Raw genomic sequence first — 288,358 nt, forward strand, 5'->3', positions numbered from 1 at the left:
AAGTGTTTTGCTGTTTAAAAATAATTAGCCTTATTAGACTTTCTCCGAGTGCCAGACTGTAGAAGCAGACTCCAGTCCTTCCTGCCCAGAGCCTGCCCTTCCTCCTCGGTGAGACGACATCCTTAGGGAGCTGCGGCCAGCGGCGGCGGGGGCGGGGCGTTAACCTGCGGGTCAGACTCCACAGCCTGCAGTGAGACACTGTGACTTCCCACTCGTGTGTTCTTGCTTCATCTGATATCTTGATTCAGGAACTTGGGGCTGTTTCTGCTTTGCTCTGACAGGTCATCTGAGGACCTGGCCACTCTGCGGTACGAGAGTACCACTCAGAGGTACCAGCTGCAGTGGACCTCTGCAGGACTGGTGCCCAGGTGCCCACGCAGGCCTGCTTCATCCCTATTGCTTGAAATGTTCTGCAGTGCCCGACCCCTGCCTCCAGGAGAGACATCGGAACCTTAGGTTTTTGTTTTGTGCAGACTCCTCTCTGCACTTTGCCCTGAGTTTTCCTTGCTCTTCCATTAGAAGGAATATTAGTTTTTTGTTTTTAGGTTTTTTTTCGGCTGCACGACATTGCTTGTGGGATCTTAGGGGACTGAACCCAGGTCACAACAGTGAAAGCACAGAGTGCCAGGGAATGTTTTTGTTCTTGCATGACTTTCTTTCTCATTCACGTGAGCAATCTGCAAAGGATTGCAATGTCACATTCTTAGAATTGCTCGAAATGTGACATCCTGAAATAGAGACTCTGATACTGAGACTAAAACCATCTTAGGGACTTGCCTGGGGATCCAGTGGCTAAGACTCCAAAGCTTCTGCAGGGGAAGCTTGTTTGAATCCTGGTCAGGGAACTAGATTCCACACGCTGCCGCTAAAGAGCCCACATGTGGCAACAAAGATTGAAGACCCTGTGTGCCAGAACTGAGACCTGGTGCTGCCAGGTAAATAAATGATATATATATATTACATATATATTATTATATAGTATATATATATATATATATTACATATATTGTATATTTATTATTTGTAATTGTAACTATTAATATATAATTGTATATATTATATAATAAATGTATTGATGTTAATATTATATTACATTTATATATTATTGTTTATATTGTATTAATATTATTATATACTAATATTATATAATTATATATTATATATGTTATATATTTGGAGAAGGCAATGGCAACCCACTCCAGTACTCTTGTCTGGCAAATCCCATGGACAGAGGAACCTGGTAGGCTGCAGTCCATGGGGTTGCTAGGAGTTGGACACGACTGAGCGACTTCACTTTCACTTTTCACTTTCATGCATTGGAGAAGGAAATGGCAACCCACTCCAGTGTTCTTGCCTGGAGAATCCCGGGGATGGGGGAGCCTGGTGGGCTGTCTCTGGGGTCACACAGAGTCGGACATGACTGAAGCGACTTAGCAGCAGCATGTTAATATATTATCATATTATATTATATATTATATTATTATATTAACTATATAATTATATATTATATATAATATAATCATTATATACATTATATATTATACAATATATCATGACTTCATACATGACTGAAGCAACTTAGCAGCAGCATGTTATATATTATTACATTATTATATTAATTATATTATATATTATATTAATTATATGAATTATATTAACTATATAATTATATATTATATATTATATAATCATTATATACAATATCATACTATATTATATATAATTATATATTATATAATAATTATAATGTATGATGTATATTATATAATTATAGTATAATAATTATATATTGTATATAATATATTTATATAATATATATTATATATAATATTATATATTATACAGTTATGTATATATAACTGTCTAGGGATTGTGCCTTTTTTCCTAGTAAAAAGGACCTATTGGTCTGAGCCTCTGCTTGGTGACAGATCTCGACCTGCTGGAACCCCAGAGCTGGTTCTTACTACTTATAATCAGTTTAAGTGGCTGCTGCCCTTTCAAGACCACCAGAACTTCTATGGGTGAACACAGCCTTCTGGGATAGAACCCACAATGTAACCTAATACTCGGGACTGAACTTCATGGAAATTGAAGTTGATTCCATTAGCAATAGATAAATCGGTCTGTTTTATTTTTCTCTAGTTTCAATAACAGTAATTTTAACATGAGTTTTACGTTTGCTTTCTAGATAAATAGTTATCTTCTGTATTTTGGAACAGTTTTTATACTATAGAATTTGTGTGTATGAATTGGATAAAATTCACCAGTAGAAACAAAGAGCCTATTAAAAGAATTCTTTGATAAGCATCTTTACTTCTTTCTTGATATTTGGTCTATTCAGAATTCCATCAATTTGGTTAACTTTTTTTTTTTTTCAGAAATGTTTTCAGTCTCAAGGAGTTTGTTGACTCTGTGAACATGCAGTTATATGGAGGCTCCTCTTAAAATTTTAGTGAATTTTATGATTGTCTTTAGAACTCAAAAAAAATCAGGGAGATGGTTTTAAGATTGTGTTAATGTTTTATTTGGCTGGGAAACTCAGAAATCTCCAAATCACAGGAAACTGAAGAATTTCAGTCTCTAAAGTGGGAAATTTTAAGATCTGAAAGGCAATTGAGCTGTAATGAGCTGGAGCAGGTAACACTGTAGAAGTTTGGGTTGTGAGTTGGGCTCTTCAGCATATGAATCTGCTCCTCACACCATCCCCTAGTTTGCGAGTATGAATCTGCTCCTCACACCGTCCCTTGGTCTGAGCTTATGAATCTGTTCTCACACCGTCCCTTGGTCTGCGCGTATGAATCTGTTGCTCACACCGTCCCCTGGTTTGCTCGTATGAATCTGTTCTCACACCGTCCCCTGGTTTGCTGCTGTGCTGTGCTGCGGCGCTTCAGTCACTTCAGGCGTGTCTGACTCTGCGACCCCACAGACTGCAACCCAGCAGGCTGCTCTGTCCATGGAATTTTCCAGGCCAGGATACTGGAATGTGTTGCCATTTCCTTCTCCAGAGGGTCTTCCCAACCCAGAGATGGAACCCGCGTCTCCTGCATTGACAGGTGGATTCTCTACCACTGAGCCACCAGGGAAGCCCTGTCCCCTAATTTACTCTGTGCTAAGTTGTTCCCGCAGAGTAACCAAACCTGATGTGTTTAATACGAGGCTTTGCAACCTTTCCCTGCCAGTTTTCCGTGTAAGAACAGTTTTTCCTCTGATGGCATTCCTTGCAGAGATGGAATCTGTGACATTATTGAGTGTCCTTTCTCAGCGTCCTCGTGGTGAGCACACTGAGGTGTGGCCTGATGACTCGTCTCGTGTAACTGACTCCACTCGCTCCAGGAACCAAGCCGTAGTCATAAATGTATGAGCTCCAGCCCAGATGTCAAAAAGTCAGCGTGTATTTAGGAAAGCAACTATGTCATTGAGTGATTAACTCCTAGGAGCAATAGCTAAACTTTTGAATCATCTGAATTTAAAGTGCCACTTTTCGTCTTTACTTCGTAGCTGGAATTATTTACTAGACACTTGGGTTTTCAGTGAGAAAATAACATGGACACCTGTCAATATCAAGAGTTTTCTTTTTATGGTCAGTCTGTAAAATTAGCCTGGGAAATGCAGCAGTTAATAATTTCCTACTTTGAGAGGAGCTTTTGAACCTTACCAGGAATTTTCCATCAGAGAAGGCAGTGGCACCCCACTCCAGTACTCTTGCCTGGAAAATCCCATGGACGGAGGAGCCTGGTGGGCTGCAGTCCATGGGGTCGCTAAGAGTCGGATACGACTGAGCGACTTCACTTTCACTTTTCACTTTCATGCATCGGAGAAGGAAATGGCAACCCACTCCAGAATTCTTGCCTGGAGAATCCCAGGGACGGGGGAGCCTTCCGGGGTGCCATCTATGGGGTCGCACAGAGTCGGACACGACTGAAGCGACTTAGCAGCAGTAGCAGTAGCAGCAGGAATTTTCCACGGGTTGATTCCTCTAGGTGTATGTTCCTGGAGACAGGGAGCAAAACTGTACAGGCGGAAGGATGCTAGGAGCCAACCAATGTGGCATAGTGACGTGACCCTGTAGGCTGGCTATAACAAAAGTTTCACTCAAGGAACTTGTGGCCCCCCAAAAATCTTTCCCAGTTGAGCAGGAAAGCAAGGGAGTTCCCTGGTAATCCAGTGGTTAGGATTCGGAGCTTTCGCTGCCACGGCCCAGCGTCAGTCCCTGGTCCAGGAACTAAGATCTTGCATGCTGCATGGGGCAGCTAAAAAAAAAAAAAGATGGGCTCTTCAGAAAAGGAATTCACTGATAAATGACTGATATGAATAGTTCCTTTTTTTTTTATGGACTCAAACAGTAAAGAATAGTTAAACAGCCCTGCACATGGGTGGGTTATCAGTACTTTGAGGTAGTCAGTCTACCCCCATGTTAATTTAGCAGGTGGGGAGCAGTGACATGTTTACTTTAGTTGGCCGTGGGTGCTGGTTGAGAGTTCTGTTTTGTTCCAAATGATATTACTCATGAGTCATTTATAATAGGCTTCCTGAGTTCATACTCTACCTACACATTTCAAAGAAGCACTTAAGTCAGTCCAGAATTATTTCTTGGGTTACAGTATTTTTAAGGCTAAAAACACTTCTTATACCATCCATGGTACATTTAGTAAAATGTCCTTTGATAAGCTTGTGGTTTAAAATATGAATGTTTTGCCTTGAGAGAGAAATAAAATAATTAATTTAATGTAATTTAAAGTAGGCTACTTTTCCATCTCCTGTTAGATTTAGCTAAGCCCCAAATAATATAACTCCATTTTAAGTCTCCATTTTAATGTTAAGTATAACATTTAAGTCTCAGTATTATATATTAGGTTATAAGATGTTGCTTTCCAAACAGGTTTTCCATTGGAAGTGTTACTGTTTCCAAGTATTCTTTACTGTGATATTTATTGCATGTTGGAATATACCTTCAATTTTATAAGAAAAGTTAACGATGATAAAGTAATTTTATCATCAGCTAGACAAAATGCTTTATCATCAAATAAAATATTTTCTTACCAACTTTCAAAAAAGAACTCTACCCAATAAATGACATATGAGTTGGCTGGTGTGAAACCTATTAAAATGTACTATAGTTTACATGATTATATGTAGTATTTAACAGTATTTTTACTGTATTCAGTAAACTTAAAATTAGTACTGCTTATAGCATGTACATATGTATGTGTGTATACACACTTCTTAAAATTGGGCACAGTATTTAAAAAAGAAAATATGATTCTTTATATTCAAAAGGAACACGTATTAATCATGTATCAAACCCTGTTACATGCCAAGTCATTAACAGTAATTTTTGTGGCTCTTGTTAGAAGTGGTAGTAACTGTGGAAAAAGTCTCCAGTGTGCCCTCTTTCATGACATTTAAGCATTCGGCTTTTCGATGGCACTTAACGGCTACTTCAGTTACTTGCGGATGCTTCCATTTTTGAAGACAGGTTTGGTAGTGGTTTTCAAGGTATATAGTGTTGAAAACAACTGCAGAACATTAAATTGTGAGTTAAGTTTCATGTGGGGCAAAATGAGGACTGCAGCCCGGGACACAGTGTTTCTGAGAAACTTCTCCGAGGAGGCAACCGGGGAAGCTAAGATATATGTAAGTGTTGCAGCAAAGGGCAAGTGGTTGGGACATCAAAAGATTCCTGTTAATCAAAGACACCAGATACGTGCAGTTAAGGAATGAAGTGCTTCTCTGTGTGTGGGAAGCTGCAGGAGTCTGGGCCCACTGAAATCAGCCCTTTGGTGTGCCCCGCAGCTCTCTGGGAGCAGTTTCCCCGTGTTCACATCCTGCGTGTCCTCAGGGCTCACCGGCTCAAGTGGGAGGGCTATAATCACCAGTGACCATGACATCCTTTGTTTACTTGATAGAGCAGGAAATATTCCATTTCTCAATAGGAATGCTTTAATATAGCTTCCCCAAATTATTAGTGGTGCCCTCATCAGTATTTTGCCTGTGTATGTGTGTTTGCCTTTCCTTAAGCTCCTTCATGAAAGTGAAAGTGTCAGTCAGTTGCTCAGTCGTGTCCGACTCTTTTTGACCCCATGGACTGCAGCCCTCCAGGCGCCTCTGTCCATGGGCTTCTCCAGGCAAGAATACTGGAGTGGGTTGCCATGCCCTCCTCCAGGGGATCATCCTGACCCAGGGATTGAACCGGGGTCTGCTGCATCACAGGCGGATTCTTTGCCGTCTGAGCCCCCAGGGAAGCCTGAGCTCTTTCTCCTCCCTTCCCCCCTCCCCCCACTGGGGTTGCTGGACTGGGAGAAATTATATGCCTTTGAATACACCCCAAGTTATTGCTAAATCCCTCTTCATGACAGTTCTTCCTTCTCTAATGGATTTCCTTTAGCTTCTCTCCTTAAAAGCTGCCCATACCAGACTTTATTAAAATCAGGACTTCCAAGAAACTTTCGGGCAGTTGAAAAAGTGCAGAACTTTAAAATGGGGACAGAGGAGACCAGCCTCCGGGAACCCGGATCTCGTCTGAGTCCACCTCTGGCTTACAGCCCTTGTGCAGGAGCTGCTCCTTGTCCCACAGACGGTCCCTGGGGTTGATAGATGGGGCGGGTGTGCCCCTGCTCCTCACTGCGAGGAAAAGAAGCAGTAACCCAGCCGCAGCTTTTCTGCTCCTCAGGCAAAAGATGCTTTTTCCTTTGAAATGGAAGAGATGCCACCTTTGTCATTAATTCACAAATCTTTCTGGAGGGCCCAGAATGGTGTTCGGCCTTGGGAAAACAGAGATACAGAAAAGACCACTTTTGACATCTCTGAGCTTCTGGTATAGGGAGAAGGGAGACAGTCAACAAATAAAACGGAGGTGAGTCGCCTCAGAGAGAGTCGTTGACAACAGAGAAGTGTCTCCCTGACTGCCAGTGGCACAGTGTGAGGGTGTTTCCAGAAGAATTCAACGCCTGGGTCTCAAGGAAGGACCTGGCTAGTCATAGGCGTTGGTCTTTTATGAACGGATGCCATCGGATACCAAATCAGTCAAACAAACCCACGTCACTCCTGACACCTCTTCGTCCCTGAGAGTTTTCTGTACTACCCTCCAGAATGTTACGCGGGAAGGTTTCTAGACGATGTCTGGGAATGTTCTTCCTTGAATGGGAAAGGCTTTCTTGATTCCTGAAGAGATGTGTTTCTGGAATGGGGAGACACAGGCTGGAAACCCTAGAAGCCAACCGTAGAAGGAGGAGGAAAGGAGAAGAATGCCGAGTGCTGCTTCTTAGAATTCAGTTTCAAGACAGAAAATACGTGGGGTTATTTGCACTCTCTTTTGGGAGTCATGACACAAGTATGATCGTGGGATGATCGTATTGTGATTTTCGAGGGACAGATCACTATTGATAAATCACACACATTTGTAGGAACATGATGGTAAATTTAGAGCAAATGAAACGGCCACTTGACGAGCTGCTGGGGGATAGGATGGGACATTATCCAAATCTGGCAAAGTGCTCCCAAACTCCCAGGCTAAACCGGGACAGGAGCCAGGGGAGGGTAGGTTGGGCCCCACCAACCTGGGAGACCCGGTCTACCTTGGTTTGGGTGAACAATGTCTACCCACCAATGACCCCTGACCGTTGACAAGGTATTAAGAATAATCCCCATGACGGTGGAAACCGTTGTGTCGGCAGAAACCACACAGGCTGTTGAGATGCAGAGCGTGTGAGTGCTCATCCCGTCTCTGCCACTCGGCTGGCTACCACAGCTGGCAAAAATCTGGGTGTCCTTAACCCTGCTGTTCCTGTCTCTAACCATCAAGGTAAGGCTGGATCAGGGAGGAAGGGGGAGGTGAGGGACCTCACACGAGGACTTTGTGCAGACAAGGTGTTGCCCTGCCTGGAGCTGCATCTGTGGGGCTTCTAGAAGGGAAGTCATCTGGGAAGATTTTGCCTTAAGTCTACTGATGGAGTTTTTAACATTTTTCCAACAATAAGTATTAATAGGTTATTTATAAAATGTTAAAAACTGAAAGACTACAGAAATAGAACTGTGTCTTCTTAAAGGAATAGTTTGTCAGTTAAGGAAATTTAATGTAAAAGAAGTAACTTATTTGTTCCTCTCTTGGAGTATAGCTCCATAATCCTTCATTGTTCTGAAATCCAAAGAGCTTTCAAAACAATTTTTAGAATAAGTTTGATTAAAACCTAATTATAAGCAGCTTTCCCGGGAAATCCTAAATGTGCTAGACCAAGCCCTGAAAGTGAGTAAATGGAGATGTAGGAATTTTTCTTCCCCCAAAGCCTTGTGTCCAGGTGCCTCGTGGTTCTGGCGCTGTTTGTTCCTTCTGAACTGTACCTTTCTGATTTATTCCCACTTTGATGATTATAGCATATACAGTTCTGTCGACTACAAAAGTAGTCACAGCCTGAAAGTAGAGAGTTATTTTATTTGGTGGGAAGGTTAAGGACTCTAAGCCCAGGAGACAGCATCTCCATAGCCCTGCGAAGCGCAAGTGGGAGTCAGGTTTGCAGCAAAGAGGGAGGGCAGCCTAAACATCAAAGATTATTATTAAGTAAGGAAAACCAGGTATCCGGCTAAGGAATCTGGCGCTCTTCTCAAGCCTCAATGGCAACCCACTCCAGTGTTCTTGCCTGGAGAATCCCAGGGACGGGGGAGCCTGGTGGGCTGCCATCTATGGGGTCGCAAAGAGTCGGACACGACTAAAGCAACTTAGCAAGGAAAACCAGGTATCAGGCTAAGGAACCTGGCGCTCTTCTCAAGCTCACTGAATTCATTCCTTTTATAAGCACGCTGGCTGTCGGGCCAGATCCTGTTTCCCGAGCTGTCTGCATCCTTAATTCCTGTTCACTCAGGAGGAAGTGGCAAAGCGCTGCTGCTTACTTCCCCCGAGCTGCTCGCTCCCCTGGAGCAATCTCTGTGGGGTGTGTCTTCCTAAAAGAGTATTTTATCAGTTAAGGAAATTTAATGTAAAAGAAGTAACTTATTGTTGTTCTCTTTGGGTATAGCTCCATAATCCTTCGTTGTTCTGAAATCCAAAGAGCTTCCCAAACAATTTTTAGAATAACTTTGATTAAAACCTAATTATAAGCATCTGCTGAATAGCAGGCATTGTATTCCCTTTTGGGAGCCCTCGTCATGTTTTTGGAGGCCCGAAATCGCTGATGGCTGTGACATTTATTGCCCACCAATATGGCAGGAAATATTTCATCTCACAGTTCCCTGATATGGATACAGTAGAATTTCCAAAATCACATGTCAAGAAGTTGTGTGTCCTTTAATGGAAGAGAATTTGAACACATACACAAAAAATGTGTCCCGCATTCCGGCCAACACAGGGGAGCAGCTGCAGAGTCAGCAGGCAGGAAGCAGCCTCTTTGTGACCTTTGACAACTTGGGTCTGTACATGGCACGTAGGAACTCTGTGGTGAGAGCAGGAAAGGTAGCTTAAGGACTGACCACACAATTGCACCCGTTCGTGTTCAGACCCCAGCTTCCCAAGCCCCAGGCTGTGAAGGTGCTAATGGAAAGGGGCTCTGAAGCTCACAAAACGCCTCACAGAGGGCGCTTTGACGTGGCTCTGGGGGAAGCTAATGGCTTGTTGTCATGGTCCTGACTTCACGGTGCCCACAGGTGCCAAACGGAAAAAGAACACGGGGCAGAGAATTACTGTTGCGACAGTGTTTCCTCTCAAACCCACAGAACCTGTCAGCTCGGTTGGAGTTGTCTTCCTTTGCGCGTATGCCATCTTCTGGGCTGTCAAGCTCCTAAGATTTGTGGGTGGCGAGATGATGTCATGTGTATTCAGCAGCTTGCAGTAATTTCCCCTCCTAGCCTTGCTCAAAGGTTGAGATTATTGCAGTGAGTGGGATCTGAGCCCGCGGATGCAGACCTCACTTCTCTTTTCCATTGCGATCACAATGCTCTCCTCTTCAGCCCGATGACAATCGCGCGGTCACAGCATTACATCAGGCTATCTCTCTTGAAACGGCATCATCTCAGCGTGCAAGCACAGCTGTGAAAACAAAACAGATTTTACTGGCAGCTTGGTTAAATCCTCAAGGCACACATTAATTCATTTGCCTTTTTAAAGTCGTATCGAAAACGTAACGTGAGAGACGTGGCTGCGGCGGGTGAGTCAAGAGCAGGACTCGGGAGCACAGAACAGACCCGGGTGCTGTGGCTGGACCCAGCGGGTGGTGTTTCCATCGTGGGTCTGGTTCCTGCCTGGGAGTGAGGGTTCCTCTGTGAGTTAGGGGGAAGCAATCCTGAACAGCCCAGTAGGAACAAGTAAATAGGACGAGCGTGCAGTGGTTGGATATTGTCACCTAGCAATGCAAAAGCAAAAGCCTTCTGGTGTCGGAAATAAGCTTCGGCCGAAAAGATGTTATAGTGATGGAAGGGAGAGGATCGGAAATGGCCGAGAGTGAATTGACATGAGAAGCAAAGGAACGTTCACGTCTTTTATTCCATAAATGGCAAAAACTGTCTAACTCACCGACAATGCCTACTCCATGCTTACCAGCCAGGCTTCGCCCAGACTGTTAAAGGTCCAAACTGGTATTGCTCACTGCCTATGTTCAGTCGCTCAGTCGTGTCCGGCTCTTTGTGACCCCGTGGACTGCAGCAGACCAGGCCTCCCTGTCCATCACCATCTCCCTGAGTTTGCTCAAACTCACGTCCATTGAGTCGGTGATGCCATCCAGCCATCTCACCCTCTGTCACCCCCTTCTCCTCTTGCTCTCAATCTTTCCCAGCATCAGGGTCTTTTCCAGTGAGTCGGCTCTGCAAGTCAAGTGGCTTCATCATCAGCCCTTCCAGTGAATATTCAGGGTTGATTTCCTTTAGAATGGACTGGTTGAATCTCCTTCCTCGATGCATGACCGGGCAATAAATCGAGACAGCTGTTAAGGCAGGAAAAGCAACTTTATCTGGAAAGCCAGCAGACTGGCAGGACAGCAGACTGGTGTCCCAAAGAACCTTCTTGCCCAGGTTTGATGCTATTAATAGTTTCTTTTATAGAAGGAGTTGGGGGGGAGGACACTGTAAAGTAAAAAGGTGATAAGTTGTTGCAGTTATTTCCTGACTCTGGCCAGACTCCAGAGGGGAATGTATCAATGTCTTCCTTCCTGCAGCCACTCACAGGTGGGCCTGGTCAGACTGTTTCCTGTGAACTGAACAAAGGTATTCTAACCTAATGTTTAGGCTTGGGAGGCAGGGTTTCCGTAGATGGGCCTTTATGTATATTCTAAGTTATAGGCGACATCATTTTGGGCTTTCCAGGTGGCGGGTGCAGTGGCAAAGAACCCGCCTGCCAATGCAGGAGGCACAAGAGATGCCGGTTCGATCCCTGGGTGGGGAAGATCCCCTGGAGAAGGAAATGGCAACCCATTCCAGTGTTCTTGCCTGGAGAATTCCATGGACAGAGGAGCCTGGTGGGCTGTATAGTCCCTGGGGTCGTGAAGGAGTCGCACACAATATCATTTTAGTGATTAACTTGTAGCAGAAGCAATAGAATACAAAGGTCCAAGGAAAAGGAACAGATCCAACGTGGAGTCAGATTTGTTCTTCCCTGTCGATTCTTCGTGTGAAAAGGGCCCCTACTGAGAAGTCAGGGACCCGCCCGTACAGTCACAGATGGTGTGGACTGTGAGCTGCAGGGGACTGCAGGCTGTCCCCTTTCCTGGACAGCGGGGACCGTGGCTGGACCTTCCTTAGCAACTTGGCTTGGTTTGCCTCTCACTGGTCTTGTATTTTGTTGTGTTAAAAAGCACGGAGAGGAAAATGAGAAAAGGGAGTTCACTGTGATATCAGAGAAGAGGTGCCTCCTTCCCTGAGCTGAATTCCAGGGTAGAAGGCCCCTGGGTGGCTATTCCCGGGCACAGGTCCCCCTCCAAAACAGGACTTCCTGAGGCTCAGTCTCACCCAGCGAAGGGAAGACTTGGATGGGGTTTGACTTTGCCTGGGCCTCCACAACAGAGGACCACGGATGGGGGCGCTTAAACAACAGAAGTATTTTTTCTCATAGTTCCAGAGGCTAGGAGTCCAAGGTCACGGTGCCAGCAGGGCGGGTGTCTTCTGAGGCTTGCGGACGACTTTCTTCTCCCGTGTCCTCCTGTGGTCTTTCCATCTGTGTGCGTTCTAGTCTCTTCTTCTTCTAAGGACGCCAATTATATGAGATCACGACCCACCCATATGACTTCATTTAACTTAATTACCTCTTTAAAGTTCTTATTAACTTAAATACGGTCTCATTCCAAGGTTCTGAGGGTTCAGACTATAATATATGAAGTGGGGTGGGGAGCACCCTTCATCCCCCTAGATAACAAACAGCACCTGTCTCCAGCCAGGTGAACCCTAAAAGAGTTCACCCTAAAACCCTAAAAGAGTTTTAGTGAACCCTAAAAGACCAGGCAGTCTTACTGGTCAGACTGGACGGACTGGCAGTGGTATAAGTAGGAAGGACCCCTCAAGGACCTCAGAGTCCACCCCACTTGGCCTTGACTTGAGAGCTCTGGTGTTAAGTCCTGTCACTAGGCTTTTTTTTTTTTTTTTTGCACTGGGGTGGTTTAGTTGCTCAGTCGTGTCTGACTCTTTGCGACCCCAGGGGCTGTAACCCACCAGGCTCCTCTGTCCCTGGGATTCTCTAGGCAAGAATACTGGAGTGGGTTACCATTTCCTTGTCCAGGGGATCTTCGTGACTCGGATTGAACCTGGATCTCCTGCACCGCAGGCAGATTCCTTACCAACTGAGCCACCAGGGAAGCCCTTGTAGGGTGTAGGGCATGTCTTAAAGATCCATACGGAGGTCCTTGTTACTGTGTCTATTTTGCAGACACAACACTTTGCCAGGAAGTCTTGGCAGACACAGCCCCGTAACTCAGAAATTCCATGCTCCTGCATCCCCAGGACAGATGTGAGCAGCTGCCCTGGCAACCGGAGCTGCCCGCCTGCACGTGGTGAGACCACACCCCCAGGATGCCTGGGGTGTCTTCCCTGATAGCCAAGGGAGGAGGTCGCTGCGGGCTTTGGGATTTGGCTGGAAGAATGGGAATAACACTACCGTGTTGCTAAAAAATGCAAAGGGAGTTTTAATGGAGCAGGAAAGTTATAGTTACATCACTAGGGCTTGCCCATCATGAAATGCATTCGGTTTAGTTTATATAACGTCTCAGCTGCCTGTGTGGGACTGAAGATTCTTCACGTTTAGTGAAACATGGAGCAAGAAGGCACAAGTGACTAAATGCTAGATGTTCAAGACCTAGTTTTTGGTGCTGGTCAAAGGTTCATGGTCGTCCCATTATTTGTATGCATGTAGACTGAAGACCTGATTTTGTTGCCTTAATGGAATCAGTTATTAAAATGTCTTAAACTTTAGTTTTCTTTATACACATGGATTTTTTTTTTTAAGGAAGAATTAAAAAAAAAAGGTAATGATATATCCAGAAGATGTTAAATTTGGACTAAAATTCTTTAAAAGGAGACTTTTATTTCTATGGAGATACAATTTTACTCAATCTAAAAAGAAGTAGATGAAAATGTACTCATGTGTATATATGTGTACATATATATATATATATATATTAACATTTCTCAAAGTTTTCCATAGGGTCTCTGTTTATAAACTTTAAGTTCATTGTCTTAAGTGCCAGGAATTTTGAGTCAAACAAAGGAAAGTTGGACCTGCTTATTAAATGAAATAGAAATATTGAATGAGGCATCATTCTTTGAAGTAAAGAGGAATAAAATGATGTTAATTCTTTAGACACTTGAACGTATCAGCACTGAGAAGTTCTGTCATTTTTTTCGCAGATGAGTGCTAATTCACTCTGAATTGATACATATATGTATGTGTGTGTGTGTGTGTGTGTGTGTATGTATATAGTAAGTATTATAATATTTCTAAATCAGCAACTCAACAACAACAGATGGAACCAGGCATGGTTTGAAGCACTTTGTATGTAATAACTCATCATGTTGTAATAATTTCTTACAACAAATCTATAAAGTGGGTGTTATTAGAGTCCCCATTGAACAGATGAAGAAACGTAAGCACAGAACATTTAAATTATCCAAAACCACACAGCTGGGTAAGAGCTGGAATTCAAACTTCAGCAGTCTGATGCAGAGACTGCACCATTATTAACCACTAAAATGCACTGCTGTTCATATTGTAAATGGTCTGAATATACCATATATATTTTTAACTCAGTCCTCTCTTAAGGGATATTGGGTTGTTTCCAAAGGTTTGCTATTTTAAACAATGTTGCAGTGAACCTGTGAAGTTATCTCCGAAAGATAAGGTGCTTAACCTATTGCTGGGTCAAGGGTATGCATGTGCTTATTTAAATTTAAATAACCTGTATTGTCAAATTGCAACAATCATGTCCATTAAATTTAAATTTTTTTTCAATTACAGAATTACAAAAGTGATATGAAGACATGCTTATTGCAAAAATACTCAGATGAAAGATGCACACACACACGCACACACACACAGAGCTCACTCCAGTCCTACTCCAATCCCATTCCTCTCCTGTACCCAGTGCTATCACAGTGCAGTATGTACCCTACTACAGGCAGTAAGGAAACCAGCCTTCTGGAACAGTTACACAGTATAAGAGACAAGATTGCAGAAGTAGAGGGAGCCACGAAAGCCACGCAGAGGATTTGTGATGTGGTATAAGATGACATACAGCTCGCTTACTCAGCCGTGTCCAACTCTTTGTGACCCCTGGACTGTAGCCTGCCAGGCTCCTCTGTCCATGGGATTTCCCAGGTGAGAATACTGGAGTGGGTTACCATTTCCTCCTCCAGGGGATCTTCCCGACCTAGGAATTGAACCCAGGTCTCCTGCATCTCCTGCACTGCAGGCAGATTTTTTTTTTTTTTTTTTTAACTGCTGAGCTACCAGGGAAGCCCTGTAAGAAATATAGAGCTATTCTTTACTGGAGACTGAGCAGTGACACACTAGACCTGTTATCTCAAGATGATCTTGGTAAAAGCAGCTGCACATGGTTTGGACAAGAGTACACAGAACTCGTCCTAAGAGCCAGGAGACTAGAAAGACCACCCAGGCAGCAAGTGGTGCTGGGCTGAGCTGAACAGTGCAAGCAGAACCAGAGAAGGGAGCATACATATGACTTCCCAATAAACTAATTGCCAAGTGACCTGCTGGAACTTACTTAGCAAAGCTGTCATGAACTCATGCACTGTATGTAGACATGGCTAAGTATCACAACCGCTTCGGAGAATTGTTTGATTAATTGACCGGCTTCAGTTCAAGTACTCATTTCTTTCCTGCCTCTGCTCTCACTGTGTTCCCTGTCTCCTTCTTTGCTCCCTGCCTTGACTAAAACACAGAACTGGCTAAACCCAGCTCCTTGTCTGTTCTGCACAACAGAACGTACCTGGAGGAAGCCCAGGTGTGTCCCGTTGAATTCTGGTGGGTCCCCACAGCCACCAATCAGTCATGCCAGACCACCCTGGTCCATCACTCTCCCATGCTTTTCTGGACCTCAGACTTCCTCTTCCCTCTCCAGACTCCAGGACTGCTTTGGTCTCGGTTCATGATACTGGTTCCCATTTTAGGACAAAATGGAAGCAACCAGAAGAGGACAGCTAGACATCTGTGCTCAAAGGGCCCTGCAGCACCCCTCTCCTGGGCACTGAGGGCAGAGACCCTGACTGTGCCTCACTGGGGCCCAGTGCTTTTCCACGCTGGAGCGGGGCTGGGACGTCAGCCCTGTGCTCAGAACACAGCTGACTACAGCCATGAGACCCACTGGGTTGGGTCCACCATTCCCCTGGAGTCTGAGTTTGGAATAATGCTCTGGGATTCAGGCAGCTGTTAGGAGACGGCCTCTGAGCACCGTGAGAGAGATGTGTCCACGTGCTCACAGAGAACATTGCAGACCATGGCCAAGGCCATCTGCACAGCCAGCACGGCCAAGACGAGAAAGGAGCTGCTGAGGAAGTGGCCTTCTTCCTTGTTGGGAAGACTGTGCCCCAGCCCGAGTACTGATGGGCAAGCTTTGCATCAGCCTGTTGGCCTTGCACCCAAGGAATGTGTGGAAGACGAGCTGCCATGATAGCAGCCAGCAAAGGAGGAGCTGGGAAGACGGCAGGGTGGGAAAGCGCCAAAGGCTGCAGCCGGATGTCCCCAGACATGGAGAAATAGCACGGTTCTTTCAGCTTCATCATTCAACATGGGAACTCTTCCCCCCCAACCCCCCCCCCCGACCACCAGCGTGCATCCCACATGAATTTGGAAAGATTTATCTCCCAGACAACTAAATCTCTTATGTTAGAATGTCTCTTCCTGCACCTATTAATCATTTAAGAGGAGATGGGCAGTGTTAACCAAGGAGGTTATGTGGATGGTGAGTAAATACCAACTCTCCATTAACCATTTTATGTTATTAAAAAAAACAATTTATTGTAGTTTACTGCATTTACAATGTTGTGTTACTTGCAGGTGTATAGCAAAGTGAGTCAGTTAGTGTTGCTGTTCAGTCGCTGAGTCACGTCTGACTCTGCGACCCCGTGAACTGTAGCACGCCAGGCTTCTCTGTCCATCACTGTCTGCCTGAGCTTACTCAAACTCATGTTCACTGAGTCAGTGATGCCATCCAGCCATCTCATCCTCTGTCACCCCCTTCTCTTGCCATCAATTTTGCTCAGCAACAGGGTCTTTTTCAGTGAGCTCTTCGCATCAGGTAGCCAAATAATTGGAGTTTCAGCTTCAGCATCAGTCCTTCCGATGAATATTCGGCACTGATTTCCTTTAGGATTGACTGGTTTGATCTCCTTGCTTTCCAGGGGACTCTCGAGAGTCTTTTCCGGTACCATAGTTCAAAAGCGTCAATGCTTTGGTGCTCAGCCTTCCTTATAGTCCAACTCTCCTATCCATACATGACTACTGGAAAGACCATAGCTTTGACTAGACAGACCTTTGTTGGCAAAGTGATGTCTCTGCTTTTTAAAACACTGTCTAGGTTTGACATAGCTATTCTTCCAAGGAGCAAGCGTCTTTTAATTTCATGGGTGCAGTCATCGTCTGTATTGATTTTGGAGCCCAAGAAAATGAAATCTGATGCTTTTTCCACATTTTCCCCATCTATTTGCCATGAAGTGATGGGACCGGATGCCATGATCCTAGTTTTTTGAATGTTGAGTTTTAAACCAGTTATACATAGACACACATCCACTCTTTTTAAGATTATTTTCCCATATAGGTTATTACAGAGTATTGAGTAGACTTCTCTGTGCTATACAGTTGGTCCTTATTAGTTATCTAGTTTATATATAGTATGTGAATGTCAATCCTAATTTATCCTCACCCCTTACTACCTGGTAACCATAAATCTACACCTGTAACTCTTATTTCTGTTTTGTAGATGAGTTTCCATTAACCATTTTCGGGTTTTTTTTTTTTTTTTTTTTTTGCCTCATTCTGCAGCATGCAAAATCTTAGTTCCTCAACCAGGGATCAAACCCACGCCACCTGCATTGGGAGTGCGGTGTCTTAACCACAGGACTGCCAGCAAAGTCCCCCATTAACTATTGTAAAGCACTAAAAATAGCCCCATTTCTCTGATCATCACCAACTGGGAAATTGCTTTGGTCTTTTCTTTGGACTTGCTCTGTTGAGAGCAATCGTTCAGCTCTGCTGTCTTTTTCAGCAATCACATCTGAACCATCACAAAAGCTCCTTGAGGAAACTGGTTTCTCTTCTTCTTCAGATACACCTTCCAGAATGTTCTGACCTATAGAACAACAGGATGTCAGTGCTTTCAGTACCTGCCTAAAAGTAGCATTTGTAGCCCAATTATAACTCAGAACGCACCTGTTGAGTTCAAATGGCGGCGTTTCGGTTTCCACATTTAGAGAATGTTCTCTGCGGTCCTCTTCCCAAAGTGGCAACACACTGGGGGTTCATTTCACTCTCGGCAGGTGGGAAATAAACGCTGTAGATCCCCACCCCCCTCCACCAGCAGGGATTTCTCCCACTGGCGTTCTCCCCCCTAACCCCCGCGCAGGACAGCTTCTCCCGCACCTCCTGGCTGCAGTGGGGACCCGGGTACAGGGCTGGGAAGGAGCCACTGTAGCAGCTCTATTCATCAGTGGTGGTAACACCCCTGTGCCTGTTGTTTGTTTGGGAAGAGGCCTTGATGGTTTCTCAAGGAAGCCATCATCTGAGGGAAAACCAAATACGCTTTCGTTCATTCATTCAACAAATGTGTATTAAGTGCCTGTACCAGACGTCGTGTTCACGCCCATCAACCTACAGAGACTAGAGGGGAAAGCTGACGCTACATAAACCCACAGTCACTGTTCTGTTCGAGGGTCCAGAGAGAAAGGACAGATGTTAGGAGAGCACCATGGGGCTGGGGGCTAGCCCCTGCTGGGGGTCAGGAGAGTCTCCCTGGAGAGAATCGTGTTCACTTCATTGTTATAAATATGCAGTCTCCCCACTTTTAGACTTCGTTGAGCTGGAAGGCAGGCCGCCCAGAATTGGGAATCTAAGCAGGCCGCTCCTGGCTGCTTCCCACTGGGGCGACGTGTTCGTTCCAAGTGGGCCCTGGGAGCTGAGAGGAGGAACCTGGCAGAGCCGGCCAGGGAAGCCAAGAGCTCTGGGCCAGTGGTGACGGGGGCCATGCAGGGAAGGCAGGGCCATGACTGGCCCAGAGAAGGGGAGTGGCAGTGCAGGCACGGGGAGCAGCTTGACACCTCCCAGTATCTAGTCTTAGTGGAGCCTGGGAGAGAGACGGGGAGGACATGGGCTCTGGGTTCCAGGGAGAGAGTGGTGGGCTCACTGGAGAGAGCGTCCTTCCTGGGGCTGACAGGGAGGAGGGCCAGGGGTTCTGGCCCTGACGAGCGAGCAGGGTTTCTGGTTTGAGCCAACCACAAGGAAGGACCATTTTCCGAGGTGGAGAAACAGAAGGCCAAGCAAATTGCGGGGAATCCTGTGTGTGAGGCTGGGCTCTGCCTGCGAGACAGGCAGATGCGGAGATCAATAGGCAGTGAGCGCACGGAGAAAGGTCTCGGTTGGTTAACAGAAGGTCAGCATCATCAGCACACAGACAGTGTGTCCACTAGGGCCGTGCATGAGCTCAGAGAGAGGGCAAGAGGAGCCATTTGGAGGCCAAGAAGCTTCGATCTCAGGGCCGGGCAGAGGGCACCGAAGAGGATGTACGCGTGGGAGGCATCGCGGTGAATGACTGATCAAAACATGGCCAGTTTTGTTTGTCTCGAAGCTGCCAGGAAGCCCAGTGACATAGAGAGTGTAGTGTTCCTCCCATTTGCTGGTGTGATATCGTCGGTGACTTTGGTGTCCACTGGGTGCGGGAGCCAGAGAGGCACGAAGAATGAACGGACAGGGACTTGTGGATAGTGCTGGAAGGATTTTGCTATGAGGGAAAACTAAGGAATTGGGGTAGTAGCCGGGGGCTCCTGCGGTCAAGGGATGTTTTCTAAAGTTAGGAAATAGGAAGGTTTGTCCGTGGGTGGGAATGATCCAGCAGAGGGGAAGCGGTTGGGAATTCGTGCAGGAGAGAGAGCGGTTGCAGCAGGAGCCAGGCCGGGAGGAGGCCTGCGGTGGGGGCAGGGGCAGCCGGCTTACGGGTCTTCCTGGGCTGCTCGAACAAACTACCCCAAACCTGGTGTCATGAAAACAACACATGCTTCTCCTTTTACAGCCTGGAGGGCAGAAGTCTGGATCCGTGTCGCTGGACCAATAAAGTCAGATCGACAGTATGGCCAAAGGTCCCTCTGGAGGGGCCAGGGAACCATCTGTCTCTTGCCTTTTCCGGCTTCCAGAGCTGCTTCTAGAGCTGCTTTTTTGTTCTTTGTCGCTCCCTCCATCTTCAGAGATGGCCGGGGTGTTGAACATCTTCACATTTATCTCTGCTCTAGTCACACCATCTACCATGCCCACATTCCCCCCTGCTCCTCTCCTGTGAGGACATCTAGAGCCAACCGAGACAGTCCAGAATAACCCTCCTCCCCCCACCAAAGATCCTTAATGTATGAGAAACACTGGGCTGGAAGAAGCACAAGATGGAATCAAGATTGCCGGGAGAAATATCAATAACCTCAGATATGCAGATGACACCACCCTTATGGCAGAAAGTGAAGAGGAACTACAAAGCCTCTTGATGAAAGTGAAAGAGGAGAGTGAAAAAGTTGGCTTAAAGCTCAACGTTCAGAAAACTAAGATCATGGCATCTGGTCCCATCACGTCATGGGAAATAGATGGGGAAACAGTGGAAACAGTGTCAGACTTTATTTTTGGGGGCTCCAAAGTCACTGCAGATGGTGATTGCAGCCATGAAATTAAAAGACGCTTACTCCTTGGAAGGAAAGTTATGACCAACCTAGACAGCATATTAAAAATCAGAGACATTAGTTTGCCAACGAAGGTCCATCTAGTCAAGGCTATGGTTTTTCCAGTAGTGATATATGGATGTGAGAGTTGGACTGTGAAGAAAGCTGAGCGCCGAAGAATTGATGCTTTTGAACTGTGGTGTTGGAGAAGACCCTTGAGAGTCCCTTGGACTGCAAGGAGATCCAACCAGTCCAGTCCTGGGTGTTCATTGGAAGGACTGATGCTAAAGCTGAAACTCCAGTACTTTGGCCACCTCGTGCTAAGAGTTGACTCTTTGGAAAGGACTCTGATGCTGGGAGGGATTGGGGGCAGGAGGAGAAGGGGATGACAGAGGATGAGATGGCTGGATGGCATCACTGACTCAATGCACATAAGTTTGAGTGAACTCCGGGAGATGGTGATGGACAGGGAGGCCTGGCGTGCTGCAATTCATGGGGTTGCAAAGAGTCGGACACAACTGAGCAACTAAACTGACCTGCAAAGTCTCTTTTGTCCCATAAGGTAACCCTTAGCTGACATGGACGGGCTCTGGAGTGCTGTGGAGGACCCGCCTTGGCTTGGAGCAGGGAGACTTTCTTACTTTGTATAACTGGAGGGAAAGGGACTCGTGCGGGGCTTTGTAGATTTGGTGGCAGAAAGAAGGGAGTTTCTGCTTTTGGCTTCAACTTTCTGCAGGAAGTATTGACAGCCGAGAAGGATGGTAACTGCAGGAGGGCGGGGAGGGGAAGGGAGGGGTTGAGGTCTGGAAGCAGCGCACAGAGTGGGGAACTCAACAACGTCTCAGCCTGGCCAGGCGGTAAGTATAGGATGAGAATCCACGGGATTTAACCGGGAGGTGAGGGAAACATCGTAGCCGGGCGGCTTGCGAGGAGACTGTGAGCAGAATAGGGTGTTGAGGCTTCAGGGGTGAACCCTCAGGGGTGTTGAGGAGGAGACACTGAGCCAGCAAACTTTAAGTACCGGAAGGACGGGCAGAGTGGGGTGTCCTTAATGCAGATTTTGGAGACACTGTGATGTCCAGTTATGACAAGCTCTGGGGTTTCCCTTGGGGAGGGAGTCACTGGGGGACAGAGAGACAGGTCATCAACCTGGATGCTGAAGGTGCGGGAAATGAAAACAGGGAAGACGTGGCCCGAGCCACAATCTTCAGTGAACAGGGAAGGGGGAGCTACCCGGAAGAAGACTGGTACTAGAAGTACCGGGGTGACCGGAACCGGAAGAGCAGTGGGGGCCACGCTCAGCAGCTTCCACGGAAAGGGAGCTGGTGGTTTGCTGGAGGAAGGAGAAGTGCTATGAGCGGAATCATGCAAGCAAGGAGGCCTGGGTTTTCTTCCCGACTCGGAGGTAGGTAGCCAAGGTGTGAAAGACAAGTAGCTAACACTTGAGAGGGCTCCCATGTTTCCATGTTTGCATTCAGATAAGTCAAGTAGCGAGGCTCTAAGAATGTGTGCTGATGCTTTGGTGGAAAAGTTTGGGAGGCCTGAGGTTCAAGGCACAGGGAAGTGGGAGTCCAGCAAATACGGGACTTTTGGAGAGCATCCCTGTGCTTCTAGTGGTGAGTGAGTTTCACAGGACACAGAACTTTTGGAACCAAGGGCCTCGAGCAGTGGACTGAGGACTGCGTTTTACCCTGTGGGGGGGGCTGGCGGGGGGGGGGGGGTGTTCACAGCGAACTATCATGGGCAAAGGCAGGCTTAGGGAAAGTTAACTTTCCAGCCTGATGAGTGACAGAGGCCCTTAGAAAGCCACTGCATGGTCCAGGAGTAAGGGCTGATCAAGGTACGAACACTGCGAATGGTGGAAAGAAGGGATTTGTCAAGAAATGCGGTGCGCTTTAATTACAGGAGATAAGGGAGAGGAGGGAGTGATGGGGAGAAGGCTCCCATGTTGTTGAGTGTTAACTGGTTGGTTTGGAGGGGAAATTGATGGCTTGGTATTTGGCAAACCGCGGTCTTAGGTTGAGCAGTGGCCAGAGCAGTGTTGATGACAGGTGAGTCATGGGGCGCTCCCCTTGCCGTGCCCGCAGTCACTGCCTCGGGTTCCCCAGACTGCGGACCACAGGAGGCAACCTGAGTCTCCTGATTCAGCTTCAGATCCCCAGGGCGAGGCCTAACCCTCAATTATGGCGTGCCGTCGGGTATGTGCGCAGGTGTGAATTGAGGTGCCCGATTCACACGCGTCGCACCTGGGTTCGCCTCGCAGCCCACGGGGCCAGAGCAGGCGCGTCCAGATGCACCTGGGGGCGCGGGCGCCCTGGGACGCCAGGCGGGCGCCGGTGGAGGAGGACCCTAAGGGGTTTGTGTCCGGGAAGACGCTGTAGGCAGGCTTTCCTCTCAACCCGAGGTAGGGCGGGGCAGGGCGCGCCCCCAAGCTTTCGCTTGGAAAACGGGTTTTCATCACACCCCTGGGCTCGGACCCAGAATCACAGTTGAGGTCCGAGAATTTGATTCATTCAGGTGTAAACCTCGCCCACTTCTGCTCAGTTTCGTGAATTCTGCTGACGGCAGCTCGCTCTTTCTTTCGCCTTTGTGTAGTTGAGGTGAGCCGAGGCCGACACCGCCCTCGGTGGCCTCCGGGCCTGGCCTCTCTGACCCTCCAGTCCTGGGCGCAGCCCCACGCCAGAGCGGGCCCAGCGGGGCTTGTGGGGGGGGGGGCCCGCGGGATTGGCCCAAGCCGTCCCTCCAGCCCTCAGGTGCGGGAGGCCCGCGTGGGAGACTGTCGGGGGCCTGGCCCACCCCTCCCCCGGGCTCCCAGCGAGGATCCCTGGGCACGCGCGGGCCCGTCTGGGCCGGGGAGGCGGGCGCGCGCCGGAGGGCGGGGGCTCGGGGCGGGGCCTCGGGGGCGGGGCGGGCGGCGCGGAGGGGACCGGCGGCCGGGGCGAGAGCGCGCCCAGCCCGCCGAGATGCCCGCGCGCGCCGGACGCCTCCTCCCGCCGCGGCCTCGGGCCCTGGCCCCGGCCATGCTGCCGCCGCTGCTGTTGCTGCTGCTGCTGCTGCTGGACGCCGGCGGCGGGCGGGGGGGCGCCCGGGCCCAGGAGCCGGGGTCGGCGGCGGCGGACGGGCCCCCCGCGGCCGGCGGTGGGGGCGGACAGGACCCGCACGCCAAGCACCTGTACACGGCCGACATGTTCGCGCACGGCATCCAGAGCGCCGCGCACTTCGTCATGTTCTTCGCGCCCTGGTAACTGGCCGCGCCGGCCGCCTGGGGCTCTGCGGGCGCTGGTCGGGCCGGGGCTGGCGCGTGGGGCGCGGGCCCGCGTCCTGGGGCGCCCGGCGAGGGGCAGGGGCACTTTCGCGCCTGGGGGCGCGGGCCGGGCGCTCGCCGCTGACGTGGCGCAGGGGCCGGGACCAAGCGAGAGGGGGCGGTCCCCGAGGGCCGAACCGGAAAAGGCCGACGCTCCGGCTCCTTCGCCCGGCCCCCCGGTCCCGGTACCGGGGGGTCGGGGCAGGGGTCATTGTCCATCGGGGCCGCTGGGAGCCCGGAACCCGTCCGCCCCCAGTTCCCCAGCCCCAAACTAATGCGCTGGTCGGAGGCAGCGGCCTGCGGCTCGGCCGGTACCCGGAGGCCACGTGCGGCCGCGCGGACACCCGGGGTCCGGCGTGTACACGTGGACTTCCTGTCCCGTGCGCTCGCTGCAGGGCGGACCCCGGCCTGGGGGTTTAATTGAAACTCAGGGACTCCCAGGCTCTGCGTTCGCGAGGTGGGAGGGGGTGGTCCGGACATTAGAGGGTTCCCACTCTTCTCCCGGGAATCGGGGTGCCTTTTGGAGGCTGGGGGCCCCTCCGCAGCTCCGGGGGCGTGGCGAGCTGTGCTCCAGGTGACAGGAGCTGTTGACCCCCGACCCAAGGCTGTGCTCGGGCGCGTGCTCCCCTCCGCTTTCTTGGGGCCTGGCCATCTGGGAAGTGTGAGGTGGGAAAAGGCACAGCGTTGGACAGACTCCCCCGCCCCCGCCGTGGTTCCAGGATGGGGGGCTTTGCTGTGAGCCTTGGTGCCGACCCCAGAGACCCTTGCCCTGCGAGTCGTCCAAGAGACTTCTGGCCCTTGACACGAGCAGAGGGACCGAGTGCCTTCTCCCAGGGCCTAGATGCCCGCTGAGGGGGGTCCTCTGTGGGCGGCGCAGCCAGTCGGTCTAGGGCCCAGACCTTTGCAGGCTTCACTGCAGAATTTGGCATTCTTGCCCAGAGCCAAGAGACTCCTTGAGATGTGGGAAAGGGATGCAAAAAGGATTAGGAAGAAGATGCCCAAGAAAAGCCGCCTGTTGAGAAAATGTGCCGGCATAAGTTGGAGGAAAACTTTCCCCCCATATTCAGGTTATTACTACATTTCAGTTCCTTTGGAGTGACATCGACACTTTCAGTCGAGCTCAGACTTGTCATTTCCTAACTGTATTTATGGGATAGCTTGTGTTTCAAGAACCAAAGGAGCTGAATTTTTAGAACCCAGTGGTATAGAAATGTAATGGTTGTGGATAGTTTCTTTGTGGAGGGTGTTCTCAGAGTAGCTGTTGCAGTTAAATACACTACTGAACTGAAGTCTGCTTCTGTGGAATAAATCTGCCCCTGGGTTGGTTTATTTATTTTTTTAAAGACACCTGACATGTAGACATCGTAGGTCCCCGCAGTGCCAATGGAGTTTTGGATTTGGAGTCTCTGTGATGCTCACCATTTAGTCCTGGCCTGAGTGAGGGAGAGGACTAGTACATTCCTGTTTCATTGTGTGCGGCTTACAGAGTTTTAGGTGGATGCTCCCAGAAAAAGTAACTTTTAAAGTTTTTGTTTGCCTTCTCGTAGTCTACTAGGAAATATTTAAACAGATGTGTGGGTTTCTGTGACAGCATTTAACAGACTTTATGAGCAAATTGGAGTATCAGCTAGTATACACTGGGCTGCCCCTGGTCTCTTTGCAATTTCAGTCTCTGAAATGTTGCGCACCCATGCAGGATTCGGGGGCAGGAGCCAATGATAGCATTGATCCTGTGTGTTTGCTCTGAACCTAGCAGAGGCAGGGCTGTCCTACTGCGGTAAATGGTGTGCCAGCGTCAGATCATAGCTTCTGTATGGCCAGTTTTCAGGTCACATTGAATCTGGTGACAACGAGGTCAAGGTTGGGGCCGCCGCCTCGAAAGGACCAGGTGGCTTTGCTCTGTTACTGACCACAAACTGCCTCAGTGCAGCTGCAGTCTCAGTTTTTGTGCTGTAGCCCCAAGGGTCCAAAACCAGAGTGCTGAGTGTGAGGCACCCATGGAACCGTCACGAGGAAGTTGCTGAGCACTTCGTACACGTCTCGGGCATCCAGTTGTAGAAAGGAAGATGCTTGTCGTCTTGGCACTTGCACCACATCTACTTAAATCTGAAGGTGGTTTCCCCTCAAAGTTATCTTCCAGAAAAGAGAGTTCATATTATATTTGAGTCTCTTATAAAGCAGGATTCTCTCCTCTGGCCTAGAAGGTGTTGCTTAGGGAAAGTTTGCTTAAAGCAAGCTCTTCTAGTGCTGCCTCTAGATGCTTCCTGGTGAGGTCATCTGTCAGAAAAGAGGCAAGGGGACTTAACACTGATTTTGTGGAGAAACTGCTTTGAGGAGGAACTTAGAAGTGCTGGGTGTTCTGACAGCACTCTAAAAAGCACTACAGCGAGGAGTTCCATGGCAGAGATCAGGAATTCACACTCACCAGGAGAAGGGGGAGCAGACCATGTGCTCTAATGCTTTGAGAGCGTTCCTGGGGTCTGAGATTCAGTTTTCAGTATCAAAAGTATGGCCCTGTGAACAGCTGACAGTTAAAGACAATGATCAGCCATATGACTCAAAAAGATTTAGCGATGGGGAAGAGACTGATGCTGTCAAGAAATGGGACAAGTAGAAGCAATCATTTTAAGTCAGCATATTATTTTAAATGATAGATGATTTTAAAATACTTATGTCATTAAATTCTTACAGTGAATATTTTAAGTGTCCATTTGAGTGTGTCACATTTAGAAGTTTTGAGTGGCCACAAGCGTGTTGTTTTTTTTTAATCTTCTCACTGGTGAGAATGCAGAACGGATTTCATTCTGAGACTGACTTATATTTGGAGAGAGTGGGTTACATGGGGGAGGAGACCTGACCCTAAAGGGACCATGGCAGCGAGAAGGGCGGAGTTGCTGCCACCGAGAAGGAGCGAGGGGGCTCTCCCGACCAGAGAGAGAAGAGAGTGGATACCGGTGTGAACAAGGGTGGGATCTGAGCGCCCCGCTAGGCTAGGAGATGGCTGGCTGAGGAGCTGGGCTGGCCCCCTCCGCCCCCGCGCTGAGCACGCTTCTTACCGCCCCCTTGTTACAGGTGTGGACACTGCCAGCGGCTGCAGCCAACCTGGAACGACCTGGCAGACAAGTACAACAGCCTGGAGGACGCCAAGGTGTACGTGGCCAAGGTGGACTGCACGGCCGACTCGGAGGTGTGCTCCGCCCAGGGCGTGCGCGGGTACCCCACGTGAGTGACGGGCGCGCGCCCTGCGCCCTCCACGTCTTGGTGTTTCACCAACCGCCTCAGGCCAAACGAAGTGCAAGTTGCGTTTTTGGCAACTTTGTAGTTCTGAGAAGTGAGGCAATGCTAGCTTGGAGCCGGCAGTCCCTATTGTTAGGGAGGGTTATTTGCGCGCTGTGTGTTAGATGCTTTTTTGTACTTTGTTTGGAAAAAGGCTTCAATTAGCTGAGTTTTCCTTTTTATATAATTATGAACGTGTTTGCCAGACAAAAATGGTATTTTTCTCCATGAGGTCTTACCACATCTGATATTCCAATGAACACCGACTGTCAGGAATTTTTGTCTGAATTTTTGGTCACTCTGGTTTTTTTTTCTTTTTTGTAAGATTTGTGTGTTTTTGACTACTCTGGGTCTTTGTGGCCGTGCACAGGCTTTTCTCTAGTTGCGGCGAGCAGGGGCTACTCTCCGCTTGTGGGCCCAGGCCTCTCACTGAGGTGGCTTCTCTTTGCAGAGCACAGGCTCTCCACGTACGGGCTTCAGTGGTGCAGCTCTAGACTAGAGTCCAGGCTCAGTAGTTGTGGCACACCGGCTTACCCGCGCCAAGGCCTGTGGGATCCTCCTGGACCGGGGATCGAACTGGCGTCTTGCATTATTGCAAGGCAGAGTCTTTACCCCTAGACCATCAGGGAATCCCCGTCCCGCTGTTAATTCTTCAGTCTCTCTTCTGCAGTTATTCCCCACATGACCAGCACAAGGGCCGTTTTTGTTGGAAAGAAAGTGCAGTCATTCCAATAAGTGAGACTCTATTTCCTTGGCAGTTAAAATAGTTTTTAAGAACAGAAGTTGAAACTGGCTAATTGAACAAAAGAGGGGCTTGATGAAGCTGGCTTAGTCTGCAGGCTGTGGGAGCGCCGAGGTGCCGCTCCACGGGTCTGGAGGCCTGTTTCTCTGCGCCCCACTCAAGGTGACTCAACTTGCCAGCTCTGCATCGCTCTGTTGCCATGGTGGGCTTAGGCCCATCGCTGATTGGCCCACCTTGGATGGAGTATTCATTCCAGAAACAGACCTTGTGGCCAGAGAGGCAGGATCTTGTTGGAAGACAGACTCTGCATTCGATGTTGGGGTGAAGGTCACATCTTCAAAAAGGGGAAGATGCCATTTTCAAAAGGTTGGGGGGGAGGGGTCGGGCACTGCAGGTCCCAACGTTTGTTCAAACTGATGAATGAAGTCAATCCTGTATGAGACTGGAGCTGATCTTCAAACCCGAGGGGCCGCGTGGAAAGGGGGGTGGGGGGGGGTCCCACCCCACCCAGGCCTGCTCGTCTCAGCTCTCTGGGTGCACCATCAGTGACCCCACAGACGCTGTTCACAGATATCAAAAGATCCACGTTGGAGCAGGCATCCTGATTTGGTTTTTAGAAGATGTGATCTCTCCAAGAAACCAGACCCTGCTTTAGGGTCGTTAAAGAGAATTACCAGCTCCCACTGCATGGTTTGCAAAGGAGCCCTGTGACCATCACAACCAACACCAGATTCTTTTCACAGAATGCAGAAGGTGGGGCCGTGCTGTATAAAATGTAGGGGCCTAGGGCCTTCACACATTGACCTGTGCGGGCTTCTAGAGGCGTTTCGAGGCCTGGATCAGATGATGCTGTAAATGCTGGGCGTTGGGGGGATGGGGGGGTCAGCACATTAATGCTTGTGTCATCCCTTCCGGGCACCTTTAACGGGAGTAAAGGGTCGGAGAGGGGGGGAGCTTGGGTTCCTAGGTCCCTAGAGAAGGCTGCCTGTGCTCAGGAAGCTGTTTTGAGATCTTCCTGTTGAGCCATTAAAGCATCTTTATCATCTGGGAAAATGTTAGCAGGGGCAGAGCTGAAGGAAGTCTCCAGGGCTGCCATGCAGAGTGCCCCAAAAAGAACAGAGAGGCAAACTCTCATGGTCCCAGGGGCCAGAAGCCAGAAATCAAGGCTCTGAAAGCCCTCGGAGATCCTCCTCTGCCTCTTCCTGGCTCTGGCAATCTTTGATGTTCTTTGACTTGGAGAAGCACCACCCCAGTCCTCCTCCTCAACACAGCCTTCTCCTGTGTGCCGTCTCTCTGTCTAAATTTCCCTTTTTATACAGTCACCAGTCATATTGGCTTAGAAAGAAAGTGAAATTTGCTTAGTTGTGTTCAACTCTTGGCGACCTCATGGACTATACAGCCCATGGAATTCTCTAGGCCAGAATACTGGAGTGGGAAGCCTTTCCCTTCTCCAGGGGATCTTCCCAACCCAGGAATCAAACTCAGGTCTCCTGCATTGCAGTCAGATTCTTTATCAGCTGAGCCACAAGGGAAGCCCAGGAATACTGAGTGGGTAGCCTATCCCTTCTCCAAGGGATCTTCCTGACTCAGGAATCAAACCAGGGTCTCCTGCAATATAGGCAGATTCTTTACCAGCTGAGCCATCAGGGAAACACGGTATTGGCTTAGGGCCCACCCTACTGACCGCATTTTAACTTGATTGCTTCCATGCAAATCCTGTTTCTAATTCAGGTCACAGTCTGTGGTAGCATGGGTCAGGACTTCCGGCAGATCTGTTAGTCACCTCATAACACCATCCCATCTATGGTGGTAGGACTTCGTCTTGCTGTTTCCAGAGAGACCCGTCAGTGGGATTGTCTCCCCTGCAGTCTCCTTGAGAGAGAGACAGTTCACCAGGAAAACAGGTGCCCACGGCGGAGGTTCGGCAGCAGCAGAAAGGTTTGGGGCTGTCCTTGGCGCTTGAACCCGATGGCCTGCTCTCCACTACCGCCTGCCTCTCCATCCATGGTGAAAACGAAGTTAGATGCCCCGTCAGGGAAGCTTGTCTCTCCCCAGGGTCTGTGAATGTCTCCAGAATCTCAGACTTGTGCAGCTTAGAAAGGTTTTTAATCCAATAACAGAAGGAGATTTTTAAAAATCAGTTTCGTTTCAATCAGTGTATACCGAATGAGGAAAAATGAACAGATGAGGCTCTCCTGCTTTTAACCTTAGCAAAGAAACGAGAGGCGAGGTCAGCAATGCTTGGTTTCCTTCTAACACTCCGAGGAGCCACTTATTTCCATCCTGAAGCGCTCTGTCGGAGGGTGGCGCCTGGCCGAGAGGGAGGTGTGGAGGACGGGTCACCCCAGTCCTCAGTGGGCGCAGCGCACGTCTCCAGAGCATCTCAAGGGGGCGGGCACCGGTGGTCACAGGCGTGAGGTCAGGTTGAGTTGCTTGAAATGTTAAACTTCATGGTTTTTGTCATGGTTATAAAAGCATAAGCTGCCAGGGAAGGGGAGAGATACACTTCATTGGAGTCACATCGAGGTGTCCCCTAGCCTATCACAGAATCTGAGCTTCTGGGTGAGGTTGGTAAGCCCATTCTCACTTGAATGCCTTCTGCAGCCAATGTGTTGGTTTTCTTGTTTGGTGTGAAGCTTCATTTTAAGATCTTTGTGAGGTCAGCCATCCAAACGCACAGTTGTGATTTCTGCATATCTTAACTTCGTATATTCTGATGCTGCACGTTGGGCATCTCCAGCAAAATCCACATACACGCCAGGAAGCATTAGGGGGTGTTTAGATGGGTAGGCTTGCCCCAAAATGCTAGTCTGTGTTGCTCTGTTTTCAGTAGCCATATTTTAGTAGCCATGCTTCCCCTTCCATCCTTGACGCCTTCTATTCTGTCAATCAGAGAACTATTCCCTCCCCTCCCTGCGCCCCTTGACACCTCCTGTTATGTTCTGTCGGGAGCACGTTGTCTCGTCGCCCAGGCAGCGGCCCGGCTTTGGACCTGTTCGTCTCAGGCTCTGATGATGCCTTTTGTTGTTGTTTAGTCGCTTAGTCATGCCTTTTTGCGACCCCGTGGACCGTAGCCCACCAGGCTCCTCTGTCCACGAGATTTCCCAGGCAAGAATGCTGGAGGGGGTTGCCATTTCCTTCTCCAGGGGATCTTCCCCACCCAGGGATTGGACCTGCATCTCTTGAATTGGCACTCGATTTCTTTGCCACAGAGCCAGGTGATGTCCCCGCTCCCCTCCAAGGGCAGAACTCTTGTTCCATCTGCAGATACCTTCAGAGGCTCGTATGTGTGGAAAATAGAAAAGAGTCCTTCTCTGGGGACAAGTGAACAGGCTGTTATCAACCAAAGTCAGGGTTGTGCTTAAAGTTGGAAACTTGAGCTCTCGTTGTAGCTGGATAGTCACGCCTTGTGAAAATTGAATAGCTGACAGGAAATAGCCTGGAAATAAATTTACTGCAGAACAGTGCAGTTTCCACGACAGTTCTAGATTGTTCTTCAAAATGCAGAACATAAAAACGACTGAAGCCGGGAAAGGACAACGAATACCAGGCAGGGGAACCTGGGGAATTCTTACTCCTGAATCCTTGGATCTGTGGGGCTCAGCCTGATATGTTCACCTTGGTTTTGTTTTTCAAGAAGAACACGAGAAGCAGGGAGTAGTGGCCATTAAGACACAGGGAGTTCAGGGTATTAAGTTTTGTCATCAGCAACGCCACCAGGGCTGTGGCGCTGAGCAGCAAAGGAGAGGCACACTGGGGGTGTGGATTGAGGATTAAGTGAGGATTAAGTGAATATGCCACCTCCTCGAACATCGCTTTTCTTTTTTTTCCCAAGCGTTATCAGAGAGGGGCAGGGGTGAGCTGGCTGCAGCCCGCCAACACCCCGTTTTTATGATTGCTTCGCTAAATGAGTTTATTCTTTGCTCGGAGCAGTTTGAAGTGCTTTAAAATCTACTCCGTCTAATCCTCTGTTACTCTTTTCAGCTTGAAGTTCTTCAAGCCTGGCCAAGAAGCTGTGAAGTACCAGGGTCCCCGGGATTTCCAGGCCCTGGAAAAATGGATGCTGCAGACACTGAACGAGGAGCCCCCTGTGAGTGCACACACGGCCACCCCTCTTTCTTCCTGCATTTGCGGGGTAGTAAAGAGGCCAGATTAGCTACCATCTTAAAGCAACTTTTTAGAACTCAGTGATATCATAGGTAAAGATGCACTTTTTTGTTATTGGTGTTGCGATTTTTAAAAACTCTGATAAAATACAGTATAAAATTTACCCTCTTAACTATTTTCCAGTGTACAAGTCAGTGGTATTAAATACATTCATAATGCGGTGCAACCATCCACCCACAGAAATTTTCCATCTTCCCAAGTGGAAACCTGGGCTTCCCAGGTGGCTTAGTGGTAAAGAACCCGCCTGCCAAGCAGGAGACATGGGTTTGATCCCTGGGTTGAGAAAAATCCCCTGGAGGAGGAAATGGCAACCCACTCCAGTATCCTTGCCTGGAGAATCCCATGGACAGAGGAGCCTGGTGGGCTACAGTCCCTGGGGCTGCAAAAGAGTCGGACAGGACTGAGCAAATGGACAATAAGCAGAAACCTTTTCCTATTAAACACTAACTCCCCAGCCCCTGGCACTCGTCACCTTATATTCTGTCTCTATGAATTTGAGTACTCTCTAAGTACCTTACTGGGAAAAGATGAAGTTTTAGAAGCTTTTTATTTGGAGATGTTCAAACACGCACAGAAGTAGGGAGAAGAGTGGTGAGTGGCGGGCAGCGAGCAGTGGAGGTGGTCCTGCGTGTCCACCTCCGGCCCCAGCAGTGCTGGCAGTTTGGTCTCCGGCCTTCCCACCCCTTGTTTGGATGCGGTCAGGGCCGTCGGTAACCATTTCAGAATGCAGCCCACAGAAGCGACTTACTCCTTTTTAACGTACCCTCCACTCCCGTCTCACGCGTCATTCAAATCACGCTAATTCCTCAGTGCCAGAGATGGACTCGCGGCCTCCCGGGGGCCAGGCCTCTGCCGGGGCGCCCAGTCCAGCTCAGCCCTCCCCACCTCCACAGCCCACTGCCTTGGGCCGTACCCCCAGTGTGACTCTCCTTTGCTGCTCAGCCCCACAGCCCTGGTGGCGTTGCTGATGACAAAACTTAATACCCTGAACTCCCTGTGCCTTAATGGCCACTACTCCCTGCTCTGAGGATGAAACTGTGGAGACTCTGATTTCTGAGGCCTGTTTTTTTTTAATTGAAGTGTAGTGACTTACAGTGTTGTGTTACTGAGATGCTTTTTAAAGACATGGTTACGTGTAGCGTTCCTGAGAAAAATCTGTAGTCCTCAGTCCCCCAGTGGACGATAGGCGTCTCCGTCTTGTCATAAATCACGATGACCGTGAGCCCTCCACGCAGTGTCCCTCCATGCACGCTGCCTTCTGGTGAGTGCTGAGGGCCCAGGCCGCAGAGGCTGAGCTGGGCCTGACGGGAGAAGAGGTGGCCAGTGCGCCTGCTTCACGTTTCTGATGAGGCCTGAGTGCGTCTGAGGTCTCTGCACGTGGCTTCCATCTCAGCACTTGACTCAGTCTGTGGTCTCGCATTAGGCGAGTGTCCCCTGGCCTGGAGCTGGTCTGGGCAGTTGCAGGGGCCTTCTGCTGTCCTCTTCCAGGGTGTCTGTGTGGTCCTTCAGCTCTCCCCTACATTCTGTATAGAGGTCAGAGCCGATCAGAAACCCAGCTACTTCCCAAGTGCTGCTTTTATCTCACATTTTAAAAAGTCTGGAGGTTTCCCTGGTGGCTCAGTGGTAAAGAACCCACCTCCCAACCTAAGAGACACAGGTTTGATCTCTGGGTCGGGAAGATCCCCTGGAGAAGGAAATGGCAACCCACCCCACCCCAGTAGTCTTGCCTGGGAAATGCCATGGACAGAGGAGCCTGGCAGGCTACAGTCCACGGGGTTGCAGAGTCGGACACGACTGAGCGCCACCACCCAGAACTGCGTGCTGAAGACCGCTGGCGTACAGTGTTGAGTAAGTGTTGACCAGAGCTGTGTCTAATTTTAGGTAACAGAGAAACCACAAACCCCTCAGAGTAAATTTGCATCTTTGTCACGACAAGAAAGCTGGACCAGCAGGTGTAACTTTCACATAGATTTAAACTTAAAGTTGTTTTTTTGTTTTTTTTTTTTTTATTGTTTTTTTGGTGTTCTCTGGAGCGGGGAGGAAGCCAGTTTTAAAGGAGAGTTCATAGTCTCCAAAAACATTTAAAGTAAGTTTTTCACCAAAAAGCCAGTCTTCTGTGATAACTGTATTCAGGAAGCCATCAGCCAGGGTCAGGATGGCAGAAAGCCGTCATCTCCCCAGCCGACATCCCTTTCGGGGTGGAGCCCAGAGCACAGGCTGGGGACGGTGTGGCCAGGCCGAGGCTCAGCGTTGCCCACCTCAGGGCCTGTCCTGGGGGCATAGCCACGTGGATCCCACCCCAGACCTCAGTCACCCCCCCCTGCCATATCTTGGCGTCTCAGAGCCGTGGGCATCTCAGGTAATTGCTGGAAATGATGATAGGGTGGCTTATTACAGAAAAATTCAAGTATTCAGACTTCATATTACAAACCAAAATTCTTCTCCATATGAATTTCGCTTTATATTTTAAGTGAAAGCTTTTTTTAAAAACTTCTATGAAAGTGTTGGTCTCTCAGTCGTGTCTAACTCGTTACAACTCCATGGACTGTAGCCCGCCCCTGTCCCTGGAATTCCCCAGGCGAGAATACTGGAGTGGGTTGCCATTTCCTCTCCGGGCGATCTTCCTGACCCAGGGTTTGAACCTGAGTCTCGTGCATTGCAGGCAGATTCTTTGCCATCTGAACCACCAGGAAGCCCTTCTGTATTTATAACTAAAAATAACTTAATATATACGTTTTCCTATTTAAACAGGATAAATTTAGGGGTTTCCCTCCTATTTTTATAGTAATATATTAAAGTCAAGGAAAATCGGCCATTTCTTACCTTCTACTCCAATTTTTATATTTCCATGTTTCCTTCTGTATTTTTTCCTTAAGTAGTCATCATCACATAGACATGGTTCATTTCACTAATGATCTTTTTATATAGTTGAACATCTTTACAGTGATCATATTTTATCTTCTGGATATGCCAGAATTAACCTTTTTTCTGTCATTGGATATTTAGGTTGTTGAGATAATTTTTCTCTCATCAGAAACGCTATCTTTGTAAAGGACTTTTTTCCCTAGTTTGGAGTGACTTTTTAGAATATCCAAACATAACACTGCAAGGCAAAAAATAAAAAAGCCAGACCACTTTTAGAGCTCCTGTTGAGTAGTGCCGAGCTGCTTTCATTTTTTAAAAAGGTCTTTATTCTTGGCCGTGCTGGGTCTTCACTGCTGCGCGGGCTCTTCTCTGGTTGAGGCGCAGGAGTTTGCTCTAGTTTTGGGGCACAGGCTTCTCCCTGCGGGGCGTCTCTGGTTGCGGAGCGTGGCTCTGGAGCACACGCTCAGGAGCTGTCTCCCTGCGGGGCGTCTCTGGGAAGCAGGCTCTGGAGCACACGCTCAGTAGCTGTCTCCCTGCGGGGTGTCTCTGGTTGCGGAGCGTGGCTCTGGAGCACACGCTCAGTAGCTGTCTCCCTGCAGGGCGTCTCTGGGGAGCAGGCTCTGGAGCACACGCTCAGGAGCTGTCTCCCTGCGGGGCGTCTCTGGGGAGCAGGCTCTGGAGCACACGCTCAGTAGCTGTCTCCCTTCGGGGTATCTCTGGGGAGCGTGCCTCTAGAGCACACGCTCAGGAGCTGTCTCCCTGCGGGGGGTCTCTGGGGAGCAGGCTCTGGAGCACACGCTCAGTAGCTGTCTCCCTGCAGGGCGTCTCTGGGGAGCGTGCCTCTGGAGCACACGCTCAGGAGCTGTCTCCCTGTGGGGCGTTTCTGGTTGCGGAGCGTGGCTCTGGAGCACATGCTCAGTAGTTGTGGCTCACGGGCTTAGTTGCTTCTGTGCATGTGGGATCTTCCCAGACCAGAGATCAAACCCGTGTTTCCTGCATTGGCAGGCGGATTCTTGACCACTGGACTTCCAGGGAAGCCCCAGGTTGCTTTCTTAAGACTCTTAAGCCCACGTTGTCCCCAGCTTGGGGACGGGACCCATTCTGTGATACACTGTGAAGTTCCTGTAACAATCATCTATCTTTACCTGCCATGGAACAAGGACCAAAGACGTGCTCCTTTGGTGCCACAAGTGGGCGTTTTACCACCGCAGGCCCTCTGAGCACACACAGCGACACCCAGCCCCCTCTTTCACTGTGTTGGACTCGCTGCCTGTGCCTTAGCCGTCTCTCTCAGACACCCTTCTCTGTGGGTCCTTAGCACTTAACACAAACGTAGCGTGGAAGTCAGGCCAGCAGCAGAAAGCTTCACGTTGCTGCTGTTCAGTCGCTCAGTTGTGTCTGATTCTTTGTGACCCAGTGAACAGCAGCATGCCAGGCTTCCCTGTCCTTCACCAGCTCCCAGAGCCTGCTCAAACTCATGTCCATTGAGTCAGTGATGCCATCCAACCATCTCATTCTCTGTTGTCCTTTTCTCCTCCTTCCTTCAATCTTTCCCAACATCAGGGTCTTTTCTAATGAGTCAGCTCTTCGCATCAGGTGGCCAAAGTATTGGAGCTTCAGCATCAGTCCTTCAAATGAATATTCAGGACTGATTTCTTTTAGGATTGACTGGTTTGATCTCCTTGCACTCCAAGGGACTCTCGAGAGTCTTCTCCAACACCACAGTTCAGAAGCATCAGTTCTTCGGTGCTCAGCCTTTTTCATGGTCCTACTCTCACATCCATACATGACTACTGGAAAAACCATAGTTTTGACTATACAGATTTTTGTCAGCAAAGTAATGTCTCTGCTTTTTAATATGCTGTCTAGGTTTGTCAAAACTTTGCTTCCAAAGTGCAAGCGTCTTTTAATTTCCTGGCTGCAGTTGTCATTTGCAGTGATTTTGGAGCCCAAGAAAATAGTCTGTCACTGTTTCCCCATCTATTTTCTATGAAGTGATGGGACCGCATGCCATGATCTTAATTTTCTGAATGTTGAGTTTTAAGCCAGCTTTTTCACTCTCCTCTTTCACTTTCATCAAGAAGCTCTTTAGTTCCTCTTCGCTTTCTGCCATAAGGGTGTTGTCATTTGCATATCTGAGGTTATTGATATTTCTCCTGGCAACCTTGATTTCCAGCTTGTGCTTCATCCAGCCCAGCATTTCTCCTGGTGTATTCTGCATGTGAGTTAAATAAGCAGGGTGACAATATACAGCCTTGATGTATTCCTTTCCCAATTTGGAACCAGTCCGTTGTTCCACTTCCGGTTCTAACTGTTGCTTCTTGATCTGCATACAGATTTCTCAGGAGGCGGTAAGGTGGTCTGGTATTCCTATCTCTTTAAGAAGTTCATTGTGATCTACACAGTCAGAGGCTTTAGCATCGTCAGTGAAGCAGAAGTAGAAACTTCATGCTGCTTTACAGTTACAACCCTGCCCAGCTTTGAGCTCTCAGCATTTTGAAAGCTTCTAATGACTTGACTTGGATATTCATTTTAATAGAAATACGAACCCCTAGATAAGAACTGAATAATAGACACCCACGTGTCTGTAGGACCGTAATGTCTCAGTGATCATGTCTTTACCTCTGCTTGCTTTGGCTGGAGACCACAAATGTGCTGGCCTAAAAGAAAATGAGATATCTGGAATGGTGTGGTTTGGTGGTTAGTAATTAGCTATATACTGGTGTCTGCTCAGGTACTGGAGAAGCGCCTTTTTAAAAGCCACTGCAGTGGCACCCCACTCCAGTACTCTTGCCTGGAAAATCCCATGGACAGAGAAGCCTGGTGGGCTGCAGTCCATGGGGTCGAAGAGAGTCCGTGGGGCACGACTGAGCGACTTCACTTTCCCTTTTCACTTTCATGCATTGGAGAAGGAAATGGCAACCCACTCCAGTGTTCTTGCCTGGAGAATCCCAGGGACAGAGGAGCCTAGTGGGCTGCTGTCTATGGGGTCGCACAGCATCGGACACGACTGAAGCGACTTAGCAGCAGCAGCAGCTTGTCCCTTCACCATTTCTGTCCCAAACTCAGTCCTGTGAATTACATTCTTAAAGGTGCAGCCCACGTTTGCCCTGTGGTTTTTTTCTCTGAGGACTTTGATCCGTCCAGATTTCCCTCTTGTCACTTTTTTTCTTTTATAAGCTCTTCAGAGTTTCACCTTCCTTCCCAGATTTCCTTACTGCTGCTGTGCATAAAGGGTGGCCGGGCCGCCTGCTGTCTGCTTTGTCCCCTGTGTGCCTCGGTGCCACTCGCTGCTGTGTTCTGCCAGCCATCTCGGGTCTCCTCTCCACGAACCCAACAGGGTGCTGGTTTGGGGCGGCCCATCCTTCAGTTTGCTCTGTTGGGGTGGGTTTGAGGGCAGCAGAGGACAGGTTTGGGGGGGGGCCGCTGGTTGTCACCTGGTTGCCCTGGAGCATCAGTCCTACACCACTTGCCAAGGGGCCTCTTGCCCCTCGACACAGCAGCCCCTCGACACAGCAGCATCCCCCGGAGGGGGGAGTGGCAGAAGGTTCCAGGCAGAAGCCGTGATGGGCTCCATGGTGCCTCGACACACATCCGAGGTGACTCTTGTTCCGTCTCCCCCATCAGACTCCAGAGCCCGCGGTAGAGCCGCCCCGCACTCCCGAGCTCAAGCAAGGCCTGTACGAGCTCTCTGCCGGCAACTTCGAGCTGCACGTGGCGCAAGGTAGGCGGGCGGGCGTGCGTGCGTGACTAGGGGCGGGCCGCAACCCTGGGGGCGGGGCGTGCCTGGGGTCCTACCTCCCAGGTGGCCAGGGCTTCTCTCCCAGCTTGAGGGCTCGGGGCCACTGCATGGGTGGCGTTTGTCCAGGGTTTCTCTCGTGCAGCCCCGCCGACACCTGTGTCTAGCGCTCTTTCTCTTGGAGATGACACCTCTCCATCCGATGGAGAGGCCGGTTCTGGTGCCAGGCTGAAGCCTCGGGTGTGCGGAGCACACGCGTCAGGACTGGGCGCTCTCACCTAACTTGTGCACAGGCTGGACTCGCACCCCTGGATGATGTGATGTTTCTTTAGTTAGCCTTAATCACGTGCTTACTGACCTGAGGCAGAAACAAAGGTTTCTCGTAACTGTTTAAAGCAGAATTTAGTTGGGACCATTATAACACAAATCAGGATACGTGTTCTTCACCCATAAACTACTCTTTTGATACCACATCTTAGTCTCCTGGGACTTCCCTGGTGGCTCAGACGGTAAAGCGTCTGCGTACAATGCGAGAGGCCTGGGTTCAATCCCTGGGTCGGGAAGATCTCCTGGAGAAGGAAATGGCAACCCACTCCAGTATTCTTGCCAGGAAAATTCCATGGACTGAGGAGCCTGGTAGGCTACAGTCTATGGGGTCACAAAGAGTTGGACACGACCGAGCGACTTCACTTTCACTTTCACTTTCTTAGTCTCCTAAATGTCAGAGTGACCCAAGTACAGTTTCTTAATAACGTATGTAAGACCTCCCTTCACAAGCTCAGAAGCGTGGGCTCAACAGTGAAGGGCTTGAACGTGAATCCAGCCGCCAGGCTGACCTCTGCTCTCAGATGCTGCCCTGGAGAGAGATCCTCCGTGTGACTGAGGCAGGACCGTTCTGAAAAAGGGCTTAAAATTGTGTCTGGCCTTGTGGGTCCTGCCTGCTGGGAGTGAAAACCCACCCCCTCCAAGGCTGGAATCACTTGTGATGCCTGCAGCCACGTTCGATTTTTAATTAAAGGTCATTATTGGTACCGATGCTCTGGGAGTGGACCTTCAGGGTTTCTGTTCTCCGGGAGTCACTTTGAGGTGTGCTGGGACTCCCCGCAGGACGTGTTACCAAAACCACCCAAAGCCCAGCCCTACCCCCTGAGCGGGTCACCTGCCGAGGGGCCGAGTCCGCAGGTCTGCTGGGAAAGCGGTGCCCCACCCACCCTGACCCCGCTCCCCTTGAGGCGCCGGGAAGTCCTGGACCCGCTGTCTCCACCTCACAGCTCGGGGCGGTGACAGGCCTGTCTGGGGAGACATGGTTCCAGCCTTGCAGACCAGCTGCTAACATATATATATATATATATATATATATATATATATATATATATATTTGTTTTTGTTTTACTTTAAAGAACTGAGGTATAGTTGATACGAAACATTGACTGTCGAAGCAAGTTCCCCCCAGGTCCCTCTGACGCCTCACTGCTGTGCTGACCAGGTGCCCCCTGGGCGTCGCCACGGGAGCCTGACTTGGAGCCTGGGTCCCCGTCAGGGCTGCTGGTTGCTTCTCTCCCTGCCTGCAGCCTGACGCCTTTCTTTGCCCTAGGCTGGTCGAGGTCGAAGAGCCGAGATAAAAGTCTTCAGTGTCTCAGTCATGATGTGGTTTACTTCCTAGCCAAGAGAGTGATACTCGAGTTTTGGGGGTTTTTTTTTTAATCTTCTATTTTATCGTGAAATAAAAGCTGGATACAGAAAGCAGTGTAGGGGCAGTGAATGGTCGTAAAGCACTCACCCTGTAGCCACTGTCCAGCTCACGTCCCCGCTCCTCTCCCACCCGCTTCCTTCTGTCCCCCGAAGAGCCCTGCCTGACCGGGCGGAAACCACCGGTTACTTTCCTCTCCGGTTCGTCACTCGAGTGTGCCCTCCGGCACAGTAGTTGAAGCTGGTCTCTCTCCTTTTTTAAATCTCTCTTCTCCTAAGTCTCTTTCAGTCTCTCTGTTCCCTCAGCATCTCTTTCTCCCTTGCCTTCTGTTTGCCAAGCACACAGACCTGCACACTTCCCGCAGTGGGGACTCGTTGTATTCCCAGGGTGTGGAATACAGCCTCTCTGTCCCTGGGCTCTCACGTCTCTATTCCATGTGAGCTGGCAGTTGGCTCTAGGGCTGTTTTCGCTCCGTGTTTGATGTTTTGAGGGGTGTGAGCATGGCTGCATGGCTGGGCAGTCTCTCTCTGATGTCAGCAGCCTCGCCCATCACTGCGCAGAATTCCGTAATTCACCAGAGATGCCAGCCAGCACCACTGCTGAAATGACAGCGTCCCTTCTTCATTTTTTTTCAGCAAGAGGTAACTGGCCCTTGTTTATCACTCCGTTATCCAGAGTGCAGTTCATCTCAGGAAAGACAGGCTGTAAAGTGCCCGCTTCTTCCCCTTTTTTGCCAGTTTTCCAAATAATGAGTTGGTTCCCTGGTGTCCTTTAAAGGTGACAAATTCCTTTCTAAGGATTGCCACGAACTCAGGGATAGAGACATATTTGATGGGGAGTCACTTCTTACCGGCTGAAGGGTTCATCCTGAGCTGAGCTGTGCAAGAAGACGGAGCTGAGATGCGCCCATTCTGTCCGTGTGGGTGGCTGTGAATCACTCTGTCCCCCTCCCTGCCTTCTCCCCCTGAAGGAGACCACTTCATCAAGTTCTTCGCCCCGTGGTGTGGTCACTGCAAAGCTCTGGCTCCGACCTGGGAGCAGCTGGCTCTGGGCCTTGAACATTCCGAAACTGTCAAGATTGGCAAGGTGAGTGAGCACCCTGTTGAACTGGAAATAGACCATCTTTGGCTGGATTAATTAGCCGAGTAGCCCATTATTAATTCTGTGGGTGTAGTCGCAAACTTGATTTATTAATTCCATTTAATGTGCCACTTGATAATTCATTTCACCTTCACAGATGGCAACCTGGTTTCGAGAGTGCTGACTTTTCCACATTCTAGAGATTAAAATTAGGGCTTTGGCTCCTTGGTTGATTTTGAAGCCATGGCCTGTTAAGAGGCCTTTCTGCCAAGACCTGGGACAGAGCCGTAGAGAACATTCACTGGATGCCCTCAGAGACCAGCCACACTGGGTCTCAGCCAGGAGCTGGTTCCTAAAGGACCTCGGCTGCATGCCCACACAGGGTACAAAAGACCCACCCGAAGTGAGCCCCACCTGCTCACCCTGCTGCCTGGAATCCTTTACTACTTCACGTGGGGAAGCCAGAAGTGGTGCCTAACCACTGGGTTTTCTAGAAATATCTAGGGTAGCTTCTGGATCTTCAAGCACTTTGTAATCTCATCCGTCCCCCATCACCCACCAGACACCCCTGCCTGCATCGCTTTTTATGAAAGCCTCCTCCTCTGCTTTGCCGGGGACTGATTCGTATACAGACTCAGCGCCGTGTGTCCAGTAGTTAATAAGAGGCTCTGCCCAGCACAGGGAGATGCCAAAAGCACAAGCCTGGGGTTCAGACAGACGTGGCCAGCCACCTCAAACAGTTCTGCACCCCCGTCTCCCGCTCTGCAAAACCAGGACGAGATCTGACTGAAGTGGGTGGCAGTGAAGCACTGAGCGCAGACCTGGGCTCGGAGCAAACGCCTCGGAAGTTAGAGTGTCGTTAAAGGAGTTTTTCACTGTTGCCTGTTAAAGACTTAGAGTTTTTTTTTGTTTGTTTGTTTTTCAGTTTTGTCTTTTTATTATAGTCCAAATACTCCTATTTAAAACTGATGACTTTTTTCCACTTTATCTTAAAACTCTGTAAGCTTGAACCTGAGAAGACATTTTTCCCATCCGAGTACTAACCTGGCCCTACCCTGCTTAGCTTTCGAGATCAGATGAGATAGAGCGTGTTGAGGGTGGTCTGGCTGTAGACCTGAGAAGACGTTTCTCAGCTCACCTTGTGACTGGCTGGGCGGGGGGGGGGGGGTCTCTGTCCCTAGCAGCAGGCCATCTCCTCTCCAGCTGTCAGGGTAGGGTCCCTTTTTCCACCTGTTAACCTGCTCAGGGTAAATGATCACTTCCTAAAAGCTGGTGTTTTTAAATGAGTGAAAATAAATCACATCTCTGAAGTACATCTTGTTCCCCTGCCCCCTCCACTCAGGGGCAGCTGAGCAGTTCTTGGGAAAGGTCTCTCCAGAATCTGCAGACACTGCAGAGACTCTGCCCATGGGGGACTTGAGTAGTTTTCTTTCTGAAAAAAGTGCTGAGTGTCCGACAGACAGTTGGTAGTTGGTCAGGAAGGCCCTCGGAGAAACTGACTGGGTGTGCGGTCTCTCTCTCCAGGTGGACTGCACGCAGCACTATGAACTCTGCTCAGGAAACCAGGTCCGAGGTTATCCTACGCTCCTCTGGTTCCGAGATGGCAAAAAGGTGCGTCTTCGGGTCTCCGTGTGGAGATAGGAGGTGTGTCTGTGCCCCAGCTGAGCTGTCAAGTGGGTTAACAGGGCATGGCAACCCATCCCAGTGTTCTAGCCTGGAGAATCCCCACGGCCCGAGGAGCCTGGTGGGCTGCAGTCCATGCAGCCGCAAAGAGTCGGACATGACTGAGTGACTGAGCTCAGCACAGCTGCCAGCACAAGTGGTTTGGGCTCTGATTTAAAGGGACACATGTCACGGGACGAGAGGTCCTTGGTCTTCCCTGGTGAGATCTGGTAGTTGAGAGGAACCGTCAGCTGTTGACACACAGCATTGCAGGCTCAGGTTATCTTTAGAACAAGCTGGATCCATGGTCCTGTTCCACTGCTCTGGCCCTGACCTTGGAGGGAGTCAGCGTCGGCTCCATCCCTGGCCGATGGACTGCGCCCAGACCTGGTGACCCTTGGTTCCCCAGAAGAAAGGCCCTGTCAAACTCTGCTCAGAGCAGATCATTTATGCTTCGCCTTGACATTCGAGCAGCGGACGCCACTGGCCAGGACCCCCAGAGGGAGCCGCCCGAAGGCAGGGCTCCCGGGCGGGCAGGGGAGGGCCCACAGCGCTGACGTGTGCCTGTGCCCCGACAGGTGGACCAGTACAAGGGAAAGCGGGATCTGGACTCGCTGAGGGAATACGTGCAGTCGCAGCTGCAGAGCGCGGGGCCTGCCGCCCCAGAGCCCACCCAGCCCTCGGAGGCCCCGGCGCTGGCCGCCGAGCCCGCGGCCGACCAGGTGGGTGCCAACCAGGAACGGTGTGGGAACGGCCCGCACGCCACGTTTCAACACGACCTCATCACCTGCTTTTATGTGCTTATAGGGGTTTCTCTTTAAACACCTTGAAGCAGGTGTGAGACAAGGATCCTGAAAGTATGTGTCCACGTTTCTGGAGCGTTCTGCCCTTGGGTTAGTCATCGCTGCCCTTGTGTCAGCGAACAGCTGAGGGGCGAGTGGGTATTTGCTGGAGGGGCTGCGCCGGCAGGAGGGCAGGGCGAGGAGGACAAGGGCGCCGTGTGGGGTGGAGAGGAGGTGGCCACTGCGCCGAGGAAGGTCTTGTCAGCCCGCCAAGGGTCTTAGGTCTGTAGGAAGCCAGTGGCGGGCTTGGAACAGATGGGGACTTGACGAAAGCTGCCCGGCTACAGCCCGTGTGCAAGAGATGGGAAAGGGTTGTATTGAGATGGGCGGTGTGGGCCCCCACAGCTGAGGGGAGTCCAGTTCCACCAGCGTGTTGGGGTGGTGGGGAGCTTGGCCAGGGACGCTGGGTGGGCACTGGGGTGTCCGGGGGACGGTGCACCGAGCTCAGGGTGGGAGGAGGGAAGCGGTTTTCAGGGCTGGGCGGGGGGTGTGGACGCGGCGACAGGTCAGTGTGTGCGTCTGAAGCTGCAGCCGATGTCTGTCTCCCCAGATGAGTCGGGTGCCGGGGGTGGGAACGAGACTACTCGGGGAATAGAATTGTGTTTGCTCAGCTAGGAACTGTAAGGCGTGGTGGTCAGTTTAGTTCCTAAGTGGAATCCTCGTGTTGCTGATTCAGTTCACATGGTCTGTGGAGTTCTTCCCCGGGACGGGGTGCCTTGGTCCTGGCGGGGACGCCCTCCCTGCCCCACAGTGACCCTCTAGCCTCAGTGCTCACAGGGTGGTCGTGACTGGCTGGAGCCACCACGCCCCGAGGCCAGGCATCCACGCTTGGAAAAGCCAGCGGCCACCTACCCCCTCCACCCCACGTGGGGCTGCGGTGGGCCTCCCCTGCCCACAGTGGGAACCTCGGCGCCTGGGGACTGCGTGGATGTTGGTTAAACATTGACGTTTTGTTTTCAGAAGTAAAGAAATGATTTTGTAGTTACGGACCCCGTGTAGGGGAGCATGTTGCAGTGGTTGTAAAGGTCATCCCAGATCCAGTCTAATTATATACTGGGATGTTTTCATCAAGCCCAGACGGTTTCTATTTATACTCACCTTTTCCACCGTTAAGTGGATCTTTTGGGGAGTGTGGTCACCTCTCCGGACAGAAAGGTGGCAGGGTCCAGACGGCCTCCCGGGCACTGACACCAGGACTCGGCCCCGGACTCGCGGGGGCGGCCGTGGCACGCAGTCACGTGACACAGCGCCGTGCCCTTGCTCCCACGTGAGGATGGCACGTCCACTTTTGGAGTAGATACAATTCTGTAAAGAACCATCCCGATAGAAGCGCTTAGAGCGGACTGGCTCGCTGCCCCTTTGCCCTGAATTCTCCAGAGTTCAGATTGAACAGTTTTCACATTGACTTTGAATTTTAAGATGGAAAGCAGCCTGTTTATTTGTAAAACACATCAGTGCCTATGCTTTTCTAGGGTCCTTAGAGAAGAAAATCTCTTTACGAGTCCACAGATGAGAGCAGTAGAACCAGCGAGAACAGCAGTGTGTGTGCAGACTTCAGGGAGGCTGGCGGTTTGGACTTGGGTCAGTGTTTGGGGCTCCAGGCCCACGCGGTGCAGACCTGGGCGTGGCCCGCCCGTCCGCACGGCATCTCCTGGGCTCCGGACCGTGGGACCTGTGATTAGTTGATGTTTTGTGAAAAGCGAGTCGTGTGGGTATGTGTATGTAGCCTTGGAGCACACGTTGCAGCATTTTAAAGATGTCTGACGGGCATTTCCGGGATCCCGAAACTTGACCCACACGGTCGTATCTGCTGTGTTTGAGTCGTGGCTTTTCCCTCCCCTCAGGGCACCGTGTTGGCATTGACAGAGAGGAACTTTGATGACGCCATCGCAGAAGGCGTAACCTTCATCAAGTTTTATGCTCCGTGGTAAGTGGCTGTTGGATCAGAAGCTGCTCTGTTGTCATGCCCTCAAGGTACACCCTGATTCCCCACTCGCGTGCCGAGCCTCGAGACTCAGTGTTGGGCACATACCACGCTCACACACAGTCGTGCTCTCGGGGAAAAGAAGGGTTACCGCTCAGCTCCTGCGTTCAGGTAGGCGGAAGTTTGGAGGAGGAGGAGGTTCACGCTCAGCCTGCTTTGGAGAAAACACTGGAACAAGACTGGCCCCACGGCCAACGTCATGTTGAAGTCATGTGGGGTCTGGGCGCGCTTCCACACGGATGGCCGTTTGGGTTCAGCACCGTGAACGTCCTGATGGAGCTTTGCCAATCCGTCTCGGGATGTTAGGGGAATTGACTGGAGCTCGGGTTGCCGCTGGAGCCATGCAGCATGTCAGTCAGCTGCCCTGCCCGTCCCGTGGCCTTTGCGGACCGGAGCAGAGGTGGGGGCTGCTCCAGACCAAGGCACCGGAGGCGGCAGGAACACAGTGGGTTCCGGGCTGTGCCTCGCACCTGTGTCCCTGGAAGCCTGTTTCCTGTTCACCTCCTGCTCACGGTACACTTATAAACAAGGGAGCCCGCAGTTTACCGCAGAGAAGGCTTCCCAGCTCAGTATCACTCTCAGACCGTGTTGCCTCTGTCCAGTTACCTGAACATGTGGATTCAGGGACGGGGGTGGGGAGGAGGAAGGCTGACATTTATAAACTCAGGCCCAGGAGGCCGTCTGGGCAGCGGCACATGGGTGAGCGGATCCAACGCCTCAGCGGCTCCGTCATGCTCTGTCCCCAGGTGCGGGCACTGCAAGGACCTGGCCCCGACCTGGGAGGACCTCTCCAAGAAGGAATTCCCTGGCTTGGCGGAGGTCACCATCGCCGAGGTGGACTGCACTGCTGAACGGAACCTCTGTAGCAAGTACTCGGTGGGTCCGCATGGCCGGAGCCTCCTGGGGACAGAACGGGGGTGGGGGGGTTCCCAGGGGGACTGTGATGGGGTGGCCTCATCCGAGGTCACTCACGCTGCCCTCCTCCTCTCAACAAAGTGTTCGTGTCCTTTTGAGTGTCTTGAGGTTTTTTCCTTTCTCATTTGAAAAGCAAAAAGAGCTGCTCTCCCAAAAGATAAGGCTTTTCTCTGTGAGTGCACATGATTCCGTGGTGGTGGGCGGGGAGTGAGGCTTCCCCACCTGGCGGGAGGCTGGCGGTAGCTGAGACTCAGAGCTGGAGGGCAGGACCCCACCTGCAGGACCGTTCTTGTTGGCTGAACAGCTGGCGCGTCGCCTTCCTTGTAAACGCCTGAGGAGCTTGCTTTTCAGACACGAGGCGGCGCTCCACAGAGGAAGTGTTTGATCCTACACTTCCCCGCTGGGAGGGCTGCACCAGCAGCCTAGGCACGTGGCTTGGCTTCTTCATGCAGCTGTTGCCTTCTTTCCAAGCTATTAGCACCACTGAATAGCCTAGAACACTTGCAGTTTCTGTTTTTCAACTTGTATTGTTCTCTTAAAACACTTCTGAGGCCTCTGGAGTTTATCAGAAGAGATAATACCACAAACGTCATCTGCTTACTAGAAGATGGCGTGTCTGTGTTTTCAAGAGAAAAGCGGTGAGCCGTAGCGGACAGGCGTGTGTCCACGAGGTTCTCGCTTCTCCTTAGTGTGGCCTCGGAGCACCTGCATGTCACCCGGGAGCTTGTAGGAGTGCAGCCTCTCAGGCCCGCACCAGCTCCCCAGGGCTGGTGTGCAAGTCCGAGACGCACTTCAGGGTGAAGTGCCTCCTCAGTGCTGATCTTGAAAGTGTTTTGTTTGGGTTTGAAAAGTGAAATAGAGCCCTAAGGCTCTGCTTTCTGCAGCCTTGGGTAGTTTGCTGAGGGTCTGTGCGCTCTGAAAATCTAGCTGTAGACTTCCTTGGGCTCAAGGGTCTTTTCTGATTTTACTCTGTGCATGAATCAGGCTCTTTTTTAAGCTTTTCTTTTCTTTTTTTAAGGTACGAGGCTATCCCACACTGCTGCTTTTCCGTGGAGGAGAAAAGGTTGGCGAGCACAGCGGGAGCCGCGACCTGGATTCCTTGCACCGCTTCGTCCTGCGTCAGGCAAAGGACGAGCTGTGAGCCCGGCGGGGCGCCGTCCCTCGGCCGCTCCCTGCTTCCCCGCAGCGGTGACTCAGAGATCCGAATGTACTAAACTCGTGCTGTCTTCTTCGTGTGTGTTTTTAAGCCAACACACCCTACAGATTCTTAAGTTTCTCTAAGTAAATGTGTAACTCACGATCCCTTTGCAAACTAAATATTTTCGGTGGCGACCTACCATCCATTCCCCCCTTTAACTTGCTCTTGGTGAAATCGAAATGGTTTCCTTTGAGACTAAAACAGAGTCGAGGAAAACCCAACTGCCAGACTACTTTTGGCTCCCGAGTGATTCTGGTGACAGCGTCATCCAAAGCATTGTTTTCAAAGGGCCCACGAGTCCTAGCCAGGTGGCCTTGCCTTGTGGCCCTGTTGAGTTGCTTTGATCACATGACTTGTTCATACGTGGCTGGTCCATAGCTTGGAGCAGATTTCACACACAAACCCCCGATGCCTGTGGAAGAGCCACTTGTCCAGCCCCTCTGGACCTCCTGTCTCTGCGGGTGCCTCTCACGGAGGGTGGTGAGCCGCCGTGAAAGCCGTGGTACCTGACACGTGCCTGAGTAAGATAGTGCCGCTGCCATGGCCTTGTGTGGGTGTTGACACTTGACCGATTGCTTATTACTGTTCAAGGAATACTTCTGTCTCTCCTGCAAGATTTCATTTGGGAATGTGAAGCCAGAGTCCCTGTGAACGTCAGGATTCGATGTCTCTCGTGGAAACTGTGGACGTGGGAAGTGCCACACAGCTCGTCGTGACCCTTCTAAGAACTCCTAGGAAGGTTGTGATTGTCTCTGCCTCCCAGGAGGGGGCAGGAGGGCTGCACAAACTCTCCCAGGTCGGGTGTCGGGGACCGGGAACACCCCGCGGCCCCGCAGCAGGTGGCGGCAGATGCCCTGTGTTCGGTCCGCCTTCCAGGAGGCCGCCCATCTCCTGTGTGCAGAGGGGATTGACTCGACCTCCAGACCAAGGCAGGCAGGGTTGCAGTCGGCCACGTCCCTGGTGTCCTGATTCACGCCATCCTGGGTATAAAGCCCTTTTACCGACGCCCTTGGAAATCAGCCGCCGTAGGCCTAGGCTCCCTTAAGGTATGTAACCTGTACATCCTTCCGCATCAGTTAGCCCTCCTGATAACACCCTTCGCCCCACCGCCCTTGCTCAGGCAACATGGCTGCTTAGTGAGAAACGAGACCCCGTCCACTGTCCGCAGCAGATGAAACAGCAGGATCCTGGCCAGCCTCTGCCTTAAAGGAGATCTTTATTCATGTATGGTTCACAGATGTTCTTAAAAAAAAAACCCAACTTTCTAGAGAAGCACAATCTTCATGAGTGGCTTCGGCTTTGCATTGAGTCTTGTTTTAAAAGAAAATCAAAGTGGTACAATTTGTTTACACTATGATACTTTCTAAATAAACTCTTTTTAAAAAAAAAAGTCTGGTGTTCCCTTAAATGTTACAGCAAAACTGATATAAAATAGACAATAAATTATAGTTTCTATTTACAAAAAAGCTGTGAGTGCAGATATAGATCATAAATGTATTATTTAATCAGTTTAGTATGAATTGGTTTCCTAGTACATGATCGTGAACAAGACATCTTAAGAACATCCTCATCTTTGATCTGAGTCTCATTTTCAACAGGAGAAAACCATGATTTCGGTTCCCAACCCACACGCCTGTCCTAACCCCTGCCTCAGTCTAGATGACTTAGGAAGTCCTCAGCCCATCGCTTCTACTGGTCTAAACCCTTGGTGCAGAACGCTATCCCATCAAAGAACTGCGTTACCAACACAGGAGAAGTGGCGGTCCTAATGTAAGTGAGCTTTTCAGAGAGCCATCCCCCACGGGAAGGGGTGCAGATGAGTCGCTCGGGTAAATGATGGCTTTAAAAAGGCTTCTCTTCTGTGGAGCCTCCCCCTCAAAGAGAGGGTCACTCACTCCCTGCTTTTGGTCCTAGCACAGAAAACAGCAAATGCTGGGGCGAGGAGAGGGGTAAAGGATGTAGTTTAACTAAAATAAGTGTATCTTCTCTCACCAACAAAATGCCCACATGACAGCAAGACTGAGACAAAAGGCACTTACTTGCAGGCCGCCCAGCTGAGACCCACGTTCCCAGGGCAAGATCGGAACAGAGGTGTATCCGACCCTTCCGTGATCTGCAAACTCTGAGAAGCTACTGAACCCGCTGATATTTGAGCCAAAGAAGACTTTTACTTCAAGATTATTTTCCCTATTTACTCTCTAAAACCACAAGGATCTAAAGCAGTAACTGATTTTGGTGGGCTTGGGGAGGGTGCAGAGGGGAACCCCTCCAAGTTACATTTCTGCAGTCCCCAGACTTCAGACGCTCGAGTGCTGCTTCCTAGAGCCCGATGGCTACTCACAACGCTCACGGTGTGAGCAAGGGGCAGACGGGGTCCCTTCGGGTCTGCGTTGGGCGGAAAGGCCAACGCCAGCCGAAGGTGGCCTCGGGGTCTCCTCCTGTGTCCCGGGGGCCTCTGTGGGCTTAAGGCGGACGTGATCCAGGAGTCCAGGCAGTGTGTGCACAGCGTCCCCAGCCACTCACCCCGAGTCAGTGGCACCCACACGCTCGTACGACCATGTTCCGGTACTTCTTCAGGATGACATTGGAGTTGTCGTCGAAGTAGAGCACCGAGATGGCGTTCAGTTTCGTGGGCGCGCAGCACGGTTTGGGGACGTACTCGGGGTTCATGAGGTGAACCTGTTCCAGAGACGAGAGAAGGGGGCGGCATTAGGGATGGCCCCCAGTCCTGGCTGACCCCCCGCCCCCCGTGGCGTGAAGCCGGCCAGCGCTCACCAGGGTCTGCACGATGGCATGGTTGGTAGCGTTCATGTGTGCGTTGAGAGGGAACGAACATTCTCCGTCACAGTAGTTGGCAGCGTAGCCCTTGGGGGCAATGATCCAGTCCTTAATTGAACACAAAAGGAAGCGACAAGGGGTCAGCACACGGGCCCCACACCCCCTGGGTGCTGAGGAACCCCGTGAGAAGGCCTCGCTCACGTGGGGCAGCTAAGGAGACAGACACGGGGTCAAGGACGCGTGAGGGGCAGAGTGAGGTGCAGACCTGCTCAGTCTGACTCTGGAGCCCTGGTTCCCACAGCTGGGCCCACCTGCCCCGGCCTGCCTGCAGGCCTGCAGGTGGTCGGCTCCAGGAACCTGGACCAGAGGTGCCTCCTGGAGTCCAGGGTTCCCCTGTCCCCATAAGGCCACCTGCACACGGGAACCATCTCCAGTCACGTGGCACCTAGAATTTGCCTGAGCAGCGGCTTCAGGAAGGAGGCAGCACACGGGTGCCCTTCCAGTCTGGGTGAGCTGATAACTGTCAGATCAGTTTTTCCAGCCCTTTCTCGAAACGCAGTGCACGCTGTTGAAATGCTCAAAGCAACGCAGGCCCTGGGGACTGAGAGAGAACGAGGGGAGAACTCTGGGCTGGCTGCGGATCTGCAGGGACTCGGAGGCCATGCACCTGGGGGTCCCTGGAGAGGTGCAGGGGCAGGGGGCTTCAAGCACAAGTGGGCGGGCTGTCTCCCCTCCTCTCCAAGACCTAGGCAACTGAAAGGCTCCTAAGTACCTTCCCAGGAGGAACCTTCCCGACCCTGAAGTGCAAGGTCTCTGATGATGGCAGCCGCTGCCTTCAGGACGAGAGGAGGCCCTGAGACGGTCAGGAGCACTCACCTGCCACCCCAGGTCCTGGAAGCTCACGTAGAGCTCATGCTTCCGGCAGGCCGTCTTCAGCTCGCTGCTGTTGTAGTCTGCTGGGGATCAGAAGGCGCACCCATAACTCCCTCATTCCCTCCTTCACAGCCTCACCCGGACCCTTGGCCGCGGGCGAGCCCCCACTGGCCGCAGCCTGGGGCACCCAGAGCTCCACAGGCTGCCAGCTGCTCGGGCGTCTGACACGCTGTTTCCCCTCTACCCCAGGGTCGGGCACACCGGCTCCCATCTCGACACGCCCGCACTGACCCGAGTGGACCTTTCAGCAACAGGGGCATGTCGTGACCCCCTGTTGGACCAAGAGGCCCCAGAGCGCTAACTCAGAGGACACGATTCACGTTCAAGACAAACACACTGGCAGGTTCCGATTCTAACGGGGACCATCCTGAAGCTGCTTGGAGCCTGTGAGGATGGCTTGGGGGGTCAGGAAGGGCCTCCTGAAGGGGGCGCCCTGGAGCCAGGAGGCCAGGAGTGGGGGGACACTGCTGTCCAGTCCCTTGACCGGGTCAGTGTCCCCCAGCCCCCACTAAGCCGCCCCAGGAGAGCAGCACCCGGCACAGCAGCAGAAGCGTGCACACCTCTCTGGAGTCAGGCCCCGCTAGTCTGGTTTCTCACCCGACCCCCGCTCATCGAGGGCTGACAGAGCCGCTTCTGTGTGGCATGCCCTTGCCAAGAAACGAGGGGCCCCATCAGACGAGGCTTCTGTCCTCCAGCAGCTCGGGGAGCGGCAGGGGTGATGCGTGATGTGCCCAGCTCACTCCAGCACAAGACAGAATCTGGATGCCGTGCACGGGGCTGCTGGAGAGAAACCCCCTCGGGAGGTCAGAGAAGGCACAGTCACGAGGCAGAAGGGGAGAGAACAGTCATGGAATGAGTGTGAGGACGCGTGAAGAGTGACCCAAACTGTGGACTCTCCCGTGCGATCACTCCAGCTCCTCATGGGTCCCCAGAGAGCCCAGGATGGGGTCTGCTCCCCAGAAAGAACTCAGGCCAGCCTGACCTCTGGGGAAGGGGGATTGGAGATGGAGACCAAGTCCTGAGACCCGCGTGATGGCTCTGGACATGGGGCTTGGGGGAGCCCGCAGGTGGGCAGGCACGTCCGCGTGTGGAGCGCGACCTGCCGGATCCCTGCGGGGGGCGGGGGGAGGCCCGTGTCCCAGGCTGCTCTTCTCAGAGGGGGAGCGAGGGGCTGTTCCTCCCCTGTGTCCCTTATAATCCAACTGGAATCCTGAGTGCAGCACCCCCCCAAGGCCCAGGAGTTGCTCCAGAGTATCATCAGACAGGGGAGGGGGCGCTGCAGGAAGCCCTGAATCCCTCCAGTAGACAGACCAGCGGGGGGCATCAGAAGCGGGCAGAGCCCCTGACCTCGTGGCACCTGTGCCCACCCCAGGCAGGGAGGTCAGGACGGAACGGGACTGGAGGACCCCTGGCTGGTGTCAGGATGCAGGCGGGGGAGTTTCTCGTCTTGCCGGCTGGAACCGAGATGACGTGGGCGAGGGCTCCCGCCGACACTCCACTCTGGCTGACCCACGGTCCCACCCCCGTTCTGGCTCTTTCTTCCCTGGGGCCAAAGGCTGGGAGATGCTCAGGAGAGCGGAGGTTGCAAAGAGATGGACACAGCTAGGCAACTAACCTTTTAAAAGGCATTGGGGATTTTGTCATTTCGACCTTAAATTCAAATTTTAGGGCCCGTAGCTTGGCTCCCAGATGTCTCGGTCAAGAGGTAGAGGCTTGTCCAGGGTTTTTTAAATGAAACCAGAACTTAATTCTCCACAGCTGTGGCGGACAAGTGTGGCATGAGTGATTGGAAAGTTGAATTGTTCCAAACTCCATATTCATAATACTTGACTCGCTTTTGCCATTAAGCCCCTTTAGGGTAAAAGTTGCCAAGGAATGAAGCTGACTAGAACTTGACCTTCTCCTCCATCCCTAGGGTTCACCCCTTATGAATGTGCTATTGGCCAGTAGGCTGAATAATCAGAGGCATAAACAGATGCTGCCAGACACTCAAATAATCCATCGAGTACTGCCATCTCCCAGGAGAGCACTGGGGGCCGGGGGCCTCTAGCTAGGGACTGGGGACAGAGGGACATGGAGCAGAGAGTCTCAGGGCTCAACCTTTAAGGGATATCTCTGTCGTCAAGATCCTTAGCTCCCTATTCTCTTATTCATCAAGACAAAGGCTGAGAAGAGATCAGAGCTCCGATTAAATGGAGCTGTGTGAGACCTTGAAATCCTGCAGCCACAAACGAGTAGGATGGGCCTTCACCGCTGCCTCTCCTGCTAACCATCTCGCCGTAAACAAAATCGAGACACTGAAAATCAAGCTGCCCTCTCCCCGCCTGCCCCTCACCTCCCCAAACACTTTATGAGATTATCGACACCAGAAATCCTGCAGCGTCATGGCACAGGTCTGGGCTTCCCCTGGCAAGCCTCGGAAGCCCTGTGGATCATGGGGTACATGGGAGCCAGAGCCGCCTCTGGGAGAAGCTGGCGGATCCGGCCGAGGTGGGACAAGAGTGGTCAGACCGGTGCAGACGGAGGTGCCGGGGGGACAGCTGCTCTTTGTCCCTGACCTTGTCATTCTAGGCTGGAAGGGAGATGAGACCAGGGAGCTGTTGCCTCTAAAAAACAAGTTTCCTCTGGGAGGACTAGCCTGAGCTCGGAGAACCTGGGCCGTGTGGACAGCATGTTCTGTGTGCCTGCTGTTCCAGTGTTTTCCTGGCCGAGCGTGGGGCCTGCAGCTGGCGTGGCCTGGGGTGGGGGAGGGGCACGACCAGCCCCCGACAGCCCCGGGTGGGGGGGCGGCAGAAGCCCTGGCTCCTCCCCTGGGCCCTGGTTTCTTAGGCGCCCTGCCTGTCTTTTCCCTCCTCTGTGTTTCTTCTCTCTCTTCCTCTTGGGGCTGGAAAGGCGGCAGGGGTGCCGCTGACCCCAGGGCTTGGGCTGGGCCGGGGCCGCCCAGACTCGGATGCCGCCGCCTCCCGGGGCTGCCCAGCCCCGCCTGGGCGTGAGGAGGGCCCTGCCCTTCTCATCTAGGCCACCCCGTGGACTGTAGCCCGCCAGGCTCCTCTGTCCATGGAATTTTCCAGGCAAGAATACTGGAATGGGTTGCCATGCCCTTCTCCAGGGAAATCTTCCTGACCCAGATATCGAACCCATGCCTCCTGCATTGGCAGGCAGGTTCTCTACTGTCTGAGCCACCAGGGTAGCTCAATACCTTTGAAGAACTATAAACAGCTACGTCACAGCCCTGACCCATGTCCATTCTACCCAAGCATCGTGTCCATAGTGGATGAGCCCACTCACCTCTGGCACATCCACCCATGGAAGCAAATAAGGAACTAGAGGGGACACCTGCCAAGAACTAAAAGGCTGAGCAAACACTGATCTGTGAGGAGGAGAGCCCCTAGTTTGTGGGCTGAAGTTCCCTGAAATCTACAGCAAAAGATGTGATAATTATAATAAAGTACCCGCATTGCTGCTTTGCAAGTGATGAGTTCTACTTACTTTTCTTAAGCTGGAAGCATACTGAATGGTCCCAACTGGAAAGTTCAAGAGGTAGAAGATATGAACTAGCAACAAGAAGGTCAGCAGTATATTTACATGTACCAGAGCCACCTCTCCTCCCAGGATCCCTAAAGATACATGTTTGGGTGGGCTGGAAAAAGACAGAAGGAGAATTTAAGAGATGCTCACAGGTAGCATCTGAATCAATGAAGAGCTCATTTTGGAGAGAGAGAGAGTCTTGGGAAGTTACTGGTTCATGACAGTCAGCAGGGCTGAGTGACGGCACCACGAACATGAAGGATGAAGGGGACCCAAAGTTAGCTAATCCGATTGGACATAATTGTTCCAAGTGGCAGAAAATGTTTTAAAACCATCTGCCAAAACATGGAGCAAGTCTCACCCGTGGTGTTGGCAGCCAGCTGCTAACATGGCAGAAAATCCCAGACTCACCAGCTGAACTGAAATCGCATTAACTACTCCTGCCCCAAAGATGTCTAGGAAAGATCTTGAAAAATGAGCTAGAACAGAATCTAGAATCGCCACACAGAACCATCCCTCAAGGCCATTTGTTCACAACTCTTGTAATGGGTCGGTCAGGTGTCAGTCCCCCTGGAGACAAAATCATGGAACCGGAGAGAAAGATACTGTGGAAGAAGCAGGTAGAACGAGACCATCTAATGAGAGTTCTGGGAACCGTGGACAGGGTGGGCACCACAGGATCAGTGGCTGAGTCACTAGAATCCCCAGTGGGCTTGCACCAAGCCCACTGGGGATTCTAGTGGTAAAACGTGTCAGAACGATGAATGATACGGTCCAGACAATACGCAAGCCCACTGGAGAAGTGCAAACCGGGGTAAGTGAAACCCATCCAGGGAGACTTGGGTCCAAACCCACTGTTCTGGTGCATGTGTTTGGAAAGTCCACTAGAAGGCCAAGGAGAGATGTAAGAGCAGATTTGGGGGAGGACGGGGAGAGGCAGACAGGCTCGTGGCCCTTCCTCGTTGAGGATTGGTCCTGCCGTCTCCAGATTTGGCAGCTCAGCTTTAAACACAGACGCATATTTCCCTGCCACGTTTCAGCTGGAGGACAGGCAGCTGGAGGACTGATGTGCTCACTCCTCTGCCCAGCAGCAGGACGGTGTCTGGTGGGCTACCCTGCTGGTCGTTTGAGTGGAGAAATGTTAATTCCCTAGGAGCACATCGTGGAAGACGGGGGCAGCAGGGGGCAACACTCTCTTCCTTCAACCTCCGGAAAGACTCACAAGGAGAAGTCCTGTCTGGACTCACACAGTCACACGCGACCACAGTGGTCTGTCTCAGCAGCATCTACAAAGTGCATAAAGACCCAGAAGCGCTTGGCCCCACAACAGCCCAGAAATAAACATGAACCGGCTGGTCTGTGCCCCTGGGCAGGAGATTGTTATCTTTCTGGAAATCCTTTCTCCAAGAGCAAGTGCCTCTGCACATCCATCCCCATTAATGGCAAGAATAAGTAAGGAGGAAAGAACCAGAGAGAGCGAGCAGGGGACTTCTTGGCGGTCCAGTGGTTAAGAACCCTCTTTGCAATGTAGGGGACGCAGGTTTGATCCCTGGATGGACAACTAAGCCCGTGAACCACAACGAAGATCCTGCATGCTGCAACTAAGACCTGACTCAGCCAAAAAATAAAGAAATATATGTTAAAAAAAAAAAAAAAAAAACACAAAAAGTAAAGCAATACTTCAGTGGGTCTAACCGGATCATTAATTGGACCATCTTGAGAGAGTCTTTGAAGATAGTGGGGGGTCGGGGGGAGGACTCTCCAGAGTAAGGGGTTTAAACCCCCTTTTGCGAGGGCAGAGGCGTTTGTTAGGAACTCTGCTTTCCTACCCCTGAAAAAGGCAGATACACTTGCCTCTTCTTACAAAGCAGTCCACCTTTAATACTCATATTTAATTCAAACTCATCAAACTGGAAACAAAATGCTGAAAGGGACTTGGAAGAGAATAATTCAGTGATGCCACGGAAACCCAAATCAGAGATGACATGTTTTCTCAATTAGAAAAGAAATTTTATGTGTGTACTGGTGGGGGGAGGGGAGGTGGAATAAATCAAGTGAAATTTTCATTTAACAAAAGCAATCAGCATCCTAGAGCTGCCTTCATGTCTGAGGTCCCAGCACCAAACTGACCGCAGCTCGTTAATGTACGGCCGCCATTGGCGGGCTGCGCCGCCATGCCCCGAGGAGAAGCCCGGGATGATTGCTGTTCCGAAGGCTTCCTCCACCGCGCATACAGGAAAGTCATCACTTCTTTTTCTTTAAACCCTAGCCCTGACTGTTTCTAGCAGTAAACACAGGAACACCCATGCTGGGCGACGCTTCCAAGAAACAGCAAGAGGACAAGCGGCAAAATGTCACATCACGCTGGGTGGCGCCCCTTCTGGTTCCACATCCAAGTTACTGGGAACTGAAACGGCTGAGTCGGAATCCAGAGTGAAGACACTGCTTCCCACAGGAAAACTGGGTGCTTTGGAAAGTTCCACGAACTCTTTCCAGCCGCAGATGATGACATTGTTTTAAAGCCACCTGGAAGAGTTAATGCATCTGCCTGACGTATTTTACATCCCTTCTAAGGAGCCTGACATACCTGCTAACAACTTCCTATGGCTGGAGGCACCTCATCTTTGAGCCAGAGCGATGCTCCTCATTCAATCCCAGCAAAGCCACTGAGCATCAAGTGTGCCCACCAACCGCTGGGTAAACCGAAGCCAAACTGGATCAGGTTCGTCCTGAGTCACAAAGCAGGGCTTCCCAGGGTGGCAGTGTGAAAGCACCGGTGCCGCCGATGCAGGGAACAAGAGAGATGCGGGTTCAGTCCCTGGGTCAGTGAGATTCCCCTGGCACAGCAACACACTCCCATATTCTTGCCTGGAGAATCCCATGGGCAGCGGAGCCTGGCAGGCTACAGTCCACACGGTTGGAAAGAGTCGGACATGACTTGGCACATGCACACACGCTAAGTTACAGAGCGCTGATGAGGAAAGCAAGATCTCTGACTACAAATCCCAAAGTGAACCCTCAACTTGGTGCCTGATTTCCGGGCTAGTTAAAGGGAAAGGAAGCCTGGAACCTGTAAGCACCCAGCAAGATGCACCTTGTTTTGAATTCAACACTGACCAGCTCTGTGCTGCCTATCAGCGCCTGCATGCCCTGCCTCCTGTTCTGAAGACTGGCTCTGCATGGGAGGGAGCCTGTCTGCAGGACTGCTGAACTGACACTCTGGCAGAGAGGGCTGTTTCCTCTCTCTTGCCCTTTGAACCTGCCCATTCAGGGCAGGCGGTGGGGGGTGGGGGCGGGGCCGCACCCCACCCCCTAGCTCCAGGCTCTGCTGAAGCTACTGCAGAAGAGGCGCTCTCATCCTGAAGCTGAGGTTGCCTTTCTCAGCACATGTCGAGCTAGGCTTTCTGAGACCACCACCAACAAAGGAAAAAGGAAAGGGGATTCCTACTATCTGCTGAGCCCGTGGGTCTCACCACATCTCAAGGCAGAACACCGAACTGCCCAGTTGAATGAAAACCAATGAAACCCATCAGAGAGGGGTGCCGGAACTGACTTGCCATCACTCCCAGCCGAGAGCACTGACCGACACGAGCCCGCCTTCTACAAAGGCATGAAGTCTGTCTGTCACCACTTCCCGGGCATAATGCAATTTGGAGAAAATGCAGTCATTCCCTGGATCTTTATGGGAATGAAGAAGAGCTGGGAGAAATCTGATCGGACAGAAGGATGCTTTTCTGGGACAGCAGACACTGAGGCTGTCTCAACCTGCAGACGATCTTGGGGTCACAAAGGCTCCCCTCTGACGGCCTAGGCGTCCGTCCAGATAATCCAGGGCACCTACAGCTGCACGTGGGCCTGCAGAGCTGGGCAGCGCCTGCAAGCCTCGGCAGGTCCTGTGTCCTCACAGACACCCCGGGGCCCACATGCGTCCCTGACCCACCTGAGGCGCTGGAGGCCCGCGACACGTCCTGGGCCGGGGTGGAGCGGTTCCGGGCCTGCTGCCGGCGCCGCCCGGGGGCCGACCGAGCACTGCGCACGTGGACCTCACTGGCCTTGAAGAAGGCCACCATGAAGGGCTGCTTGTCGTAGGGGCCGTCCCTGCCCACCAGGCCCGCGGCCCCAGGGCTGATGCTGAGCCCTGTAGGCAAATACGGAAGCGCACCTCTGAGATGTGGCACCGAGCCTGGTGTCCACCTGCAGGGCACGCCCGAGCCTCCCGGGTGCCCTCAGAGAGGAGGAGCCCACATGCGGGTAGACACGGGGCACCCTGAGCCCTCCCCCCTCCTCCTGCCGAGGTCCCAGGAGGCAGGGCAAGGGGTGGTGGGGCCCCCAGTTCCCCTGTTACTGCTGCTATCTTCTGTTCACACCCATCTTCCCCATCTTACGTCTCCCACCCAGGAAGGTGACTTCATGGGCTGACTGGGTCCGGCCCGAGGGGACTAGGACCTGCCAAGCTCTGACACTGCAGGAGGGGGTGCAGGAAGGGCCCCCACAAACCTACTCAACGTCAGCACCTAGAGCTCACCCCGGCCTTCCTCTTTAACTCAGCACCCAGCTCCTACCCCTCTCTGAGGCTCCCGGACCATCTAACCGTCCCTGAGTCCTTGCCAGGAGGCCCTGGGGCAGGACTCTGCTTGTCCACCAAGGCTCCAGGAGGTCGGGAAACGGGGGGCCCGCCTGGGGACCACGGCTGCCCACACCTGCCGCCAAGGAGGCAAAGGCCCAAGTCCCTGAACTCACCATCACGCGTGACCACGCTCAGCTGCAGCCCCATGTTGTGCTGCGGAGTCAGGACCCACAGGTTGCTGGTGGCCGTGATGTCAAACTCCAGCCAGCCCGCCTCTGAGGCCCACACAGCACGCGTGCCCAGCAGAAACAGGTCCGAGTCTCTGGAAGAGAGAGGAGACAGAGGGTGAGGGCACAGGGCCCCGGCTCAGCCCGCGGTCCTGCCAGGCGTCAGAATGCAGGCAGGACGGTGGCCCCTGCCCAGCGCAATCAAGGGGAGTGCGCATGAGCTGGGGTGCCACACCGGCTTCCTCCTGACACGGGAGGGCCCTCCAAGTCCGCGGGAGCCTCACAACTGCTTGTGCCAGAGGTTTTTAGATTTAAGAAAAAATAAATAAGTAAACGGGCCTGTGGTTGTTCACTTTATGGCTAATGAACTCTAAAAAGAAAATGGAGGGGTGGGGGGCCGAGAAGAAAAGGATGGAAAAAATACTAAAATCAGGATTAGTAAAGATGAGCATTTACTAAACTTTGATTTTTTTTTTTTTTAATGAGGGCCCAACAATCCTCACATGTTCTTAGTTCCTGTGGAAGGGGAAACCAGGGTTCACATGCTATTTCTGAGCATCAATACTTTTCTTTTAATCAACACCTTTGCACACGGCCTGCGGTTAAGAGCCGAGTCCTTGCTCGCGTGGACCGCAGAATGGAGTCGGTGTCGGCCCCACCGTGAGCCGCCTGGGCTCCTGTGAGGCAAACTCAATGAGCCCATTCCTTCCACTGGACTCCACAGGGCTGTTCTTATATTTACATACACATTTCTTGTCTTTTCTTTTTTACAGTTTCCAGCTAACAAAACCCAAGGGATCATGGACAGACAGGGTGAGGGACCCATATGCTGTGACAAGGCGGCGTGAAGGACGGTCACCTCGGGGTATCACAGGGACACCCATCTGAGTTGACGCCCCGGGGTCACGGGCAGAGAGTGGCCTGGAATCCCTGTGACAGGGAGGGAGAGGTTTCCACCCTCCCTGGGAAGACGCACACCCCCTGGTGCTGGAAACATTCTGCGTGGAGAGCTTACGGGACAGAAACATGACTAGAATTCAGTACTAAACTTAAAATGAGCATCATAATACCAACAGCATACATTTAAATCCATTACAAAGTGCCTGCATCTGCTCGGCTTGGGCCATCCTGCAAAGCAGGCAGAGGATCATTACCCCCATTTTACAGCTGAGGACACTGCGACTCAGACATGAGTTCACAGACACGTCACGGTCGAGGCCAGAAGCCAGTGGATCCCGAGATTTCCACAAGGGCCTTCCCGCCTTTTGAGATCATGATGAAAGACAACCCGCGACAAAGCAACAAAATGTATCTCTAGTCCATCCAATGGTCTGGAGGCCAGCGAAACCTCTGAGTGAAAAGTCTTAGACTTCTCAGAGGAGAAACAATTTTTCCTGTTTACCCGGCTCAGAGCTGGAAGGCAACACTATTGTCATCTTTTCTGAGCTCGGAGCAGTAGGTGTGGCTACGCAGCGTTTACTCAGCTGGTGGACAGGGTCTGCGGGGGGCACGCCCGGCCTGCCATCTATAAAGCTCCCCCCTCAACGCGTGTGTCACAGCCCCTGCTGACAAATTACCCCCGACCCCCGTCACTGAGGCGACTGTGGGCGGACAGACGGGGGTGTTCATGGAAAACAGCAAGAGGGGACACAAGTCCAGAGCTTTGAAGTGAAGATGTGAAGACATCAGTTCTGTTCTGGAAGGTAGGAAAAGACTCTCATCCAGAAATAACAGAACCAGGAACAGCAATGTGGGGACAGTCTGGTCCTGAAAGAAGCACCAGACACGTTCTTATCAGAGGAGCAGTTCTAGAATGAGGATGTGGTGGGGATGTCAGCGCCCACAGGGTGCCATGGCTGAGGGGCACTGGTCACTAGGGCGTCAATGGGGCAACTGGCTCATGTTCTTAGGACTTGTAACAAGGATGCAGAGAAATACAGCCCAAGATACGAGTGTGACACGGCTGGTAGAAAGAGCTCAGTTCAGTACAGTGGCTCAGTCGTGTCCGACTCTTTGCGACCCCATGGACTGCAGCACGCCAGGCCTCCCTGTCCATCACCAACTCCCAGAGCTTGCTCAAACTCATGTCCATTGGGTTAGTGATGCCATCCAACCATCTCATCCTCTGTCATCCCCTTCTCCTCCTGCCTTCAATCTTTCCCAACATCAGGGTCTTTTCCAATGAGTCAGTTCTTCACATCAGGTGGCCAAAGGATTGGAGTTTCAGCTTCAGTCCTTCCAATGAACAGTCAGGACTGATTTCCTTTAGGATGGACTGGTTGGATCTCCTTGCAGTCCCAGGGACTCTCAAGAGTCTTCTCCAACACCACAGTTCAAAAGCATCAATTCTTTGGCACTCAGCTTTCTTTATGGTCCAACTCTAACATCCATACATGACTATTGGGAAAACCATAGCTTTGACTAGATGGACCTTTGTTGGGAAAGTAATGTCTCTGCTTTTTAATAAGCTATCTAGGTTGAGCTAGAATGAGCTTTTATATTTCAAAAGTAGGGCTCAGGACAAAGGAATGGGGGAGTCTGTCAGCTGAGAAAGTGGGAGATGGGACAGAAGGCCATCATCCAAAAATGGGGCAGAGACAGCAGAGGACAGGAAGAAGAGGGGGGTGTGGTTTAAGGAGGGCAGAGGAGGCACACGAAACCATGACAGGGAAGAAATGGAGTCCACAGGTGGGTGGGGCTTGGTGGACACGGGAGCCTGTGTTGCAACCTGACGCTGCTCCAGGTCACCCAGGGGCCCCCCACGTACCCCCCCCAGGACCTGGCAGGGCTTCAGGGCCGCGCCTCGCTGACTGTCCAGTGAAGACAAGGCTGGTCCTCGCCGATTAGAAGACCAGGGGGTCCACACACACGTGGGCTGCAGCTGAGCTCCGGGGCTCAGGGCACGGAGGCCAAATCAAAGACAGCCACTCAAACGAGGGTGCTCAGGTCCCTGGGAGCAGGGGTGATGGAGCGCAGGGACTTAAAGTAACCGGGCTCAGGGCCTCCCCGGCGGTCCAGGGGTTAAGACTTCAGCTTCCAGTACAGGGGGTGTGGGTTCAAACGCTGGTCGGGGAGCTGGGATCCCACAGGCCTCGTGGCCAAAAAACCCAAACATAAAACCAAAACAAATTCAATAAAGACTTTACAAACTGGTCCACATAAAAAAAAATAATAATAATAACTGGGCTATCGGCCTGGTGGAGCAGCAAATACCTCCCGGGCTCCCAGCACTCGGGTGCCGGCCAAGCGCTCCCGCCGACCCGAAGAGGATGGGGAGGCCGGTCCCATCATGGCTCCCTTCCGGAGCTGGTGGCACGCAGCCCGCAGAGGGGGTGTGTGTGATGGCCACACGGGGTTCAGGGGGGTGACCAGAGCTTGAAGCTGGAGCCCCGGCTCTCAGCCACCACACATCCAAAAAGCGGAGTCAAGAAAAGCATAGGACAGATGACGTGTGATGTCACTTATCTGTGGAATCTTGAAAAAAAAAAAAAGATGATACAAATGAACTTAATTACAAAACTAGAAACAGACTCACAGAGAACGATCTTATGGTTACTGGAGGGGCAAGCAGGGGAGGGGTGCATTGGGAACTGGGGATTAACAGATACACACGACTGTACATAAAATAAACAAGGACCTACTGTACAGCATGGGGAACTATATTCACCTATCATGTAATAAATAAACTATCGTGGAAAAGAATCTGAAAAAGAATATATATATAAAAATATATGAATCACTTTGCCATACACCTGAAACTAACACAATATTATAAATCAACTCTACTTTAATACAAAGATTTTTTTCTAATGCATAGAGCAGAGGTAAGTAAACACCCAGCAAGGGCTTGGAATAAAGTCAGAGATCCAAACCCACTGCCCATCAGTGCCAGTGGAGGCTGGATACAGAAGTCAGGTTTCAGATGCTCGGGGCTGGCAGAGGAGAGCAGTCAGGGGTGACTCCGCATGTCAGGGCAGGAGGAGGAAGGTCGAGATGCCTCACACCCACGGCTGGGATGCCAGCAGCCTCCCCGGCTTCTCCCCTCTCCCCTTCCGAGCACAACGCCCTCCGTCTAGATACAGCCATCACTGACACACGTCCAGGGAGGCAGAGGGCCTTTCACAAGAATGAGCCTCTGAGGGGGGACCCCGCTGGGTCAACGCTGCTCGTGACTCAGGTGCGTAAGAGACACTATTTGTGGCAAGTCACCAAAATGGCCCTGGTCTGCCCACAGCTGTTTACCTTTCTTCAATGACACGTGACCTTCTCAGTCTACGGACTCTGTCAAAGGGTCGCCTCACACAAGACGCACCCGGTTCTGTGACGTGAGCAGCAGGGCTGCCCCTGTAAACCACTCCAGGGGCGTCGAGGCCTTCTTTATGCAAGAAGAGCATAAAGTGCAATTTTCAAACAGAATGGGAGCCAAAAATCATTTGAGAAAATGAGAGAGTAAGGCAAGGGTTTTTACTTTTTTCTTATGTGATGTATTGTACATACAGGATCACATCTAAACTTTTACCAACTAAAAAGGTAGAAAAGAAAGAGAATATTTGAAAACAGAGTACTAGAAATCAGAGTAAACTGCTACACACTGATTCAAGTAACAAGGCTGAATGGACATTACTGTATACACTATATATTACATAATAATATTGTATACATTATATATCACATATATAATAATGTTCATTCACCTGTTACTTGAATTATACACATTATGTATTGCAGGAGTTCCCTAGTATTATTATTCCCAGACAATAAAGAATCTGCCTGCAATGCAGGAGACCTGAGTTCAATCCCTGGGTCAGAAAGATGCTCTGGAGAAGGGAATGGCAACCCACTCCAGGATTCTTGCTTGAGAAATCCCATGGACAGAGGAGCCTGGTGGGCTACAGTCCATGATACAGTCCATGGGGTCACAAAGAATCAGACATGACTGAGCAACTCACACTTTCTTTCATACTATGTATGCAATATATACACTACATACTGTACTAGTGAAACTCACACAGTCGTGTCCAACTCTCTGCAGTCATGTGGACTATAGCCCACCACGCTCCTCTGTCCATGGAATTCTCCAGGCAAGAATACTGGAGTGGGTTGCCATTCCCCTCTACAGGGGATCTTCCCAACCCAGGGACTGAACCAGACTCTTTACTGTCTGAGCCACCAGGGAAGCCCTCATACTATATTATATGTACTATATTGTATATATTGGGCTTCTCTGGTAGCTCAGCTGGTAAAGAATCTGCCTGCAATGCAGGAGACCCCGGTTTGATTCCTGGGTCAAGAAGATCCCCTGGAGAAGGGAATGGCAACCCACTCCAGTATTCTTAGGCTTCCCTGGTGACTCAGATGGTAAAGAATCCACGTGCAATGAGGGAGACCTGGGTTCGATCCCTGGGTTGGGAAGATTTCCCTGGAGGAAGGCATAGCAACCCACTCCAATATTCTTGTCTGGAGAATCCCCATGGACAGAGAAGCCTGGCGGGCTACAGTCCATGGGGTCGCAGAGAGTTGGACATGACCGAGCAACTGAACATAGCATATACTATGTTATATAATCAGCCAGGCTCCCACTGACTTTATGGCAGTTGAATTTACCCAGTTTTCACTTCTAGGATGAGTATGGCATAAAGAGAAGTTTCAAACATCAAAGGCACCAAAATTCGGTAAGGTATATTTCATCTTCGACAAACCAACACAAATCCCTTTGAATCCGGATAGTAACACAGCTCTGCCCTTACACACTGTTCACCACGGGACAGCTCTTACATGTGTTAGCTCCTCACAACTGCCCAAGAGTATTCACACCATCACAGGCGAACACAGCGGGGAACGGAGGCGCACGCGGTCACGCGGCTTGCTCACAGGCACTCCGCCGGCACGAGCACAGCGGGGATGTGGACCCAGGCAACCTGGCCCTGAGCCATCACCACGGAGGTTCCCAAGGCCAGTGGGCACCAGACGCCCCTGGAGGCCGTGCTCACACACAGACTCTCAGAGTTTTGGCGGCAGGGCCTGTGAGCTTGCATCCCCATCAGATTCCCAGGTGACGTTGCTGCCACTGGTCTGGGGAGCACACTCAGGGCCACTGTCATTGAGCACTCTGCCTTTCTCTAAAGTACGAGGAGAATGACCTTGGCCTGCTGTTTAGACTTCAAGTTTCAAGCTGTCAGCTCTCAAAATACCTTACCTCTCTCTCTAAAATAGTATCAAGTCATGTAGACTTCATGCGTAAATGCTTGATGGTCTTGGGGACTGGCCTTACCCTTGGGGATTTATCAAGTGAGACTAACAATCAGAGTTACGGGTGAGATTAAATCCAAAGTAGCAGGATTATCAGAAGGCTTGCTTCTGTGTGTCCAAGACAGGGAGCAGGGGAAGATGGAAGGCTACTTTGTTCAAGTTCAAGGCTACCTAACCTGTGCTTGGTGACCACATAGATGCAATAATGTTCCCATACACTGGGGTAAGAGGGCGGCAGAGGACAAGATGGTCAGATGGCATCACCAACTCAATGGACATGAACTTGAGCAAACTCTGAGAGGTAGAGGAGGACAGGGAAGCCTGGTGTGCTGCAGTCCATGGGGTCACAAAGAGTCAGACACGACTTAGCGACTGAACAATAACATCACACTGGGGTATATATCCCACCACACCCCAGTGATTGGGTACAGACTGAATGAGGTTTTGAGAGAGTCAATTCCTAGGTAGGTTGATAAGAAGTCCGGGGGTCCCCAAGAAGAGAGGGGTCTGGAATTCTCAAGGAGGAGGAAAGGACAAACGTTTTCTTTTCCTCTACATTGCTTAGTCCTAGTCACATAAAACATTTTTATCTTTAAGCCTGGAAGTGATGATTACACAACAAACAAGTCAGTTTAAACAACTAAGTTTAAACTCTGTACTACAGATTATACAATGATGTGTCCTGCTTGAGTACAGTTTCTCCTTCTTGAAAACCTTCTGACTAATCCTGATATTTTAGAATGTATATTATGGGAGTGGGTCTGGTAGGATCTTTCTATTGTTAAATTCTAATCTTGTTATCCTAAAATGTAAATTGTTGGCATGGGAGTGGGTCTGGTAAAATTTTCACAAGCTTGAGACAGTCTTTTGATGGTCTCTGGCCCCCGATTGAATTCTTCTCTTTCGGAAGCCAAGAATCCCAGCGTCCTTTCGTGGGTCAGCAACAACCTCTCAGTTTCTGCCACCTTTTAAACATGTCACAGGCAAATTTTATGTTTTGGTTCTTATCACCCATGCCCACATCCACATCCCTGCCCAACATGGGGAACTAAGGCAATAAAAGTGCTGCTAATTGGTGATTTTAAAACAAATAGCAAAAAAAAAAAAAAAAAATCTTGACTATACAACCATGGCCTGCCTCCCAAAAAGCTGGACATCCTGGTGCGGAGATGCTGGCAACTAAAACACCTGGGTGTGAATAATAGAGAAGGCAGCATCATTTCCAGACACAAACCTCTTTTCTTTTCTCTGCCACATTTACCAAGTGGGTAAACAATTCCCAAACAAAAGTTCTTCCTGTTCCCCACACCCTGACGTCCCCCTCTCCAAAATTTGTCCTTGTTCTTTTAATTCTTCTCTAACCTTCTCAGCTACCCTTCCAAAGAACAGAACATAGACAGGCAAGGGGAAGAAGGCTTGGTAGCTTCTTGACTCTTGTTTTCCCCTTTGACTTCATGGGGGTCTTTCTAAGTCTAAGGAAGATGCTCTTGACTAAGAAGATGAAAGTAACTGGTTACATAACTGCAGGTGTGGGTCGGGCACGTTATCCCTTTCTCAGGAGCAAAGGAACAAACACTACAAAGTTCAGTGCTCGTCTGGGGCCCAGGCTGAGTGTGCCAGAGATTACCAAGCCAGCAGGAAGATTTCAGTAGTCCCTAGGGAGGGAACCTGTGACAGCCAGATTCAGAAAGAGAAACAGGCGTGGCTGGGCACAGCGATAAGAAGCCTTTGATTTTCCTCTGCCCAAACAACAATCGACTTCTCCCATCCCGCCTTTCTCAAATTTGCCCTTCTCTTCATAAAAGAACAGTCCCAGATATCTCACTTTCAGGTCAGTGGAGATAAGAGTTCATGTTCCTTCATTTCGGGAGGCATCACTGAACATCCAACGGAATTCATACGGCAATCACTCTATGAGCATCAGCCTGTGAGAAATGCTTTCCTAAGAACACGAATCTCCTAGATGCTGGCCCAACGACTGGGTTCAAGTCTGGTTTCCAGAATCACACTGTTTGGTTCCAACATCAACATCTGTGGGGATTCATTATAAAGATTTCCAAATAAAAATATGACACTTCAGAGATGGGTGCTTTGGGGTATGGTACATCAAACGAGCACTCTTACTAAGAACAGCGAAAATCACAAACCTGTTTGAAGCTACCTTAGAGCCACCAAGAAAGGCAAACACTTGATGCGGCAAGAGGTCAGAGAGAAGAGAAGTGCATCAAGGCTGAGCCTGTATCCGCCACTGCTTTTTCATGTCCGGGCCTTGGTTAATTCCTGGCATACCGCAAAGATGTCAAACAGAATGGGGTAGCAGCCCAGAGCCTGGAGCGGTATCATTGGCTGGCAATGCAAACTGGAGCTTCAGGGAGTTATGACTTGGAGGGCTAAGGTCCCAGAGGACTGCACAGAAGTGAGCTCATCAATGTGATTTCATAGAAGTTAGGGGTCCCTTCCTCTAGGATCTTGGCTCTTCAAGGCCTGACTGCCGTGAACTCCAGTATTTCCATTTGAGACATTTGCCAAATGTTAGGCTGTGTTTGCGTGGAGGAAGAAGCTGAGAAAACAAGCAGGAAGAAACTGCTTAGAGGCTAAACAAAAGCACAGCAGAGTTTTTGGCAGTCTCTCAATGCTGGGGAGTTTAAAATTAAGAGTTCAGAGCCCACCATGGAAGAGAACTTCTGGTAAACAACCTAGACCTTCAGCCGAGACCCCTAACGAGCTAAACTGCAGGAGAAAGGGAAAACAAGAAACAGATGCCTCAACATATCCAGAAACCTGGCTTCAATTAAAACCGAACAAGCTGACCTGCCTGCCTTCCAGAAGAAAGTGAAATCCAGTCTGGAAGGAGACACCAGTATCTAGAACTGTTTTTCATAAATAAAGTCCAGAATATAATTTCAAAAAATGATTTGGCATGCTAGGAAATAAGACCAAATGAAGAAAAATCAAGGGAGCAAACAGATCATGAAAATAGACCCACAGGTGATTCAAATAATAGAATTTTCAGACATGATCTTAAAATCTAGTGTTATATTAAAAGGATAAATCCCAAGTTCAGTTTGTTTCAGGAATGTGACATTGGTTATAGACATCCCTCAGTATCCTTGGGGGACTGGTTCCAGGACCCAATTCTGGATACCAAAAAATAGCTAGACACCAAAATCCATGTATGCTCAAGTCCATTACATAAAACCATGTAGTATATCTGCATATAACCCATGCATGTCCTCCTGTATATTTTAAATCTCTAGATTACTTATAGTACCTAATACAATGTAAGTGCTGTGTAAATAGTTGCAAGCACATAGCAATTCAAATTTTTTGGAACTTCCTGAAATCTTTAAAAAATATTTTGATGCGTAGTTGGTTGACTCCACAGATGTAGAACCCATGGATATATGAAGGACTAACTACAATCATGCCCCAAAATTCAGAAAAAAAATCCACATAATTTCTAATTTTAAAAAACTCATAGCAAAGTAAGAATAGAGGAGAATTTCCTAAGTCTATTCAGAGTATCTACAAAAACATTTATAACAAACATTGTCCTTAATGGTACAGATTAAATGCTTCCTCCCTTAGATCAGAAATCTGACAGATTTCCAATGTCAGATTAGAAACCTACCAGAAACCTGAATGGAATTCAATATTACACTGGATGTCCAGCAAGCACAATAACAGAAGCAAAAATATAAGAACTATGATGAAAAATTTAAAATATTTATAGATGACATGATTATATTCATGGAAATTCTAAAATAGTGCAGAGAAACATTATTAGACTATGTACATTTGCAAGGTTGCTGGATATAAGATCAATATCTAAAAATCAATTGTTATTTCTATGGGTACAGCAAAAAATAATCAGACACTGAAATTTTTAAAAGATAACAATACCACTCACAATAGGATGGAAACTTCAATACTTGGAATAATTCTAATAAAAACATTCAAGACCCCCACAAACTGTAAAAGGTTACTGAGAGAAGTTAAAAGCAAACCTAAATAAACATTCTTGGACTGGACCACTCACAATTAGCGAGAGTCAATTCATCCCAAATTGAGCTCTAAATCTGACAAAATTCCAAGTAGATTCAGAATTTCAGCACAGAGCTTCTTTGTGGAAACTGAAATGCTGATTTTATAGTATACATGGAACTACAAAGGACCATCAACAGCCGAGAAAAGCTTGAACAAATTTGGAGAACTTACATGCCAGATATCAAGACTTCCCTTAAAACTAAAAGACTCAAGAGCATAATATTGGTACAAGAAGAGAAAAATCAACCAACAGAGCAGAACAAAGATCTTAGACACAGACCCACACTTAAGTGGTCACATGATTTATGACAAAGATGCCACTGATGTGAATGGAAAAAGGACAGTATTTTCAATAAGCGGTCCCGGGTCAACTAGGTTTTTTTATTCTTATATCTAAACTCTCTAATCTACGTCCATCGTTCTCAAATACCCAGAACTATAGAGTAGAGCTCATTCTGCTGGTCTAAATACTTCCATATCTCACAGGCTCTCAGCATCTAATCATGACTCAGACCTGTCCCAACCTGGACTCTTCTCCAAGACCCTCCTGACTGATTCCTCTGTTTCCGATCTCCGTGAATGGTTCAGAGAAGTGTGTCAAATTTAAAATTCTGGAAAACTGCTTTTGCCTTTCGACAGTTATTTTCTCTCCTGGGACAATTATATTCTATCTTAAAAACAGGTCAGAACTGATGAACTTAGTCACATAAACAATAATTCAGTCTGGCCTTCTTCCTGGGGACTCCACCAGCATAGCCTCTGGGCAGCCTAGGGAAATCTTTCTCGGTTTTAAAAACCAACTCCACCACAGAATTGCCCTGCTTCCTTGATTCAAAGCTGCACATCTTCCAGTGCTAAAAACGATGCTAAAATTAGGATGAAGCATATGATCCAAACTGAGAAAACTATATCTATACAAAAAAAACTCCCACTTTGCCTCTGTTTGTTTGCCTCCCACTCCCTCTGTTTGCAAACAGAGGAGTAAGTTGTGCTGTTGCTTATACCAGGAGGAACTGACTTTTCGATCTGGTAATTAATTCTCGCTTAAATGTCTTACAAAAGACTGCACCATGATAAAACACAAAAAAGAAAGTTATCACACACACAGAAGACACACTATCACTGCCAAGCGACATATACATGCCCAGAGTACAGAATTTCACAGCTAGCAGAGGCACGTGGGGCCGACCCATGGACCAAACAGAACCATCTTTCAGACACTGAAAACATTTCTGTCTGGCTTCCAAGAGATGCTGTTTGACTTCCAGATATACAAAAGTGAATTAAGAGGTAAAGTATATCTTTAACCAAATAAGAAATACAGATGAGAACGATATTCCTAAAGGCCCCCAAATTGCACTATCAGTATAAAGGCACATGAGTACCTATGAACTGAGCGGCATGCTACCATCACGCTGCCACACGTGATAACAAAAGGTTGACAGTTAGTCAGAGCAGCCTTTACCCTCCAAGTATGAAGACAGCTTAGCATGGACGCGCTGCAGGAGAAAATGCAAAGTAAATGGACAAAAACACCACACCGTGACTAAGTACAACTACTTACCTGTGATTTAGTCTTTCATTGCCTCCACACCTTTCCTTTGGAAAAGCTGCTAACACATCCATGGTTGACCAATAGATCAATGAAGGTTTGCAGAGGTTTTTCCCACCAGGAGTCCTCAAGAGCCAAAGGCCTGAATTCTAACAGACACATTTTTACCCAGAGCTGTCTCCTGTGCTACCCAAACAGGAGCATCCTTGAGATGTTCTTATCCAAGCTGAGGAGTTGAAGATGCAAGATGTGCCATAAGGGGACCGTTTCCCTCCTTCTGGCACTTCACCTTGGGACTGTCCCCACAGCATGGGGGTGACTTTGAGTAAGCAGAGCACACTTTAGGCCTAATCTGGACTTGACACAATGTATATATGCCACATTTCATCCTCCTATAGCGTAAAGTGCCTACCCAGCTGTCTGATGCGGTCATGGCTAAACTCTAAGGAAGGGATTTGGGAAGGTTTTTCCCAAACTCTGAGCATGATATAACTGCCAGTTTCCACCAGGGTCATCATAAACATATAACAATTCCTAACATCAGATTTTAACAGCAAACTCATCTTAAACTACCAACCCCACTCCATACTACAGAGTTAAAAATGGGGGGAAGGGAGAGTTAGGGAGTCTGGGATAGACATGTACACGCTGCTGTATTTAAAATGGGTAACTAACAAAGCAACTTCCCTGGTGGCACCGTGGATAAGAATCCACCTGCCAATTCAGGGGACACAAGTTCGATCCCTAGTCCGGGAAGATTCCAGATGCTGGAGAGCAACTAAGCCCCGGGCCATAACTACTGAGCCCGAGGGCCCTAGAGCTGGTGATCCAACAAGAACAGCCACCCCGGTGAGAAGCCCGTGCACCACAATGAAGAGTAACTCTCACCACAACTACAGAAAGCCCTCGCCTAGCAATGAAGACCCAGCACAACCAAAAATAATACATAAATTATTTTTAAAAATAAAATGGGTAAACAACAAGGACCTTACTACAGAGCACAGGGAACTCTGCTCCCTGTGATGCGGCAGCCTGGATGGGAGGGGAGTTTGGGGGAGAATGGGTACATGGATATGTATGGCTGAGTCCCTGCACTGTCCACCTGAAACTACCACAGTATTACTCAGCTATACCTCAATACAGAATAAAAAGTTAAAAATAAATAAACAGACTACAAAGAGCACATGTGTGCTTCTGGGTTGCCAACCCCTCTCCACTCCACGAGTTGCTCCAGTTCTTTTCAGGACTTAGATTTCATCTCTAGGCTTAATCTCAGGTTTTGAATAATGTATCAGTTGCTTCAACAAACACCATCTAATCATCGCTGTTTTTTAACTTACCTGGTTCAGTGATTTTTTACCAGAGGCATGAGGTTTCTGCAGAGTTCACAGCAAAAGCCTCCCTTCCAAGCATCTTTCCTGACCCTCCCTGGGTCAGACTCCCTAGCTGCCCTTTATAGCAGGAGGTCTGACACAGAACTCCTTCAGCCCCAGCTGAGGGTATGACTCAGCAATGAAAAACCTGCCTTTTTTTTTTTCTTTTTCAAGGAGGCCAACTCTTTTGCAACACACACATGTCTTAAGCTGATCCATCAGATGCTACAAATTTCACTGAAACACAGATTAGACAGCTATGTTTCTTCATGAGCTGGGAGAGTCCTTTTTAGCCAAGACACTCCAAGATGGTACAGATGGGGAGATGGGACCTTCCCCAGAAGGGGTCCCACGGTTCAATCTGGAGGCCTGTGAAAGAAAACGAGGAGGCCACAGGCATTCTGGGCTCCAGGCCACTGATAAGAAAAGACAATCTCCTCCTGGCCAACCTGGAACTCTTCAAAAGCACGAAATTCTCCCAATTCTCCCAGGATTTCCCCTTTCCTATGCACAAAAGTTAAACATATCCATCGCCAAATACTCCCGTCCTAGAAGGCAGAGCGATTACAGCTTTGACAGGGAGTCATCAAAGGTTGGGACCATTGGGGAGTCTGTTTTCCAAGCTCACTGCTGGCCTGGAGGAAGCCTGACACCAGCATCTGAAGCTCAAGGCAGCTGTTCACTTCTGGCTGAAGCTCAATGTAAACCTCACAAATAGTCTGCTAGCGTGTACTCTCTCTCTTTGGTAAAATAATAATAATTTTGAAAAAAAATTCATAGTCACAAAAGCTCCAATCCAGTGTTTTCACCATGAAGCTTATCCTGCAGAACAGAGGAAACTATGCTTTCCAAACAGAAGTCTGAGCCAAAAAGGCACCAGCAGATTATTTCCAACACAGAAAGGCAATGAGACTGATAATTAGGCAAACTGAAAGTCAATGGCTAAATTAGTCATAAACAGATGTGAGAGCTGGACCATAAAGAAGGCTGAGCACCGAAGGACTAATGCTGTCAAACTGTGGTGTTAGAGAAGACTCTTGAGAGCCCCGTGGACAGCAAGATCAAACCAGTCAATCCTGAAGGAAATCAGTCCTGAATACTCATTAAGGGCTGATGCCGAAGCTGAAGCTCCAATACTTTGGCCACCTGATGCGAAGAGCTCACTCACTGGAAAAGACCCTGATGCTGGGAAAGACTGAGGGCAAAAGAAGGGGATGCCAGAGGATGAGACGGATGGATGGCATCACTGACTCAATGGACATGAGTTTGAGCAAACTCAGGGAGATGGTGAAGGACAGAAAAGCTTGGTGTACTGCGGTTCATGGAGTTGCAAAGAGTTGGACACAACTTAGGGACTGGACGACAAAACCAAGCTATTCCAAAGAATCACTGAATACTGAATTTCTCTGAAATACTGAAAGATGAAAAGCTAGCAATGAAGAATTTACTTCTAAACAGAGGCCCTTAACAGTTAAATTGATCGATATATTTTAATTTAGGAGTGATAATCAGACATCAGAAAACTTCCCTTCCAATCTGAACTTTTGGTCTGTAATAAAGATCCCACAGTGGCTCTATTTCACTTATTACGTATTATCATGTGGCTGAGATTCACCTACAGCGGTCAGTGTGTATGCCCACACCAGCGTGTGTCCCCAAAGCCTGGCACGTCCTTCCTTCTCCACTTTCCTCATAATGGACCTGAATATGCATCAGGGTCAAATGTCAGCAGTGCTCTCAAAACAGTTCTTGTGTGGGGCAAAGTTCACATTTGTTATTATTTTAGTGCGTGTATTGAGACAGACCCGTAAGTCCAGGAGAAACGAAACTCATTCCTTTGGACCTTCTTGGCCGAGACTTTTGGACCTTCTTGGGAAGTCAACAGACTTCCAGGACCAAAAGCAAGAATCTGGAGTTGGTTTATGAAACCCAAGCTAATAGAGTCCATAAACAAAGGGGTGGGGAGTTCCCTTCCCTTTGCATTCTCTTACTTTTATCTTCAGATTTACCATATTATTGCCAGAAAATCCTATCACGTGCCAAGTTCCCACTTGCTACCCGACGAGAACCACGGGCAGCGCTGACCTCTGCCCCAAGCTCTCCATTTGACCAAACCACTCAGCTTAGCCCTAAGGACTAAGCAAAATTTCAAGGTCATAGGCTTGTTCTCTGTCTCTGTAGGACTGAAATAAAATGCTGTACTACTTCATCCCTTAGCCCCTCCAATGCTCTAAAAAATCACCCCATGGAAGGATTCTTTTACTTGCTAGGCAGCCCCAAGAACACAGTTCTTTTGTAAAATGGTGTGGCCTCATTTCAGGAAACAAGAATAATACAAAGAGGACACTAATAGATGGAGAAATATACCATGTTCGTGGATTGGAAGAATCAATATAGTGAAAATGAGTATACTACCCAAAGCAATTTATAGATTCAATGCAATCCCTATCAAGCTACCAACGGTATTCTTCACAGAGCTAGAACAAATAATTTCACAATTTGTATGGAAATACAAAAAACCTCGAATAGCCAAAGCGATCTTGAGAAAGAAGAATGGAACTGGAGGAATCAACCTACCTGACTTCAGGCTCTATTACAAAGCCACAGTTATCAAGACAGTATGGTACTGGCACAAAGACAGAAATATTGATCAATGGAACAAAATAGAAAGCCCAGAGATAAATCCACACACCTATGGACACCTTATCTTTGACAAAGGAGGCAAGAATATACAATGGATTAAAGACAATCTCTTTAACAAGTGGTGCTGGGAAAACTGGTCAACCACTTGTAAAAGAATGAAACTAGAACACTTTCTAACACCTTACACAAAAATAAACTCAAAATGGATTAAAGATCTAAATGTAAGACCAGAAACTATAAAACTCCTAGAGGAGAACATAGGCAAAACACTCTCTGACATACATCACAGCAGGATCCTCTATGACCCACCTCCCAGAATATTGGAAATAAAAGCAAAAATAAACAAATGGGACCTAATTAAACTTAAAAGTTTCTGCACAACAAAGGAAACTATTAGCAAGGTGAAAAGGCAGCCTTCAGAATGGGAGAAAATAATAGCAAATGAAGCAACGGACAAACAACTAATCTCAAAAATATACAAGCAACTCCTACAGCTAAACTCCAGAAAAATAAATGACCCAATCAAAAAATGGGCCAAAGAACTAAATAGACATTTCTCCAAAGAAGACATACAGATGGCTAACAAACACATGAAAAGATGCTCAACATCACTCATTATCAGAGAAATGCAAATCAAAACCACAATGAGGTACCATTTCACGCCAGTCAGAATGGCTGTGATCCAAAAGTCTACAAGCAATAAATGCTGGAGAGGGTGTGGAGAAAAGGGAACCCTCTTACACTGTTGGTGGGAATGCAAACTAGTACAGCCACTATGGAGAACAGTGTGGAGATTCCTTAAAAAGCTGGAAATAGAACTGCCTTATGATCCAGCAATCCCACTGCTGGGCATACACACCGAGGAAACCAGAAGGGAAAGAGACACGTGTACCCCAATGTTCATCACAGCACTGTTTATAATAGCCAGGACATGGACGCAACCTAGATGTCCATCAGCAGATGAATGGATAAGAAAGCTGTGGTACATATACACAATGGAGTATTACTCAGCCATTAAAAAGAACACATTAGAATCAGTTCTAATGAGATGGATGAAACTGGAACCTATTATACAGAGTGAAGTAAGCCAGAAAGAAAAACACCAATACAGTATACTAACACATATATATGGAATTTAGAAAGATGGTAACAATAACCCTGTGTACAAGACTGCAAAAGAGACACGGATGTATAGATCAGTCTTATGGACTCTGTGGGAGAGGGAGAGGGTGGGAAGATTTGGGAGAATAGCATTGAAACATGTATAATATCATGTATGAAATGAGTCGCCAGTCCAGGTTCGATGCACGGTACTGGATGCTTGGGGCTGGTGCACTGGGACGACCCAGAGGGAGGGTAGGGGAGGGAGGAGGGTTCAGGATGGGGAACGCGGGTATACCTGTGGTGGATTCATTTCGATATTTGGCAAAACTAATACAATATTGTAAAGTTTAAAAATAAAATAAAATAAATAATTTAAAAAAAAAAGAATAATACAGACATGGAAAAAAATAAAGTCTACTGTTCTGTCGCATCTACATGATTAAAAAAATACATTTCAGACACATTAATTCATACACACACACACACTCTCTCAAAGACATTATATTGGGTTGACCAAAACGTTCATTCAGGTTTTTGACCAAAAGTTCATTCATGCAATTATCTTAATGACCTTTTTGGCCAACCAAAATATACGTATATATTGTATCACTAGCACATAGCCTTCTATTCACTTGACTCAGTAGCATTTGTAAGCATCCTCATATAATTTTCAAGTATGAACCTGTCAGCCACCCTCACCCTCCATTCAGAAGACAGCCTAAGCAATAGTGGGAACCAGTTCCCAGTCGGTTCTGTTTCTGATCACAAAGGGTGCTTAGTAATTACTATTCACTGGCTAGCTTCAGAAAAGAAAACTATTGGGAAATCTTCACCGTAAAAGCAAAAGTATCTTCTCGCCCGCTAAACTAGCACTGGGAACACATCCCTCGTCACGCCCGTGGGCTGCCCTTGAACTCCAAGCCACCTTCCCCAGACACGCTTGGGGTTACAGGGTGATGGGGTGAGAAACGGGGCCCAGCCCGACCCTTTGGGGTTCCTTGAGCCTCCATACCTGTGCTGATGCTCCTGTAAGACTTGGTATATGCTGATAAGAAAAGTTTGGTTTTTAAAACTGCCCACAACACAGTCCTTGTAGATTCGGAACTCTGCAGCCGTCACCGCCTCACCCTCAGGAATCTGGGATAGGTTGAACTTGAACTCTTTGTGGTGTCGCTGGCGAGGGGAGAACTCCTTGTCGTACTCCACTATAGGATTAAACGAGAGAGAGTGACAGCTGTTGTTACTTGGCTGAGTGCCACAGGCTCACCTCGAGCAAGTCCCCCGTTTTCATTCATAAGAGGATTACCAGTTACCCATGGCTTCTGAGAGGGGGTCGGGGGTGGTGGAAGGAACCATGGGCTAGGCGGCCAGGCTCAGACAAAAATCCTTCATTTTACTCAAGGATTAAATACAACGCTTAGATTCTATTTAAAGACTTTAAATAGCTTAATCAGGTCGCATGAAAGCAAGTTATTTAAACGCTTTGCTTAAGGGGTCATCATCTGCACAGGTGGGAGAATGGGGGCTTCCCAGAAGTTGCAGGACTTCAGGAATCAGTGACCGGGACTTGCCTCTGCCGTCTAGCCCCCCACCCACCCCTCCCAGCCCCTCTTCTTCCAGTTGCCCTGGCCCCTCGGGTTGCTTCCTTCTCTCCCCACCAAGCAGCTGACAAGACCCAGGGCAGCCCTGAGCTGACCTTTGGTGGGGGTCCTGGTAGTCGGGGGTGCATTCCGCCTGGGTCTGAAGCTTTCAGGGTCTGCCATATTTTGCCTGGTGGCTGGTGGAAATTTTTGTTGAGGGGCTTAGTGTGAAGCTTCGTAGAAAACATTGTTCTAATTGAAGTCCACTGCTTCCTTCTCCTGGAGGAAACTGGGGGCTGAATAACTCTGCGAGGAGGGACCCTCTGAGTTTGAAGTTGCAGGGGTCTGCCTAACTTGTCTATGGAACCCAAGTATGAGGACAGAAATGTGCAAACACACCACCAATGGGGTGACATGCTGTTGTCCAAGGCTTTCTTAAAAACTGGGAAAGGATCGAATCGACACGTTTTTTCTTGCCCATATTCTGGCTATTCCACGTGGCTCGCTGGATCTCAATACCCCAACCAGGGATGGAGCTGAGCCCCTGCAGTGACAGAGCCAAATCCTAACCATGAGGTCACCAGGGAACTGCCTGAAGGCTTTTTTAAAATGAAATCTTTCCCCTGCTTTTAATAAAGCCAAACTACAGAAAACTACAAGCTACTGATTATCCTCCTTCCGGGCTGGCCTTCAGATGTCCACACAGAGTCCGAGGGAGAGAAATGCTGTCAGCCTCGTCACTGTAGGAGAGAAAAACCAACACCCCACTTCCCACCACAAAACCCAACTCTTCTCCCCCGAGCTCAGAAATGCTTCTGCCCTGCTGTTCCTGATGGTTTTTTTTTTTCTTTCTTAATGGCAACCACAGTAAGATCTCATGAGCAAATTAATCCTTGTTGGCAGAGTTTCTTCAGGGCTTGTGGGTAGGAAAAAAGAAGTTCTTTGCCACCTCCAGTGGCCCACTTTCTACCACTTGTGCTGTTCTCCATAATCACCAGAAAAAAGCTTTGCAGATTTAGTGTTTTAAAAAAAAAAGAAGAAAAAGCCGCCAATAACTCTTTATATGAGCTTGAGACCTCAATGGCATTGCAGAAGCTAGGGGAAGTTAAGCTATCCATGGGTATGGGATTTTCAAGAATTTCTGAAACTGCCATGTGACTGTGCAACAAATCTTTTAGTTTCAACTTATCCCTTTGGAAGGGTAAGAGGAGAGGGAGTTGTTCAAAAAAAAGGGTAAACTTTCATTTGTGTAAAAGAGTTTGAATATAAGTATGAAAAACAAACAAAAAAAGAAGGTCCAGACGGAAAGCAAGTCACCATTTAGCCTCAACAAGAGAACAGGTTTTTAAATTAGTGGCCAAGCATGAAAAGCATCATTGTTGGGGAGTTCATCCAAGGACACCCACACCTCATGGTGGATCACTTTTCTCTAAAACTGATCTGCCTTTTTAGTCTGCTGTGTTATCATCAGTGGTTAAAAGGCGAACCGAATCTGATTTCCCAAAGAGACTTTCTAAAAAACAGTCACAGAGCTATTCTATAGGCCTTCTTGGGTGCTGAAATTTTAGTATCAAGAAATGAAAGCATATTCTTAAGATTCTTTTGAGAGAATGCCTAAGAATTCCTCAAAGAAGTCATTAATATAAACAACAGAAAAAACTATGAATGCAAACAAGGTACAAAGCAGTGACAAGGTATTTCAGTCAGGAAGAGAGAAAGGGACAGACATTTCAATTCATGAGAAACGTTAGTCCTTGGAGAGGTATGCCACCCCCAGTAAACCAAACCTTCCTGCATTCACACCCCTGGGTGGTTGCTCTCCCCTGGGCTGGCTCTGTGACCTTCTCTGGACCAACAAGAGGCAGCAACAATGGTGAGGAGTGACTCCTGAGACTAACTCGTAAGTTTTGACTTTCCTTCTGATTAGGTGTCTTGGGATGCATGTCTGAGGCAAGATGGCTACCAGGTAAGAAGTCCCACTACTCTGAACCCCCTACGCTACAAGGAAGTCGAAGGTAACCATGTAGAGAGGCTGTGTGGTGTATAAGGACATGGAAGGAGAAGGGAGGAGGGAGGAGGGAGGAGGGAGGAAAGAGTCCACTCAGTCCCCAGCCACCTCAGGGGGTCCGCCGGACGTAGTATGAAGACGCCATCTTGGATGTCCAACGCAGTGCAGACTTGGGATCACCCAACCCCTACCAGAGACCACCTGGCTGCAATTGCATGAACGCCCTCCAGGGGGAGCCACCCCATTCGTCCTCGTCTTGTCACGAGACTGTGAGAGAGGATCCCTTGTTCCGAGCCACTATGTCTTGGGTGATTTGCTACAGGTAAGAGGCAAACGACACAAGAAGAGAAGGGAGAGCCGGAGAGGATGAGAGAGAGGGAGGGAAGGAGAGAGAAGGTGCGTCTGACCTTGCCAGGAAGGGGAGAAGCTGCGTGCAGTTCTTGAGAAGGGATGTCGAAATCCTGGGAGGCGATGTGTGTGACTAAGGAAGGGTCTTGGCAGCCGCTCGCAGACAGATGTGAAGAGAGAGATAAAGAGTCTAAAAAGGAGAAAATAGAAGCGTAGTTCAAAGCCCTCCATTTTATTACCGTGTGAATTAGAACTCACGGCCTTATAATGTTCATTTCCCCAGTTCTCCTCAGTGTGACCTTGAAGGACTCAACTTCCTCCTGCTGTTGTTCTTTTATCCTTCTTGGAGGACATGCATGGTCTCCTCAGTCCCCCAGGCGTCTCTGATTGCTGCCCAGCTCGTGTTAAGCTTTCCCACCCAAACGTTTTATGCCCCTTCGGTCAATGCCATAGCATCTTCCTCAATCTTCCTATGAGACCTCAGCTACCAGTAACTGAAGTATGCTTGGAATGCCTCCTCTCTCCCTAAATCTTCTGCCCACAACTGAATTTACACAGTGCATTTGCTAATGTCTCATATAGATGCAAGAAGTAAGTACAATTAAATCACTGCCTACAAGTGTGTTTGAAGACTACCATAGTAAAACAGTCCAGTATTCTTGCCTGGAGAATCCCATGGACAGAGGAGGCTGGTCGGCTACCGTCCATGGAGTCACAGAGTCAGACACGACTGAAGCAGCTTAGCACACATGCAAGGGTTCCAATGAGCTTAGCCTTTCCCCCTTTAAGCTGCGTGAACTGGGCTCCTTAAACATCGGGGTGAGAGAGGGCTGAGCGGGGGATCCACTGCCTCCTACCTCTTCGGGAGCCCCTGCCTCTGGCTTCTCAAAGATGGTGCTGTGGGTGGAATCCAGTGAAGTAGTAACCAGGAGTGTGGACCACAGCGGGGAGCTCCCCAGGGGTTGTGAATTCCAGCTCCCCGTTATCTTACTCCAGTGATTCTGAGCAAGATGTTAGCCAAAGTTGCAGTTATCAGTTAAATGGGAAAAAATAACATTCCTGAAGATTGAAAGAGTCCGTACAAAACAGTCAATGGTAGAGAAGTGCTCGGTAAATGTTAATTGTAAGCTTCATCAGCTGGTGGTATTTGAGACTGTAGGTCCCCTGAGCTGGGTGTCGGTAGACCTACTCCTGAGTCTTCACACAGGGCCGATTAATGTTCCTCTAAATGAGCTTTTTAAATGGGAGAGTATAATACATTCTCTGGAAAGGAAGGTGAGTGAAATCCCAGTCTTGAATATCATCAGCCTTGGAGTTTGGCTACTGAATACAGAGCTGTGTTCTCTGAGGCAACAATTCCTAGAATTTTTCATTTCAAGGACCCCTGAAAACACTTCTTTTTTTTTTTTTAACAGTAATGACCTTACACAAGGGCATCTACTGTTTCTGTTTACCTTTTGTAAGGAAAATAGAGCAAATAAGACAATAAACTGCACCCTTTCGACGCTCTGATTTTATTTTTAAAGGTCCTTTTAACACCAAATTGAGTAGGAAGGACATAATTCAAGGATATACACAATCCTTGGAGTTGAATCAATTTAGCTTTATAGAACTCCCTCTATTCTCTCTCCTTGCCTCAGACGAATACTAGTTGAAATTTCAGAGCAGCACCGGACCTCTGGCCAACAGATAGGGGCCACAGCAGGAAAGAATAAATGTTACTGGGTTAAGATTATAAATGTAAAAGTATAAATGTAAAATGTATAACATGCAAAAGTATGTTTATATATGTGAGTTTACAGAGGTAGTGAAGCATAATAACAAAGCACCAAAGAAACCAGCACCCAACTTAAAAACTGGAAGGAAATCAATATTTCTCTCCGAAGCCAACCCCCACCCTCCACCCAAAAGGAACCTCGGGTCATGAACAGTGTCTGGCAGTCCCTTGCCTTTTAAAAATGAACAGTTTTACCTCATATATGTGCATCAACAGATCACAGAGTAGTTAGTTTTTCTTTTGCTCCTGAAGTCCTTCCTTTCAGAGACATGATGGGAATTTTACAGATACCCAGGGAAAATCTAGGCAAGACCACAGCTAAGCATGAAAGCTATCCAGGCGGGGGGGGGGGTTGGGGGGGGTGGTCTCCACTGCCCATTGGCTAGTGGTGTGCTGAGTTTCTATGGGAATGGCATTTTTCTTAAGATATGTTGGTGGGGATATGGAGAAAGTAAAACCCCTGTGCACTGCACTCCTGGTAGGAATGTAAAATGGTGCAACTGCTGTGGGAAAAAAATTATTCCTCAAAAAAAAAAAAACAGAATTATCATATGATTATCCAGGGATTCCACTTTGGGCTATGTGGGGACATCCAAAAGAATCAACAGGGAATCAACATCAGGGACTCCAACAGATGTTTGTACACCATGTTCATAGCAGCATTATTCACAACGACCAAAAAAATAGGAACGAACCAATATCCACCATGGATGAAAGGATAAACAAAATGTGGTCCATACACACAATGGAGTACTATTCAGCCATGAGAGTAGACATTCTGAAACATGCTACCATAGGGATAAACCTTGAGGACATTTTGCTAAGTGAAATAAGACAGTACAAAGGGACAAATAGGGGTCCACTTATGTGAGATGCCCAGAGTAATCACTCCTTGCCAGGTGATTCAATAGTATATAATCTGCCTGCAATGCAGGAGATGTGGGTTCCACCCCTGGGTCAGGAAGATCCCCGGAGAAGGAAATGCCAACCCGCTCCAGTCTTCTTGCCTGGAAAATCCCATGGACAGAGGAGCCTGGCAGGCTGCAGTCCACGGGGCCCCAAAAGAGTTGGACATGACTTAGCAATTAAAACGAACAAAGGATCATCAAATTCTTACAGATAGAAAGAAGAATGGTGGTTTCCAGGGTCTGGGTGTGTGACAAGTGAGTGTTTAATGGGGCCCGGGTTCAGCTGGGGAAGATTGAAAGGTTCTGGGGATGATGGTGGTTGATTGCTACACAACACTGTGGATGTCCTTAAAGTCATAGAGCGTGTACAGGAAAATGGCTAAAGTGGTATAGTTTATGTTTTGTGTATATTACAATAAAGAAATTAAAAGTGAACATTTTCTTTCTTTCTTTTTTTTTGATCATGCAGCTTGCAGAATCTCAGTTCCCCAACCAGGGATTGAACTCTGCGACACAGCATTGAAGTGCCTAATCCTAACCCCTAGACTACCAGGGAACTCCCCACAAAAGTAGGCATTTTCTTACACAATCGCAATGTATGATCACAGCTGAGTTAAAATAATTCTTCACTGTCCTCCTATACCAAGCCCATCATTAATTTCCTCAAATGCCTCAAAAACTGTCTTTCTACAGTGGATTTATTGAAATTAGGAGCTAAATAAGGTCCATTCCTCACACTTGGTTAAACTGCCTCTTGAGTCTCTTCTCAACTAGCAAACCAGGAATAGAAAGAACTCCGTGAATCCGATAAGGAGTCTGTGTAAAAGCCTACACTAACAACCGTCTTCACGGTGATACACTGGAATCACTTCCTTTAAAACCAGGAAGAAGGGGAGGATGCTCATTTCGGTTTTGTGCTGGAGTCCAGCCCAGTGCTGCTGAAGCTACACAACAGGGAAGGAAGAGACATGTTACCAGCTGTGGACCCGACAACAAACTGCCTCCTTGACCATCTCAGTGAGCTATAGCTGCTATAACAAAAACGCAACAGATCAGGCAGCTTAAACGGCAAACATATATTTCTCATAGTTCTGGAAACTGGAGATCAGGGTACCAGCAGGGCTGGTCTTGAAGGTCCTGGCCCTTCCCAGTCATGTCCTCACATAGCCTCCCTTGGTGCAAGCAGGCAGAGGGACAGACCGTGAGCTCTCATCTCTTATAAGGACACTAATTCTGTCCTGGGGCTCCACCCTCATGACCTCACCTAGACCTCATTACCGTCCAAAGGCCCCACTTCCTAGTACTGTCTCACTGGGGATAAGGGTTTCTACAGTATAAATTCTGGGGACGCAAACACAGCCCATGACATTGACCTGACGGTGTCACATGGTATTCTGCTACCGTTCCAGTTTATGATTTGAAAATTTGACATTCGTGTTCCTACGTGACTCTGATGATGGTCTCATCTCATGATGTTGTTTGATTTTAAGTTATGCTTGCTCTTGGAATAAGCTGGAGAACATTCATTCTCTTTCAAGAAATGATCTCTTCCTGGAAAGTGTGGGAAGCTTATTGGTAGCATCTGATCCTGGTGTTTTCCTTTGGTGAACATTTTTAATTATTCATTTTCCTTTAAACATATCTTTCCTTTAAACAAGATATCTTTTTTCTTTCTTCAAGTCAGTGTGTATTTTCTAGAGGTTTGTCAATTTGAGTTTAATTTTTCAAATTTATTGCCAGAAAGTTTTCCAAAGTATTCTATTATTTAATCTCTGCAGACATTAAATAATAAATATTAAATAATATTGTTTATTTGTGGATTCTGTTTTTCTTGACTCATCTTACTGAAGGTTATTTTCTTTTTCTCACTACCTGCTTAACTTGATGATAAAGATATTTTAATGTAAGTATCTTCTGAATATCATCCCACAAAATCGGAATTATATTCACTAAAGTTGTCTAGAGAAAAATAAAGACACCAACTGCAAATATAAAAGAAGAAAGAGGGAGGGAAAAGATTGAAATAATCTATTTATATATTTAAGAGTATCACAAATTCATAACTCTCTCACTAACTGGACTCATTCAATGGTTAATTCATATGGCTTAGTTAACAGAATTACAACTGACCCTTGAACAACTGGGGGGTTAATCCGAGTGTGACTTGTAGCTGGTGCTCCATAGTCTCAGTTTCTCCAAATCCTCAGCTTCAGCCAGCCATGCACTGTGTAGTGTGTAATATTTGCTACTGAAAAAAATCCCCATGTAAGTGGATCCACACAGTTTAAACCCCCATTGTTCAAGGTCAATCATATGTTCATTCCACAATAAATTCTACATTTTCCAAATGCTTAATGCTTCCACTTTAGACCAAACTTGAAAAACCAAAAACCCCTTTTTTTTAAAATCACCATTCCATTGACAACAATAATCATCTTTTCATGCTCTGGCACAAGTTGATTTCATTTTAGGTGACACAAAGTTCTAGCTAGTTTTCCATGAGTTGTAACAATGGTGGCCTTCTGACATTTCTGTGATAAGCTTCCAAACTTAAGTGGTCATAGAGACACTGAGCTAAACTCTCCAACTCAATTTTTAACCACAGCCCCATGACCCTTTACCCTCCGGGATTCACCAAATATTTCTAAATATTTGTATTCATGTTCTCTGAACTGATGCTCCTATAAATAGAAATCAAGAAGAAGCTGTTTTCCTGGCTGTCATGCTCTATGTTCTAAATGACATTTTCCCCTTAAATTTCACTTAAAAAATTACAGATGGACAAGTGGTTGCAAAAATAGGGTACATTAAAAATAGGGGAGAGAGGTCCCATGTAATACCCTGTATAACTAAGAACAACAACGAAACCAGGAAACTGACACTGGCAAGTTAGTATTGGAGCAAGTCTGTTGATTTCACCAGCTTTTACATGAACTTTTAGGGGATGTATGTATGTTATGATTCTATGACCACCACCAAAATCCAGATCAAGTCACCATAAAGGACCTCCCAAGGCTGCCCTTGGATTCCAAATAAGTTTTAAAGATCAGACTCAGTACATATATTATAGAGAGCTCTAGGACCAAAATTCGTGGCTACATATCATCATTAGCCATAAGGGTTAACCAAGTCACTTTTCATTTTAAACACCTCATCTTAGAACTTCTCCCCCATTTGCCCCCTTAGACGCTCACATCACTTTAGACTGGAAAGATGTTCAGTAGTTATAACCACGCACATCTTACAGTGGAAACAAGACCCAGACCTCAGCCAACATGAGAGGGCACACTTGGGCTCCAGATAAACACAGGTCACAAGGACAGAGTTAAACTGAACAGTGGCAGCCTTATCAAGTCCTAAAGAGAGCAAAGAGCCACGTTTTTGCCTAAGAACTGCTATAAAGAAGCAATCAGACTATGTTTAGTAAACACCAGTATACATAATATGCATTTTTTTCATAGATAAATTGGAGGTCTTCAGTCAAATCAAACAGATGGGATAGCCCAAAGAGAAAAATCAACTCTGCCACACCTCTGGTTTCAATGGCACAGCAATATTAGGTGGAATGTCCTCACTGGCTGAGGAGAGAAGTGAGTCTGTATTGATCGAATCAGACTCATCCTGTCTTCCTGGACGACCTGGCGTCTCAGGTCACTTTCACGTCCTTGTTCTTGCTGTGCTACAGCTCCATGACCACACGTGAGCTGTGCTTCCTGTGATTCTGCTGGGATGACACTGGACTTCAGTTTTCTTTGAGATGACTCTTACATGGACACTATATTAGCCCCTCTCATTCTAACTTGTGCATTTCTTTTTTAAATTTTGTTTATGTATCTAGCTATTTTCGGTGGCACTGGGCCTTTGCTGCCGCATGCGGGCTTTCTCTGGTTGCAGAGAGTGGGAGGCTGGGCTCAAGTTGCGGTGTGCGGGCTTCTCATCGTGGCGGCTTCTCATTTCAGCTCTCAGGGCCAGTAGTTGTGGCACAGAGGCTTGGCTGCTCTGCAGCATGTGGGATCTCCCCAGATCAAGGATCGAACCTGTGTCCCCTGCACTGCAAGGCAGACTCTTAACCACTGGACCACCAAGGAAGCCCCTAATGCCTGCGCTTCTTAAAACTGCACATTTATGTCTTACCTCCTCATCTCTGGGCTGAATCATCTCTTCAGATCTATCTACAAGTTCACCAATTCTCTCGAGTATTTAATGTATAGTTTAAACCATCTATTAAGTTTGACATTTAACGATTAAAAAAAAAACTTTCCAATAGCTGTTGTCATGGTTGCTGCGTGGTCTACTTTGTCATTTTCGGTTGTCCTTTATCATTGTTATATAGTATACAAGTTTCCTTTTTTGTATTTCCTATATAGCCATCTTCCCTTTTCTAATTTGGTTTTTCTTTTCTAAAATGTGAAATCCTTGGGAGGGTTGAATCCTCGTTGTCTTCCCATCCTTCCAATGACTTTCCTTTTGCTGGTTTTACCTTCTCGGGGGTTTGGAAATTTTTAGGTAATTTTTTTTTAATTGAAATTCATCCCAAATGTTTAAACTGGAGTTGCTTTTATTAAAAAAAAAAAAGTGTACATTCGCTTCTAAGAGGAACACGACCAAGCTAGAATCAGCGATCTCTTCTAGAAGCTTGGGGGGCCCTGGCTTCACTTGGGACCCTCTGGGACGACTCCCCCAGCTTGGCCTGGACCCCGAGCTGGTCTCTGGATCTGAGTGGTGCTGGTATTTGCACTCCCAGACACCCCGCTTTTATGTTTGTTTGCTCACAGTGACAAGCCCGAGGGAGCCCTCCACGATGTCCCAGAGTCCCTGACATTCTTGCCGGAGACATACTTGCCTCTGTTTATCCTGGACCTGGTCATCTGTTAGCAGGAGGGCCTTACGAATGATCTAGCTTGCAACCCTTCCAGAATCTGGAGCCTTTATCTTTAGTGTCTGAAAAATAACATTTGGGACACATTCCTCTCCATTCCGAAAGACATTATAAAACTCGCCTGATGTTTGAAGCCTCTACCAACGCTACCATACACATCATCTCATCTGCTTCTCTGAAAAGTCTCGGTGGCCAGGCAGAGCACACGTGATCACCACAGCTATCAACAGGACTCACAGGCCGTGCAGAGGCTTCCCTACACAGCTCACTTTTAGGATCCCAGCCAGGGTTTTATGCTGATGGCTCCCACCGGTCATCTCCAGTCCACCGCTCTCCCTAAGGGTCCATGTCACCATCCAACACCATCCCTCATGTACCTGAAGCCCCAACATGCACAAAAGGAAAGGCATCAATTCCCCAGTTAAGCTGCCCTGTGGCTTTACCTCTTGTCCGCCCAGCCAGACCCAACTGGCCGATCAATTACCGGCTCGTGTGGATCTCACCTTCTATGACTGCGCTGAAGCCACGTGCAGCTGATGAAATGCAAAGTGACAAAAGTGAAAAATGCAGCTCCTCAGGCCCACCGGCTGCGTTAATAGTGTCCGGCAGCCACACTCAGCTGGCGGACACTGTGTCCAAAAGCAGGTCAGGCAACACGCCATCATCACAGCTAGTTCTACGGGACAGCATGCTTTGGAGGTCTCTCTGACCACCACTGACCCACCTGCTCCTCCTCGACCACTGCCCCTTGTTCCAGTGTGGCTGCCAAGCTCCCCTGCTAGACTGTAAGCCTCTCAAAAGCAGGGTCCAGAACACATTCATCTTCATACCCCTGGAGAGCACAAGAATGTCTGTTGAATGAATGTAGGAGCAGGACTCAGGGCCGCTCCTTGCTCTCTCCTGGGCACCAGTGTCCCCAACGGGCAAAAGGAGCCAGGACAAGTGTGGCGCCAGGTTTCACACTCCAGCCCCTGGGCCATCCTCCAGAATGTGCAATGACTAAGTCGTGTCCAACTCTAACCTAGAGGACCGACGACACATCTGTCCAGGTTAATTTTTTTTGAAGCCGCAGCACGCTGGGCCCAGAACACCAATTTTCATATTGCTTTGCACTCAGTGTTCAGGACGTGAACTCCAAGCATGTTAAATTTTAAAGCGCAAAGGAAAGAAATTAATCGGCTCAAATTGCTTCAGTTACACTCAAGCCATATCACAAGGTCACCATGTGCAAGAAAGACAGAATGGATTTTTAATCCCATCCTGAATCCAGAGAAATAGACCTCTGACATTATCTTTCTCTCGCTTTCATTCTTCTTTAAACTGAAGTGAAATTTGCATAATAAGATGAACCACTTCAAGGTGAATAATTCAGTGGCATTAGTACACTCACAGTATTGTGTGATCACCATCACTACCTGGTTCCAAAACATTTTCATCACCCCAAAAAGAAAACCCACACCCCTTAAGCAGCAGCTCCCACTCCTGCCACCCCAGATCCTGGCAACCACCAATCCATGCCCCACCTCTACAGATCCGCATGTTATAGATGCTGTGTAAGAATGGAGTCATACAACCCTTTGTGACTTGCTTCTTTCACTCAGCACAAGGTTTTCAAGGTTCATCGGTCATGTTAGAATGTATCAGTACTCCATTCCTTTTTGTGGCTGTATAATATCCCACTGCGAGCACATGCCACATTATGTTTATCTGTTCATCCGCTGGAGGGCAGGTGGGCTCCTTCCACCCTTTGCCTGCTGTGAATAGCACTTGTAAGAATGTGACTGCACATGGGTCTGAGTGCCTATTTTCTATCACACACCTCTTTCATTCTCTTTTGTTCTCCTTCTTCATCTCTCCTTTTCAGCCACATAATCCCCAGAGTTAATGCTGGAGAAATTAATAATTACCTATTAGAGAGTTTAAACACAGCCTGTCCCCAGAACTCGGGGGATTAGTCAAGGACCCTCCTCAGGACCACGCTGGGCAGAACATCTGAGCAGAGAGAGGCCGGAGAATAACTGAGTGTGGAGTAAACACACACAGCCCTGTCTGTGCTCACAGGGGGCATGGGTTCGTATGTGTGCAAAGTAGGCTCGCAATAAATGTCTGCTGACTCTGGTTATAAAGGCAGTTAAGCCAGGGGAGCTACAGGAGAGACCACAAGGAGGGAAAATAGATGTGCAGTGTCGAGAGAAGAAAGGGGCACTTCAGAGGCCAACAAAGTGGGAGGAGTGACCGGAGACTGAAAATCAAGCTCTAAGGAGAGAGGAAGCTTCTCTCCAAAGCCATCCGGGGAAAGGTGAGAAGGGAGGGACCCTCGCCAAATGGCTATCATTTCCTCGTTTCAAAGTCAGGAGCCGAGAACACAGAAGAGAGCACAGAACCAACAGGCGAGGCTGTGAGACCCAGATGCGGCTTCCTTCTGGACTGTCAGCCACTGTTTTCAATCTGCTGCATCTACAGAGTGGCCTAAACTCTGGAAACTACTACTTCTTTTTCATGTACTGGAATATCAATAACTCACTTACTAGAGGGTATTACGCCTCTGTTTACCGATGTGGTGACACCCTGCATAGATGGAGAAGTAACTTCCATCCACAGGCAGACAGAATTCAGACCTCAGGCACAAAGATACTCAAACAATGCCCATGCTGGGGGCTCAGTCATGCCGGACTCTTTGCCACTCCATGGACTACAGCCACCAGGCTTCTCTGTCCAAGGGATTCTCCTGGCAAGGATGCTAGAGCAGGTTGCCATTTCCTTCTCCTGGGGATCTTCCTGACCCAGGGATCGAACTGAAGTTTCTTGAACCTCTCACATTGACAGGCAGGTTCTTTACCACTGAGCCATCTGGAAAGCAATGCCCAACAGGGATGCAAAGCACTAGAGGATACATCTTTTTTATTAAGACCCTGCCCATCAGGGATTTTCTTCACGTACACCCTTTCATGGCATATAAATCCCACCGCCTCCATCCCCTTCTGCAGAGACAGCAAGAGCATGAACAATCCACTGAACAGAAAATCAGTCCTTAAATAACAGAGAATTGAACTACACGGGGCCAGTTTCTCTCGTTGGGTGGCAGCTTAAATAAACACTAAATCCTGCCTTTATCCACAGTGGACTTCTGACCGTGACAACGGAGCTATTTGGTTTTGATGAAACATTCAAGTCTTAAAAGTTAAGAGTAACTGACAGGCCAGTTTCTCGCCCCAGTTCCCAGGGTGACCAGGGTTTCAGATTCCTGGTCAGTTACACTGCATCAGATGACCTGTTATTATCCACGGCCCAGCGTCGGGCGTGCCAAGCACAGGATCGGGAGAGAACTTTCTCAGGCTCCCATCCAAGCCCCAGGTGGTCTGACTGTGGGGGGCCACTGCACTCGACCGCCCCTTCACCCCAGTGACACCCAAACCCGCAGCCAGAGAGGAAGAAAGCACAGGTGAGCTGGTACTGAGGGTGGAAAGCCCCTCCAGCGTGCACCCACAGGGTGGGGCATCTTGTTTTGTCACCTTCTGCATCCTGACTGCCTGACCAGCACCTGCATGGCACAGGGGGCCAGTGAACCTTCTCTGCACGAGGGAACTACCCATGTGGAGGTGATGGGCCCCCACTGCCCAGGCACCGGCGGGCCTAGCCTGGCCGCTGCAAGGCCGCAGCAGACACACGAGCCCTTTCTGGTCAACCTAAAACGTGCAATTCTAACCCTCAGATGCGATCACAGCTGCCGTCTCCTAAACAAGGGAATGGAAAACCCCCCATGGAGTTCGAGGGGGTCCCCACAGCATGGCCGAGCCCTCTGAGCACAGGACACGGAAGAGGGCGGTTCCTTTCCTCACAAAGATAAGACCTCGATGGCCACATCCTCCCCAAAACACAACAAAACATTCTCCCGGGCTGCTGTCAGACCATCTCTTTCTCTTTCTGGGGGAAGCCCTCCTGGTCTCTCCTGAGCAACTGCGATGCCGATGTGTTTAGCCTTAATTGACTCCAAGATTTTATCAGCAATGCTTCCAACATTAAAACAATAGACACACTAAGGTTAAGCATTTGACTGTATGATTTGGAAGAAAAACAAAGCAGAAAACACCTATAAGAGGTTCAAAAGAGTAGGAAACACAGGGCTTTACTTCTGGCTCTCCTCTCCCTGTTCTGGAAAAAAAAAAAAAATCATGCAACTCCTGGGTTAACCAGCGAATCCTTACCTGAATGACATAACTTCTCAGGCAGTTTTACTCATAAGAGTGAAACCGACTCCAACCTACTGCAGTAGTTCCCCAGAAATGATGACGATGATGGATAATATAAAGTCAGAAATGAGATGGGAAACACTCAAGTGCGACAGATGGGCGGTATGCACTCGTTCGTGTTTTTCATTTGGTTCTGATTTCCTCATTAACAAGTGGGGCAGGGAAAACATCTCTGGATGGAACTGGAAGCTCAGGTTCTCATCCCCTTTTCCTGGAGACCCCTCCCCGAAACCACCACCCTAGATGTGTTTGCCCGGCCGTAGTTTGTATGCAGCCTTGTCATTTCACCTCAGGGCTGAGTTTAGGAAAAACCATGCTGGAGGAGGAGATCCTCACCCAAGCATCAATCTGCGGGAAGGCAGGGAAAGGCAGAGGCGCGGCGCAGCGACAGCCAAAGGCTTCTCGGTAACCCTCCCTCCGTCTCCTAATTCAAAACATTATCCTTCGTGATTGGAGGACATTCTCTGCTGCGTTGATTCACTTTGCCTTCCTGAGAACACGACGCAGAGAGGCTCCCAGTGTAGAGTTACTGATCTGCCTCCAGATTAGGTCCAAGCTAAACCGCTCACTTCACATTTTGTTTTCCCTGAAGCACAGCAGGTCCACAGGGTTGGGGAGCCCATGGGGCGGGCGGTTCCCTTGGCCAAGTCACAAGATCTGGGTTCTCTCTGGATCTCAGATCACAGACCGAGGAGATGAGCTGGCCGCCTTGGGAGAAGTGGGCCCGAGCAAGAAGTGAGGAGGGCCACAGGGCTCAGAAGGAATCACCGACTGCACACGTCCCTGGAGTTCAGCTGGACGAGGGGCTGTGACTGACCTGGACCAAGTCCAGCCTCGCTCCGGCAGTGAGAGGATCCAAAGTTGTGGTTCACAGGACAAAACGAGACAGGAGAGAGGCAATGACTAGAAAGGAGGCTGCCTGGGGGTCCCCGGGGGCACCCCGCATATATCAGGAAGGATAGCGCTAACAAAGGAACCCAGCAGGCAGTCGTGGAGACTGGTTCCCATTTGACGGGCGGTTGCCCTGGACCCCCCGGTGGTCCCAGCACAGGAGGTGGGGCCCACGTGCAGTGGGTGCCACCAGATGCTTAGCCTGGCTCACCCACATCAGTTTTCCCCTTACTTTTTCTCTTCCTGCCTGATATTGGCAAAAACCAGACAAACCAAGTCCAGAGGAAAGTATGAATGAGGACGGTTCAGTCCAGTCACTCAGTCATGTCCAACTCTGTGACCCCATGAACTGCAGCACGCCAGGCCTCCCTGTCCATCACCAACTCCCAGAGCTTGCTCAAGCTCATGTCCATTGAGTCGGTGATGCCATCCAACCATCTCATCCTCTGTTGTCCCCTTCTCCTACCACCTTCAATCTTTCCCAGCATCAGGGTCTCTTCTAATGAGTCAGTTCTTCTCATCAGGTGGCCAAAGTACTGGAGTTTCAGCTTCATCATCAGTTCTTTCAATGAATATTCAGGACTGATCTCCTTTAGGATGCACTGGTTGGATCTCCTTGTAGTCCAAGGGACTCTCAAGAGTCTTCTCCAGCCCCACAGTTCAGAAGCATTGAACAGTATGAAAAGAATGAGGACAAGTCATGAGTAATTATTCAAACCACCCTAGATCATCAGGACCTTTCCCTCAAAACCTGCCACCAGAGCCTCCAGTGATCAGTGCAATTCATGGGCTGGGTTGTAACTTTTCTCTTTTTAGAGCCTTCAAATGCTCCATGGAGGCAGTGAGGAGCCTAGCACAAAATAAGCCATGAATGAAGTAACTTGCCCTCAGGTTAACCCAGGCTGACAAGGGCATTTCCACTGCCCCTCCAGGCGGTGACCAACCTGGCCCATTCTGATGATGAGAAAGGCCACTGGGAAGGTGGACACACGGAAAGGCCTTCACCACTCGGGAGGGCAAGAACAAGGGGCGGCGGTGTGACACCAGGGTGGGAAGGGTTGGCCTGGCTGGAAGAGACCCGGCAAGAAAGAGAAAAGGAAGCTGTCCCTTTATACCCCTTTGAGACCGGAAGGAAGTCCACTCAACTGGGTTTGGAAACAGAGGTGGCCAGGGGGTCCCAAGGCTCCCTGAGTGTTCTGGAAGGATCTGCAGCCTCCGTGGCATGGCCTCAGTTCACAGACACCAGAGTCCGCTCCATCTCTGAAGTTCCCTTCGTCCTGCTCCTGGCTGGACGGCCTTGGGAGCGGGACTGTGCGTGCTACTCAGTCATGTCTGACTCTCATGACCCCATGGACTATAGCCCCTCAGGATCCTCTGTCCATGGGATTCTCCAGACAAGAATACTGGCGTGGACAGCCGTCCCCTTCTCCCCTTCCTGACCCAGGGATTGAACCTGGGTCTCCTGCATTAGTGGGCAGATTTTTTTTTTTTTTTTTTTTTTACCACTGAGCCACTGGGGAAGCTCCATGAAAGGGACCAGGCAGGGTCAAAACGAGAAACCAGGACCAGAACTGCGGGGAGGAGGGCGACAGCAGGGTTAGGAATGACATTTCCTTCTCGTGGCCCTGCCTCAAACAAAATGCCGTGAGGGAAGGATGAAAAGGGACCTGAAAGACGAATCTATAAATAAGAGGGCCACTGACCTACCGCTTGAGTTTGCCCAAGACTGAAGGGTTTTCTAGGACACGGACCTTTGAGGGCTAAAACCAGGATCAGCCCAGGCCAACGTGGATGGCTGGTCATCATACTGCTTTGGGACATCTACTCCAGTCCACCTCAGACTCTAGAAGTTACCTGGATTAGACATCACATGTGTCTGCATGTGGCACACACATGTACTCACACACAATCACATACACACGCCTTCTGGCTGCGCCTCTGCCCATGTACTCCACACCATAGCTGGTCCCTTTCCTTCCCTCATTTTATGCTCCAGCCACTTCTCACAATTCACTTTGTCATCATGAGCACTGTTTCTTCCTCTAATGACTCATGTTCTCAGGTCTTTCCCTAGTGAAACATTGCATATCCCTCTCTGAAACTGGAAAAGAGCGTCTTGCCAATTTCATGTGTTTATATTTTTTTATAAAAGGCAACATCGGCTCATTAAAAGGACCACTTTTCCCCGGATTGTGACAGCCTTTTCCTTTTTACGATATTATCACCATGTCTGCACATAACCTCTGACCCAGGTAGACCCTGACAGTTGCACATGACCCTGAATTTCACAAGCAGCTCCACTCCCTGTTCACTCTGAAGACAAGGGACACGGAGCCAAATTCCAGGAGCCAAAGCTCTGGGTCCAACCAGTCCATCCTAAAGGAAATCAGTCCTGAATATTCATTGGAAGGAATGATGCTGAAACTGAAACTCCAATACTTTGGCCACCTGATGTGAAGAACTGACTCACTGGAAAAGACCCTGATGCTGGGAAAGATTGAAGGCAGGAGGAGAAGGGGACAACAGAGGATGAGGTGGTTGCATGGCATCACCGACTCAATGGACATGAGTTTGAGTAAACTCCAGGAGCTGGTGATGGACAGGGAGGCCTGGCGTGCTGCAGTCCATGGGATCACAAAGAGTTGGACATGACTGAGCAACTGAACTGAACTGAAGCTCTGGGTGGCACCTCCTTGTTTGAAGAGAAGAAAGTCAGGGCTCCACGCCCACTGGGAGCACTTCCCTTTGGGGCTGGTCTATGACTGGTGTTTAATCATAGACAGTGTCCATGAGACCGGGAACCCTGAGAAGCTTCAGGTCACAGTGAAGACCAGTCATCAACAAAGCACAGCTCACATCAAGATGTCAGTGACCGCCCACAGCTGCTGGCAACTTTGGGGAGAAACTCCCCAAATCAGAATCAGAGGGGCTGATGCTGATTCACAAGTGATGGTAACAAGCTAAAGAACATGATCCTACAAGGAGTAAGAAAGAATCCAAAATCTCTTGTTTTTCCCCCAAATCCCCTTCATAAAATGTCCCCAAAGTATAAAACAAGCTTGATGCTGTCTCTCATCTTACAAAAGCAATGTCTGGAACACTTTTTTATACTTCCACAGCAGTGAGATTAGGAAAACTGGACTAATTTGCACATATTTGCTTATTTTTGATCTTCGTGTTGCGTAAATTCTGAGAAAAATCAGCAGAACAAAATAGTCTAGGCCACGGATTTGGTCTATTTCATGCTCTTAAAAGAAAATTCAAGGAAAGGGCCCAATTACAAATGTGTTAAACAAACAACGTGTGTGCGTGGAGACGTGACCTAGCTGTGTTCATCTGTTGGGCCCGTAACGTGACCGACTGCCCATGACAGGCAGGACTGGCTGGTAAGTCACGGAGGGCACACGGCCTGACATCCCGGACTTCTGCTTCCGCACTTCTCAGCAGGATGATTCCCATAGCCCCTTCTTCCCAAGGCTGCATTGCTTTTTATTTTATTTTTAGCTGGAGGATAATGACTTTAGTGATGGTTTCTGCCCTACGTCGATGTGAAGCAGCCACAGGCACACACATGCTCCCTCCCTCTTAAACGTCCCTCCCCATCCCACCCCTCTGGGTCCCCAAAGGCTCTGGGTTCCCTGCCTCATTCAGCAACTTCCCACTGACCCTTTTACAAATGGTAATGTGTGTTTCAACATTACTCTGTCAACCAAAATGCTCCAGGTCTATCATGACAGGAGAGGGTGGGGAAGACCCAGGATTCAAGTCAGCTGAAGGTTCAGTAAAATCTTAAGAAACACTTCTAATTCAGCTTTAAAACACAAGGCAGGTTTTCTGCCTTAATAAACATACATTGTTCCCTTATGACTGGGGCTCCTGCATAACGTCTATATTATTAGCTCCTACTGAGAAATAAGGTCAGAAGAAAATAATGCCTGGTTGAAAGAATCTCGAAGACACAGCACACACCTCTTCCCCTTCACACACACACACACAAAATACAAGAATCAAATGAGCTCATTCACACATGTAAAGAGCACTCTGCAAATTGTCAAGTTCATGGGCAAGGCGTCATTTTAAATTAGACTGAATGCTTCCTTGGCCAAGGACCTGCCTAGAAGCTCATTTCTGCAGAGTGATAATCTTGGCTTTTTCTTTTTCTTTTTCTTCTAGTGAAGTATAGTTGGCTTACAATCCTGTTACTACAGCAAAATGATAAATATATGTGTGCTCAGCTGGTAAAGAATTGGCCTGCAATGTGGGAGACCCAGGTTCTATCCCTGAGTTGGAAAGATTCCCTGGAGAAGGGAAAAGCTACCCACTCCAGTATTCTGGCCTGGAGAATTCCATGGACTGTATAGTCCATGGGGTCACAAAGAGTTGGACACGACTGAGCGGCTTTCACTTCAAATATATTTTATACATAGAGTCTTTTTCAGATTCTTTTCCCTCATATCAAAGGGAAAATATTGAGTACAGTTCCCTCTGCTATATAGTAGGACCTTGCTGGCTATCTGCTTTATACATAGTAGTGTAATGTTTATATTAATCCTGAGCTCCTAATTTATCCCTCCTCTTTTTCAATTTCACTTTCTTTCCTCCGTAGAGTTCAATATAATAGATAATACTGGTTAACTGAAGGATCTGCTCTTAGTCACTGAAGTATTACCACAATAAAAGACCAATCAGCTAATAACCAGTATTAGAAATAGTAGAGGAATAAAGTTTTTGCATTCTATAGAACTTTCCTCTGATATCATAGTGAGTTTTCTTTTTTTAACCTAATATATAACTCCTCTAGGAAAACTGGACATTAGGGGCAAACAGTAAAGCCAAAAACCACCACCAACAAAACAGACTATACTCTGATGTGCTAACGCCCTTTAATAAACACAACCAGTTCTTAAGAGTTTCATAAATTGGTCTACAATAAAGGTCACCAGGCACAGAAAATATAATCTTTCCTAATTAGGCATTTTACTTTGGGCCAGAATCCAAAGTCATATACCAATGGGAAATGCACAGGTTTCTGTAGTCAGACAGATCTGGGTTGAAATTCCAGCTCTACCACTTACCAATGTGTGACCTTGAAGAGTTATCTGACTTCTAAATTTCTTACTTCCCTTTAAAATGGGGAGGACATTTATTCTGGCGACAGTGGTGAGGACTCAGCTGAAGGACGCAGGTGTCACACAAATGTTAACACTGTCCTCTTCCTCACCTCTTCCACTTATTCTTCCCCTCTTTGTTTTTTTAAAGAAATTTATTTTTAATTGGAGGATAATTGCTTTACAGTGCTGTGTTGGTTTCTGCCATACATCAGCATGAATCAGCCTCCCTTCTAACCTCCCACCCCGCTAGGTTGTCCCAGAGCACCGGGCTGAGCTCCCCGTGTTATATAGCAACTTCCCATTAGCTGTCTATTTTACATATGGTTATTCTTCCCTTCTTTTCTCTTCCTTTCTTAAAACACCCTTCAGGAAAACATATACACAAGCCCCTCGAGCATCCTACTAACTGATGACTTTGCAACCCAGAGGGCAGGATTTCTGTAGGCCCTCACTGTGGGAGATGTCTAAGGAAAAAGCACCCTCTCTCTCTTTCCACTCCAAATGTCTCAGATTCTGACTGCAGCCACCCGGCCGACAAACACAGCTTAAGCGACATTGATGCACAAATGATTAACAAATGCCCTGCCAACCATTAGGTTTAGGGCTTTGCTGGTAGCTCAGAAGGTAAAGAATCTGCTTGCAATGTAGGAGACCCGGGTTCGATCCCTGGGTCAGGAAGATCCCCTGGAGGAGGGAATGGCAACCCACTCTGGCACCCTTGCCTGGGAAATCCCATGGACAGAGGAGCCCGGGGGGCTACAGTCCACGGGGTTGCAAAGAGCTGGACACGACTAAGAGACTAACACTTTCACAGAACTACTATTTCTACGCTACTATGTTCTATTTCCTCTTATTCTATTTTTGGATAAATGGGTTGTGTTGGGAAATTCAGCAACCAGAGAGACAAAGGAAGATGCTGATACTAAGCACGGCTTTGTTGTGAAATGCTCATCATTAATTACAATGCAAATGAATTTAGCCATTTTCCTCCATTCTTAAAGACCTCACTATAGTACTATTTTATAAAATTTAATTTACAATTCAACTATATGACCATTCTCCAATCATGTTCACCTTTGAAACGCTTCACCGCTGTTTAATTTCAAACAAGACTATGGCATTGCTACTGTCATCATTCATTCTTAGCAGCAAAAGCAATAATAGCAGCATTTTACTGAATACCTATTAGGTGTCAAGCAGGGAGGGGCATCTGCAAATATCGAATTCATTTTTTGCAACTATGAAACAGTAACAGACTTTATTTTCTTGGGCTCCAAAATCATTGCAGATGGTGACTGCAGCCATGAAATTAAAAGATGCTTGCTCCTTGGAAGAAAAACCATGACAATCTTAGTGTATTAAAAAGCAGAGACATGACTTTGCCGACAAAGGTCCATATAGTCAAAGCTATGGTTTTTGTAGTAGTCATGTACAGATGTGAGAGTTAGACCATAAAGAAAGCTGAGTGCCTAAGAATTGATGCTTTTGAACTGTGGTGTTGGAGAAGACTCTTGAGAGTCCCTTGGACTGCAAGGAGATCCAATCAGTCCATCCTAAGGGAAATCAGTCCTGAATATTCATTGGAAGGACTGATGCTGAAGCTCCAATACTTTGGCCACCTGACGTGAAGAGCCAAGTCACTGGAAAAGACCCTGATGCCAAGAAGGATTGAGGGCAGAAGGAAAAGCAGGCGACAGAAGATGAAATGGGGGCATGGCATCACTGACTCCATGGCCATGAGTTTGAGCAAGCTCCGGGAGATAGTGAAGGACAGGGAAGCCTGGCGTGCTGCTATTCATAGAGTCACAAAGAGTTGGATACGACTTAGCAGTGGAACAGCAACAGCAGTATCATTCTCATTTACTGATGAGAAACCTGCCCAGATTCCCAAAGCTTCTCAGCATTCTCAGCAAAAGCCAGAATTTCGGTCCACATAAATTTTTTTAATCACAGTCCATGCTTTTAGCCTCTCTGCTATTCTGCATGCACACAGGTAGTTGCCACTCATCCAACATGATCCCCACATCCATCAATTATTAGTGTTTTGGTACCACAGCTTCCAGGAAGGACTGGGAGTAAAGGCTCTGATTACTTGGCCAGAGAATCCACGGGTGATCCCTTGATTAAATCCCAGGAGTTCTTGGTCTTATCAGGAGAGAAAAGACCCAAGAAAGGAAAGAACAAATCATATTACAATAGGTAACTTAGAAGCTTGGCATCACATAATCTGAGTATCTTGAAAAATATTTAAATGAGCTCATTTTACATCCCAAACAGGTTAACCGAGATGAGACACGTTGGTTCCTGCCAGCTGAGGGCACTAGGGGATCAAGTGGCATCCATGTGTCTCCATCCAATGGCCGGAGGAAAGAGATTAATGAGACAAAGATGGAGAGAGAAGCTCCCTGTAGTTGCTGCTGAAGAATTCAGCCTGCATGTGTGCGTGCTCAATCATGTCCGACTTTGCAACTCCATGGACTAAAGTCCGTGAGGCTCCTCTGTCTGTGGGATACCAGGCAAGAATAACAGAGTGGGTTGCCATTCCCTCCTTCAGGGGACCTTCCCAACCCAGAGATCGAACCCACATCTCTTGTGTCTCCTGCATTGGCAGGTGGATTCTCTACCACTGCGCCACCCTAAGCCACAAAGAATCCAGAGATGATGACAAAAGATAAGACCAAGACGATATGTGTGCTTTATGTGAAAGGATAAAAAAAAATCTGAAATAAAACTGAAGAACAGCAGAAGGTGGTGAAGGACAGAAAGAAATGAGGAACACAAGAAATATCTTAAGGACAAAAAAAAAAAGTTAAGCATTTTTGGCCTTTGGCAGGGGTAGGCAAATGCCTAAATCTCCTAAATCCCCAGGACTGAAAATAGGAGGAGATATCAAGCCATGATTATATTACCTATCAAAAGGATTTTGCAGAGGTAGTTAAGGCTGCCCTGGTGGATCAGTTGGTAGAGAATCCATCTGTAATGCAAGAGACTGCCTACAATGCAGGAGATGCAGTTTTGATCTGTGGGTCAGGAGGATCCTCTGGAGAAGGAAATGACAACCAGCTCCAGTATTCTTGCCTGGGAAAATCCCATGAACAGTGGAACCTGGGGAACTACAGTCCATGGGAATGCAGAGTCAGACATGACTTGACTTAACCACCACTAATCAGTTGATTTAAAGTTAATGAAGATGAAGACTATTATCCATGTGGGCTTAATCTAGGCCCAGGAGCCCTTTAAAAGCAAAGTTTTCTCCAACTGGTGGCAGAAGATGAAATCAGAGTAACTCCTGGCAGGATGTTATTATCGGCTCTAAAAATGGAGGGAAAGACAGTCTGTTGAGGCTTCTAGAATCCAGAGCAGCCCTGGTTGACAGCAAGCAAGAAAATGGGGACCTCAGTCCTACAACCACAAGGAAACGCCTTCTTCCCAAAACCTGAATAAGCTTCAAGGTAGATGCTTCTCCAAGTTTTCATAGAAGAAACCAGATTGACCAATATTTTCATTTCAGTCTAAAGAGACCCTAAACAGGTCAGCCAAGAGCCCCAAATTTATGATCTACAGAACAATGAGCTAACAAGCGGATGTTGCTTTAAGCCTCTAAATGTGTGATAATTGGTTATATGGCAGCAGAGATAGTGGGAAGACAGAGGAGCCTGGTGGGCTACTGTCCACAAGGTCCTAGAAAGTCAGACACGACTTAGCACCAACAGCAAGCAGCGGAATACTGTCTGACTTGGGTTCAGATCTTAGCTCTTGTCCTTTCTACAATTTGTAATCTTGGGCAAGTTACTCGAGCTCTTTGCTTCCCCATCTGTAAACAGAGACGATGAAGCACAGCCCAGAAAGTCGGTGGGAGGACAGGATTAGCTGCCCAGTCCCGTTCTGGGAGAAAGAATCGGAACAGCAGGATGTCCCTGAGGCTTCCCTGATGCCTCAGAGGGTAAAGCATCTGCCTGCAACGCAGGAGACTCGGGTTTGATCCCTGGGTTGGGAAGATCCCCTGGAGAAGGAAATGGTAACCCACTCCAGTACCCTTGCCTGGAAAATCCCACGGACAGAGGAGCCTGGGGGGCTACAGCACACGGGGTGTAGCCCCCACGGGGTCGCAGAGTCGGACACGACTGTCCGACTTCACTGTCACTTTCTTTCCCCCACAATGGCCACCAGGTGGCCAAACAAGAACATGAACAGCTGGGCTTTCACTCTAAGCCCCAGCTGGATCAGGGGAGGGGAGCAGAGAGGGTGGCATGGGAGTGAAGCGTGAGGCGTGAAGGTCGCACTGGCTATACAAACTATTGACTATTCACAACTCAGATGCACAGAATCAAGGGGATCCCAAAGGTTAACTGAAGACAGATGCTTTGGATAATGATGTACTTAAAACCCATGTCATTCCCAGTGTTGCCTGGAGAATCCCAGGGACGGGGGAGCCTGGTGGGCTGCCGTCTACGGGGTGGCACAGAGTTGGATACAACTGAAGCGACGTAGCAGCAGCAGCATTCCAAATGCAGTGGAGGTAGTCTACAAAGTGAAATCATACATCAGGACAAAAATTAGTGAATAAGAAAGCTGGGGAAAGGGAGAGAAAACCAGTGATGCACAAAGTGCCTGGTACTGGGACTTCCCTGGTAGTCCAGGCGGTTAAGACTTTGCTTACAAGGCAGGGGGTGTGGGTTTGATCCCTGGTCAGTGGGCTAAGATCCCATGAGCCTCAGGGCCAAAAAACCAAAACACAAAACAGAAGCAAGATTGTAACAAATTCAACAGAGATTTTTTAAAAATCCATGTAAAAAAAATTCTTTTAAAAAAATGTGTGGTATTAAGATCTTTTAACCACATCAAGGATGGTATTTGACCTTCTCAATGATCACTGAAAATAAGGACAAGGACAGTACCGCCACTCCCAGGGAAATTTGCTGAGAAAAAAAGTGTAGACTTGGAAGAGGGTGCTCATGTGGGTGCTTACAAATGGGACACTGCATCATACTGAGAAATAATTGTTGAAAATACACCATAGACACATATTTCCTTCTCAATGTTTTTTGGGTGACTTTTGCATATTTTAAATTCAATTTTAGTATTTTTCTTCATGATTTTTATGGATTCACGATAAGAGCAGCTTTTGGTCTTATTTGTTGCTTGTATTTGCAACAAATAAACCAAAGAGATAGTATCACAAAGGTATTTGTATAATTTTAATTATATTTTGACATGTTTTAAATTTTTATGTAGTTTAACATATAGGTATATTTCCTTATGTATAAGAAATGTGTATATATAACATATCTATATAGAATACAATTTCCTATCACTTTACTTAGGATGTATTTTTCCATCAGGGATCCACTAAATAATTACCTTTATTTTCTTCCAGTTTGTAACAGCTTAATCTTTTTTAAATTCCTGTTGGCTACCACTTCAGTATTCTTGCCTTGAGAACCCCATGAACAGTGTGAAAAGGCAAAATGATAGGATACTGAAAGAGGAACTCCCCAGGTCAGTAGGTGCCCAATATGCTACTGGAGATCAGTGGAGAAATAACTCCAGAAAGAATGAAGGGATGGAACCAAAGCAAAAACAATACCCAGTTGTGGATGTGACTGGTGACAGAAGCAAGGTCCGATGCTGTAAAGAGCAATATTGCATAGGAACCTGGAATGTCGGTCCATGAATCAAGGCAAATGGGAAGTGGTCAAACAGGAGATGGCAAGAGTGAACGTCAACATTCTAGGAATCAGCGAACTGAAATGGACTGGAATGGGTGAATTTAACTCAGATGACCATTATATCTACTACTGCGGGCAGGAATCCCTTAGAAGAAATGGAGTAGCCATCATGGTCAACAAAAGAGTCCGAAATGCAGTACTTGGATGCAATCTCAAAAACGACAGAATGATCTCTGTTCGTTTCCAAGGCAAACCATTCAATATCACAGTAATCCAAGTCTATGCCCCAATCAGTAACACTGAAGAAGCTGAAGTTGAACGGTTCTATGAAGACCTACAAGACCTTTTAGAACTAACACCCCAAAAAGATGTCCTTTTCATTATAGGGGACTGGAATGCAAAAGTAGGAAGTCAAGAAGCACCTGGAATAACAGGCAAATTTGGCCTTCGAATACGGAATGAAGCAGGGCAAAGACTAATAGAGTTTTGCCAAGAAAATGCACTGGTCATAGCAAACACCCTCTTCCAACAACACAAGAGAAGACTCTACACATGGACATCACCAGATGGTCAACACCGAAATCAGATTGATTATATTCTTTGCAGACAAAGATGGAGAAGCTCTATACAGTCAACAAAAACAAGACCGGGAGCTGACTGTGGCTCAGATCATGAACTCCTTATTACCAAATTTAGACTTAAATTGAAGAAAGTAGGGAAAACCATTACACCATTCCGGTATGACCTAAATCAAATCCCTTATGATTATACAGTGGAAGTGAGAAATAGATTTAAGGGCCTAGATCTGATAGATAGAGTGCCTGATGAACTATGGAATGAGGTTTGTGACATCGTACAGGAGACAGGGATCAAGACCATCCCCATGGAAAAGAAATGCAAAAAAGCAAAATGGCTGTCTGGGGAGGCCTTACAAATAGCTGTGAAAAGAAGAGAAGCAAAAAGCAAAGGAGAAAAGGAAAGATATAAGCATCTGAATGCAGAGTTCCAAAGAACAGCAAGAAGAGATAAGAAAGCCTTCCTCAGTGATCAATGCAAAGAAATAGAGGAAAACAACAGAATGGGAAAGACTAGAGATCTCTTCAAGAAAATGAGAGATACCAAGGGGACATTTCATGCAAAGATGGGCTCGATAAAGGACAGAAATGGTATGGACCTAACAGAAGCAGAAGATATTAAGAAGAGGTGGCAAGAATACACAGAAGAACTGTACAAAAAAGATCTTCATGACCCAGATAATCATGATGGTGTGATCACTCCCCTAGAGCCAGACATCCTGGAATGTGAAGTCAAGTGGGCGTTACTTAGAAAGCATCACTATGAACAAAGCTAGTGGAGGTGATGGAATTCCAGTTGAGCTATTTCAAATCCTGAAAGATGATGCTGTGAAAGTGCTGCACTCAATATGCCAGCAAATTTGGAAAACTCAGCAGTGGCCACAGGACTGGAAAAGGGCAGTTTTCATTCCAATCCCAAAGAAAGGCAATGCCAAAGAATGCTCAAACTACCGCACAATTGCACTCATCTCACACGCTAGTAAAGTAATGCTCAAAATTCTCCAAGCCAGGCTTCAGCAATATGTGAACCATGAACTTCCAGATGTTCAAGCAGGTTTTAGAAAAGGCAGAGGAACCAGAGACCAAATTGCCAACATCCGCTGGATCATCGAAAAAGCAAGAGAGTTCCAGAAAAACTTCTATTTCTGCTTTCTTGACTATGCCAAAGCCTTTGACTGTGTGGATCACAATAAACTGTGGACAATTCTGAAAGAGATGGGAATCCCAGACCACCTGATCCGCCTCTTGAGAAATTTGTATGCAGGTCAGGAAGCAACAGTTAGAACTGGACATGGAACAACAGACTGGTTCCAAATAGGAAAAGGAGTACGTCAAGGCTGTATATTGTCACCCTGCTTATTTAACTTCTATGCAGAGTACATCATGAGAAATGCTGGGCTGGAAGAAGCACAAGATGGAATCAAGATTGCCAGGAGAAATATCAATAACCTCAGATATGCAGATGACACCACCCTTATGGCAGAAAGTGAAGAGGAACTAAAAAGCCTCTTGATGAAGGTGAAAGAGGAGAGTGAAAAAGTTGGATTAAAACTCAACATTCAGAAAACGAAGATCATGGCATCTGGTCCCATCACTTCATGGGAAATAGATGGGGAAACAGTGTAAACAGTGTCAGACTTTACTTTTCTGGGCTCCAAAATCACTGCAGATGGTGACTGCAGCTATGAAATTAAAAGACGCTTACTCCTTGGAAGGAAAGTTATGACCAACCTAGATAGCATATTCAAAAGCAGAGACATTTCTTTGCCAACAAAGATTCATCTAGTCAAGGCTATGGTTTTTCCAGTGGTCATGTATGGATGTGAGAGTTGGACTGTGAAGAAAGCTGAGTGCCGAAGAATTGATGCTTTTGAACTGTGGTGTTGGAGAAGATTCTTGAGAGTCCCTTGGACTGCAAGGAGATACAACCAGTCCATTCTGAAGGAAATCAGCCCTGGCATTTCTTTGGAAGGAATGATGCTAAAGCTGAAACTCCAGTACTTTGGCCACCTCCTGTGAAGAGTTGACTCATTGGAAAAGACTCTGATGCTGGGAGGGATTGGGGGCAGGAGGAGAAGGGGATGACAGAGGATGAGATGGCTGGATGGCATCACCGACTCGATGGACATGAGTCTGAGTGAACTCCGGGAGTTGGTGATGGACAGGGAGGCCTGGCGTGCTGCGATTCATGTGGTCGCAAAGAGTCGGACACGACTGAACGACTGAACTGAACTGAACTATTTCCTATAGCTAAGACATGAAAACAAGCTAAATGCCCATTGACAGATGAAGGGGTAAAGATGCAGTGCACATATACAATGGAATATTACTCAACAACAAAAAGGAATGAAGTCATGCCATTTGCAGCAACATGGATGCACCTGAAGATATCACACTAAGTGAAGTCAGAAAGACAGACACTATATGATATCGCTTACATGTGGAATCTAAAGTAAAACACAGATGAACCTATCTACAGAAGCCGACTCAGGCATGGAGAACAGACTTAGGACCGCCAAGAGGGGGAGGGTGTGAGCGAGGGAAGGATTGGGAGTTTGAGATTAGCGGATGCAAACCGTTATAAATAGGATGGATAAACAGCAAGACCCTACTGTATAGCACAGAGAACTACATTCCATATCCTATGATAAACCACACCAGAAAAGAATATGAAGAAGAATGTCTGTATGTATAACGGAATCACTTTGCTGTACAGCAGAAATTAACACAAAGTATATATCAACTATGCATCAATAAAAATTTAAAAAATAAGGTAAAATCTATGAAAATGAAAAAACGTCCTGTTGTCTGAGACTGCTGAATTTCAAAATGCATCTGAGGTTCAGGCCAATGTCCATGGGAGCTGGTATGGATAGGGTTCTTTCAGCAAAGAAAAGGAACCTTTCTCCAAGATTTAAAAAGTTTAGATACTTGTTGTCTGGAGCCAATTCACTATTGGTCCTGAGAATAAGTAAACAGATTCCCCATTTCTCCTCCCTAAAGTCCTCCCATTGTCTCCATCCAGTTGTAACGCAGCTCTATCAAAGTCCATCAAGTGTACCAAGTCGTGATCTAACCCAGAACCACTAAGCCGATGCTGAGTTTGGAGTCTTGGCCCTTGGTCTGCTCCCCCGCCCTGTTCTCCTCACTTGAACACCTGCCTGTGTTTGCACAGAGCTCAGCAGAGGCACCGACCTGTGCTCTCATAGCCATTTGGAGGGCAGCAATTTTCATACATACTTTTTCCCCCACTTAGTTAGCAATCCCAGTTGAAAAACAAACATGTAAGTATTTTCATCACTGGCGGCTTTTACAGCCCAAAGAGAAAATTAGGTGCTTCCATCATAGAAGTTATCTGTAGGAAGACTTCTCATCTCTGCAGGAGTTTACCTGGAGAAGTGTAACCAAGGGTAGAGAGAAGGCACGTGAATTTATGTTAGACACACAATGAGGAGACCTGGAATCTATTAGGTCAAATTATACCCTGTGTTACTGGTAAGTTACAGAACAGAACACTATCCTGAACATAGACCCCGTTTCAGGACGCTGAGTGCTTTATAAACAGCCTTCCAAATCATGTTGTCTCAGGTAGAGAGGAGGTCAGAAGGGGCTCTCCTGGAAACACTTCTCTTTAGGGGACACTTGCCCCATCAAGGGACCTATCCCCATGGCAACCAGTTACCAGGCCAACAGTGATGCCCACAAGTCAGACCTTCCTCCCAAACAGTCTTTTCCCATGTCCTCATCTCTGCCTGATGTCTCCCCCTCCCATCATCTCATCCCTCAAGCAAGTGTCTCCCATTCCATGACACGCCACGCACCCCAAGTCTCAGCCCCCACGAACCCCCATGTCCACCTGACTCTGGCTCCAAGACCTGGACCCTGGGGACCCCCAGTTCACACCCCCAGGAGAGCCAGGAGTGCAGGGCGTCCAGGAGGGGATGTCCAGGCACAGGAGCGGAGTGAGGGTGGTAGATGTGCAGCATCACTGCCTCAGTAACAGGGGTCTGGGAGGGTGTGGGGGCTGGGACACAGGGCAGCTGGCGCCACCTGAAGAGGACAGCAGTCCCGCCTACCCACGACCTTTGACACCATTTAGCACGAGTTGCATCGTCGACCAAATGGGACTCTTTAGCCACAAAGCATGAGCTTAACTGAGCTGAAAGTGTACTTTTCAAGTCCTTGACATGGCACCTCCCAATCAGGGGAAAGGTTACCTCAGCTGGGGTGGGGTGAGGGGGCCCCGCTTCAGACCCAGGGTTTCAAAGCATGCCTCTGGTCAGGTTAGAACTCCAGGCCGAGTGGTTGGACTCCACATGGTTGCTACCCCCATGGAATACACCAGAAGCCCATTTCATCTCAGAAACTCCATCCCCAAGAGTCACTGCTGGCCAAGGGGTGGCCTCTCTCATACACTCTGAGATTCCCCGTCTCACAAGAAGACATATATTTTTGGAAGCAACTTAACTGTCCATAGACAGATGAATGGATACAGAAGATATAGTATGTATACACAATGAAATATCACTCGGTCATTAAAAAGAATGAAATAATGCCATCTGCAGAAACAAGGATGGACCTAGAGAGTTATCAGCCTAAGTGAAGGCAGTCAGACCGAGAAGGACAAGTGTATCACTTATATGTAGAATCTAAAACAAATACGTTAGATATTCCCTGGTGGGACAGTGGTTAGGACTCTCCTTTCACTGCCGAGGGCCCAAGTTCAATCCCTGCCCGGGGAACTAAGATCCTGCAAGCCACGGGCCATGGTCCCAAATATTCAATAATTTAAAAAAATTTTTAAATGACACAAATGAATTATATATAAAAGAGAAACAGACTCACAGACACAGAAAACAGACTATGGTTACCAAAGAGGAAAAGGTGGGGAGGGATAAATTAGGAGTTCAGGATTAACATATGTACACTCCTGTATATAAAATAGACAACCAATAAGGACCTTCTGCATAGCATAGGGAACTCTACTCAGTATTTTGTAATAACTTACAAGGAGAAAGAACCTGAAAAAGCATATATATATAAATATATATACACACATACACACACACATATATATATATATATGTTGGCTTAAAATTCAACATCTAAAAAACAAAGATCATGGCATCTGGTCCCATCACTTCATGGCAAATAGATGGGGAGACAGTGGAAACAGTGACAGACTATTTTCTTGGGCTCCAAAATCTCTGCAGATTTGGTGACTGCAGCCATGAAATTAAAAGACGCTTGCTTCTTGGAAGAAAAGCTATGATCAACCTAGACAGCATATTAAAAAGCAGAGACATTACTTTGCTGACGAAGGTCCATCTAGTCAAAGCTATGGTTTTTCCAGCAGTCATATATGGATGTGATTGGACCATAAAGAAAGCTGAGCTGAAGAATTGATGCTTTTGAACTGTGGTGTTGGAGAAGACTCTTGAGGGTTCCTTGGACTACAAGGAGATAAACCAGTCCATCCTAAAGGAAATCAACTCTGAATGTTCATTGGAAGGACTGATGCTGAAGCTCCAATACTTTGGCCACCTGATGCATAGAACTGACACATTAGCAAAAACCCTGATGTGGGAAAGATTGTAGGCAGGAGGAGAAGGGGATGACAGAGGATGAGATGGTTGGATGGCATCACCGACTCAATGGAAATGAGTTTGAGCAAGTTCTGGGAGTTGGTGACGGACAGGGAGGCCTGGTGTGGTGCGGTCCTTGGAGTCCCAAAGAGTCTCACATGACTGAGGGACTGAAGTAATATATATGTATATGTGTGTGTGTGTGTGTGTGTGTGTGTGTGTGTAACTGAATTACTTTGCTGTACACCTGAAACATAACATTGTAAATCAACTAAACGTCAATTAAAACAAAAATCAAACTATTTTTTAAAAAAAGATACACATATTTTAATGCTTTACACGTTTAGGAAAATACAATGAGGGACACTATTACACAGAATGAATCCTTTGGAAAATTACCTTCCTAACAGATAATTCACACTTCGCAAGTTTCCATTCTGCAGCCCTTGAGGAAGAAAGATCTAAGACAGAAAGAAACACGATGTGCTACTCCAGAGTGGTGACTTTCTAGGCATTAAAGTTCAGCACGGAGGCCAGAACCCAGTCAGTGCCTCGGACATGTTTGGGGCAGTGAAGCAGCCACCCTGTGGGGGCGACGAGGCCCCTGTGCTTGGCAACCCCCCAGCTGCCTCTAGAGCCTTGGGACGGCCGCTTGAGCTCAGCTTCTGTTCTCATCTGTACATTTAGGCTACTGAGCTGAACTTCTTGAATGCCCTTCGGAGCTTTAGGAATTCCAAGATGCTTTGAAGCTGTTTTCTGACAGGCTGGCGGTCACACAACTTGAGCAGCACCATTTTATTATTGATGGATAAGATGAGCCACTTGGCAAGAAGAAAATGTCTCATTCTTCATGAAGCCAGATAAATGTATATTTTTATTTTTCCCTATCAATTAGTTCAGTTCAGTCGCGTCCAGCTCTTTGTGACCCCACGGACTGCAGCACACCAAGCCTCCCTGTCCATCACTATGTCCCAGAATTTACTCAGACTCATGTCCATTGAGTCAGCGATGCCATCCAACCATCTCATCCTCTGTCGTCCCCTTCTCCTCCCACCTTCAATCTTTCCCAGCATCAGGGTCTTTTCCAATGAGTTAGTTCTTCGCATCAGGTGGCCAAAGTACTGGAGTTTCAGCTTCAACATCAGTCCATCCAGTGAATATTCAGGACTGATTTCCTTTAGGATGGACTGGTTGGATCTCCTTACAGTCCCAGGGACTCTCAAGAATCTTCTCCAACACCACAATTCAAAAGCATCAATTCTTTGGGGCTCAGCTTTCTTTGTAGTCCAACTCTCACATCTATACATGACTACTGGAAAAACCATAGCCTTGACTAGATGGACCTTCATACCAGATAAATGTATATTTTTATCTATTTTTTTCCTATCAATACATACAATTAACCAAGAAAGTTAGATCTAACTTTGAGAATCTATAGAGCAGGCAGTGGAAATAGAGGTCTATATATTTTTTAAATGGCTTAAAAACTGGGCTAGCAATGCCTTAGCTTTCATAACAAGCAGCCATTAAATATTTGCTCAGTGCACAAATGCAGGAATAAGTGGCTTCACAGTATAAGAGATTCGGGAGAAGTAATACATCTTCATGATTAGATTCCATTTCCCTGCATTTTTGTTGTCTTTGATGTTTTATTCCCTAAAGACTTCTGAAGCATTCAGGCCAATTAGGCTGGTTTGTACACAGCCTTTTTCTCAAGCCCAGTGTAGTAGAAATTCAAACACAATCACACATTGTCTGCCCACTGGGCTCTAAAGCCTAAAAAAAACAACCAACAGCCTTTGCAGTAATAACCATGTCCAACTATTTCACAGTATGAAGGTTTCCGCCGAATGGCAGTGGGTGGGATGCAGTCCGTGGTCCAGAGCATCTCCTGGATTAAATGTTTTCTGGCCGTTCTCAGAGGAGAAGAGCAGTTAGTCTGCATTTAATTTTTAAACCATGCTTCATCCCCTTCCGCCTCTATACAGCCACACGTGGGGGAAAATAAATTCTTGTTGCCGCTGCTACGCATTCTTTCTCCAATTCTTCTGGGCTGTTCTTCCATTTCTGTTTAGAACAGCTAATCTCCCCCAAACCTGGGTCGAGGGCAAGAGGCACATCTCGCTCATCCCTCATCACACAAACAGAAAGAAGGCGTGGACACCATTAACCCCTTGAACAACAGGCAGCCACAGACCCGAGGAAGGCCCAGGAAACGTGATATCTATTCCCCACTCATTCCAATGCATTATTACAGGTCACAAGAAAGCTACCAGAGAGTCCCATTTAAAGAAACTCAAGCTAGAAGTTTTTAAAGGATGAATGTTAACGTCTTTGCTCTTAAATCTGTATCATCATAGACATTAAAAAGAGGCATGTTTCTGTATTACACGCTCATGAGAAGCAGCAGGGCCCTTGTCAGAGCACTTTTTTTGTATTAAAAAAAGATCAGTCCTGGATTCGCCCATGATCACAAGCTCTCCAGCACCTCAAGGCACAGAAGTGCTAATGGGAAGAGGATGGTTCTGACCCCAGTAACTGGACATTTGCCTGGTTCGCTCTCTCGGGGTGAATAAATTCTGCCAAGTTTGGTGCCTCCCGGAAAGGCAGAACGGAGGGGTTTCAGAGACTAGTCGGGTCTTTCGGTTTCCTAAATTCTAAGAATAAATTCAAAAGAAACTATAAGCAAGGTGAAAAGACAGCCTTTCAGAACGGGAGAAAATAACAGCAAATGAAGCAACGGACAAAGAACTATTCTCAAAAATATACAAGCAACTCCTACAGCTCAACTCCAGAAAAATAAATGACCCAATCAAAAAATGGGCCAAAGAACTAGTCATTTCTCCAAAGAAGACATACAGATGGCTAACAAACACATGAAAAGATGCTCAACATCACTCATTATCAGAGAAATGCAAATCAAAACCACAATAAGGTACCATTTCACGCCAGTCAGAATGGCTGTGATCCAAAAGTCTACAAGCAATAAATGCTGGAGAGGGTGTGGAGAAAAGGGAACCCTCTTACACTGTTGGTGGGAATGCAAACTAGTACAGCCACTATGGAGAACAGTGTGGAGATTCCTTAAAAAACTGGATATAGAACTGCCATACGACCCAGAAATCCCACTTCTGGGCACACACACCGAGGAAACCAGATTTGAAAGAGACACGTGTACCCCAATGTTCATCACAGCACTGTTTATAGTAGCCAGGACATGGAAGCAACCTAGATGTCTATCAGCAGATGAATGGATAAGAAAGCTGTGGTACATATACACAATGGAGTATTACTCAGCCATTAAAAAGGATACATTTGAATCAGCTCTAATGAGGTGGATGAAACTGGAGCCTATTATACAGAGTGAAGTAAGCCAGAAAGAAAAACACCAATACAGTATACTAACGCATATATATGGAATTTAGAAAGATGGTAACAACAACCCTGTATGCGAGACAGCAAAAGAGACACAGATGTATAGAACAGTTTTTTGGACTCTATGGGGGAGGGGGATGACTTGGGAGAATGGCATTAAAACATGTATAATATCATATAAGAATTGAATCGCCAGTCCAGGTTCGATGCAGGATACAGGAAGCTTGGGGCTGGTGCACTGGGATGACCCAGAGGGATGGTATGGGGAGGGAGGTGGGAGAGGGGTTCAGGATGGGGAACACGTGTACACCCGTGGCGGATGCATGTTGATGTATGGCAAAACCAATACAATATTGTAAAGTAATAATAATAATAATGAAATTTTAAAATTCAAAGTTGCAAATGGACAATTCAGAGCTTACAGTCTTAAGAAATTAATAGCACCACAGGAACTCGAAGCAGTTGGCTTGGGCACGTTTGTAGGAGTCCCCACCTCCCCACAAAGGCACTGAACAGCTTCCCAGCAACAGAACAACACGGCTAACTGGTCTACCTGACAAATGTTTCTCCACCTGCCTATCCCTAGGTGTGCAGACTTTACTACAGAAGTTTGTCTTCTACCAACCAAAAGCACGAGCTGACTTTAAGTGCAATCCTTTACATGCGAACCTATTTTATTTGAAAACTGTTGGTCAGTAGCACAGAGAAGAACTGGTATCATTCACAGGCACAGGGTTGAGCAGGGCTGCATTTCATGCTGGAATTTTTTTTTTAATATTTATTTATTTGGCTGCAGTAGGTTTTAGTTGCAGCATGTGAGATCCTCAGTTGCAGCATGCGGGATCTAGTTCCGTGACCACAGATCAAACCCAGTCCCCTGCAGTGGGAGCATGGAGTTTCAGCCACTGGACCACCAAGAAGTCCCCACGCCTGCTTCAAGGTGCACTTGAAGCAAGAGGGAGCAACAGGGAAGTCTGCCCTTCCTGGGGTGGCCTGAGTCGTCCCCTCCCATTTGGGACTGCTGCTGCTACTGCTAAGTCGCTTCAGTCGTGTCCAACTCTGTGTGACCCCACAGACGGCAGCCCACCAGGCTCCCCTGTCCCTGGGATTCTCCAGGCACATTTGGGACCGCCTCTCCCTAATTTCCTCTAATAGCAAGGCTTCTCAGACTTAACATGTCTCTGAATTACCTGGAGAGTTAGTTAAAACACAAATTGCTGGTCCTCCCCCTCGCCCTGAGTCTCTTGTTTAGGAGGCCTGGGGGAGGGACCTAAAGTTGCAGATCTAATGATGATTCCTTAGAAGATGCTGCTGTGGCTGACTTGTGGACCACGCTTGGAGAACGGCTGCTCTGTGTGTATGGTAAGGGCAGAGATGGGACAGGACATACAAGGCTCCTGGGCACTATTGTCTTCTTTTCTCCCTCAATGACAGCCGTAAGGAAAGCATTACATAAGGGGAAGACCCGCGGCTTCCCACTTAGGAGAGTAAGTGAAGTGACAATCTGAAGCAAGGGATGTTGAGATCAGATGTGTACATAGTTGTTAATGTTGAAATGTAATGGCATGGAGATGATGGAATCCCTTCATCAGGAAGTTATGAAGACTAGAGGAGCTTTTGGTTTCAATATTGTGATTTAAACTGAAGATGGGACTGAGGGGATGGTAGACCAATCCCTCCCCATCCCATGACAGGTGAAGTTTTTCCTTTCCTACCAGCCTAGCTACACCAGATTAAAGAGCCTCTGGATAAAGCATGAAACCTTAATTCTAAACTCCATTTTTGTTTTAAGAAGTAATCCAGTTATGGATAGACTAAGTGGAAAATAATTTCATTAAGATGTAAAATATTTAGAGTGGTTCAACTCCAAGAAAGAAAAAGATAATTGGGGAAAGTCCTTGGTATCCATGGATTTATTGACTCCAGGACCCACTTTGGATACCCAAATCCTCCGATGCTCAAGTCCCTTATATAAAATAGCACAGTATTTGCAAATAATTTGTGTACATCCTCCTGGATACTTAAATCATCTCTAGCTTCCCTGGTGACTCAGACAGTAAAGAATCTGCCTGTGATGTGGGAGACCCGGGTTCAATCCCTGGGTCGGGAAGATCCCCTGGAGAAGGAAATGGCAAGCCACTCCAGTATTCTTTGCCCGGAGAATCCCACCGGCACAGTATGGGGGGCCACAAAGAGTTGGACATGACTGACACACTTCACTTTCCAGGGTGCTTACACCTGATACAATGTAAATGGTACGTGAAATCGCAATAGTGAAGCGAAAGTTGCTCACTCATGTCCAACTCTTTGCCACCCCATGGACTATACAGTCCATGGAATTCTCCAGGCCAGAATACTGGAGTAGGTAGCCTTTCCCTTCTCCAGGAGATCTTCCCAACCCAGCGATCAAACCCAGGTCTCCCGCACTGCAGGAGGATTCTTTACCATCTGAGTCACAAGGGAGGCCCCAAATTGTAATAAATACAACGTAAATGATATAGAAATAGTTGCTGGCATGGCAAATTCAAGTTTTCTTTTGGGAATTTTCTTAGTTTTTTTCCCCCACATATTTTGGATCTGAGCTTGGTTGATTCTATGGATTCAGAACCTGGGGACACAGAGGGCCAACTGTACTAAAAATCCTGTATAGGCCACTGTGAAATCCTCCCTTTATTAAAACCACTTTCTTTTCTACTTGTCAGGCCCAGAAGAAGTATGTATTCCTTAGAATCACAGAAAACATCCAGCCAGTAGAATCCATTTGCACAACCACAAAAGCCATACACTTACAAGTCAAAAATCTAGGGAAGAAGTTACAACCCACACCTGAGCATAGTCACTCAGGTGTGCACATTTTCAGGATAAGAATGCAAAGGATTACAAAGATGTCTGTCCACAAGGAAATCAGCTGGTTAGCAATCCTAGAAACGGAAACAAGTGGGTATAACTTGCACTGGGTTGGCCAAGAAGTTCATTCAAAACCCAAACGAGTTTCCTGGCCAATCCAATAGGTGGCCTAATCTTGCTGTAATCGGGAAGAACCTTTTGTTTTCTATTACGAGGTAATCACTAAAGGGATGTTGCCTATGAACTTAAATTTATACACAAGGACCCAACTCTGGGTCTCTGCCTCCCAGGTAATGACCCTTATGCTGAAATATCTGTTTCTGTTGGTCCTAAGTCGCTTCAGTCATGTCCGACTCTCTGCAAACCAGGCTCCTCTGCCCATGGGATTCTCCAGGCAAGAATACTGAAACGGGTCGCCATTTCCTTCACAGGGGATCTTCTCCACCCAGGGATCAAACCCTCGCCTCTTACGTCTCCTGTACTGGTGGGTGAGTAACTTTACCACTAGCCCCACCTGGGGAGCCTGTTTAGCCTACCAGGCCCGCCTGTGAATGACTGCAGGCAGAAGAAATGAACACATGCCCCTGGAGACAGACGGGAACCAGGCAATGTTTGACTTTAGTCTACAAGAAGCCTAAATTCTAACTCAGGCAAGCTGGTTCTTTGGGGCATGAGCTCACCATTGTCTTCATGGGCTGGCTTTCTGAATAAAGTCATCACTCCTTGCCCCAACAGCTCATCTCCCAATTATTGGCCTGTTGTGCAGCGAGCAGTACAAGCTGAGACTCCGCCACGTTGCTAAGAAGTGGCCACTACAAGAGACATCAGTGTCACCGAGCTGGGTGGGATAGCTATGCCTCTGTCACCATCCGGTGAAGCTCCTGCTCCCCCGATGAGAGAGGAAGTCTGCACAGGGGGGTGGGGGGAGCTCCAGGGAGCGGCACTGGCCTCCTGCCCCCGGGCCTCTGGAGCTTGGCACCAGACAGTTAACTGGACGTGTTGAGCAGGCTTTGCAGAAAATCTGTTGGATGCTAATCTCCTAAAAAGCGTCCAGCCGCATTGCTGACCCCACATCTCGGAACGCGGCAGCGCTCACATGTGGGAGCTCACATTCTTTCCAAGTGGACACTTCACACTCGAGCAGTAATGAGGCGCAATGTGGCTGGAGTCATGTGTCGTTCCAACCGGAGATAAACAGACCCAAATGTGCTGTCCACGCTGACCCCGCTCAGTGTGGGAAGCCTCGCTTGGGACATTTTTCACATCGCAAAGTATTTAAGATTTTAATGGCCCTGTGACTACTGTGCTAGAATATTTTATGATCTCTGACCCTCAAAATGCTCTTCGTGGGGTTTATTTTGCCTTACATGGTTCAACAAGAGCTCTTCTAAAACAGAAAAGCTCTTGAACCAAATATTGACCCTGTTTACACTTCCCTGGTCGTCCTGAAATACGTGCTCCTCGCTTCCGTTCACTCCTCCTCCCTGAGTCCCCCACAGAACTCGGAGGGGCTTAGATGCGCTCTCCTTCCAGACTGTCTGATGCTTCTACACAATTAAAATTCCATCCATCCTGAACCGTCACAAGAAGATAACAGGACAGACACGGTTCTTGAACCTAGCAGAGAACCACAAAGAACAGCAGCATCTCAGCGTCTCAACTTAAAAAGATACACATCACGCTACTTCTTAAGATGACGGCAACCAAACTAAAAAATAGTGCTGACTGGCTCCAGACCATCTCACATAGCTGCATGTCAGCGTGTAGCTTTGTAATCCAAAAGGTAACGTTTCTGAGCTCCACATCACACACAGCGTTGACGAAGAGCTCAGGGGCGACTCTTGCTCCACTGCCCGGATGCCAGATGAAATGACCCAAGTGGTTCTGTGCTGCAGGACGGGCTCAGGCAGCTGAAAAATGTATGCCAGGTTTGTTTGTTTTCCATGCCATCAATCGCATCTTGGATTGGATGAAATATGGTAATCCACCATGTACTACCGAATCAAGATAGTTACATTTTATCCTCCTGAAATGAGGGTTCTGAGCTCAAGGACCACATGGTATCCCTTTTTGTATTCCAGGGTAAGCACACTTCCTGACATGCAAAGTTGGTAGCACCACAATGGACCTAAAATGATTAGAAAAACGTGCAGGAAACAATAAGGAGTTCACTCGAGTGAGAGCTGAGGGACCTACTCGGAACATTAGAAGAGATGGGAAGGTCCTCAGCTACCCTTCAGTCCAGTAGTCATGTACAGATGCGAGAGACGGACCATAAAGAAGGGTGAGCACTGAAGAATTGATGCTTTTGAACTGTGATGCTGGAGAAGACTCTTGAGAGTCCCTTGGACTGCAAGGAGATCCAACCAGTCCATTCTGAAGGAGATCAGTCCTGAATATTTATTGGAAGGAATGATGCTGAAGCTCCAATACTAATACTTTGGCCACCTGTTGCAAAGAGCCAACTCCCCAGAAAAGACTGAAGGCAAAAGGAGAAGAGGGTGGCAGAGGATGAGATGGTTGGATGGCGTCACCGACTCAATGGACATGAATCTGAGCAAACTCTGGGAGAGACTGAAGGGCAGGGAAGCCTGGTGTGCCGCAGTCCATGGGATGGCAAAGAGTCGGACACTACTGAGCAACAACAATCCTTCATTTCTCTCCTCACATGGAGGGACCAGCCCTAGCCAACCCCATCCAGAGACTGCTCTTTTCCTATTCAGCCCTGTCTATGTTTCTTTCCTAGCACCCTGCAGAGCTTGAGTGGTTATTTACATCCAGTTGACTTCTTTCTGGGTTGTTTCCCTTTGGGAAATGAGAGGTTCGTCAGTGGAGGCACCAGGTCTCTCCTTCTCCCCGGCTGTGTCCCAGCCCCTGGCAGTGTCTAGCGTGAAGCAGGCACTCAGCACAGACCCGCTGGTGCCTAACCGGCTCCTCCCCTCCAGTACACGCGCTCTGAGCCAGGAGGCCACATGGGCCGCAGATCAACTCATCTCAGCATCTGGAAAAAGGGTGTTGGCTCAGAATGTCCCTCTGGGATGAAGAAACCATGGTGATGCTTCAAGGGCAGAAGGCCATGCAGAGAAAAAGTCTCAGTCCATTCAAGGGCACCGCCATGGTCCTCTCCTTTGAGCGACCTGCTCAGAAGATGCCCATGCTGTCAATGGCTGCACCTTCCCCAGGCTTCGCTGATGGCTTAGATGATAGAGAGTCTGCCTGCAATGCAGGAGATCCAGGTTCGATCCCTGGGTCAGGACGATCCCCTGGAAGGAGAGGGTGGTGGTAGTGTCCTCAAATGGACTTAGACTTCTCTGGACAATTTTCTGCCCTTGAAGCATCCTGCCCTTCCCCTTCGCCCCTGCCCCCCGATGAAAAGTCTAATTCAAGCTTATCAAATAATGATGTTCTAACTCAGTCACGCTTCAAATTCAAGGTCACACTGAACTCTGTGTCCAATCCATTCATTCTGACCACTGTATGGAAAGCCCCTGACTCGTGACTATGCTAACCCCTGGAAACCAGAGTTCAAAAGAGATGAGCTCTCAGGCCATCACTGGGGGCTTCCCTGGTGACTCAGATAGTAAAGAATCTGCCTGCAATCTGGGAGACCTGGGTTCGATCCCCACTTTGGGAGGATCTCCTGGAGAAGGGAATAGCCACCCACTCCAGTGTTCTTGCCTGGAGAATCCCACGGACGGAGGAGCCTGGCGGGCTACAGTCCATGGGGTCGCAAACGAAGTCAGACATAACTCAGCGACTCACAGGACTGTCATTAGTCTCTGAATGACACTCCATTATACAAATCAACAGCCTGCAGGAGGACAGAGACACATTTGTGTAATCCGCCCCTGCAGGGCTGGTGCCAGGAACACAGAGGGACTCAGTATTCATCGACCCAGTGAAGGAAAACTTCCCATAGGACACTCCTCACTGCACTCAGTCAATCACAGTTTTCTTTGAAATCCCAAATATCTGTAACCCAGAGGGCTTCTCTCTTCCTAACTGACCATAATAAGAGATAAGCTGAATTAGGTGAATGAACTGGCTCACATAAGGTTCTCATTCAAGCCGAAGGTCTCGCAAGCTGTCCACCAAATGCCTTCTTAATGGCCTGCTGGCAAGCTCTCTGTGTCCAGGAAGCTGATCTGGAATTTGCCCTCTGGATCCCTGTCTGCTTAAGGATACCCTGTATCCACCCCCTGACAGAAAGGGCTTCCTCCAGCCCTTAGGCCAGCACACATGTCACCCTGACCCAGATCAAGCTGATCCTACCCATTGGGGTTCTACAACCATCTGCACCCCGTCATGCAAAGCTGCTGCTGCTCCTGCCGCCCCACCCCCTATGTCTCCTTCAGAGACCACTCTTAGGAGAGGCCCCCCCGGGGCCCACTCGGGCGGAGACCCTGTGGCGATCCAGAAGGTGTCTGTGCCCCTGCTATGCTCTGCAAGCCCTGAGCTCTCACCGGCCCCAGGTTGGCACACCTCTCTCCCCAGCTCAGGCGGAAAAGCCTAGAGAAGGCGCTTCCCCTGACACTGCTCTATTCTCTGGACAGGCCTCCTTTGCCCCTGAGCTACCACGTGAGTCACCTGAGATCCTCCGGGATGCCAAGCCCGTGGGCGAAGCATGACTTGGCAGCATCCATTGTCCCGGGCCTCCCATCCAACCACTGCCGATCCTGGAGCTCCACGCTGGCCAGAAGGAAATGATTTCCTGTTCACCTGGATCTGCTCTTAAGGCTGCATTCAGCCTCAGCCTGGCCGAGCCCAGCCCGAGCGTCAGAGCCCACAGGTGCCTCTCTCTCGAGTTTCGCAGTGCGTCACAGCTCCACGATGGAGACCCGGACTGAGGTCCAACGGTACCAGGCGATGCCAAGAAAACAGAGGACTGTCTCCCAGAAAACAATCAACAACACAGTCTGGGAACTCGGCAAGAAAGTTTCTGAGAGGACAGGGTTTGAGTTCATAAATGCTCTATTGAAAAAGTTAAGGCTCAGCCACCAGGATGAAGCAATCCCACTCATTCGCACAGGAGGAATCATCCATTTGGAAATGTTTTTTCCCTCATCTCTGCCTTCGTTACTGCATCCTGGAAGGGAGAAACAGTTCTACTTCCAAATTAAGTGAACAAACGAGAACAATCTCAATTCTTCAAGTCTCCCTCCGACGTGAAGCGAGCTGATGCTTTCCCCTAAAGCTGACAAAGAAAAGGTTGGGCGGGACCAGCGCAACTGACTGGCGTCCAGGTCAAAGTCCAGGATGTGTGGCCCAGCTTTGTTTTGCTTTATGGCCACAACGTGAATACCCACCCCTGACTAGTTCAGGCAAAGACTCACTAGCACTGGAACGTATGCACTGACTATAATTCTTTAATGAAGTGTTATTGGCAGTAATCCCACTCCTAGGCATATATCTGGAGAAAACTAATTCAAAAAGACTTAAGCACCAAATGTTCACAGCAGCACCGTTTACAACAGCCGGGACATGGAAGCAATGTCCTAAAGGTCCATCAACAGAGGACTGGATAAAGAAGATGTGGTACATACATACAGTGGAATACTACTCGGCCGTAAACAAAGAATGAAATCATGCCATTTGCAGCAACATGAAGGACCTAGAGATCGTCACAGTAAGTGAAGTCAGAGAGAGAAAGAGGAACATCTGGTATCACTTATACGTGGAATCTACAGTATGATACAAGTGAACTTATTCACAAAACAAAAACAGACTCCCACACACAGTAAACAAACGGACGGTTATCAAAGGGAAGGTCGTCCACGCGTGTGCTCCGTCGTGTCTGCTTCTCTGTGACCACAGGGACTGCATGTACGCCCCCAGGTTGCTCTGTCCACGGGATTTCCCGGGCAAGAATCCTGGAGTGGGTTGCCATTTCCTGCTCCAGGGGATCTTCCTGACCCAGGGATCAAATCCGCATGTCTTGTATCTACTGCACTGGGAGACTTTACAACTGGTGCCACTTGGGAAACCCAAGGGGAAGCGGGGTGGGGGGTAAATTAGGAGTTGGGGGCTACGTGTACACACTACTTTATATAGAATGAACAATCCGCAGGGACCTTCTGTATAGCACGGGTAACTATACTCGGCATTTTGTGATAACCTATAAGGGAAAAGAATCTGAAAAACAGTAGTATATACTTAGGTACGTATGTATGTCCTCAATGTCTTATAATAACCTGTAGTGGAGAGGTATCTGAAAAATGTGTGTGTATGTGTGTGGCTGAAATGCTTTGCTGTTTACCTGAAATTAACACAGCCTTGTAAATCAACAATGTTTCAACACATTTTTTAAATGTGAAGTATTGTTGAATCAATTGGCTTGAAAAATAGTCATTCCAATAAATACTTCCACAATGCTCATAAACATGGAAGTAAAATGGTCAATAAAAGGAACCCCAGAATGGCTGAAAGTGAAAGTCGCTCAGTCGTGCCCGACTCTTTGTGACCCCATGGACTGTCCATGGAATTCTCCAGGCCAGAATACTGGAGTGGGTAGACTTTGCCTTCTCCAGGGGATCTCCCCCACCCAGGGATCGAACCCAGGTCTCCCACGTTGCAGGCAGATTCTTTACCAGCTGAGCCTCAAGAGAAGCCCTCAGAATCAGTAAATAAACATATAAACTCAGTCCCTAAGGGGAAACAAAATTCTTTGGGTAGTAGGAGAGCTACCACTGAAATCCTGGAGCTTCGTAAGAACAGAACCCAGAAGTGCCACCATCCAGATCTGGTTTAAGGCCCAGATTTCCAGAACTGTGGAGCGAGAGGGGAGGAACAAAGGAAGAGCAGCTTCAGGAGGTAAACGTTAGCAGATTCTGTGAGACAAAACGGCTCAAAGGCAAAAGCCAACATGTGGGCAACGTGTGCGTGCCAATATTTTATGGACATTAATGATTAACTGCAAAGTTTTCCACTGGAACTACTGGACCTCACGAGACAATTTTAAGTCTGCATGTAAGAGCTCTCTCCCTAAGAGTCCAAAGAATGTTCATATTTATCATCTCATTTGTCTCTGCTGCTTACTGTGAGGCAGGATCAGGATTGTCTCGTTTTACAGCCTTGACAGCAGATAAAGTCTAGTGCGCACGTGACGTGTGTGGAGGGGCTCACAAGAGGACAGAGCATGCCAGAGAGTAAGGAAGCTGCTTTTAGATAAAACCCATGTGCATGCGTGTGTGTGCGCGTACACACACACACACACACCCCTTCCTTTATCATGATAGCATTTGCCTCTTTGGGATAAGAGAAGACACACTGATAAAGATGATACGAACAAGACACAAACTCAAAAAGCATGGGTCCCTGAACCTCAATTCAGGACTTCATTCACTTGGCACGTTTCCTTTCTTGATGGCACCTGACCTACCGACGTCTGCACTTATCCATAAGCAATGGGTTTCCCCTAAACAAGTGGAAAAATGTTCCCTATCAAGTGAACAGGCTCAGCTGCTAGTGAAGGCGGGGATTAACATCAGAGCTTTCAAGGTTTAAAGATGCTCAGATTTTAAGCCCTGTAGACATTTCTTTTTTAAACAAACTAAAATACAGGGGGAATATAGGTTTTGGCTGGGGCTGTTGTCAACTCTGGGGGACTTCCCAGGTGGCACAGAGGTAAAGAATCTGCCTGCCAAGGCAAAAGATGCAGGTTCAATCCCTGGGTTGCAAAGATCCTCTGGAGAAGAATACTACAGTATCCTTGCCTCAGAAATCCCACGGACAGGAGAACCTGGTGGGCTGAAGTCCACGGGGTCACAAAGAGCTGGACATGACAGAGCACAGGGGAGCTGTCAACTCTAAATCAGGACTGTGTATTTACAAAGCTGAGCTGATTGACTGATATGCTTAACTAGCCCATTATCCGTTCCTCCGGATATTTCAAGTAACAGCCCTGCGCTTATCTGGTGTTGGCACTGTAAGAGACCTTTTCATTTTGGTCTCTCTTCCTTATTTATAGTGAAAATCTGAGGCCCATTGTGCAACTTGCACAATGACACTCAGTTGGCATCAAATAACCTTTCTCTGAAATAAAAATACATATATACTAATTTTTTTCTCTTCAATAACTCCAGTAGGCCTCCCCCAGGCTAACCCAATTTACTGGCAGTGTTCAGAATTCGACTTCATACACGAATATTGATTTAGCATCCAGCCCTGACCCCTGCTTTGACTGGCGGGGCTTCAGTGACCACTAAAAATCCACAATGTAAATAACCCTTGAAATGGATAATTGCAAACCGAGTGCAGTAATTTTAACAAATTAGCTTGGCACTCGGGCCCCCCAGATGAGGTTATCCTGTTGAATAAGTGGTTCTCTCCTCTCTGCCTCCTTTGGAGACGCTGCCAGATTCTACCATCTGAACCCAGGAATTCGCAGTAGCCAAAGATTTCATGCTCTGTGTTGGAAAGTTCGAGTAAGCTTGTTACTCTGAGGCTACTGACCAATTACAATCAGTCCGTGAGGTGGTGAGAGCGCGTGAGTGAGGTCAAGAGGTAATAATTAAAGATGATGTAATGAGATGATCCAACCTCCCCCGGCTGCCAGAAGGCCCGGCGGTGACCACGCTCCTGCTCTTCCTGCATCACTCTGGCGTCTGGCCATGGAATCTGCGAAATAAAACCCCCTCTAATCCGAGCTGGGGTTTCTCTGGTTCCCGAGTCGAGGCTAGTCACTGTTAAGTCTGAATGTAAGAGGATTACTTTACGGGTCATCTTCCTCAGGCTACACGCAGCACAGGGATTGAGGATGATTTACAAACATTTCACATCAGCAGGTGTCTGGTTTGTCGGCCCCTGACCCCGAGTCCTGTGGGTGGAACAGGTCTGTGCACAAGTGTAGATGGGACAGCTGAGCCTCACCCTCAAGATGAACAGGCCTGATGAGATGCCGCTGTCTGGGACACAGACCTGGGAACACGTGGAACACAAGCAGCACACTAGTGCGGATGGGTGCTGCGCCCAGCGGTGATCCGGCTATCTGATGAAACACCAGGAGGGAACTGGACTGGGTGGTGGCCGTCCGGCACCAGCTCTAAGAGCCTGCGTGACTGGGAACAGGCACTTGTCCTTCTATCTCAGGTCTGTGCCCGTAAGGCAAAGACGATGACCAAGATCACCTCTGCCACAGACTGAATGCTCTGTCTCCCCGCCTCCAAGTTCATACGTTGGCATTCTAACCCTGATTTGATGTGATGCTATTGGGAGTGGGGGCCTTTAGGAAGTGCTTAGGGCACAGAGGTGGAGCGCTCTTGAATAGAATCAGTGCCCTTTGGAGAGACTCCAGAGAGCGTCTGTGCTCCTTGCATCACATGTGCGTTGCGTGTGTGTGTCAGTCGTTCAGTCATATGCAACTCCTTGTGACCCCACAGACTGTAGCCTGCCAGGCTCCTCTGTCCATGGGATTCTCCAGGCAAGAACACTGGAGTGGGTTGCAATGCCCTTCTCCAGAGGATCTTCCCAACCCAGGGATCGAACGTGGGTTTCCCACATTGCAGGCAGATTCTTTACCATCTGAGCCACCACAGGACCCAGGACACAGGGCAAGCTGTGCCCATGCCTGGTGAGGAAGCAGATGCTCACAAACACCAGACCTGTCATTGCCTCGATCTGAGACTTCCCAGCCTCGAGGACTCTGGGGAACAAGTGTCTGCTGTTGACAAGCCATCCAGTCTATGATATTCCGTTCTAGCCACCCTGACAACTAAGACGGTCTCTGTGGTTCCTGCTAAGCCCAGGGTCCTCAGCTCTCTGGTCTTGCATCCAGTTTGAAACATATGACTCATGGCAAGAAGCTTATCTGGCCTACAAGTAGCCCTTGGCCCTTAGTAACTTATTGACCAGAGACATATTAACACATCTTTTGTTACCTGAACATTGTGGACTGGAAACATTTCAATATTCACTTACAAAACAGATCACCGGCCACAGGCATTTGTTTCTGCAAACCACCCCCTGGGTCAATAATGTGTTAAAATATAAGAAGGCTGATGGACTCCACAGAGATAAAGGGACTCCATCCATTTATGTCCGTATATCAAATACAGGGCGACTGTCGTATTAAATCCCAGACTTGGTCTCCTTAGTGCTTCACTCACCCGAGCAAGTCAGCTGATTAAGAAACCAAGATTACATAACGAGAGAGCTTCTAGAGGCATATTTAGCTTGAGGGAAAGGATGACAGAAGCATGAGGCTCATATCACAACTGCAGGTAGAAGTCGCCCCACCCAAGGAGAAGGACGGACTGACACGTCTGATCTCTTTAACTGCTAGTTTCCGCACTTCTCTCAAAACACCATAATGGAAGAAATTATCATAGAAAAGTTCACTTAGTAAAAAAGAAATACGCGTGAAACAAAAAAAGTCGAATGTGTAAAATCATTTCTCTTTCACCTTGGGGCCCTCAAAAGCTTGCGTCAATCCGCTGTTCTGCTGCTGTTAGTAATAAAGCTGAACTCTGAGAGATGAACCAAGTGATCTCTTGGCCCACGGAACTTACTACTCATGCAGTTTGTTCTCCAGGCAAGAGATTTACAGACCCAGCGAGAAAAATAAATCAAAGGCACGCCTGTGAATAATGTCCAACGAGAACAGTGGTGTGATGACATGTCGCCATTTGAAGTTTGATGGCTTACTGCCCCCTCTCAACACCCACTCTTGTGTCTCACCTAGAACACAATTTCACATTGGAATAATTTATAAGCATCAATTTGCCAAGGTCGATTGCTAACCTTCACTTTTCACGTGATGAATTTGTAGGTGCTTATTAGGATTAAAATACATCACCTCTCAGAATATTAGTTCTTTGGCTGTAGATGCCAAGGAAAGTTGAAGCAACTATACACTTCATTGCTTAGGGTTTGTAACAGCCCGTGTTTTGTGTGGTGGATGGAAGGGTGGGGGGGGCTGCCTTGCTAGATTTATTTTGGAGCCTGAGGACTTAGGGGCACATGAAATAGAGCACACGCTTAAAAATAAGCACCACCTGAAATTTCCAGTGTGTCATCTCCACAAAGAGTCTGATGATGTATACTTGCTGTAGTTACTGCAAAGTTTCCTACTGCTTTACCAAATTCTCATTATTGCATTTGTCAGGCTGTGATGAAACACACCACAAACACTCAGTACTTTAAGGAGACACTGAAGTCCAGACTCTTATAAGTTAAATCGAAAAATAAAAATAAATACCAACCCACAGGACCAAAAGCACAAGCCAGGGTTCTGCATGTGCACCTCAGACTGTGCGAATATCTGAGAAAGAAAACCAATTATCCAGAAAGATTCGGATAGCTATGGCTTGAGAATCAGAAGCCTTCATGAACAAAATTGAAAGGCTGGATTCAACTGTGAATCCAGCAACTTTTGTTAAAAAACAGCCTGCCATTAATTTCTTTACGGAGTAAATACTGCATGAAATAGAACTAAAATTCCACTATGTATTGAGTATACTAAAAGTAACGCAGGGGGGAAAAAAATGACATTGTTTTATAAGTATGACATTTTCTGGCAAAATAGAAACTTCTTGCTATGATTTCCAGGCCTCATAAAAGACATTTGACACATACGGATAATTTTATCTTTTTCTAAACAGATTGTCCATAATATTAATATAATGGAAAAGAACTGAGGAGAGATTAGCTAAGACATTCTGGCGTCAAGACAAAGCCCAGACAAAGCTCATATTGCTACACACGAGGAAGGGGAGAGGTCCATTAACACGCCTTCATACGACGTGGGGAACCAGGTGAAAGTAACGTACTGTTTTTCCACCGAGGCAGGAGGACCTCGCCTGCAACAGAAGCCAGGCCTCCCCAGCTGTGACGGCTGCGGTCTGGCTCCATCCCTCCCTCTGGTCACGGGTGAGATGCCCCTGGCAACCCCGATGGCCCTCCCTGTCTTCTTTCAAGACCTCTCTATAGGGTGTGACGTTACTGACCCCACCCGCCGCCGCCCTCCTCCCTGATGCTTTCTTATTTTTGGCTGCCCTGGGTCTCCTCTGCCACTCAGGCTTTTCTCCAGCTGCAGGGAACAGGGGCTACTCTTGAGTTGTGTTGCCTGGGCGTCTCATTGCGGGGGCTTCTCTTGCTGTGGAGTTCGGGCTCTAGGGCACGCAGGCTTCCATAGTTGTGGCTCCTGGGCTCCAGAGCACAGGCTCAACAGTTGGAGCCCAGGGCCTTAGTGGCTCCAAGGGATGTGAGATCTTCCTGGAGCAGGGATCAAACACACGTCCCCTGCATTAGCAGGCAGACTCTTATCCCCTGAATGCTTTCAGATGTCATGCGTTTCCGATTTTGTTCAGCCTCCTTCCCAGGGTTGTCCTCTCCCACTTGCATCTTCCCTGGGAACCACTTCATCTTCACCCTGGGGACTCTCCCTGGACAACTGGGTCCACCCCACAGTTAACCATAGCTCCACGCAGTAGGCTCCAAATCCTACACTTCAAGTCTTGACCTGTGTGAATTACAGATTTGATTCCAACTGCCTGCTTAACATTCCCCATGGGGACCTCCAACTCAGCGCATGTCCAAATGAACTCATCTTTTTTCCTCCCAAACCCACTTGTTTCTCCTTATGAGGGTTAATTGTATGGGCCACCTTGACCAGTCATGGAATGCCCAGATAAGACACTCCTCCTGGGTGTATCTGCTAGCATTTCTGGATAAGACAAACATTTGAATTGGTAGAATGAGCCCAGGAGATGGTCCTTCCAATGAGGATGGGCATCGTCTAATCTGCTGAGGGTCTGAGCAGAGGAGCATGTGGAGGAAGGCGGATCCTGCCCCTCTTCTCCTGTATCGTTGCTTCAGTTGAGACATCTCATCTTCTCCTGCCCTTGAATGGGATTTGTTCCACTGACTCCTGGTTCTCAGGCCTTTGGATTCAAGACTGAATCACACCTGTAGCTTCCTGGGTTTTCAGCTCGTAGACCCCAGGACTTTTCCATCTCACACACATATGAGCCTATTCCTCATAACAAATATCTCAGTCAGTTCAGTTGCTCAGTCATGTCCAACTCTTTGCAACCCCATGGACTGCAGCATGCCAGGCCTCCCTGTCCATCACCAACTCCTGGAGTTTACCCAAACTCATGTCCATTGAGTCTGTGATGCCATCCAACCATCTCATTCTCTGTCGTCCCCTTCTCCTTCTGCCTTGAATCTTTCCCAGCATCAGGGTCTTTTCCAATGAGTCAACTCTTCACATGAGGTGGCCAAGGCATTGGAGTTTCAGCTTCAGCATCAGTCCTTCCAATGAATATTCAGGATTGATTTCCTTTAGGATGGACTGGTTGGATCTCCTTTCACTCCAAGGGACTCTCAAGAGTCTTCTCCAACACCACAGTTCAAAAGCATCAATTCTTCAGCACTCAGCTTTCTTTATAGTCCAACTCTCACATCCATACATGACCACTGGAAAAACCATAGCTTTGACTAGATGGACCTTTGTTGGCAAAGTAATGTCTCTGCTTTTTATATACAAATGCATAATATATTGAAGTCTTCAGTAAAGAACCTGCCTGCCAACACAGGAGATGAAGGTTTGACCCCTGGGTCCAGAAGACTCCCTGGAGGAGGGCATGGCAACCCACTCCGGTATTCTTGCCTGGAGAATCCCATGGACAGAGAAGTCTGGCAGCCTATAGTCCATGGGGTTGCAAAGAGTTGGACACAACTAAAGTGACCTAACACACACACACATAATATACTGATGTATAATTTTAACATGTAAACATATAACATGTGAACTTATATAAATATATAGACCCAGGATATATTCTACCAGTTCTGTTTCTCTGGAGAACGCTGACCATCACAAGCTCAGCCTCTACCTCATTTTAGAGGCATCACCTCCACCCACACACCCGAGGCAGGCGTCTGGCATCATGTCCAACACCCGCCTCCCTCCCCGCCCTTTCCCCTTTCCGATCAGTGCTCATCGCGCCAGTGTGGCTTCCCTGGTGTCCTCAGAACTCGTCTCCTGCTCTCCGCCTGCAATGTCACTACCCCTGCCCCCCATCTCATCTCTGTGCTTCCCAAGATCATCCTATGCCATGAAGCCTCTATCCCTGCCACACAGCAGTGCGCCTGGTCATGTCAGTCCTGATTAAACTCCTTCGATGGCTCATCACCGCCTCCAGGGCTGGATCAAGGCAGCTTCATGACAAACTGGCCCTCTGGGGGCAGGACCCTGCCTCCCCGTACCCCCTGGAGAGCAGGTTATCTTACACCCCGCAGTCTTACTATTCCACCCCGTCACCAGCCAGCACATCCTCCAGATGGCCTTCCCGGGCCAGCTCCTCCTTCCTTAGGACCCGACTCTGCCCTCAGGCTTATCTGATCAGTTGAAGGCCTTGAGAGCAGACACGGGTTTCCTAGGTGATAAGAAACTCTGCCTCAAGACCACCGAAGCAACTCCCACCTGAGAGTGCAACCTGTCGGCCGCTCTGCAGACTTGGAACTTTCAGCTCCCACCAGTGGGTGAGGCATCACACAGGGAAAGTCATTAACATCCGTCCGTCCATCTGTCCTCTTGGTCCTGCTTCTCTGACCGACAGAGGAGCCTAACCTGTCCTTGGGAGGTCAAGGAAGTCTGCCAGGGGACTGACTTTTAAATGAGAAGCAGGGACTTCGCTGGATGTCCAGTGGGCAGGACTCTGCTCCCAATGCAGGGGGCCCAGGCTCCATCCCTGATCAGGGAATTAGGTCCCACAAGCCGCAACTAGGAGCTTGCATGCTGCAACTAAAGGTCCCACAACTGAGACCCCGGCACAGCCAAACAAATATTTTTAAAAGAAAAATAAGTTGCCACTGAAAAAGTACACACACTTTACAAAATGGGATGGAGGGTCGGGAAGGATAAAAAGTGGACAGACATGAAATAGACTAAGAAGGTAAAACCGATAGGACCTGGCAACTGAAATGGGCAGGAGCAGGGTGAGAGAAGGCAAAGAGTTAAGGTAATGCCCCTCTTTGCTGGTAGAGGAAGCTGAGTGTCTGGCGACGTCCTTCACTGGACAGGGAACTCAGGAGTGGCAGGCCTGGGGGACAGAATGAAGTAAGTTCCTACATGTTGACTTTGAGGGCTCTGGGACTTTGGAGGGGTGATGTTCAGGCAATCAGGAGGGTCTGGGGAGAAAGAGAGAGAGAGAATTCTGGGTCAGGAATATAGACTTGACATGGGCTCGGGACACTCAAAGCCCCAGGAGAAGGTGAGGCTGCCATGGAGAGCAAGAAGGACGTGGAGAAGGATACGGAGGGCTGAGAGCAGAGCCCAGGGAACTCAAATCACGGAAGAGGGCTGGAAAGACAACAGAGGGGACGGGGGGCCAGGAAGGCAGAGGGCAGACTGCGACTGGACATCGCAGAGCCAGGGGAAGACCATGCTTGCCACGGGAGACACATCACAGCAGCGCAGGCACCATGGAGCAGGCTCACCAGGCTGGCGGGAGCCACCGAGAACACGCAGCGGTGATGGGTCTGCTGGGAATCCTTCAGAGTCCTGCAGAGCAGCTGAGGCCAGTGAAGTGAAAACTGTGGAACAAGGTGCTCATCTATTCATGCCATGCTCTGCTAAGTCACTTCAGTCGTGTCCAACTCTGTGCAACCCCATAGACGGCAGCCCACCGGGCTCCCCCGTCCCTGGGATTCTCCAGGCAAGAACACTGGAGTGGGTTGCCATTTCCTTCTCCAATGTATGAAAGTGAAAAGTGAAAGTGAAGTCGCTCAGTCGTGTCCGACTCCCAGCAACCCCATGGACTGCAGCCCACCAGGCTCCTCCGACCATGGGACTGTCCAGGCAAGAGTACTGGAGTGGGGTGCCATTGCCTTCTCCCTATTCACACTGGGAAACTAAAAATAAAAATCTGAGTAAAGAGAAAATAAAAATTTGCCACCTCACGTGCAAAGAATGCAGCCCGCATCCTTCTGGGGGAAAGACAGACAGGGCTTCCCTGGTGGCTCAGATGGTAAAGAATCCACCTGCAATGCGAGAGATCCAGGTTCGATCCCTGGGTCGGGAAGATCCCCTGGTGAAGGGAATGGCTACCCGCTCTAGTATTCTTGCCTGGAGAATCCCATGGATAGAGGAACCTGGAGGGCTACACTCCATGGAGTCGAAAAGAGTTAGACTAACACACAGGAGAGTCAGCAGAGGGAGGGGATGCGGTGGTGGGGGGGGTGGGGCAGGCAGAAGGAGGTGGTGCTGGCCCCGGGGGAGGCGGGGAGGCCTTCTGGGAAGGTGGGGCCCATGAGAGCAGGTTTGAAAGTTCAGGGAAGGAGCCTGCAGAAAGGGCGGATTAGAACCTGCGGAGGGGAGTGAAGACGAGTGGGTTGGAGGAGACTGAAGGGCTGGTGATGGTCAACAGAAGGCATCCGAGTTCTTCCATATGACGGGAGGGAAAGAGGAAGAGGAGCTCCTCAGAGACGATCAGAGATGTGGCGGCAGAAAACCCGCAGAAAGAGGAGTTTGGAGATGCAGCAGCATCTTACAGATGCTGAGAGGGGAACTGGGGGGCTTTTCTCTGTTTTGACTACAAAGGCCTGAAAGACCACAGTGAACACTGACAAACTCTGCCAACACCATCCACTTGATACTCACTACTGGAGGCTAGGAAATTTCTCCATATATTGAGGGGGCAGGAGGGAGGAGACCACGTGACAGCCGTGCACACGAAGTCCCAAGCCAGCATTCCAGCTCGTGGGCCAGGTTCAGAAACCTGGCTGAGGGAGGCAACTGGGAAAAATACAAGCACCCTCTGGAACCCAACACATCACCCAGTGGATGGGACAAAGCGGGTGATCCCGAGTGAAGACCTGATGGACACTGAACGCTGGCAATGCTGAGCAAGCAGGAGACACGGTCCAGCCAGCAGCCCACACCCCGGGCCAGTTGGAGGGGGTAACAGCAGCGGCCCCCACGTCCAGCAGCTACTGCACACCGGCCAGGCTCAGCACAGACCCTAAAGAACCTCCTGCATCTTGAAAAGATACGAGGGTCACTGTTTAAAAGCCAGCCAGGGAGAGTCTCAGAAGAAATGCTACAAGCTGGGAAATGACGACTGGGAAACAACTTCCTTCCAGAAGGGAAGCTGTCAAGACACTTTGGAAATGGGTGTTGAAGAGCAAGTCACTGATACCCATGACCCTCAGAGCCTCTGTCCATCCGTCTGTCCGTCCCCCCTCTAACACCATCCCCATGTTTTCCGTTTGAGGTGCATGTGAACTGCAGTCTCCCGTGTTCCACTCACCTTCGCATTTCACTACCTACTTCTAAACTTCCATCTACTGTTCAGTTAACTGTACTTCTCAGAGTATTTTTGGAGGCCCTTCTCCTTGACCTTTCTACGTAGATGGCTGCTAAGAGTCATGGGCTCTGAATCAGTCATCTCCCAACGAGGGTCCACAAATCCCTGGGGGCGGGGGGTGACAAAGACTTCCTGGAAGGACATGAACACAGATGGATTTTAAAAGTAATGACCTTTCCAGAATCTCAGTTGCCTTATGAATTGTTTCCTAAGCCTGATTGGACCGAGACTATAGCTGGTTCTCTCCTACTGCCTCCACTTCCTTCTCTCCCTTCCAGAATCTTAAAGCACATTGACGGGGAAAGCATCCGGGGTGCCAAATAAAAAGAGTAATTCAAGCATGCATTCCCAAGGGAGAGCCCTGGACAGAAAAGTATAGAAAACTTCGCTTTAAAACAAACAGAGATGATATAGTAAGGGTGGAGATGTCTTATTTCCATCAGATGACAAATCCACTGCAAAGCCCTTGCCTTTTCCAGCTATATATTTTAGAGTTTAAATTCAGAAGTCAGATGGTTGTTTGGAGGTACATGTTGACATGTTTATTTACACTGAAAAAAACACAGTGACTACACTTCTGATTGGCCTGCTTTGTTCTATAAGGACCGGCTTTGCCACTGTTTTTTTATATTGGTGGGCAGTTTTCAAATATGCAAGTCCAGAACTTCCACATTTTGATGAAAATACATTTAAATCATACACTGTAACAAAAGACCTTTAAAACTGTTTGTGTGAATAGGGGCTTTCATTGCTGGCTGGAAAAGGTATGAAGGGGGTTCCTGGTTTCTTTGCATAAGCACAGACAGCAGCGCTAAGCCCCTGTCCATTAGGTGCCGTATACAACCTGTATATGTACACACAATAGTAGACGCTGCGTCCCTTGAAGTCACTCTTAGTATACAGAGGGTTTGAAAGATCCCCAGTACTTTATATATTATTAATACATACAAATGACGACTCTTCTTTCTCTAGCACTTCCAAGCCTCTCTGTCCACGAACACTTGAAGATCTAAATTCAATTGATTGAGCTCCATCAAAACGCTTCTGAGGACTCCAGCCTCCTTCATGGATGTAAGAAATTTATTTTCCAAGACACACAGATGACCAATAGGCCCATGAAAAGATGTTCATCATAGCTAATCATTCAGTTCAGTCGCTCAGTCGTGTCCAACTCTTTGCAACCCCATGGACTGCAGCACACCAGGCCTTCCTGTCCATCACCAACTCCCAGAGTTTACTCAAACTGATGTCCATTGAGTTGCTGATGCCAACTAATCATTAGAGAAATGCAAATCAAAACATTGAGGTACCACGCCAGTCAGAATGGCCATCATCAAAAAGTCTACAAACACTAAACACTGGAGAGGGTGTGAAGACAAAGGAACCTTCCGACACTATTGGCAGGAATGTAAACCGATGAGGCCACTGTGGAGAACAGTATGGAAGTTCCTCAGAAAACTAAGAGAGCGCTAGAATATGATCCAGCAATCCCACTTTAGGGCATAAGGGAAGCAAAACTATAATTTGAAAACATACATGCACACAAATGTTCACAGCAGCACCGTTAACAACAGCCAAGACACGGAAGCAACCTGAATGTCCACTGACAGATGAATGGATAAAGATGTGGTGTGTACACACACACACACACACACGGAATACTACTCAGCCATAAAAAGAAGGAAATAATGCCATTTGCAGCAACATAGACAGACCTAGAGATTATCATCCTAAGTGAAGTGAAGTCAGACAAAGTCAAATATATGATATCACTTATACATGGACCTAAAATATGACAAATGGACATACCTATGAAACAAAAGCAGACTCACAGACATGCAGAACAGACTTATGGTTGCCAAGGGGGAGGGTTTGGGAGGGAGGATGGAAGGATTAGGGGTTTGGGATGAGCCCATACAAACTATTATATATAAGATGGATGAACAAGATCCTACTGCATGACACAGGGAACTATGCTCAGTATCCTATGATAAACTATGGCCTAAGCAGCGCCAGTGATAAAGAACCTGCCTACCAATGCAGGAGACATAACAGACAACGGTTCGACCCCTGGGTTGGGAAAATTCCCTGGAGGCGGCCATGGCAACCCACTTCAATATTCTTACCTGGAGGATCCAAAGGACAGAGAAGCCTGATAGGTTACAGCACACAGGGTCGCAAAGGGACTCAGCATGCATGCATGCACAATAAACCATGATGGAAAAGAATATGAAAAAGAATAGACACATGTATAACTGAGTATGCTGTACAGTAGAAATTAACACAACATTGGAAATCAACCACACTTCAATAAAAAATTTTTTAATAAAGGAAACGTCCTCTAGACTTGGGCAAGGACTTCCCATAACACGAGGGACTGGCCACTCTTGTAGCTAAATATTAATCCTCGGTTTCTCTTCTTTCTAACAGGTCACATTTATCACATTTATCACATGTGGTGTGAAGGAAGCTACACTTGAAACAGGCATCCAGCTTGACATAATTTTATCAAAATGGCTTTTGATTTTAAAGAAGAATCGGCATAGTGTAGTCAGCAATCCAGAAGGTGGGCAAAACCTGCCAAATACACATGTGAGCCCACCACGCAGTAAAAAGGAAGGACTCTAGAAGGGAAATGCCAGGATCCCGTGATTTATGGGATTCCGGGTAAGCACTCTCGTTATTACCATAATGAAAGTAATAAACATTCCATAGGAGTTAAGAAATACAAATTCCAGAAAAGTTCGACCAGTGTCGAATAGTTACTAAATTGAGAGTCTTCATTCCAACCCAACACACAAATATGCCAGAGTCAAATGTGGCCTTGACCCTTTCAGACAGAGCAAAGAGTGGCCAAACAGCCCGCCACGCTGAGCTAGCAGCCCCTTGCCTTGCTAACAGGGTTTCAAAGAAACAGCTCCCCAGCTCCGAGGGAGTGAGGAGTCTAGCAGATCCCTCCTAGAGCTTTTTCGCAGCCTGCAACAATTCATCTGTCAAAAGAGCACATGAATGGGAAAAATCCACCGGCCGAGCCAAGGGCTGTGTTGCAAGTGTCTCAGATTTTTGAGAGCTGGCCAAACACGCTTTTATGGATTGTTTTCACTCTCTTGGCTTTGCAGCCCCTCATCTCAAAATCCTTGATAACTATTTTAGAGGTGAGACTCCAGTTCAGACACTGACTCAACTTGGGCTCTTTTAGAGAGATCCAGGCACATTCTTCAGCACAGATGGTGGATCTGCATATGGACTGCTGGCCAAAGTACAAGTCAACACATTTTCCTTTCCCCAAGAGATGATCCATGCTTCTCGAGCTCACTGTTCAAGGACCGAGCCTCCCAAATTCCGGACTCCCGTCTCCCTCTCCAGCTTCTTCCATGGGACATCCGCCTCTCTCCCTGTCCTTTTCAGACCATCAGTGGAAAGGGAATGAGAGGAGGTTGAACTCTAACTAGTCAACTGAGCTCCACTGGGGAACAGATCACCAAATGAGGATGTCAATGCCATCACCCAGATTCGGGGTTTATCTGTGGGTCTGAATTATTCCTGTTCTTCCTACCTTGAAAGGGTCAAGGATGATTGACAGCTGGCTGCCGGTGGAGTTCCAAGTGGGACAGCCTGTCACAGTGGCAGGCCCTCAAGGAAATCCTTCCTTTGATACCCCCTGAACTCGGTCACCCACATGGGACCCTTCTACTGATGCTCAGAGTGTGCATTATAAGCTGCAAACCTCTGCTGTTCCTTCTACTTTCTGGACTGTCTCCCAAAACACTCCAGAGGGCTTGCTTGTCCCTGGGGGCTGTCTTTTCTAGGCTGATTGAACATACAGAGGTTTGGGACACATACCCCAAAATTCTAACTCACAGAAGAACAACCTGCGAAGGTGATGGCCAGCCTATAGCAACAGGTGCCGGCCAGGGGGCATGGCGTGGTGAGGAATGCGAGGGCTTCTACTAAGGAAGCACAGCCAAGGATGTGAGCTGAAAGGTTTCCGGAGGGATTTTATTTTTAAAAAAAAAAAAAAAGGAAAAACAGACTGCAGAAGGGAAAAGCAGCTGTTTGGAAATAAACTGTAAAACATCTGTAGCACACGGGCAGAATTCTCCAAGCATGAGCATACAGTTTTAAAGGGCCCTCACCTTGTAACAACAGCACTCCAACCGCAGAGCAGACACCAAGGGTGACGACCCATCCTTTGAGGAGTTCCTAGTGGGCTGGGGGGAAGGTATGGCCAGATGTGCTCTGCCCGGGGAAAGGCCAGTTTTTCCTGGCAGGCGCCCAGCACAGCTGTCCTCTACCGTGCCAGGCCCCTAGGAAGGGAAAGTTCAAAGGAAGCTGAGTAGCCCAGCAATACCGACTTATCATGGATGGAGCTTAAAGAAGCAAATATCAGGGACCTGCTCTCCTTCTACTGGGAAGCCTGAGCTTCTGCTCTGTGCGTTTTCAGGACTCTTTGGGATCCATTTATGACCAAAGGGAAAAGAAACTTTCTGCAGTTTCTTTGGCTTCATTTGCATCACTGCAATAGAATTCAGAGATTTTTTTTTTTAATCAAGGTTCAAGGGTCTAAGTAGCTCAATTTATTTTTCAGTAACTAAGTTACCAGAAACTTGTAGCGTGGCTGTATTTATTTTCTAAAGGAGGCTCCAAGTTGGCAGAGGGATTCTTGGATGGACATATTTCTTCACGTTCTCTTGATCTCAGTGTGTGGAGATTCACTTAACAGCTGTTTTATGTACAAGTGTTTTTTCAGCCACGTCCTCCCCCTCCATAAACAGATTTTTTCTTTCAGGCAAGAGAAGCCTGCAAGACACAACAAAATACGCGCCTGCTCCTCACGCCTCTGCCAGCAGCAGACAGAAGAGTTTACGAAGATCGCTGTGTGGTGCGTCCCCATTTATTCCTTTCATAGCTTGAGAGGGAACTGGAGTTGAAAGGGCAAGATGCTCCCCTCCCCGCCAACCCCCAGGCTGCTCCCCGTGGATCGCTCTCGAGAAGACAAATCATAACAAACATGCTAATTCTACTAAGTGTCTGACAATTCCGAATTTCAAACACAAAGACCCCTTTTCTCATTTATCAAAAAAGCTCTCAGCGAGGACTCAGACTTGTGACACATGAAGAGAAAGAAGCCAATTAAGCATCACTCTTTAAGCTCTAGCTTTGGGTTAATTACAGCAATAATTCCTGACATTTTTTGAAACAGCATTTATTTAAGAGTGCCAAACTCAGTAAGCCTGTTACCTTCTTTCCTGCTGTGGCCCCGGAGAATAGGAGACAAACCCCGTTTTTGTAAATACAGGAAGGGGATCATCACAGCCTTCTGGTATACCACCGTGCCTCTTTTTTTTTTTTTAACCTTTTCTTTTGCACTGGGGTATACTCAGGTGGTATACCCAGGCCCCATCACTTCATGGCAAATAGATGGGGAAACAATGGGAACAGTGGCTGACTTTATTTTCTTGGGCTCCAAAATCACTGCAGATGGTAACTACAGCCATGAAATTAAAAGATGCTTGCCCCTTGGAAGAAAAGCTATGACCAACTTAGGCAGCATATTAAAAAGCAAAGATGTTACTTTGCTGACAAAGGTCTGTCTAGTCAAAGCTATGGTTTTTCCAGTAGTCATGTATGGATGTGAGAGTTGGACTATAAAGAAAGCTGAGCACTAAAGAATAGATGCTTTTGAACTGTGGTGTTGGATAAGACTCTTGAGAGTCCCTTGGACTGCAAGGAGATCCAACCAGTCCATTCTAAAGGAAATTAGTCCTGGGTGTTCATTGGAAGGACTAATGCTGAAGCTCCAATACTTTGCCACCTGATGTGAAGAACTGACTCATTAGAAAAGACCTTGATGCTGGGAAAAACTGAAGGAAGGAAGAGAAAGGGATGAGAGAAGATGAGATGGTTGGATGGCATCAGCAACTCAATGGACATGAGTTTGAGCAAGCTCTGGGAGCTGGTGAAGGACAGGGAAGCCTGGCGTGCTGCAGAGAGTCAGACATGACTGAGCAACTGAACTGAACTGATACCCAGGTGGCGCTGGGTATACCCACTTCCTACCCAGTGGTAAAGAACCCACCTGCTAGTACGGGAGATGTAAGTGTGGGTTTGATCCCTGGGTCAGGAAGATCCCCTGGAGGAGGCCTCAGGAACCCACTGCAGTATTCTTGCGTGGAGAATCCCCATGGACAGAGGAGCCTGGTGGGCTACAGTCCACAGGGTTGCAAAGAGTCAGACACCACTGAAACGACTTAGCACGCACGCACACATAGCTGGTTAACAATGTTGTGATAATTTCAGATGAACAGTGAAGGGATTCAGCCATACATATACATGTATCCATTTTCCCCCGAACTCCCTTCCCATCCAGGCTGCCACAAAACACTGAGCAGAGTTCCCGTGCTATTCAGAAGGTCCTTGTTGGTGATCCATTTTAAATATAGCAGTGTGCACAAGTCCATCCCAAACTCCCTAACTATCCCTTCCTCCCATCATTCCTCTGGGCAACCGGAAGTTCATTCTCTAAGTGTATGAGGCCACACTCTTCAACCTCAGTGGCCCTGCTCCAGCTGCCTGGAATAGGTGTCCAGGGGGGAATCTGTTTCCTCCAGAATCCATCCAAACTTTCTTGTCTCCATGACTACCCCTCTTGGTTTGCCAGCGAAGCATTAGCAATTCCTTGCTAAGTAGGTGGCAGATGACTCCAGGGACCTCCCCTTCCTGCACTGAGAAGCCCACCTCAGACCCTAATAAACACAAACCCCTTCTCCACTCCCTCAGTGCACGATGGAGCCATGGAAGGAGGAAGTGGCCGGGTGAGCGGTGATCCGAGGCAGGAGGCGGCCAGTCTCTGTGGGGACCACCTGTCCCTCCTTCCCACTAGTGCTCCTGCAAGCTCAGCGTTAGCATCTACCGAGAAGTAAGACGGTTTCTCACACTCCCTCCAAGATCAAGCTATTACACTTTCTTCTCTTCTGTGTTTGAGCTTCTCTCATGCTTGTACAAAATACCATCATTTGAAGTTCAAAGGATTTTCTAAGAAAAAGCAAATTTTGCCAAATGTGTTAATTGGTGTGTGGGAGGGGAACTCTGGAAAAAGTTATCTGGGGTATGAATTTTTAAAAATGTATCTTGGCTCAGAAAAGCTTTGTTTTGCAATGCTACTCGTGATAACAGTCTGAACATATGACTAGCACCTGATCTAAACACACACTTAGACACACACACCCCTAGACCCATTAAGGTATACTTGAAGATGGCCAATTCACTTCAAAAGAAATGGGCACTGAAGATGACTTTCATATTTCTTTTTTTAAAAAGATTTGATTTACATAATAAGCAGGGGAGATGCAAGAAGATGAGCCACATATCTAATAATGAAATGCAAAAAAAAAATGTCAACAATCACAAAAGGAAACTGCAGAGGAGGAAACCACATGAATGTTAGAAATAAAGGCATCTTAAGACATGGAGAGGGAACCATAAACGAGAGAGAAAGACAACCCACAGGATGGGAGGAAATAGTCGTAAATTATGCAGCCAACAGGGGATTAATCTCCAAAATTTACAAACAGCTCATGTGGCTCAGTATCAAAACCATCACCCAATCAAAAAATGGGCAGGAGACCTAAATAGAGATTTTTCCAGAGAAAACATACAGATGGCCAATGGGCACATGGGAAACATGCTCAACATAGCTCATTTTTAGAGAAGTGCAAATCAGAACTACAGGGAGGTATCACTTCACACCAGTCAGAATGACCATCATCAAAAGTCTACAAACAATAAATGCTAGAGAGGGTGTGGAGAAAAGGGAGCCCTCCCGCACTGCCGGTGGGAATGGAAATTAATCGGTGCGGCCATTATGGACAACAGTGTGGAGGCTCCTTAAGAAATTAAAAATAATCTACTGTGAAAGTGCAAGTGTCAGTCACTCAGTCATGTCCAACTCTTTGCAACCCTATGGACTATAGCCTGCCAGGCTCCTCTGTCCATGGGATTCTCTAAGCAAGAATACTATCCATTCCCTTCACCAGGGGCTCTTTCTGACCTCGGGATTGAACCTGGGTCTCCTGCACTGCAGGCAGATTCTTTACCATCTGAGCCACCAGGGAAGCCCTAGAACAATGACATGATCCAGCAATTCTACTTCTGGGCATATATCCAGAGAAAAGCCTTGTTCAAAAGGATACATGCACCCCTGTATGGCATCACTGTTTACAACAGCCAAGAACATGAAAGCAACCTACGTGTCCACTGACAGGTAAGTGGATTAAGAACATGCGGTACAGACACACACAGTGGACTATGACTCTGTCATTAGAGAGGATGGAATGTCATCTGCAGCAACACGGATGGGCTTGGAGACCATCATACTAAGTGAAGTCAGAGAAAGACAGGTACCACATGATAAGATTTATATGGAGACCATCATACTAAGTGAAGCCAGAGAAAGACAGGTATCACATGATATGATTTATATGCAGAATCCAAAAATGGAACAAATGAGCTTAATCATAAAACAGAAACAGGCTCACAGACTTAGAGAGGAACTTACGGTCACCAGCAGGGAAGGGTCAGCGGGGGAATAGATTGGGAGTTTGGGGTTGACGTGTACACACTGCTGTATTTAAAATAAATAAAGGACCTATCCTGTATAGCACAGGGAACTCTACTTAATTGTCTGTAATAACCTAAATGGGGAAAGAATTTGAAAAACAATAGATACATGTATATATAAAACGGAATCACCTTGCTGTACACCTGAAACGAACACAACATTGTTAATCCACTGTACTTCAATATAAAATAAACATTAAAATATAAAACACAAAAAATAACATTAAACTTATGAATTATTTCTGGAATTTTCCATGTACTGTTTTCCAATGGCAGCTGACCTGGGTAACCCCACAAAGTAAACTCACAGATAAGGAGGCGGGGGGGAGGACTACTATATACTGTTTGGATTAGAAAGTTGCAAACGGTACAGGATAAAAATACAACTGCTCACTGACATTTAAGAAACACTTATTGCCTGCTTGCTAGGTAGAAGCTATTTGGGATATAAAAGAAGGACTTAGATTAATTCAAGGATTAAGGAAAACTAAGAGTGTGCAGGGTTTTCCTTGGGTTTTAAAAAGAAAAAAAGAACCAAAAATGCTCCCGGGGTGGGCGGTCGGTCTGGTACCAGTGGTGACACCCAGAGACACAGAATTAAACTGGTCACAGATGACACGGGCGGGAGCTTCTCGGCTGCCCAGAATAAGTCGTGACGAATGAGCGCCACAGCTAAGCAGAAACAGCACCGAAATAAACGGCCGGGTGTGTGCGCTATCTAGAGTCGCCTTAAGTCAAACACACGCCACCACACACGGCCCAAGAAGCGAGAGGTAGGATGAGGTGAACCAGGGCTGCAAACTGGTTTCCCAGAGGCAGCCTGTGGTCTCAGGGAGGAAAGCGCGCACGGAGCCAAGCGCTCCCTCCCCCACCCCAGACACCACAAAAAGACACAGTGGGCACCACGGAGGCCCCTCCCTGACCTCAGGTGACATCGCCCTGCTCCGTGAGCGTCCTCCTGGCTTTGGTGTCCCTGTCTCTAACACGGGGCTCCTGGCCTCGTGGGAGCACCTTGCAGAGGCAGTGGATGAGCCCACCTGAGAACACTCTGGAAAGCAAACCGCTCTCTGCACGAGTCATAGCATTTCACGATCGTTAAGTACGCTACGTGCAAATTAAAAGCTCCTTCCAGATGAAATCCACCCAGGTGGTGATGAGTGGAGGTAGTAACTTGAGCACCCCCCAGAGGGCACCGTGGCAACCGGGCACCACGGCCAGCACACTCGAAGGCAGTGTGCACACCTGAATGCGGTGTGCTCGCTCAGATGCACTGCGCACACTTGACCATAGTGTCTGGCTGGCTGGGCGCCTGCCACACACACCTGGAGGGCTGTGACCTGCTGATCGGCCAGCGCTCGGGTCCTCTTGGTGGACTCCTTCTCGAGACCCACAGGGGTCCAGCAATTGCCAAGATCGTCTGTCCACCAGCAGCAGAGTCAGGAACTACTACCCCTCCTCCCCAGCTTGCGTGGTGTGCCTGATGTTATGCCAACACCACAAATATCTGAACACCTATACATCTGAGGCCTGGGCTAGGAACTTGAGGGAAAACAAAGAAGGTGGACAGCACCTACCCTCAAAATGTTTATCATCTTATTGGAGAAATAAGACACAAGGAACTCAATCCTGAATATTCACTGGAAAGATTGATGCTGAAGCTCCAATATTTTGACCACTTGATGCAGAGAGTCGACTCCTTAGAAAAGACCCTGATGGTGGGAAAGATTGAGGGCAGGCAGAAAAGGGGGCGACAGAGGATGAGATGGTTAGATAGCCTCACCAACTCAATGGACATGAATTTGAGCAAACTTTGGGAGACAGTGAAGGGCAGAGCAGCCTGGCGTGCTGCAGTCCGTGGCATGGCAAAGAGTTAGACATGACTGAGTGACTGAACAAGAGAAGATAACCAGCAAGGCAAGAAGATGACTAAGCATCAAAAGAACGAGAGAGATAAGAGAAACACCAGATGAGGGAAGAGCCTGGTGTCCTGGACTTAAGAAAAGCTCTGCTTTGACTCATTCAGAGGAAGAATCTGGGAACTCACTTCATAGAACCAAACTCCAGAGAAATGGAGCGGGGTTAAAGCAAGACCATCTTGGTAATTCCCAGGTGGTCCGGTGGCTAAGACTCTGTGCTGCCAGTGCAGGGGGCCTGGGTTTGATCCCTGGTCAGGGAACTAGATCCCACATGTCCCAATTAAGATCCTGGCACAGTCAAATTGTGTGTGTGTGTGTGTGTGTATACACACACAAGACTCTTCTCAAGGCATGAGATCCCAAGACTATGACAGCAGTTTCAATTTCTCTACTTCTCTCAAGCTTTCCCTGTCCTTCACTTAAAGAAACGTACAAACACTGCCACCACAGAAGCAATGCCTGGGAAACAGCTCCACACCGGCTCACTCACACAGAGGCAGAAAGCTCCAGCAGTCGGGGGTGGGATTCGGACTCAAGACACACCTGGTCTGTGCTGCCACCGACTCTGAGGCCTGGACAAGGCACTGCGCTGCTTCAGAGCATCAGTCTGCTTACCTCTAAAACGGGGTCAACACCAACACCTCCAGGGCTGTCGTGGAAATAGCACCAGACGGCACACTCAAAGAATGGAGCGCAATGTTAACCGCATCGTGCTCAGTACAGGTTAGCTGTTGACAACGTCTGGGCTTTAATGTCACACGGCACACACACATCTATTTCCCTACAAGGTGCGTTTACCCTCGGTGTACTCCCGCTGCTTTGAGACGAGGGCGCCTGAAAGGTCACCTCCTCGTCACGTCTGGTCCAACCCGCCTCTCGCCACAGTCTCCAACTGTGCTCTGAAGGTCAGCCGACAGTCAGTAAACAGTTATTTAAAGTAATTTCCAAATGGCACAGTTGCCCACTCCGAGGAGATGCGCCTCTGAAAGCGGGCAGGTAACCGGCCTCCTGACCCAACAGGTAATGTGCCTTATACAGAAGTTATTAGCACTCATTTTGGGAAAGGAGGGAAAACAGAAGGGCCATGCCATCGTTATTTGACCTTCTGGAAGCCAAAGGAAACACCGACATATACGGGCGCGGCCCCAGGCGGGGCGGGAGCCACGGGGCCCGAAGTCTGGGCCGCCCAGGCCAGCGGCCTCCGAGGAGGGTCACTGAGCCGCCCCAGCTTTAAATAGAGAGGCGTGTTTACACAGGGAACTAATTCGGTAGTTCTGATGTGTTTGCTCGGGTTTGACGCCTTACTTTCAGCTTTTCCCCCTCTCCTGTTTATTAAAATAATGATGATGCCGGAGAGATACAGGTCTTCATTAGGCTGATGTGTTGGTTTTGCTTTATTTTAACACTGGCCCCAGCTCCTCCAGCTCTTCCCCGCTTCTCTCCCCCACCTCCCTCCCCAAGCCTGCAAGTGCCAGATGTCTCCTAAGAAACAAGGCCCTCCCTATGTCTGCAGCTGGCCTGCGGGAGCCCCGTGTACCCTCCATCTCCCCATCCGGTACCGGCACCTGAGGGAAGGGCTTGCTGCAGCTGACCAGGGTCCCCGGAGGGAGGCGAGCCACTGAGGGCTCTAAAGAGCGTGCCCCAATAAAGCAAGTATTCATGGATGACTTTGTATAACTTTTTAAAACCACAGTGCATAAAAAACATGTCCACTCTCCCCTAACCTGATGTGTGCCTGTGTGTACGCACCTGTGAGTGTGTGGAGTGCACACACTGGACGAGTGTTAACAGCCTGACGGCTGAGGTGCCCTCGGGGACCACCTGCCGGCCCCCAGGGTTGATCCGGCCAACCCAGCCTCTGTCCTTCAGCTGACCATGCACCCTGATCGAGAAGACGCCTCCCAGGTCAAGGGCGAGCTTCTCAGCTGGAAGATATCCTTCCTTGATGGGGCACAGGAGACGCCCCACTTCCTGAGGGACCCCCGAAGGTGAGGCTGGCATCCAGAAAGCTATGGGACTATCTCGAGCTCTACAGCATCAACCGTTTCTGGTTATGACTTCTTTGTGCAGGGCTAATGAGGGTGCTTGACCTTCTAAGAAGAGGTCTGGGACTATTTAAATATCTATTCAGGCTGTGACTATATCATACCCCTAACTGGTCCGCAGGATTCTCACCCTGCTGTATGCCTTTTCTGTGTATGTACATCCTCTCCCCTTCTTTTCACTCCTACTGTCATGGGGAGCTCAGGCCATGGCCTGTCTTCCCAAATCAACAGGAATGTCAACGTAAGATACATTATCTAAACACGTGTTATCGTTACTACTCTCAATTTGACCCCATGGACTGTAGCCCACAGGCTCCTCTGTCCATGGAGTTCTCCAGGCAAAAATACTGGAGTGGATAGCTATTCCCTTCCTCTAGGGGATCTTCCCGACCCAGGGATGGAACCTGGCTCTGCCACGTTGCAGGCAGATTCTTTACCATCTGAGCCACCAAAGAAGCCCCTAATTTGACAACCACCAACAGTAAAGTAGGGAAGTGAGGCGTAAGAACGAACTGGGGGAGCGGAGCACTGCGGAAATAGCCCTGGTGACCCAGTGGACGCTATGAGGTTCTTCCTCCAGAAACACTGGAAACGGCAGGGAGCTTGATGACAGAATAAAGAGGAGGAATTCCCTGGGCCCCACCCTTCCTCCTGAAGACCCAAGAAAACAAACCATGAATCTAGAAAGCAGAGAACCTAGGGTCATGTTACCGCCTCTGCTAAATTTATCTTTTGTAACATCAAAGTCTCTATGAAAGTCTCTTCTCGATGTGCTAATTAAAGTTCCTAGCCAAAGTGGAAAACTGAAAGGGGCCGCGTGAGAAGTCCTCTCAAAGTCTTCGTGTATACCTTGGGCGACTATCTCAACATTGGACTCCTGGGCTTCCCTGCTGGTCCAGTGGCGAAGAATCTGCCTGCCAGTGCAGGAGACGTGGGTTCCATCCCTGGGTCGGGAAGATCCCACGTGCCGCAGAGCAACTTAGTCCAGGAGCCACAACTCCTGAGCCTGTGCGCTAGAGCCCAGGAACCACAACCAATGCGCCCATGTGTCATTAACTTCCGAAGTCCACACACTCTGGAGCCCGTGCTCCACAAGGAGAGAAGCCATAGCAACGAGAAGCCTAAGCACCACAGCTAGAGGACAGCTTCCCATCACAACTAGACAAAAGCCTGAGCAGCAGCAAAGACCCAGCACAGCCAAAACGAAATATTAATACAATTATATAAAAAAGTACTGGATTCTTATTTCAGCTCTGAATTTGGCTTCATCAGTAGTCGAGCATTATTTCCAAGCACTGTAATATTTGCCTTTGATTCTTCCCTTGGCTACATAACCAACTAAGGACGCTGTCTAATGGTTTAATTAATATTTTTCAAGAAAAACATAGTCTTATATTTGAAGTGCTATTGCATCTTAATGTGAGCAGAATGAATAGAAAGTTACTAAAAATGAGTGTCATTTCTTCTCAAGCGATGACAAATAAAGATGCCTTCTTTGCCACCCCGAATGTTTACCTCAGTTTTAGAATCACAGAGGAGAGATTATAAACATTCAACTAAGTCACTGGAATTGATGAAGAACCTTAGCAATTTCCTCCCCAGCAATCAAGAAGCGCTCATGTGACCTGGACCGCCAAGCAAAGAAGGTCAGCTTTGGAATGCAAATAGTGGGAGACAGACAGAGCTGACCTTCTGCATTCCTGCAGCTGGGAACGTGAGCCTAGGTCCCTGGACCCTGCCAGTGAGAGGCCAGCTTCATAGGCCGAGGATGCATCATCCTCGTGGGGACTTCACTTTGATGATAACACAGTACATTAACAATGGGCTTCCCTGTGGCTCAGCGGGTAAGGAATCCGCCTGCAATGCAGGAGACCTGGGTTCAATCCCTGGAAAGGCTACCCACTCCAGTATTCCGGCCTGGAGAATTCCATGGACTGTGTAGTCCATGGGGTCACAGAGAGTCAGACATGACCGAGTGACTTTCACACTTTTACATTAAAAATAATCAAGGTGTATTATGAACAGAAAGCAAAATCTGCATGATTTTTTGAGAGAATGCAAGAAATTTGAAAAAAAAAAAAAAGTATCTTAGGCCCTCAGTGGTGGCTGTGGGTGCTCCAGGCATTTCCAGAGCACAAGTGGGGTCTCCACAGCCTGCAGACACCAGGTAACTGACTCATCCAGGTGGCCACACAGAGGGATGCCAATGGCTCAACTCTTACTGAGAAGTGTTGTGAATTCCTCATCTCATATTTCTCCCTGGCACCTACCGAGGGGTGGAAACACCTCCTCTTCACCTCAATTCCCTCCAGCCACCCTTGGCTTCCAGGTGAATCTTAACTCACCTGTAGGATCCAGGACAGTTTCTCCCTGACCCACATCCCCATCTGCGGGTACCTGCTGGTTGGGGCTGCTATTAATATTTAACCCCTGGCCCAGAATCCACAAGTTCTGTCCATCCTGTATCCCATGGTATAATGTGTAGCACATAAAAAGCACGCGATAAATATCTGTGTAATATGTGAATGAATGAATAAATTTTCAAAGCAGAGCATGAAACGCTGCAACATTCCACAGAAAGCCAACGGCTTTCTGGCGATGTTGGTGAGAACCCACCACAGGGTACTTCTCGCCAAGGTCTCACACTCTTGGTTCACAATAACAACAAGGACTAAACAGCCTCCGAGGATCTGGAGAATGAAGGACATTCCACACCATGTACAATGAGGACGGCATGAGAGGCTAAACACCTGTCAGCTACAGCTTGAACTCGGACTCAGTGAGGACTCATCACAATGAGTGCATGAGCATCAGGACCACCTGAACTGTGCGGGCAAAGGGGACATGCCACTGATTGTGAGCCATGGATCCACCCCTCAGCCCCCCAGGAGTAAATCAGACAACCGGATAGCAATCACGGGGCCAATAATAACTTAGAGATTTAGACCTTTAAAGCCAGAGGGGATGCCATAATGATCTTTTCAACCCCTATCTTTCCACAAATGAGATGACCAAGACCAGCCATTGCTAAATAACTCAGCTCAGTTTAAGACTGCGGAGCAAGGCCTGACACCCAATTCTTCTGGTTCCAAGTTCAGTATGTTTCTTACAACATCACTCTGCTTGGGCCTTACATCTGCTGCTGAAGCTTTTAACACAAGTGTTTTGAAATTGCTTTCAGAGATTCTTAGAAGCATCTGCTGATGTTCTTTCAGGCTGTCTGAGTCTCCAGAATCCATGTGCAGTCCACCGACCACAGCAAACGAGGCTATTGACGGTTCCCATTCTGCTGGAATTAAAAGATGCTTGCTGCTTGGAAGAAAAGCTATGACATACCTAGACACCATATTAAAAAGCAGACACGTCACTTTGCCTACAAAGCTCTGTATAGTCAGAGCCATGGTTTTTCCAGTAGTCATGTATGGATGTGAGAGTTGGACCATAAAGAAGGCTGAGCACCAAAGAATTGATGCATTCCAACTGTGGTGTTGGAGAAGACTCTTTAGAGTCCCTTGGACAGCAAGGAGATCAAACCAGTCAATCCTTAAGGAAATCAGTCCTGAATATTCATTGGAAGGACTGATGCTGAAGCTGCAATACTCTGGCCACCTGATGTGAAGAGCCAACTCATTGGAAAAGACCCTGATGCTGGGAAAGACTGAAGACAGGAGAAGAAGGGGACAACAGAGGATAAGATGGTTGGATGGCATCACTGATTCAATGGACATGAGTTTGAACAAACTCCGGGTGATAGGGAAGGACAGAGGAGCCAGACCTGCTGCAGTCTCTGGGGTCACAAAGAGTCAGATACGATTGAGTGACTGAACAACAACAATAATCAGGATGTCAGACCTGCCAGTCTAAGTGATAACATCAAGTCTTGCATATAGAATCACTACAAAAATGCTGTTCCAAGAATGGCTTTACTAATGTGGTCTAGGGGAGGCCAGGGAGCAGGAACACAATCCCAGGAGCTCGTCTTTGCTGCCTGTGCTACGGGCTTGTCATCCAGTGTGCACATGGCCTGAGCAAGAGGCTGACCCAGCGTTCCTTGGATGGATTTCCTCTCTTTTCCCAGTACTTTGGAAATGCATTTCTTCTGGTGGGAGCAATGCAAAGGAAAATATAGGTTTTAGGTCTTGCTCTTGCAAAACATGGACACAGTTATAATTCTTACCATCTGATTCAGTTAAACCATTTAACAGATATGACATCACAACACCCTTCCTAACCTTTAACTTATTTCAAAGTAAAAAGTTTAAAAAAAAATAATAAACGGGGGATTTTCCTGATGGCCCAGGGGTTAGGAATCCGCCTGCCAATGCAGGGGACATGGGTTCGATCCCTGGTCTGGGAAGATCCCACGTGCCATGGAGCAACTTAGCCTGGGTACCACAACCACGGAGCCCTCGCACTTCGGAGCTCATGTGCCACAACTAGAGAGTCCGTGGGCCGCACCAAAGAGCCGTGTGCTGCAACCAAGACCCGCCTCAAAGAAACCAATGAATATTAAAAACAAAACAAAACACCTGGAAGAAAGGGTGGAGGTGGAAACAGTGCAAAGCACACGGAGCCCGCCTGCTCTGCCATCCCGGCACGGAGGCTGCCTGGGCACCACCGCTCGGTGACTCCCCCGTATAGCCAGGGTAAAGTGCAGATCACAGAGCCAGCTGAGCAACGTGAGGCAGGAAGGATCTTAATTCAGGTGAAGACGTGCTTATAAAATTGGTGGAAGGGCAGGAGGTGCAGGCTCTGGAGTGAGCACACTTCCAGAACAGCCTACCCGAGGGGCAGCCAGTGGGCGATCAGGAAGCCACTGGCCCACAGAGGCCCTAGGACCACAACAATCTCAGCCGGCCCCGGGGAAGCAGCTGGCCCCAAAACACACACCGACTCGCGATCAGGCGCCTCCCGACTCCTCACGTGGGCCAGTACTTCAGTTCCTCCACCATGCATGGACGGGGGAATGGATGTCACTTCTAGAAAGGGACTCTAGGAGGAGGATGGAGCGGATGCTGACCAAGCTGACATTCCGTACATCCTGCGTCCACCAGCCAGAGGAAGCCCTCCTTCCGAGAGCAAGCACCTTGAGGCTAACCCTCACGCTGAAGCCTCCCCTTTCTAGAAGCTTCTGGCTCGAGTCCAAGCCCTCGTCCCAGTTAGCCAAAGCTCCAAAGAAAACAGGCTCCAAAGAACAGGTTTCAAAAAAGACATCCAGATGGCCAACAGGTACGTTAATCTTCAGGAAATGCAGATCAAAACCATGAGATCCAGTGATAAGATAAACAGGCACCAGGGATGTACTATAGGCCATGATGAAAACAGAACTAATACAGCTGTACGTTACATGAGAGTTGTTAGGAGTCAATCCTAAGAATTCTCATCACAATGGAAACTTTTTTTTTTCTATTTCTTTAATTTTGTATCAATTTGAAAAGATGGAGGCTCACTCAACTGTGATAATCATTTCATGATGTAAGTTAAATCATTACGTTATACACATTAAACTTCCACAGTGCTGTACATCAATTATATCTCAATAAAACCAGGAGGAAAAAAGCTACAGTGCAATTATCACCTGACCCGTGTCAGGACGGCTATCATCAAAAAGACACGCAATAAGCCTAGACGAGGATGTGGGGGAAAGGGAACTCGTACACTGTTGGGGGGGAAATAAATTGGCACAGCCCCTATGGAAAACAACAGTTCTCAAAAGCTTAAAAACAGAACTATAATACGGCCCAGAAATTCCACTTCTGGGAATATAAGAAGTGGAAAGGAGAACACTAACTCCAAAAGATATCTGCATGCCCATGTTCATGCAGCATTGTTAACAACAGTCAAGACAGAGACACAACCTGTGTTCACCGATGGATGAACGGGAAAAGAAAATGTGGTGTATATAAGTAATACGTGCGTGCTCGGTCACTCAGCTGTAACTGACTCTGCGACCCCATGGGCCATAGTCCGCAAGGCTCCTCTGTCCATGGGATTCTCCAGGCAAGGATACTGGAGTGGGTCGCCATGCCCTCCTCCAGGGATCCTCCTGACCCAGCGATTGAAGCCGCATCTCTTATGTCTCCTGCACTGGCAGGTGGGTTCTTTACCACTAGTGCCGCCCAGGAAGCCCGTATATACGTACAATGGAATATTTTTCAGCCATAAGAATAAGGAAAGCCTGCCATTTGTGATAACACAGACAGACCGTAAGAGCGTTATGCTAAGTGAAGCAAGTCAAACAGAAAGACAGATACTGCACAGTCTCACTTATGCGTAGAATCGAAACAAACTCACAGACACGGAGAATGACTGGCAGTTGTCAGAGGGGTGCAAAGTGTGTGCAGGCTGGGGGAGAGAGCTGAAGGAGATCAAAATGTACAAACGTAAACGAATTTTTAAAAAACCAGCAGGCACACAGCAGTCCCAGTGGAGTTGGCTGGGGACCAGACCCCGGGTTTCCCATCCACCCCAGTCACCTAAGTCACGAAGCCATCAGGAGACACCTAACCGACCACTGCCAGCCACTGCCCTCAGTCAGGCCCCCATCTGTGCCCAGTTGGATGCCAAGACCACCCCGGTCTCACTTTTGATGCTGGGACCCTGCTCTCCTCCCCTTGCAGAATTGCTGGGAACTACTGCTCTTCCCTGACCCGTTTCCTTGAGCAGGAGTCTGCCACCTGCCACCAGGTGAGCCGGCAGCTGTGATGTGCAAGAAAGAGCAGGCGAAACAGGTCTACAGCCTGGCACTGCCACTAACGGCTGAGTGAGCTAAGTCAGGGACTGCCACACACCGAGCTCTGGTTTTCTAGTATGTAAAACTGCGGGCCTGATCCACCCAGGACGTCATAAGATGTTGAGACAAGATATACTACTGCCAGATGGGCCAGGTCCATGGTGAGCATGCAACGCGTCCTCCGTTCTTTTATTGGGCTCTGCCCACTCCCTCGGTCTTCTTCGCCACTTTTCTTGCCCCCTGGTGCTCGGGGATGAGCAGGGCACGCCTGCCATCAACTGCTCACCTCTCGGGACCTCCCCTGCCCGCCTGCCGCCACCGTGCTGGCCAAGCAAGCCTCTTTTGAGCCTGGTGGTTTTTCAACCACAGTGACTCATAACCAGATGTAATAAAATACTAGAGTCTGAAAAAGAGTCACATTTTTTATAAGTTAGATGAATCGGGGCTATCCCCAGTCTTCCTCGTCTCCCGGCCCTTTCCTGGGTGGAAAGGAAGCAGTCAGGACAGGAGCTGGTGAGCTGAGGGTTCTCTCTGCCACAGACCCAATGGAGTCCCCCAGACCCTGGAGATGACCAGGCACCACGTGGATATCTGCATGCAGAAGCTGATTTGGGGGGGAACCTTACTCTAACCCACAGGCCCCATTTGGCAAAATCCAAGTCCCATCACTAACTGCCGTTCACTCACCAGCTTGGCTCAGGACTAGCCAAGCCTGGGCCAGTGAGGCTGGAAAGACATGGACCCCTCTGAAGATAACAAGGGGTGACAGTCAAAGACACGCTGGGCTCTTGGTCCTTTCATACCGTCCTGAGAAATCACTACAAATGGGGTAACAGCCATTACCTCCAAATTCCATATCGCCTTGAGAAAAGGGTCTCTCCCAGAAGAAAGAGCAAGGGAGGGAAGGAACCTGTTCCTTTAACTCTGCCCAGATATGAAGACCAAAGGCAGGACAGACATGTGGAAACCCCATACAATCCATTCAGCTGCATTCGGATTAATGACACTAGAAGGTTCACCGTTGAATTAGCTACTGTTGACATTTTTAAGTCCAGTGCCTCAGTTTACCCACTGTTCACATTTCTCTTTATTCCTACACCTTTAAAATAGCCTTTCCTTAAGGATGCTCTTCTGAAAGTCTGCAAATGTGCACACTACTAATGCAAACAGAACTGCAGCACACACTGCAGAGTCATCTGAATAATCTGCAGGTTCTCTATTAGTCTGTGTTTATACCCGGTCCAGGCCTGGGCCAAGTTTGGCTCGCTTGTCCATCCTTGCCCTGCCACTGACCCCGTCTGCAGGGGGCACTCCACCAGTATCTCTGCTGTGCCCTTCCTCCCCAGGAAAAACACATCGTGATGAATGAACAGGACTCAAAGCAGGTGTTCTCAGCCCTTCCTTCCAAAGGGAAACAGGATGTACCTGGCTTTGCCCCAAATGCCACCATCTACAAGAAAACTGGGTCTACTGGGCTGTGTACATGTGTGGACACAGAGGTGGGGCCAATAGAGGGTTACACTGGGGTTTTATATGCATCACGTAAGAGCATGTACAAGTGGGAACTACAGAAACAGCATCTGTTGGACAAAATTCTGTGCAAACCGAGAATCTAGTTTCTTCTGAGTATCTTTAGTCATCTTCCTGACTATGAACAGCATACAGGGGCTAAAGTGAGAAATCCCCTCTGAGAATCTGAAAGAAGAGAAAACTGCCTTTGGAAAATGAAATTTTAAAGCAACTCATAATGAATCCCACTCAACCATCATAAAGAGAAAGATTGGTTCCTAGGCCTGCAAGGTATGAGAGTAGTCAGATCAAATGTTCCATAAAATATCTAAAGGAAGAAGGTAGGAATGTGCTAATGGACAGTGAGCTAATGGACAGTCACCAGAGCTTAGGAAGGAAGGGGCCAGAGTTGCAGGCAGACAGGTTCTACCCACCCACGTCCAGACTGGCCCCGGAGATCCCCGTCTTAGAAGCTCCTGTAGTCTAGTCCCGGTTCTGCCTCATCACCTATTTATAGCGTGATTCCCGAAGTAGAAGACCCCCAGGAGACACATCCTGCGGGAGGACACAAGTACTTGATCGTGTTGGCAGTGATCAACCTCACTGCACATCAATAAACTGGCCTCCACTTTTGAGACTTGGCTGGCCATTCCCAGGGGGAGAACGTCCCACCATCTGCTTGCATTTGTCTGGTCCCCTCAAGAGTCATGATCACATCGTATTATAAATCAATACATTCGATACTAACCAAATGGGCTGTGGGCCTTTACAGCTACGGGACAGGCTCAAGATTCAGCCAGAAAAAGACTCCCCTACAGGTGTGATTCTGCGCAGGCAACAGTGAGAAGGATGACTTAGGAACATCCCCCTGCAATGAATGAGGACAATGAAATGGAGAGGTGTCCCCATTCCCTTGGAACCCTCGCGTGGCTTAGGACCTGGATGAGTGTGGCAATGCTGGGGGAGGGCAGAAGTGCTCCAGGAAACAGAGGAAGATGACTGTGGCGTTCCCAGGGGTACCCCTGAGAGGGGAGGATGGGCAACGCCGGGGCACACCGAGCGACAAGCCCCTTCTAGCGACAACCAAAAGGACGTCTAAAAGCAATGACTGGCCGAGGTATCTGGTTTTGCACTACACAGTCTGCTGTCTCTTCACCTCCTGGGAGTCCCCCCTTTGCAGCCTCCCCCATTCAAAGTCTTCAGTCAAATCTATCAGCAAGGCAACATCGAGTGACTATAAAAAGCATCGGAACACAGACTTGGGACTGGGCTGCGAGAGCCCAGGATCTGGCTCCATCACTCACTCTGCGACCTTGGAGAAAGTTATGTAACCTCTCCACCTCAGCTGCCTCATCTGAGCAATGGGACTAAGATCAGTAACGACCTCACATAAAGCTCTGTGCACGACATTATGACGTGGGAGGGGAGATGTCTCAGCCAGGTCCACTCAGGGCTGACCCTCCAGGCACAGAAACAGACACCCAGGGCCGAGGCCAACAGAGCTACACAAACACCACCACAACAGCTTGAGGAGAAGAAGTCCAGGGCTTAAGGAGCTAGATGAGCCCTGCTGATCCCTGCGTTAGACCAACAGTTCCCAGGAGGCGCGAGTGGTAAAGAGTCTGCCTGCCAACACAAGAGACGCTGGTTTGATCCCTGGGTTGGGAAAATCCTCTGGAGGAGGAAATGGCAACCCACTCCAGTATTCTCTCCATGGACAGAGGAGCCTGGTGGGCTACAGTCCATGGGGTGGCAAAGAGTTGGAGCAAGTAAGAAGCACTCAGCTAGCAATTCATGTAAAAGGAGGTTCAACTGCTTAAAAACAGGATCTGGCTCATTTTTTTAAGCGTTTTATACTGGGTATGTAAACTGTTCCATGTACTCAAAAATAGGAAGACAGCTTCTGCAATCATTTTTTAAGTTCATACTATAAGTAGCTATATAATGCATATCAAAACTGAATAAGGATAGAAAATGGAAATGTACAGCAGTCTCATTTGACTATATCCAAAGATACTAAATATAGGCGTCTATTAAAATATTTCTACACGAGAAGGGTTTATTCCAGGATGCAAGAATGACTCAACATTAGAAAATGTGTTTACACAAGTCACTACTTTGAAGGTTGCCCACTGTTGTGATTATATATTTTATAATAAAAATATATAGTATCCAGGGCTTCTCAGAGGTCCTAAATGATGAAAGACAAGGAAAAGATAGTTAAGAATCTTGGAAAGAAAATTTCTAATTTATCTTTATTTGAAGATGGATACAGTGGTCTACTTAAAAAATCCCAGGAAAAAAAATCAACCTCTCTGCATCATTTTTTTTCTGTTTATTTAAAATAACTGCAATTATAAATTACAATTTGCAAATTATAGTACTATTCCAAAATATTTTCCCTGACATTCCAAAACTCTATCTCAAGTATTTTCCCCACGCTTGATTTCTCTGTGAATTAACCAGATAAATCTTTCAGACTTTCAATTCTGAGGCTCAAAATTGCAGAAAAACAAACCTGGCGGAGGTCATGTTAATAGAGAGGTGATGACCACAAACATTTGTGCTGAACTTGACCCCCAACTTCACATATTCTGAGGCATAAGCCCCTGGCTTGCCAATTGTGCTGCAGCCCGGAATCTGCTGGGGTGTCTTTAAGAGTGAGATGCTCAGCGCCCACCCCAGACACTGCAATAGATTTAGGGTGGGCTGCAACCTGGACATCAGGATTTTAAAAGCACTTCAGGTGATTCTCAAACCTAACAAACCAAACCGCTGATTAGGCAGTTCCCAGGCTCCTTGTCCTTTTGGCAAGTCTGGGTTACGAAGAGCTGAGAGCGCAGCTCAGTCTCATTCTTTCCAACATCCAGCTTGGCTCCTCTCACCTGCAATCCATCTCTGTTCTAATTCAGGAACCACTGGGACATCGAGTACCGTGTTTGCCTTTGTTCATCCTACCTGCGCTGCGATACTAACACATCATGTATGTACTGAGTACGCTGGGCTTGGGGGAATCTGTGATCTCTTTAAATGGTTTAATCTAGTTCGTGGAGTAAAGCTCCTATTAGATTTCCTCGCCGCCGACCTTGCAGGTGCTGAGCGGTGACAGTGATTAAGACCTGATCCTGAGACCCCTGGTGTCTGCAGTTTACAGTGTGGCAGAAAAGAACACAAAATAACAAGAACAAAAAGCCTGACCGGGCATAATGGAGTGTGATGAGTACAACAAGAAAGGCGCAAGTCAAGCGTCACGGCCAAGTGTCTCAAGGAAGAGAGAAACTCTCCTTCACCTTGCAGAATAATGAGACAGGAAGCAGCAGCCAGTCCTCAAGAGTATCTGAAACAAGGAGGAGGAGACCCTTAGGCCCCTGGCAGGGTGGGCAGGTGTGCCTGGGGTGGCCACTTTCCAGGGGAGCCGCAAGAATCGGCCAGAACAGGAGAAAAGCTGGGAATGATGAGCACATGCGGTGAGGAAGTTGAGGTGAGGCCACCACAGGGCCAGAGACCGAGGTTCAGAATCAGGTAAACGACACCGGAAGACAGGAGGCCTGGAGAAGCGGAGGCAACGTGATCAGAGCCCTTGGGAGAGTCTGAGAAGCCCAGGGGATCCAGCACAGACACAGGCAGGGCACCCAGTGCCAGTGAAAACCAGTCCCTTTCCCTCCTGGCTTGGCATGCAAGGATCTTGGAAGTCACCAGTCCATTCTAAGAACAAATAGCAAAGCAAAACAAACCAAAAACCAGCAACTCTTCTTGGACCCATCAGAGAAGTGAGGTCATGGGCAAGACACTGCCCCTTAACTTTGGAGAGATGGACAAAGACAGGATTGCAATTGACAGGAGCAGAGACTCATGAGCAGAAGTCGCTGTGGGAACCAGCCCTGGGGGTAGGAAATCCTGAACTTGAATAGACAGAATTGCAGGTGGGGGGTGGTGGGGGTCACTGCAGACAATTCTGAAATTAAAACTCCAGGGGAACCCCAGGCTTTCACACATTTCACCTTCTTCAGGAACTCAACCAGGTTCTCACAGTGAAGAACAGAGAAAAATCCCCTCAGGATTCCAACAGGAAGAGGGGGAAAGTGGTCATTTTGAAACCCACCTGGCCACTCTGCTCCTAACGAGCCGTAAGATCGCGGGAAATTATTTCACTAGAGCCCAACCAGCCTGGGAGCAAGAAAATTCCTGACTCCCACTCCCTCAAGCCACCCTGTCCCTCCACAGGGGGAAAATCAAGGCGCCCTGAAGTCCATGGCCAGGAGCACAGGTTCACTCGAAGACTGAGCTATAACCCCAGGACTGGAGAACACATTCCGCCGCCTCCTCTCCGCCTCACCACCACATTCCTCAGGGCTTATTAATTCCTGCAGTTTCTTTGACCTAATGCATCAGGTCTGTCAACAAAAAATTACAAGGCATACTAAAAGGCAAGAAACAAAACATTTTGAGGAGAGAGAGCAAGCCTCAGAATCAGATTCCAGTAGGACAGGGATGTTAGAATTAGGAGGTCAAGAGATTAAAATAACGGTAACTGTCAGGTATAAAAGATTTACCAGCTGGTACCCGAGTAAAATTGTCCCTGGCTTGAAGACACTAACAGTACCACATTTTCACCTAAGATAGCAAAACATGAAAAATTGCGGCTTTGTATCTGGGAGGAAAACAGCTGAGAACTTGAAACACCACCTGCACCCAACCTATTAAGTCCGACTCTCCGGGTAAGACTCAGATTAGACAGGGATGCAATCTATCTTCATCCATGTCACCCAGCAAAGGCTCCCACACAAAGGACATGCCTTCAAATGTACCTATTGATTTTATTTGTGTACATTATTAAAAAGAGCAAGCCTACATGTAAGCACAATAGTATGCCATTATATACTATCCAATTATTTCTAAAAATCCATTTTAGCAAACTCTTCATCGGAAATAGACTACAAAACCCCACAGAACATCTGCAGGTAAGATACTATGCTCCAAACCAGGGCTCTGTGACAAGCTAGAGGGGTGGGATGGGGTGGGAGGGAGGTTCAGGAGGGAGGGGACATATGTATGCCTGTGGCTGATTCATGGCGATATATGGCAGAAACCATCTCGGTATTGTAAAGCAATTCTCCAATTAAAAATAAAAATTTTCAAGATACAATCCTCAAAACTCTACAAAATCTCAAAGACCACCTGGGAGCATATAGTAAACGCAGAAATAAACTCCCACTTACACACGGTCAGCCGTCACCAGGCGTCAAACCTACCATAGCAAACAGGGTGGTGACCCCCACAGAAGGCCACGTTCTAACCCCTAGAACCAGGGAAGATGTTACCTTATATTGCCAAAGGGATTTTGCAGATGCAATTAAGTCACAGATTTTGAGACGTGGAGATAATCACAGGTTATCAGCTGGGCCCAACGTAACCAGGTCGGGTTGCACCGTGGGAGGCAGGAGAAGTGATGAAGAGGGTGAGAGAGACTCAAGGATAGAGGAAGAGCCACAGGCCAAGGAAGGCAGGGGCCTCTATCAATTGGAAGAGGCGAGGCAATGGTTCCCCTAGAGCCTCCTTCAGAAATGCAGCCTGGTTAACACCTGGAGTTAACCCAGTGAGGCCCACATCAGACCTCTGGTCTACACAAATGTAGGAGCAGCGCTCAAGTTGCTTGAAGTCACTAATGGCAGAAAGAGAAGGGGAATTAGAGAGCCTCTTAATGAGGGTGAAAAAGGAGAGTGAAAAAGCTGGAAACATTCAAAAAAAACTAAGGTCATGGTATCCAGTCCCGTCACTTCATGGCAAATAGAAATGGAAAAAGTGGAAACAGTGGCAGATTTTATTTTCCTGGACTCCAAAATCACTGTGGATGGTGACTGCAGCCATGAAATTAAAAAACACTTGCTCCTTGGGGAAAAAAAGCTATGGCACACCTAGGCAGCGTATTAAAAATCAAAGACATCCCTTTGCTGACACAGACGGGTGTGAGAGTTGGACCATAAATAAGGTTGAGCACCAAAGAATTGATGCTTTCGAACTGTGGTGTTGGAGAAGGCTCTTGAGAGTCCCTTAGGCAGCAAGGAGATGAGACCAGTCAATCCTAAATGAAATCAACCGGAATATTCATTGGAAGGACTGATGTTGAAGCTGAAGCTGCAATACTCTGGCCACCTGATGCAAAAAGCTGTTTCACTGGAAAAGACCCTGATGCTGGGAAAGATTGAAGGCAGGAGAAGAAGGGGGTGACAGAGGATAAGATGGTTGGATGGCATCACTGATTCAATAAACATGGGTTTGAGGAATCTCTGGGAGACAGTGAAGGACCAGGAAGCCTGGTGTGCTGCAGTCCGTGGGGTCACAAAGAGTCGGACACAACTTAGCGACTGAACAACAACAGGGGTTCAACAATAACAACTTGGGGTAACCTGCTGTGGCCGCGACAGGAAGCACCTGCCCTCCACCAGCGTCTGAAGTGGGCCAGGGTGGCGAGTTCACGCGAGAACACTCACCGGGTCTCTCGCCCTGAATGGTGCTGATGCTGACAAGGCGAGGACTGAGCTTTGGTTGCTGTGTGCTTCCGATGCGCTCACCTGTTCTTGCTAACGTTAGGCGGGACACGGAACAGAGCTAACCCACCTGAATCAAGCAAGGACTGACCCTCTCAGCAGTCTGCTTCTTGGGAGGCCGGGAAGAGGGATTCTTCTCCTAACCTATAACAGTGACAGTGGATGTAACTGCCCTCATCCTTCTTAAAATTCTGAGAAGCAGGTAAAATAAAATGTTGAAAAGAACTGGGGCTTCGCTCTCTCTGGGAAAGTAGCCTAGCCTCTCTGAGAAATAAACCTACAACCTTGGGCATCCTTGGGCCAACCAACTTAACCAATCAGGAGAGGGATTCCGAAAACCAATTCTCCAGAAACTCGAGGCTTTAAACTCTCAAGACAGGTCCATTTCTGGAACATTTTAAGTCACCACTAGTTAGAACACAGTTTTATAATGAAAGGGAATGCAGTACATTCCAGTGAGAGTGAAACAGGACAGCGTGTGTGTCTGACCAAACCTTCATCGAGCAGATGGAGCCCCAGGGGACAGAGTTACCCCCCAACCCTTGGAAGAGGCAGCATGTCCCTTTGGAGTGTCCAGCTGGCCACTGCAGGGTGTGCCCCATGTCAGTCTCTGCAAAACCATCCACGAAGCACCAGGTGACCGGCTGTAACTACAGCTAAGGAGTAAGACTGGATTTGCACTCTGGAGGGAACATGAGTTATTCAAGTTTTAACACTTGAATTTTAAAAGTTCAATCTATGATCCTTCTTTAAAGGGACCAAGGGCCAAGGAGACAGTGACATACTGAGAATGATATGAGAGAGAGGAGGAGGAGGAGAAAAAATTCAAATGTGTGGCAAGTCTCTCAACATAGAGAGAGGACCTAAAGTCAGACGAATTCCTGGCAAACAGTAAGTGTTTAATAAAAGTCTGTCCAGTGAAGGCAGGTATAGATCCTCAAGCCGTTAACAGCCAAGGTGACAAGGTGTCCTGGCACAAAATAAACCCCTTCCTGGCTTCTCTCTCCTGGTCTCCCTCGGGCCTCCTTACTGCCGGGGACCCTGCAGGTCCAGCAACAAGTGTGGTGGGAACCAGACACAGAAACCCGACCCCACGGAACGTCACAGCGGGCATCTGCACACGTGCGCTGTGAGCACTCCAGGCAGCAAGCCCACGTCTGTGCGGTCAAGCGGGAAAAGGCAGGAGTGTGGTCTGAGACTTCACCTGAGTGTGTGTGTATTCGTAGCTCAGTCATGTCCTACTCTTTGCGACCCCAAGGACTGTAGCTTGCCAGGCTCCTTTGCCCATGGGGATTCTCCAGGCAAGAACACTGGAGTGGGTTGCCATTTCCTTCTCCAGGGGATCTTCCCAACCCAGGGGTCACACCCAGGTCTCCTGCATTGCAGGCAGATTCTTTACCTTTTAACCTACCCAAGAAGCCCCTCATTTTAGTGGGAATAGCTATAAATACAGGCTGCTGGGCCCATGAATTCCTAATATCTTTTTCTCAAAGCTGCAGATAATTTTAAAATAAGCAGGGGAAGATAAATGTCCCCTCCCATCCCCTCCAGAGAAGGACAGTTCCCTGCTTGTATGGCTTTCCAGGTGGTTCAGACAGTAAAGCGACTGACACTTAGCTTTTATATTCAGAGGATTCATCTGAGGAAAGCAGATGAAATTTCAGACTCCTTTCCCCCCAAGGCCTTCCCACACTCATCATTGTAAACACTTTTCAGCCTGAACTGAAAACCCAGGCTTGCCTCTCCATCCACCCTGCTTCTCCCAGAGTGCGCGGCAGACACCCGGGCACGTACCCCCTTTCCGGCTGCTGAGGTCCCCTGGCAGGGCACTGCTGGTTTTATACCGCTTCTGAGAACTGATCTTTCAACAGCTGTGTTTGTTTACGGGACAAGAAAGGAACACAGAACACGCACGCTGGGTCCTGCGGAGTTTGCCTTTTGGCGTCTCCCTCTGCAGACAACACAATATATCAGACCTTGTCACCCAGTTAGAATCTGCTATCGGAGGAAGCCAAGAGGGTGGGCAGAGAGGATGTCGCCGTGGAGGGGAACCTTGAGTTGTTTGCTGTATAGTCAGACATCGATCTCCCCTTTAAGTGGGGCCAACAGGCCACAGCTGGGCGTCCATCTGAACTTGCCGTTTCCTAACAGCGGAGGGATGGTCCTCACTTCTCGGCCACGAGGGAGGGACGGCTCTGTGAGCCCCTTGGGGTCCCACTCAGGCATGATGGAGCCAAGGCCACAACCCACACTCCACATCTGGCCAGCTGTCTCCCACAGCAAAGAGATCTTTGCATGAAACTCACCAGCCTCCTTTCTAAGCAGTTTTAAAAGGATGAGAATAAAAGTCTCTGACATAAAAGCAAAGGCAGATGCTTTCTTCAAACTTTTTCCGTTCAGAAAAAGACTTTGCTTCTGGTGTTTTGTTTTTTTAATTCCCCTAAGAGTGCCCCTCCCAACTTTAAAATAAAATCAGCTGTAAGAGGATCATTATTCTCCATAAAAATACCAAACTTTATCATTCCTTTTTTTTTTTATGAATCCTTCTGATCCTCTTATTTCAAAGTAAAGGGGTGTCTTGTATTTTCATTTCTCCGCAATGTCTTTTGAATGATTCCTCCCACAGGGTTAGCTGAAGAGAATGGAGACTGAACACATCAGGGAGCTGTTTCTAAATTCTAAATTTGCTCCTGGGGTGTATGCTCTGTTCTTTGAAACAGGCATCTCTAAAGGCTCACCTATTACCCAAGAATTACGGAATCCACAGGAGTATCTGCAAAGCTGAGTGCAGGGGCTGCAGACACACAAGGAGTCCAGAGGGCAGGTGGGAAGTGGGGACACCTACACAGTCGTGTTTTGGGGGCTGGGTCCCAAGTGTTTAAAGACCACCCCGCTCCACTGCTCCCAGGCTCCCAGGACACTGCGAAGGCAAAGCAGACGTCAGCTGGCTGCACTCTGGTGTCACCTTGCAGCTTCAACATCGAGCTAAGCATGGAGGTTTCCTCTGTCATCTTGCTCCTGCTCGCCTCAGGGGACAATGTGAATATTCATGCACAAGCAGTGCTCTGATAGGATGCTGCAGTCACTGGAAGAACACTTAACGTGTGGACAGACACACACACACGCACACTGAGTTGTGTCTTTATCACAGAACAGAATATAAATCTAGTTATATTGCTATAAACACTATAACCTGTAGAGCCAGAAAGACTATCTTGTATGACACGGATTAAATCGCCATATCTCATAGAATGCATTGACCATTTCACTCAGCCAGCTCTTAAAATACGTCATGAAAGTGAAAGTGTGAGTCACTCAGTCGTGTCCGACTCTTTGCGACCCCAAGGACTGTAGCCCACCAGGCTCTTCTGCCCATGGGATTCTCCAGGCAAGAACGCTGGAATGGGTTGACATTCCTTTCTCCAGGCAGTCTTCCCAATCCAGGGATCGAACACAGGTCTCTTGCATTACAGGAAGATTCTTTACTGTCTGAGCCACCAGGGAAGCCCATTTATGGCATATCTCTTCATTTTATATTTGTCTTCTCTCCCCTGATAAGCTGTAAACTCCAGGAAATCAAGGACTACTGCCCAAGGGTTTGAATCCAGGTCCAAATCAGATGGCAACCCTGGGGGTCACTGGCATGGCCTGGACAAGTTCTTTGAAAAGTAACACACAAGACTTACCTGGTGGTCCAGGGATGAAGGATCCACCTGCCAATACAGGGGACAAGGGTTCAATCCCTGCTCTGGGAAGATCCCACATGCCTTGGATTAGCTAAGCCCACTCACCTAGAGCCTATGCTCTGCAACGAGAGAAGCTCCCTCACCACAACTGGGGATCCAGTACAGCCAAAACTAAATTAAAAAGTGTTAACTTCTCAAGAATACACAGAAGAACTGTACAAAAAATGAGCTTCACGACCCAGATAATCAACATGGTGTGATCATTGACCTAGAGCCAGACATCCTGGAATGTGAAATCAAGTGGGCCTTATAAAGCATCACTATGAACAAAGCTAGTAGAGGTGATGGAGAAGGCAATGGCACCCCACTCCAGTACTCTTGCCTGGAAAATCCCATGGACAGAGGAGCCTGGTAGGCTGCAGACCATGGGGTCACGAAGAGTCGGACATGACTGAGCGACTTCACTTTCACTTTTCCCTTTCATGCATTGGAGAAGGAAATGGCAACCCACTCCAGTGTTCTTGCCTGGAGAATCCCAGGAACGGGGGAGCCTGGTGGGCCGCCGTCTATGGGGTCGCACAGAGTCGGACACGACTGAAGTGACTTAGCAGTAGCAGTGGAGGTGATAGAATTCGAGTTGAGCTATTTCAAATCCTGAAAAATGATGCTGTGAAAGTGCTGCTCTCAATATGCCAGCAAATTTGGAAAACTCAGCAGTGGCCACAGGACTGGAAAAGGGCAGTTTTCATTCCAATCCCAAAGAAAGGCAATGCCAAAGAATGCTCAAACTACCGCACAATTGCACTCATCTAACATGCTAGTAAAGTAATGCTCAAAATTCTCCAAGCCAGGCTTCAGCAATATGTGAACCATGAACTTCCAGATGTTCAAGCTCCTGAAAGAGATGGGAATACCAGACCACCTGACCTGCCTCTTGAGAAATCTGTATGCAGGTCAGGAAGCAACAGTTAGAACTGGACATGGAACAACAGACTGGTTCCAAATAGGAAAAGGAGTACGTCAAGGCTGTATATTGTCACCCTGCTTATTTAACTTATATGCAGAGTACATCATGAGAAATGCTGGGCTGGAGGAAGCACAAGATGGAATCAAGATTGCGGAGAAATCTCAATAACCTCAGATATGCAGATGACACCACCCTTATGGCAGAAAGTGAAGAGGAACTAAAAAGCCTCTTGATGAAAGTGAAAGAGGAGAATGAAAAATTTGGCTTAAAGCTCAACATTCAGAAAACGAAGATCATGGCATCTGGTCCCATCACTTCATGGGAAATAGATGGGGAAACAGTGGAAACAGTGTCAGACTTTATTTTGGGGTGCTCCAAAATCACTGCAGATGGTGATTGCAGCCATGTAATTAAAAGACGCTTACTCTTCGGAAGGAAAGTTATGACCAATCTAGACAGCATATTAAAAAGCAGAGACATTACTTTGCCAACAAAGGTCCATCCAGTCAAGGCTATGGTTTTTCCTGTGGTCATGTATGGATGCGAGAGTTGGACTGTGAAGAAAGCTGAGCGCAGAAGAATTGATGCTTTTGAACTGTGGTGTTGGAGAAGACTCTTGAGAGTCCCTTGGACTGCAAGGAGATCCAACCAGTCCATCCTAAAGGAGATGAGTCCTGGGTGTTCTTTGGAAGGACTGATGCTGAAGCTGAAACTCCAATACTTTGGCCACCTCCCGCGAAGAGTTGACTCATTGGAAAAGACCCTGATGCTGGGAGGGACTGGGGGCAGGAGAAGAAGGGGACGACAGAGGCTGAGACAGCTGGATGGCATCACTGACTTGATGGACATGAGTTTGAGTGAACTTCAGGAGTTGGTGATGGACAGGGAGGCCTGCCATGCTGTGATTTATGGGGTTGCAAAGAGTCGGGCACTACTGAGCAACTGAACTGAACTGAACACAGGTTCCCTCGAACAGGTGGCTCCCTCCATCTTAATGAAGACACCACCTTTTCCTGACACCAAATGCAAGGTAAGACTCTGCCCATATCCTCAAGGAGGTGATGGACAGACCAGAAGGGGCAGGAAAAAGTGAATAAATGACAATCCAGCCATCAGAAAGTGCCAACCAAATGCTATGAAGACTTCAAGGAAAGGAAGCTGGCATCTTCCCCCAAAGAAGCCAGTCAAGGCTTAGGGAAGGAGCTACAGTTTGAGATGCACCTAGAAGGTTGGCTAAGAGCATGTAAAGCAGAGCAAAGTGGTCAGGGTTGAGAGACAAAGCCCGCTTCAGCAGCTGCGTCTAGGTCTTGGGCGCCATCCCAATCCATCCACTCCTGTCGCTTCCACTAAACACAGACCGTGGCTGTGGGGCTTGGTTATGCCTTGGCAGGACTGGGATTTTCTGTGCTCTTACCTGATCACACTGAGTCCATTCCAAAACATCCTATGTCCTCCTCCATCTCCCCAAAAGAGAAATGCATTTGGAAGCCTATGTTAAAATAATACACCGTGCTCCTTCTGTCTCCCGCCCAATTATATGATGTTGGAACGCTCTGCTGGAAAACTAGCAATAATGACCAGCCAAGTGCTGAAGGGCATAATGTTTGGACTGTCAAACAGGTTGCTCGTGATGCAAATCTATGACTTCAGAAGTGATTTCACAAACATTTTGGGAACAGCGATCTGACTCATAAGCTCCAACGTAGTCTCATCGAACAGCTGTGCGTGTAAGTCGTCCAAAGATGGTCCTGGAGAAGTGTTACCGAGAAAAGCAGAAAACAAGAGGATAAAGTCTGCACCTTGAGGAGGATATCATTTCACAGTGAAACTTTGCCACTCAACACGAGGAGGGCAGGCCAAGCCGACCACACCAAGGGTACCAAGACCATGCATCATTGATCGGGGGGGGAAAACACATGTATGGGCTTACATTATTTTACAAGATTAGCTGGAGACTTTCCACCCCCTGATTACAGCACTAGGCAAAGAAAACACACTTGGGAGGTCTCATAACACAACATTCATTTCGTACAGAACGTTTTGATCCATTGAGGACTTTCATTTTGACTTTTATGTTTTGTTCCCCAGGCCTCTGTTGTTCGCACGTTAAAATGCTACAGTCCAAGAGAGTTACAAGTCTTGCCCAGGGTCGCCCAACAGTTAAGCCAGGTGGGAGGCTGGCGTCCCTTCTTCCACTGATCTCTTCCCTTTCATCCACACGCAGACTCAAGAAAACGGTCAAAGAGATTATAATTCAGCATTTTTCTGTTTCAACTTTACTGCTATTCATCACACCAGTGCAAAAAAAAAAAAAAAAAAGAAATGTGAAAGTCTGGTTTCTTAAAAATAAGAATGGAATCAGCAGGTGTTGAAATTTTACTTCTTTGTTCTTTCACTTCATGTGAGCTTTTAAAATCTGAGGTCCTTCAGTTAGGGAATTGGGGACGGACATGTACACACTGCTATATTTAAAGTGGGGAACCAACAAGGACCCGCTGTACAGCACAGGGAACTCTGCTCAGTGTTAGGGGGCAGCCTGGACGGGAAGGGGGTGTGGGGGAGAACAGACACATGTATGTGTATGGCTGGGTCCCTTCACTGTCCACCCGAAACCATCACAACATTGCTAATCGGCTATACCCCAATACAAAACTAAAAGTTCAAGAAAAAAGTCTGAGATACCTAATTCCATAAAATGTGTCCCTTAGTTAAAATTCAAACCAAGTTGGAGCCAAGAGCCTTAAAAGAGCCTGGGTTCTACCGAGGCGGCAACCGGGATCTAGAAAGGTTAAGCAGCTGCAAGGTTACCGGCTAGTTAGTGGCAAGCCAAGAAAGAAACACAGTGTTCTGGACCTCAGCATGCAGAGTATGATGGAGGACCTTGGAAAACCTGAATGCCAACCGCCTACAGGACACAACTTGAGTTTTTTTCCACCCGTGCTCTGACAGGTCACCTTGAGCTGCCCAAAGAACCATCTGGCAAAATTCACGTCTGATGGAATTGTTCAGGAAAGCTGAATGATCTTCCTAGGAGCACAGATTTCTGGTAAGATGGAAGATATTACTAGTGTTGATATTTACATGGTCGGGAGGGACTTAACATCTGACAGCATCTCCTGAATCACTGAATGAATGATCCCCAGATTGGCAGTGAGAATGACACTGTGAAAAAGGAGAGCCATCCTTGTACCAAGCTACCGTTTAGAGGGTAATTCCATAGCTAATGTGCCAGACTCTGTGCTCAAAGACACACAAGAATAAGACAAGCCCTGCTCTCAGGAGCTCTCGGTCTGGCCGGAAACGGATGCATAAACAGACCACTCGCACGGGTCTGACGTGAGACACTTCTGTTCCACCACTGCCCGCGGCCTCTCCTCAAACCAGACACGCACCTGTGGACAAGCTGAGCCAGCAGAGAAGGGACCACACGCTCCACCCCCACCCCATGGTACATGCCAGCCCGTGGGGGGCGGGTGGAGAGGGTGAGGGGGCTTGCAGTTGGGTCGACAAAGACTGGACGCCAAAACTGCTAAGCACAGCCTGACCTGAAGGCGCCCCTCTCCTCGTGCATCAGGCTTGGCAATAGGTCTCCCATGACCAGTCCACCTAAGGCTTCCCAAGCCTCCCCTTCCAGCCACTATCACCACAGCTATTCAAAAGAAGTCAGAATTAACGTGCAAAGACCACAGAGCACTGTAAGGAAGAGAAGGGGGTTGTTGGTCCTGTTGTAAACAGGCTTGGTGGCAAACCAGAGCTGTCGGCATGGCCATTTTCCCAAACACAAACCTGGTGAAGTCCTGCAAGGACCTGATAGAGGCCTAGATGAATTTCTTGGTCCTTCAAAAATGCCCAGGGGTGAGTGTTCAGCTAGAATTCTCTACAGCGATTCCTGATTCTGCCAATCATTCCTAGCCTTGAGTGAGCATCTTTGTCCCTTTACTCAGCTTCCTGCCTGGCAGAGGAAGGCCATCACTTACCTAAGGGAATGGGCTACTCATCTGGCACTCACATCCTCAACATGAACTCAGAGATGCTGGAATCTGCAGGGATCACCATCTTTCCAGAAAGAAGCTATTGCTCTGACAGGCAGTGTGTGGAACACTTGTGAAAAACGTTATACATCCCCATGCACGTGGGGTTTCCCACACGGTGCTAGTGATAAAGAATCCACCTACCAACACAGAAGACGTAAGAGACCGGGGTTCAACCCCTAGGTCAGGAAGATCCCCTGGAGGAGGAAATGGCAACCCACTCCAGTATTCTTGACTGGAAAATTCCATGGACAGAGGAGCCCTGTGGGCTACAGTCCCTGGGGTTGCAAAGAGTCAGATACAACTCAGTGCACATACACACCCCCATGTGTGAGCATTCTTCTCTAACCAAAAAGACTAGTTTGCCATGATTATTCTGTTACTCCTCTGCAGAGCTTTGATCTACAGAAGCCTCTTCTAGAGAAATGGTGAAGATAATTTGAGGCAGGATTCTCAAACATGTGAACATCCAGAGAGTGGCCATTTTCTCAGGCTAGGGAGTGGTGATCAACAGTCACGACTGAGGGCTGTTGAAAAATGAAGACCACGGGATGGGATTTCCTGCAGAGCAGTGAGCCTTCAAAGGAAGAGTGCAGGAATACCTTTGAAGATGAAGCTCTGGATGTAACCATAAAGGAACTCCGACAGACCGAGTAGGATGGGGTCTGAAAATGGAGCAAGCAGCATCTCTGAAACGAGTCTTGTTTCAGCAGAAAGAACGTCCTTGTCAAGAGTCACAGTTGAGGTGAGTTCCTTTGTCTCTGAGAGGGAATGAGCAACCTAGAGAAAAATCATAGCTTCAAGGGATCAAAAGAACTTTGGGGACCTGTATGTACCGGGTTGAACAGTATCCCCTGCAAAACTCACATCCCTCCCAGAAGCTCAGAATGTGACCTTATTTGGAAGTAGGGTCCTTGCAGATAAAATTAAGATGAGGTCATAACTGGAGTAGGGTGGGCCCTTAATCCAATGTGACTAACATCCTTATAAGAAGAGGTGAAGAGACATAAAAGCAGCAGAGAGAGAAAGGATGCCACATGAAGACAGAGGCAGAGATTGGAGTGATGCTTCTACGAGTCAAGGAATAACAAGGAGAGCCAGTAACACCAGGAGCGAAGAGCAAGGCATAGACCAGACTGCCTCAGTGGCTTCAGAGAGCACAGCTCTCCCAATACCTTGACTTCAGGCTTTCAGCCTCCAGAACTGTGAGAGAATTAACTTCTGCTAAAACCCACCCAATTTATGGTACTTTGTCATGGAATCCCCAGGAAGTTAATACACCATATTATGAATTTTGCAAATGAAATAATATAACTAGCACAATCTTCTGACTACTTTATTCCATGCAATGGAAATTTCCCTTCTGCCCATGAAGACTAAACACTATGGAATTGCCCTCGCAGCATAAAACAATTAGAAACCTAAGGAATAAAAGTTATGATACAAATAATGTGAGCCTGATGATTGCCCTAGATCACTGCCTAGAGAGCATTTCAGTTCTGGGGGCTGTATAGAGCCTGATAATATTACTGAGTTCAGGAGACTTAGACTGGAGTCTGGGGAGACCAACATAGCTAAACTGCAGGGGTGGATACCAGAAGAGAGGGAGCTACACAGAGAGAGCAAGCTCCAAAGACATGCAAAGGCGTCTTCTCTAGCCTGTAGCTGAATTCTGAACTTTTCATAAATCAGTAAAACCTCCAAGACACGGAAAGAGCTATAACCATAAAAAAAAAAAAAAAAAAAAAACCAACCCAGAGGTCATGCAAGGCTGGAAAGAGTTTGTGTCCCCAAGAACCAGAGTGCAGAAACATCATAATATGTTGAGCCTCAGGTACAATCTTCAAAAAGAATGTGCTTTATTAGGGAGATAAATTATTCCTAAATAAAGGCTGATCTGTGTCCACTCTAACAAAAAGCAAACTTCAAATAGATCCTCAAATAGATCCGCAAGTTACTTAACTGCACACCAAATAAAATTTAACTTTCCTTAAAGGAATATAATGAAATCCAGCAGCACACAACACCAACGCCAAAATGAATGGACGAAGAAACAGGAGACGATATCGTATCAGATCAGATCAGATCAGTCGCTCAGTCGTGTCCGACTCTCCGAGACCCCACGAATCGCAGCACGCCAGGCCTCCCTGTCCATCACCAACTCCCGGGGTTCACCCAGACTCATGTCCATCGAGTCAGTGATGCCATCCAGCCATCTCATCCCTCTGTCGTCCCCTTCTCCTCCTGCCCCCAATCCCTCCCAGCATCACAGTCTTTTCCAATGAGTCAACTCTTCACATGAGGTGGCCAAAGTACTGGAGTTTCAGCTTCAGCATCATTCCTTCCAAAGAAATCCCAGGGCTGATCTCCTTCAGAATGGACTGGTTGGCTCTCCTTGCAGTCCAAGGGACTCTCAAGAGTCTTCTCCAACACCACAGTTCAAAAGCATCAATTCTTCGGCACTCAGCCTTCTTCACAGTCCAACTCTCACATCCATACATGACCACAGGAAAAACTGTAGCTTTGACTAGACGAACATTTGTTTGGCAAAGTAATGTCTCTGCTTTTGAATATCGTATGACCAAAAGTAAAAGTCAAAGCAAACAGACTCAAATAAGAGATAAGAGCAGACAAGGACCTTGACTAGTGATTATAAATCTTAAAAATATGCTCAAGAATGTAAAGGAAAACAGTATACAGAGCGAAAAAATGAAGCTACAAAATACATGCATGAAACTTCCAGAGTAAAAAAAAAATTCACTGGAGGAGACTCAGCATTTCAGATAACGAAGAAGAAAATATTAGTGAGGCTGAGGCATAACAATAGAAACTACATCAAATGAGACAGCACAGAGACCAAAAAAAAGACTGAAAATAAACACACAGAATTTGGTGAACCGTGGGGTAATATAAAGCTGTCTAGTATTTTGGGAATTTTAGTCCCAGAAGGAGGGGAAGTCCCAGAAGGAAAAAAAGGGGAAGACTGAAAAGTGACTTAAAGAAGTAATGGCCAAGTTTGAAGACAAACACTACCAAGTCACAGATCCGAGAAACTCAAGAAACTCCAACCAGAAGAACCATAAAGACCAAGGCACATGATAAAACAAAGCTGGTGAAAAACAGTGACACAGTTAAAAATCTTAGAAAGCAGCCATATAAAAGAAGACACATTACATATAGATACATGAAAAGCAAAAGGTTGGAGACACCCTGCAGACACTAACCAAAGAAAGCTGGGGTGGCCATAATAATTTCAGATGTAAGGTGACTTCAAAACAAGGAATATTACCAGGGATAAAAAAGGTACATTGCATAATGCTACAGATAAGATGCTAGTCACTCAGTCGTGTCTGACTCTTTTCGACCCCGTGGACTGTAGCCCACCAGGCTCCTCTGTCCATAGGATTCTCCAGGAAAGAATACTGGAGTGGGTTGCCATTTCCTTCTTCAGGGGATCTTCCCAGCCCAGGGATTGAATCCAGATCTCCCGCATCGCAGGCAGATTCTTTACCATCTGAGCCACCAGGGAAGCCCTAACGTTATAGAGTCCAGTTCATTTAAGACACATAGCAATCCTAAATGTGCATTCCCCTAAAAACAAAGCTTCAAAACCCTGAAAGAAGAACGAGAGGACTGAAGGAGAAATGGGTGACTGCTTAATGATGGTTGGAGAATCCAACATTCAGTCATCGATGGAAGTAGATGGAAAGGCAGTAAGGAGACAGCCGACTCGGACTTCCCTGGTGGCTCGGTGGTAAAGAATGCACTTGCCAATGCAGGAGACATGGATTCCACCGTGGTCCGGAAAGATCTACGTGCTGCAGAGCAACTAAGCCAATGTGCCACAGCTGCTGAGCCCAAGCACCCTGAAGGCTGTGCTCCATCACAAGGGGAGCATCACAAGGAGTCTGTGCGGCGCAACGTGAGAAAAGCCTGCACAGCAGCAAACCCAGAACGGCCCAAATAAATAACATTATTCTTATAAAAGATGCAGAAGATTTGAACAACACTATCGACCAACTTATCCTAACTGCTATTTACTGAACATTCCACTGAAAATCAGAACATACGTTTTTTATTTGCACAAGAAACATTCAAGATATGGCTCCAAAGTGAAAATCGCTCAGTTGTGTCTGACTGCTTGTGACCCCATGGACTATACAGTCCATGGAATTCTCTAGGCCAGAATACTGGAGTGGGTAGCCTATCCCTTCTCCAGTGGATCTTCCTGACCCAGGAATGGAACCAGGTCTCCTGCATTGCATGCGGATTCTTTACCAACTGAGCTATGGGGACTGATAGTGCGGGGCTCCAAAACAAGACCAAAATTCAAAAGGACTGCAATCATCCTGTGCTCAGAGTGCAGTGGAATTAAACTAGAATCGGTAAATCCTCACACATTTCAAAATTAAAGAACATACTTCTAAATAATCAACAGATGACAGAAGAAATCACAAGGGAAATTTTTAAAATATTTTGAACTGAATGCAAATGAAAACACAAGAGGAAAAGCTGGTGATAAGAGGGAAATCTACACCATTTAACAGTTATTTTAAAAAAGGAGAAAGGTGCATACACCAGAGTGATGAGAAGACTTATTATTTGGGGACTCAGAATGATTCGAGTCTCAACGCCATTGGACATCTGACTTCTTTCCCCCGCTTATCTCCCAAGACATAACTCAAGCTTGTCTTACATATGGGCATTTCTGGAACAAAGACACCCCTGCCTGTTAGCTCTGTGAAGAAGGCTGTGAATTAGTTCAGGGCCTCTCAAACTTTACTTTGCCGATGAACCACCTGGGTGTCTTTTAAAAATGAGATTCTGAATCAGAAGATATGGGATTAGGCCTAAAATGATGCAGTTCTTTTTTATATAATTTTACTTATTTTTTGGCTGAGCCGGGTGTCTTCATTGCTGTGCGGGCTCTTCTCCAGTTGTGGTGAGTGGGGGCTACTCCCGAATTGCAGCTCCTGGGCCCTAGAGTACAGGCTCAGTCATTGTGGTAGGTGGCTGAGTCGTTCCACGGCACGTGGGATCTTCCCAGACCAGGGATCGAACCTGTGTCTCCTGCACTGGCAGGCGGATTCTTCACCACTGAGCCAGCAGCGAAGCCCCGAGATGATGCATTTCTAACATGCTCCCTAGCAGAGGCAGACCATGCTTTCAGTGACAGGGAGCAAGAGCCCTCTCCTCCAGATTCATTTTAACCAGGAACAATTCCTCCCTCCGAATCTGTTTTTCATGTCCTCTGTCCTCTCCCCTCTCTGGATAAAAAGTCAAGAAAAGGTCAGCGTGTGATGGAGACAGAGTGACTTAAGAGAGAAGAGACAGAGCTGGCCAGAGACCATGTGATCAATTAAGTAGCAGGTGCTTGATTGAGATCGGACTGGCTTTAATAACCATTAAAATGCTGAAGCCTTTCTGAATGCCTAAAATGACTTTGGACTCAGACCAGTATTTTTTTTTAACAGGAGTGTTATTACCATATATAATGAGAAATCTTAAAAATAAGGCTGGTTCTGTGTTTAATATTACCTGCTTTGGCAGCATGACTGAGCCTGACTCCTAGCTGACCTTGTTCACTGATCCCCTGAACAAGGAGTAGGTGTTTATGGTGCTCAGCAGACGACACTCGGGCACGCTGTGGTCCTACACAAGAGGCTCTTCAGGAAAGAGAAAGGGGAGGCCACGTGAACCAGGCTTCTCGGAATTCTTCTGCCTACCCATCCACAGGATAGGGCTTCCCTGGTGGCGCTAGTGGTGAAGATGTGTCAATGCAGGAGACGCAGGTTCGATCCCCAGGTTGGGAAGATCCCCTGCAGGAGGAAATGGCAACCCACTCCAGTATCCTTGCCTGGAAAATCCCAGAGACAGGGGAGCCTGCTGGGCTATAGTCCATGAGGTTGAAAAAGAGCCGGACACAACTTAGCGGCTAAAACAACATCTACAGGCTAGTCCTCGGTGCTGAAACGATAGTTGTATGCAGGGCCATATAAATATTCTGCACTTCAGGAGCAAAGGTTTCTGTTCACCTGCATCTTCCTTATCTGCAAATTGCCAATCCCAGAAAGCTCAAGGATGGAACAGCAAAAGCTCTTTTTTGAATGTATTTGCTTCCTGGCATGAAAAATTACATAGAATTAAAATTACGCCCTTTTTTAAAAAAAAAGAAAATTTTAATTCCAGTTATAAATTCATTTCTATTAGGACTCAAAGACTTTTGTAAGATTGACTCAATGACTGTAGATAAGACTTTTTAAAGCAAATTACTGTTTTAACAGTTCTATTTATTTGGCGCTCCACGCAGGATCTTAATTCCCAGACTAGGGATTGAATCCACGCTCCCTGCTTTGGAGGCGGAGTCTTTTATCTATTGGATGACTGGAGAAGTCCCTAGACTTTAATTCATCCCGCAGAACCAGTGGAGGGTAAGTGCCCCTATATATGTCACGAAACTAGCCTGGAATTAAAAGTTTGAGCAATTTATCTTCAGGACCTGGATTATGTAGTTTAAGAATAGAAGCCAGCAAAGTATAGCTCATGAGCTAGCTACCGAGTTTTATAAATAAAATTTAATTGGAATATACTCTAATGAGACTCCCATTTTTTTTAAGTACTGCTTCTGCACTACTGCAGAGTTGAGTAGTTAGGGCCAAGACTCTCCCTTGCAAAGCCCAAATATTTACCCTCTGGCCCTTTAAGAAAAAGTTCCCAACCTCTGTTCTAGAAGAATGAGCAAGGACCAAGACGGTTCAAGGAAGTGGAAAATTATTATACTGAGCGTGACCCAGGTGGCGCTAGTGGTAAAAAAAAACAAAAACAAAAACAAAAACAAAACCTGCTGGCCAGTGCAGAAGACATGAGAGACTCGAGTTCAATCCCTGGGTTGGGAAGATCCCCTGGAGGAGGGCATGGCAACCCACTCCAGTATTCTTGCCTGGAGAATCCCACAGACAGAGCCTGGCGGGCTGCAGTCCATGGGGTGGCAAAGAGCCGGACACGACTGAAGTGACTTAGAACACACAGATGCCAGGGCACAAAACTATCAACTCTCACAATACAAAACCGTAAATGAAGCAACTCCGTGAAGTCGTGAATTTCCTGGGACATGAAGGATTCAAACAGCTCTTAGGTGACCATCATCCTAGAACAGTGGTGAAGGGGATGAGGCGCCATTCAAAGGGTTCCTTAAAGCCCATCTCTGACGCTGCATCATTCTGTGTTATCAGCAACACAGAGGTCCACACGAGACTCCTTGAAATACAGTCTCACTTGACTCACGAAGAAAAACATCTTACATTATAGCTAAGAGAATCTAAAGAAAACACGCATCTTGAAAAAGAGAGCCCTGGGTATCTTTTGGTGGCCGGTTTGCCTGTAATCTGCCCACAGGAGTGACTCTGCTGGACAGAAGCCACGTCTAATTCTGTGGCCATTACAGCGCTTAACATGCCATGATTGCTCCACAGAGATCTGTAAATGTAATTTAATGATGTCTCTGTATAATCCACACTGCCAAATCTTTCTGCAGTCTTACTCTTGGGCAGAGAATGTATGTGTCGACCCAATTACAGACTCTGAAGTATCTGCAGTACCCCTGGATCTTTTCAAACAAGTCAGTAGTGTGTTCTACAAATCCAGGTGGGTGGGCTCATGGACAAGGCAAGCCTAAAAAGCCCAAGATTCATCCTTACTTTTCATTTCTTTACCACATTGCTTTTATAATATAGCAAATTAAGAGGGTGTGTGTGTGTGTGTGTGTGTGTGTTGGTTTCCAATTAAAGTATTTGACCTGTCTAGTGCATTTTAGTAGATGGAGCTAGGTTTCACTCCTCTGCCAAACACACTTTGCAACTCCCAAGCCAATTCTTTCTCTGACCAATTTGGCAACGTGGTTGGCTAGGCTTGCAGGTAGTAGTGAGAGCAGAGAGCTCCCAGGGAAACATTCATTTTTATGGTGTTGGCTTTCACCTAGGTACCAGCGGGAGGCAACAGCACTTGGTCAAGTCCGCCTTCAAGCGACATCAAAGGCGCTGAGCATGACGCGGCTGAGCACAGACTAAGCCAACAGCGTACGAAGCTCTGGGCTGCAGCCAAGAGCAAGGAGGTTGAGAATTTCCGTTCTGGCTCCCGATGAAGAGTAGCTTAGGCCGCATCCTTAAGTGGACCCCTCCCCCATCTCAGCTAAGACAGCCCAAGACGAGACACAAGGTGGATCGAATCAGAGCTCTGACGTCACACAACGGGCAGACATGCAGGTGAGGAGGTTACCTGATGTTTAACCTCAGAGTGTTTGATGCCCATGGAAACCAGACATAAAAAGAAAGAGCAGCCAAGTTATTAAAAATCATACCCTTTATTAAGTCTCTCTTTCAAATAAAGAATGTTCACTTTGTGCTTTTTTTTTTTTTTAAAGAATAGAGAATTAAAAAAATCAAAGAGACTTTGATTTTTTTTTAACTTCAAATTCCAGAACCAGCTGGAAAGATCTCAAGATATACCTAGTGGAGGTCCCTCTATTTAGGGAGTTCATTTAATTAAGTAGCAGGACAGGTAAAACACAAGCAAACCAGCCAATGACAATAAAAGTTATTGTAAAAGTCACTCCAGGGCATCTCAGGCTAAGTCATGGCCATTGTGCCTGCTCAGAAACGGAAAAGGAGAAAAAGATCAGCTCAACGTCCAGATTCAGAAACTTCTGCTTCCACGTGTTGCTCTCATCACTCCCTGATAAGCGGCAAACAGATTTCCAGGGCTTCCCAGGTGGCTCAGATGGTTAGGAATTCGCCTGCAATGCAGGAGACCAGGTTCGATCCCTGGGTCAGGAAGATACCCTGTAGAAGGGCATGGCAACCCACTCCAGTATGCTTGCCTGGGAAATCCTATGGACAGAGGAGCCTGGCAGGCTGTAAGTCTATGGGCTTGCAAAGAGTCACTGAGCGACTAACACTTTCACTTTCAAACAGATTTCCATCACAGAAGCTGCTACACTCCCGAAGTCCTGTGTGTGGAAACATCAACCTCTTCCTTCTGGACAAGCTGCTACAGGAGGACGTGACTGTAAGATCTTAGCCTCCTTGGATGAATCTACAAATGGCAAGGACGGTAGGATCCCCTTAACACACCGAGGTCCCCCTTTAGCCTCCCAGGCACCCGTTCCTATGCATTAGCACGGTTTATGCCTTTGCTGCTGTGAGTGCTCTTATTTTAGGAACACCAGCCCTTTAAATCCCACCCACCCTTCCCGGCACAGTGCTTCTCAAGAGTCTGGTCCCATGAACCACTTGACTAAGAACCGTTTAGAATGTCGTCTTTTTTTTTTAAGTAGAATTTTACTTTTATCCTCATTCAGCTTCACATACTATCATCCATCGCACTAATTATTTTTCAGTAGCTTCAACTTTTCCATCTCATGGTCTTTGGATTAAACCTGCCTGGCAAAATCTCAACCTGGGAAGGATTCAATGCGGTGTTTATAGCCAGGTTGATGAGCACTTCTGGGGGGAAAGATTGCACCCTGCAGATTAGTGATGTGTTAGCGATGTCACTGAATGTTCTCTCATCTGAGTCCACACGCACACCCCATCACTCCGCCCCAATCTCTCACACACTGTCACCTCACCCTCACACATTTAACGAGCAATCCTCAATACCTCACTTCAACTCTCTCAACTTCTTACCACCAGATCTGCTAACCAGCCTGTATCTAACACCTAGAATGCTTCTTAAAATGCAGATTCCTTGATTCCACAGCAGACACACTGATTCAAAACCCCTGGGAGGAAAGTCCAGGATGGCACATTCTAAACAATCTCTTGAAATCATTCTGAAGCCCGTGATCCAGAGACAAAGCATGTTTAATGTCAAGTTCAACCTGCCTTCAGAGATTATCCAAGTGATGTCACATTATCCCCTCTGCACTGCGGACCGTGTACGACGCCTAACCATTTGGCAAAAGACTCCAGTCCATACACGTGGTGACATAACAGGGTATACAGGCTGTTTCTTTAGAGAAGTGCCCCACAGGTCTGGTCACAGAAGTATGTGTGGGGATAGTGGACCCCAAGACTGTGACAGGTCTCTGCTATACCTACTGTGGTGCTCAGGGAACTCTGCTTAATGCTCCATGGAACCCAGATGAGAGGGGGGTTTGAGGCTGAATGGATACGTGTATAATGTGAGTCTCTTCCTAAAATAAAGAGTAAAAGGTGAGTCTCTTTACTGTCCACCTGCTGATGCTTTGACAACTTACTATAGATCTTGCACAGTAATTTATTTCTCCCCCACATCATATTGAAAGCACATCTGAGAAAATTTACAGAAATACAATTTTATAAAACAAACATGAAAGAGATGCAGAAATAGGAACAAAAAGAAAAACAGGGCAAGAAAATAATAGAGAAACATAAATGCTGTATAATAAATAGAAGTAGTTCAGAGTTTCCTAGTGACCAAGAAAAATGGAAATATGACTATTCATAAAATTCAACATTCACAAGATAAAAACTTGTCCCTCCCCCCCCAAAAAAAATCCTGAATTTCCCTAATGCTGGCAACTTGAGCTAAGTAGAACCTCATATTCCGAAAAGCAAATCAATTACATAGAACGCCAATCCCTTGCCCTTCAGGTGGAGGCACAAAGGTTCATCAGTGGTGCCTTTGGTAGATGAAACACAACCTTGGCAACAAGTGTCTACAGAAAAGTTCCAAACACGTCTACTGAAGGACAGAAAACCTGTGGCATTAATGCAGGGGCTCACGAGGGCAGAACTAGAGACGTTTCCTGTTTCACTAGGTTAACTGATTGGCTAAATGATGTAGGGATTTCCAATTTTTTCCCCTGGAAAAAAGCTTTTCCACTGTTTTTTTTTTTTTCACAGATTCATCCTCTATTGATCTCAGGAACAGGGCATCTTTATAACACAGCAGCAGTCTTACAGTCCCAGAGCCTAGCACCGTGCTGGGATGCAATAAATTACAGACTCCGGAATTCCAAAATTACAGGCCTATGGAATTAGAGTGTGTCTCAGCACATGACAACCATTCAGACATCGACAGTGAGTCTTGGGTCATTCGGCTCGGGTAGGCTTAGCAACAGCCAACGTCTCCACCCAGTCAGAAGCAGGCCAGAGGCACTGCTTATTCACGGGGTATTTATGGGCCCTACAACTGGTGTGCTGCTGCTGCTGCTGCTAAGTCGCTTCAGTCGTGTCCAACTCTGTGCGACCCCATAGACGGCAGCCCACCAGGCTCCTCTGTCCCTGGGATTCTCCAGGCAAGAACACTGGAGTGGGTTGCCATTTCCTTCTCCAATGCATGAAAGTGAAAAGTGAAAGTGAAGTCACTCAGTCATCTGGTGTGGCCCCCCCCACAACACCTTCCTTTATTTTACCTTAGGTTGGCAGTCTTTCAGCTTTATAAATTTCTCTCAAAAACATTATCCCCTCACGTTCCAGAGAGCACAATAATGCCTAGGTACTTTCCAGAAGAGCTTACGAACCTGTATGTACACACGGCTACATTTAAAATGGATGACCAGCAAGGACCTGCTGCTGCACAGGGAGCTCTGCTCAAGGCTGGGTGGCAGCCTGGGTGGGCGGGGGTTTGGGGGAGAACGGGTGCACGTAGATGCGTGGCTGGGTCTCTTTACCGTCCACCCGAAACTATCACAGCATTGGCAACTGGCAATGCGCCAACACAAAGTAAGAAGTTAAAACAAACCAATATTTCCAGTTTTCTCTTCTGATGGTTTCCTACTCTGAGCGCCAGAAGATAACGTGTTAAAGAGTAGCATGTACTGCCCAATATTTCCAGTTTTCTCTTCTGATGGTTTCCTACTCTGAGCGTCAGAAGATAATGTGTTAAAGAGTAGGACAAAGAACACGAAGATATTTTTCTGTGGCTTCTAATTGCCAGCACATACAATAGCAGTGTCTAACTATAAGCACTTAGGATACACCCAGGGGAGGACCCTGGTGGTCCCGGGGCTAAGACTCTGTCCTCCCAATGCAGGGAGCCTGGGTGCAATCTCTGGTTGGGGAACTGGATCTCATATGTTGCATCTAAGAGTTTGCATGCCTTGACGAAGACCTGGTGCAAGCAAACAAATAGATAATTTAAAAAGAGAGAGAGAGATACACTCAGGACAGTGCTAAGCCCACTACAGAGAGTATCTCGATGCACCCTCACAAGCACACCAAGGACTAAATGTAATTGCCACTTCCGGTTTCTCCAGGTGATAAACCGGAAACAGACTCCTAGTGGGGTGAGGCTCATATCCAAACACAGGCAGCATCTCGCCGCCATTCGCACATTCCAATTCAAGGACCCCCAAGGGACAAAGATGAGCACCAAGGCCCTGTGTACACACCACTGGTTTTGTTTTGTTGCTTATTGCTGCTGTAACACATCCCCACAAACTCAGCAACTTAAAATAAGGCACGGCTATTCACTCACGGCTCTGTAGGTCATGTCCTCCCGTGAATTAATCCTTATCTGCCCAGAAGGGCACTCTCCACCACTGTGTCTCCCAAGATCTGAAATGATTCAACAGCAGAACCAACATCCTTTGGCCTTTGCGTGTTACCCGTAACCCTTTTACGTCTGGGTCCTTTTCTTGCATTCCGTGGAGGGTATATAGATAGTCACTGCAAAATCTTTCCATTTTTTAATACATTTGAAAATGTTCACAATAAAACGCTAGCCAAAATTAAGAGTTGAACCACAACTTGGAATCGGCTTCCTCAAAAAGGTGTGGAAGTCAATCACAATATTTGCAGGCATCAACAGGGAGGAAGCCAAGAGCTCCTTGTGGAATTATAAACGAAAAGCGCTTAGGTAAGAGTTTGGTAAAATGTTTGCTGCCCAGTAGGAAAAACCATGTACTGTAGCTGACCTTAGAATCATGGAAATAAAGGCCTCATTCCAGCGAAACGCTCCGGTGACATATTTTATTTTCGCAGAGTGGAACGGGGCTACCCCGGGGTTGTCCCTGTGGTTTTTAGTGATGCAAAGTGGCGCTCCGGGAGGAGTTTCGGTCCTGAGTTCAGCTTCCCGTGAGCCAGGCCCCAGAGGAGCAACAGAAACAGAATGCCTGCTGAGGGAGACAGAGAGACATCGGGTGCGAGGGGAGGAGTGAGCAATCCCACCGTCCACGAACAAGGGCCTCGAGGAAGAGAGAAGCCAAAGGGCTGAGCCACCCGCTCCAGAAAAGCCTGTCTTGTGTCATCCCACCCTGAGAGGAGAGTGGGAGTGTCACTGTTAGAGGAGGCCCCACCGATACAAGATGAACCGTGCTCCTTACAGGAGCCAAAGGGGAAGAAAGGAGAGGTAGGTCATTACAACCACCCAGACACCTTAACCTTGCACGTGCTAGGGGATGCGACACTATATGCCGTTGCTTGATCCTAACGGTGGCCGAAGGCAAATAGCAAAACAGTAAACTAGCCAGGATGTGGAAAACAACCCAAGTGTCTGTTGATAAATGGAAAAGAAAATGTGGGATACACCGAAACAACAGAACAGGATTCAGCCTTAAGGAAGGAAATACCCGCTGTTCTCAACCATGTGGATGAACCTGGAGGACCGGATCCTAAGTGAAATAAGCCAGAGAAGGATGAATACTGTGTGATCTCACTCACACACAGACTCGAAAACAGCCCAACTTGTAGTAGCAGAGAGTGGAAGAGTGGTTGCAAGAGGCTGGGGCAGAGGGAGGAACAGGAAACCGTGGGCCCAAGGGTACAAAGTTCCAGTTACGCCAAATGAATGGGTCCCAGAGGTCTCAGCAGAGCGATGCGGACACAACTAATACTGCAGTATCTACTTGAAATCTGCTAAAAGCAGAGATCTTAAGTGTTCTCACCACAAAAAAGGGAAAAAAATGGTAGTTACGTGAGGTGACGGACATGTTCATTGATTTTAATGGTATTTCACAATATAGCAAATCATTACAATGGATGCCTTAAGTACATACAGTTTCTATTTGTTAATTATGCTATAACCAAACTGGAAAATTATTATATCTATAAACTACTTATTCGGGGTTGGTGGGCTATAAAGGGAATCTAGTCAAGGCTATGGTTTTTCCAGTAGTCAGGTATGGATGTGAGAGTTGGACTGTGAAGAAAGCTGAGCGCCGAAGAATTGATGCTTTTGAACTGTGGTGTTGGAGAAGACTCTTGAGAGTCCCTTGGACTGCAAGGAGATCCAACCAGTCCATCCTAAAGGAGATCAGTCCTGGGCGTTCATTGGAAGGACTGATGCTGAAGCTGAAACTCCTAGAAACTCCAAACTCCAACGTTGGCCACCTCACGCGAAGAGCTGACTCACTGGAAAAGGCCCTGATGCTGGGAGGGATTGGGGGCAGGAGGAGAAGGGGACGACAGAGGATGAGATGGCTGGATGGCATCACTGACTCGATGGACGTGAGTCTGAGTGAACTCCGGGAGTTGGTGATGGACAGGGAGGCCTGGTGTGCTGTGATTCATGGGGTCGCAGAGAGTCGGACACGACTGAGTGATTTAACTGATACTGTACCTTCCTCTGCAACTACTTTATTCACTCAGCGCTTTGTTTTCTCTGATTTAAAATATTTTCATCCCACTTGATTTTTTGTCTGCAGCCAAACTAGAAATTTAGTTTTTCTCCTAAAAAATGCAAAGTACAGCTACATACATTTAAAAGGTGTAAAACACACCAGATCATCACTTGATGAGACGGACGCATCTCATTCTCATAGTTCCCGTGGCAACATCCTACAGCTCCGCAAGTCAACTGTGAAAGAACTACATTTGCTGCTTCCCTTCCCTCCACACTAGGGCTAATACATATCCTGGAAATGAGAATGCTTACGTCTGGCATACTCCGGTAAGGAGGGCAAAATGAAAGTGGGTCAGGAAGGGAAACAAGTTTCTCTGTCCCAAGACCTACCTGTCTCACGATACATAATTTAAGGACTAAAGAGCTGTTTAAACAACTTCTCTAACAGCCAATAAAAAGAGAAACATCCCATTTCGCATGCTCTTACTCTCATTTGACGTTTTTTTCCAACCCATTTGGACCCACTTGCTCCCACTTAAGCCTTCTCTCCGACTGACTGCTCAGAGGTTCATTCTGCCTGATTCATTTCCCCAATCGTCTGGAAAGAAGACAGGTGGGGGTGATAACTCCTGTCTGCTCCGGGCACCCACTCAAGAGACCACCCTCGACCTGGCCAGCCCTCACTGCTCCTGGTAGGGGAATCTCAACCCTGCCCTGAGTTTTGATCCAGTTTGGGTTTTTAAACACTCTCTGTTGCTTAGTGGGGAGCTGAGTGACTTCGCTTCAATAGACATGATGTCACCCCCTCAGCCCTTATGCAAACAGTGTCTAACACCTTCGCGATGGCAGCCGAGCCAGCTGACTCCAGGAGAAGCTGACAAGATAAGTATTTTGCGTCGGCACCTGCAGGCGGAGTCAGGGCACAAGCTGGAAACTTAAATTTAGACCCGGCAGCACTTCTGACTCGATGAACACTTCTTAAAGTCATAATGACTGACATCAGAGAGAGGAAAAATAACATTTCTCCTTTCCAAGGCCTTTTTTTCCCTTCCCTCCACCATCCAGAAAGTCACAGAATGTAAACCCAGCAAGAAGGCAGTGTCTTGTTTTATCACCACTGTTGCCCATGGAAGTTCAGAAGCGTGCCTCTGACCTGCAGGGATTCACCACCCTGAGGCTTCTCTCCAACAGCCGGGGTTATTGCAAGGAGAGAGAGAGAGAGACCACCACACGCAGTCATTACATATAGAGAAACTGACCGCCATCCACCCCACGAGCATCTATTGAGTACGTGTAAAGTAAGGCACGGTGCCAGGTACTGGGGAGAGAAGAGGCGTCCAGGTGAACAAAGCATCACACGATGAACAATCAGGGACGTGGGTGTGGAAGGTGATTTGCCCAAATCCCCCAGCAAGCAGGTGGCAGAGCCCTCACGGGAACACAAGGCTCCCAGCTCCTGCCTCTAAACCACACAAAACTCATCCACAACACAGCTGACCATCAAACGTGCCATGCTGCGCCGGGGAAGGTCACTAGACCCCAGCGTTCTTTCCAAGAGGCGTGGCGCATGGTGGGCAAATGTCCAGAAGGCTTCCTCAAGAACACAGCCTGGGAGCTGGGCTGTAGAGAACAGGTCCCACGGAGAATGTGGAAATGGGCAGAGATACAACGAAAATGAGAGGAATTGGGAGAAAAAGCCAGAGGAAGGGAATCATGGAGCAGACGTGGCTGGCTGAATGGCAGTGGAGACAAGGAGGGGAGGGATGAAGTGGAAACAGGGTGGAGTCAGATGGCATCCTGGCATCCTCAGGAGAGGAGGAGCCAAGGAAGGTGACGGAGGGGGAAACAGGTCACATCTGTGCTACAGATACACCAAGCTGGCGCTGGTGCAAGGGCGGCCGGCACAGCACCCCAGGCCAAGGTCAGAAAGACCTCATCTGGGGAACAAGGGAAGAGAACGCAGGAGGAAGATGGGAGTGAGAGATTTCAGACGTAGGAACGGCAAGTCCGGCAACCGCTTGGATGTGGGCATGAGGCTAGACCAAAGGCGCCCGTGAGCAGTCGGCACCCACCGTCCACGTAGGCTTCTTCACGTGCAGATTCCCACAGCAAGCCCCTGCATCCCGGCTGGCTCCAGGAAGGCTTTCATTGCATCGACAACAAGAGATCTGTGCTGACTCTGAACTGAATGACTGTCCTGCCGTGAGACAGGTACAGACACAGAAACTGCCCAGTTTGGTAACCACCTGACCAGTCATTTTATACCAGTGGGATCTGACAAACTGAGGTTTGATTTTTTTATGTATTTTGTTTTCCATTTCCCTTCTCTAATCATTCATTTTTAATGAATTTGACACAAGTAGGGGTCCACAGAAATTTGGACATTTTGAAAAACCCAACTGGGTCTTGTGCAAAAACAGTTTAAGAAGCAAACTTTGACCACACTTTGAATGGACAGGCGAGTAAGACGGGCTCACATGATCAGGAGCTCCCACTGGAGACCTCCCTGGGGCTGACATCTGGCCACCAGAATCCCCCAGTTCCCAGACCCCATCACCGCAGCCCACTCAGCCTACACGCACACCACCCGAAAGGCACCACCCAGCCAAGTTACCTCCTCATTCCTGCATCCGAGTGGGCTCCCCCACCCCAAACCCACGGTGATCCCAGCCCCGTGTGCAGGTCGAGTATTACATGCCAACCCTCTGAATCTTTTTTTTATTCAGGAAATGTTCTCAAACAGCTATATAGAAAAAGAACCAGGAAAGAGCAAGCAGAGTCACAGAAGCTAAGCAGAGGATTTCTCAGGACTGTGCAGCAGGTGGTAAGGTGTGTCAGAAGGTTAAAGGCTTTAAGAGAGGAGGGTGAAGACTCGGGGAAGGGTGCTTAGTCGCCTTTGATAGAAGAATGTCCCCAGAGTGATGGGGACAGAAGTCAAACCGTAAGAGGACAGTAGAAAGTGGGCGAGCTTCGCTGAGTGGTGGGGGAGGCGAGGAGAGAGCTCAGCAGCTTCACCAGACTGTTCTATGGTGTAACTGGATGCTATTTTGAACATTAACACGACTCTCGATAACAATTCTCTACCTCCGTTCTCCAAATTCTCCCCTATCTCCTAATGGTTAGGGCTTCCCTGGTGGCTCTGTGGTAAAATATTCATGTGCCAGTGCTGGAGATGAGGGTTTGATCCCTGGATCGGGAAGATCCCCTGGAGAAGGAAATGGCAACCCACTCCAGTGTTCTTGCTGGGAGACTCCCGGGCTGGCTACAGTCCACGAGATTCCAAAAGGGACACAGTTTAGAGACTAAAGCACCTACTACAGAGCTGCTTAACCCCCACCTACTAATGGTTAGTGTAAATCTGCAGCTGTAAAGTCCTTTTCCTTCCTTGCTGAGATAATAGGGTGAGTGACATCTGTCACTCTTCAAAGCAAAAGGCCATAAAGAAATACAATACTTACATGTTCTTACACCCCCCTCACCCAGACGACACAAAAAAAGGATGCAGTTCTATTTAAGCTTCCAGGATCCTTGGAGAAGGGTGAGCCTAGCAGGGGAAAGTCAGGAGTAAACTGGAGTCTGCTTTCTTAAATGTCTTGGACTTGTGCCCTACCTCAACTGCCAGAATTTAAGAGAGACACAAGCAAGAATCTTGGTGATGTTTGCCTGAGGCATCAAACCCTTTCAGCTTGAGTATCAAGGAGATGCCAACAGTGTCTCTAACCATCCCCAAAGGGCCCCAGATGCTTGATCTTGAAATCAGAAGAAATCTCATTTTTTATTATGAGCTCCTAAAAAAAAAATAAATACGGGAGGTGAGATACAGGATGGAGGCCGGTCAACACTGCAAAGAGCGGGCTTGACCCTGGAGAGTTCTCTGACCCAAAATCATCATTCACAAGCATCTTCAGCAAATTCCATTTTTAAGGATGTTCCAAGCATATACAATAAAGCATGAACTGAAATGGCATCAATGAAAGATGGGATTTTCACTACACTTCCTCTATATTAGGATATTATTCTATTTCCTAGCATAGGCAACCGTTCAAAAAGAATAGCCCTGGATACACTATCTTGATTGTGGTGATGGTTTCAGAGGCACTCATATAAGTCAAAGTTTATCGTATCATATACTTTAAATAAGCAGCCTACTGTATGTCAATGATACCGTAAGAAAGCCGTTGGAAAAAATTAATAAAAGATATACATATGGAACACTCCTAGAACCTCTGAGCATTATAAAGTCTGGGGTTTCTCTGCTACATTCTAGAGAATGAAAAGGCTGTAGTGATCAGGGTCCAGCCAGGGAAAGAGAAACCCTAGCAAGTGTTTACAACGGAAGGAATTGAATGCAGGGGACTGCTGGCATCACAGTGGGAGAGGCAAGCAAGTCATGGTGAGACAACCCACAGACAAGCAACAGCCCGAAGCCACGGCTGCCTTCAGGAGAAGAAAGAGGGCCTGGGGCCACCCGTGGAAGTCGGCACCAGGCGGCCCTTCCAGAGAGGGCCGAAGCCGCTGGAAAGGAAGCTGCCTGCGGTCCCGCCGCTGCTCTACAGGGAGACCCGGGAAAGGTCAAGAGAGGCTATTAGGGCAGAGAAATGGCACAAGGATGTTTCATGGGGGAAAGGGGTTACAGAGCAAAAGTCAGCTCAAAAAACTCTAGAAAGCATGTTAGCAGACTTCCCTACTGCTGGGCTTGTCAAGGCTTTAGCATGCTCCCAGACACGGGATCTCCAAGAGAAAAATGTAACGCTAAGTGCTTCCACGCTCTTCCTCTGCAGAGCATTTGGGAGACGTGTCCCACGAAATGCTATTAGGAAAACGCTGATCCAGCCCAATATTCACATTTACAGACAAAGAAAGACGTTGAGATTTGGCTAAGTGGCTTGAACAGGCTAAAAAGGGATAACACAAAGACAGGAGGCTTAAGCTTCTGGAATCTTAATCAAGAGCTCTTTCTTCAACTCTGCACTGAAGAGGCCTTAAAGCACTTTCTAGCACCCTCAAGAAAACCAGCTGCTTAGCCACTCTGGTGAGCGAGGTGTCATTCTGGTGGTAGAAGCTATGAGGCTCCATGAAGAGGTGTATACAGCGTGCTGTTGATGACAACCGAAGGCATCAGCACCACAGAAAAAGAACAAGGTGTAAAAGAGGAAGTAAAGGCAGTGGGGTGGCCAGATGTATTCATGGGAGGAAGAGGAAAGAGAAAGAGGAGGAGGGAGGGGGACCAAGCTCCACAGGGTACCACTCGCACGCTTGAGCCGTCCGGGCTTCCGCCTCTAACAGTGACGACACGTAGGTGCGTGTACGACAAACAGCCTTAAGCCAGCAGATACACAAGCAAGGTGCAAGATTGGTGAGAGCGGTTCCCAAAGCTGGTATGAGGGCATTCTGCCCTAGAGACCCCAGCAAAATGCAGAGGCCTGTTCCACAGCCCTTAGGAGAAATGCAACTCTCCCAATAGCTTCAGTTGAAGACACCCGAGTCCTCCTCACCTTACCCTCCATAAGCCTTTTGGCTCAGACTTCTGTCCCAGATGATGCTGGTGGCACAGTGCATGAGAATCCACCTGCCAATGCAGAGGGCGTGGGTTTAATCTCTGGTCCGGGAAAATGCCACGTGCCAAGGAGCAACCAAGCCCGTGTGCCCAACTACTGAAGCCTGCACACTCTAGAACCCACATGCCATGGCTACTGAAGCCCCTGGACCTAAAGCCATGCTCCACAGTGAGAGAAGCCACCCCGTGAGGAGCCCGGGCACCACAATGAACAGTGCCTGCTCCCTGCAACCAGAGAAAGCCACGTGCAACAGCAAAGACCCAACACAGCCAACAGAAATTAAAGTTTAACAGAGGAAAAGATTTCTCTCCCACCAGAGAGTGTGAAACCACCATGAACACTAAGCCAGGTGATACGGAAGCAAGCTGAAGTCCTCAAATGTACTGACACAGCCCTGGTGCCAAGCTCCTCTTTTTGAGGTTTCATCTCCACAGGGATGTGTCAGGCGATAAAGGGAGTTGTGTAGCTAGAATTAAGAAAATACCCCAATCACACAGATAGCTGACTCAAGGAGAACTGGGGGGAATTCGTGAAGGGTATCACCTTACGATATTTACAAAGAGATGCTCACAGATCCCCAACCTACCTCAGACGAATCGCCAGCTATTTGTTCAACAGCACTCTTGAGGGTTACCATGCTACTTGACTACTGCCTTTTCTCATTATTTACCATTAATCGGTATAGCCTTTTCTCACGGAAAACAGTTCAAAGCAAATGAGCCTAATCTACTAAGACCACCAGTTTATGGAGTCTCTGTTAATTTAATTTTAATCTGATCTAAACAGTCTCTCCTGAGGAAACCTTTTCAAGTTCCCGGATCCTGCCACCAAGGGAGTAAAAGGTATTTTTGTTGAGTTTCTCGATCCAAAACTCACACGAAGTTTTAACAATATTTTTTTCTTCCTTTCTGAAAACTTGAACCCCTCTCCCCAGTAACATCCCCCACCCCCCGAATTTTAATAATTTACAAGCACAGAATTCCTGATTCTTATCCATTCCTCAGGCTGCTTTCTTTTACTCCCCCAGTCCCGCCGAGCACGGATCAAACAGGGCACAAGCCAGGGAGAAATTTAATCGCTCGTATCTCTGCCTGAGGGATTGTCTAGGTACTATGGTGACAGACACCTCACTGAAAGCATGTGGAGGAAAAAAGACTTTAAACTCCTAGACTTATATAAAAAAAAAAGAGAGAGGTTTCTAATGGAATTGCTGTCAACGCACAGAAACACAAAATAAGGCCGGCAAAGTCAATCAAAACTACTCATATACTGATGGGGTAAAGCTCCAAACAATATTGTTCGAAGGTATTTTGTTTCTCTTCCCCCAAACTCTGCCTAAGTTGAATTTTTGGGTTTTTATTGATTTGCTTTTCCAGCTAAATGTACAGTTTCTCCACAGATTTTTAGGTGGAACTACTCCATATGATACCATAACCATGGACACATGTCATTAAACATTCATCCAAACCCAGAGAATGCAGAAGACCAATGGTGAGCAATAATGCAAACTATGGACCCTGCGTGATACTGTGTCCACGCAGGGTCATTGACTGGAAGCTGTGTACCAGTCTGGTGGGGAATGGTGGTCCTGGGAGGGGGTGTACGCATGAGGAGGTATGGGCATATGTAGGAAATCCGAGCTTTTCTCTCAGTTTTACTATAGACAGACTGTTCTAAAAAGTATTTTTACTGTGCAGGTTCTCTGCTACTTTGTTCTGATAGAGGTGTGTTCAATAACATCTGGGGGGAAGTGAGACTTTTAGTCCTTCATTGCGTAGTTTTCAAAGCTCTGTCTTTAGGGTATGTCAATTCGTAGATTGAAAGGGGACGTGGGGAGAAAGTAAGTGGTCTCAGAGATCAAGGTTGATTATAAAAGTCTCCCAGCCACATCACCATAGAAAATAACCCAGACGAGGCAGTGGTTAGTTCCTGCTCTCCCGATACGCGAGTCAGAATTTTCTGCCAGCCCGTGTTCGTGAACAGGAAGCCAACAAGACTGTAAACACAGGAACCCCCACCAACAGACACAGATGTGGAGGGCTGGAAGTTCCACCCTGGACAAGGTGAAAAGGCTAAGGGGCAGGGGAGTCGTAATAAAGCTGTCGGCTGGTTTCAAAGTTCGGCGGAGAGAGGGGCTCCTGGGCTGTGCCGCCTGCCTGCTGAGAAGTCAGCCCGCTCCTCCCCCCTCGGACCGCTCAGATGATGAGAAAACAATCTGAACATAAAGTCAGCACGACGGAGCAAGGACGTCTGAAGCGTGGGACAATCCCCGACCTATCTGGCAGGATCAGAAACCAAGGGCGTGTGCCCATGAACCCAAGGGCCAGGAAGGCTCTCCCACTCGGAACTAGAACCTCATTCTGCAAAAATGCTTGCAGGGGAGTCTTCGGCCCAGTCATCTGGGACTGGGTTGGAGATAACTGGACCGTGGGGACCCATCCAGGAATTACCTGATGCAATTTAGATAGCATCTCTATTATGGACCTAGTCTGCTTAATAATGGACATGGGCAGGGCAGGAAGAGAATCAGAGCCTGTGAACATCAGTAGAACAATGCTGCTCAGGGCAACGTGGTTTTCAGCTCATTTTTGGAGAAGAAAACAATTCTTTAAGGTCAACGGTCCTTCGGCATACCAAAGAAGAGGATATTTATAGAGATGCTTAGTTTTTGTTTTTCTTTTCTAAAAGCAGAGTTCTAGGAGAGAATGCTATCCACTAAAAGAAAATCCACAAAATTCCAGATCTGGGCTCCCCACCTCTTGCCCTGGGCTGCAGTCTTGCATGCTTTTAATTTCTCCTGAATTATCCACTCACGTCTGACCAACAACTCTATGGCCCTATTTCTCAGATGCTTTAGGCTCTCAGTGGTTCTGTTGGTCGTTCCTCAGCTTGAGACGCACCAGCAGTGAGGAGGAAGTGGGCCCAAGTACCTCTCACAAGTGTAACTACAAACAGAAGAGATGACATGAACCTTCCACGCTGTAAATTCTAGGACCTATGGACGACACAAATGGATCATCCCTAGCTGCCAATGGATAAAGGAAACCCAGCTTAAAAAAACACGTTGTCCACTGCTGGGCATGTTCCTCCAGAAAAGCAATGTCATGGAAGATAGCTCCGTGTCTCCAGCCAGCTCCAGGGTCTAGCTTCATAAGGAGGCTGAAATTCTACTTATTGACAGTGGGAAAAAATAATTGCAGAGCACAACATTTTCAAAACACTAGTAAGTGGAGCCAAAAAGTCCAATCAACTTCAGCAGACTACAATGTCTTATTTCTAAAGCTTGGAGGGGGTACTAAATTAGGAGTTTGGGATTAACATATATATGCTGCTGCTGCTATGTCGCTTCAGTCGTATCCGACTCTGTGCAACCCCAGAGACAGCGGCCCACCAGGCTCCCCCGTCCATGGGATTCTCCAGGCAAGAACACTAGAGTGGGTTGCCATTTCCTTCTCCAATGCATGAAAGTGAAAAGTGAAAGTGAAGTCACTCAGTCGTGTCCGACTCTTCGCGACCCCATGGACTGCAGCCAACCAGGCTCCTCCGTCCATGGGATTTTCCAGGCAAGAGTACTAGAGTGGGGTGCCACTGCCTTCTCTGATACATACGCTACTATATATGAAATGGATAACCAATAAGGACCTACTGTATAGCACAGGAACATACTCGATATCTGGTAATAGCATGTTAGGGAAAAGAATCCAAAAAAGATACATGATACATATATATATGGATAACGGAATCATTTTGCTCTACAACTGAAACTAACACATCTCTGTAAATCAACTATAATGAAAAAATTTTAAATAAATAACACAAAAATTAAAACTAAAAACCATTAAAAAACAGATATTACTGCAGTTTCAAGAATTTCTGGCATGCACTAAGACTGTAGAGGTTGATATATCCCCGGTTCTTTAACTAGCTTTCATGAAAACAAGCCTGGCTTTCCTTCGCCTTAACACAAGTGTCACCACTATCCTAAATAGCTGGTAGGACTAGGGGCATTTTCTGGTCCCAAGTTTCCAGAGGACAAAAGGTGGAAGAGAGGGGAGCCAGAAGGTAAGAATATTATGAGAAAACGTGCTTACATAAAAGCAACTCGGCTGTCACGACAAAAACAGAAATGAAGACAGCAGTACACACCAGCTCTTTGTGGGGAAAACAGAGGGGAGGAGAAGATGCCAGCCGCCCCCTACACCAGCCCCTGGGTGACACCATGTGGCCAGGACAGCTATGTCATCTGCCTGGGACAGGCTGGGTAGAGTGATGGTCAGCATGGGGGGGGAGGGGGAGGAAGGTTAATGTGTAACAGCTGTGTATACGCATGGGCCTCTCAAGGGCTCAGATCGTAGCAAGTGTCTACACTGGTTTCTACTCCTTTTACTCATACTTACGGAAGCTTGGACTACTCTGGAACACGATGATCTGATTAAAATATCGCCCACTTGTCTTCCCACTGCTGGAGGCATCAAAGGCGATGTCACAAATTTAGACAAGAGGAAAGACTGAAAAACTAGAATAAGGCTCAAATGGAAAAATTAAAAGTGCAATGTCTTCATATTAAGAAAAACAGAGCCTCCCATGGAATAATCCATTGTTAAACACAGGATGGTAAACAGGAGAGGGAAAAGTACCCAAAGCTGACTGGACCCAAGAAATGGTACTCGCCTCACTTTCCTAACTCAGCTTCATAAACAGACGGGAGAGAGGCAAAGACCAGAGCGACTGGTCATCTGAGACTCTCTGATATCCAGTATTCACCCTCTCACTCCCATATCTAAGCAAACGTGTGAAACTCAACATTCAAAGTAGCCAAACTCTGAAGGTACGGGGCTGAAGCAATTACACGCTGAAGAAAGTGCTGAACTGTGGGGATTTTTTCACTGACACAGATGTTTATATCACTAGGGATCCTTCCTCTATGCGAATCAAAGTTAAGTTCTCAACAGAGGAACTAAGAATGACTCAACACATCTAAAAAGGATTTATACCCATTCTTAGAAGGACATTCAGAGGAAGCACCATCTGAGAGCTAAACAATGGTATCTGCTTGCCCTTTGATCCAAGTTTAAGAACATTTTGTACAACTTGGTTGAAATACCACTGAATTTCACATTTAGTATTTGAAATCTCTTTAGGGGACCATCCACTGCTTTTCTGAGCCACACTCCTGCAATCAAGTTCTTCAAACTATTTTTGCTGTGAATAGCTTGCAGGCATGGATTTATTTTCTCCTAACAAAAATCTTCCTAAACACAGGCAGCTTAAATGAAAAATAGGCCCACTGATCATATAAGAAAAAGACACTACAGTGTATCTGGTTACAAATCCAAGGAAAGAGTACTCCATTTTTCTTCTAATTTATGTTTCCCAAGAGTAATTTTGTTCAGAAGATTGCCAGTATTTTTAGTACAATAAGTTTCTTGTTACTGGTAGGAACACATGCTGATTCCTTTTTCTGACCATAATTTGAGTGGGTTTTTTTTTTGTTTTTTTTTTTTTTTCATTTTATCCTAGCATCTGCGGGCTTCCCTGGTGGCTCAACTGGTCAAGAATCTGCCTTCTATTCGGGAGACCTGGGTTCAATCCCTGGGTTGGAAGATCCCCTACAGAAGGGAAAGGCTACCCACTCCAGTATTCTGGCCTGGAGAACTCCATGGACTGTATGGTCCATGGGGTCGCAAAAAGTTGGACACCACTGAGTGACTTTCACCAGCATCTGTAGATCAATACCTCATTAATTTAAAATAAAGTCTGACATGCAGAGATTTAACTAAAACTTTGCACTACTCTCAAACGTAATGCCTATTATGAATTAATATACACACAGGTAACTAATAGAAAGGTGTTTAATAAAGCCTGAAAATATGCATCAGATATCATGAATCTCAGACGCTGAGATTACCTGTCTTCACTTACCTCAAATGTTTTACTTAATAAAAATCATGTAGGTTCTTGTTGTTCACCTGAAACCACCACAACATTGTTAATCAGCTATACCCCAATACAAAAAGTTTAAAAAAAAATCAAGTAGGGATTTTCCTGCTGGTCCAGTGGTTAAGAATCCACCTGTCAACGCAGGGAACACGGGTTCGATCCCTCATCTGCGAGGATGCCGCATGCCTCAGGGCCACTAAGCCCGCCCGCCTGTGCTTTGCAACAAGCAACAGCGACCACTGCAATCAGAGGCCCCTGCACCAAAGAGACGCCCCCACTCACCGCAACTAGGCAAAGCCCATGTGAGGCAATGAAGACCCAGCTCAGCCCAGATAAATACGTTCAAGTTCATAAAAATCAGTATGCCACTTGTAAATGAGCTAAATGAAATCAGATATCCCCTAAGCAGATTCGTGAAATACGAATTTTACATGAATATGCCTACTTTCACTCCCTCTTGATTAAGCACCTTCAGTATGCTCAGCTTTGTGTTAGGAACTTCGGTTACAACAGTGGATAAGCCTGGCTGCTTTCTGAGGCTGACATCCTAGAGTGGTGACAAACAAAATGAGTAAGCAAATTTTAAAAGAAAAAAAAACAGCACTCCCTGTGATAAGTGAAACCAAGGAAATCAACAGGGTACGGTGACCGTAAACAAGTGAGGGAAGGTGGGGGCCGCAGCAGTTCCTACCAAGTGGTTAGAGGAGGTTTCTTCTCAAAGGTGAGCTTTAAGCTAAGACCCGAGACAGTTCAGGATACTTCTCCAAGATCACCACATTGGCAGGCTTGCTTCTCAGGCTGCCAAGACATTTTCAGCGCTAGGAAACAAGCAGGAAAAGGCACCCATGGCCGGGATTGAATGCAGGTTAACGAGCACTCAGCTTGCCTGGCGGGCACTCTGCACACCAGCCGGTTAGAACGAAAGAAGTTATACATCAACAGACTGCTCACCCAGAGAGTGTAAAGCCATCAACACAGACAGCAGCCAGATGACCAGCCTTGGGGACACGCAAAAGAAATGTATCCTGTTGATTCATGCTTCCTGATGATGCGTCTCTGACTGACAAGGCTCCAGGCCTTTTCAATGTATTTCATGAGTAAGTTACTCCTCTGTCCCAAGAGGATGTTTACAACGATGTAACACATTCCCTTAGACCTACAGTTTTTAATTTGTAACTTTCAGTTTGTAACTTACCTAACTCAGTAGGTATATAAGAACACTTTAAAATCCATCCTGCCACCTTCTGTAGGGTTCTTTTAGTCATGTAATACAGTAACTTAACACGCCGTTGACAGGGAGGAAGAAATCTGTGGATTGTCTCAACACCCTTAGAGAATCCACATTGCGAAACAATTACTGAGCTTCCCAGGTGGCGCTAGTGGTAAAGAACCCACCTGCCAACTCAGGAATCATAAGAGCCACAGGTTCCATCCCTGGGTCAGGAAGATCCCCTGAAGGAGGGCACGGCAACCCACTCCAATATTCTTGCCTGGAGAATCCCCATGGACAGAGGAACCCAGTGGGCTACAGCCCATAGGGTCGCAAAGAGTTGGACACAACTGAAGCGACTTAGCACAGCACAAGCAATTACTTCTTTCAAATGTACTGTCCTAATGGTCAAAGCTATGATAATCAGATTTCATCACATTTTTAGCCTCTCATAATAAAATCCTCCTTTCCTACTGCTAAATGGATTAATATTAAATAGCATTGCTTGAGTGGCAGGTGGCATGGCTTCTGACTTGGATTCAACTTACCTGGAAAGGTTTTCTCCTCTACCCATGTGGAGTCCAGAACCGGATCTACAGATAGCTATAACTTGCAATCACAAAGTCTAAGAAGGGCTTGGGGCAGAATTCCCTACCTAGGAGTCTCTTTTGTTTTGTAACAGCTGGTCCCTGGCCTGAAATGACACTATTATTGAGTTCTTTTAGAATTTTTCAGTGCTATTTTTTGAATCTTTAAAAATCTTTCTGAAAAATCCCTAGGGAGATACTATGTTAAACGGTTGCTTTCGCAGGATTAGAGTTGACAAACAGCTTCAAGCTTCAGAAGCCACGTGTACCTGTAGACCTGGAAAGCTCAGAAAAGCAAGGAGAGAGAACTTGGAGGTCACTAAACAGTGAATGTCAAACTTTACAAACTTGCCTCAGGCCAACGTACAATTTCAAATACCAGTGGTTCTCAGACATTGGAATCACCCGAGGATCTTTAAAAAACGCTGATACCCAGCTTTCAGCCACACATTGATTTAACTGATGGGGGTACCACCTGGACATCTAGGCCTAAAAGCCCTCCAGGTGACTCGTGCACAGCAATGTTTGGGAGCCACTGACATAAAGAAGCATTGCTGTTAACTGCTTTCTGGAGTGATCTGATTGCCTTCAGATACCAGGTGGTATCTCCCATGCCAGGGCTTCTGGACCGTGGCCACTAAGATTCTGACTTAACTGCTCTGGGGAGCAGCCCAGCATCACGTGTGCCAGATCGAGAACCACGACCTTAAGCCTAAGAACTGTTTTCTGGAAAGTGTGATACAACTGTCTCTGAAGAAGTCACAAGTGCTATTCTTCCCACTTTGTTCAAGTCAGGGATTACCCCCAAAAGGCAATGAAACATTTCTCCAAGGGAAGAAATTTAGGGGATTAGAGGGGGGGTAATGAGGACGAGGGCAGGGGATGGAATTTACTAAGACAGAAGCAGCAGGGATGTTAGAATAAGGAACAGCACTGGTGCCTCCCCGGTGCCCCAGCTTGACTGACTGGCTTGAGAATTTCCTTAGAATACTTCTTGGAGGTGGCTCCACCTTGGCTTTGATCCCAATAAATTGTGAAAACTCCTGTCCAATCAGAACCCGTGGCGCTGCAAGGAGCCAGACAGGCAGGCCTGGAGCCTCCAGTCCCTGTGAGATTCTGCGTCAGGAGTTTCCCAGGAGGATGCCTGCACCCCTCGGACGTCTGCGGTCTTGCTCCATACCCTCGGAACCCCGCCCCTCCGCCCCAGTCCTTTCTTCCCCCAAAGCTCAGCGGAGTTGATTCTCTCCTTGACAGACTTATAAAGGACTCGCTTAAGGGTTTTGACATGGGGATTGTCCTTAAAAGACGGACGTCTCCGACGTGGCTTGGAGACGCGGGTGCTGCTCTGGCAATGCCTGCAAACCCACTTCGGGGCCTGGGCAGAGCCGCGCGTCTCGCCCCGGAAGGGAAGTCCGCGGAGACCCACCCCACCGCGCGGCTGCGCCCGCTCCGGTCGTGGCTCCTGCGCCCCACTTCTCCCTGGCTAGAGCGCGGCCCCTACATCGCTGCGTCTACGCTGAGTCAGTTTATGAATGAAGAGGAGCACAGATCGGAGGCACAGATTCTGGGAAAAGTCCTCCTCACGCCGTTCTCATTTACAGATGCGAAGACGCGAGGGGGAAAAGCTCTGACTCGGTCCGGGTTTGCCACAGAACATTTGCGGCTGAGCCCGATTTAGCCGCCCTTGAATTTCCATTCTGTTGCCTGGCAACCGGTTCAGACCAGCTCCCGGCCCAACCCCTGCCCCCAACCCGCACCCTTTCTCTGCCCGTGCAGCTTGGGCCGAGCTGATCAGGAGTTCAGCCTTTGGGGGCTCGGGCCAAAGACATGTGAGCGAGGGTACTAGGGGAGCGACCCCAAGCCCGCGCGAGCCCAGCCTGGCCGGGGCTGGCGAGCCTCCCGCGGTCCTTTCGGGACTTCCTTGTGCATCCCTCTCCCCCCAGATCGGTGGACACTACTTAACCACAGTCGTCAACTTTCCTTAAGTTCTCAGCTGCTCCGGGATTCTCTGAGATCCCGATGGGAGAACAGGCACTCTCAGAGTTGAGGACGCCGAACAAAACAGGAGGGGGAAAGTGTTGAAGCGCCTTCTCCGTCCCAGCTGGCCCCACTCGGGCCGGACTTTTTTGTCACAGTCGAGTTAACGGGGCCCGAGCCGGGCACCAATTGGGAAAAGCGCGGACTGTGCTCGGGCGGCTCGCGGAGACGCGCCAGCCAGCGCCGCATTCGCGGCCCAGTGCCCCAGCCGCCCCTGCGCCGCGGCGAGCAGCCCGGGGCTGGGAACTCACGTGCCGTCCCCTCTCCCGCCCCCGGGCCGCGCAGGTGGTGCGAGGGCAGCTGGCGGGTCCGCGCTTCCCCGCCGGGGCCCCCAGCGCCAGGGGCTCCTCCACCCTCTCACGCCCCGCGCCCAGGAGACTGGAGAGGGGAGGATGTTCTGGTCTTTACGCTACCCACCCACTCACCCCGCCCCCGATACTTACCCAGGTTCACAAAGCTCATGACCATATCGGCGTCGTTGAGGAAGGCGCTGTCCTGCGCGCTCGTTAGTGGGGACGCGCCGCCGCCAGGCCCGGTGGCCAGGAGGCTCCCGCTGCCGAGGGGGTGCGCGGCGCCCGGCGATGGGGACCGGGGCTGGGACGCGTCGGCCCCTCCGCGCTGCCCGGGCTGCCGCCTCTCCTCGTCCGAAGCCCCGTCCTCCTCGTCGTCGGCGGACAGGGCGTTGTACAGGTCCAGCATGAAGAGGGGCGCAGACTTCAGCCGTCCGGGCGGGGGCTCCCCGCGAGCTGGCTGCTGCTGCTGCTGCGGGAATACCGGGGGCTGCGGGAGGCCGTGCAGGGGCCGCGGCCGGTGCGGGAGCCCCAGCACCGACAGGATCTCTTTCTGCATCTCCCGCTTCTCGTGCGTCTTGAGCCGCCGGTACAGGAAGCCCGAGGAGGAGGTCTGCGGCGGGGGTGGCCGCTCCGCGTGGCCCGGGCTCCCGCCGTCCCCCAGCAACGCCCCCCCGGCTGCGGCGGCGGCGGGCAGGGGCGGGGGCCCGCAGAAGCTGCACAACAGCCCCCACCACCAGCACAGCCACTGCGCCGTCCGCCCCAGCATCCCCGCCGGGCCGGGCGGGCCCCGCGGGCCCCGCGAGGCGTGGAGCGGCGGAGCGAGGCCGGAGCGCGGCCGCGGTGGCCCTTGGCGTGAACAGCTCCCCCCGCCACCTCTCGGCGGGCTCGCTTCCCCTTCCCGGCCTCAGTCCTTATCTCTCATGGTTTTCTGGGGCGCCCCCAGTTGCCCGGACTGGAAGGGAGGCGGAGGGGGCGCGATCCCCTCCGCAGAACCACTGGAGGGGCAAGGGGAAACCCCGCACTCCCGCGGAGGTCTCCGGAGGCGCAAGGTCCAGGCCAGGTGCGTCCGAGTCCGGGCCGCGCTGCGGCGGGCGTCCTCGCCCCTGGGCGAGTCAGGGGGCAGTTACTTTAGGGTTCAGCTGCCGGCGCACAGCCCTCCCGGGGCGGCTCACCAGCGTCGGGGGATGCCCGGCATCGCCCCCGCGCACGCCTGCGCCTTGCTCGCGCGGCCGCCGTGAAGTGCCCCCGCCGGAGGGCCCCGGCCGTGGCGACAAGGCGTCCCAAGGTGCCAACCCTCTCGGCAAGGCTTGAACTTCCTTCTCTCTCACAAACTCCGCGCCCCTCGGTCTCCGGATCGCTCTCGAGATCTTGGCGCGCTGCTCCCCTGCCCGAGCGCAGGCGGTGAGGATCCTGCTCTCCGTTCCGTGCTGACTCGGCTGCCCCCACCCCGGCCTAACCCCGGTTCGCAGAAGGGATGGGAGGGACGCGGGCCGGGGCGCGGAGCGGCGGCGGCGGTGGCGCCGGAGTTCGCAGGCTACCGCCTCTCGGAGACGCGCTGCCCGCAGCGGCCAACGTGGGCTTTCTGGTGCGCCTCTCGCCCAGGTACCGCACTCCAGCCCCCGGGACGCCCCGCCCCCCTGGAGATGGACAGGCCGGCCGCCAATGGGGAGGCGCGCCTCGTCGGTATTTAAATGGACCCGCCCCCTTCTTGCACCCTCCCTCTCCCGGGAGGCGGCGCCTCCGCCGAGCGTAGGTTTCAAGTATAGAGAATTCTCGCAGGCGTCCCAGGAGCAGCGACTCAGAAAGGCAACCAGATCATCGGTAGGGAGAACGATCTGATCAGAGCCCAATGGAAACCTTGCTCTTTTACGATTCCATAAAAGGCCTAAACTGATGTTTTTAACTAAATAAAAGTAAAGTCAGCTGTTAAATCAGTGTCACCTGACTCAGCTGAGGAAGAATAGAAAAATGATGCTTTTCCCATTCCTTCCTTATTTTCTCTAATTGATGTAATGTAGTCATTTAACAGTCACGTGGCTTCTCCAAGACAGCTGCTGGGACTTGGGGCACAGCTGCGGAGAAGCTGCTCCCAAAAGCCACAAAGAGGGTCACGTATAAGCCAAACCCTTCGTCCAGAGGGCTTGGGCCGAAGTATTTTTATTTATTTCTTTATTTGGGCTTCGGCTTTGCTTCTTAGGGGCTTCCCTAGTGGCTCGGTGACGAATCTGCCTGCAGTGCCGGAGACCCAGGTTGGACCCCTGGGTTGAGAAGATCCCCTGGAGCAGGGGATGGCAACCCACTCCAGTACTCTTGCTTGGAGAATCCCATGAACCAAGGAGCCTAGCAGGCCACAGTCCATGGGACCAAAAGACTAGGAAGCAAATTAGCGACTTAGTACTGGCACTTCACTTCTTAAGCTAGCCCCCAGAAGAAAGCCGGTGTATTCAGATCCTGTAATAGAAAAACGCACCCCCACCGCCATCTTCTTGGAAAGGTTTCAGTGCTTCTCCAGTTTGTCTGTTAAGGTTGCACCTTAATGTATTGAAATGCACTCTAGTTCACATGAAGCAAGATCAGTAAAACTTGAGGTAGTACAGGTAATTTCAATAACTGTAGGGGCTTGGCATATTCCCATTATAGACAGGGCCCTGAAACTCTGGTTGCTGGGAACATTAGACAAGATCAAGCACATAAAACACGTTATAATTTTATGGCAGGCTCACTTCTCAGTTAAAGACACTGCCCCTCCATCCAAACACCACCCCCACCATCTGCCATCCAGGAAGCAAATTCATTTGCTCTTCCCATCCAAAAATGCCAGTTATTGCTGCATCTTAGAAGGAAGTTCTTGTAAAACATTTTAATCTTTTATCTACCTGGTTGAAAACATGTGCCTTAGAAATCAATACTGACCTGGCTGCCTTGGTTCACAGAGTCCAAGGCATTTGGGAGCCAGACCAACCAAATACATAGAGCCTTATAGGATCTGTGATCTTAAGGGACCATGAGGTTTCTGCTGATTCAAGCCTTATAAGCATTTTTACTTTGTTTCATAGAATCTGTTTTGAATGGGTAAATGTTTTTACCTCCCATCACCCCACCACTCACTGGATTGCTCTTATCTGTTGTCCTGTTTCAGCCCAGACACACTAGTCTTTAGGACAGACTTTGGTTTTACAAATGTCCTATAGCCATTGCTCTCAGGCAAGACAACATCAGCCACACTGACAGCCAATCTCTAACCATCTGCAGGTGTTGTTTTCACCTGAAAAGAGGAACACATCACTCCCTTGGTCCGGGATTCCAGGCCCCTTAGAATTCAAGAGCCTCCATCTCCCTCTTTCTTCTGCTGGGACCTGTCAGCAGCGTGAAGTCGTTGCAGTGCAAAATATTGCAGCCCCCAAGAGCTCTGATCAGAAGATCCGAAGTCTAAGCAAGTATATGTGGGCTTCCTCCTTTCTCGAACCCAGTCACGCCTTCTTAAGACTTCTAGTGAGACACGAGAAGAGTGAAGCAGCTCCAGCCTGTCAGGGCAGTGGGGAAAGCCCTGGAAAACCAAAGAACCCTGAGCATAGGGCACTTTGGGAGGCCTGTGCCCTTCAACACACAAAAGCAGACCATGACCCGTCTATTGTACACGCACCTTTTACATGAGCCAGAGGAGAACTCACGCAAGCTCACCACTGTCTCCTTTTCTCAGATACTTGGTAAGAGATAGGTGGATCTGTGTGACCTGGGTCTAAAACAGCCCTTAGTGATTTGTAATCAACATCTGTGCAGCAACCCTGACTCAGTTCTGCCATGGGCTCCACCAAGAAGTACTCTCAGGTCCTGTTGTGAGATGCTAGAAAAAAGGGGGTGCCTCCCAATGACAAACACAAGAGCACACGACTCTCTTAAGAGCCAGAGGGGAAACATATGACGTGAGATATGACAATGGTCATAAAGACGGTGACATTTGACCGAGGACCACAGGAGAGGATGCGCTCTCCTCACATCTCCACCGCCCCCTACACGTGCATATGTGTGTCAGAAAACACTCAAACATGGCCTTGGATCCGTTAGGGGAAAGAGGTATGAAGAGATATGATTCTGAAATTTTCATACAGTCAAAATTGGGACCACTGCTTCTTCAAGCCAATCTCAACTCCAGGTGGATAAGGGACGCCAAACCACCACCTCACTCCCTCCCTGCTAATCTGACCCCTGTCCATCACCCACTCCAACCCTCCTCCAGAAGTCCCAGGACTAGTGGCTGGGCAAAGTCCTGATGTGATTCAGGAGGGATGGAGGAAGGGCCAGGAACGGGTCTGCCTCTCAGGGTCGGCTGGGCTGTGTGATGGAGGGAAATCAGAGGGAGCTTCGCCCCCTGCAGGACACCAGAGTATCACCGCCCCTCTGCTCTGTGGGCCTGGCCCGGCTTCATCAAGTTCTCTGCAATTCTCCAGAACATCTGGGTGGAAAGACAAGGAATTCGGTCAAGAAGCCGGATGTGGAAGCCAATCCATATCAAACATCTGGCGGCTTGGCTGACATTTCATGCAGATGGCCTTCCGTTTTCTGGAGGAGGTTGCCAGTCCCAGCCCTGCCCACAAAATAGGGGACTGAGGAACCCCTGCCGAAAAGCGAAGGATTGCCCTGTGCCTTTGGTGACACGGGGGTAGGATGGGAATCCTGTACCCAGGGGTCTGTCAGGGCACAGGGTAGGTCACAGGACAGAGTGTTTATGAGACCAGTTACCCATGTTCCTTTCATGTTATGAGGATTTCCAGTTTACATTTATGACACACGTGACCAAATAATTTCTATTTTAAAAAGATGCTGCTATTAATTTGGTACATCAAATATTCTATACTCTATGCTTTCCTTTGAATTATATTATTAGCAATAAACTGCAGTTGCAGTCTTTGATTTGTGTACTAAATCATACTGGGCCCCTCTCAACTGACTTTCTTTTGCAAGATGTAAGTAGCTGCTTTTAGAATTAATCTAACATAGAAGCATTGTAAGCTACGCTGCTCTTGTGTTTAAAAGCCTGAGGTCTGGTCGCCTGGAATCCTTGGGCAGCTCCACTTAAAATACTACATTTTTATCTTCTACCTCCCTGTAAGGATTTGAGTATTTCTTAACTTGAATTTCTCAATATAATAATTTGCTCAGACTTTCAAAATGTCAATTTGGAGTTGCGTGAAAAGGAAATATGGTAAGTAAATGTTTGCAGAGTATGAGAAATGAGAATTTGAGAGTTAAATAAACATTGCTTCTGAAAGCTACACCTGTAAGGCAGCCTTCAAAATACAGGTCTCATCCAGAGGTCTGTGGCAACACTCGCATTCACTCACACTTTCCTTTTACTGTCAACTATTCAAAAATGCTGGGCATTCACACTTCAAAATATCATGTGAGCCATCATATTTTCCTACTCATGAAGGACATCTGGTGGCAAAGTGAAAAACTAATACATAAATCTGTTTCCAGAGAAATTTTCCACACTGTAACCCAAGCAGCAAACCTGTTACTTGTGTGTGTGTGCCTCAGACTTTTCTCACCAGCTCACATCTTTATCATCCAAGGATTTAGACGGGTTATGTTATATCAAGCCACAGAATCTTTAGAAACATCCATAAGATTCATTTTTGAAATGTTCATTGGTTAACTGACATGGGCAGACTAAACTTTAATTATTTTTATTTTAACTGAGTTAAACAATGCTTAACACAGTCCCATGACTAGCTCTACTATCCCTGGAGTCTGGTTCCAAGAAATCACCGAACATTAAGTCCCACTGGGCGGTGCCTGAGGTCTCTGAGCTCCACCCGTCTGTGGTTCCCTCTGGATGTGTCCCTTGGGTGTCAACCAGGAGGTCCCGTGAAAATATGACATGATTTAACTCCCAATCCTTTTCACTGGTAGAGCTGTAAGCAGTGGTGTGGGGGCGGGGGGCAGGGAAAACCACACTGTACTGGGTAAAATCAGGTTAAAATGAAAACCAAGGCCATCTTTGAAAGAGGACGAGGAAGTCTGAGATGTGTACCAATGGGAAAGCACATGTTGACACTAACTGGGGCTGTTGTTTAGTTGCTCCGTTGTGATCGACTGTTTGCAACCCCATGGACCGTAGCCCACCAGGCCCTTCTGTCCATGGGATTTCCCAGGCAAGAATACTGGAGTGGGTTGCCGTTTCCTTCTCCAGGGGATCTTCCCATCCCAGGGATCAAACCCACATCTCCTGCATTGGTAGGCAGATTCTTTACCACTGAGCCACACGGGAAACTTGATACTAATTACCCAGCCTGTATTCATTCATTCATTCATCTGACAAATATTTGAATGACATATATTGAACAGCCACATGTGCCAGGCTCTGTTCAAGGTTTGGGGACACCAAAGAGTCAGATTTTAGAAGGAGAAGATTGACAATAAACAGAATAACTAAGAAAATATATTCAGGTAGGCAGGCTATTGTCTCTGTGATTTCTTTTTTTCGCTCTCAGTATTCCACCTGTGAGTATGTTTCTGTACACTGCAGAGGGGACTTTGCAGACAGAATTAAGTTTGCTAAGCAGAAAGTAGGAAGAGTATCCTGTAGTAACCAGGTGAACCCAATGTAATCACAGGGGTCCTAAAAAGCAGAAGAGAGGGCTTCTTCCCTGGTGGTCCAGTGGTTAAGAATCCACCTTGCAATGCAGGGGACACCAGTTTGATCCCTGGTCCGGGAAGATTCCACAGAGCAATGAAGCCTGTGCGCCCCAATGACTGAAGCCCACACACTGCAGCTACTGAAGCCCAAGCACCTAGAACCCGTGCTCCACACAAGAGGAGCCACTGCAATGAGGAGCCCGCACGATACAGAGAAGAGCAGACCCCTCTTGCCACAACTAGAGACAGGCCTGAGTGCAGCAATGGAGGCCCAGCGCAGACTAAATAAATACTAAAATAGATACATAAATCTTTATTTATACAAAGAGCAGAAGAGGGAGGAAGATGAAATAGAGCAGCCTGCAAGGGACTGGCACCGCCTTGCTGGCTTCGAAGGTGAAAGAGCCAAGAGCCATGGGCTCACGCGCCTCTAGAAACGAGGGCAGGTCTCAGGCGACAGCAAGAACAAGAATCTAATTCTGGTTTCTGTCAGCAACCTGAATGATCCTGGGCACGGTTCTCACCCAGAGACTCCAGGAGGGAGCCCTGGGTAGCTGGGTCCTTGATGCCAGCCTTGGGGTTGGGCGGGGGGGTACCCCAGAGCAGAGGAACCAAGCCCACCAACGGCCCACCTACACAACTGTGAAGGTAATAAGTTTGTGCGGCTTTAAGCCACTGATGCTGTGGAATTTTCTCTCACGACAACAGGAAACTAGAAAGTATGTAGTACAGTGACAAGGGCTGTGGGAAAAACCAGACAAGGGAGAGGGCGTGGGGAGCGGGGACGGCGAGGAAAGGCTTCATCGAGAAGGGAACCCTTGAGTCTGGACCCAGCAGAGGAAAAGAGAATCAGCCTTGAGGCTATCTGGGTGAAGAGATTTCGGGGCAGTGGGGAAACGGGACGTGCAAAGGCCCTGAGGCAGGGGCATGCCTGTTGTGTCTGAGCAAGAACAAGGAGGCCAACAAGGCCAGCCCAGAGGAGAGAGGGGATGACAGTGTAAAACTGCGTCAGGTCCTCAGGGCTCAGTGGAGGCGCAGACATAGGGAACAGACTTACGGACACAGTGGGGGAAGGACAGGGTGGGACGAACGGAGAGGGTAGCGTTGACGCCTGTACATTACCAGGTATAAAAGAGACCGCCAGTGGGAATTTGCTGTACGATGCAGCGTGCTCATGCCCAGTGCTCTGTGGCAATCTGGGTGGGGGGATGGGGCAGGGGGTGGGAGGAAAGTTCAGGAGGGAGGGGACACATTTACTCCTGTGGCTGATTCATATGGACAGATGGCAGAGACCAACACAACCAGGTAGAGCGATTATCTTCCAATTAAAAATACATACAATTTCGTAAAACTCCAAAAACAAATGCATCAGAACCCCAAGGAGGTACTATTTATAATGGCAATGGGCCTGATCACTTTCATCCATCTCTTTTCTCTCTTTTTCAGATGGGGTGAACTCTGCTGTATGTCCTGCAGCTCAAAGACTCTATCATCTCCACTCTACCAGAGCCCATCTGGTAAGTTTTTTTATTTCAGTAATTGTATTCTTTCCATTTGGTTCTTTTTTTTTTTTTTTTATAACGTCTGTTTCTTTGCTGAGATTTTCTGCTTTTTCATTTATTTCCAGGGAATTTGTAATTGACTGTGGAAGCATTTTTCAGGACAGCTGCTTTTACAGCCTTGATGATTTGGGTGAGATGAGGTCATCTGACATCTGAGTGATCCTTGAGGTGGTGCTGGTCAGTAAGTTGGGGCTTTCTTGATTCTTGGCCTGGCAGGTGGTTTGGGGGATTTTGAACAGGTTTTCTGTGGGGCTTTGTTTGTTTTGGTGTATTTTTGTTTTGCATCCTGGGCACTCTATTCTGTCTTCAGTCTCTGTGCGTGCGCATTAAGTCACTTCAGTCATTCCCTGGACTGTGGCCTACGGACTGTAGTTCGCCAGGCTCCTCTGTCCATGGGATTCTCCAATCAAGACTACTGGAGTGGGTAGTCTTGCCCTGCCCTCCTCCAGGAGATCTTTTCAATCCAGGGATCAAACCGGCATCTCTTATGTCTCCTGCATGGGCAGGTGGGTTCTTTACCACTAGCGCCACCTGGGAAGCCCACGAGGCTCTGGGTCCTATTTACGTCTTTTATCAGGCAGTTGCCCTGCCTAGGTCTAGCGGGCAGGCGCTGGCCTCCTTTTGTAGGCATGGCTGGTTCCAATGGCAACTTAGTTTTCAGAGGCTTTGTGCTATCATCATCATCTGCATGGTTTCTCCAGTGCTGTGGAGTGCCCTCATCCATGTTAGCGCTGCCTGAAGGGCCAGTCTTCCCCATACAGACCCCTGGGTGTCTCTCTGCGGGGCGAGAGTCCTTTGGAGACAAGGAATCTCTCTTAGAGTCAACTTTTAGATACCCATATACTAATGATCCGGAGAAGGCAATGGCAACCCACTCCAGTACTCTTGCCTGGAAAATCCCATGGACGGAGGAGCCTAGTGGGCTGCAGTCCATGGGGGCGCTAAGAGTCGGACACGACTGAGCGACTTCACTTTCACTTTTCACTTTCCTGCATTGGAGAAGGAAATGGCAACCCACTCCAGTATTCTTGCCTGGAGAATCCCAGGGACGGGGGAGCCTGGTGGGCTGCTGTCTATGGGGGCTCACAGAGTCAGACACAACTTAAGCGACTTAGCAGCAGCAGCAGCATACTAGTGATCTGCAGTCAAATGTTGGTTCCAGGACGGTTCCCACCAACGATCGCATGAGTCATTTTTATTGTTGTCATTGTGATATGGAGTCGGTGATTTAATTGATTTTAACAAATTCCATATAGTCACAAACACAAATAAAGGTAGCTTAATTAAAACACAGTTAAGGACAAAATAGGAAGGACTTCCCTGGTGGTCCAGCGGTTAAGAATCTACCTGCCAATACACGGGACACAGGTTGGATCCCTGATCCCAGAAGATTCCGCATGCCATGGGGCAACTAAGCCTGTGATCCACACCTACTGGGCCTATGCATCTAGAGCCTGTGTTCCTCAACAAGAGAGGCCACTGCAATGAGAAACCCAAGCGCCATAACCAGAGAGTAGCCCCCACTCGCCACAACTAGAGAAAGCCCACGTGCAGCAACAAAGACCCAGTCCAGTTCAGTTCAGTTGCTCAGTCGTGTCCGAATCTTTGCGACCCCATGGACTGCAGCACACCAGGCCTCCATGTCCATCACCAACTCCTGGAGCAGCCAACAAATAAAGAAAGAAATATTTTCTTTAAAAAAAAAGGAAAATCAAAAATTACTAGATTGGAACCAAGTCATCAGGCAGGTATCTAAAATCATAACAGAAATTAAGCACTGTATTTAGCTCAGAGATGCCTCGGGGGCAAGACAAAAATGGAAATGGTGGGTTATATTGTTCTCAGAGTCGAGTAGAAAAATGCAATGGTATCTGGAGAAAATTTTCTTGCACTGAATCCTCGGAGGGCTTTTTAATGTACTTCCTTCTAGAAATCACTCCTCTGCCTGTTGATGACTGTATGCTCATTTCTCCTTTGACGGAATAAGCCAAATCTGCTCCAGTAAGATTTGTACTTTATATTCCAAAAGCAAGCAGGCACTGCTGTTTGGGATTCCGCGTGGGGTTTTGTATGGCGTCTGAAACGCACCAGGGAGTTACTGCTGCTGCTGCTGCTGCTGCTGCTCAGTCGCTTCAGTCGTGTCCGACTCTGTGTGACCCCATAGACGGCCTCCCACCAGGCTCCCCCGTCCCTGGGATTCTCCAGGCAAGAACACTGGAGTGGGTTGCCATTTCCTTCTCCGATGCATGAAACTGAGAAGTGCAAGTGAAGTCACCCAGTCGAGCCCGACTCTTGGCGCCCCCATGGACTGCAGCCGACCAGGCTCCTCCGTCCATGGGATTTTCCAGGCAAGAGTGCTGGAGTGGGGTGCCATTGCCTTCTCCGCTAGCAGTGTGCAAAGAAATCGTGTCTACGTTTGAGTACAATTTCTACACGTATTTTTCCACGACAAGAATGCAGGAAAGGGCAGAAATTTCAAACACACCTGAAGTACTTTTACCCAGTATGTTTCTTGTTAAAGAATCACTGAAGTGCATGATTTCTATACACCCTGACCGCTCTGTGTTTACAAAGCCAACAGCCCACGCAGGCCCCTGGCTACCTATGCTCACGTGACGAGATTGGGGAACAAGAGGTCGATGAAAGATCTTGCCGAACAAAAATTTTTTACCAAATCTCATGCAGAGGCTAGTGAATTTACCCTTTAAGCAACTGAACTAGGGTGGTAGAAAGAGCAACTCACAAATCAATGAATTTTCAGTCGCCCTCCAGATACGCAGCCTGGTTAGTGCGGGCAACAATCACCACATCTCACTGTTACCTGGTCTGAAATCAAGACTGTAAGCTTTTTTTTATCCCAGCCCTTAGCACAGTGCTGGGCACATAGTAAGGTGCTAAGTCAACATTTATTCAGTGATAGAATTTTATTGGTTAACAGCTTGGGTGGGAAAAGAGAATGCCTGAGACATTCTCCCATCACACACTTTCTCTACCATGAGAAGATCTCAAAACATAAGAAATTATGTGCATTCATAATAGTTAAACTAAACTGTAGCCAACGATAATAAATATTACACTATTCACTAAATATAAGCAAAATGTCAGAGCTTTAAGACAACATGATTCTCTTCCCACACAGACATTAGCATGGGATCACCAAAGCTAATTTTAGCAATCACCTCTACTCCTTAAATGTGTATAAATCACACTCATGAAAATGAGACTTTCATACAGAAATAAAACTAAAATTTGCCAATACACCTCAGAGTAAAAATGTTATTTAAGGATTAGTAAAACATTTATTTTCCTAGCATGTGAATAGGACACTTGTTCTCCTAATTTTCCTTCACGTCCCTCACCAGAACTGAAGCTTCTGACATCTGGAACAGATTCTTTCAGATGCACACATACACCTGTTTCAAATTCAGACGCCCCAGAATCAATGCAAAAAGAGACCTTCCAGACAACAGCAGTGGGTCAGGCCTCCTGTCAACCATGCACTTGGCTAAGGAAAGAAAGCCGTCTCTCCCCGCCATGAGACGGGAGCGGAAGGGGAGATTTTGTAAATGCTGCTGTACTCTGCTTGATCCCTCAGTTGTGTCTGACTTTTTGCAACTCCATGGACGATAGCTCGCCAGGCCCCTCTGTCCATGGAATTCTCCAGCAAGAATACTGGAGTGGGTTGCCAGGTCCTCCTCCAGGGGATCTTCCCAACCCAGGGATCGAACCCAGGTCTCCCGCATTGCAGGCGGATTCTTTACCTTCTGAGCCACCAGGGAAGCCCATTCAATTAATGAAATGACCGCATTATCACTTACAGGCTCATGGAAGCATGTGGTTCACAGTAAGCCTTTTACTGTAATTACCTTAGTTCTAGGTCCTTTTCTCTTTTTATCAGAGAAACTCAAGACACATTCTTTTCAAGACTGCTGTGTTCTAGTTATGCAAGAGTCAGTGCTAGAGGGCACTCTCCTGGTGGTCCAGTGGTTAAGACCTTGAGCTCCCAATACAGGGGGCCAGGGTTCAATCCCTGGTCAGGGAACTAAGATCCCATATATTGCAGCAAAGCATGCATGCTGCAACAAAGACCAAGAGCAGCCAAAATAATTAAATAAAATTATATACATATATATAAATATATAAAAATCAGTGCTAGAAACCCACTGTACAACCTAATGCCTCTGGTTAACCATACCCTCTGTGTGTTTGTATGTGTGTGTGTGTGTGTGTGTTTTGCTTAGTCGTGTCTGACTCTGCAACACTATAAACTGTCACCTTCCAGGCCCCTCTGTCCATGGGGATTACCCAGACAAGAATACTGGAGTGGGTTACCATTGCCTACTCCAGGGAATCTTCCCGACCCAGGGATCAAACCCAGGTGCCCCAGGTCTCCTGCATTGGCAGGCAGATTCTTTGCCTCTGAGCCATCCGGGATTTCCTTAACCATACCCTCAGTTCAGTTCAGTCGCTCATTCATGTCCGACTCCTTGCAACCCCATGAATCGCAGCACGCCAGGCCTCCCTGTCCATCACTAACTCCCAGAGTTCACTCAGACTCATGTCCATTGAGTCAGTGATGCCATCCAGCCATCTCATCCTCTGTCATCCCCTTCTCCTCCTGCCCCCAATCCCTCCCAGCATCAGAGTCTTTTCCAATGAGTCAATTCTTCGCATGAGGTGCCCAAAGTACTGGAGTTTCAGCTTCAGCATCATTCCTTCCAAAGAAATCCCAGGGCTGATCTCCTTCAGAATGGACTGGTTGGATCTCCTTGCAGTCCAAGGAACTCTCAAGAGTCTTCTCCAACACCACAGTTCAAAAGCATCAATTCTTCAGTGCTCAGCCTTCTTCACAGTCCAACTCTCACATCCATACATGACCACAGGAAAAACCATAGCCTTGACTAGACAGACCTTTGTTGACAATGTAATGTCTCTGCTTTTGAATATGCTATCTAGGTTGGCCATAACTTTCCTTCCAAGGAGTAAGTGTCTTTTAATTTCATGGCTGCAGTCACCATCTGCAGTGATTTTGGAGCCCCCCAAAATAAAGTCTGACACTTTCCCCATCTATTTCCCATGAAGTGATGGGACCGGATGCCATGATCTTTGTTTTCTGAATGTTGAGCTTTAAGCCCACTTTTTCACTCTCCTCTTTCACTTTCCTCAAGAGGCTTTTTAGTTCCTCTTCACTTTCTGCCATAAGGGTGGTGTCATCTGCATATCTGAGGTTATTGATATTTCTCCCGGCAATCTTGATTCCAGCTTGTGTTTCTTCCAGTCCAGCGTTTCTCATGATGTACTCTGCGTAGAAGTTAAATAAGCAGGGTGACAATATACAGCCTTGACGAACTCCTTTTCCTATTTGGAACCAGTCTGGTGTTCCATGTCCAGTTCCAACTGTTGCTTCCTGACCTGCATACAGATTTCTCAAGAGGCAGGTCAGGTGGTCTGGTATTCCCATCTCTTTCAGAATTGTCCACAGTTTATTGTGATCCACACAGTCAAAGGCTTTGGCATAGTCAATAAAGCAGAAATAGATGTTTTTCTGGAACTCTCTTGCTTTTTCCATGATCCAGCGGATGTTGGCAATTTGATCTCTGGTTCCTCTGCCTTTTCTAAAACCAGCTTGAACATCAGGAAGTTCACAGTTCATGTATTGCTGAAGCCTGGCTTGGAGAATTTTGAGCATTACTTTACTAGCATGTGAGATGAGTACAATTGTGCGATAGTTTGAGCATTCTTTGGCATTGTCTTTCTTTGGGATCGGAATGAAAACTGACCTTTTCCAATCCTGTGGCCACTGCTGAGTTTTCCAAATTTGCTGCAAATTTGGAAATCCCCATGGACAGAGGGGCCTGGAAGGTGACAGTTTATAGTGTTACAGAGTCAGACACAACTAAGCACAACACACACACACATACAAACACACAGAGGGTATGGTTAACCAGAGGCATTAGGTTGTACAGTGGGTTTCTCGCACTGATTTTTATATATTTTTTTATATATATATATATATATAATTTTACTTTTATTTAATTACTTTGGCTGCTCTCGGTCTTTGTTGCAGCAAACTATACCCTATCGTGCACTTAAAGTTTTACTGAGGATAGATCTCATGGTCTGTGTTCTTACCCAGAAAAGGAAAGGAAGAATGTATGGAAACTTTTGGAGGTGGTGGAAACGTCTTTGACCTTGACTGTGGTGAACTTTCCATTGGTGTCTGCACGTGTCCAAACTAATCGAACTGCTTATACTGAATAGGTGCAGCTCTGTGTAGGCCAGCTATACTTCAAAAAAGCTGTTTTTTTCAAAAGTGATCTGAATGATATGTTGAGACGTATCAGACAGGATCGTGAGGAATTCAGACCATCAAAGGATAAAGGATAAACCACCCCAAAGGGTTTGAACCAAGGAAAACTGACTCTGATACTGTATTTTAAGCTATTTAATAGGCTGCTTTGCAGAGCATAAAAATAGGAAGGCCCAGAGGGGAATATTGAGGTAAGCCAGGTAAGCTGCACCCAAATTTGTGACCTATGGAAACTGTGAGATAATAAATGTTTGTTGTTTTCAGCTGCTAAATGTTGAGGCGATCTGTAGCAACAGAAAACTAAAATGGAGAAGAATGTGAGGAACAGAAATCTTGATCAAAAGAAAGCTAGAGAACTATGGTTAGGATTGACAGTGTTAAGTAACCAACTTCCTGAGACACCTCAACTCAACGGGGTCAAAATGTAAACCATCTTACATTTGTCCAGCCTTATGCCTTCCACTGTTCTCTGTCCAGTCCCCATTGGCCCTTCCTTAACACAGCTGCGCAGATTTCGTCACTTGCCACTCACTTTCAGTTGAGAAGCTCACACAGTTTAGCACTTCAGCGTCTTTACTAAAAAATGTCAAGCTAAGATTTTGAAGGAGCATCCCACACCCATTACTGGATCCACAGTCTGCATAACCAGTGGTCAAAACCTTACAATAATGTTTCACCAATCTTATGGTTACCGAAAGGGGAAGAAGGGAGAGATAAATATTAGGAGGCTGGAATTAACATATACACGCTACTGTGCATAAAAATGGGCTTCCCCATTGGCTCAGCGGTAAAGACTGTTTGCAGTGCAGGAGACGTGGGTTCAATCCCTGGAACGAAGATCCCCTGGAGGAGGACATGGCTACCCACTCCAGTATTCTTGCCTGAAAAATTCCATGGTCAGAGGAGCCTGGCAAGCTACAGTCCATGGGGTCAGAAGAGAGTCTGGCACAACTTAGGAACTAAACAACAATTTATAAAATAGATAACCAACAAAGATCTATAGCAAAGGGAATCAGTTAGATATACATCTGTAACGAATGAAGTGAACTGAAGTGAAAGTCGCTCAGTCGTGTCTGACTCTTGGTGACCCCGTGGACTATACAGTCCATGGAATTCTCCAGGCCAGAATACTGGAGTCGGTAGCCTTTCCCTTCTCCAGGGGATCTTCCCAACCCAGGGATCAAACCCAGGTCTCCCACATTACAGGCGGATTCTTTACCATCTGAGCCACCAGGGAAGCCCAAGAATACTGAGGTGGGTAGCATATCCCTTCTCCAGTGGATCTTCCCAATCCAGGAATGGAACCAGGGTCTCCTGCATTGCAGGCAGATTCTTTACCAACTGAGCTATGAAATACAACATTGTAAATCAATTATATTTCTTTATAAAATTTAAAACTTTTTAAAGTTATAGCAAAAAAATGTGTTTTATAAAGGGTATCTCACAGAACATTATAACTGCTCAGCATATTCTTCAGAATTCTGCCGAAACAAAACCCAAAATCTACTGTTTTTATTTTCCGTAGAATCCATTTTAAGTATAACTAAGAACAGTGCTCAACCATATAACAAAGTTGTGTGTTTCCTCCTTCTTGATCATCTGCCTTTTAAAACGTTCCCAATCAGAAAACAGGCAGATGTCGAGCATGATTGCCTCACTGCAGGAATGAACAGCTCGGTCTCCTCACTGATGGAAATGCACATGCCAATTTACTATTGCTTTGATGCACATCTTGACTTGATGAGCATTGATTTCTATTCAGTATCTTGTTTAAAATGCCAGCTTCTTTGATATCTTGCTCCTCTTCCTTTAATATCGCTAATGTTTAAATGGATGTTCATAGGTTTGAAATGATTTCTTAGAGGAGTTAATTCATCCATAAGACAATGAATATTCCATGACTTGAGCCCAAGTTTGCAAAATATCTTGTGTGCCCCTCCTAGTGCTGTATCAATTTTATAATTTAGACGTGTTCAGAAAACCAGGGACAGGCTGACCTACAGAGATTCTCAAGCACTGTAATTACTGTTTTTATTTCCAAAAATATTTTATTGGCTTCTAAAACTCGTGTGTGTGTGTGTGTGTGTGATTTTCAAGCTATTTATCTTCCTCAACACTCTCCCTTATCAGCACCTCAAAGGATGTGGTCTGGTTCTCTGCCGTCCTGTCTATCCTGGGCCTCCCTCTTCCACGGATAAGGATGTGAAGAAACAAACGAGAAAGCAAAGGTGATCCTAAGCAGCTCACGTCCTGCTGGTGGCGGTGATGGGGAGCATCTTTGAGCCACCTGATGCTGCTGCCCTCTGGCAATATCGAAGCTTCTATATACCCAGGACATGTGTTTGGGTATATATATGGGTATATGTGGGCATATTTATATGGTGGAGGTGGCGTTCAGATCTGCCCCTGCCTTCGCCATCACTGAGAACCCCTTCAGAAAGGGGTACCATGTGTCTCTCTGGCCCTCAGTCATCTCACCACATTGGGCATTGCTTTGCTGGCCCAGGTACCTCCTGGAGGGCCTTCCTTCCTGCCCTTCATCTGACTTCAGTGCTCCTTGTTATTTATCCATGGAAGCCACTGAAGGTCTTTTCCATACCCTCTGAAGGCCAAAGAGAACTACAGTGAGGCCCCCAACAGCCATCTTCTTTATCCAAACTATGTTAAATCACGGTTCTTACTCACCCTACTGGGCTTCCCCTGTGGCTCAGCAGGAAAGAATCTGCCTGCAGTGCGGGAGCCACAGGAGATGCAGGTTTGATCCCTGGGTCGGGAAGATCCCCTGGAGAAGGGCGTGGCAACCTACTCCAGTATTCTTGCCTGGGAAATCCCATGGACAGAGAAGCCTGGCGGGCTACAGTCCATGGGGTCTCAAAGAGTCAGACACAACTGAAGCGACTTAGCATGCATACACTCACCCTTCTGGCAAAAGTTAGAAAGGTCTCTGGACTTCCCTGTTGTTACAATGAATCAGAATCCACCTGGCACTGCAGAGGACACCGGTTCAACCCCTGGTCCTGGAATATCCCACCTGCCAGAGAGCAACTATGCCCGTGCGCCACATCTACGGAAGCCCTCACGCCCTGGAGTTTGTGCTCCGTGACAAGAGAAGCCACCGCAGTGAGAAGCCCGCGCGCCACCGTGAAGAGCAAACCCTGCCTTCCACAACTAGAGAAAGCCTGCGTGCAACAGTTGAAGACCCAGCGCGACCAAAAATTTAAAAATAAATGAATAAATTTTTGTTCAAGTTAGAAAGCATCTCACTTTAGAAATGTCAGGCAGAGGCTCTGCTTCTATGGATACACGTGCTCCTAACCCTGGGGGATACCCAGCAAGCTCCCCCACAAATCCCTTCACCACGCTCCCCTCTGCTCCCAGGGAGACCCCAGAGGAAAATACAAGGTTTCCAGCTTCACAAGCATGAAGCAAAGGAGTGAGACTCCAGCCTTCCCTCCTGCGAGTCATTCATCTCTGCGAGTGACTCTCTGGATGCTCCCCGCGTGGGAAAGAGCCCTGCCTCCCTGGTGAGGAAGGGAAAAGCCTCCCCCCACCCAGGGGTCTCCTCTCTGCACTCCTGGGGGGTATGGGGGGAAGACAGGAGTCATGGCTGAGGCTGGTAAGGAGCTGTCTGCTGCCTCCGGAATAATCCTCGAAGGAGCGAATGCCTCTAAATTGCAGGCAGTCATTGGAAAGGATTGCGTCTCTGTTCTCCGTTTTGGACACATGGTGACTGAGCGAGGAAGACAGTAGAGGTCTCACTTTGTGTGACGGAACCCTCAGAGGCTGTCCCAGGAAAGCGGACAGCATATCCAAAGGCCAAGAAGAGGAAGACCACAACTCCTGATGAGGAAGGACAGCCGTATGTTTAATTTGCAAGGGCTCTAAGATCTGAGTCAAAAGCAGAGGTTAAGGGCACAAAAAGAGACCTAATTGTCTAGAGACCTGCAATGCCTTGTTGTGCTGTGCTGGGCTCAGTCACTCAGTCATGTCCAGCTCTTTGCAACCACATGTCCGCCAGGCTCCCCTGTCCATGGGATTCTCCAGGCAAGAATACTGCAGTGGGTTGCCATGCCCTCCTCTAGGGGATCTTCCAGACCCAGGAATCAAACCTGTGGCTCCTGCATCTCCTACACTGTAGGCAGATTCTTTGCTGCTGAGCCACCAGGGAAGCCCCAAGTATGCCCTACTGAGGAGTAACAATTATATACCATTGGTGGAGCAGAGTTGTGGAAGAGTTTTTTGCAAAGGAGTGACAAGATTCTGTTTGCAGGTTAGAAGGGTGGCTCTGCGGGCACGGTGGTGGGTAGATCATCTTGATGTGTCCGAAATTAAGAGGAAAGGAAGGTCGGGTGTCCTCATGTCTCATGCTTGAACTGGAGGAATGGCAGGTGTGATGGAGGTGAATAGAGGAAGACGCCAGCTTTGACCCATTGGTTTCTGACTTGAGGAATGTGGTAGAGAGCACAGGTATTTCCGGAGGTGGGGTTCAGCAGCAGATGAGCTCCACTCTGGACGTGTTGCGTTGGAGGCTCTCATAGGGTGTCCACATGGAGCTGCCTCGTTGTAAAACCATTTCGGTGTCATTTCAGGGGCTCTGAGGAACTCCAGTACCACAGTTCTTTATGTCTCAGCTCAGGAAAGGATTCAGCAAGAGGCTAAGTGATAGATAAGAAGTGATTTACCAGAATGGGACGCTCGTGAGGTTTACAAGCAGCCAGGTGAGAAATATCATGCCCCTAGAACTTACTGGGCTACTTTTTATAATCAAAGGAAAAGTGGGGAGGGGAGAAGACTTTCTTTGTCTTTCTTGAGTGGACCTCATGCTTCCATCATCTGCTCCGCCTCCAGGTTGAGCAGGGGAGTTTTCTTGTCCCCACATGGTCAAGCTAGGTCCACAGATTGTTTTTCTCTGTGGGCAGAGAGCATGTCCTAGGGGTCCCTGACTTACTGAGCTCCTTGGGCAGCATGTGGAGCTCCTGCCACCATTATTGCACTGTTTGGGGGCACGTCTCGGGCTTCTGCGGCCTGGTTTTGTGGCTAAGCAAGCCTGCTTGGCTCTGTGGTTAAGCAAACCTGCTCTCTTGAGTGATCGTTGACTTCCAGGGGTCACCCATATTTCTCCCACTTATACTCCCCTGGTGTAATCACCTCCTTTATCCCTGTACTCTGTCCCTGTCATTCCCCCTCCAGGTGGTCACTCGTTTTGCTCACAAGGGGGTGAGGGGTGACTTGAGCGACCATCAGCTGTCTCCTGCTGGGATGGGCAGAGGCCTGCTGGGGAGGAGTAAACACCGGGCTGACCGTCCCTTCTCTGCTGGGAGAACTGCAAGTCGGTGTCCCTCTGGGGAGCATCACCCTCTTAGCCCTCTTAGTTGATACGTATTAGAGGACGAGTCTACAGAAAGATTGGAGAAGGCAATGGCACCCCACTCCAGTACTCTTGCCTGGAGAATCCCATGGATGGAGGAGCCTGGTAGGCTGTAGTCCATGGGGTCACTGAGGGTCAGTCATGACTGAGCAACTTCACTCTCACTTTTCACTTTCATGCATTGGAGAAGGAAATGGCAACCCACTCCAGTCTTCTTGCCTGGAGAATCCCAGGGACGGGGGAGCCTGGTGGGCTGCTGTCTATGGGGTCAAACAGAGTCGGACACGACTGAAGTGACTTAGCAGCAGCAGCTACAGAAAGATAGAGATGAAAAGAAATCCCTCAACGAGCATTAAAAAAGTCATTAAAAGAGATTATAACCATGATTTTGAAGATCCAAACCACATTTCCCCCAGATAGATTTTAAGTCCGCAGGAGGGTCGTTTAAGGCTTCAATCTGTTTCTTTTTGCTTAGGCTCAGAATCTCAGTGTTTTATGTTTGAGGGTCTGTGGAGTCTTATCTCACTCATAGATTTAATCTGCTCTTTTTTCCTTTTCTGTTAATATCCTTTGGTGGTATGGGCGGCTTCCTTGTCCCTTGAGACACCAAGTGGCCCCTGATTTAGCCAATAAGTCCCTTCCATTAAAGAAACAGGACAACCAGGCACAAGCAGAAGGGAGTATAGGAACAACTAGCCATGGAGGTTGCAGAAAAGGGGTCCCAGGATAAAAGGGGGGGGTCCCGGGATACAAGGGGGGTCCCAGGGAGGTGTGCCTGGTGTCTGGGGCTTTCCCTCTGCCAACCCCCCGGATGCTTGCAAAGGGCACACGGGTCACAGTCTTTCCCGCAGTGTCCTCTGTCCACACAGGGCACACTAACTTGTCCGGGTACCCGTGGGCCGCGCAGTCCACCATGGCCAGCCAGACTGGCCCAGGAAGCCTGGGCTCCCCTGTGGCGGGCTCTGAGAGGATGAAGCCATCTTCACCTCGTGGGCCTTTTGCTTGTCTCTCTGGGTGTGTTCACCCTCTTTGGCCATATCCCTATTAATCTTGGGGCTTCCCTGGTGGCTCAGATGGTAAAGAATCTGCCTGCAATGCAGGAGACCTGGGTTCGATCCCTGGGTGGGGAAGATCCCCTGGAGAAGGGAATGGCAACCCACTGCTATATTCTTGCCTAGAGAATCCCATGGACAGGGGAGCCTGGCGGGCCACAGTCCATGGGTCACAGGCACAACTGAGTGACTGACACTGACTTTCTTTCTATACTGAAAACTGAAGACGCCAATTGGAGTAAATCGCTCATGGGGTTCTGAGGACTGGCAGTGCTTTTTGAATCCTTTTTTCATCTGATGTCTGGAGCAGACTGGGCTATGAAATGTGTAGCCCAAAGGGATTTTGGCACTGGAAGGAAACTTTTGGATAGCTTTTTACTGCTCCGGTGAAAGCTGCTGCTGCTGCTGCTAAGTCGCTTCAGTCGTGTCGAACTCTGTGTGACCCCATAGACGGCAGCCCACCAGGCTCCCCCATCCCTGGGATTCTCCAGGCAAGAACACTGGAGTGGGTTGCCATTTCCTTCTCCAATGCATGAAACTGAAAAGTGAAAGTGAAGTTTCTCAGTCGTATCTGACTCTTAGCGACCCCATGGACTACAGCCGAGCAGGCTCCTCCATCCATGGGATTTTCCAGGCAAGAGTACTGGAGTGGGGTGCCACTGCCTTCTCCGGGTGAAAGCTGCTAAATTCATGAAAACGGTTGCTCCAGCAAGGGCTGTCTCAGAGGTAGGAGCCAAGACCTCAGTCACTGCTGTTACAGGAAAAGCCCACGTTGACAGAACCCTCACTGACCAGTGGGTCGCCCAGCCCCAGCAGGTCACACAGCACACTGGGTGGGGAAGAACGCTGTCCCGGAGGCAGACTCACAATGGAATCACCAGATAAGTTTTATTGATAGAGATAGATGGGACCATATGATTGATAGTTTAGTAGATGGCATGAAAAAGCTCACAATAAAACCCATTAATTATGAAAAAGTGAAAGAAGTCCAATAGGGACCAGATGAAAATCCTTCAGTTTTTTAAGGGAGATTAGTGGAGGCTTTAAAAAAGTTCACAAATGTGGATCCTTCCTCCCCTGAGGGACAGGCCCTTTCTGTTACCCATTTCACAGTCCAGTCTGCCCCAGCTATCAGGGGGAAAAAAGACATCCAAAAGACGATTGCCGGCCCTTAGACCCCCATGAGCGATTTACTCCAATTGGCTTATTCTGTTTTCAATAATAGAGATATGGCCAAAGAGGGTGAACACGCCCAGAGAGACAAACAAAAGGCCCAAATGGTGGCAATGGCTTTGTCCACTTAGAAACCAACACAGGGGAGGCCAGGCTCTCTGGGCCGATTTGGCCAAGCTAAACCACATGGCCCGTGGGTACCCAGACAAAATCACTGCACCCCGTGTGACAGAAGGGACACAGGAGGAAAGACTGGGATCGGTGTGCCCTTTCCAAACAGCCAGGGCACTGGCAGAGGGCTTGTTCCAGATGCCAGTGAGTGATGGGGAACCTTGACCTTTGACGGCTTCACAATCAAAAGACTGACCGGGCCCAAGGTGAGAAGAGGCTCTACCTAGAGGTGCCATCTGCCAACTAATGCCTAAGTGGTCACTGAAGTGATGGGCCACCGAATAAAATTTCTAACAGACGCTGGTGCAGCCTTCTTGGTCTTAACCCTGAGGATTACAAATCTTAACGACTGGGAGTGTCAAGGAAAAGACAGGGCACACCTCCCTGGGGCCCTCCTTTTATCCTGGAACCCCTTTTCTGCAACCTCCATGGCTAGTTGTTCCTATACTCCCTTCTGCTTGTGCCTGGTTGTCCTGTTTCTTTAATGGAAGGGACTTATTGGCTAAATCAGGGGCCACTCGGTGTCTCAAGGGACAAGGAAGCTGCCCATACCACCAAAGGATATTAACAGAAAAGGAAAAAAGAGCAGATTAAATCTATGAGTGAGATAAAAGACTCCACAGACCCTCAAACGTAAAACACTGAGATTCTGAGCCTAAGCAAAAAGAAACAGATTGAAGCCTTAAATGACCCTCCTGCAGACTTAAAATCTGTCTGGGGGAAATGCGGTTTGGATCTTCAAAATTATGGTTATAATCTCTTTTAATGACTTTTCTAATGCTCGTTGAGGGATTTCTTTTCATTTCTATCTTTCTGTAGACTCATCCTCTAATGCGTATCAACTAAGAGGCTAAGAGGGTGATGCTCCCCAGAGGGACACCGACTTGCAGTTCTCCCAGCAGAGAAGGGACGGTCAGCCCGGTGTTTACTCCTCCCCAGCAGGCCTCTGCCCATCCCAGCAGGAGACATCCCAGGTCGCTCAAGTCACCCCTCACCCCCTTGTGAGCAAAAAGAGTGACCACCTGGAGGGGGAATGACAGGGACAGAGTACAGGGATAAAGGAGGTGATTACACCAGGGGAGTGTAAGTGGGAGAAATATGGGCAACCCCTGGAAGTTAACGATCACTCAAGAGAGCAGGTTTGCTTAACCACAGAGCCAAGCAGGCTTGCTTAGCCACAAAACCAGGCCGCAGAAGCCCGAGACGTGCCCCCAAACAGTGCAATAATGGTGGCAGGAGCTCCACATGCTGCCCAAGGAGCTCAGTAAGTCAGGGACCCCTAGGACATGCTCTCTGCCCACAGAGAAAAACAGTAATTTGTGGACCGAGTGTGACCATGTGGGGACAAGAAAACTCCCCTGCTCAACCTGGAGGCGGAGCGGATGACGGAAGCATGAGGTCCACTCAAGAAAGACAAAGAAAGTCTTCTCCCTCCCCACTTTTCCTTTATTATAAAACAGTAGCCCAGTAAGTTCTAGGGGCATGATATTTCTCACCTGGCAGCTTGTAAACCTCACGAGCGTCCCATTCTGGTAAATCACTTCTTATCTATCACTTTGCCTCTTGCTGAAGAGCTGAGACGTAAAGAACTGTCTTACTGGAGCTCTTTGGAGCCCCCCAGACGACACCCAAACAGTTTCAGTTGGATGTACAGGAGTATGCCCTAGTAACACCCGACTAGAGACACTGACTTGGAAGCTGGAGTCATAAGTGTGAGTGCATTAAGTGTAGAGTGCCTACACTCAGGATGGAGTTCTAGAGGCCACTGACATTCTAGGAGTAGGATGGGGAAGAGGGAACCAGAAAACACACTGGGAATTATCACTGAGGTGCGTGGGGAGCCAGGAGAATGGTGCCATCTTATTCGATATGGAGGAGACTCCATGGTGAAAACGCTATCGAAGGTTTCATAAGGTGGCGTTTGAAGTGCTTCCCCGGGACGTAACCATCAGAACATCCTTTGAGATCCTAGGGAGGAAATTGCAGAGGGATGGGAACTGGTGTATAAGGTAAGTCCAAGGAAAGTGAAGAAGTAGAGAAGACAGAAGAAGGAGAATGTCTCCTGGGAAGGAAAAATGATTTAATAAAGCTGGAGGTGACTACAGGATCAAGAAAGGATGTGTATGCGGCCAAGAGGGTGTGCTGGTGGGTCTAGTTCAATTCAGAGAAGGGAGAGGAGAGTGTCCTTGAGGCTTAACTGCAGTTCTTCCTGCTGAGATGACCGTGAATTCTAGAGAAGAATACTGCTACTGCTAAGTCATTCAGTCGTGTTCAACTCTGTGTGACCCCATAGACGTCAGCCCACCAGGCTCTCCTGCCCCTGGGATTCTCCAGGCAAGAACACTGGAGTGGGTTGCCATTTCCTTCTCCAATGCATGAAAGTGAAAAAGTGAAAGTGAAGTCGCTCAGTTGGGTCCGACTCTTCGAGACCCCATGGACTACAGCCCACCAGGCTCCTCCATCCATGGGATTTTCCAGGCAAGAGCATTGGAGTGGGGTGCCACTGCCTTCTCCACTAGAGAAGAATACTTCTAAGCTATTCATGGGGCTTGTGCATGCGTGCCAAGTCACTTCAGCCATGTCGGACTCTGTGCAACCCCACGGACTATAGCCCACCAGGCTCCTCTGTCCATGGGATTCTCCAGGCAAGAATACTGGAGTCGGTTGCCATGCACTTCTCTAGGGGATCTCCCAGACCCAGGGATCAAACCCACGTCTCTTAGGTCTCCTGCTTTGGCAGGCAGGTTCTTTACCACTAGCGCCACCTGGGAAGCACAATCACGGGCTTACTAAAGCTTCATTTACCAGCCTCGCGGGGATGTAAGACTCCAGTAGAATTTTAGTAACCAGAAATTTAATTTCCAACATCTAATTCTTTGCCTAAGTCTCTGTTTTCATCCCAAGAAAATAAATACAGAAGCCAGAAATACCATGTCAGCACGCTGTGAATTCCGTCCATTTCTCCGGCAGCATCACATTCACATCTGGCATTTTGATAAAAACAAGACGCGTCTTTGAAAGCACACCTAACTGTAAAATATTGATCATCTTAATCAACCAGTAACTCTTCCAATATTCTCCCAAACCTCAGTGAGCCCCAGACACTGCTGGGGGAACATAGCCAGTATGGAGATTAGCCACAAGGTCATACTCATCAGTTTCCCAAGGGCACTGCCGATGGAGTGTCTCTCATCTCCACACAATGCCGAGTTTCAGTTCAGTTCAGTCGCTCAGTCGTGTCCGACCATTTAAGACCCCATGGACTGCAGCAAGCCAGGCCTCCCTGTCCATCACCAACTTCCAGAGTTTACTCAAACTCACGTCCATTGAGTTGGTGATGCCATCCAACCATCTCATCCTGTCATCCCCTTCTCCTCCCGCCTTCAATCTTTCCCAGCATCAGGATCTTTTCAAATGAGTCAGTTCTTGACATCAGGTGGCCAAAGTAAATGTTGAGTTTATACCTCCTCAATCTCCAGCTTCCTGCCTCATAAAGGATAGCGGGTGGGAAACTTTTTGCAGAGAAAAGTCTTCATTTTCCTACCAAATCTACAACCTTATCTTCTTCTACTTTTGTCACAATAAAGGAGGTGTCTCTCCTACCCCTGAATCGGGGCAAAATGCCCCGTGTGCACACTGGTCCCGCCTCCTTGTGGTCTCCAGGGGCTTGGCTCTCGATTCATCAGCAGCATGTGTCTGCCTCACACCCACAGCATCATCACCACAATCTCCCTATCAGTGACGGGTAACTTTCCCTTTGCCCAAGTGCTTCCGTGTGTTCCACTTCCAAGAGCTTTCCTTCAGTCCCTCCCCAGCACACATCCCCTCCAGCCTCCTCCCCATTTTCCTCTTTCCCCGGATGACTATGAATTGTGGTCTTCATCTGCTACATTTCAACACATCCCAGTCGGCTTCCACCCCCACCGTGCACGGTCTTAATGACTACCATCCGCAACATCTACTAATGGTTAGTGTACATTTGCAGCTATAAAAACCCGTAATACATCCTCAGTCACTAAGTCATGCACCACCTTTGGGACCTCATGGGCTATAGCCCAGCCGGCTCCTCTGTCCATGGGATTCTCCATACAAGAATACTAGAGTAGGTTACCATTTCCTCTTCTGGGGGTCTTCTGACCCATGGATCAAACCTACATCTCCTGCATTGGCAGATGGTTTCTTTACCACTGGGCCACCTGAGAAGCCCTAATACTAACATATTCTTCCTAAAATGAGTATTTACTTAGATCTGACTTCTCAAAACAAAAACTAATTTACTAATTTAGAAACAGTATTCTTCACCACTATATATGTAGTCAGTTATGTTGAAAGTGCTTTCATAAAGCTGACAAAGCATCACAGTTTATTTTTGTGAATTCATTTTTCAATCTTACAAGACTGTGTAGATACACAAGCCCTACTGACATCTGCTTGTATCATCCAGAGGTCTGGAACATGATCTGCAACTGTCAACTACATGATAAAGCTGTCCAAAATCCATGGAGGCAGCTGCATACATTTTGAAACCAGAGCCAAAGTTCTATTTATTCTTCGACAGTGTAAGTGGTGCACATTTTACAGGATTATGGAAGGTAAACCCTCACCCCACCTTCTGTCGTCGTTGTTTTGAACTTACCCTACAGAAATTTCTTTCATGGGCTAAGCATTTCCTAAGTTGCTCTGTTCCTAAGATGAAATGTTACATATATTTCTTTATTTTTTATTGAAGTAGAATATACATTCAGGCTTCCCTGGGGCTCAGTGGTAAAGAATCTGTCTGCCAATGCAGGAGACGTGTGTTCGATCCCTGGGTCAGGAAGATCCCCTGGAGGAGGAAATGGAAACCCACTCTAGTATTCTTGCCTGGGAAATCCCATGGACAGAGGAGCCTGGCAGGCTACAGTCCATGGGATTGCAAAAGAGTTGGACACAACTCAGTGACTGAACAATAGCAACAATATACATTCAGAACATGCGTATGTCTTAATGTGCTATTGGTGAGTTTTCACATGCTCAGCCCACATGTATAACCAGCACCCAGCTCGAAACAACACGATCAGCCTTTAAACCCCACTTCTAGCAGCTGCTCCTCCCAAAGATAACCACAGTCCTGACTTCCAACAGACTTAGTAGCTTTGCCTGGTTTTGGACTTCATAGAAATGGAATCAGGCAAGACGCTGATTTGTGTCTGGCTTGTTTTGCTCAACACTGAGGTTTAAACACCTTATTAATGGGTCTATAATCGTAGGCTAACCTCCACAGCACTGCAGTTCTCATTCAACCATTCAGTAAATATTTGTTGAGCTCCTCATGTGTGCCAGGAACAAATGAATCTTCGTTTCTATAGATAACATTTCAGTGCTCATTTGTTGATAGAAAGTCAGTAGAGAAAATTTTAGTTTCCTAACATGTCTTTCACAGTGAATTGCTTTGCCAAACTGAATTTCAGCAACCTCCAAAATAACCTCAACATCAAGATACACATAAGGATACAGGAAATACTTTTTCTTTCAATAGGAACAATGTCCATTTGTACGAATATTCTCAATGTTTACTCAATATTCTCAGTGTTTTCTCTTACAACATTTTGTGACTGAAATAATCTTTTTTTCAGATTTGTGAATCTAAATTCTTGGGAACACTCAGTTCTCTGGACCAATTTGTTCTGAAGCAGGTGAAGATTCAAGGACACACTGAACTTACCTGTGAAGCCCAATTTTACCACCACCTAGCTGTGTAACCTTAAACAAGCTCCATAACCTCTCTGTGCTGCTTTCTGCATCTATAAAAAAATAGTAAACCTACATTATTTCTGGAGACTCCTAGTGTGAAAATTCTATAAATCTTTGTTAAAAATAAGAACTAATTTCCACAATGGAATGTTATTCATCCATGAAAAAGAAGGAAGCCTTCCATTTGTGACAACATGAATGGATCTTGAAAGCATTATGCTAAGTGAAGGAAATCAAAGACAAATATTATATGATATCACTTACGTATAGAATCTAAAAAACAAGACAAAATCAAAACTGAGCTCATACAAATGGAATACAGGGAAGAGACTGGTGGTTGCCAGACAAGGGTGGCGGGGAGTCGAGGTGGGGGAAATTGGGTGGAGGGGTGCAAAAGGGACAAGCTTCCAGTTATCAGACAAATCAATCCTGGGACGTGACGCACAGCATGGTGACTGCATATAACGATACTGCATCATGTATCTGCAAGTTGTTGAGAGAGTAGGTCTTAAAAATTTCATCACAAGAAAAAAGCTTTGTAACTCTGTATTATGATGGATGTTAACTCATCTTATGGTCATCATTTTACAGTATTTACATATGCTGACTTACTATGTTGTATTACCTAAAACAGTGTGCTGTGCTCAGTCGCTACAGGCACGCCCAACTCTTTTGCGACCCTGTGGACTGTAGCCCGCCAGGCTCCTCTGTCCATGGGATTCTCCAGGTAAGAATACTGGAGTGGGCTGCCATGCCCTCCTCCAGGGGATCTTCCCCACCCAGGGATGGAAGCTGCATCTCCTGCATCGGTAGGCAGATTCTTTACCACTGAGCCACCTGGGAAGCCCATTACCTAAAACTAATGAACGTCATGTTAATTATATCTCAACTTTAAAAGACCAATCTCAGATGAGAGGCTTACGAAGTAGTGCCCACTTTCTGTAGATGCCTGAAGACAGTACAGAAAGAGGATTTGTACACTTGCCTTAGAGAGGTACCTCCCACCAACATCCAAGGAATATCATAGAAATACAGTTTCTTTGGGGCTAACACTCTTGCTATTCAAAGAAGAGCTCCAAAATTATTTTTCCACCTTTCACACTGAGGTGGAAAAATGCAGAGCTCAGTCTGATCGCAGTGACAGTGTGCATAAGATAGCATAGCTTTTGCTCTGGAGCATTTTGTAAGTGGCAGGCCTGAGCAATGACAACAATACCACAAAAAAGCTGGGGTCTCTTTCCCAAAGAGAAAATAGATCGAAGGTACTGCCTGTTTCCTTGGTTCTGTAAAATATTTGATTAATGATCTTTCTCACAAATAAGAACAAAAAATAGCACATTAACATGTTAGTCCTTAGAATTCTCAAGCCTACATTCTTTAAGCTACCACAAAGCTTAAAAATGCAGTAACTAGGGCTTCCCTGGTGGTCTAGCGGTTAAGAATCTGCCTTGCAAAGAAGGGAGACCAGTTCAGTCCCTGGTCCAGGAAGATCCCACTTGCCACAGAGCATCTAAGCCCGAGTGCCACAACTGCTGAGCCTTGTGGTCTAGAGACCCCAAGCTGCAACCACGGAGCCTGCTTACTGCCAATACTGACCCACGCGCCGAGGGCCTGGGCTCCAAAACCAGAGAAGCCTCTGCGAGGAGAAGCCCAGGGCTGCAACGAAGAGTAGCGCCCCATCCCCCGCTCGCTGCACCTAGAGAAAGCCTGTGTGCACCCACAAAGACCCACCACAGTCAAAAATTAAGTTAATAATTTTACAAAACTCTTTAAAAATGCAGTAACTTAGTAGATGAGTAACTCCGTCATTTCTTCTGCATCCCCTTTCCTATGCATCCTCAAAGAGGAAAACTGGATTGTTCTTCAAGTTTAAGTGGTGATCAATAAAATGAAGCCAAGGGACTTCTCTGGCAGTCCAGTGGCTAAAATTCCACACTCCCAATGCAAGGGGCCCAAGTTCAATCCCTGGTCAGGGAACTAGATCCCACATGTGGTAATTTAAGATCCCAAGATATGGCACAGCCAAATACATAAATAAAAGTATTTTAAAAATAAAAAAAAATTAAATGAAGCCAAACGTCTGAAGGATGTTGACAAATAGACTCATATCTGGTCTACTGGAGTTCATGTCTGTTTCTGTCTGAGTTCATGGCCTCATGTGTCTAACACAGATGGGGAGAGAGCAAGACCCAGCACAGAAGCAATCGATACGGGCTCTCTGTCACCTCTGAATGGGAAATTACCAAGGTTTACATCAAACCCCAACTCTATTTTGGGTTTATTTGAGGGAGAAATATATCAACAAGGATTTTTTTTTAACCTCTGCAAAGTAAGTCATTACTTACGTAAAACAAACACCCCAGAAAGGAAAGCTCCACCATCCGTCGCCTGCAGTGGGATTTGAGGAAGCGTGCTGACGCAGCTCAGGCCTCGGGATGCCAAACAACAGCTGAGCTCATCTGTATGCAGTTGGTAAATTTGTAAAAGGTAAACTACAAGAAATGTGGCATAATGACACCATAAGGGGGAAAAAAAAGTCGTTTGTGAGTCCGCTGTTCTTTAAACTCTTTGAATTCTTGCTTCAGCGGCTCTGTTGAGTCACAGCTGTGATCCGTGTTGGCATGAACCAAAAATAACACCGCGAGCTGCAAAGGTTACAGGGTTCGGGCCAGCTTTTTACGGCCACACAGCAGTACCTTTCTGTTGAGTGGAAATGTAACATTTAGCTTGTAAGGGAAATCTTTCTCAAGCAGGTTCTTATTCAGAGTTCTCTCGGGTCTGCCCAGGGTGCTGTTTCTGCTCTGCTGAAAGCAGACAGCCAAGGTACAAAACACAGGAATTGGATGGACACTCTCGTCTTCAAGGGACTTCCACTGAACCTCCAATGCTGGACAAGACCACTGATGGAGAAAATGAAGCGTGTTCCTTAGGCGACACAAAATCAGCTCTACATCTGACTTTGATTAGAAAACATAAACCCTTTTCAGAATCTTTCCCCTTTCTTCCCCTCCTCCCCCCAAAATGGCACTGCTTCAGTTTTTCCAATCATACAGTGATATTTGGAAAGTTCCATGCACTTCCATTAAGAAAAATACAGAGAAGGAAAAAATACATAATGGCCATCTATCATTTTGTATGTGGGACTCAGTTATGGGATTCTCAAAAAAAAAAAAAAAGAGAGAGAGGGAGAAAATCAACTGTGTGTTACATAAGTAATTTAAGTCTGTGAGAACGATAACTCTATTTTGCTCTAAGAAATGACTTTTATATTCAAGGGCTGATTTTATTTGTAATTTCCCCACTAGGGTTTATTTTCCTCTGACCTTCCTTTCACTCACTTCATCATTAATTTAACACACAGCAATGCAGGAGACGCAGGTTCGATCCCTGATTCAGGAAGATCCCCTGGAGAAGGAAATGGCAACCCACTCCAGTGTTCTTTCCTGGGAAATGTCACGGACAGAGGAGCCTGGCAGGCTACAGTTCTTGGGGTTGCAAAAAAAAGTCAATCATGAGCGACTAAACAACAACAAATTATTAAACACCTATTATGCTCTAGGTGTCTAGATATAGAGGTGAGTGATGTCAGCCCTTGTGAGGGGGAATCGAGTTGGGACGTGAGTCAAAGAATCACAGAATAAGTTTGACAAAACGGTTATGGCCAGGACTCTTCAGGAGAGCCTTGCACTTTAGTGCTTAATGTCCAGAGACTTGAACCTAATCAGGGCAGTCAAGAAAGACACCCATCGTGGGACTTCCCTGGTGGTCCAGTGGTTAAGAATCCACTTTCCAATGCAGGTGATGCGGGTTCGATTCCTGGTCGGGGAACTTAGATCCCACCTGCTGTGGAGCAACCAAGACCATGTAACAGAGCTAGAGACACCTGCAAGCAAGAGCCCACATGCCACCACAAAGCCCAAGGCAGCCAAAAAAGAAAAGGAAGAAAGAAAAAGAAAGATATCAGCCAGGGAGCAAAGAGCAGTCCGGGTGGTGGACCACTGTTCCTTGGAGCATCTGAAGAGCTAGAAACAGGGCTGGTGGAGGCCCAGAGGGAACAGGGGTTGGAGCAGGGGGCTGGAGAGCTGGGTAGGACTCAAAGTCACCGATAAGCACTCTAATCCTTCTCCCAAGACCAGCAGGAAGCCACTGAGGTTGAGCACTGAGTAAGTAGCGGGTGACCTAAGCACATTTCAGTTTTGTGTTTGTCGTATAAACTCACGGTTGAGTCAAAAAACAAAACTCCAGGAGAAACAGAGATGAATCATTGTCGTAATTATTAATTATTGCTAGCAATATCCCTAGCAACACACGTTTAAGAATAAACTTGGCACAGGCCAATTGCCTAGCGGCGACAGACGACCATTCTTCTCTTCACGGTCATAGAAAGTTGACCCAAACCCTGGTAACCTTCACCGTGAGTCATGTCAGTTTTGGCCCATCTCAACTCACCTGTTTCCAAAACACTGGGGAGGTGCTCTGGCAAGACAGGTCCAAGGCCCTCCATAGGCCAGTCACGCAAGCAGCCTCAGGCCATGAGCATCTGCAGACGGAGCGTCTGGCGGAAGACGCCAAGGCAAGGGGCAAACCCCAGGAGCCCCGAGTGGTGCCTGCTTCTCAGAGTGGCAGAGCCATAACTGGAGTAGCCCTCCTTCCAGAAAGCATTTTTCATGTTAGGGCTTCTTATGTGCGAAAGGGCCTTCAGACTTCCTGAAACGAGTGAGCAGTCCTACTGTGGTGACCCTCCACCTTCTACCTTCCCGAGTGTGAATGCACAGAAACCTGCGTGATCACACCGCTGCAGGAAAGGACTTCCCGGGGGTCCAGTGGTTAAGAATCTGCTTGCAATGCCGAGGATGCGGCTTCATCACCTGGTCGGGGAACTAGGATCCTGCATGCCTCGGGGCAACTAGACCTAGGAGCCCCGACTTCTGAGCCTGCTCGCTCTAGAGCCTTTGCACGGCAACTAGAGAAAGCCCGTGTGCCACAAAGACCCAGTACAGCCAAAAAAAAAAACAAGACAAAACAGCCCACTGCAGGTCCCGTCCAGAGAAACCCACACCTTAGGATCAGCTTCCTATGCTTTCATCCTCTTCCTTGCCTACCTGCTTCTGTCTAAATCTGCCCAGATGCACATACCCAAGAAAAAAAAAATTAGCAAAATTCTTACCAAAAAAAAAATGTGCTTTTTAAGATTTGTCAAAATATTTTGAGACTTAGGTGGGGGAGAATGAGGAGAGGAAGATGTAGGTAAGTCCCTCCTCTCTCTCTCAAGTCCCCTTGCAGAGTCAGTTCGGGCAGAACAGTTCAAGGCAACAATAACAGTAAGGAGAACACAGGAGGTTGAGCAGACCCACAATAGACAATGAACAGAAGAAGAATAAGCACAGAGTAGGCTTCCCAGGTGGCTCAGAAGGTAAAGGATCTGCCTGCAGTGCAAGAGACCAAGGTTCAGTCCCTGGGGCGGGAAGATCCCCTGGAGGAGGAAATGGCAACCCACTCCAGTATTCTTGCCTGGAGAACTCCACAGACTGAGGAGCCTGGTGGGCTCCTTGGGGTCACAAAGAGTCCAACATGACTGGGTGAGTAACACTTTCAGAATCTTCACCCTGTTGTCTCTAGGACTTAGCCCAGCAGATTCCTTGGTCTGTGGAATTCTCCAGGCAAGAATACTGGAGTGGATTCCCATTTACTCCTCCAGGGGATTTTCCCGATCCAGGGATCGAAGCCACATCTCCAACGCCCCCGGCATTGGCAGTTGGGTTCTTTACCACTAGCGCCACCCGGGAATCCCTTGGGGATAAAATGATACCACAAATGTGGGGAAAAAAAAAAGAAAGAGAGCTTTGTCAAGTTTACATGTTATATACGTAGTCACAGCCCAGCTCTCCTGATTGGTAACCAGTATCCAAACCAATAAATTCACAGTTCAGGCTTAACAATGGCCATCAGTGATCTCAGCCCCTTTCCTCCGAATTCTTTCCGGTGTCCACCTCCCCACTACCCGCGCCCCCCAACTCTACTCTCAGATTCCTTAGGTTTTAGTGTTGCTTCCTTAAGGAGATCTGCCTTGAGGTTTATTCATGTCCTTAACCCCTTAAACTTCTTCAGCTAAAACCCATTGCCACCCTAAAGGTCCCGCCACTGATCTCGCTGCTGTGGAAAGTTTGAAATCACTCGGCGTAAAACCCATTTGAAATGGAACAACCGCAGTCTATTTTAAATGAGATAAGGCAGGCACCAAGTCTTCTATTCACTTCTCTTTCCCTACAATAGAGGCAGAGGGATTTCCTGCCCGTTTATAAGGCTATTGTTTTAGGTTTAGGAGGAAGTTGTAAAACAATAAAACAGAGGGGGGGAAAGCTGTCTGATAGGTTTATCCTCAAAGGTAAGGTATAAACGACCCCTCACTGCAATGGATAGTTTTAAGCCCCCAAAAGTGTCACGTCTGACTTTGCGGTCAGACCTCAGACATCACCACCAAGCCGCTGACTCACCCTCCCAAAGGAAAGGGTGGGGCTGGCAAATGTAAACAGAGAGCAGGACACCTAAGACTGAAGACTTGGGATCCGAACACCCGGGAGGAAGCGGCCCCACCCCAGGAGGGACCATCGGGATGCAGCTCTGGGCTTGACGGAAAGCACTGAGAACTAGCTTGCGTTAAGGTTGCCAGTTTTTAGCTTCAAACACTAGAAACGCTTGCCTGTGAGTCAGCAAACATCTCCTTTTGGTTTCGAGGCTGAAAAGTAGAATTGTCTCAAATTTCTGAAGTTGTTTAGGAGAAAGGATTCTCCTTTCTTACTGGTACCATCAGCCCCTTCACCTCCGGACATCCCTCTCTCCACACTCCAGACCTGCCCATCCTGGGGGCCTGGAAGCAGGTTAACTGGCAGAAGATGCATGGGCATTTCCACAGGCACCCGAGGGGACAAAGACCATGCAGTGTGTACCACCCTCTCCAGGGGGATCTTCGGGGGGCCTCTTAGCCTGGCCTCTCTAAGGACCATAAGCCTGCCAGGGGCCCCATCACACCTCACCCCACAAAGAGGGGTCCAGGGGTCTTATTCAGACTGGCACACCCTGCATACCTCAGAGCACGTGCCTGAACCGAACTTGCCATGTAGAATCTCCCAGGAATGAGGAACTGGAAATCAGAGGCTGCATGTCAGTTTCTGCTTAGGTGGCAAGTTGGAGGGATATGAACGTACATGAGTTGAGAGCCATCTTCTGCCATCTGCGCTGATGCATAGGACCTGACAGTCTATAAACAATAAAGTCCTGTGAAGAGATGAGCCAGAGAGAGAAAGAGAGAGGAAGAGAGAGAGAGCAGGAGGGAAGGACAGAGAGAGAGGAAGGGCCCGTCTTGGGGTCTGATGACTCTGGTCCTGACTCTCTCCCCCGCCCCTACACCCTTTGGCTTCCTTGTCCCCGGGTTCCGTGAGATAGCCCCACATTCCTGGAATTAACCCTCCCCTTTTATTCCAGCTAAGTCAGGTTGATGTCCGATGTCTGCAGCTACAGTGGACCCCAGAGCTGCCTCCGTACACGCGCTTTCCTTTTCTTGGCAACTGTCTCCATTTGCTTTCAACACTCACTTCGCCTCAGTGCCACATACACGCTTTAAGGGGATGTGATTTCAAAACAATACATATGACTCAAGTTTAAGTTAACCAACAGCTACAGGTTTAGACAGGTCTGTATAGTCCTATAAGAAAAGCTATGACAAGCTTTTGAAAGAAAAGCTGCGACCAACCTAGACAGCATATTAAAAAGCAGAGGCATTACTTGCTGACAACCGTCTGTCTAGTCAAGGCTCTGGTTTTTCCAGTGGTCATGTGTGGATATGAGAGTTGGACTATAAAGAAAGCTGAGCACCAAAGAATTGATGCTTTTGAACTACGGTGTTGAAGAAGACTCTTAAGAGTCCCTTGGACAGCAAGGAAATCAAACCAGTCAATCCTAACAGAAATCAGTCCTGAATGTTCATTGGAAGGACTGACGCTAAAGCTGAAGCTCCAATACTTTGGCCACCTGATGCAAAGAGCTGACTCGTTGGAAAAGACCCTGATGCTGGGAAAGATTGAAGGCAGGAGGAGAAGGGGACGACAGAGGATGAGATGGTTGGATGGCATCACCAACTTGATGGACATGAGTTTCAGCAAGCTCTGGGAGTTGGTGATGGACATAGAAGCCTGGTGTGCTGCAGTCCATAGGGTCACAAAGAGTTGGACACAACTGAGTGACTGAACTGAGTGACTAATAATCAAAACTATGGTTTTCCAGTGGTCATGTACAGATGTGAGAGCTGGACAGTAAAGAAGGCTGACTGCTGAAGAATTGATGTTTTCAAATTGTGGTGCTGGAGAAGACTCTTGGACTCCAAGGAGATTAAGCCAGTCAATCCTAAAGGAAACCAACCCTGAATATTCATTGGAAAGACTGATGCTGAAGCTGCCACCTAATGCAAAGAGCTGATTCATTGGAAAAGACCTTGATGCTGGGAAAGACTGAAAGCAAAAGAAGAAGAGGGTGGCAGAGGATGCGATGTTTGGATGGCATCACTGACTCGATGGACACAAGTTTGAGCAAAGTCCAGGAGACAGTGAAGGAGAGGGGAGCCTGACGTGCTGCCTTCTATGGGGTTCCAAAGAGAAGACCAGACAACAACAACAGGTTTAGGAGTGAACTCAACAGCTGCTGCGGCCAAGGAGAGGTGGTGGTGGTTTAGTCGCTCAGTCATGTCCGACTCTTGCAACCCCATAAACTGTAGCCCACCAGGCTTGTCTGTCCATGGGATTCTCCAGGCAAGAATACTGGAGTGGTTTGCCGTTTCCTTCTCCAGGGGATCTTCCTGACCCAGGAATTGAACCCAGGTCTCCTGCATGGCAGGCAGATTCTTTACCATCTGAGCCACCAGGGAAGTACCCAAGGAGAGGTGAGGGTCAATATTCTGACAGCTTCCAGGATGACCCCCTCACTCATTTCTGTGGTCCTGATGGAGAAGCAGGCCAACCAGGGAGTTGTTGACAGCCTGGTTATGACCACACAGAGGACACCCCCGATGGCTAAATAGAAAGATGGAAAAGAAGCCTTGTTTCAGAAGACACCACAGAGCTGCCAAGTCAAACCATTCCCAAAGTCCACCCTCCCTCAGACTATCCATTGACATGGCCCCATAAATCCCTTTAACTAAACATCTCAACTAGAATTCCTGAGACACAGATCTGCAGACTTCCACGGCAATAGTCCCAAACTACTTCAGTATATTCTGGGAGAATAAGGAAAACAGGAAAAGAGGGCTTGCCTGGAAAACCAGAGTCTTCCAAGATACCAGCTGTCCTTGCCACCGATTACCAATGGAATCTTGGGCAAGTGTGTCTCTTCTTTGAGCCCAGCTGCTCATTTGCCAGGTGAAAAGGACTAATACTCTTTGATTTTAATTGTTGACCCTGAGTGCCAACATTTGTTGAATCCTCTGGGAGTGATTTATGATTACATATGTGAATTGTCCCATACTCTCAAGACTCAGAAATCAGCAACAACAAAACATTTTATTTGCATTAAAACTTTCATGGATCCTGGAGAAGGAATGGCAACCCACCCCCATATTCTTGCCTTGGAAATCCCATGGACAGAGGAGACTGGCAGGCTACAGTCCATGGGGTCACAAAGAGTTGGACATGACTGAGCAACTTTCATCAACATCGTGGAGAGAGGAAATGAGGGGATACAGCTGAAGAGTCTTCTGACTGAGTCCTGTTCACAAAGGCCAACCCTTGGAGTACTGGGGAGTTATCAAAACCAAGGAATCCAGGGGTTTGGGCCCCTGCTGGTCACACCCAGCTGGGGGACACCCTTCCCTTGAGCTGTGTGGTTATGGGTGACCTCTAACAGTGGAAACAGCAACTGGTCCATCAGGCTTTGTGAGAAGGATATAAGAGTGTGCTATTTAATGCAGGCTTTGAGTTGGTTGGCGAACGCATTGAACTCTTCAAAGTTAGTATTTGTTGCTGATATTATTTTTCAAGACTTCTTTTTGTCAGCGACTGCTTTGTTTCTCCCTTTCGTGATGTGGTTACTGCTAAGAAAATAAAACCTGCCCCAACCCAGAAACTCAGAAGTGATACTCCAGGTTCTCTCACTGGAAAGAAAAACAAAAACAAAACCAGTATAATTGACTTCCACCACAAAGGACACATGCAAGATTGTGCGTGCACTCATTAAATTCATAAAGGATATTGGATCCAATCGCGCGAGAATCAAGCTGGGAGCAGACCTGCCATATGGATTTACTTTTACTGGAGGTTTCCAAATATTCAATTTTAGAACAGACTTTGGTGCCGTCTTTTTCAAGAAATCTCTTCTCCCCACAACTTTAAATAGAGCTGAGCTAAAGTCAAGCATGATCGCAAAAGAACAAAGCAAGAGAGGTTCACAGATCATCCTTTGGTAAAGTTCCAAGGAGCTATCACATGACAGCATCTGTATATCAGGCCAATTTTAAGACTGATGTCTGTCCATGCTTGGGAAAATAATACTGGAGAAAAATATAATTCTAGAGACCGTAAGGAATAGTACCATGTACATTTCCCGCTTTAAAAACAAGATGGTTACTTTGGTTGGCCAAAAATGCATTTCAAACAAAAAATATTCCTCTATTTTCTCAACTCACAGCCTCAAATTGGAGAACTATAAGAAATCATAGTAATTATTACCCACTCCAGTCTTGTTGTTAATTGGCCTATCTTCCCCAGTGGCTCAGATGGTAAAGAATCTGCCTGTAATGCAAGAGACGTGGGTTCGATCCCTGGGTGGGGAAGACCTCCTGAAGAAGGGAATGTCTACCCTCTCCAGTACTCTTGCCTGGAGAATGCCATGGACAGAGGAGCCTGGTAGGCTACAGTCCATGGGGTCACACAGAGTTGGACAGGACTGAAGCGACTATCACTTTCATTTCACCCGTAATTAGGTAGAAAACTAGTCTGAAATATGACTAAGCCTATTAAGAGTGCAATACTCAGTACGGTATGATTTTGTTTACATGAAGTTCAAAAGCAAGCGAGGCTAATCTACGGTGTTAGAAGTCAGAATATTGGTTCCTTCTGGAAAAGAGGAAGCGGGTAGAGGAGGGGCCTCTGGTAACGCTCTTTCTCTTGATCTGGGTGGTGGTTAAATGCATGAGAGTTCTGACATGCATAATCAAGCTGTGTGTTTACAACTTGTGCATTTTTATACGTATGTTACACACCAACCTAGAAGACGTTTATTTCACCCTCAAAAAAGAGTCTGGGTAATTACATCTAAGTCAAAAAGTGAACAAAGAGATGTCATTTTATTTTAGATCCAGCATTTACTTTAGAAACACATTAGCTTTTTACTCACCTTTTTAATATGTGGAGATTCACTATTTGGGGTGTACACTGTTACGAGTGTAACAAATGCATGAAGTCAGGCGCTCCCCTTTACCAAGATGCAGAGCAGTTCTCACCTCCCCCAAAGAACTCCTCAAACTGCTCCTTCAACTCCCAGCTGGGGACCCCATCCCGCCCATTCAACTCCCAGCAACCACTGATCTGTTCCTGTAATTTTTGCATTTTCCAAGCATGTCGTATAATTAGAACCACATAAAATGTAGTCTTTTGACTCTGGCTGCTTTCACTTAGCAAGAGGCATTTGACATTCATCCACGTTGTTACATGAACCAGTAATTTTCTCCCTATTATTCCATTCTGAGTAGTATTCCAGTATTTGGATGTACCACGGTTGTTTTATCCATTCACCAAAGGACATTTGGGTTGTTCCCAGTTGGGAGCATTCACGGACAAGTTTTTATGTGAACAAATGTTTCCAGTTCTCTTGGGTCAATACCTTGGAGTGGGATTACTGGATTGCCAGGAGAAATATCAACAACCTCAGATATGGAGATGATACCACTCAAATGGCAGAAAGTAAAGAGGAACTAAAGAGCCTCTTGATGAGAGTGAAGGAGGAGAGTGAAAAAGCTGGCTTAAAATTCAACATTCAAAAAACTAAGATCACGGCATCCAGTCCCATCACTTCATGGCAAATAGATGGGGGAAAAAATGAAAGCAGTGACATATTTTATTTTCTTGGGCTCCAAAATCACTGCGGACATTGACTGCAGCCATGAAATTAAAAGACACTTGCTCCTTGAAAGAAAAACTATTAACAAACCTAGATAGTGTATTAAGGGCTTCCCTGGTGGCTCAGAGGTTAAAGCGTCTGCTTGGAATGTGGGAGACCCGGGTTCGATCCCTGGATCGGGAAGATCCCCTGGAGAAGGCAATGGCACCCCACTCCAGTACTCTTGCCTGGACAATCCCATGGAGGGAGAAGCCTGGTAGACTACAGTTCATGGGGTCGCGAAGAGTCGGACACAACTGAGTGACTTCACTTTCATTTTCACTTTCAGACAGTGTATTAAAAAGCAAAGACATTACTTTGCCAACAAAGCTCTGTATAGTCAAAGCTATGGTTTTTCTAGTAGCACATACAAATGTGAGAGATGGACCAGAAGAAGAAGGCTGAGCACCAAAGAACTGATGGTTTCAAACTACAGTGCTGGAGAAGACTCTTGAGAGTCCCTTGGACTGCAAGGAGATCCAACCAGACCATCCTAAATAAAATCAACCCTGAATATTCATTGGAAGGACTGATGCTGAAACTGAAGCTCCAATATTTGGCCACTTGTCGCAAAGAGCCGACTCTTTGGAAAAGACCCCAATGCTGGGCAAGATGGAAGACAAAAGGAGAAGAGGGCAGCAGAGGATGAGATGAATACAAAGCATCACTGATTCAACGGGCACGAATGTGAGGGAACTCCAGGAGACAGTGCACAGGGAAGCCTGGCGTGCTGCCGTCCGTGGGGTCGCAAAGAGTTGGACATGCCTGAACAACTGAACAACAGCAACACAGTAAGTATACGCTTACTTTCTAAAACACTCAAATTTTTTTCAGAGTGCCTGTACCATTAGCGCTGCCACCCCCAATGAATGAAAATTCCATTGTTCTGCATTCTTTAAAGCACTTCTTATTGTCTTTTTTTAAAATGCCATTCTAATTGGTAAAAAGCTCATGTTTACAGAAAATATTTGCCCAAGATTCTACTAGTAGTACACAGAGTAAGTTTAAAATGTAGAAAGAAACAGTATACATGAATATAATTCTGCAGGCCAATTGAAAGTATTCTACTTCCTTAAAAATAAAGAACTATCTTTCATAATGAATTCCTTTAATACTTGATAAATATTCATTGGCTTATATTTATTGGCCATTTGTATTTCTTTCATGAGAATGGCCTGTTTAGCCAATTTGCTCATAATTGTATTAATATTTTTTTTTAACATTTATTTATTTGCACTCGGTCTCATGTATGACATGCGAACTCCTAGTTGCAGCCTGGGGGATCTAGTCTCGGGACCAGGGATTGAACCCAGCCCCCTGCATTGGAAGCCCGGAGTCTTAGCCACTGGACCACCTGGAAAGTTCCCTCATTCTGATATTAATATTTTAAAAGCTCATCTGAAAGAGCCCTTTGTGTTTTATGGAAATCAGACTGTCAATTATCACTAGGCTGTAGATAAGTCTGTGCTTTTACTTTGTTTACAAAGTTTGCGGCTACAAAGAGATTCTCTTAAGCTTAGAGTCAAATTTATAGCAAGCTCTTTTCCACTCAAAGATTATTTTTTAATCTTGACCGGTGTTTTCTATTTTTTTTACATCGTTTTCTCCTGGGCAAAATTCACCTAGAATTAATTTGGATGTGACAAGGGAAGGATCTCAAAGACTAAGATTTAAATGAAGTAAAAGAAATTAAAATCTGCAGGTCAAAGGTGGAAAAAAATTTCCTAAGATTAATAAGCTTCTTTCCAGAAGTGTGTTTTTTAATGATTTTGTTTTTATTTATTTTCAGCTGTGCTGGCTCTTCATTGCCACCCGGGCATTTTCTAGTTGCAGAGAGCGGGGACTCCTCATTGCGGGGGCTTCTCTGGGTGCCGAGCTCGGGCCCTAGATCACAGGCTCAGGGGCTGTGGCCCGTGGACTTGGCTGCTCACAGCATGAGGGATCTTCCTGGACCAGGGATCGGACCCGTGTGCACTCTTCACCACTGAGCTACCAGTGAAGCCCCAGAAGCGAGTTTTTAAATTTAGGTTTCTCTAGTCACTTTTTGAGCAAGCTCTGGGAGATGGTGAAGGACAGGGAAGCCTGGCACGCTGCAGTCCGTGGGGTCGCAAAGAGTCGGACACAACTGAGCGACTGAACGACAGCAAAGTCACTTTCACTTGATGTCCCTCCCACTCCAGCTTTACAACGTTTTGAGAGTTTTACTTTTTTCAACTTTCATGCAACATAAAATGATGGAGACTTCTTGGGGAAATGTGACAGCAAAGTCTGCTCTTAAGTATTTCTAATGTAAATGACATAACTTGATCTTGAATAGCTAAACCGGACGCCCAACACATTTATTTTAAAAACTCCATTGGAAAAAATGTAAATTCAAATGGCACTATTTGATTCCAGTAAATGTGAATTCAAATGCATCGTGTTATATACCTGGGGCCAAACTGTCGCCCAAAGCACAGGACACCCCGGGCTCCCAGCTGCCATTGGAGGGATGGGGCTGGTCTTATGTCAGCTTCCTGGTGGCTCAGTGGTAAAGAATCTGCCTCCCAAGCAGGAGACCTGGGTTCGATCCCTGGGTCGGGAAGAGCCCCCGGAGAAAGAAATGGCAACCCTCTCCATTATTCTTGCCTGGGAAACCTCATGGACAGAAGAGCCTAGCAAACTACAGTCCATGGGGTCACAAAGAGTTGTGACTCAGCAACCAAACAACAACAACCTCTTATGCAATGCATGTTTCCCCTCACTGACTTGAGATGTCACTTTTATTATATAATAAATCCCCATTTGTTCTTGGGTTTATTTCTAGATTCCCCATGGCTTTTTCTTAATCCGTCTACAAAATGGACTCTTTTACAGCTTCATCATGTGATGACTTTTGACATGAAAAAAAATAACCTTCAATTTTTTTTTTTGTATTTTACTATGAAAATTAACAGATACAGGAAAGTACATAAAGTATGTAAAAACTTTTAAACAAATAGTTATAAAGAGAACACTTGTATAAACACAACCCAGGTCAAGAAATAGAAGTAAAATTTATTTTTTTAAGTTGTCTCCCACAAACTACCTATTTAAAATATGAATTATCAGCTAGCTCTGACGGTTAGACAAGCATATTTTCAGTCATTTAGTAAAAGTTTAGATGTAATTGATAGTGGAACTAATAACGCTCCGGTAAAAAAAAAAGTACTAGTTAATTTTGTTATTTTTTAAGTAAATGGGGTTTAAACCTTATAATTCCACATTGCATAAGCGCAACACAATAATTTTCCCTTATTACACAAAAAGATTTTTCTAAGTATATCAGTCTTATTTTAAAAAAGAACATTTAAATTTAAGAAGGACCCCTTTTCAGATGTTCAGAAACATTTGTTAATTTATAAACAGATCTGCACTGTGCAAGAGGGCGGCTACCAGCCAGGTAGCTAATTAAACTTAAGGTAATTAAATAAAATGTAAAATTCGGTTTTTCAGTCACACTAGCCACATTTCAAATGTTCAAAAGCCACATGTAGCTAGTGGGTACCCAAAGCGTCCAACACAGAGGGAGAACGTTGTCATCATCGCAGGAGGTTCTAGTGGGTGGCTGTGGGCTAGACCCTTCTTGGCTTCCACCAATGATCTGAGGGGTCGAAAACACTAATCTGAGTTGTCTTTAAAACATTCAAGATAAACAGTGAAAATAAACATAGGAAACAGAGGTCAGAAATTAAAGAGAGAGAGAGAGGAATGTACCAGGAATGAGTGATATTACACAATTGAGCACTAAATTCTGTTTTAACCTTGTTTAGCCAAAGCTGAACAAATAAACAAAACATTCAATGGGTCATATAGTTCTCATTCCACAGCAGGAAGCATACACTTTTATTTGGCAAGAAGTACTGTTTCCTGATGATAATATTTGGTGAGAAAATATTATGGGGAACCTTCTATCAGTGTAACCCATGGGTGGCTGAACTGGTCAGGTGACCTCCGCTCACCCCACACAGCTTGAAATTGATGCCTCACATCAAAAAAGTAGCAAAAATCAGAGACTTCCCTGGTGGTCCAGTGGTTAAGACTCTGTACTCCCAATGCAAGGGGGCCTGGGTTTGATCCCTGGTCAGGGAAGTAGATCCCTACATGTTGCAACTAAGATCTGATGTGGCCAAATTAAAAAAAAAAGTAGCAAAAAAACATCATTAGCAAGTAATGTTGATTTTCCTGAAGGTTTTTCAAGGAGATGAAGGGAGGGATTACATTACGGAGCACAGGGCAATGTCTCATCCAACTGTGGGCTAGCTCTCACTGTCCTCATCCGACCTGTGGACTCTTCTCCAGTGCCCCTTCAGCTCACTTTTCCTCTCCTCCCATTCCCTCCAATGCCCACCTCCTCACCCACAGCCTCTAAACATCCTCTCTATTGGTCATAACAGTTCAGCTCTTGACTTTGCACGCACACCTTGTCCAGCAAAGCCAAAGTTCAGTGAGGACCCCAAGGGTGACCCACAGTGAGCCCTCCAACCCACTTCACAGGGGCTCCCCCTGAGCCGCCATCTGAACAGTCATTTTGAAGGGGAGGGGAAAAAAAAACAGAGCTGAGGCTGGGGCGTTCAATCACAACTTAGTCAAAGCAATTCTTACGAGAATTAAATGAATTTGGTCCAGATACTTTGGTTTCTGCTAAACTCTGTAGCCCTCCAGGCAAAATAGAAAAACAAATAGACATGGGTACAAGAATTAAGATGCTTTCCTGGGGCAGAGGGAAGACTACAAGCTCTTACTGGAGGGACACTGTCTTTTCCAGCTCGACAGCTGGTGACATCAGGTCCTCTGGGGAAATGACTTTCCCAATCACAGCCATCATTTAGAAACAGATCTGAGGGACCTCCCTGGCGGTCCAGTGGCTAACACTCCCAATGCAGAGGGCCCTGGTTCGATCCCTGGTCGGGGACCTAGATCCCACATGAGCGACTAAGTGAATAAGGGTTCACGTGCCTCAACTAAAGATCCTGCATGCCGCAACTAAAGAGCCCCCATGCCTGATGAAGACTGAAGATCCCCCTGCCACAGCTAAGACCCAGTGCAGCCAAATAAATCAATAAATGAACATTGCTGGTTTTGGTGTTTTTTTTTTTTTAAAGAAACAGATCTGAGTTTCCAGCATACATCTGTCTAAACAATCCCATGACACCACCCTGCCTCCCTTATTGATCACAGCATGGGAGAGGGTAAGGGAAACAAAAGGTCATCATGGTAGCCCCCAAACCTGAGCCTGTCTTAGGGCCCAGTTAGCCAACACTGGTCGCCATAATGAACTCCCCCAGAGCTGGCATCCCTCTGTTGACACCACACACTTCAGAAGGAGGAGCATGAGAGATACGGTCTCTGTGCTTCCTCCCCTTTTTTGCAGGTGGAAATTGGTTAGAAGTCCATTTAGACACAGAAAGAATGATTCTTCCCTGGTGGCTCAGACGGTAAAGAGTCTGCCTGCAACCCTGGAGACCTGGGTTTGACCCCTGGGTCCAGAAGATCCCCTGGAAAAGGAAATGGCAACCCACTCAAGTATTCTTGCCTGGAAAATCCCATGGACAGAGGAGCCAGGTGGGCTACAGTCCATGAGGTCGCAAAGAGTCGGACATGACTGAGCGACTTCACTTTCACCTGAGACGTGGAAATCATAGAATTGTAGAACTGGGAAAGACTCTCGAGTCCTTCCTGTACAACTTACTGCTCTTATAGACGAGGTCAGTGGAGTCCAGAGAAGTGGGGTGTGTTGTTTAAGATCACTAGCCCGTCAGGGGCAGAACCAGAAGAACCCAACGTACCTGTAGCTCCAATTGTTTAAATCAGAGGCCACAAATCATTGGCCCACAGGGTATTTTTAATTTTTAATTGTTTGCTATAATTTTAAAGTTGGGGGAAAAAAATCAGAAGTGCTAACACAGAGTTACGGCTGGCTCCTTTAGGCGAGCTGTGAGACTCTCCATTCACAAGTGGAACATGCCCCTCCTCCAAGCAGGCAGTAAGCACACCATGCTCCAGCTCCATGTCTGATATATTTTTGTAACTGGGGTCTAGCCTATGATTGTACTTAAGGCAGATGAACTCTTGAATGAGTGTTGCATGATGTCGGGTCGACATTTCGGCATAGAGAGTCGTGAGAAGCGACAGTCTTCTGGTTCACGGTTCTGCTCTCCATCCTGAGCTGCTAGCTTGCTGGGTGAGGTTAACATCCATGGAGATCACCTGGAAGCCTCCCCACCTCATGGGCCCCCCGCCCACTCCCCCTCTCCTTCCCACATCCCCCATAGTCACATGCAAAGTCCTGGAATTCCCCTGAAGCATGCAATGATCTCCATCTCCTTTCTCTGGCATAAGCTCCATCCCATTCACTCTGGCACCCCTGCCCCCCACCACACCCACAGACACAGCCTCAGCTCAGTCACTCCCGTGTCACCCCGCCTATCATCAACGCCCCCAGCCGTTCTCCTTTCTCAGCAAGCCCAGCCTCCACGCTCCCTGTCACAGGATCTCAAAATGTTTTTCAGACTTGAAAGGAATATTGTGGTCTAATAATTTCAGAGCACTTTTCACAAACATTTTTGGGGCCCCAAATATGTAATTTAGCAACTTTGCACAAATGCCCTGCTTTGAAGAGGCTTTTGGTCTGCCTTTTATCTTTGCTTGGGTTTTTCCCCTTTGGTGCATCAGAATTTTTTCTCTGTTGAGCGTGAGGTTCACGCTGTGGTGTGTGTGAGTGTTTGAGTTATCTACCAGATAGAGCAATATGTTAACTGTACTGAAACTTTGGGTTTATCATTTCTAGGGCAACTGTTTAGAAGACTAACTACCAAAAACTAAGCTTTCCCACCCACTGTAGAAACGTCACATTCAAACATACTGAGAACTTAGAAAGTCAGCTTTAGAAGCAAAGATACCAACCACAGGGGGATAACCTATAATTCTGCCGGAGAGTGAATATTATATTTCCAAATGAGTAAAAGGCCGCAAGTGGGAAAGAGAGCTGAAAAAAAATCCAAACTTCATTAAAATAAGGGTTGCCAACAAAGCTGAATTACCTTTGACAGTCACACTTGCATGAAAACATCTGTTCTGACATGTGTATCAAGAGATCCAAACATCTAAAACTGGAGAATGAATAAGCCATTGTTTAGTCTGTAAAGGGCAAGACTGTATAAATGAAGATAAAAGTGGCAGAAAAAAAAGGTACAGAAAAGAAAGATTCCTATAGAAACCGTCCAGCAAAACACAAATGCAGGAGAGGGTGAGACAAATGGAGAGAGTGGTGCTGACATATACACACGACCATGCGTAAGGCAGTGGGAAGCTGCGGGGAGAGGAAGCTAGGTGGATAGCTGGATGGATAGACAGATAGACAGTGGGAAGCATGGAGCTTCCCAGGTGGCCCGGTAAAGAACCTGCCTGCTAGCGCAGGAGACTCAGGAGACATGGGTTCAATCCCTGAGTCGGGAAGATCCCCTGGAGAAGGAAATGACAACTCAAATCCCAGGTCAAATGAGCCTGGTAGCCTATAGTCCATGGGATTTCAAAGCGTTGGACGCAACTGAGAACACGCCTGTAGCACAGGGAGCTCAGCTCGGTGCTCTGTGATGACCCAGAGGGTGCGGTCAGGTAGGGGGTGGGAGGCCCCAGAGGGAGGGGATGTATGTGCAGGTAGAGCTGATTCACGTGGTCGTATTCACATGTTAGTTAGAAACTAACACAGCACTGCCGGAGAAGGCAATGGCACCCCACTCCAGTACTCCTGCCTGGAAAATCCCATGGACGGAGGAGCCTGGTGGGCTGAAGTCCATGAGGTCGCGAAGAGTCGGACACGACTGAGCGACTTCACTTTCACTTTTCACTTTCACGCATTGGAGAAGGCAATGGCAACCCACTCCAGTGTTCTTGCCTGGAGAATCCCAGGGACGGGGGAGCCTGGTGGGCAGCCGTCTATGGGGTCGCACAGAGTCGGACACGACTGAAGCGAAATAGCAGCAGCAGCAGTAGCAGCAACACAGCACTGTAAAGCAATTACATTCCAATTTTTTTTTTAATGACAATGGGATACACCAAAGCTCCATAGAAATGGATTATGTCCACTAAGACAACCGCAACACACACACACACACAAATGAACGCACAGAAACTTCCCACAGATGAGAGAGCAAAACCCTGAGGAAGAAAGCAGCAAGATGAGAAAAGGCCTGTTAGTGACTCAATGGCCTGAAATAAGACTAGATGGAGGAGGGGTCAGTTATGCAGATGCAGTCAGAAGGGAGGGGGGCTCGGGGAGTGACGGGAGGGTGCTCAGGGAGCAAGGGGAGGACAGCAGAGCCCAAACCCAGAGAAGCATCCCAGAGACAAGATCCAAGTCTTCAGCCCCTTTATCAAGGGTTGTTACCCTCCACCCTTATTGGATGAAACTTCCCGGGCTGCCCCTTCAAGCAAGCACACCAAATACTAGGAGTTGCTTAAACCAACAATCCAAAGAGATGAGCAGGCAGGTTAAAAAGAAGTAAAGAAAACAAGAATTGGAACGCCTTAGAGGATCGTCTTCCTAATAGAATAACCTGGGTCTCCCACATTACTGGCAGATTCTTTACCATCTGAGCCACCAGGGAGGCCCAGGAGAATAACAATGATCGCACAATTAGTATGATTAGGACGAATAGCTAAAAATATAGATTTCAACCTCATCTGTTTTGCCAGCTAGGCTAGCCAAAAATTAAAAAAAACAATTAAGTCAGGGGCTTCCCTGGTGGCTCAGTGGTAAAGAATCCACCTGCCGCTGCAGGAGACCTGGGTTTGATCCCCATGCCATGGAGCAGCCAGGCCCATGCACTGCAACCCCTGAACCTGTGCTCTCGAACCCAGGAGCTGTACTGAGCCTGCGTGCCTAGAGCCCGCGCTCCGCAGTGAGAGACACCACTGCACGGAGAAGCCTGCACCCCGCAACTAGGGAGTAGGCTCTGCTCGCTGCAACTAGAGAAAGCCGCACAGCAACGAAGACCCAGCACAGACAAAACATAAATTATAAAGGGATAAGTGTTAGTCTCTCAGTCGTGTCTGACTCCTTGCGGCCCCATGGACTGTAGCCCGGCAGGTTCCTCTGTCCATGGGATTCTCCAGACAAGAATACTGGAGTGGGTGCAGCCATCCCCTTCTCCAGGAAATCTTCCCAACCCAGGGATCAAACTCCGGTCTCCTGCATTGCAGGTGGATTCTTTACCATCTGAACCACCAAGGAAGCCCTAATATATAAAAAAACAACATTTTAAAAAAGAAAAAAAAGGCAACCAAGTCAATAATCAAAGCCAGAGGGACCTCTGGTTCTCCTGTTTCTAATGTTGCCTTATGATGTAATGCATCCTCATGGGAGAAAAACGGATCACCTACAGTCACTCCCTTGAGAGCTATTTCATCGAGATATGAACCAAACTACTGTGAAACAGCCCAAAAATACAGCAATGGGGGGTCAGCCAGGGGGAAGCTGAGTTCCCCAACTGTGGGCTGCTGTGTCCAATGCAGGCTTGGAAAGCTGCTTTCAGGGGGGGCCCTGGCGGAACCCTGGCAGGCAGCCTCAGAAGCCCTGAGTCTGGGTACCAAAGACTATTCGCATCCACGCTGGTTCTTCATCTGTCATGCCCACGCATGCCCTAATGGCTGCGGGCAAAAAGAAGGAAGCTCTGCTGCCAGTAGCCTCCCCACTTTCTCCCCTCCTGAGCTCCTGCTCCTCCATCTCTCATTTTGTTTTCTGATTTCTCTGTCACAAAGCATCCTCCAGCATGGGAGGCCTTTCAGTGCAGTCTCTGTGCTCTGCATTCAATGCCATCTGCAAATGGCCCACACTCACCATTTCCACCTGATCGTCCCTGTTTCTCTATACATACCTTGCAATCCTGCTCAAGACATGCTAGAAGCAACTGTAGTCCAATAAAAATTAATAATAATCTTAAAAATACATGCTCTATCTTTTCCAAAAACTCTCTGAGCCTCCCTGCTCAGGGAACATCTCCTCCATCTCTGGGGTGTGTGAATTTCCTACCCTTACAGCCTCCACCCTACTTTCCTTTCAACACACCACTGCTTCCCCAGTTCCAAGAACCCCTCACCATTACAGAAGAAGGATATAAGGCTTCCCTCAAGAGTTCTGGAAATGATACAAATGAACTTACTTACAAAACAGAAAGAAATTCACAGGCTTAGAGATCAAACTTAGGTTGCCGAGGGGAGGAATAGTTTGGGAGTTTGGAATGGTCATGTACACACTGCTATATTTAAAATGGATAACCCACAAGGACCTACTGCGTAGCACATGGAACTCTGCTTGGTGTTATGTGCTGCCCTGGATGGAAGTGGGGTTTTGGGGGAGAGTGGAGACATGCATATGTGTGGTTAAGTCCCTTCGCTGTTCAGCTGAAACTACAAGTCTGTTAATCTGCTATGGTGCTCAGTCGCTCAGTCGAGTCCAACTCTTTGTGACCCCATGGACTGTAGTCCACCAGGCTTCTCTGTCCGTGGAATTCTCCAGGCCAGAACACTGGAGTGGGTAGCCGTTGTCTTCTCCAGGGGATCTTCCCAACCCAGGGATTGAACCCAGATCTCCCACATTGCAGGCAGATTCTTTACCACCTGAGCCACAAGTGAAGTCCTGTAATCAGCTATAACCCAATATAAAATAAAAGGTTTAAAGTTTGAAAGACAAATTAATCTGATGCCTCTGGTATGTTATAGATAGGCCTGCAAATAAATAAATTTAAACTATTAAAAAGAGTTCTGGAAGGTTCTGGTATTTACTTCCACCCTTCCTGCAGGTCTGCTCATGAAGCGAAAGCAGGCCTCCATACTCCCAGACTCATACCTCCAGCAGCTCATGTGGTGCCTTGCACATACCGAGTACTTAATAAATATTTATTTGAATCTTCAGGGTTGAATTTGATTGAATTGTAAAATAAGGTTTATGTAGTTCAAGTTTTGGGTACCTAGAAATCAGTTTCACAGAATCACAGAATTTTTAATGCCAGAAAGAATGGCAAGACCATCTAGTCAACCCTATGGAGGAGGAAACAGGGACCTGGGAAGGTTTTTAATTTGCGCAGGAACACACAGTCAAAAAGAAACACCCGCAACTGAGAACAAGATGCCCAGAACACAATTCTGACAATCTAGTGGGATCCTAAGGCACAATATTCATGTTAATTTCAGAACATGTCTTGAGGAAATCGTTTGATGTCTTAGCTGCATGTGGAGAGCCTGCAGCAACCCAGCCAGTGTGCTAAATATTCAGGGAGGGAACACCGCCTTGCTGCTGTCCGCAGTCGTGGCTAACTCTGCGACCCCTCGGACTGCAGCAGGCCAGGCTTCCCTGTCCTTCACCATCTCCCAGACCTTGCTCAAACTCGTGTCCACTGAGTCGGTGATGCCATCCAACCATCTCATCTTCTGTTGCCCTCAATCTTTCCCAGCATCAGGGTCTTTTTCACAAGTTGGCTCTTCCCATCAGGTGGCCCAAGTATTGGAGTTCAGCTTCAGCATCAGTCCTTCCAATGAATATTCAGGGTTGATTTCCTTTAGGATTGCCTTATAAGTGTGTAAATGAAAATACTTATCATTGTCTTTAGAAAGGCAGAGAGCAGACTGTCATTCAGCCGAGATCCCACACCTCGAGCTCACACACCGGGAGACCTGACTCCCTCTGTTTTTAACTCACCATAGTTCCTCTGTATGTGCAAATTCCCTTTCTGTTTCCCCCTCTGCTCTCAACTGTGCCTTCCCAAAGAAAAGTCTGGTTTTGAATCCTCGCTGATGCTGCTGTCTGCGTTCACATTTACTCCTCTGCTGTCACTCCTGGTGCAGCTGCATTCTCTGTCGCTTGTGTCTTTAACGCGGATAATGTATGACTCAAATTTCTGGCATGAAGAGGTTTCTGACAGGTCATTTTAACCTGGGAGATGCACACCACTTTCCCAGCTTCCAAAAGAAGGAAAGAAAAAGAGGGTCGTAGAATGATCTGAACGATGTTAACTCCTAACTTGGACCTTCTTCACCACCCCTCCGCCACCTTTTTAATCGCCCTTTTCTTTTTTACTCTTTTCCAACTCACTGCCTTCTAACATAATACAGAAAAGAATGAGATGCTTCTTAGGATGTATCTTAGATAGGACATCTGGAAATTAGCCTCTGTTTCATGTATTTCTTCACGGCTTCTCACTTCTGTTTCATGTTAATTCCTTTGACAGAGGTGAATGCTTTGAGACTTGTCACCAGCTCCGCTCCCTAAACAGCCTGAGTTCTTTGACAGGATCTCTTTCCTTCTGCCACATTACTTAGGAACTAGTATCTCATGCAGGAAATGGCAAGCCACTCCAGTGTTCTTGCCTGGAGGATCCCAGGGACAGGGGAGCCTGGTGGGCTGCCGCCTATGGGGTCACACAGAGTCGGACACGACTGAAGCACTTAGCAGCAGCAGCAGCAGCAGTATCTTATGCAATACAAATCACCTTCCTAAAGCTGACATTTTGTTCTCTGCATGAGCCTTCTTCTTCAAGTACCCAGCCGTTTTCCATCCATGGGACATCACACAGAGTGTCAGAACGCCAGCCAAGCCTGGACTGAGAAGGGTAGGTCAGAGGCAGTCTCCATCATATTTTAAATATTCACTGGTGCACTGGGACGACCCAGAGGGATGGTATGGGGAGGGAGGAGGGAGGAGGGTTCAGGAGGGGGAACACATATATACCTGTGGTGGATTCATTTTGATATTTGGCAAAACCAATACAATTATGTAAAGTTTAAAAATTAAAAAAAAATTAAAAAAAAATAAATATTCATTTCTTCTATTGACTTGTGTGCCAAATGCTATTTAACAGTAGTCAGTGGTAATTTCTGGAGAAGGTGATGGCACTCCACTCCAGTACTCTTGCCTAGAAAATCCCATGGATGGAGAAACCTGGTAGGCTGCAGTCCATGGGGTCACGAAGAGTCAGACACGACTGAGCGACTTCACTTTCCCTTTTCACTTTCATGCATTGGAGAAGGAAATGGCAACCCACTCCAGTGTTCTTGCCTGGAGAATCCCAGGGACAGGGGAGCCTGGTGAGCTGCCGTCTATGGGGTCGCACAGAGTCGGACACGACTGAAGCAACTTAGCAGCAGCAGCAGTAGTAATTTCCTTTGTTTCTGAGGATAGATCTCATGTGTACCTAACCTGAGTGTAATCCCTTATTAGACTTGAAAAAAGAGTTTGCACAAAGTGTAAACAATCCTCCTCATAGATTTAAGACTGAATGGTCTCGGCTTTACCATTGGATTATCAGTTCTCCTGCCTGAGAGCGTTTGGCCAGGAGAGAATGCGGAAGTGGGGCACCCTGTAAGGGACTTACAGAAATTAGAAGTCTGAAGATGACCACAGATATCAACAAGAAGCATCAGGTTCCTTCATCAACTGGGTCGGTATCTCTCAGAGAACATTCTGTGGATGTGTAATCCCAAATATTTTAGATGCAAATTAGTAAATACTATTTGTTTTCCTTTGCTTGGAAAATATCTCTCTATTAGTCAGTGTTCTGCAGAGAAACAGAACCCATAGGGTATACACACATAGAGATTTATTTTAAAGAATTGGCTCATACAACTATGTGGGCTGCTAAGTCTGATACTGGCAGGGCAGGGCAGCAGGCTGGAGAGCCACAGGAGAGCTGATGTGGCAGCTTGAGTCTAAAGGCTTCTAGAGGCAGAGTTCCTTCTTTCTCAGGGATTAGTCCCTTTCTCCTAAGGCCTTCGACTGTTTGGACAAGGCCCACCCACATGGCGGAGAGATATCCACTTTATTCAGAGTTTACTGGTTTAAATGGTGAACTCACCTGAAAAACACCTTCACAGCAACATCTAAGCCTGGTGCTGACCTAATATCTGGGTACCATGGCCCAATCAAGTTGATACATAAAATTAGCCATCAGACTGAGCATGTGACAGGAAACTTTAATTCTCTACAGGAAAATTAGAACATTATGGTATTTTGTGCGGTATCTTCTAGCTTTCCCAGTGCTTAATCATTCTGGCCTTAAAGACAGCATGCCATGACAATCTGTCAGTTGGGACCACTTGAGTATCAGAAAGAATAGGACCTTTTTCAACAGCGTAAGTCCTGTGTCTGAAAGTTGTCATACAACAATCAGTGTTATAAATGGTTTGATTCCACTTACTTTATCCATCACATGCCTGAAAAGTGTAAGACTGGTGGTTCTTCTTGGGGGTACACCTCACCACCATTTGTAACACTGTGTCTACAGGGAAACACATTCAAACGTGTAAATCCAAACACCAGTGATACCCTGCCTGTGCTTGTGAGCAGAAGGGATGACGATGTTCTTGGATCCTGGTAGCTTATTTTCTCCTTATTTCCCTAATCATCAAAATCATTCACGACACGCTTTTGTTAGCTGATATTCTCTAACTCCGACAATCCCCAGGACCCAGGTGTTCATTCCAGAGGACAAAGGAAGCATGTTCTAGAGAGCAATCCTTCCATACGAGTTCCCATAAAAAGGCTGTTTATGAAGAGAGGGTCAGCTCAGGATCTCCATGGTGGTCCAGTGGTTAAGAATCTGTCAGCTAATGCAGGATAAGCTAAGCTAAGTCGCTTCAGTCGTGTCCGACTCTGTGCAACCCCATAGACGGCAGCCCACCAGGCTCCGCCGTCCCTGGGATTCTCCAGGCAAGAAAACTGGAGTGGGTTGCCATTTCCTTCTCCAATGCATAAAAGAGAAAAGTGAAAGTGAAGTCGCTCAATCGTGTCCGACTCTTAGCGACCCCATGGACTGCAGCCCACCAGGCTCCTCCATCCATGGATTTTCCAGGCAAGAGTACTGGAGTGGGGTGCCATTGCTATGCAGGGTACACAGGTTCAATCCCTGGTCTGGGAGGATCTGAGTCCGTATATCGAAACTACAGAAGCCTGTGCGCCCTGGAGTCTGTGCACCACAATGAAAAGTAGGCTCTGATTGCTGCAACCAGAGAAAATCCATGCAGCAACGAAGACCCAGCACAGCCTAAAATAATAAATAATTAAAAAAAAAAAAAAGAGAGGGCTAGGCCATCTACATAAAAGGAGTCTAAAGGCTCAAATAATAGCATTCAGTTGTGATGTGAACACTGGAGTTAATTTATTTTTTTCTATGAATATACAGAGGCAAGGAAATAAGAATAGAAAATCTAAACTGGGTAATGGAAAAAAAGCTCACAAGTCCCAACTATGCGCTAACATAGTTACTCTGTTACTGGGATGGAGCCGTAAATAAAATCTCCCGGCTGATAAGGACAGCAGATACAATGCTACTCGTTGACCAGGTCGCATCTTATTTCCTCCCCCGGCCCACGTTTCGGAAGCTCACGCCCGGCCAGTGACCCACTGCCCCACCCCCATCCCCAGCAAGGCTGTCCACAATCTTGTCCTCTCTTTTGGCCATCTCGCAGACCACACATTGAAGATTGCAGTGTCACGAGATCAAAGGGTTCTGGAATCCTGAGATACTGTGTGATAAGGAGCCACCAAGGAAAGCCATCTGACCAGCGTGATGTGAACAAGAAGACTCCTTTGTGCTGTAAAGCCCCTGAAATCCTCGGTTTATCTGTTAGACATCGTGACCTTCCCTAGCCCCACAGAATACGTGTTCCCTAAGTCTTGTGATCTGACAGTAAATAACAGCATTCCTTAAAGCGAGTAGCATATGCTAAAGTAGACGTGCCACAAGGAACATTATTCAGAGACCAACACAAAGCGTGGATTACAGAAACTGACCAAAGCCTGTTTATCGCTGGAGGAGAAGCCTCCCTCCTTGTTTCTTGTATCGGCCAAATTTCCTGCGTGGCATTGGAGTCCCTCCCATGGCCTGGCCAATTCCTCCTTTTCTAGTCTTGTCTTCTCCTGGCCTCTCATCTTATTTCCGGAGACACCAAGCCACCCGTGTTCCTCACATAGACTCTGCCATCTCACGACTCTGCTCTTTCTTTTCCTCCTGCCTAGACCATTTTCCTGGCCTTCTTTGACTAGTCACCTGTCGATTTTCAAGAAGAGGTGGAGAACCATGGGAGTGACACAGAACAAGGGGTCCGTTCCACAAGCAGCCAGCAGGAGCTGGACGCACAGTGTACTCGCGGCCGAAGTCCCGAGGGCGGGCATGTGGCAAAGAAAGGTGGGCGTGGAGTGGGGTCTGCTGGGAGCGCAGAAGGCTGAGCAGAGCCCAGGCTGGCCTCTCACGGCCCTGCCTCTGGGGATGCCTCCAGGAGGCTGGCCTTCTTCATCAGAGAGATGCCCACTCCCCTGGTCCGGGAGCCAGAGACGCTGAAGGAGGGAGGCCAATGGGGACAAAGTCCTCCTCCCCGCAAGGTGGGGCCATGTGGGCCCCCGCTGGCCCTGTACAGATGGACATCTGGACACAAACACAGTTGCAGCTCCTCTCCCACCTTTCTGACCCCACATAAGTGTCTCCTGGGGTCTGTCCTAGCCCAGGACCCTGCAGGAAAGGGGTTCCTAAGGAATGTCATTCCACCTTAGCCAAGCAGACCAGTACGAGCTCACCACACGGGCTATCATCTATTCATTTTTTAAAAATTGAAGTACACTTGACTTCCCTGGCGGCTCAGATGTTAAAGAATGTTCCTGCAATGCAGGAGACGTGGGTTCGATACCTGGCTTGGGAAGATTCCCTAGAGAAGGAAATGGCAACCCACTCCAGTATTCTCGCCTGGAGAATCCCACGGACAGAGGAGCCTGGCAGGCTACAGTTCATGGGGTCGCAAAGAGTTAGACACAACTGAGCGACTCAGCATGCCTGCCCTCAAACAAAGATCCTCATTAAAAGCACAGGCAGAGAAGGACAGGAAATGTTTCCGCCTCCCCTCTAGCTCTCCAGTCCGAAGGCAGGTGTCCCCGGCCTCCCAAACAGGTCGCACACGGAGCAGTCCCCTAACTAGGGGGCGGAGAGCGTGTGAGTTTCAAAGAGGAGCTAACATTGAGCGAACGTTTCTTCGGTGACAGGTGTAGCTCTCAACACCTCCGCTCCTTGGACCCCTCTGGCTAGAGTTCTGGCAGGTGGGCAGGATTTACCCCCCAGGAGGACCAGGGCTGTTAGGTAATCTGCCCACAGCTGGTGCAGCCCACAGCTGGATTCCTCTGACTCCAGTTGCAGGCTCATTCTGCTGGCCCCTGCGTCCCCTCCCCACCGCAGCCTGGGGACTGCAGGTGGCTGGACTGGCCCAGTGACTCAGAGGGGCCTCAAACTAGGGGAGAAAGAAGAACGCCATCATCTGGAGCTCTTTAAAGGCCCGGGGTGCATGTAAACAGTACTCTATGGCTGACCCCACCCTCCTCCCACCGAGGCCCAAGGGTGGGGCCAGGGCTGGAGTCCAGCACCTCCTCCCTTCTCCCCACCCCGTCCTCCCCACCCTGGGGCGGCTCTGGGCGCAGCAGCCGCCCCCGCTCCTTCCGCATCTACCTCCGGCCCACATCTCCTAATGCCCCGGCGGGTTTGGGTGGTTCTGCTGCTGGGGGCTGCCCTGGATGCCCTTGTTTGAAACAGAGCCCTCCAAAGAAGTGAGGAGTGGGTCACAGGCTGAGATTTACCCCACATCCCCATGGCCCCTGCGCTGGCTTGACTTCATTCCCAGGGTCTCCAGCTGTGACCACCTGATGTCTCAGACCTCTTGGCTTTAGGATCAGAGGTCCATCCCTTTGGGAGGATCTCGGAGGGTGGCTCAGTGAGGTGGCCTTTGGACGCAGACCAGCCCAAGTGTGCGTTCTCCCGGTCACGGCTCCTGCTCTGCCATCTCAGGCCAGCTGCCTCGCTTGTCTGGGCCCTTCCTTCCTCGTCTCCAAGATGAACGCCATGCCCATGCTTGGGTGGTTGGTAGGGTGGGTGGGAAGGAGGCCTGGGAAGCCTTAGTGCAGAGCCGGGCACACAGCAGGCATGGTGGTGGGGATGCTGGGACAGTTCCTATGCCATCCCACTGGGAGATGTGGAAGGGAGTGGCTGGACTTAGAGCAAGCTCGTGGTTCTTATTTTTTTTTTAATTGAAGTATAATTGATGTAGGGGCTTCCCCCAGTGGTTCAGCCGGTAAAGAATCCGCCTGCAATGCAGGAGACACAGGAAACGCGGGTTTGATCCTTGGGTCAGGAAGATCCCCTGGAGAAGGAAATGGCAACCCACTCCAGTATTCTTGCCTGGAAAACTCCACGGACAGCCTGGTGGGCTACGGTCCAAAGTGTCACAAAGAGTCAGACACGACTGAGAGACTAGGCACACACACACAGTTGATTCACAACGCTCTGCTCATTTCTGCTGTACAACAAAATGGCTCAGTTATACATATATATATATAACTTATACGTTTTAAAAATATTTATAAAAATATTATTATTATTTTTTAGTTTTGGGTTAGTAAATGTAAACTATCACATCTAGAATGGATAAACACACCACGGGGGGAGAAGGAGGGTGGGATGAGTTGGGAGACTGAGGTTGACATATATACACTGCTGTATATAAAATACAGCATAAAATATCGTATAAAATAGATAACTGAGACCATAGTGCATCGCTCAGGGAGCTCTACTCAGTGCTCTGTCCTGACCCAAATGGGAAGGACATCCAAAAAAGAGGGGATATGTGTACATGTGAGGCTGATCCACTTTGCTGCCCAGTAGAAACTAACACAACGTTGCCAAGCGACTATAATCAATTTTAAAAGTCTGATGGACAGACAGCAACGTCCTGATGCACAGACAGCAACATCCCGTTGTATCGCACAGGAAACTATAACCAACTTCCCGGGCTAGATCGTAATGGAAAACTTCTTCTGCGTGGCAGGCGGCTTCTTTACCAACTGAGCTATCAGGGAAGCCCGCTATCTATGCTTACACATGCATGTGTGTTTCCCAGGTGGCACCAGTGGTAAAGAACCTGCCTGCCGTGCAGGAGGTGTAAGAGACGTGAGTTCCATCTCTGAGTCGGGAAGATCCCCTCGAGGAAGAAATAGCAACCCACTCCAGTATTCTTGCCTGGAGAATCCCCATGGATAGAGGAGCCTGGTGGGCTACAGTCCAGAGGGTTGCAAAGAGTTAGACATGACTGAAGTGACTTAGCACACACACATGCGCACACACATATATGAGTCCATGATTCTTATGGCCCTCAATCGCTCAGCCTGCAGGGGCCTCAGAACATTGTAGCTCTAGTAAAACCACTCCTGTTTCTCCAAAAGCAAACACAACTTCTCTCCTTGATCAAATGGGAGTCACTCATTCCTGTGTCCCGTGCTGGATGTGAGGAGGGGTCATTCAAAGACATTGAAGACATGTTTCCTGGCTTCAAGGAGCTTTCCATCTGTGTCCCGTAAAAGAAAGATATTTGGATCGTGTGCAGAAGGGGTTAACAGCAGCTCTGCCCGCCTTTTATGCTGTTGCTACTTCGAAGCAGTAAATTCTCGTCTGAACTGCACTTGACCCTGTGCACACAATCATGTTATTCATATTCTTATAAACAGAGGGTACAGTATGTATAATTTCCTAGATTTCTGGGAGGAGATGTATCATAACTAAACAGCTTTTCCTTCGGAGAACCCGTCCCATTTGTTTCTGGTTAGCTTCAAAGCAGAAACTAATTTTTTCCTTTTATGTGTCAGAAAGTTGAGTGAAATTTGTCACTTGTTTTTATGAAAAATTCTTTGCCTTTGCCTTCATGGCTTAAAAAAAAAGAAAAGAAAAAGAAAAACACCCACAACAACTCACACTTCCTCCACGGCGCAGGGCACCTGAAGCGCAGTGACAGGAGGCGGGTGTCATTTCTAGTCATGGAAACTAACAAGAGTTCCATGGAATGGCCTGACCCCGTCTGTCCGACGAGAGTCTATTTTCAAGTGTCTACTGTGGAAGCGAGACCACTGGTGACATCTTGTTCCAATTTAAGCAGAGTTGAGCTGTGGGCCAGCGCCTTCAAATCATAACCAGCTCAGAAATTACCTCCTACCAAAAAACCACAAGGGCTAGGCTCTGTAAGAATCAGTCCCGGAAAAGTTGGAACTCTCCGATCCAAGCATATTTCTGAAGCCATCCAGGCAAGAACAGCGTTTGCCTTTTCTTTCGTGGGGGGATGTCTTGTTTGTCCTGGGATGAATTACCAGGGTGGTTGGGGTGATGAAGAGTAGTTTTATTTTGCCTTAAAATGAACTGACTGCTCTGTGACCACTTTTCTGGGAGCCAGAGCTATTTAGAAGATGTTCAACCTATTTTTACCTTTCTATAGACCTATTTAATAGAGATACCGTGTCATTAGCAAATTCCCCAAAAAACATGAGCCGACACACTGTCTCAGAAATGACTCAGAATCAACAGGATGTCTCTCTAGGAGCACAGTTCTCCCAGGGAAAGGCTCCCTCTGGCCTGCATTTTCCATCCCAGCCAGGCCTCGGTTCACCCAGAGGACCACGGGGATTGTGACATTACAGGGAGGCTCCCTGTCTGCCTCCCACACCCCAAACATTATTATATACACCATGGCTTTGAGCTCTCAGTTTACTCAATGTCTTTAAATTCAAGTGACCAGTGAGCAAGGAAAGAAACAGGAGTGGCCCTGAGATGATTCAGATAGGCTGAGTCCACCCAGGATAAATGAGCAGTCAGTTCACATCTAGGCTCTAGGAGCGTAAGGCATGTGTCACCATGGAGAGGATGAAAGGGAGAGAGCTGAGGGCCGAGGTCAGCAGTGGCCACCGGGACTGCTCTTGCAACGGAGGTGGGCAGTACTGGTTTAGGGCACCAGCTGGCTCTGCAACCCACCTGTGATGGTCACTAGTGTTATGAGCCAAACGGTGTCCTCCCCCTCAAAATTCATACATTGACGTTCTAACCCCAACTATTTCAGAATGAGACTGTGTTTGCAGAAAGGACCTTTAAAGAGGCAGTTAAGGGGTTTCTCTGGTGGTTCAGTGGTAAAGAATCCACCTGCCAGGGCAGGAGACATGGACCCCTGGTCCAGGAAGATCCCACATGCTGTGGAGCAACTAAGCCAGTGTGCTACAACTGCTGAGCCTGGGCTGAACTATCGGCTGGGTTCTCTAAAATGAAATTATTCTGGGGTTGCTGCCAAACTTCATGTATTTCCAAAATTTTCTCAGATTAAGCAAATTCAAAAAAGTCTTTCTTTGGGATTTTAAAATTAGGAAAAGTTCAGGGTGGGGTAGAAGGGAGGCTAAAGAAGGAGGGGAGATATATATATATATATATATATATATATATATATATATAGCAACTAATACAACATTGTAAAGCAATTATATTCCAATAATAAATTTATTCAAGAAAAAAATTCGGGAAAAATATTAGCCTCAGGGGGCAACAGAGGACGAAATGGTTGGATGGCATCACTGACTCAATGGACATGAGTTAGAGCAAACTCTGGGAGACAGTTGAGGACAGAGGAGCCTGGTGTGCTGCAGTCCATGGGGTCACAAAGAGTTGGACAGGACTTACTGACTAAACAACAATGAATAACCTCTGAGACGTGTTTGTGACCACAGCCTCTAATCTACTTCTATTTTCCTCACTCTTCATTGTCAAACGCTGGGTGTTCCCCACCTCTCTTTCCCCAGGCCCTTTAAACCCCCAGTCACCTGGCTTCATCCACCCTGCCACCCCATCCCCACCACCAACAGCATCTCTAAGCCACTTCTTCAAAAAAAAAAATGTTGATGGGATGCAGAACAATAGTAATTCCATCCATTTTTTAAATTGAAATGAAGTTGATTTACAATATCATGTTAGTTTCACATGTACAGCACTGGTTTCAAATTAGGAAAGGAGTACGTCAAGGCTGTACATTGTCACCCTGTTATTTAACTTATATGCAGAGTACATCATGAGAAATGCTGGACTGGGTGAAGCACAAGCTGGAATCAAGATTGCAGGGAGAAATCTCAATAACCTCAGATATGCAGATGACATCACCCTTATGGCAGAAAGTGAAGAGGAACTAAAGAGCCTCTTGATGAAAGTGAAAGCTGCTGCTGCTGCTGCTAAGTCAATTCAGTTGTGTACGACTCTGTGCAACCCCATAGATGGCAGCCCACCAGGCTCCCCCATCCCTCAGATTCTGCAGGCAAGAACACTGGAGTGGGTTGCCATTTCTTTCTCCAATGCATGAAAATGATAAGTGAAAGTGAAGTTGCTCAGTCATGTACAACTCCTAGCGACCCCAGGGACTGCAGCCTACCAGGCTTCTCCGTCCATGGGGTTTTCCAGGCAAGAGTACTGGAGCAGGGTGCCATTGCCTTCTCCAGAAAGTGAAAGAGGAGAATGTAAAAGCTGGCTTAAAACTCAACAGTAAAAGACTAAGATCATGGCATCTTGTCCCATCATTTCATGGCAAATAGAATGGGGAAACGATGGAAACAGTGAGAGACTTTATTTTCTTGGGCTCCAAAATCACTCCAGATGGTGACTACAGCCATGAAATTAAAAGACACTTGCTCCTTGGAAGAAAAGTTATGACCAAACTAGACAGCATATTAAGAAGCAGAGACATTACTTTGCCAACAAAGGTCCATCTAGTCAAAGCTATAGTTTTTCCAGTAGTCATGTATGGATTTGAGAGTTGGACCATAAAGACTGAGCATTGAAGAACTGATGCTTTTGAACTCTGGCATGGGAGAAGACTCTTGAGAGTCTCTTGGACTGCAAGGAGATCCAACCAGTCAATCCTAAAGGAAATCATTCCTGAATATTCACTGGAAGGACTGATGCTGAAGCTGAAACTCCCAATAATTTGGCCACCTGATGCAAAGAGCTGACTCATTGGAAAAGACTCTGAAGCTGGGAAAGATTGAAGACGGGAAGAGAAGGGGACGACAGAGGATGAGATGGTTGGATGTCATCACGACTTGATGGACATGAGTTTGAGCAAGCTCCAGGAGTTGGTGATGAACAGGGAAGCCTGGTGTGCTACAGTCCATGGGATCACAAAGAGTTGGACACGACTGAGCAACTGAACTGTACACCACAGTGATTCAATTATACATACATATATATGTATTCCTTTTCAGATTCTTTTTCCTTATAGGTTATTACAAAATATTGAGTATAGTTCCCTGTGCTATACAGTAGGTCCCTGTTGGTTATTTGGTCTAAAAGTGAAAGTTGCTCATTCATGTCCAACTCTTTACGACCCCATGGGCTGTCAGTTCAGTTCAGTCGCTCAGTCGTGTCCGACTCTTTGCGACCCCATGAATCACAGCACGCCAGGCCTCCCTGTCCATCACCAACTCCTGGAGTTCACTCAGACTCACATCCATCGAGTCAGTGATGCCATCCAGCCATCTCATCCTCTGTCGTCCCCTTCTCCTGCCCCCAATCCCTCCCAGCATCAGAGTCTTTTCCAATGAGTCAACTCTTCGCATGAGGTGGCCAAAGTACTGGAGTTTCAGCTTTAGCATCATTCCTTCCAAAGAAATCCCAGGGCTGATCTCCTTCAGAATGGACTGGTTGGATCTCCTTGCAGTCCAAGAGACTCTCAAGAGTCTTCTCCAACACCACAGTTCAAAAGCATCAATTCTTCGGCACTCAGCTTTCTTCACAGTCAAACTCTCACATCCATACGTGGCCACTGGAAAAACTATAGCCTTGACTAGACGGACCTTTGTTGGCAAAGTAATGTCTCTGCTTTTCAATATGCTAACTAGGTTGGTCATAACTTTCCTTCCAAGGAGTGAGCGTCTTTTAATTTCATGGCTGCAGTCACCATCTGCAGTGATTTTGGAGCCCAGAAAAATAAAGTCTGACACTGTTTCCACTGTTTCCCCATCTGTTTGCCATGAAGTGATGGGACCAGATGCCATGATCTTCATTTTCTGAATGTTGAGTTTTAAGCCCACTTTTTCACTCTCCTCTTTCACCTTCATCAAGAGGCTTTTTAGTTCCTCTTCACTTTCTGCTATAAGGGTGGTGTCATCTGCATATCTGAGGTTATTGAGATTTCTCCCTGCAATCTTGATTCCAGCTTGTGCTTCTTCCAGTCCAGCATTTCTCATGATGTACTCTGCATAGAAGTTAAATAAGCAGGGTGACAATATACAGCCTTGATGTACTCCTTTTCCTATTTGAAACCAGTCCGTTGTTCTATGTCCAGTTCTAACTGTTGCTTTCTTACCTGCATACAAATTTCTCAAGAGGCAGGTCAGGTGGTCTGGTATTCCCATCTCTTTCAGAATTGTCCACAGTTTATTGTGATCCACACAGTCAAAGGCTTTGGCATAGTCAATAAAGCAGAAATAGATGTTTTTCTGGAACTCTCTTGCTTTTTCGATGATCCAGCGGATGTTGGCAATTTGGTCTCTGGTTCCTCTGCCTTTTCTAAAACCAGCTTGAACAACTGGAATTTCACAGTTCATGTATTGCTGAAGCCTGGCTTGGAGACTTTTGAGCATTACTTTACTAGCGTGTGAGATGAATGCAATTGTGCGGCAGTTTGAACATTCTTTGGCATTGTCTTTCTTTGGGATTGGAATGAAAACTGCCCTTTTCCAGTCCTGTGGCCACTGCTGAGTTTTCCAAATTTGCTGGCATATTGAGAACAGCACTTTCACAGCATCATCTTTCAGGATTTGAAATAGCTCAACTGGAATTCCATAACCTCCACTAGTTTTGTTCGTAGTGATGCTTTCTAAGGCCCACTTGACTTCACATTCCAGGATGTCTGGCTCTAGGTCAGTGATCACACCATTGTGATTACCTGGGTCATGAAGATCTTTTCTGTACAGTTCTGTGTGTTCTTGCCACCTCTTCTTAATATCTTCTGCTTCTGTTAGTCCATGGAATTCTCCAGGCCAGAATACTGGAGTGGGTAGCCTTCCCCTTCTCCAGGGGAATCTTCCCAACCCAGGGATAGAAACCAGGTCTCCCGCATTGCAGGTGGATTCTTCACCAGCTGAGCCATAAGGGAAGCCCAAGAACACTGGAGTGGGTAGCCTATCCCTTCGCCAGGGGATCTTCCTGACCCAGGAATTAAACTGGGGTCTCCTGCATTGCAGACAAATTCTTTACCAACTGAGCTATCAAAGCCACTTCTAAATGCTCCCTCAATGACCATCCTCATCTCTATAGCGGTTGACATCTCATCACCCCCAAATTTTTCCCTGATTTTTTTTTAACAGAAGGAGCACTTGCCTTCTGTGGAAACTGTATATGCTACCAAAGTATGTGGAGTTCAAGATAAAGACACCCCCTCCCATTCTGCAGCTCAGTGTCTTTAAAACATCGGTGTTCAATGAGGGACAGGTTTATTCCTGGGGGACATCTGGCAATGACTGGCGATAATGTTGGTTTCTACAGCTGCGGGGGAGGGAGGGAGGTCAGACAGGCTACTGGCGTCCAGTGGGTAGAAGCCACGGATGTTGCTAAATGTCCCGCAGTGAGCAGGAGGCCCTTCCACGAAGGACGGTGTGGCCCCAAATGTCAGTAGTGCTGAGGGTGGGAAAACCCACCCCGGGGACAGTGTAGACATGAATCTGCATGGGCGTTTTCTTGCTCTGTTGCCTGCCGCTGGCACTTCTGTTCATTCCCAACCTCTTTTTTGAGTACCCACTCTATGCCAGGCCAAGCGCTGGATGCTGGGAGTGAAACAGACATGCTTCCCGTGCTCAGGGGCTACGAGCCCTAGCTGGGGGAGGCTGACCAGCATTCACCCAGATGAATGTGCAACAGGGCACTGTGTAAAAATACAAAGGAAAAGGGTAACATTTCTGAGGAAATAACTGAAAAGACCTAATTGAGGCTGGGCAGTCAGGCTGAGCCCCTCTGGAGAGGAAACAGCTGGGACTTGAAGGACGTGAAACAAGTGAGCAGGGAGAAATTCCTCGACACCGGGCACAGCGCACGCGACGGCCCTGGGGCAGGCCGTTGCAGGAAAAGACTGCTGTGGCTGGAGTCCAGGGAGCCCTGGGCAAGAATACCGTGAAATGATGTCACATACATTAACCCAAGTATGAGGACATCTGTGGACCCACGATGGGGGAGGGCAGCACTGGTAAAACGATTGCTTTTCTGGTCTCCTACTAGCTCCTCTCTAGGCTTAGCTCCTCCCTGCTCTCTCGGACAAAATCCAGGACGGGCTTCAGGAGTTATCTCATCCCTCCCAAGTCATAAAATGTCCTCTGATCACTTCAAGTCACAAAATTGACTCCTCTCTGTAATTAAGATGTCCAGGGCTTATTTATAACAGCCAAGACATGGAAGCAACTGAAATGCCCATAGACTGATGAATGGATAAAGAAGATGTGGTACACACACACGGTGGAGTAGTACTCAGCCATAAAAAAGAATGAACCAATGCCCCCTGCAGAAACACAGATGGGCCTAGAGAGAACCACAGTAAGCGAAGTAAGTCAGACAGAGAAAGACAAATAGCATATGATATCACTTATATGTGGAATCTAAAATAGGATATAAATGAATTTATTTACAAAATGGAAACAGAGTCACAGCATAGAGAACAGTTTTATGGTTACCAAAGGGGAAAGGGTTGGGAGGGGCAAATTAGGAGTTTGGGATTAGCAGATACACACTGCTACATATAATAGATAAATAATAAGGACCTACTGCATGACACAGGAAACTATATGCAATATCTTACAATAATCTATAAGGAAATGAATCTGAAAAACAATATATAATTGAATCACTTTGTTATACACCTGAAACTAACACAATATTGTTAATCAACTCACTTCAATTAAAAAAGAGAGAGAGAATAGTACTTCTCTGGTGGCACAGTGGATAAGAATCAGCCTGCAAATGCAGGGGACACAGGTTCGATCCCTGGTCCAGGAAGATTCCACGTGCTGCAGAGCAAGTCAGCCCAGGCACCACAGCTACTGAGCCTGCGCTCTGGAGCCTGAGCACAGGGACTGAGGCTGCGCTGCAGTTTCGGAAGCCCGCGTGTCCTGGAGCCTCTGCTCTGCAATGAGAGGAGCCACTGTAGTGAGAGGCCCCACAGTGAAAAGAAGCTCCTGCGCTCCACAACTAGAGAAAGCCCGTACAAGCAAGCAAAGGGCCAGTGCAGCCCAAAATGAAACAATTAATTTTTTTTAAAAAAGAGTAGCCTTTTCCATACACGCAGAAGAATGAAGATGAACTCTTACCCCACACTATACACAAAAATTAACTCAGAAAGGATCACAGATTTAAATGTAAGACCTAAAACTATAAAACTTGTAGAGGAAAACAAAACAAAAAATATTTGCAAGCTTGACACTAGTTTCTTAGGTATGACAAAGCAAGGGCAAGTGACAAAGGAGGAAATAAATTGGCTACAGTAAAATGAAAGACGTTTATGACACAAATGATTCTGTCAAGAAAAGGAAAAAGCAACCCACAAAATGGGAAAACACACCTGCAAAGCAGTTAGGGAGCTCGTGTTTAGAATACATAAAGAACTTTTCATAATTCAATAACAAAAAGACAAATAACCCAAATTTTGAAACAGGCAAAGAATTAAATAGACATTTCTCCAAAGTAGATATACAAATGGCTAATAAGCACATGAAAATATGCTCAACGTTATTAGTTAGTAGGAAAATGAAAATCAAAACCACAGATACCACTTTACGTTCACGAAGATGGTCGTAATTAAAAGGCAGATGATAACAAGTGTTGGCAAGGATGTGGAGAGACCAAAACCCTCCTACATACTGGTGGAAATGTAAACTAAATAGGGCAGCTGCTGTGGAAATCAGTTTGGCAGTTCTTAAAAATTTTAAACATAGAATTACCGCATGATTCAGCAATCCTACTCTCTGGTTTATACCTAAGAGAAATGAAAACGTGTCCTCATAAAACTTGCACATGAATGTTAACAGCAATATTGTTCATTTATAGCCAAAAATTGGAAACACATGTCTGTTAACTGATGAAGGAAAAACAAATTGTGGTATACCTATACAACTTGTTTGACAATGAAAAGAAAAGAAATGAAGCGTTGATACATGCTGCGACACGGATGAGCCTTGAAAACACTGTACGAAATGAAAGAAACCAAGGACTTCCCTGGGGGTCCAGTGGCTAAGACTCCACGCTCCCAAGGGCTTGGGTTCAGTCCCTGGTCAGGGAACTCGATCCCACGTGGTGCAACTGGGAGTTTGCATGCTGCAATTAAAGATCCCATGAGCCACAACTGAGACACAAATGAATAAATAAAAATAAATATTAAAAGATATTTTAAAGAAGCCAGTTGCAAAGGACCACATGTTCAAAATAGGCAAATCCACAGGATGGAAAACAGATCAGAGGTCTCAAAGCTCCTTCTCAGAATCTGCTGCACAGGGAACCCGACCGGTGATAGGACAGACCTGCTTCTTCGTTTTCTCTTATGTGTAATACAAACAAAATACTCATTATACTCATGACCCCTCACCACATGCCTTCTCTCAGGAAACTACAGGAGAGTGTGCTCCACCTACGCATGGGAGCAAATCCAAGAAGCAAGGACCCAGCAACGGAGAAAGCTGAAAGGAAGCTCCACCTGCCATTGCAGTGTGGGCCTGTAGAGCGGCCAGCGCACTCTGGGGCTGCAGGACAGGGGTGTCCAGGAGAGATGTCTCTAGAAAGAGAGAAAAATATGGACTCAAACACCAACAGGTGTGCGTATATTGAAAATATACTGGACTTTCACAACGGCAGTAGGAGGTCAGAGACACAGGTCCCAGGAAAAGAAGTCAACAAATAGATGACCAAATGAGACCATGATTAACATCTGAGAAACCAAGACATTTCATAAGAAAGAAAATAGACTCTGAGTTCACCCCTTGGCTGGGCTGTGAACAATATTTACCTGGTTCTCACAGTGCAAACACGGAATATTGATTTAACAACAAAAAATGAGGCTCTTGGGAAAATAGGAAAAGACACGAGTTGGGATGTGGAGAGGATGAGGCAGGTGAGCTAATTCCTCACCTTCTTCAGTTAGGGGCCAAAGGGGGAGATCTAAACTTGGAAAATCACAGAGAGAAATAGGGTAGGCAGATGATACTGACATACGGAAATAAACAACATAAGAAAGAATTGGAAGAGCTGGAAGTCACAGCTCTGGCAAGAGGAAAGCCACGAGGGCATGAGCAGAACACGGAGCTGCTGGTTCTTTTTCGCTGTAAATTATGTAGAACTGTTCGACTTCTTAAAACTATGTGCATGTGTTACTTTAAAATAATAAATAGTAACTTTTTCAAAGTAAGCGTCTACCCGTTTTAGAAGTCGTTTCAGTCGTGTCCGACTCTTTGCCATTCTGTGGACTGTAGCCCTCCAGGCTCCTCTGTCCATGGGATTCTCCAGGCAAGAATACTTTAGTGGGTTGCCATGCCTTCCTCCAGGGGAATCTTCCCAACCCAGGGATCAAACTACTGTCTCTTACATCTCCTGCATCAGCAGGGGGGTTCTTTCCCACTTGCTCCACCTGGGAAGACTTTTCAAAGTAAGGGAACCCCATAAATCCTTGATTGATTGATGGACGGGTTGGTCCAATGTGAGCCGATGGATTATTTGATTTTCAATAAAAAGTGCCAGGAATAAAAAGTGGATCGGAGCTCTTAAACAAACTCAGAGCTTGTCTCCTCCTGTGTTAACCACAGACTCCATCCACCCTCACCCAGCCAAAAACCAGAAACCAGCCAAACTTGGCTTTCCCTGGTGGTACAGTGGTGAAGAACCTACCTGCCAATGCAGGGGACACAGGTTCGATCCCTGCTCTGGGAGGATCCCACGTGCCTCGGAACAACCAAGTCCGAGCACCACAACTACTAAAGCCCTGTGAGCCTGGAACCTATGCTCTGCAACAAGAGAGGCCAGCTCAGTGAGAAACCGTCGCCCGGCAACCAGAGAGCAGCACCCCACGTCGCAACTAGAGAAAGTCCTCACGCAGCAGTGAAGACCCAGCACAGCCAAAAATAAATAAATAAAATGGAGGGAAAATCATCTATAAAAAGAAGAGAAACAAACCAGATTCAGGGCCCTGGGTCATTGCCAGGACCCCAAAACCTGCACCAGAGCACGGGTGCTTCGTTTATTTATTTAGGGAAGTCTCAAATTCACTCTCAGATTCAGAAAACATTCTGTCCGTTTTTCAACTCTTATGCGAATGTTCAAACATGCACAGAAGTGTAACGAACTCCCGTCTTTCCATCTTCAATAATCATCAACATTCTACTTATTTATTTTATTTGCCCCTCTCCTACCCAGCCTCATTTATTTTGTCTGGAAAATTTTCAAGCAAATCCAAGGCTTTATGGTACTTTGCTTGTAAACAGCTCAGTATGCACCTCCAACAGATAGGATTTCTTTTTGACATAACAACCTTGCCATTATCACATCTAATAGAATTAGCAATAATCCTTTAATATCACACAGTAGCCTGACTCTTAAGTTTGCTGATAATCTTAAGGTTATGATTTTGAAGTTGTTTTGTGTGAATCAGGATTTGAAGAAGGGCAACACGTTACATTTGATTGCTACGCCTCTTAATGCTGTTTTATTCTCTAACAGCCCCTCTATTTTTAGTGTCATTGATTTGATGAGGAAACAAGCTCTTTTATCCTGTAGAATGTCATTCATTCTAGATCTGGCTAACTGCTCCTTTAACTTGTTCCTCTAGCTCTCCTGTTTCCTATAAGTTAGGTCTAGGTGTTGAAAGAGATTCAGCATCAACTTTTGGAAAGGAATACTTACTGAACATCTGCAGTGCCATGCTTCCCAGGACACATCACAGGGCTCAGAATTCCAGTTATCCCACCTCGAGACCCGCCCAGACTGGTTATTAGACTCACAGAGGTGTCCGAACTCTCCAGCATGAAATCGTTTACCAACTTTTCAGCTAAAGACTTTAGTATCACCCATTGATGACTATTGCCTGGACTCAGTCAGGGTTGCAAAATGAGATTTTCTAATGTCTTCTTCACTGAGTAACTGGAAATATGCTTTAAAAAAGGGAAAAAAAGGGAGACCTTTTTCCCCAAAACCATTTATTTTCCCTGAAAATATAAATATAATAAAGGGAGGACAAGCATCTGATGCTTCTCTTCACTTCTGAACTGTCATCGTGCCCTGTAGTTCCCGTTGACCACTGAGGTTCGTGGGGCTTGGCTTTCATTGTTTTTATTTTTTTAGTGTCATTGTGAGCCCTTGGACATTCTCGGGTTTAACATATTTCAATCTTCTGCTGTTACTGTCCATACTGATGCTCCCGCTGTCCCTTCTTTGCCCTCAGCAGCTTCCTCCAGTTGGGTCGTGTCCTTGTGGCTTGACCCCGTTGGTCTTGAGAGCCTCCTTGCCCCTGGCGTAACAAGATGCCCCAGGCTCACAGGGTGCGGCTCCTGCCCTGGACATGGAGTCAGCCATTTCTCCAAGGAGTTCTCAGTCCTTTAGTGGGAAGTGGAGCCTATTTATTCTCAATTTATACTCCATCCCAACAGACTTAGAAATTAGATTTCCTAGCCCCAGATGCTTAGAAATATTACATTAGAAATGGGCTGCTAGAGACATACACTCACAGCTGTGAGTGGGACAGCTAACAGCTTATTAATACAACAGTGAACTGGAGGGAAAGTTACGAGAGGCAGATATAAGAACTTAAAAATTTCAGCCATCCAACCTGGCTCCAAACTTGCCTTCTCCAAAAAGAGATCTTCAGTTTTCCATTTGAAACCAGTCTCCTCTTCCAGCCTTTCCTGACATTTTATCCATCTCCACTATAATATGTATCCAGTTGTTATTGTTTGGGGCTGTTGGTCTAGATTAGTATCCCCAATGTCCATTACAATCACCTAAGGAGCTGTTTACTTTAAAAAATACAATGGAAAATAAAGACATTTTAATTGAGATATAATTGACATATAACACTGTGTTAGTTTTAGATATGTGCCAAGTCGCTTCAGTCGTGTCCGACTCTTTGAGACCCCATGGTCTGTAGCCTGCCAGGCTCCTCTGTCCACGGGATTCTCCAGGCAAGGATGCTGCAGTGGGTGCCATCATGGTGATTTGATGTATGCATATATTGGGAAAGGATTACCAGAACAAGTCTAGTTAACATCCATCACTGCACATACAGGTTTTTTTCTTGTGATAAGAACTTTTAAGATCTACTCTCTTAGCAACTTTTAGATACACGGGACAGTATTTTTTTTTAATATTATTTATTTATTGTTGGTTGCACCCAGTCTCTGTGGCTGCACGGGCTTTGCTGTGGTTGCGGTGAGCACGGGCTACTCTTCCCCACAGTCCTTGGGCTTCTCACTGAGGTGGCTTCTCTTACTATGGGGCTCTAGGCACACGGGCTTCAGTAGTTGTAGCCCGAGGGCTTAGCAGTTGCGGTGCCTGGGCTTAGCTGCTCTGCAGCATGTGGGATCTTCCCAGACCAGGGGTGGAACCCACACCCTCTGCAGGTGGATTCTTACCCACTGCACCACCAGGGAAGCCCCAGGACAATACTATTAACATAGTCACCATGCTGCGTCACATTCCCAGGACTTCCTTATCTGATAAGTGAGTACCTTCTGACCTCTTCACGGATTTCTCCCACCCTCACACCCTCCGCCTCTGGCAGCCGCCAGTCTGTTCTCTCTGACTGTGAGTCGGGGTGTTTTGTTTTTTTTAAGATTCCACATACTAGATGAGATCATACAGTTTAAAAAAATAATGAAGTAAAATAAAGTGATGTCTGGGTCCCATTCCCAGAGAGTCATATTCAACTGGTCTGGGAAGGGGCCATCTATATGTTTTTAAAACTTGTTCGATGACTGTCGGACAGCCAGGCTGAGAGTCACTGGTCTAGCCAGGAACCCTGGAAGGGTGGAGACCCACTAAGTCACCCTTGTATCTCCCAGTGCTGCATGGTTACCCAGAACTACCATTCAGTCAATACTCATCTTGAGTTTTGGCTGTGCTGGGTCTTCACTGCTGTGCAGGCTTTTTCTCTAGTTGTCGTGAGTGGGGTTACCCTCGAGTTGCAGTGTGAGGCCTTCTCATTGCGGTGGTTTGTCTTGTTGCTCTAGGCGCATGGGCCTCGGTGGTTACAGCACTTGGGGTCCGTAGTTGGGGCACACGGGCTTAGTTGCTCCGCGGCATGTGGGATCTTCCCCAAACCAGGGATTGAACCCGTGTCTCCTTCATTAGCAGGCAGATTCTTAACCACTGGACCACCAGGGAAGCCCCAGTATATGCTTATTATGACTAGGAATCTTGAATGAAAAATGGTTAATCCGGGAATGCCCTGGCATTTCAGTGGTTAGGACTCTGTCCTTTCATGGCAGAGGGCTTGAGTTCAATCCCTGGTCAGGGAACTAAAATCCCACAAGCCACGTGGTGAGGCAAAAAAAAAAAAAAGGGTTAATCATTTTCAAGATAGCAAATTAGAGACTGTGTCCCACCCCATCCCTTCAAAGAACTGGACCCAGAGCCATCCGGGAAACTTGACTGTTCTGAATAATGTATTTCTAGTTGTGTTCAGAGAGCTCAGGTTTTCAATCTTTTGGTAAAATATTACTGTAGTGCTGAAGGCTTTATCCCTAAACATTAAATCTCCAGTTAGAAGGGTGGGTTGGAAAAGATTCCCACAGATGCAGAGCTGAAACCCACATGTAGGCAGGCATGGTAACAAGACTTGAGGATGATGTTACTGTGATGTGACTGATGACCAACAGCAGGTGTTCTGAGCCATGGCAGCCACCCCTGTGTGGACGTGGCTCGTTGAGACTCCTAGTGGGAAGAGAGTAACTGTAACTGGTGTGACATACTTTTTTGTGTTCCTTCAGCACTCAGCAGTGTGTTAGACATGCATGCATGGGTGCTAAGTTGCTTCAATAATCTCCAACTCTTTGCAGCCCCATGGACTCTAGCCCATCAGGCTCCTCTGTCCATGGGATTCTCCAGACAAGAATACTGGAGTGGGTTGCCATGCCCTCCTCCAGGGGATTTTCACAACCCAGGGATCAAACTGAGTCTCTTACATCTCCTGCACTGGCAGGCGGGTTCTTTACCACTGGCGCCACCTGGGAAGCCCTAGTACGTAATCAATAAGAAAAAAAATGAAAGCGTTTGTCACTCAGTCGTGTCCGATTCTTTGTGACCCCGTGGACTGTAGCTGTCCAGGCTCCTCTGTCCATGGAATTCTCCAGGCAAGAATACTAGAGTGGGTTGTCACTCCCTTCTCCAGGAGATCTTCCCAACCCAGTGATTGAACCCAGGTCTCCTGCATTGCAGACAGATTTTTTACCATCTGAGCCACTGGGGAAGTCCACATATTCAATAAGTAAGTGTTAAATCCTTTGGAACAGAGAAGGCAATGGCACCCCACTCCAGTACTCTTGCCTGGAAAATCCCATGGATGGAGAAGTCTGGTGGGCTACAGTCCATGGGGTCGTTAAGAGTCGGACACAACTGAGCGACTTCCCTTTCCCTTTTCACTTTCATGCATTGGAGAAGGAAATGGCAACCCACTCCAGTGTTCTTGCCTGGAGAATCCCAGGGATGGGGGAACCTGGTGGGCTGCCGTCTGTGGGGTTGCACAGAGTCGGACACGACTGAAGCGACTCAGCAGCAGCAGCAGCAGCAGCAAATCCTTTGGAAAGGAGCTGTGCATGTGTGCTCACCACCTCCTCCTTGTGTGAGGACTGCATCTAAAACCAACGAGGGCCACACAGTCTGCCGGTTCTCATTAACGTGATACAGCCACAAAGGCATTGAAAAGATGATCTTTCTATTTTAGGCATAACAAAGAGCTACAATTTTCTCTAAAAATAACCTAGACTGGAATTTTCTTCTGCCCATGAGAGCGCTGTGTCTATGAACACACAGTCCCAAGGCCTGTGTCAACAACATTCTAAAACAATGTTTCACTTTGATAATCACATACAGTAAGCATTGGGTTCCTTAAGTTTTCATTAGTTTGGGGCATTTTTTTTTAAATCCTGACAAAGTGAAGATCTTTTTTCCCCCCATGAAACGCAGCCCATCTGGTCAACAGCAGTCCAATCTTGGGCGCCTACAGAAGGACAAAATGTAAAAATGGAGACCAGTATCCCATGCCCTGAATTTGGCCCAGACCAAGAGGGCCCAAGACTCCAGCCCAAGCTCCATACAGATTAGACTTGGTCCTGGGAACAGCTCCATTTTCAACCCCTTTCTCTATTTCCAATCCCTAGAACCAGAAGAGCTTAGGATAAACTCCAAAGTGAAGCCTTGAAGTGAAATTAAGCAGCGGTGGTCCTTCAGGAGAATTTTCTGGAGCTTTTCTGGGTGTGGATCAAAGACATGACCCATCTGTGAGAGTGTAAATTGGTCCAGTCACTATGGAGAACAGTAGGGAGGGTCCTCCAAACGTGAGAGTTGCCATATGATTCAGCAATCGACTCCTGAGCATATATGTGGACAAAACTATAATCCAGAAAGATACATGCTCCCCCTTTGTTCTGAGCAGCACTTGTCACAAGAGCCAAGCCATGGAAGCAACCTAAATGTCCATTGACAGACGCACGGATAAAGAAGATGTGGTCCAGATGTAATGGAATACTATTCAGCCATAAAAAAGAATAACATAATGCCATTTGCAGCAACATGGATGCAACTAGAGATTATCACACTAAGTGAAGTCAAAAAGAGAAAGACAAGCATCATATGACAGCACTTACATGTGGAGTCTAAAATAAGGCACAAGCAAACTTATCTGTGAAATAGAAAGACTCACAGGCATGGAGAAAGGCTTGTGGCTGCCAAGGGGAAGAGGTGGGGTGGGGTAGCAGTGGGTTGGGAGTTTGGGAGGAGCGGATACAAACTATTATATATACGATGGATAAACAAGGTCCCACTGTATAGCACAGGGAGCTATATTCAGTATCCTGCAATAAACCATAATGGAAGGAACATGAAAAATAATACATATATATGTATGTGAGTCACTTTACAGCAGAAATTAACACAACATTGTAAACTGTGCTTCAATAAAATACATTTCAAACAAAGAGCTTCACCAATCTACAGTCCTTGTCACATGATGCAGAATGAGCTGCTTCCAAGTGGAGAATGAGGACTTTATCAGTTTATCCTTCAGGAATCCTCAGGAAGGTGAGCATAGATTTGTATGTGACTCCCAGACACTCTCTTGAGAGCAAGTCCTTATTGCTCTGGTGCCCTTCAACCAGGTGAGGCGTTTGACAGATGCGGGAACAGTCACATTACCAAATAAGAGAGGACTGGGACCAGTATCTCAATGGCCCAGACCATCCCCACCACCGTCTCCTGGTGGGACAGCTTTGAGTTGTTTCACACAGTTCCTCAGCCGTCCCGGTGGGATTGACCCTTCCTGTCTCACCCGCCTCACTCCCTTATTTCTGCTTCCAGGAATCCTCTCCTGAATAAATGACACGCGCCCAAGCAAGTCCTTGACTCAGGGTGTCTTTTGAGTCATCACCTCCAGACATCTCCCGGAGTGTGGCAATTGTTCAGGGTATCAGCTGAGACTCCTCTGGCTGAAATTGGCAGGAAATCCAACAAAATGTATATTTTGATAGATTGGAATGTATTGGCTCATTTACCTGAAAACTACGGCTAGAGTTGACTTCAGGCACTGTGATGCAGATTAAAAGTACAACATTAAGGTCCGGCACCGCTAGCTTTTTGCTTGGTTCTGCTGTCCTCTGTGTGTTGGCTTTATCCTCAGATAAGCTCTCCTTCCGTGGTCAGAAGGTGGCTATCACAGTTCCAGGCTTTCTTGTATTTAAGCTTCAATTCCAGCTAGATACGGCAAGAATATCTTTCCCACAGATTTCAGAAGTCTCAACACGCTTCCTTTGCTTTGCCTGGGTCGTAGGTGCATGGGAAACTGACACCCCGACTCTGAATGTGGGTGTGTGATCAAGGGAACGGGGCAGGAGTGCCCTCCCAGGAGGCAGTCACATGTGGCTGTCAGAATAAAGAGACATGGTCACCGGCTGGCAAAAAGCAACCAAAATCCATTGCAGTTCACTCCTCTGGGCTGCCCACCACACACACACACACACATACACACACATGCACACACACACACACACACACACACACACACACACCCTTCCTCCCACACCTCGAAAAGTTGCCCCGTCAACTTAAAATGCATTCACCACTTCTTCACAAGAAGATTCTCTAAATCGAATCCTGCACCAAGCCTAGGATCTCTGGAAGACATGCCATCTTATCAGCTAAGCAGAATATCCTACCTCATAATCTGATGTGCCGTATACTCGGTTGTGTCGGACTCTGCAACCCTTAGAAGAATTGAAAGTCTCAGATGATGGGGAAGGATTTTGTTTTTTTGAGGATTTTTTTCTGATATCACAGTAATCATACTAGGCTTGTTTAGGCTGGCTCTGAGCCTGCAGTTGTCATTCGAGGGTTGGAGGAGGGTCTGAGGTTTCTCTCTTCCATCGTCTCTCTGCTTCCATGAAAAGACCAGGGTGGAAGCTGAGGGCTGGGGCGTCAGGAAATAGGGAGCTGGGACCCGGCACTTGCCCTTCCTGAGCACAAGGTCCCCTCCCTCCCTCACGATTCTTCAGCTTCGTGTGCTTAGTCGTTCAGTCATATCCAACTCTTTGTGACCCCACGGACTGTAGCCCCTCAGGCTCCTCTGTCCATGGGGTTTCCCAGGCAAGAATACTGGAGTGGGTTGCCATTCCCTTCTCCAGGAGATCTTCCCAACCCAGGGATTGAACTCACGTCTCCTGCACAGCAGGCAGATTCTTTACCATTTGCGCCACCTGGGAAGCTCAATTTTTCAATAACTATTCCTGTTTTTAAAGAATTTATTTATTTATTTTACTTTTGGCTGTGCTGAGTCTTACTTGCTGTGCACGGGCTTTCTTAGTTGCCGAGCGGCGGCTGCTCTCTAGTGACCATGCACGGCCTTCTCATCGCAGCGGCTTCTCTTGTTGCAGCTCCCAGGCTCTAAGGCTCAGTGGTTGTGGCACAGGGGCTTGGTTGCTCCACGGCATGTGGGATCTTCCTGGACCAGGGATCAAACCCATGTTCCCTGCATTGGCAGCTGTTCTTAACCACTGGACCACCAGGAAGTCCCATCAACAAATATTTCTTGAGTACCTATTATGTGACAACCATCTGTTCTCAGCTCTTGGATACAGCAGAAAGTTGGGCAGGCAAGATTCCTGCTTACATGGAATATATAGTCAGACTTCATTCAGTTCTAAAAGGCCAAAAACTCAACCCAAATAGGCATACAAGGGGGCGTCCCTGGTAGCTCAGCTGGTAAAGAATCCGCCTGCAATGTGGGGACATGGGTTCAATCCCTGGGTCGGGGAGATCCCCTGGAGAAGGGCTAGGATACCCAATCCACTATTCTTGGTCTTTTCTGGTGGCTTAGATGATAAAGAATCTGCCTGCAATGCGGGAGACCTGGGTTCGACCCCTGGGTTGGGAAGATCCCATGGAGGAGGGCATGGCAACCCACTCTAGTATTTTTGCCTGGAGAATCCTCATGGACAGAGGAGCCTGGTGGGCTACAGTCCATGGGGTGACAAAGAGTAGGACACAGCTGAGCGATTAAACAGCACAGCCCAGGCATATGAGGAAAAGAAAAGTAACTGGTTCGCTAAGGTAACTGAAAGCTCAGGGGTAGCACTGGCCTCAAGTGTGGTGTAAATGCCAGCGTTTCCAGGACCTGGTTTCTCTTCATCACCTGGTCACTGGCCATAGTCTCTTCTATGTTTTGGCCTTATTTTCAGACAGTCCCTTTCTTCCTGATCACAAGATGTCTACAGAAGATCTAGACTGTATATCTTCCAGGCGCTCAGCCCAATAGGATTTCATTTTATTTACTTTGATTGAGTCATATCGGGTCCCCAGCCAGGGAACACAGCCACCCTGATTGGCCAGACTTGAGTCATATGTTCTGTACCTCAAAGGGGCCAAAACCACCAGAAGCCGATGGAATGAGAGTAGATTATGGGACTCCCCAGAGTGGTCCTGGGGCGTGGCTATTGGAGAAGAGTGAATGGAGGCTGAGCAACAGCGCTCGTCCCCGGATCCAGAGGAGTGTGAAGGTCCCGGGGACTCACGTGCACGCCCAGCCCAGGGTCTCCAAGAGTGGACGGGGATCAGTGGTGTGCCGAGAAAGATCTGAGTCAGTGATTCATAAGAGGCCAGGAAGTACATGAAGCTCAACTCCCAAGTCAAGAAGCTGTTGAAAGAAGGTGTGGGCTTTTCAAATTCCAGAGGGCCTGCCTTCTATCCTGAGCGTGTCTGGAGAGTGTTTCACTCATCACCTCCTGAGATCTGGTTCAGGTTAGATGTCCCTAAGGCTCAGTTTTGTGAAGGCTGGGCTCCTCAAAGTTGCTCAGAAGATTGGGGATTGGAGGTGAGGGGGTTGGAAAGGCTGTACTTCCATTTCCCCTGACTTCTCTAACTCGTTGCTAAGAATTACCCAAAGCTAGAGAACAACATAAACCAGTGAATACGACACATCTTTTCGGAAAATACATTTTGCTCAATGGAAAATAATTTAAAGCATTACCTATGTAATAAACAGATATATAATGGAGGAGAATGCAAATTTTACATTCATTTTTAGATCACCCATAACATGTCATAACATAACATCGGCATCACCAACTCAATGGACATGAGTTTGAGCAAGCTTCAAAAGCTGGTGATGGACAGGGAAGCCAGGCATATTGCAGCCCATGTGGTCGCAAAGAGTCGGACATGACTGAGTGACTGAACTGATAACATGTCAAAGACATTTTCAAGCTTGCTGTGAATACTCGAAGAAAAATAACTTGCATAATGGAGAGAGAAAAAAAAAAATCCTCTTTTTCCCGGACAGAGGTTAGGAAGCGTGATCCTTATCTAAGGAGTTAATCCAGCCTCTCTAAGCAGAAAATTCATCATATTGGCAAGGTCTTTTTAGTAGCCAAGGGAGCGGCCACTGAGCACAGCTGAGTAATGGGCCTGTTTATTATCACCAGCAGACGCCCTAGGAGACAATCTGAAATCCGAAGTGAACAGAACTTCCCTGTGAATAAGGAAGCCTTGCAATTACAAAACCTTGAGGTCAGTATTCATCTCTCTCTTTCTAAAAGACAATTAGGAAAATAAATACACACTGCTGCAACTCACATCGGCAGCAGGGCATAAAGAACAGCCCTGGAGAGTCTGCCAGGACAGCCTCATGGAAGAGTCTGACACAGGGTATTTTGAAACCATGGTACCAAAGGCTATAGCCTGGACAAGTCTGGGGAACTTGGAGTAGTGAAGAGCCAGCGCTCCTCGGATGCTATTTCTAGACTGACTTACTAAGACTTTGGGAAAGTACTGGGGGAGGAGAAAGCTATACCCTGGGGGTGTAATAAGCCCTACTATCAAAAGGGTTTCCCAAATATCAGGCAGAAAGTCAAGGTGGAGCTTGGAGGAAGGAGACCCAGAGGGCTGGGGGCCTGAGGGCAGAAACTGGACGCATTAGAATAGCATCCTCCGTGGGAGGCTGACTACCTTGCAAGCTTGTCCTTAGACCCTGAGCAACGTCCGTCCGCACATGGTCTGCTATTTTCTTCACTGCATGTTGTCATTCCCTTTTGTTTTCTGCAGTTGTTCAATGAAAGTTGATCTCCCCAGATAGCAGTGTGTGGAAGTAAAGAGACGCTCCCTGGAGCTGCACAGAGAGGGGTGAGCCTGCCTCACTAGAGTAGAAACAGGAGAAATGAGATCGGTGCCCAGCTCCCGGTTCCCATCGTGGGCATGTTGGCCCTCCTTTCTTCTTTGGGGATGTTGCTTTACTCTAACAGGTGGTCCGTGTGTAGGTTGCAAGGCGTCACCTCCAAGTCGCCAGGAGTCCAGGGGAAGCCCTGGGCCCCAGTGAGGCTCTTGCAGCTGGCCCAGGGTGCAAGCCAGGCCAATCAGGAATCTCCTCCAGTTTTGATCAGCAGAAGCTACAAGAAGCCCTTTCCTCTCAGAGGGAAAAGATGGGAAGATGTGTGCCCTGGGATCACAGCAGCTGTGATTCTAACCCTAAGGAGCAAAATAATTTAGGAGAATGAAGCAATGTAGAAAGAGGCAAGAAAGAGAGTGTGCCCTCGTTCTGGGCATCCCTGCTCTCTCTACCATTTGCTTATATGAGTCGGTATAGTCTCCTTTTCCTCGGCTGGTGGGTCTTGAATAATTATCACTTGAAAGTAAAGATCTTGTTCAATCAGTGTCCTTTACACGACATGTACTCCTGCTTGCGTGCCTGCATGCATACACACACAGGCACACTACAGGCAATGGATTATCTGAGACCAGTAGTGAAGTAACTAGAGCCTAAAGTAGAAAAGATGGCAAGGTAGCTTTAAAAGGTCAAATGAACCCCTTGGGAGCAGGTGGGAGACATCCACCTCCCCCAAATATTATGGAGGGAAGAGACTTTTTAAAGATAGAAAAACTGGCAGTTTCCATCTGCAGGCTCCAGAGGCAGAATTAGAATACAAGCTTCGGGATGTCTAGACCAGAACTCTTTCCATGACACAGTGGACCCCACAAGCACAAACGGATTTGGGTGGTAACGAGAATGTGTGTTTACGGCAATAACTTCTCCGAGAAAGTGATAACACTCTTAACATATACTTCAGGTTAACTTTCTACATTGAAGGCATCAGAGTAGAGTTTGAGTTTTATAACATGCAATTATCAGTGCAGTAAAATTTGACATTCCTGAGAACTTGCTAATAAGAATTGCCTTTTACAAATTAAAATCAAGATACCAATCTCTTCGTGAATGTGTCCCAGAACATCAGAGCTCAGATTCTATTACAGAAGAAAGGTCAAGAGGGAGGCTACTGTGGACTGACTTATGCCCCTCCCCAAATGTGTGTGCTGAAACCATAACCCCCAACATGATGGTATGTGGAAATGGGGTTTTGGGGAGTGATGGTGAGGGTTTAGTTGGTAAGTCATGTCTGACTCCTGCAACTTCATGAACTTGAGCCTGTCAGGCTCCTCTGTCCATGGGATTCTTCAGGCAAGAATATGGGAGTGGGTTGCCATTCCCTTCTCCAGGGGGTCTTCCTGACCCAGGGACTGAACCTCGTCTCCTGCACTGCAGGTGGATTCTCTACAAACTGAGCCACGAGGGAAGCCCCTTTGGGATGTACCTAGGGTTAAAGGAGGTTATGAGGGTGGAGCCTTCACTATGGGATTAGTGCCCTTGTAAGGGAGAAGGACATGGTAACCCAGTGAAGTATTCTTGCTGGAGAATCCCCACAGACAGATGAGCCTGGCGGGCTATAGTCCATGAGGCCGCAAAGAGTTGGACACAACTAAAGTGACTAAGAACAGGAAGCAAATTTCCCTCTTTCTCTCTCTCTTGCTCCCTCTCTCTGCAGTCTAAGGACAACCCAACAAGGCAGCCATCTGCAAGCTGGAGAGTTCTCATCAGGAACTTGGTTGACTGGCACTTTGATTTGGGACTTCCAGCCCCCAGAACTGCAAGATGTAAATGTCTGCTGTTTGAGCCACCCTGTCTGGGACTCTGTTCGGTGGCGAGGCTGACAAACACAGAGGTCAAGGTCACAGTGGAACTGTATGTCCCAGGTTCCCTAACGTCCAGTCTGTACTCCAGGAGGCTGGGTTTCCACGTTGTCGGGTGACACCCAGGCTACACGCCCCCTCTTCTTCATTTCAGAAAGGAAGCAGATGCAGATGGACTGTCCTTGAGGGTCTGAACGTGGTCACCTGGGAAGGTCTTTGTAGAACCCTGAGACACATCTGTATAGAACTCTGAGTCCTCAGGGCCTTCTTATCAATAATTCTTGACCCAGATAATAATGTGAGAAATTAGATTTATAAAAAAATAAGAAACATTGCTATAGACAAGATCCATTTTCATGGAAAAAGAAAAACCTATAAAATTAGAGACACAGCCTCCTGGTTCAGAAAGTTGCTGGTTCCTGGTCTTTTCAGAACCTATCAAAGTACTACCTTAGGTTCCAAAAGGACATTTTTTATTCTATTATGGAGAAGTGGGAGGTTGATTTAAAAAAATAATCCATTAAGTACTAAGGCATGAACACATCACTTTAGTTAAAAGTCTTCCTTTAGCCAGCTGTCCATCTCGCTCCGGGCGGTGTGTGTGCGTGGATGCCCCTTTCTCCATTCGCCCCCCCCTCGTCCCCCGACTGTGTCCACAGAATGGAATGGGGGGAGGGGAGGGAGGCGAGGAGGGAGAGGATGTGTGTATAAATACTGCTTATTTGCGTTGTTGTATGACAGAAACCAACAAAACATTGTAAAACTTTAAAAGATATATATTTAAATTTAAAAAGTAGAAAAAAAAAAACAAACAACTTCCTTTAAGATGTGAAATGATTAGAATGGTATGGATAGCTGGTCCTTGCAAGCTTATAGCTCGAGTCACTCTCCGACCTTGAGTGCTCATTTGGAAGTGCAAAAATTATTTCTGAGAATTGGTTGTAAACACAAACCACGGAGGGGTAACCAACCGTGAAAGCAATTCATTAAGAGACTTCCCATTTAGTTGCACATTTCCTACGGGAAAACACGTTTGGAAAATTGCTCACATTATGAACTCAGAGGCACCATTAGTTAAATCTTAATTTAAGAAAACTGCAACCACAGAGAGTTACCCTAAGATGCTGGCATCACGCCACGCCCCACCCCACCCCAACCCTTGAGAGCTAGTTTTCTAAGAGTCCAGGGCACATTTTAATTTGGAGAGACACTAACGGCAAACATAAGGTGGGAAGACAGAAACTGCTAGTAAATACATGAATGCCATTATAATCACATTTTGTAGGATTTCCGTGGTGGCCCAGTGGTTAAGAATCTGCCTGCCAGTGCCGGGGACGCAGGTTCCCTCCCTGGTCAAGGAAGATCTCATGTGCCGCAGGGCAGCCAAGTCTGTACGCCCAGCTACTGACGCCCAAGCACCTAGAGCCCATGCCCTGCAACAGGAGAAGTGACTGTGATGACAACCCACACACCGCAACTAGAGAAGGCCCTGGGCAGCAACAAAGACCCAGCACAGACAAAAACATATGCATAAATTAAAAATTTGTTTTAATTTATATTCACAAAATTTAAGCCAAGCAACATTAGAAGTAAATTAATTACCAGTGATGATGGTGGTATTTTTTACTGTGGCTAAAAACCCATCACGTGAGATCTACCCTCTGAATAAATTTTTAAGTGTACGGTATTGTTAACTATGGCACCATGGTGGTAGAGCAGAGCTCTAAACCCTTTGTCTCGAGAATCTGCAACTCTGTACCCACTGAACAGCAACTTCCCATTTCCCCAGTCCCTGGAAACCACCATTCCACTTTCTGTCTCTCTGAATTTGACTACTTCAGGAACTTCATGTAAGTGGAATCACACAGTATTTATTCTTATGTAACTGGCTTATTTCACTTAGCATAATTATTTATTATGGTTTTACATGGTTCAATAATATTCATGTATGTTGAACCATGTATCAGAATTTTCTTCCTTTTTGAAGATGAATACTATTCCAAAGTGTGTATATATCAGAATTTTTTTAATCCAATCAGCTCCTGATGTTTCCGCCTCTTGGCTGTTGTGACTAATATTACAATACCCATGGGAATGAAACAGTCTTTCCCAGATCCTGATTTCAGTTCTTTTGGAGAAATACCCTGAAGCGGGGTTGCTGGATCCTAGGGTAGTTTTGGACTTCTCCGGTGGCTCATCGGTAAAGAATCCACCTGCAATGCAGGAGACGGAGGTTCGATCCTTGGATGGGAAGATTCCTTGGAGGAAGGCATGGCTACCCACTCCAGTATTCCTGTCTGGAGAATCCCATGGATAAAGGAGCCGGGTGGGCTACAGTCCATGGGGTTGCAAACAGCTGGACACGCCTGAAGCAACTTAGCAGGCAGGCAGGCATGGTAGTTTTCTTTGTAATTTACTTATGACGTTGTATACATACGAAATCTTCAGTAATGGTTTCCTACTATTAAGTTTCATTCATCGCTCTCTAGCTCTTTCACAATATCCTTTTTTCCGGTTTTAGGGAAATACTTGTTGTTTTCTTTATGACAGATAATGAGTATGCAAAATTTTTTCTTTGTTTTTTGTAACTAATGTTATGATATGGGATTTTTCATTCTTGCTGTGGCAATGTGGTGAAAATGATTCTTTCTCCCCAAACATAAATGAGGAAACTTGTGGCCCTGGCAGAAGAAGGCAGCCCTCTTGTGATCCTGAGAGAAGCCAACCGGAAAATGAAGCCAACACACAGAAAGGGTTGAGCCAAAGAGATTACAGAGACACTGAGTCGGCACCCTGACCAAACCATGCCTGAAGCAAGCTTGATCTTTTTGTGTCGTTGTTGTTTAGTCACTAAGTTGTATCCTCTGGACTTTTCAATTATGTAAGTTGACAAATCTCTAATATTACTTAAAGGTTTTTGAATTGACTCTTCTGTTACTTGAGTTGTATGCCCTGTGCCTCCGTTTCCCCATATACAGTACGGGCATAACTCACTGATCTGTGGGGAGCAAAGGCAATAATTCATGCAGTTTTTTGATCAGTGCCTGGCACAAAGAAACAAGCTTAATAAAGTAACATGTATGTAAACACAAAGCTAGAACTGAAGTGATAGATATAGTTCCTATGCAACTATAAATTAAAGACAAGCTCATAAATTAAATTTGAATCAAGCAGAGAAATTGAAATTGTGTGACAGTATTTAATTACAATGTGGCCATTCAGACGATCTAAAACATGCTAATATTGTCTTAAAATGTCATAGAAATTAAAACAGAAAACACAAAATCTTCATCAAGAACTCATGTGTCTCCTAGAACACACACACATGACCTTAACAGAAACCAAAATGTCAATTCAATACACATCGAGGGCATTCCTACTGAATGAAGGAGCATAACAAATGTGATTCGAAATTGGTTCTAGGGAAATTAAACCAGTTGGATTTTTAAATTTCTCTCCAGAAAGTACCCATATCAAAATTCAGTACAGAAAAAGTCTCAAAAAAGTGAACTTCAAAAAATCGACTGAGAGAATATTCAATTTCAGGGTTCATCAGAAAAAGAAAAAGAGTTGTGAAAATCCTTAAATAGAATTCATTATACTAATCAATTTAATAGCCATTTTCCTTTGTAAGATAGGAAATAAAATTGGCGTTTTAGATTTTTTTCACATAGTTTCATAATAAGCCATTACATTCAGAGGACTACCTGGCCAACACAGTTCAGCCAGAGGCAGCTTAAATTCAATGATGGTTGAATTGAATTCAGTGATAGTCCACGGTTCTACAGCCAGAAGTTATTCACGCTGAGTAAATAATGCTATTTTATTTAATCACCTGTGTGCTATATACTGAGGCTCGAGCAGCTGGTAAATTCTGTAACCTACGATATTTTTTATCCTTGTCTACAAAGCTGCATTCCGCTGTGTTTTTTTTCCCCAACTATAGTTGTACTTCTTAAGAGAAGTCTCCTGGTGAAAACACCCAGTTTAAAACAATTGTCATATAGATTAGGTTGACATTTGATGGGAGACCAACCTCACCCATCTGGAGAAGGAAATGGCAACCCACTCCAGTACTCTTGCCTGGAAAATCCCAGAGACTGAGGAGCCTGGTGGGCTACTGTCTATGGGGTCGCACAGAGTCAAACATGAATGAAGTGACTTAGCAGCAGCAGAAACCTCACCCGTCACTCATTTATCCACATTGTAAGGGAGAAGGAGAGATGTGATCATTTAGGAGCATTGAGGTGTGACCTGGGGTACAAGTAGGATGATGTTATACAGACGTCATTGTTTAGTCGCTAAGTCATGTCTGACTCGTTTGTGAACCCATGGGCTATACAGGCTCCTCTGTCCATGGGATTCTCCAGGCAAGAATACTGGAGTGGGTTGCCATTTCCTTCTCCAGGGGAGCTTCCCAACCTAGAGATAAAACTCATGTCTCCTGCATTGACAAGCAGGTTCTTCACTGCTGAGCCATCAGGGAACCCCGTCATATAGGTGGCACAGTGGTCAAGAATTTGCTTGTTGATGCCAGAGATGCAAGAGACTTGGGTTCAATCCCTGGGTCGAGAAGACCCCTTGGAGGTGGAAATGGCAACCCAAACAAATCCAGTATTCTTGCCTGGAAAATTCCATGGACAGAGAAGCCTGGTGGGCTAAGTCCAGGGAGCTGCAGAGAGTCAGACGTGACTGAGCGACTGAGAAAGCACACATACAAGTAAAAGACACTGTTCTGGCAGCAGGTCCTGCCTTGAGCCAAGGCCGCATGACCAGGAAGATTCAAACCTGCACAGGTGATGGACTGGTAGAGCCCTTGGAAACCTTTTTCAGCGGGTGCTGAGACTTAGCAAAAGGCACAGAGACTTAGGAAGAGAGGTGACCCGGCACTAGTCAAATCTGGGCCTCTCGGAGCGTCTGTGATTCCCCTCTGGAGAAAGAAGAAATGTTTAGAGGATCCTTCTTCCTGGGTTTTTCTTACAGTGCAACCCCCAGGAATAGATTCCGTCAAGATGCACCAGGACAGTGTCTGAATTCTCTGCCTGGCTCAGGCAGTAAAGAATCTGCCTGCAGTGCTGGAGACTCGGGTTCAATCCCTGGGTCAGGAAGACCCCCTGGAGAAGGGAATGGCAACCCACTGCAGTATTGTTGCCTGGAGAATCCCCATGGACAGAGGAGCCTGGCGGGCTATGGTCCATGGGGTCGAAAAGAGCTGGATACAACTGGACAACAAATACACACAGCTGCGCTACCCCAGTTTTCCGTTGCTGTATCAGTAAACTATCCAAAATGTGGTGGCTCGAGTTAATTACTGAATCAGCTAATGGTTGCTCACAATTCTGTGAGTTAGGAATGTGCGCAGGACTCAGTTGGGCAATTCTTTTACATTCTTGGGCTGCTGCCTTGGGTCACGAGATGCTGTTCAGCTGGGGGCTGGTCTGGGTCTGGAAGGCCTGAGAAGGCATCACGCATATGCCTGGTGTCTTGCTAGAAATGTCCG

At 47.6% G+C, this 288,358-nt stretch overlaps 2 protein-coding genes across 4 annotated transcripts; one reads left to right on the forward strand and one right to left on the reverse strand.

The window, feature by feature from the left end:
- The first annotated feature begins 23,254 nt into the window (after positions 1-23,254).
- On the forward strand, positions 23,255-49,173 carry TXNDC5 (thioredoxin domain containing 5). Of its 2 annotated transcripts, none has more exons than XM_027525377.1 (10): positions 23,255-23,569; positions 26,705-26,854; positions 31,635-31,740; positions 38,310-38,406; positions 41,082-41,197; positions 42,716-42,802; positions 43,432-43,575; positions 45,540-45,622; positions 46,426-46,555; positions 47,613-49,173. In XM_027525377.1, exons 1-10 carry the CDS (start codon positions 23,292-23,294, stop codon positions 47,733-47,735), a joined length of 1,314 nt encoding a protein of 437 aa, XP_027381178.1. In that variant the 5' UTR covers positions 23,255-23,291; the 3' UTR covers positions 47,736-49,173. The 2 variants fall into 2 exon arrangements, with proteins under 2 accessions (XP_027381178.1, XP_027381179.1); XM_027525378.1 differs by lacking the exon at positions 23,255-23,569 and adding an exon at positions 24,561-24,699.
- A 101-nt stretch (positions 49,174-49,274) lies between these two features.
- On the reverse strand, positions 49,275-201,720 carry BMP6 (bone morphogenetic protein 6). 2 transcript variants are annotated; one of them, XM_027525376.1, is made up of 7 exons: positions 200,279-201,720; positions 77,806-77,998; positions 59,772-59,920; positions 58,972-59,169; positions 51,447-51,523; positions 50,568-50,678; positions 49,275-50,471 (listed from the first exon to the last, which is right to left on the reverse strand). In XM_027525376.1, the coding sequence occupies exons 1-7, from the start codon at positions 200,892-200,894 to the stop codon at positions 50,322-50,324; spliced, it is 1,494 nt and encodes a 497-aa protein (XP_027381177.1). In that variant the 5' UTR covers positions 200,895-201,720; the 3' UTR covers positions 49,275-50,321. The 2 variants fall into 2 exon arrangements, with proteins under 2 accessions (XP_027381177.1, XP_027381176.1); XM_027525375.1 differs by having other exon boundaries at positions 51,447-51,526.
- Between the last annotated feature and the right edge of the window lie 86,638 nt (positions 201,721-288,358).

The sequence above is a fragment of the Bos indicus x Bos taurus genome, chromosome 23 (assembly GCF_003369695.1).
Source record: "Bos indicus x Bos taurus breed Angus x Brahman F1 hybrid chromosome 23, Bos_hybrid_MaternalHap_v2.0, whole genome shotgun sequence".
Taxonomy (NCBI): Eukaryota; Metazoa; Chordata; class Mammalia; order Artiodactyla; family Bovidae; genus Bos; species Bos indicus x Bos taurus.

Coding starts and splice junctions, on each gene's coding strand:
- TXNDC5 (XM_027525377.1), top strand. CDS start 23,292: ATGCCCGCGCGCGCCGGACGCCTCCTCCCGCCGCGGCCTCGGGCCCTG. Junction 26,855..31,634: donor GGCGTGCGCGGGTACCCCAC/GTGAGTGACGGG, acceptor TACTCTTTTCAG/CTTGAAGTTCTTCAAGCCTG. Junction 31,741..38,309: donor CACTGAACGAGGAGCCCCCT/GTGAGTGCACAC, acceptor CTCCCCCATCAG/ACTCCAGAGCCCGCGGTAGA.
- BMP6 (XM_027525375.1), bottom strand. CDS start 200,894: ATGCTGGGGCGGACGGCGCAGTGGCTGTGCTGGTGGTGGGGGCTGTTG. Junction 77,999..200,278: donor CATGAGCTTTGTGAACCTGG/GTAAGTATCGGG, acceptor TTAATCCTATAG/TGGAGTACGACAAGGAGTTC. Junction 50,679..51,446: donor TCCAGGACCTGGGGTGGCAG/GTGAGTGCTCCT, acceptor TGTTCAATTAAG/GACTGGATCATTGCCCCCAA.